Below are 283,064 nucleotides of genomic sequence, written 5' to 3' on the forward strand. Positions count from 1 at the left end.
ATTGTCTATTCATGTCCTTAGCCCACTTTTTGATGGGATTGTTTTTTTTTTTTTTTTTCTTGCTGATTTGTTTGAGTTCCTTGTAGATTCTGAATATTAGTCCTTTGTTGGATGTATAGATCGCAAAGATTTTTTCCCACTCTGTGAGTTTTCTGTTTACTCTGCTGATTATTTCTTTTGCCGTGCAGAAGCTTTTTAGTTTAATTAAGTCCCATCTGTTTACCTTTGTTTTTCTTGTATTTGCTTTTGCATCCTTAGTCATAAAGTATTTGCCTAAGCCAGTGTCTAAAAGCGTTTTTCCAATGTTACTGTCTAGAATTTTTATGGTTTCAGGTCTTAGATTTAAATCTCTGATCCACCTTGAGTTGATTTTTGTATAAGGTGAGAGATGAGGATTCAGTCTCATTCTTCTACATGTGGCTTGCCAGTTATCCCAGCACTATTTATTGAATAGGGTATCCTTTCCCCATTTTATGTTTTTGTTTGCTTTGTCAAAGATCAGTTGACTGTAACTAAGTGTTTGGCTTTATTTCTGGGTTCTCTATTCTGTTCCATTGGTCTGTATGCCTGTTTTTATACCAGTACCATAATGTTTTGGTGACTATGGCCTTATAGTTTAAAGTCGGGTAATATAGTGCCTCCAGATTTGTTCGTTTTGCTTAGTCTTGCTTTGGCTATACAGACTCTTTTTTGGGTTCCATATGAATTTTAGAATTGTTTTTTTCTAGTTCTGTGAAGAATTATGGTGGTATTTTGATTTGAATTGCATTCAATTTGTAGATTGCTTTTGGCAGTGTGGTCATTTTCACAATATTGAGTCTACATATCCATGAGCCGGGAATTTGTTTCCAGTTGTTTGTGCCATCTGTGATTTCTTTCAGCAGTGTTTTTGTAGTTTTCCTTTTAGAGGTCTTTCACCTCCTTGGTTCAGTGGGTTTTTTTTTTTGTTTTTTTTTTTTTGCAGCTATTGTAAAAGAGGTTGAGTTACTGATTTGATTCTCAGCTTGCTCACTGTTGATGTACAGTAGGGCTACTGATTTGCGTACATTAATTTTGTATCCGGAAACTTTGCTGAATTCATTTACCAGTTCTAGGAGCTTTTTGGAGGAGTCTTTAGGGTTTTCTAAGTATACCTTCATCAAAAGCAAACAGCAACAGGTTGATTTCCTCTTTACCAATTTGGATGCCCTTTATATCTTTCTCTTGTCTGATTGCTCTGGCTAGACCTTCCAGTACTATGTTGAATGGAAGTGGTGAAAGTGGGCATCCTTGTCTTGTTCCAGTTCTCGAGGGGAATGCCTTCAGCTTTTCTCCCTTCAGTATAATGTTGGCTGTGGGTTTGTCATAGGTGGCTTTTATTACCTCAAGGTATGTCCCTTCTATGCCGATTTTGCTGAGAGTTTTAATCATAAAAGGATGCTGCATTTTATCAAACACTTTTTCTCTTTCCATTGAGATGATCATGTGATTTTTGTTTTTAATTCTGTTTATGTGGTGTATCACATTTATTGGCTTGTGGATATTAAACCATCCCTGCATTCTGGTATGAAACCCACTTGATCATGGTGGATTATCTTTTTAATAAAGATTCATGTTGGATTCACTTAGCTTGTATTTTGTTAAGGATTTTTGCATCTATGTTCATCAGGGATATTGGTGTCTAGATTTTTTTGTTATGTCCTTTCCTGCTTTTGGTATTAGGGTGATACTGGCTTCATAGAATGATTTAGGGAGGATTCCCTCTTTTTCTGTCTTTTGGAATAGTGTCGATAGGATTGGTACCAATTCTTTTTTGAATGTCTGAAAGAATTCAGCTGTGAATCTGCCTGGGGCTGGACTTTTTTTGTGTTGACAATTTTTTTATTACTATTTCAATCTCACTGCTTGTTATTAGTCTGTTCAGAGTTTCTGTTTCTCCTGATTTAATCTAGGAAGGTTGTAGATTTCCAGGAATTTATCCATCTCCTCTAGGTTTTCTAGTTTATGCGCATGAAGTTGTTCATAATAGCCTTGAATGATCTTTTGTATTTCTGTGGTATCAGTTGTAATATCTCCTGTTTCATTTCTAATTGAGCTTATTTGGATCTTCTCTTTTCTTATTTTGCTTAGTTTTGCAATTGGTCTATCAATTTTATTTACCTTTTCAAAAACCAGCTTTTTATTTCATTTATCTTTTGTATTTTTTTGTTTGTTTCAATTTGATTTAGTTCTGCTCTGATCTTGGTTATTTCTTTTCTTCTACTGTGTTTGGGTTTGGTTTGTTCTTGTTTTCTAGCTCCTTAAGGTCTGACCTTAGCTTTTCTGTTTGTGCTCTTTCAGACTTTTTGATGTAGGCATTTAATGCTATGAACAGGATTTCCTCTTAGCACCACCTTTTCTGTATCCCAGAGGTTTTGATAGGTTGTGTCACTATTATTGTTCAGTTTAGATAATTTTTAAATTTCTATCTTGATTTCATTGTTGACCCAGTGATCATTCAGAAGCAGGTTATTTAATTTCCATGTATTTGCATGGTTTTGAGGGTTCCTTTTTGAGATGATTTCCAATTTTATTCCACTGTGGTCTGAGAGTACTTGCTATAATTTTGATTTTCTTAAATTTGTTGAGACTTGTTTTATGGCCTATCATATAGTCTGTCTTGGAAAATGTTCCATGTGCTGATGAATAAGAGCGTTGTTGAGTATAGAATAGTCTGTAAATACCTGTTAAGTCCATTTGTACTAGGGTATAGTTTAAGTCCATTGTTTGTTGACTTTCTGTCTTGATGACCTGTCTAGTACTGTCAGTGGGTTATTGAAGTTCTCCCTAGTATTGTGTTGCCGTCTGTCTCATTTCTTAGGTCTAGTAGTAATTGTTTTATAAATTTGGGAGCTCCAGTGTTAGGCGCATATGTATTTTAGAATTGTGACAATTTCCTGTTGGTTTAGTCCTTTTATCATTATATAATGTCCCTCTTTGTCCTTTTTTTTTTTTTGAGACAGAGTTTCACTCTTGTTGCCCAGGCTGGAGTGCAGTGGTGCAATCTCAGCTCACTGTAACCTCTGCCTCCCAGGTTCAAGCGATTATCCTGCCTCAGCCTCCCCTCTCTTTGTTTTTTTTAACTGCTGTTGCTTTAAAGTTTGTTTTGTCTCATATAAGAATAGCTACTCCTGCTTGCTTTTGATGTCCGTTTGCATGGAATGTCTTTTTTCACTCCTTTACCTTAAGTTTATGTGAGTCTTTATGTGTGAGGTGGGTCTTTTGAAGACAGCAGATACTTGGTGAATTTTTAGCCATTCTGCCATTATGTATCTTTTACTGGAGCATTTAGGCCATTTACATTCAATGTTAGTATTGGCCTTAGAGGTACTGTTCTATTCATTGTGCTGTTTGTTGCCTGAATCCCTTTTTTTTTTTTTCATTGTTTTGTTTTATAGGTCCTGTGAGATTCCTGCTTTAAAGAGGTTCTGTTTTGATGTGTTTCTAGGATTTGTTTCAAGATTTAGAGCTCCTTTTAGCAGTTCCTGTAGTACTAGCTTGGTAGTGGCAAATTCAGCATTTGTTTGTCTGAAAAAGACTATCTTTCCTTCATACGTGATGTTTAGTTTTCCTGGATACAAAATTCTTGGCTGATAATTGTTTTGTTTAAGAGGGTAAAGATAAGACCCTAGTCCCATCCAGCTTGTAGGGTTTCTGCTGAGAAATCTGCTGTTAATCTGACAGGTTTTCCTTTATAGTTTACCTAATGCTTTTGCCTTACAGCTCTTAAGAGTCTTTCCTTCATCTTGACATTAAACAGATGACTGTGTTCCTAGGCAGTGATCTTCTTGTGATAAATTTCCCAGGCGTTCTTTGAGCTTCTTTATTTGGATGTCTAGATCTCTAGCAAGGCTCAGGAAGTTTTCCTTGATTATTCCCTCAAATATGTTTTTCAAACTTTCAGATTTCTTCTTTAGGAACACCAGTTATTCTTAGGTTTGATCGTTTAACATAATCCCAAACTTCTTGGAGGCATTGTTTTTAATTATTTTTTTCTTTGTCAGACTGGGTTAATTTGAAAGCCTTGTCTTCAAGCTCTGATGTTCTTTCTTCTACTTGTTTGATTCTGTTGTTGAGACTTTCCAGTGCATTTTGCAATTCTCCAAGTGTGTCCTTTATTTCCAGAAGTTGTGATTGTTTTTTATTTAGGCTGTTTCAGTGGAGATTTTTCCGTTCATAATCCTACATAATTTTATTTAAGTTGGACTTCACCTTTCTCTGGTTCCTCCTCGATTTAACAGTCGACCTTCTGAATTTTTTTCTGGCAATTCAGAGATTTTGTCTTGATTTGGATTCATTGCTATTGAGCTTGTGTGATCTTTTGAGGGTGTTAAAGAACCTTGTTTTGTCATATCACCAGAATTGTTTTTCTAGTTCCCTCTCAATTGACTATGTCAGAGAGATCTTGGACTCAAGGGCTGCTGTTCAGATTCCTTTGTCCCACGGGGTGCTCCCTTGATGTGGTGGTCTCCCCTTTCCCCTAGGGATGGGGCTTCCTGAGAGTTGAACCGCAGTGATTTTTCTCTTCTGGATCTAGCCACCCAGCGGAGCTACTGGGCTCTGGGCTGGTCCAGGGGAGTGTCTGCAAAGAGTCTTGTGATGTGATCTGTCTTCATGTCTCTCAGCCATGGATACCAGCACCTGCTCTGGTGGAGGCATCAGGGGAATGAAGTGGACTCTGTGAGGGTCCTTGGTTTTATTTTTGTTAAGTGAGCTTGCTTTGTGTTGGTTGGCCTCCAGCCAGGAGGTGGTGCTTTCAAAAGCGTATCAGCTGTGGTGGTATAGGGCGGATGAAAAGCGTATCAGCTGTGGTGGTATAGGGCGGATGAAAAGCGTATCAGCTGTGGTGGTATAGGGCGGATGAAAAGCGTATCAGCTGTGGTGGTATAGGGCGGATGAAAAGCGTATCAGCTGTGGTGGTATAGGGCGGATGAAAAGCGTATCAGCTGTGGTGGTATAGGGCGGATGAAAAGCGTATCAGCTGTGGTGGTATAGGGCGGATGAAAAGCGTATCAGCTGTGGTGGTATAGGGCGGATGAAAAGCGTATCAGCTGTGGTGGTATAGGGCGGATGAGGCGGTGGGCAGGGCCTTAGAGCTCCCAAGACATTATATGTTCTTTGTCTTCAGCTACGAGGGCGGGTGGAGAAAGATCATCAGGTGGAGGCAGGGTTAAGCATGTCTGAGCTCAGCCTCTCCTGGGCAGGGCTTGGTGTGGCTGCTATGGGGGACAGGGGTGTGGTTCCCAGGCCAATGGAGTTATGTTCCGAAGGGGATTGTGGCTGCCTCTGCTGTGTCACACAGGTCACCCAGGAAGCAGGGGAAAGCCGGCAGTCGCTGGCCTTACCCAGGTCCCAAAAGGCCGGTCTCATTCCCACCATGTCCCCTACAAAAGCAGGGAGTTTACTCCCAGGCAGCCAGTGAGCAGGCTTGAGAACTTGCTCCAGGCTACAAGGCTCCCAGCTGAGAAAGCTAGCACTCACAGTTCATCCGTCGGCTGCCCACAGAGCCTGCAGTGGCAATCCATCTCCTTCAAAGGGTCTGTGAATTCTCTTCACTTTCCTGGTATGTGTAGTTCTTGGAGCAAAAGTTTATCATATGAGTCTCCACACACTGCTCTGTCCATCTGAGATGGAGCTGCAAATTAGTCCTGCCTCCCATCTGCCATTTGCCCTCCCCAGACTTTCACCTCTAGTTAGTTTCAGTAATTTAAGTCTGTAGGAATTTGTCCATTTTAGCTGAGTTGTCTAATTTGTTGACATACAATTGTTCATGGTATTCCCTAATGATACTTATAATTTTTCTAAGGCTGGTAGTGATGTCTGCTTTTGTGCTTGCTTTCTTGGCTAATAATCAATTTTGTTGGCCTTTTCAAAGAATCAAATTCTGATTTCATTAATACTCTCTCTTGTTTTGCTGGTTTCCATTTTTTTTCCATACTAATCTTTATTCTTTCCTTCTGTATACTTTGGCTTTAATTTACTCATCTTTTTAAAAGTTTCTTGAGACAGACTGTGGTCAAGACAAAAATGATGGTAAAAATAATCTTCCAGAGCATTTTTAAAAATAGTTTGTAAATAGAGCTTATATCTCAAACACATTCTAAAGGTGGTGTCTCAATAAGAAAAAAAAAGTAATAATATAAAATCAAGGGGTAGCTTTTTTTTCCCTTCTACATATCAGCCTCAGTCTGCTGGGATTATATTCCTTAGCACAGGGTTGGCGGCCCTTTCCAGGAGAGGGCCAGAGAGTGAATATTTTGGTCTTGTGGTCCATACAGTCTTGGTCACAACAACTCAGCTCTGCTGTTGGGCACAAAAGCAGCCATAGATCATGTGCAGGTGAATAGATGTGGCTGTGCCCAGCAAAACTTTATTTCCAAAGCAAGCTGCAGGCCAGGTGGGGCTGCAGCCAGAATCAGCCAACCCCTGCTCTAGAACACTAAACAAAATTAAGAAACAGTGCATTCTTTTTAGTCTAGCAGAGTTTATATACAAGAGTATCCTCTTTCAGAAGCAATCCCCTCTGGGAGCTGGATGTATAATGCTACCTTGTTTTCTATACTGCAGTAAAAAGGTAGACTACACTCTGCTCAGGTGTGGTGGCTGAGATAACAAGACTGGTTTCCTGGGCTTATACAGGATACTGAAGGCAGCTCTAAAGCAGGGCTTTCAAAGGCATGTTGTGTGGTGACACGGGAAATGAGGTGTCATCTCCCAGGGCACAGCAGCCATGAAGATCCGTGGACATTCCTTTATGTTTACAGACTCTGTTTAGGTTTTAAAAGCTTTTACAAAAATCCAAAATGGCCAAGAAGAGTTTCAGCTTGCTGTTGAAGACTGCATTTCTACCTGTGGGAGTATGAGTCTGTCCTTTGAAGCTTGCTCTTTTTTTTCCTGTTAAAAGATCAGTGTATTTTCCCGGAAGGGATCGGTTTGTTATTGGCCATGTGATGAAGCAGGTCACTTGTTAGTGTGGTGTCTGAGGTCATGGCGAGTCACAGATTTAACACTGTGATAGAAATTCCCATGACGTGCGCTGCTTGAAATGTCTGTCACGTCATCCATCCCCGTAACCTAACAGCCTCGCAAATTCCCAGCCTCCCCTGAATTAACAGAAGGGTCACAGGCTTTCCACTCTGGGGCGAGTCCTCTGGTAACCTGCTCTAGGGTTCTGGCATTTTGTCAAGTTGCTTTTTCTCTTCTTGAGACAGCTATTGTCAGCCGTAGGAGCACAGTTCTTTTCATGTATCGTTAGGTGCTTTGTTCCTAGTCTGTTGGAATCATTCCTGTTGCAGAGTGACTTACCGCAGACACATGTGCAACTTCAGTGGTTTTCTAACCACCTTCATTTTCATGTCATCTGTCCTCCTCAAAATTGACAGGGTTGCTTTGTCACACAACTCCAGGGTATACTGTTTCTACTGCATTTTATCCTTTACGCACAGTCTTCCTCCATTGCCTCTGCTTCCACTTCAGAGTTAATTACTGTAAAATATTTTTTTGTTTTGGGCTGAAATCAACCTCATCATATTGCTTGTTCATGCTGTCTATACTTGACTATTCCTGTACGTATTTGAATATTGCTGTCTCCCCTCACTGTAAGTCATTCATCTCTGCTTCCCAAGTTAATAGTTTTCTAAAACTGTCTTGGCTTTCCCAGGCCTCGCTTCAGTTTGTTGATACGTTTTTAGAGAGTGTCAGAACCGACGGTTGCTGCAGGTGTTCTGACAGTAGCAAGAGCGCTGCATTCTGTGCCGTGGATTTACACTAATCTTCATGCAACAAAACAGACATCTCTGCCCTCATGGAGTATATAGTCCATAATCAGGGAGACAGACAGATCTTGCATAGGTAGTTAAATGTGAGACATGTCCCCACCCTGGCCCCACCCCCAGCGTTTTCTCTCATCCTGGTAAGAGATGATGGGGAATTGGCCTAGAGAGGGAAGTTCAGGCAAAGGCTCTGAGGAATGCAGTCATAAGGAGGGAGAAAGAGAATGAAGCCTGGGGAGAGGGGCGGGGAGAGCATGGCATCATGGTAAAGCTGGAAGAGGTGGGGCAGTGGGGCAAAGGGCTAGAATGGCCCAGACCAGGCAAGGGAGGTGGCAGGGGTCCACTGCAGGGCCATTCCACTTTCCTTGCAGATACTGGGTGAGGCAGTGTAGAGACGTGCATTTTTCCAAGTTAAAGTTTGAGTCAATTTTATTACATCCAATCCAGTAAGCTGTGCTGTCTAGTGGTATCCACACATACTTTATTAGTTTTATCTTTGTTCAACCCACCAACAAAAATTTGGAAAGATTGCTACACATGACAGAGCGACAGTACCCTAGGGTGACATGACAGCCCATATATCAGCTCTCTGTTTCACATTAAAAAGTTACCATTCATTCAATCCAAACATCCACCCAATCCACACATTCTCTCAAAGACTAGCATGGTTCTGTCCAATACCTTGCTCTAATTCCAATTCATTCGTTCTCATAACTTATTTGAAAAGGCACATTTGGTCAGTCTGATGTCATTCTTAGGGCATCTTTGCTCTCTCCTGGCCATTACTGCTTGCTTTTATGTACTGAAAAGTCATCCATTGAATGGTCTGTTCCTGAATGTCGCCACAAAGCAGTCTGTAAAACCCACTCACTTTCCCTCCTTAAATTACCTCCCTCCAGGTCTGTTTCCTCAAAGATCATCCCTTAGTGGGTCACAGTAATCATGAACCCTGGGTACAATTGATACAGGCTGAGAAGTAAGAATTCACTGTTCACTTAGAGCAACTCATTCCCTGACCTGAACCGGGTGTGTTCCACCCTTGCCCATGGTTAGATCTCTTTCCTTGATAGAACAAGCAAAAGAGGGGCTGATCCATCTCCCGTGAACATCTGTTGACTGTGGGCGGCCTGGGCCAGCCTTGCTGTGTTTGCCTCAGATGCGAGCAAGGAAGCTCCAGTTGTAGCCTTGGCGCAGCTGAGGCCATGCCATTGTTACCCGGAAGCTGGCTCTGCAGCGTTGTGACTTAGACACTTTACAAGTCTGAGCCATCCCGTACTAGTTCATCAACTTTCCTTCCTCATCATCTGTAAAGATACAGAGAGAATGGCATTCCAAAATTCCATGGATGACTTTTCTGAATGTCCTAGAATGTTTGGCAAAGATCTGGCTAAAACTAGTACTATGGAATAGAAAAGGAAAAGTGGCATTTGTGTAATTTATTTTGGAAATGCAAAGGAATTATTATGCAGCAATCTTAACTTTGTGTACATACCACTCACCTCCCTTAAAATTCAACAGAACCAGAGGTGCCAGAAATGTCAAAAAATATCTAGTCATTCCAATATGTAAAACAAGACTGCCTTGTTTTAAAAAAACAAATTAAATGTAAAAATTGTATGACTCTTACCCAGTGAAAAGCTTTACTAACACAGCCCTGGGTGCTATTTCCAGATACTGAAAAGATCTAAGTAGGTGCTTAAGAACTGCTTTTTAACCCATTCACAACCTTCATATTAAACTAGGATGAGGCTGCAGGAGCTGAGGAAGGAAGGCCTGGGTGGGAACCTGGATGTCCTTTCCTGGAGAACAGCTTTGCTATTTCACTGGTAACTCCGAAACTTCAAAATATTGACTGTACAAGGTACTCAAGTTTATTTTGGCCTAATTATTCTTAAGAAAGGTGGTTCTTTTTTAGAAAAGGGAAGCAGAAGCTAATTGAAATTCCATTACTCAGGCCTCTAGTAAGTGCCCCCTTCATGTAGTCACTATTCACTGAGGGCCATGAGGGTGAGGCCCTGCTGGGGGGCAGGGCAGGGCTGTGAGCTCAGGAGCCCATCCCTGTGCTCAGAGAGATGGGACTCCAATGAGGAGACACTATGTAGGTGCAATTTCTGATTTCTTAGTTTTTGACCAAAATAGCAGTAATTTCAAACAGTTGAATGTCGTGATCGATACTATGTCAGTTGGTGATGAATGCTGTGAATGGTATTGAATGTCCTGGACCAAGAGGAACAGCAACATGTCCTTAGTCCTCGGCCTAAGAAGTCCATCGAGTCCTTCTCTCAAATTGTACGTCTGTTGTTTTCAAAAGCCATTGTGACAGGTCAAAACCCTGGAGTATTTGGTTTATGTTTAAATGTACTTGACACTCTGGAAACACTCAACCTAAGCCCTGGATGCAGGAGGCAGGGATGCTGAGGATGTGAATTAGAGTGCTGGGATGTGCTAATGCCTAGGGAGGCATCAGGCACTGTGCTGGCTTGGGGGATTCTGTGATGACCGGAACCTGGGCCTTCATTACGGGCTCCGGTTTTGGAGTGCAGAGGGATTGGCATTTGTAAAGATTGCTTGCTTACCCTTTGTCTGGCATGCACATTCAGGATGTGACTTCAGCTTCATTCATCCTGGCCAAAAAAAAAAAAGTTCAAAAAATTGTTTTCAATTAAATTTCTGAAGATATTTGTAGGGAAGCACCCTTCTGAGATGAAACCAATTTCTTGTCCACACAGCCACCATATCCTTATATAGATGGGGAAAAATCCAGAAAAGGGGGATTTTCAGCAGCTGGCTTGAAGCCCCTGAACGGTCCCTTGGCAGAGGCAAAGAATGAGCCCAGAGCCTGAGATTCAAGATGCTGGTCTCTTCTGAACACACCGTGGAGCAATGCGGTGCACCTGCAGATGCCGCACTCAGCAGCCTGGAATGCCAGCTCTCATGCCCTCACCTAGAAACGCCTTCTCGGCTGAATGGCTGTTGGCTCTCAGCAGCACCTGTCAGCATAGCTCAGCCGCTTCTGCCCCGTGCCAAGGCGTGACTAGGACCAGAAGAATCAGAAAGCATGGTGGAGTCCGAAAGCATGGCAAAGCCAGCACATCTGTGAGCATGTTACACATGGGCTTGCCCAAGTATTTCCTTCTCTGTGAACATCACTTAGGAGCTACGTCAGTTAAGGCATCGTGAGACACAGGTGTGGTGGAGGCATTATGAGGGGACTACTCCACAGGACCTTGGAGAGTCGCATTTTGGGGGGCTTTCCTAGAAGCTCTGGGGGAAGGAAGCAGTGGCCTCCTGGTCAGCTACAGACACAGGCGGGTTAGGGCCTGTCTTGCTTTCATGTTCTTTTAAACACAAATGGCAGCTCACAAATATTCCTCTAAATATTCCTCCATACAGCCTAGGGCCCCTCGAGACGTGCAAACCAAAGTATTTGTTTTTCTCACTTTATCTTTAACCTAGTATGTGGCAAGTCTGGACCACTGCTTTAGAGAAAGCTGGATTAAATCTCTTGAGCAGAAGTAGAGACCCTAGAGAATCTTCACTGGATACCTTGCTTCACACTTTGGTCAATATTTATGAATAAGTTCTAAAGCCTATGCGAAGCCCATTCTGTTTTGCTTGGGGACCAGCCAGACCACTCCTCCACTCCAGTGGGGCCTTTTTTGTGTCTTTCACATCACGATTACAAGTTGTGGCTGGACAATTAATGACATTTAAATCACTGTCCCACATATGGATATATTAGAAAAACCCTAATGTTTTAAAAATTTTTTAATCATCAGCTGCTTTTACAAAGCTTTGCATGCATTTGTTTAGAGGATATTGCAGTCGAGATATTCCAGTACTACTGTGTGATCATATGAAAAAAGTTGGTTTTCTCTCTGTCAAAGTCAATAGGGTAGTAGACTAACTCACAGAGTGCCTTACTTCTTCCTCGCGATTAATCGTGTTCACTGTATGGTGGCAGAATCAGTCCAGTCCCCCAGACCTCAAGCTGCATCTTCCAAATGGTTGGTGTCTTTTTAAGAGTCCCCGTGGGCTGGCTTTCCTGGAAGAAGTCCATTAAACTCCCTGCCTCTATAAGCTGCAGGAGTCGCCTAGGATATGGCCCGTCATGTCTGGGGATGACCCTGCACTGCTCTCCAGATTTCACTCAAGGTTCGTATTTTTCTCTGCCACCTTGAACTACAGAACAGGCTCTCAGTAGCGTGATAAGCTTTAAGCTAGAATGAGATGGAAAGGTGGGAAAGACAGACAGGAAGTGTAGCTCTTAGTCTATGGGGCTCTCCTTAGGGGACAAAAAGATGGCTTAGGCTCCGTGGGTTTTCAACTCGTAGAAAAAATAACACCCTGGGAACCAAAGCAGTTGTTTGCTGAGGAGATGGTGACCTCCATGTGACCTGAACATGGGTGAAGGTATCTGAGGAGGCGTGATGAGCTTCCGTCCAGGAGTACCCGTGGTTGTCTGTGTCATTAAGGGTGCAGGGTGTAAGGAAACCAGGTTCCCAGGCTGCATAACAAAATTGTTCTTCGTGGACAGGTCAAATGACTGATGAGAAAGAGGTCCAGATCTCTCCCCAGCACGCCACATTCTCTTTCGGCTCTAAGGCAATTCAAAACTTGGCGCTCACTTAGTTATTTCCTAAGAGATTTCTGCCTGCATTCCTCCAGCCTGGAACCCAAGGCCCTAGCAGGCAGCCTGTTTGCTTGCTTGTGTGTTATGTGATACCAGAGCCAATTCAGAAGAAAATTGAATGTCTGTGGGCCCCCGGATCTATGTTTTTAGAACTTAGATTACCTCTGTGTTGAATGGAAGAATGAAAATGAGAAAAATAGATTACCTCTGTGTTGAATGGAAGAATGAAAATGAGAAAAATAACACATTTTTAGTACGACAAGAAAATTTCTGAGCATTTTTGAGAAGTAGCAACATAGAGGCAGCTTTCTAGTCTTTCATCCTTGGCTTAGTGCTTTAGGATTCTTAAAGTGTGCTCTTTTACCCTTGACACACCCCAAGAGGTAGATATCGTCACCCCCATTTTGCAGATGGGGAAATGAGTCAACAAGGAAAAGTGTCTCACCCAAATCCTACAGCTGATGAGCTGCAGAGTTCAGGTGAATGGCGTGACTCAGCATCACGGACCCCTCCGAGAGCCCGGCCCAATAATCCAGGTGCAGGTCCACTAGGGCGTGCTCACAGACACGCGAGGCTACACACCATGCACACCTCCACTTCTCCAAGGGCCCCTCTTGCCTAAGGTCACGTCCTGGGCTTTTGCCCACAGATCTCTGCACACGGTGCTTCATGCCCTGTGCAGGGTGGGCAGATGTGCTGGGCGCGCCCATCAAGCCTGCCTGCAGGGCCGCCAGCGAGTTAACTCAGGCCCTAGGCTCTGCAGTACGCTCTCCCCACAAGTCAGCCAGGATTTGTTCCCTTTTTCACTTCTGTGGATTCAAATAATTCATTTGTATCAACAAACAATGCATTATTGTCCTGTAAGCAGAGGGAGCTTCTCTAGAGCTGTCTTGTAACTCCTTGGCTTATCTAGTTTGGTTGTGCTTGATAAACAATGACTAAATGAGCAAATAGCCAAAAACATGACTGCGTAGAATAGGCCTTATAATGTGTGGCCAGTTTTTGTATAGAGCAGCTCATTCCTTCTCATGTTACCACAGCAACACAGGCAGCTTTTCTCAGCAACTTGCAGCTGCACACCTGGAGAAAGACATATCCTTCCTAACTCATGCTCCAAATACCCATCGGTCCAAGTGCCATTGGTATCTTGGCCTAAGATGATTTAATAGCTGGCATTTAATTGTTCTGCAAAAATAGCACTGCTTTTAGTTTCTTCTTCTTTTGCATTTTTGGCACCTGTTGGCTGACAGCAGTCTGCAAAGGCCGCTGGAGATGCTACAGGGCAGAACTATTCCGTGGAGCAAAATGGGAGCAGACAGGAGCCCGGAAGGAAGGCAGAAGCCTGGGGGTTTTTTGTACATGGGATGTCGGCTCTGATTTGACCCTCATCATCAGAGCAGGACCTGGCTCCTTTAGGGCTGCAGACAAGCTCTACATGCTGGGAAGGGGCGAGGCATTTTATAAAGTGAACCTGTATTTTATTAGGGGTGACTTTGGCTGTCACTGCTGAGAGGAACAGTCGATGCAGGCTCATCTCACAAATCACTGCAGAATGTCCAGGCTGTACGTTCATGATGTTTGTGTTCAATTTCAAGATCCGTTTCTTCAGGGAGTTGGGTCCATCTTCAAGACTTACGCCGGGAGACTGCACTGCAGAGACCGAGCGAAACTCTCCCTTGCTGTGTGCCAGGGACACGCTTGGTTGGTCTCCACGCACGTGCTTGCCATCTCTGCCCTCACAAATGCTCATGGGCTCCTGGACCTGTGTCTCCTGCCAGGAGCTGTGCTGGCCTGCCCACCCCTCTCAGCTGCCCACACCTCCGCGGCAGCTGCCTCCCGTGAGTAGGATCTGAAACACCAAAGCCACGGGCAAGGGCAGGATGGAGGGGCAGCGGTCCATGTCAACATACACCACAGATGACCCAGAAAAGCACTTTAATTTTTTTTTTCTTGGAGGCATAATTTAGTCATCTCACCTAAAGCACTTTTCACTTTATCTCTGGCAACCAAGGGTTACAGAAAACTCAGCACCAAAGGATGAAAGGGGAACTTGTCCCCTTCGGTCCCCAGCCCTGCCCTCCCCTGCAGCCTAAAATACCCTTTCCATGATCACAGAACAAAGTTCACACTCACCACACAGCCATTCTCACACACACTCGCACAAAAAGAAAACCAAAGCCCACTAAAGCACATGGGGAAAAAAAGATTACAAAACATCTTCCTCCCCATCCGGCCTTGAGCCCAGACTCCCTGGCTGGAGAGGTCGTGACTTCCGCCGTGCCCAGCAGGGGCTCACCCAGCCTTTGTCACCGTGTCCCACTAAGGAGGATATGCAGAGGCCACCAGTTCCCCAAGGTTTCCTTCGGATGGTGACACCTCCCTGAGTCAGTCATTCAGTTTCTGCTTGCTGTCAGAGTTGCCGTAGGCAGAGCCCTTGTCAATTTCCGTCACACCAATCATCCATCGAACTCCCACGGAGGCTGCAGAGACAAGGAGAGCAGAGTCAGGAGTAGCCCGAACAGACTACAGGGCCGTTTTCCCACAGAGCAAGTGAGAAGGCCCGTGGCCGCAAATCACAAGCACCAGCTGAGAGCTGGCGGGTTTGAGGTGCCATCATCCTCCCGGCTTTACAATCATCCTTGAGTGTGGACATCCATGTGACATTAAGACAAAGCAAGGCTGCTCTGGTGGGGGTTTTCCTCCTTGGACCCTGAAGGTGAATGATTTCGCAAGCCATGCCCAGCTGTTCGCAGGGACTCAGAGAAATCCCTGGCTTCCTCTGCTGACCCCCAGGTAAAGAGGATTCTTTTGTGAATGGGGGACAGGAAGTTAACAGGGCATGTTCAGCGAAGTTTTATAAAGAACAGACCAGGAGCCTGGAAGATGCAAGAGCTCGAGTATCGAGTGCCCAACACGTTTCAGCACTGCTTTTGGTGCAAGCGTTAGAGCAGTGAGAAAATCCCCGCCCTCTCCTCTGACGGCAGGATTTGCCTACACCAGAGAATGGGCAGGGAGCCCAGTTTAATATAGGAAGCTGGAAAGCAGGGCCTAATGCTCAGAAGTTGCAATTTCAACTACACCCTCTGGAGCGGGCAGATGTGGTGAGGTCCTTGGGTGCAGGGCCCAAGACTTAATCATTTGATGTGCTCAGCACTGGGCATGGGGCTTGGAAAACAGTCCGTTTATAATACATGCTTAAGAATGCATAGACGAATAAGTGAATGAAATCCCCCAAATCATGATGCACAGGATTACCTAGCATTAGCATCGTGGTCGATAAACTAACTGGGACATGGATGCAAGAGCCTGGGATGGGCGAATCCAGCCCAGCCAGCAGGAGGCACGCATCTCCCATGGGTCATTTACAAACTGGAGGGCTCCTGCATGGAGCGTAACAGTAACAGTGAGAGTGGAGTTATTGTAGAGCAGAAAGAAGTGAGTAAAACGTGGACCGTGTGGCCTTGGAAGAGGAGTAAGACACAAACACAAAGTCCTTCAGGGAAGAATGCAGTCAGGCGCAGGCTCAGAGTAATGGGGCACGGCAGTCAGCTCCTCAGATACTCCTGGAGACGCCGTGTCCACACTGCACCCCTCAGATGCTCCTGAAGACTCCCTGTGTCCACACTGCACCCCTCAGATGCTCCTGAAGACTCCCTGTGTCCACACTGCACCCCTCAGATGCTCCTGGAGACTCCCTGTGTCCATACTGCACCCCTCAGATGCTCCTGGAGACGCCCTGTGTCCACACTGCACCCTGGGCAGTGCTCAGGCTTCTTTTTTTGGTACTCGCTACACACCTGGGTGGCCCTGTCTGCAGCCTTCATCCTGAAGGGGCCCTTCCCCAAGATGGCATGTGTCTGTGTGTGCCTTGCTGTTGCCTGCTATTGAAGCAGAAGGGTTGAGCTTGCCCCCGCCCTACCAGGGGCCCTGGCATCTGCAGCTGCCCCGGACTCTTGGCCAGCCTCAGCATGGCGGGGGATGGGGGTGCCCCTGGACCTGCCTTAAGGAGATGAGGTGCTTTCTTCTCCAACCTCTTCTTTATTTTTTTCCCTTACATGGTGTGGGTGTTGTTTTAATATTTTAATTTTTAACACTAAAATACATCTTAATCTTTCAAAAGACTGTATAGTAGGGTCTGAGGAACAGGAGCCAGCTTGTCTACTGCACCCATATGCTGTAGCATTGGTTGGCTCAGTCAGAATGAATGAGCTAGGTTTCTGTGCTGTGACCTGTTTTGGTGGTTATGATTCATTAGGTGAAAAGGCGAGCTGAAGAAACTCCACTGATACGGGTTTATAGATGCACATATGCTTGAGACTGGAACAACCACGTGCATCAAATTGTCATTAACAATTATCTGGGAAGTAGGCTCAATGGGAATGGTCTCCTGACACACTTTCCATTTTCTGCGCTTGTATATTGCTTGGGCCTTTTATAGTGAGCATACTGCATCTTTGTGTTTGTTTGACAGAAAATAACTGAGTCCTGTCCATTTGGAAGAAGCACGTGATCTCTGTGTGCTTGGACAATGTGCCATCTCTCCCGGGCTCTCCAAAGCCTCAGAGAGGATGCCAGGCTCGGGGAGACAGGGCCTTTCACAGGGAAACCCCGAAGTCTTCCTTGGCTCCAGGAAGCACGGGCCTGCTGTTCATAGGGCAGGAAGCAGGCACGACAGGCTGCCCCACCAGAGGCAAGGAGCAGGGTGCACAGGGGCTTGCCGCCAAGAAGCAGCAGTAGCCCGAGAATACTGGTCACCTGGAGCCAGCGTAGATCCATGAAAAGCTCTGTCACCGAGTGTCTCCACTCAGTGTCATCCACCTGCAGCAAAGGAGAAGCCACAGGCGCCCCCAGAGGAAGGCAGGGAGCTGCCCATCCGTCGCCGCCAGGCTCCAGCACAGGGCTTTCTTCAGAAGCAGGAAATGATGCCAATGAGCAGAGCTGTCTGCGGAGGACAGGGAGGGAGCACTCCCAGCTGTCGGGGAGTGAAGTGGCAGCTGCATCACCACCCAACAGCGAACGTGTGGAATCCAGCCCCAGGTGGGAGGCTGGACCGTCCAGGCTGCGGAGTGGATCCCAGGCCTGGTATTCAAGGGCCTCGCACTCATCCTGAAGTCTAATTTTTCCCTGTGATTGCAAGCTGAGCCTGCTCCTCATCCACGGCACAACTGCCTACACAGACGGCCTTCATCCCAGCCCTGATGCCACCTCTCCCAGGGTGGTGCTGTCAGCACCCACCAGCCCCTTGCCCTCCACTCACCCACGAAGAAGACAAGGATGAAGCTGGCCAGCGTCAGGGAAGACCCGCTCCTGATCATGCTGACCAGGAACTGGAAGAAAGGGTAGAGCACCAGCGAGGCCCAAAACAGCCAGTTCACGAGGGTCCAGGGCCGCCGGGGGGGCACCATGGGCGTCTCTGGGAAGGTGCCCGTCCTGTAGTACTCCTCCTGAAAGGCATCCTGGGGGACAGGAAAGAGGACCCTCAGACGCCACACGGGGCTCGGTGGCAGGTCCCTCCCGAGGCCCTGCTTCCAAGGGAATTGCAGAGATACACAGGTGCCACCGGGGCTCGGCAAAACTGGGGTCTGCAGCTCCTTCCAGAAAGCACTTTGTAGGCAGCTGCTGTCTTCTCAAAGCTGCATCTGGCCGCCCCTCCCACAGGGACACTGGGAGTGGTGGGGCCGCTGCAGCTGTCACTGAGTGCAGGGCGTGGAGCATGAACCCTGGCGCCAGGCCAGCCTGGGCTAGGATCCACCCTCTGTGGGCAGGCACCTGCATCCCTGAGCCCAGGCCCCAGTCTGTCTAATGGGGCAGCAGTGCCTTCCACGATAGGTCGGCGGGAGAATGGAGTGGATGCTGCGCCGAAGCTGCCCACAGGGGACACTCGGTGGAGACCTGGCCCGCAGTCAGGAGCTCGCCGCACAGCCCGGCCCGGCCCGGCACATGCCCCGCCTTCCCGGCCTCCACAGCCAGCTCACCTCGGCTCCTGCGGGGCAGCCCACCCGCACCTACCACCCTGTTTGCCACTGGAGGGCTCTGAGGGCCGTGATTCAAGGCATCATGAATGACAAAGGGCTTGAGGGCTGCTGGGTGTGGCTCTCAGAGGTGACAGCACACTCGGGACTGGGGTCCAGGGTGGCTCTTCTAAGTGATTGTTAGACCGTGTGAAAGGTAAACAGGCTCATGTCCTTCCACTAAGCAGATCCTTAGTGGGAACCATGTACTCATCCACATCCACCCACAGGGTGTGTGTGTCACCGAGCAGCTTGCAGAGCAGTTACTCCAGAGCCTCATGGCGCTCCTTGCAGTCCCTGGGTGAGAACAGGGGACTCAAGGCCCCACATAAATGCACTGTGAAAGAACGCGGTGGCTCTTCCCTGGGTGTCTCATGTCACGGAGCTCCCGCTCAGGGACTGGGGCTCAGCCGCAAGGAGCTGCTGAACACAAGGGAGGGACCCAGGAACCCAGGTCAGCAGGAGTGCTCAAGCGGCTGGGAGCTGAGCTGAGCCAGGACCTGGAGGGAACAAGGAGCTGTGGCACCAGGATGCCCGCTGGCCCGTCTAAGGGCAGGTCCTGGCTGTGAGGAGGGGCCAGGGCAGAAGCTGCCTCCAGGGAGCAGAGCTGAGCCAGGCAGCCACAGGGAATTGCCCAGGTTGTATGGTGGGCAGCTGCCTCAGCTATTGTAAAAGCTGCACGTGGCCGATAGCATGCACGCCACACAAAAATGGGTGTGGGTCACGGTGAGGCCCAGTTTGTGTCCCATGAACTAGCCTAGTAATGTCCCAGTTCTCTAAGGAGTCGAGTTTTCGGGAAAATGAGCTTCCTTATAATTGAAACTTATACTACTTAAATGCTGAATATTTTCCTTTAACAACTTGAGATAGAAAAGTCTAAAGTATCTCATACTTTTCTTCTTTTTCATTCAGGGTGTACTGAATCATAGGCTTTCTTGGCCTCTCAGAGTCACTTTTAATAATAGTCCACACACTAGGCCATTTTGGAAGGAGAACCCCCGACCCCTTCCCTGGGCAGTTCAGGTGCCTCTGCTCTGTCCTCGGCCCCCTGCAGCCCATTAACAAGCCTGGTCCGAAGTGTCACTTGTCGCGTGACTCTGCTGTTGGACATCAGCCAAGAGAAGCCATGGGGGCTCTCAGGGGAAGTCACATCATCAAGCAATTGAAGAACAATCGACGTGTGTGCCAAGCACTCCTACCCTCAAGCAGTGAGAGCGATCAGATGGTGGAGGAGACAAGGAGGTGAGCACCATGACGGTCAGCAGCACAGGCAATGCCCAGAGAGGTGGCACCCAACTCTGCCAGGGAAGCAGCAGCATTCGCCTGCCCACCAGAACGGGGTGATTTTCTTATCCCAGGTTGGGGCCACGGGGCACCTGATAACTAGACAAGGGGGGTGATATTTTTGTGCCTTGTTTTTTTTTTTTTAAAAAAAACAGCTTTCTTAAGATGTCATTTACATGCCATAGAACTCACCCATTTTAAAAAATGGGCAAATGTGGCTTTTGAATTTATTTTCCTTAACAGTCTTTATAGTGCTTTTTTACAGTAATATCACAAAGGGGAACTCACCATGGTGCCTTTTCTGTCTTGTTTCCAGAAAGACATTTGCTAGGCCAAGATTGTTTCATTTGCACCTCTAGCAAGAAGAAAAAAGCACTCCCTTTTCTAGGAGCTGCCCAACTCAGAACTTCCCATTCACTTTATTTTATTTTTTGAGACAGAGTCTCACTCTGTCGCACAGGCTGGAGTGCAATGGCACGATCTCCTCTCACTGCAACCTCCGCCTCCCGGGTTCAAGCAATTTTCCCACCTCAGCCTCCTGAGTACCTGGGATTACAGGCACCTGCCATCATGCCCAGCTAATTTTTGTAGAGATAGGGTTTTACCATGTTGGCCAGGCTGGTATTGAACTCCTGACCTCAGGTGATCCTCCTGCCTCAGCCTCCCAAAGTGTTGGGATTACAGGCGTGAGCCATTGCGCCCAGCCCCATTCACTTTAAAGTTTTCTTTGTCTGTGGTTTAAAACACTAAATCTCACCCCCTCCCCTCACTTATGGCCCACGACATTGCCACAGGACCTCCCACTGACTGTCGGGGAGAGAACAGCACCGCCAGCTCTGGCCAGACTCCAGGCTCTGGCAGCAGAATATCCGTGGCCCATCTTGGTTGTGGACCCATTTTGTAATAAAATTTGCCCCGCAGGGAAAGGACTCGTGTTTTTTGTTTTTGTGTGTTACCGTGTGGCATAGTATGAAGTTGGAACTGGGAAATGTAGTTATTGAATGAAGGAGAGTTGGTTTGTTTCCAGAAAGAAGCATCAACCTACAAGCCAAGAGGAGAACGAGATCCTACTGAGAGGTGGCAGGTCCCCGGACGAGCACCCGCTGCAGCCTACAACAGAGGCACTAGGCAGGAAGCGTGCGGAGGAGACGTCCACACGGCACATCCGCTCAGCTTTCCCAGGCACTCAGCTCAGCAAAGAAATTGTGTCTTAGGGCCCAGGAGAGGAAAGAAGGGAGAAAAGAACGGGAGGAAGAACAGGAAAGAACAAAGAATAGAAGAGAAAGTTGAGGAACAGAAAGGAAGAAGTGGCTCCTCTTAGGCAGCAAGTCTGGGCGGGGGGAGGCTCTGTGAGAAGCGCTCGCAAGCCTTGGCCTCAGCCCGCAGACATCACCCGAGTGCACGGCCAGGACTTGCAAAGGACTTACCGTGGGGGCCAAGCCTTGAGGCTCCCTGCTGCCCTTCTAAGGAGCAACGCCTTTATGGTTTAAGTGAAAAAACAATTGCCAGTCCCCAAAATGGTTCTTGTCCTTGACGGCCAGAGCAGGAGAGCACAGTGTTTCCCACGGGCCACCATGCCTGCACCCTGAACTCTGCACCCCACCCAGAGCTGCTCCCGACCTTGGCCTCCACAAGACGGCTCTGAATGTAGCTTTCACTGATTTCTCTCTAGAGACAGGGTCTTGCTCTGCTGCCCAGGCTGGAGTGCAGTGGGGCAATCATAGCTCACAGTAACCTGGAACTTCTAGGCTCACGCAATCCTCCCACTTCAGCTTCCCCAGTAGCTGGGACTACAGGTGTGTACCGCTAGCTGCAGCTAGTTTGTAAAATTTTTTTGTAGAGACGGGTTCCCATTATGTTGCCCAGACTGGTCTCAAACCCCTGGCCTCAAGTGATCCTCCAGCCTCAGCCTCCCACAGTGCTTACTCCCAAAGGGATTACTGGCATGAGCCACTGTGCCCAGTCTCACCTATTTCTTAATTTGCACTATTAATGGCCAATTTATAGTCCCTTCTGCAAATGTCAAATTACAACCTGAAGAAGTACTTTAAGTTAGAAATGAAAAGTTAGAATCTGTTCACCCCATACAATTAAGAAACCGTGATGGCTATCGTGACCTCCCTGGCAAAAGGGGTTCTGAGGTTGTAGGTTCAGCCTCAGAGCGAGTTCACCTGGGAACTGCTTTTGTCCACAGAAGATCACACAAGGGCATGAATGGTTTCTCAAAGCCTTCCAACAACACGAGTCCCAAATGCTGACGAGCAAGAAATACTGTGCATTTTTCATAAAGCTAAACTAGGTCCACTCAAAGGATGGCCCTGTTTTCAGAGATGATGCCTTTCCCATATTAGAGAGTATAACTGTGTCAGTGGTAGATGGTGAGTTTCTCTTTATTTATGTCCATGCTTGGAAAGACCAGAATGTTGGCACACCTCTGTTGGCTGCCTGCCATCCCCTCCCATTCTGCAGAAACTTTACTTGTCCATGAAATTGAAAAGTCAGAGAACTACTGCCCTAAAATCCCAAGGTCAAAATCAACAGAACTGTCTTTTGACATACACCACACTTCTGACTGCAAGGGTGATCATTAAAATGAAATCCCACTTTGACAAACTGGGTCGGGCACCCAGATTTGGGGCACGTAAAGCTTTAGATCTAGGCTCCTAGCAAAACAGGCTGATACAGAAAGGAATTGTCCCTTGACGTCTATTCACCACTCTGCTTGGAGAAACCATGCACCACTTCCACTCGCTGCTCAGCGATCTTCTCGGAAGGGCAAAGGGCCAGCCTCCCAGGCCTGCTCACAGACACATACTGCTTAGAGAACTCGGTGTCGCCCCAGCCCTGCACGGAGAGAGAAAGGGCCTGGACTCCAGCACCTGGCTTTGATCAGTGAGCTGGAAAACTGGGTAAATCACTTCGTCTTTCGGACCTGAATTTCCTCATCAGCAGTGTAAGAGCTTTGGAGTAGATGATCACTTTGAGAACCCTACCAAGTTGAACACTATCATTTAAATATGAACACAGTTTAGAGGAAAACACCCTAAGAGACTTTTAACAAGAAGGAGATGTGCCTCTCAGCTTGGTTTACACGATGACCACACTCTGCCTGAATACAGGAGAGGAAGGGCCCGTTGAGAAAAATCTCCTTTGCCTTGATGGGCTTGAGGGCCCACGTTTATTGTAGATTTGTTTGTGTGGCTCTTTACAAAAGAGGCTCATTTTCTAAACCTTTTCTTAGCATACTCTGCTTTCGGCTAAAAGTAACATTTTCGGCCGGGCACGGTGGCTCACGCCTGTAATCCCAGCACTTTGGGAGGCCAAGGAGGGCAGATCACAAGACCTCGTGAGATCGAGACCATCCTGGCAAACACGGTGAAACCCCGTCTCTACTAAACATACAAAAAAATTAGCCGGGCGTGATGGCGGGCGCCTGTAGTCCCAGATATTTGGGAGGCTGAGGCAGGAGAATGGTGTGAACCCAGGAGGCAGAGCTTGCAGTGAGCTGAGATCGGGCCACTGCACTCCAGCCTGGGAGACAGAGTGAGACTCCGTCTCAAAAATAAAAAATAAAAAAAGTAACATTTTATATGCTGCCTCAATGCTTAGACCAGAAAACAGAGCAAGAAAAATACTGCCTCATGCATGAAAACAGAAGGGGGGAATTCATATGGTTTTCTGTTTCTCTGTCGGGGCACATATGTGCATCAGTGCAGAACCTCGATAACTTAGAATCTTGTTAAAAAGCTTCAGGCCTCACCATCTCCATCAAAGCCATCTGCCTCAGAAGCAGTTTGCTGGAAGTACACATTTCTAGGTTCCACCTCTAACCTGCAGAGACAGAATCACTGGGGTTCGGGCCTGGGAATCTGCACAACTCATGCTCTAATGACAAGGTAAATGAGTCCATACATACAATTTGTAATTTGTGTATTTGTAAGGGGAGACCGGAGAGCTATGCCCATAACCTACATAGGAAAGAGGCCCACATGCCAGCTCTGTGCGGTGATGGTATAAAGGCATCATCAGGGAAAAAAGGTATCAGGATCTTGATTCCAAAAACTGAGCAAACTTACAAGAGCTTCTCTACTAAAGGTGATGGCAAGTCTTTTGGACTGAAACTTGCCTAAAGGAGGCAAATTTAGCTTATCCATCATACTAGAGTCTGTTAAGAGTCTTGTGGACTAAAATCCTAACACATTCCCAAGTGTAGGTAGGGTTAAAGTTCTTATTCAGCTGCAGAGGACATCCTGCACAGCTCTGGGTAATTCTCTCCTTTGAGAAACAGAGAAAAACAGAACGCATGAGAGCCAGCCCGCATTTATGGAATTTGAGGAAAAGGTCATCAGAATCCTATAGAATATATCTGATTCTAGGGAATGACTTGTTTGGGTTTAAAACATATGGTGAATCAGAAATAATTTTTTACTGGTTAATGAGACCTGGCCATAAAAATGCTTTTCTCACCAAGTGGAAGCTAAGCTTCACTCCTTCATAAGATCCAGTAGTTATGAGACTCCCCTCCTTGCATGTGCCTTTGGAGGAGAGAAACCAATGAAAGCAAAGGCCTTGCTCAGAGAAAGGACAGAACAAGTAGGGGGACCCTGGAGAACTGGACCACAGACAGGAACAGGACAGGGGGCACCACAGCAGGTTCGAACCCAGCCAAGACCAAGGTGGACCCTTGTAGGGCTTTATCCTGCTTATTCCGGAGATGCTTTGAGATCAGATTGACAACCAAACTGTTGATCCAGAAGCAATCAAGACCATGTCCATTGCTGCGGAGAACATCCACCCCACAAGCACAACCTGCCTTAGGACCAGAGGCAGGAAAATACGAGCAGGGGCGATTGGGGCCATTACTTCTCCCTTGGTCCACTACACCTAGAGAATAGCTTCATTGTGTGTGTGTGAACCCTCCTTAAAAAATATTTTGTCATGTTCTTCATTGCCAAGAGAGGGTCAGCTCCAGACTCACTAATAACTGGCTCTGTGAGATCTCGCCCACCGGAGAAAGGCCTGCTACCACACAACACACCCACAGCTGCAACGTGAAGGGACCCCTGGCACCCAGTGCACTGACCTTCTCCTGGTAGAGCTTGTGCAGCCAGGCCGAGCACTCGTCATCGTCTTCAGGGATGTCTTCCAGTGGGATCCTCCTGCAAAGGCAGAGAGCAGCTAGCAGAGAGGAGGTGATGCCCCCTCCCCCAACATACAGTTTCCAGTAACGGTGCTGCCGTTTTTTGTTTTTATCTGGGTCGCCTAAATAATGTGGAAATGAAGAGAGTAATGCAAGTGATAGAAAGAAGGGGCGTTCCACATCCACACTGGAGAAACAGGCAAAAATGCGATTATGACCCACGAAGGAACAACCCAGGGGCCAATTCAATGGCACAGACAGATGCTGTCAGAACAGGGGACACTTCCCTCATTCCGTCTTCCCTCCCACCTCACAAAAAGGCCCCCAAAACCTGATATTTGCCTCTTCCAAAGAGGACAACACTGCCTCAGTTTCCACATGAGACAATCCAATATACACAGAATCAATGCATCAGAGACAATATCCTAGTAATTTCTTCTTAGCCAAGTAACCAACTTACTGGTAATGGCAGATTATCTCCCATCAAATGATTCCTCTGGCCTCTTGGTTAGCCTTGAGGCAGACTTTCTGCAAAGGTTTTGACAAGTCAGTGATGTGGATGGTGGGGAATTAAAGTTCTCCCAGATGGAAGTAGCCAGGGCATCTTCCCCAGGCTCCATGGCTCAGACAGGGGTCTTGAGTCACTGTGCACCAGCGAGAGCTCAGAGACTTGGGTGGCTCTGGGGACTGGTGCTGGCAAGGGCTTGCCACTCGATCATTTGCAAAGAGCCCATACTGAACACGGGGAGAAGTCACTCTGCCACCTTTGCCGTTCCTATTTGTTCTCAGGTTGATGGCTCTTGTGATTTCAAGGGACGTTCATTTATACTCAATTTTGTCCATGTCAAAGTCTGCATCTGGCTTGATTTCTCAGGTCACTTCACTCCCTTCTATGGCCTAAGAATATCTTAGTAAGAAGATTTGAGAGTTTATCTATCACACTAGAGTCTGTTAAGAGAATAAAGGATGGGATTCCATCTTGTAACAGATTACAATGAGCCACTTCCTTTTCAAGGCAGTATTGTACAGAGGTAAGGTTTTCACATAATTAGAACTTACCCCATAAGCCCCTCCGGAAATATTCTTTCACCTTTTCTGTTCCTACGCACACTGCACTTCTCTGGATCCTCTACTTCTTTGCTCTTTGATCTACTCTGCTTTGGAAATGAGATCTCTCAAGTCTGCCTAATATTTCTTTATTTGGATAGTAGGAATGTAGTGAGTTTTGCCCTTTTCAGCAACTTGACATTATCGCCCTTGATGTTTCAGTGCTTTGTACTGATGTATGTTCAGAAAAATGCCCAATCATTTTCAATGGGCAGCTACAACAAAAAGATGTGTGTTGAATAGCATCAATGCTAACCTTCCTCTGGGGTCAAGAGGGTGATCTGGCTTCAGTGAGTGAACGTGCCAGTATCATTTTTGGGCTGATTGTCACACATGCTTTGGAGAGTTGCAGCTACCTGAGAGGTGAAATAATCTTGTACACATCTTGGGGTTTTCCCAAATAACTGAGCCCAGCTGGCCATCGAGTGGAGCTCCTGCCAGCTGTCAGAGAACATGGGGAATAAAACCTCACTTTACTCCTAGGAGGTCTAAAGGTCTCCTTCGGGCAGGTGGGTGATTCTCCTGCCTTCATATGCCACAGAACTGAGTCACAGGGCAGACTCTTGCCTGCACCATCAGACAAGAAGTCAATGATGATGACGATGCTGTCCTATTTTCATGGGAAAGCCAGAGTCGTTTTTAGATCAGAAGCTACTTAACTTTGGCCGCCAGTCCACCAAAATATCTCCCAGGAAAGCCTGAACGTTTGGTGTGGCCTGGTGGGAATGTAGGGCCCCTGGACTTTCAGGGTGCTGTGTTGTAATGTGGCTTCTGTAAGGTCTTGAATCAGAAGGTTATACGCCCCTGGATTAGTTCTCCATTAGCGGGCATTTCAGATTCTCTTGATTAGCATTCAGAGAAGATGATCCACAGCACAACAAACCAATATGGTCCCTGACCCGTCACACTGGGTTTTAATGCATGAACTGCCATTGTGTTTACTATCTGCAGCACCTTCCAATTCTGTTTCCCACTGATTTTGGTGACATTCTGGAGGTGTTCAGCCCATTCTATAAGCAGGCAGAGAGAACTAGTTTGACTAATATGTTCTGGAAGTGTCTTCAATAAAATCATTAATAGCCTGGAACATAACACGTAAGTGAGACACTGCAAGAGTTCTGCATTTGTGTCTAGACCGCCTTATATAAATACACATCTGTGTGTATTCCATACAGCAGACCCATCGCCCATGAAAAGGGTCAATAACATATTCTCTTCACACCAACACCAAAATAATTATAAAATACAGCCTTCCATTTGTTCAACCTAAGCTCTTTGATACGAAAGAGCTGGTTACAGAGGATCCAGAAGGAGCTGGGATGGAAGGAGACTTCAGCAGATCATTCCAATAGTAGGATGTGTCAAATTCAATGCAAAACAGACTGCAAAGAAGTCAGTGTGACCCAGGGATCCCTGGAAGAAAGTCTCTAGGTCATTTGTGATGTGTTTACTTTGAAATGGGCACTGTCTTCTTTTCTGGAAACGAAACAGTTCGACTTACCTAACATACAAATCTGCATGGTATTTCTTTCCATTTAGGACTCCCAGCAGTGTTGGATTTTCATTATTTCTGAAATTGAGTGTACAGTCATATACAGCTGAAACTATAAAAAATAAAACAAATACAAAGCAGTATATAGCGTGTGAACCCAATTTTGTTCTGTAGATACACACATTGGAAGACAATAATCAAATGGCTAACTGCTTATCTAGAAATTGTGTGGTCAGATTTCTTTTTTTCTATATGGTCTACATGTTCTACACTGAATGTGTATTATCTTTTGTAATCATAAAATCCCACTAGAACTTAGTAATAGAAAACAGGGTCATTGCTGAAGCCAGGTCACTTTTTTCTTTTCTTTTCTTTTCTTTTCTTTTCTTTTCTTTTCTTTTTTGGAGATGGAGTCTCACTCTGTCACCCAGGAGTGCAGTGGTGCAATCTCGGCTCACTACAACCTCTGCCTCCCGGGTTCAAACAATTCTCCTGCCTCAGCCTCCCAAGTAGCTGGGGTTACAGACACCCACCACCACGCCCAGCTAATTTTTGTATTTTTAGTAGAGACAGGGATTCACCATGTTGGTCAGACTGGTCTTGAACTCCTGACCTCAAGTGCTCTGCCCGCCTCAGCCTCCCAAAGTGCTGGGATTACAGGTGGGAGCCACTGTACCCAGCCCAGATCACTTTTAAAGCAATACTGCAAAGTCAGGTCTAGAGGTACTACGACGATGATTTGTAACTTTCTAATGTGCCCAGCCTATCATTTCAGTCAAGAAACACCGAAATTTGAACAAGTGTGGATGATAAGAAAAATTATTCCAAAGGAAACTAAGGATGTGTCTCAGTTACAACAGCATAACCATTCTATGAGCATTATTTTCCCCTAGAAAAAGAAGATAGCTACAAATTATCCTAGGAGAAGATACTGATGAGAAACTCCTTAAGGAATTGGATTGTAGTCAGTTGAAGCTTCTTGGATCAAAGGATGAAAGAATATAGGAAGGAACGAGTGAAGGAACAGAAGAGATAAATGCACAGTGGAAAATGGCTACTTGCTGAAGTGTAAGAGCCCCAGACGGTAGGAGGAACGGGTGGGAACCCCAGCGGCTGCCACCTTTTCCCACCGGTGGGATCTTCTCTTGGGCAGCTGGGGCTAGGTCTTCTCCTGGAGAAGGGAGCCTCTGTCACACAGCTGCTGAGATGATGGAGGTCAGGCACTTACTGCAGGGCCCAGCACATGGTTTGTGTTCAATAAATGATGAGCCAGACACTTCACTGGGAGCTTTATATATGTGCAAGTATTAATAAAAGGAGTGGGAGAATGGCAGGAAGGAGGAAAGGCCCTTGGTCTGGTTGGGAATATGTGGAACCCAGATTCAAAAACAATAAATCACCATCTGTTTTCTTCTACCTGCTGCCTGACCACCGTGCGGGGTCTGCAGGTCCCCTATCTGTTGCCCTGCAGGAGAGCCTGGAAGCGGGGCCCGGAGTGCCCGAGACCACTCACCTCCGCCTTGGGGCTGAAGACGGGACTGTTCTCCTGAGCCCTCCTGAGGAGTAGCTGCCTGGTCAGGGTGGCTGGGAGAGAACCTGGATGCTTATCATATTTCCCAGGCATTTTAAAGCATAAATGGGTATCTACAGGAACAGCTGTTCAGGCTGTGTGGACCATGACTGTAGTGTCCTAGGGCTTCCCAGTAAGAAGGGGCCACAGAGCTCACGTAGTTCAGCGGTTTTGACACCTCCTTTCCTCCAACCTGTTCATACAGGGACCCATGCAGACAACGGAAGAGGCTGACTCTGGTTAAGCAAAGGTGGGGAGAACCCACGGGTTCCCCAAAGAGCCACCTAAATATCAGTGACTTGTCCAACTGTCTCATTTTCCAGAGGAAAACCTCAAAAAAAGTGTCTTGAACGGAGAGCCAGCCTGATTCTAACTGCAAGGCGCATCAGAAGGAGTGAGAGCAGCCGCTGCCAGCCCCCGCCAGCCAGGAGCAAATCCCAGCTCGCCATGTACTGGCTGAGTCACACTGCGCCAGCTCCTTAACTTCTCTGAGCCCCAATGTCCTTATCTGTGAACTGAAAGCAAAAAGAAAAAGCAATCTGCCTTCCTGAGTCCTGTGAGGACATCCTATGTGCACAGTGCGTACAGGGCCTGGCGTGCCAGACGCGCCCGAGACCGGTGTTGGCTGTTCTTGGAAACAGCCTTGTTAACTCTCCGTGATGAACAGCATAGAGCTGGACGGCCTTGCGAGGCAAGACTGAGGCAAAGCTCAGTTAGGAAGCCGCGCTGGCCCAACCCAGAGGGGATGGATCAGGAGGGGAACACGTAGCCCTGCAAGCTGGGCAACCCCACCAGGGGCAGAAGGTGAGATGTGCAGTGGGAGGCAGGGGGCCCCTAACAAGAGCAGCCTTTGATTAAATGTTTATCATGTACCAGGTGGGATGCTGAGCCCTTTACCCAGCTTTTCTCATTTAATCCTCCTTGCAACCCTAACAGATTTTGCAGAACTCGGAGCAAACTTAGGATCAGATAGATAAGGTCACTTGCCCAGAGTCACACAGCTGGTCAGCAGAGGAAACAGGATTCAGTGAGGTCTCCTGATCAGGGAGTGCACAGGGTCTTGACGCTGCTGGACAGTGCAGAGCGCAGCAGCCTGGGAGGTGGAGCGGGGGACGAGCAATGGGGGCATCCTTGGCCCTGGGGCCCAGGGTCGGTGTAGAGGCAGGGACTGCAGGGAGCAGGATAATTCTGGCCCTTGGGCTGAGCCCAGAGCAAAAGAGACATTTAGGCAGCTAGTGCCCCTCTGTGCCGCTGACCTTCTAAGAGGCTGGGCAGAGGGGAAGGACCTCGGAGGTGGCTGGCCTGGTGGGCCCTCGGTTCTGCAGGCCCGAGTGAGCTGCTGAGACTCCAGAGCCCGCTTTTCTCTCTCCTCTCCGGGAGTAAGAGCTGCCTGCCAGGATGTTGCGGGGATTGAAGGTGACACTGTGTGGAGTACATGGCATTGTGCCAATAGAGGTCATCAAGGAACACTGGTGACCAGGAGAAGAGGGATGAGGAAGCAAGGGAAGAATGTGGGGAAGAAGAAACTGGTTAACAGGGCTAAGGGCAGGGCAGGCACACAGAGGGGCGAGGGGGCCAGGGCACAGCCCGCCTGGCCTGGGTTCCAGCAGCCCCAGAAGGGAGCGGGGCTGGCGCTGGCCTGGGTGTGCAGCGGGGTGTTAAACAGGCAGCAGAGGCCAGCAGGGAGGGCTACCCAGGGCCTTCAACCACCGCTGCAGCCGGTGGGTCACCTGGGGACTTTCAGAGGTACAGATTCACCAACTCTGTTGCTCCAGAGGTCCTGGTAGGGGGTCGGCCAGGGCTGGAGAAACCAAGGGGCCCCAGATGCAGGCCTGGGGAGGAGTTCGGGGCCCCCTGCCCTTTGCCTCAGAAGGAGGAGAGGAGACAAGAGGATAAGGCCGAGGAAGGCGGCAGCGTGGGGCCGGGAGCCGCATTCAGCTGGGTTCTAGCTCCCTCCAGGAAGGAGACAACTTCGCCTGAAGTGCTTTGCCTGAGAAGGAGCACAGGAAGCCGCCCCCAGGGCCTGGAGCCCACGGAAAGGGCCAAGGGACTGTGAGGGCGTGGGGAGGCCAGATGTGCAGAAGGAGACAGAGGGTGTTTCTGAACTGGAGACAGAAGGGTCAAAAAGAAGACAAAAGCGTGACAAGAGGCCAGAGGCAAGTTGTTGCTATTTTCTTCTTCTTACCGATGGCCATTTAGGGTTCCAGACTCCGAGGTCAGCTGTGACAGACCACAAGGTCAGAGTTCAGCTGATGCCAACAGGTGGGCAAGAAATGCCCCTCAAACCCAACTGTGCCGTCTGGGCCTGCAGGCCTGGACCCAGGTTACCCCATGGGCCATCCAGGCACCCAGCACATTTGCATAGCAGAGGGCAGTGCTGGCCTGGACACCCCAGGAAAAGCAGGTACAGGCCCACCCTGAGTGCCAGCCAGGGGTGCAAATGCCATTTGACCTTGGTTCCCAGTCACTGAGACTGGACTTGAGCAGCCACTCTGAGCTCCTAGCCTCAAGTCAGCTGGGAAGTGCTGGCAGGAAGCAAGCTCTGCCCATCCGGAGCTGGGGCTTGTCTTCCTCGCTGCCACGGGGAGGCCCAGGGCCACACACTCTTCCTTACCTACATTTCTCAAGCTCCTCACGGTGATGGCGAAGCCCTTGGTTCGTGGCAACAGGTGATGCTTGAGGCGAGGCAGCCCCTTGGCCCGGGCCACCTGCATGCTGATCTCATGCTTCTTCTCCGTGAACCGCGTGCCCTCACAGTGAATCAGGAACTGGAAGGAAGGAGGCAGGAGTCGCACGCAGCCTCGGGGTCACACACAGCACTGGGGTCATGCATGGCCCTGGGGTCACACACAGCCCCAGGGTCACATATGGCCACACGATCACACACGGCCCCATGGTTACATACAGCCCTGAGGTCACACATAGCCCTGGGGTCACACACAGCCCTGGGGTCACACACAGCCCTGGGGTCACACACAGCCCTGGGGTCACATACAGCCCTGAGGTCACACACAGCCCTGGGGTCACACACAGCCCTGGGGTCACACACAGCCCTGGGGTCACATACAGCCCTGAGGTCACACACAGCCCTGGGGTCACACACAGCCCTGGGGTCACACACAGCCCTGGGGTCACATACAGCCCTGAGGTCACACACAGCCCTGGGGTCACACACAGCCCTGGGGTCACACACAGCCCTGGGGTCACACACAGCCCTGAGGTCACACATAGCCCTGGGGTCACACACAGCCCTGGGGTCACACATAGCCCTGGGGTCACACACAGCCCTGGGGTCACACATAGCCCTGGGGTCACACACAGCCCTGGGGTCACACATAGCCCTGGGGTCACACACAGCCCTGGTGTCATGCATGGCCCTGGGGTCACACAAAGCCCCAGGGTCACATATGGCCACATGATCACACACAGCCCCATGGTCACACACAGCCCTGGGGTCACACACGGCCCCATGGTCACACACAGCCCCACAGTCATACGTGGCCCCATGGTCACACACGGCCCCATGGTCGCATACATCCCTGAGGTTATACACAGCCCTATGGTCACACACAGCCCTGGAGTCACACGGGACCACACAGTCACGTGTCCTGTGGAAGTCACATGGGGGTCCCACGGTCACAGTCCTGCAGGAGCCCTTGGGACACAGCTGCTCTGGTGCCTACGTACAAAATACTTCTCGGGGTAGTCCTGGAGGTGCTGCAAACTGGCGGCGACCGTCTTGCGGTCCTGCTCCCACTTGCGCGAACAGAACACCATCTCGGTGAAGTACCACATCCAGCCGATGATCGGGACATAGGCCAGCTCTTTCTTGGCCAGGACCTTGGAGCCCTGAAACAGAAGAAGGAGCCCAGGTGCCCATGAAGGAGACGTCAGAGCCACCTCCCGGGGCTGTTGGAGACTGAAGTAGAAAAAGAGGAGGGGACGTTCACACCAGACGCCTCGCGACAGTCCCAGAACACATGCTGTCGAGGCCATGGACCCTGGTGCCCTCCCCACCTTTCAGCTAGAGGTCCAGGTTGTGCTCGCCCTGCCAGTGTGGGAGCAGGGGGCAGGGGCACCCTGGTTCTCAGCACAGACGGCAGGAGTCAAGAAGGCAGCAGCGAGCAGTCACAGGTATTCAGGGTCCTGACGATGCTCCCATCACCATCCAAATGGTTTCTAGGTTATCACCGTCACATACTCGCTAAGCCCACCGTGCAGCTGTGTGACACTAATTTGTGCACCTCTTTTCTGCAGATCTGAGTTTTGTGATATTACAAAATATAGTAATTCTTGATCACTGAAAATGTCAAACGCTAGAAAATGTAGCATTCCTAGGTGTGAGGTTAACATCCTTCTCGAACAGTTGTTGGCCAAAGATTCATTTGAATCCGATTTTTCCGAGACAGCTCGACTCACTCTGCTGAGCTCTGCAGTTGAGGCAAACAGGAGTCTCCGCTCACAGAGCAGGCTGCGGAACGCAGTGGGATCTCCGGGTACAGCTGGTCCAAGCTGGGAGTAAAACCCAGACCAGGAGATGTGCTCGGTGCCCTCCACACCCGCTGCCAGCATGTCCTTGAGGCTGAGACGGGGCAGAAGCACCTGCCAGAGACCTTTTTGAGGCTGATGCAGGTGCACGAGCTAGGCCCCAACGGGTCCCCTCTGGGGACTCTCAGGGCAGTCCTGGGTCCCCAGGGCTCGGTGTGGCCCTCCCCAGCCAGGCGTCCACTACATCAGTCCCCCTACACTGAGGAAGACCAGGGCTTCAGTGGGATGGACGGGGCAGTGGAGACACAAAAACTGCTTTTTATCTGATGGATGTTTATCTTTTCACCTTAATTTTGGAACTGGCCAAGATGCTCCTTGATCAATGGGTCGATGACTGATCAATGGGATATCAGCAGTCAGGGCAGCCCTAAACCTAGGATGCCCACAGCGTGGAGAGCTCCGGCTTCAACACAGCCCTCTCTCCTCTCCTCCCCGTTACACCCATGCCTCTCTGCAGCTCCAGCTCAGCACAGGGTCAGTAAGCCGTGTCCCCCAACCTACTGGCAGAACAGAAAAAGGTCTAAACAGCCAATTGCTACCCTACTTTAAAAAAACAAGAAACTTCTTCCCTCACATGGGGTAGAAAAGGCAGATACCTTCTAGGTTTAGTATCTCCATTTTCTGATGGAGTTTGTTTTTCACACAAATCCAACACGCAGTTTCTCTCCAAGAAAACTTAGCCATGAAATCGGAGGCCCTATCCCCAGGGGACTCCAGGAACATCCCCGTGGGTGGGTGAACCCACCGGTGTGGGTGTGAGGGCTTACCGTGTGCTGTGCCCATGATATTTTTTAAAATTATATTTACCTGAACTCATTCCAAACATGCAGTCATTTGAAGGAGCTATAAATGATGATTGGTTCTGCAGCCAGGAGGGGGCCACAGACTAAAGCAGCAGCTGTTGGCCCTGGGAAGGTGAGAGGTCCCATGCAGCCAGTCATGGCTTCTGCTGAGGAAAAGCACTCTCAGGGATATTTCCCGTTCACAATTCTATCCTGCAAGATCCTAGTGGGTCCTAGTGGTTGGCCTCTGATGACCTGCTGCTAAATGGAAATGACAACTTTGACAGTGATGCGGGTTATCTAGACCCGTAGATGGTCACCTGGGACGGGAGTCTCTATCTCCATCCCCCTTAGATCACCAAAAATGTTTAGATGTCCCACGGTAGACACGTCACGTGGGTTATGGTGTGTACCAGATCTTGTACAACACTAGAGAGGAGTCAGCAAGCTATTGCCCTCGGGACAAGCCTGCTCCTCTGCCTGCTTTTGTAAGTGACGTCCTGTGGCCACACAGCCTCTTGTCCATGTGCCTATTGTCTGCAGCTGCCTTCACGCTACACACAGGAGTGTTTTTTGACAGACACGCTGTGGTCCACAAAACCTAAAATATTCATTCTCTGGCCCATTCCAGATGACATTTGTCAACCCCTAATTTAGAGCCACTAAAACTTGTTTTCTATGACTGTGTAATGGCTAGGCAATGGTTTACTGTATAATACTAAATTTTTAAAAGATCTGGAACAAAGGTGAGTCTATAGCATGATTATGACTTTATGAAAAAAGTAAAGCAGAGAAGAACAACAGTAGTTGTTGCTGGGCTGTTGGGAACAGGCCCCCCAAAATCTGGCCATAAACTGGCCCCAAAACTGGCCATAAACAAAATCTCTGCAGCACTGTGACATGTTCATGATGGCCATAACACCCACTCTGGAAGGTTGTGGGTTTACCAGAATGAGGGCAAGGAACACCTGGCCTGCCCAGGGCGGAAAACCGCTTAAAGGTGTTCTTAAACCACAAACAATAGCATGAGTGACCTGTGCCTTAAGGACATGCTCCTGCTGCAGTTAACTAGCCCAACCTATTCCTTTAATTCACCCCATCCCTTTGTTTCCCATAAGGGATACTTTTAGTTAATTTAATATCTATAGAAACAATGCTAATGACTGGCTTGCTGTTAATAAATACATGGGTAAATCTCTGTTCAAGACTCTCAGCTCTGAAGGCTGTGAGACCCCTGATTTCCCACTTCACATCTCTATATTTCTGTGTGTCTTTAATTCCTCTAGCACTGCTGGGTTAGGGTCTGCCCGACCAAGCTGGCCTCGGCACTGGGCAGTCATTTATAAGTGATTTCTATTTTGTTAGATTTTCCAGCTTTTTTATTATAAACATATTTCACAGTATCCCTGTAACAATGTCACTTTTAAGAAGGGGCTGACATCAGCATGCTTTCGCCATCTGCTTTGGGAATATAAGTGAGGCTCTGGGTCAGAAACAGTTTTGTTTTGTTTTGAGACAGAGTTTTGCTCTTATTGCACAGGCTGGAGTGCAATGGCACAATCTTGGCTCACTGCAACCTCTGCCTCCCAGGTTCAAGTGATTCTCCTGTCTCAGCCTCCTGAGTAGCTGGGATGACAGGTGCCCGTCACCATGCCTGGCTAATTTTAGTATTTTTTGTAGACACTGGGTCTTACCATGTTGGCCAGGCTAGTCTCTAACTCCTGACCTCAGGTGATCTGCCTGCCTCGGCCTCCCAAAGTGCTGGGGTAACAGGTGTTTTTGATGATCAAAGGGAAAAGAAGAGACATAACTTTCTTTATATTGGCTTAATCCATCTTTCAACCTTAAAATTTTGGATGTTATCAATATGTCTAGGTTTTGATGTTAATTATGTTTGGTAAGAAACATGTTAAAATATTAAGGTAGAAGCTTTTACTTCTTCAAACTGAAGAAATGTCACTCAATTCTCTTTCCCTGGCAGGGCTGCATGAAAAGCTCTGGAATGAGACAGTCCTGTTTCTAACCAGGCTCTACCATGACCCAGCTGTGTGACTGTGCTCAAGACACCCAATCTTTCTGAGCTTCTGTTTCCCCTCTGTGTGATGAGGAAGACAACACATATTCCCTGGTGTCCCTGTAAAGACTGAATAATGTATGGAAACATCTACAAAAGCACAAAGTTGAGACTCTGACATGGGCGTTCAATAACTCGTGGCTATTATTTTCATCCCAGAGCAAGCAGTATCTGAACACCTCCTTATTCAACCCATTTTCTCTGCCATGCTTTAGCGTAATAGTAACAACAATAGATTACATTTATTTAAGCACAACTGAATAGTCACCGTGCACAGAGTTGCCCAAGTTAACTCACTTACGACAAAGAGACTAGAAACTGCTATTAAGACATACTGACAGTTCCCCCGGCAAAAGGTTCAATAGGCTATAACTATCATGGCTTTCCCAGGCCACTCAGAGGCTTCCATGTGTGATGCCAACAGCTTTCAGAGAGAATGTACAAGAAAATATACTAATTTCATCAATTCTGGATTTATTTCACAGGTCAACGTGAAAGGATTTACTGATGAGTTAGATGTATCAACAGATCTGTCTAGATACAAGCATATTTAGACAATCTAAAATTTTCACGTGGAGTAAACCACTATGGAGAGAGAGAGTGAAAGAGAGAGTTGTCTTAGGGCAGGTGCTTAGAGCTAATCTAGTTGAGCAACCCATCCTGAGGCTCCCCACAGCTCAGGGAAGCAGCCAGCCCCATGACCTGGTCTGCATCTCTGGCAAGTGGGCCAGCCCTTGCAGAGACCCTGGACGTTGGGAAGAGCTGACGCAGAGAGGGCCTGAGACCCAGTACTCTGACCCTGACCTTCAGAAGCTCTACAGCCTCTGGGGTGAAAAGGGATCGGAATGAGGCCATTCTAGTTAAGGTTTTCTCCAAAATGGCTACTCATCAAGGCTTCAGATGAAGATTCCAAATCCCGGTGCTGCGAGCAGCATGGCTGAGAGCAGCAGGGTATCCTGCTCCTGCACCGCCTCCACCCCCACTAACACCAGCAAGGAACCCCTCAGGGGCTGAGGCTCTATGGCCAGCTTTGTTTGCAAATGTCCAGTCATTCATGAAGGTTTCCCAGTAGGGTTACCAGTTAGTCAAATGAGCCAAGGTCATTTATCTCTACTAAATATATAAAATGAGGTATCTTAAGTGGAACTTCAAAAACAGGTGAGATGTTCCTTAACAATAAAGCAGGCTAAACAGCCTGCCTTTGAGTCCTTTGACTGTTTTCTTGACTACCAGCTGGAGCCACTGTAGCAAATGTTTCAGTTCCCTGGAGCCAAGACAAGCCATCCAGCCCTATCACTCCAGGGTCCCCACAAGTCCCCCCATAGCACAGCCTCCATTCTGATGTATGGTGCATAAGCGCATCGGATTGGAATCTTCAACCCAAGGCTGCTCTGTCCGTGCAAAGGTATTGATTAAGAAGCCCCCTATGCCAGGCATTATGCAGGTGCCGAGAACTCAATGCTGGTTATGATTACCTGTGGCCTTGAGGTGCCCAGAGTCTAGTGGGAAGGGAGAAGCAGAAAGCTTTCAGTTTCTGTGTTCCACTTCTGCCACTAAACTCTGCCAGTAAGTTGTTGTACAGACCCCTTCTGGCAAGAAAGGTGTGCGCAAGAGAGGATGGTATGGGCCTGGAATCTCTGAAATCTGTCCCTAGTTATAGCAAAATGCAGAAGAGACTGGAGCTCAAAATAATGAATCAGTTTGTGTGCACGCGTGCATGTGTGTATGTGTGTGTTCATCAAAAGTTGAGAGACTCCATTCTCTTTTTTTCGAGACGAAGTTTCACTCTTGTTGCCCAGGCTGGCGTGCAGTGGCACAATCTCAGCTCACTGCAATCTCTGCCTCCCGGGTTCAAGTGATTCTCCTGCCTCAGCCTCTGGAGTAGCTGGGATTACAGGCACCTGCCACCATCCCTGGCTAATTTTTTGTATTGTTAGTAGAGATGGGGTTTCACCATGTTGGCTAGTCTGGTCTCGAACTCCTGACCTTCAGGTCTCCCAAAGTGCTGGGATGGGATTACAGGTGTAAGCCACCATACCTGGCTTTTCTTTTTTTTTCTTTTTTTGAGATGGAGTCTTGCTCTGTTGCCCAGGCTGGAGTGCAGTGGTGCAATCTCGGCTCACTGCAACCTCCGCCTCCAGGGTTCAAGCGATTCTCCCGCCTCAGCCTGTGGAGTAGCTGGGATTACAGACACCTGCCACCACACCCAGCTAATTTTTTTTCTTTTTTTGTATTTTTAGTACAGACAAGGTTTCATCATGTTGGCCAGGTTGGTCTCAAATTCCTGACCTCAGGTGATCCACCCACCTCGGCCTCCCAAAGTGCTGGGATTAGACTCCATTCTTGCCAACTGCAGTAGCACAAGTGTGCCTGGCCTTGCTCACATTGCATTCCTTTCTCTTGCTTTCTGCCTTCTCTGATGCTGAGAGGAAAATGGTGTAGACCTTACACTGCCAGAAAAATCTCAAGAGAGTCTCAAAACAAAATGTATGCTGTTCCACAATTAGGCACAGCTGCAGGGGAAATGCATAAAGCAAACATTAAATGAAAGCACTCTCTAAGAATTCACCTCAGACTGGAATTAGAGACTTTATCCACGTGGGGCAGAGTACCCGTGGTTCTTGCACTCCTGACTGGCCTCCTCCAGCCAACCTCCCTCCGTTTACCAGGCCCCAAACTATTCTGGGTTTGACAGGCATGCAGATGTGTGGAGAGGAGAAGAGGACCATGCAGGCTTGAAGCAGCAGGATACTGATCACTACTGGCTCTGCTTTGAGGGGTCACGGTCACAGCTGTCAGGACACAAAGATGGGAGAGGAGCTCCCTGCACAAAGCCCTTGTCCACCCTGCCTGGACACAGGTCCTCAAGGCCCCTTCCCAGTTTCTCTTCTGAACGGACAGCGCAGCCCTTGTGGGATGGCGTTAGCCCCGCAGATGGGAAGGCAGAGCAGAGGCGTTACAGGGGTAGGTGGGAAAACAGGACGTCCCCAGGGCAGAAAGTAATAGGAGCGATTGGCCTCGCCCAGCACCCTATAGATAATAGGTGCTTGCTGAACAGTTGCAGGAAGCACAGGCAGATGGGGCATCAGAGGGCCCTAAGCACAGAGCACGTGGGAGTGAGAAAGGGGGACAGTTCATGGGATGATACCAAGTCGGTGTACAGCAGACAGCACAGGCTGTGACCGTTTGCTGAGGGCTGTGCACAGGGGAGGAGGAAGCCCCAAGCTTTCAACAACCCTGGCTTTATGAGCGGTGGGATCAGACTCTGGCTTGTTAAAGACACTGCCAGAGGATCCTGGTCAACAAAGAAGAAGACCCCGGTGTGTCCAACGTGGGACCGGACTTCTACAGATGAGCATGCGCTCCCACCTCCAGGATGGTAGTCGGTATGAACCCGCGGTGCAGCCATAGTCCCGTGAGCTGCCCGCTTCCTGCCCTGGCCAGTGGTTCGCCTGCTACCTCGGTCGTCACCATTATCGGGTTCCTCATCCATGTGATTCCAGATCCCAGCACACTTGCCAAACCCAGTGAATGGTAAGAGGCAGAGGGTGGCGTCCCAGCCCACTCCTAGTGCAAGGTCTGTGCCTGCAGAGCTGATGAACTCACATGGTGGCGGGCAGCACTGGGCATCTGCCATGGGCTCAGGTGATGCCAGCAGTGAGCAGGGTGCAAGACCACCCTACAGAGCTGACAAAACCATGGCGGTGGGCATATCTGCTGAAAATACCCCTCCATATCTGGAAACTTCTAACTTCTCTTCAGCCAAAGAGCCCTTGACAAGTGCATGTGTATGAAGAAGCTGGGGTAAAGGCGGTGAAATAATGCTGTGTTGCATGAACACGGTCTCCTAGAGAAACCACACACAATCAACACTCACTGGACACGTATTTTGAAGGTATATCAATCGCTATCGTTGTCATGATCGAAAATCCTTCGTTTAAAGAGGCAGCACAGGGCTTTATGGGCGCCCTCACGCACAGGCACTCTGCCTAGGAGGGATAATGCCACTCTCCTCCTCTCACCTTTCTCTGTGCAAAGAAATGCAATGCTGCTATTTTTCATTTGTTTTATTTATTGATTTATGTTTATAGAGACAGGGATCTCACTATGTTGCCCAGACTGGTCTCAAATTCCTGGCTTCAAGCCATCCTCCCATCTTGGCCTTCCAAACCACTGGAATTACAGGCGTGAGCCACTGTGCCAGGCCAGAAATGCAACATCTCAATCTGTGTTCAGGCCCAGCTGTATTACATATTTACTAAGAGGGCAAGGGAAGGTCTCAGACCAAATGTCATGTCACCGTGGGGTGGGCAGCCGCCAAGGGGCCCTGTGATCCTGGCCTCCTGGCACCCACGCCCCTGCACACCCTACCCCACATCCCTGGGGCACGGGCTGTGCTTACTGATCCACTTCCAACCAACAGTATGGATAGAAGGGATGGGAGGTCTCTCCCGGGTCCCGGTTACAGAAGCTTCATGGCTCGTGCCCCAGGCGCCCGCTCTCTCTCTCTTGCATGGCTCAACCTCAGAGGTGCAGTTGCCATATTCCAGGAAACACTGTGTTTTAAAACAAGCCTGTGTGGCGAGGGATGGAGGCCGGGCAGCAAACTCGTGAGCAAGCTTGGAGGCAGATCACACACAAGCCCCTCCCGAGAGACCCTGCCAGATCCCCCGCTCAGCTGCACCTGGATTCCTGACCACATAGGCAGGGGACTTTTATGACACGCTTGTTGTTTTAAGCCGCTATGTTTTGGGTCTCGTCACGCTGCCATGGATAACTAATCCACATGGCTTCTTTAAGGATCTGAAGACAAGTATCCCAGTTGGCCCGGCAGATAAATATTGATAATACAATAATAGCTGCTGCTCATGGTGTGCTTGCCAGGGCCTGGCGCTACCCAGACACTGAACGATCATGCTCTTATGTAACCAGCCTGGGCCTGCTAAGGGAAAAAGATAAGCAAATGGGGACGTGAAGCCTCAGGAACCTGACCTGCGCTTGCACACCACGGTTTGTTGGGCACCTTAGTGACCTGTGCCCCAGCTGACTGCGTGTCACTCTCATCTCCAGGGAGGAAAGGTTCAGCGTGTGACTCCAAGATCAACCAAAGCCTTCAGAGCCCTGGCACATGCCAGGAAGCACTGGCTCCCAGGAGAACCAGAGCCTCTGGGGACAGGCACTGCAATGAGCAGTGGCCTCATGGGATCTTGAGTACATTTAAAAGGTTGAAAGCCTCTTTGTTAAAAAGACAATTCCATTACTTTCCCCAAAAAGACCAATTTTACATTTAAAAATGCCACCTTCGTGAATTTCTGCAAATTTCATTGACTTCAATTTAAACTCATTTCCTCTTGGACTGTGATAGGTGAGGATGAAAAATGCCCGGTCAGGAACCTTCTTCTGTTCCTTTCCTCTTTAAAAAGCAAATTCCACAGACTCCAGAAGGCTCTCAACATCATGTGTTATTTAAGAAAAAACAGAGAGATGAATGAGGTTTTTTTTTTTTCTGAAGGTCATTAAAGACAAAAGATGTTGCTGAACAATGAATATAAGGCAATGCCATCCCTTACCCCCTTCCAGGGTGGCAGAGATGAGCACCAGGCATCTCACCCACCGTCATGGGCCACAGCTCTCCAGTAGATGGCAAAGCTGTTCCCTGTGACATAGGGAGGGGGTTCCCTAGGAGGGTACAGGCTGGCAGCTCCCATCCGCCCCAGCCAGTGCCTGCCATGTGCCTGCCCCACTCGGTCCTCTCCTGGCACCTGCTCTCTCTAGCACCTTGCTTTGTGAGAATGTGCATAGCAATGGCACTGGCTGTTTCTGTGGTGTTTGGAGAAGAGAGGACTCAGGGCTTAAAGAAGCACTTTAGCAAGAATCCAGAAACCCCAAGGCCCCCACTGAGCAAGGCTCCCAAACTTCCAGTGAGAAGAGAAGAGGCATCGCCCTGGCCCCAGGCTCCCAGACCTGCCTATTTCACCTGTAAGTGGAGCCCCCGAAGACTCTAATCCTAAGCACAGTCTCCACCATCAGTGGCAGGGCGCAGACCCCCTTACACACAGCATTAGTTGTTTGGGTGTTCACAGTAATGAGTGAAGTCCTATAAATAGAATATCACTGATGAAATCAAGGGGAGGTGCGGTCCCTATGCTGCAGGTGGGATGGGCGTGCTGTTGACTTGCTTTCCCGCCGTCAGCGCTCCCGCCCTTATGCTCAGAGTTGTAAAGTGATCATGAATTCGGAAGCCTTTGGGAGCAAAACCCTAAATGGTGCTGAGATTAAATTCCCGCTCCATGAATGTCTCTTCCCGTCTGGGGGCTATGTCCTCTCTCTGGGCCTGGGTCCCTCCCTGCATGTGTTGTGGGGCTCACCTTCTCCCTCATCTGTGCCTGTCCCCGTGCCTGCTAGTGCTGGGCATCTGGGTGCTTCTCCAGCATCTCTGTGCATGACCCTGCTCTGCCAGCTCCTGCAACTCCATGCCCAACCCCATGAAGGTGCGGGTGACTTGCACCCCTAGAATGAGGCCTTTGCACATCACGAGCCAGGAAGGTATTAGAAGCCTGGTCCTTACTGCAGCTGGTCTGGGTCGTTTTAGGATGGTCAGGGTCCTGTTTCTGGAGCAGGTCTTGGGCCCCAGAGTCCCTGCTTTTGTGCCCCCAACATCTTCCAGGGGAAAGAGCAGAAGCTTTGAAAGCAGACTTAGGAGCTATTGTCCTCGGGCAAATCACTCAGCCAAACTGAGGCTCTGGGGGTTTATTTATAAAATGTGGATAATAATATCCTAAGGATTAGAAATTACGGAAATAAGGTGAACAGCACACGGAGTGAGCTCGTGGGTGTAATGCCACCAAGGGGCAAGCAGGGATTGGAAGGCACCCCCAAGTTCAATGGGCCTTCTGCTCTACCTCAGAGACTCCTGGTCCACGAATTATGAATGTTTGCACATTCTAAGCATGAACACTACCAGAAAGTACTTACAAAGCCTGGAAAATCACCAGCTGCCTCTAAACTACAGTTTGAATTCCAGGAGACTCTGGCACCTCAGAAAGCCTAGCCGTAAAGGTGGTAAGACAGGTGACCTGACAGTCAAGATGCACCGGCTCCCCATACCCTTCCTCCTGGGCGGGAGAAGAACCCTGCCATTCACCCCTGGTATCCATGACGGGGTTAGGACCATGACATTCTAAGGGGCGATCTCTCATCAGAGAGAATAAATCCACAAAGCTGTAACTCAGATCTCTGCCCAAGTTCTCCACATCAGAGAATGACAGTTACTAGAATGTTTGCTCTTGTTCCTAGAAATATATTTGCACACACACACACACGTGTACACACAAGAAGATATCAAGTTAGCACTGGGAGAATAAATAGGAAAACAAAAGGAGAAAACAGTGGGCAGGAGGCTATCTTCATCTGCCTCCAGGAACCAGACCCACTGAACCTTCTAGTTCCCTATGTCCTCCATGGCCTGATAGCCCCTGTCTCCAATCTTCTATATTCTAAACACCACGATTTTGTCTTCAGGGGCTACCAAAAAGCAAGGTGATTTCAGCAGCCCCCGTATCTGTTCTACAGGGCATTGTTCCCAGGTGCAAAACCTGATCTCCAAGTTCTGGTGCAAACTCTTAGGACCTTTCCTGGCCCCGGACCAACGTACACTGTGTACACTGTGATTCCTACGGAATACCTGAGTACCGCAGATGACTCTGATTCAGCTATGTGACACAGGCTCAACCGCTACACGCTGCAGTGTGTTGAAGACGACAAAAGTCAACTGAAGAGACCCAGTTCCAAAGGCATGCAAGCTACGTGCAAGAAGTCAAACTAGTTGGAAAAAAAAAAAAACTGAATTTCGGAATAATTCTGAATTTTGCAGTTCACTCTCTCACTTATGGACTCAAAGTTCTTAAGCCTTCAACGATCAAAATGCAGAGGTGATGTCTGCCTGTTAGCCAAGGAGGCAGTAGAGCATGGAATTAAGAAATATGGATGGGAGTGAAATCCAAATCTAATTACAGCTGTGTGACTCTGAGCCGAATATTAAGCTCTATATAACTTAGTTTTTAAAAAATGGAGTGTGGCACATCATCTATTCATGTTGCTGTAAGGATTAAATAAATGAATCATATATAAAATGGCCAGCAGGTAGCAATTGTTGAGTACCTCTTATGATTGCCCATAAGAAGCTGTTAAGCCTGACTCCAAGCAAGAATAAAAAGCAGTTTATTAGGACCATTTCATCAAGTAGAAACTCTGTTGATTCTTCTGCAAGTTCTGAATGACCAGGAGCAAAAAGACAAGTGGTGGGGCTGAACCAGAGAAATGTGTGAGGCAGGGGGGAATGCACTTCTGACTTACCCCCAACAGCCCAAAGCGTTCGGACAGGCTCCAGCCACACAGAAAGTCAATTTCAAACTTGTGGTTGAGAACCACGATGGCATTTTCCTTCCCATACTTGAGGTAGGCGCGCGGGTCCGTGAAGATGGTGCATTCCGTGCCCGACCACCACTCCAGCAGCATCACCAGCTCTGGAACAAACCACAACAGACAGATGTTTACTACATGCAGCCTTGTCCTGGGAGCCCTGCTGAGAGCAGGGCTCTGCCCTCCCAGCTAGGGGAGAAAGCAACTTCTACGGGCAAAGTTCTGGATTGTTGCAGCACAGACCTTGGTCCTTGAAAGGGTTCAGAAGCGGAAGGAAACACGAGAAAGACTTCACAACATTCTCCAGGGAAGAAGAGGAGGATGCCTGGAGAAGGTAAATGACTTACTCCTTGATTAAGTACCTTGGGGGAAAATAAATCAGAAAGCCAGAATCCGTCAAGAATTCATGCCCTTGTGTTTACAGAGCTCTGAAAGGCAGCGTGAGATGAGGTATTGAATTCTTAATATCCTGGAAAATGACTAATTGGGATACTTATAAACTCCATCAAAGAATATTAAATACCCAACTTTCCTCTCCCATTTCTGACACTTGAGGGCAGGGGAAGAATGGAGAACGGCAGACCCAGCCGCAGGAGCCCCAGCACCTGCAGGGCAGGGGGAGTGAGAGTCAGCCCACGGCAGGTCTGAAGAGAACTATTGAAATAGTCTTTGTAGGGGCTTGTGAAAAGAAAAAGATTCTTTCTTCAGGCAATGATGACCACTTGCAGTTTATTCTTCAGTGATGCCTCCCATCCAGGGAACCTATTCCCAATCTGGCAGGCTCAGGAAAAGCCTCTAGGGTAGAAACTGTCCAGAAAAACAGTTGAATGTGGGTGATGGACTTTGAAATGGACTCTTGAAGTTGACGGTGTTCAGTAGGGGGTGGGCGCCTGAGTGCTTTGCGAGGGTTGTCCCTCCTCCCCCTTTCTTTTGAGATGGAGTCTTGCTCTGTCACCCAGGCTAAGTGTAGTGGTGTGATCACGGCTCACTGCAGCCTCAACCTCCCAGGCTCAAGTGATCCTCCTACCTCAGCCTCCTGAGTAGCTGGGACTACAGGTGTGCACCACCATCTCCAGCTAATTTTTTTGTATTTTTTGTAGAGACGCAGTTTTGCCATGCTGCCTACTGGGTAGACTCCTGGGTTCAAGCAATCCTCCCACCTCAGCCTCCTAAAGTGCTGGGATTACAGGCGTGAGCTGCTGCACTGGGCCATGTGCCCCCCATTTTTAATCACTCGTTAGTGAAGCATGCATGCAGCAGAGGACTCACTCCCTCCCCACCCCATCCCTACCCTACAGGCAGGTGGATTTGGCCTTGACTCCAGTAAGCCTAGTGTTGTAGCTCAAGTGGCTGTCCTTGGAAACTTTTCTCCTCCAGGCTGGAAGCTGGAGGCTTGCTGTGGAGCACCAGAGCCCTCTAGAAGGCATCACAGTCTAGTTTTTACGCAGTGAGCACTGCGGGACTTTGGACAAATTAACCTCCTAACACGACAGTGCCTTCATCTTTGGAATGGGGTTGCCCCAAAGGGTTTTGTGAGCATAAAGCACCTAATACATAGTATGTGCTCAGCGTAGAGCACATTGTAAGTTCCCAGCAAACTGAAGCTATCAGTCTCCTTAAAAACGACGAAAACCACTCCCCTTCCTTCTCCAGAAATGAACAATAAAAAGTGTCTACCTATTTCTAGGAACTGAGAAAATATGAAGCTCCCATTCAGTTGTCCCACCAGGCCATAGCATTGCTGGAACCAGAAGCACAAGTCAAGGAATAGTGACGCATCCTGGGAGTTGGTTGTGGGGGCAGGAAGGCGGTGGGGGAGGGGTGCTAGGGTAACAACATGCAGCCTGGCAGGGCAGCCTGACAAAGGGACAGAGGGACAATTTGTTACCATGGGGTACAAAGATGCCTGTAGTGCTGGGCTGAGTTTTTCTAAGCCCGAGGATGGGAAGGATCAATCTATTCCATTACTGGCCAAGGGGCACAGATAAGCACCAAAGCACAACTCCACAGGGAGTCAGGGAGACAAAGCTGATGCTTCCAAGAGACTCACATTTCCTTTGTGTCACAGGCCAAATGCCTCTCTGTGGGACTCCTTCCTGCCTAAGGCCACTCTCACCACCCTCTACCCCATTCACATGTTCCCCAGTACCCTCCACAGCCCTATCACAGCTGTGACCACAGCGTGAGGTTCTCTCCCCTACTATAGAGCACGGGCGCCACGAGACAGCAACTGTACTGTTTGGTTCACCCCAAACTTAGCCTCGACTCCAAGACTCAGCAAGAGCCTGGCACATGGATGCTTTCAACAAATGCCGCGTGATTACCTAATGTGTTCAAGCACTCTGCGAGGTACAGGAGATGATTAAACATTAGATCAGATCCTGGCCCCCCTACAGCTTACTGTCCAGGGAAAAGACAGCTACACAACCACAAAACAACATGACAGGGAAAGGAGAAAGGCCTGCTAATAGGATGGCTGCTGAATATTGTCCTCATGGATTTGGGAGTCAGACACATCCAGGCTCCGATCCCGGTGGAGCCACTTACTAGTTGTGAGACTTCTGGCATGTTTCTCAATGTCCCCCTTCTCTGTAAAGTAGGGACAGGTAAATGCCGTTAGAGATGCTGTGGATATTAAATAAGAGCATGGACTCAAGGCACCTAGCATGACATGGGGCATAGCAGGCAATCAATAAATGGACAGCTTTTTAATTACTATTATATACATACAATTTTATCACACACAAAGGCTCTGTGACCACTGAAGGGGAGAGGAAGGGTGGGGAGGAGACAGAGGCAGATGGAGAGAAACCCAGAGAGAGAACATCACAGAGACTTCTGGGTTACCAGAGTAAGGAGTTATGATTTATGATTTCATTCTAAAGGCAATATAAAAACCACTGCAGCATTTTTAAATAGACACACACCAACATCCAATTTGCATCTGAAAAAAAAAATCACTCTGACTGAAACAAGAACAGACTGGAATAGGGAGGCCAGTTAGCGGGTGACTACATGAGCACAGCGAGAGGGGATGGTGCTGGGACCAGGTGGGGGAAGACCAAATTTCCCACTCACCTCAGCAGGCTGTTCACTAGACAACTAAACTCTGAACCTCACTGGATAAAAGAGCTTGATTTCCCTTTTTTGTTTTTTCCTTTCTTTTTTTTGAGATGGTGTGTCACTCTGTCATCCAGGCTGGAGTGCAGTGGCCCAATCATACATAGCTCACCGAAGCCTCAACCTCCTGGGCTCAAGCAATCCTTCCACCTTGGCCTCCCAAAGTGCTGGGATTATAGGCATGAGCCACCATGACTAGCCCATTTTCTTAATCAAATGATTTTGCTTCTTTTTTAATTCACAGAAACACATTTATACAGTCACATTGTAAAATGATTCAAACAACCCAGAAGTATGTACAAGAAAATACAAAATTCCTCTAACTAGCTTGAGGATGTGTTACGCTGGCCTGGACTACATTTCCCAAACTTCCCTTTCTTGGATGTTTCTGGTTAGAGGGCACCACAAGAGACACTCTTGGGAGGTTTGGAAGGTGAAAAGGAAATACCACCATTTTGTAGGTCACGCATGTTTTTGCCGATCTGCTGATTCACGTCTTCAGCACAAAGCAGCGGCTAGGCCTGCTACTGCTCCTCCTTCCCCTGGATCCCCAGGCAGCTTCTCTGAATCCCAGGCCAGGTGGTTGTATTTTGCTCTGTGACGAAGATCCCAGCTTCTGCAGGACATCCACACCATCAATGCCAGATGCAAAAGAACTGATGCAAGTTTTAGCCCATTCTCATGAGGCTCCAGCTTGTGCTTGGTGGTTCCAACATCTTGATCTCTCCCAGTTTATATCCATCGCCCCTTCCTGACCACCTGCCCTGTGGACTGCAAGCTCCAGCATCACATGCAGATACAACTTCCCTACAGAGACTGCTACACAAGCCCCCACAGCTGAATAAGGCCAATGAGATGATGTCTACATATCTCCCAGTGGTTTAGCTTCTTATTGAACCCTGACCGAGAGACACTTCCTCTTTACTGCCCCAACCTCCCTCCCTTCTCCAAGGTTAACCATTATGAACAGTTTGGAAAATAGTCTTATAGTTTTTTCCCCTACGCATTTATACACATGCGCGTGCACACGTGCACACACACACACACACACATACACATACTCAAAAAGCTTTGCCTTTAGTTGAATGGCTTACCAGCTGATGTTTTAGTTGGATGTTCTTATGTAAATATACTGCACATGACTTACAAATATCTCCATGAATTTAGGTTTCATTTCCTCTCCTGTGTGGTTGCTTTCAATGCTATCAGCCAGAGCCTTCTCTCTACAGCTGCACAGCCAGCTCCACCTGGCAGCCCCTTCTTGTGCTGAAGAGCCCTACAGGAGCTGCTTCCATTTGAGGTGGGATGTCTGTCATTCAAATTAGATGCCTCTTTTTACCATCATGCATCAAATGACAGGGCTTTCTAACTGCTCAGGACTCAGGGCATGCAGCATTTCAAGTATGTTCAGCCTGTCCTTCCACTCTCACCATTAGTTCACAGTGGCTGCAGATCTTGGAATTGCTCCACCTCGTTCTCTTCCCACAAGATTCTGTTCCTGTACGCTCACTCCATGGAAAGGGCAGTGTCACCTCCTTTCAAAGGACATATTATTTAGAACCTCCAATTTAACTCAGAAAGTTACCAGTGGGCACCTGAGCAATCCATCCTGACCAGAAGCTATCAGCAGGTGCTGCACAACAGAGATGCTTGTGAGAAAGCAGGGCTTTCTGTTGTTTAGTTAAGGGAAAATCACCTGTTGAGAGTTTCAGGTTGCAATCCTGTAACTAGCGTTACAATGCCAGGAGCCCTACGAGGGTAAATCTAAGAGAAGCAAAGATAAGGTATTTGCTGTTTGTCTTAGTCCATTTTATGCTGCTGTAACAGAATAGTTGAGACTGGGTAATTTACAAAGAACAGAGATTTATTTCTTATAGTTCTGGAGGCTGGGAAGTCCAAGGTCAAGAGGGCTGCATCTGGCAAGGTCCTTCTTGCTGTGTCATCCCATAGGGGAAGGCAGAAGGCAGAAGGGCAAGCAAGCATGTACTCAAGTGAGAGAAATAAGGGAAAGCGGCTGAACTCATCCACTTAGCAGGAACCCACTCTCTGAATAACTGACCCACTCCTGAAATAATGGCATTAACAAGGGCAAAGCCCTCATGACTTAATCACCTCTTAAAGGCCCCACATCTCAACACTGTTGCATTGGGAATTAAATTTCCAGCTGCACATGGTGGCTCACGCCTGTAATTCCAGCACTTTGGAAGGCCAAGGCGGGCAGATCACAAGGTCAGGAGATCAAGACCATCCTGGCTAACACAGTGAAACCCTGTCTCTACTAAAAATACCAAAAAAAAAAAAAAAAAAAATTAGCTGGGCATGGTGGCAGGCACCTGTAGTCCCAGCTACTCGGGAGTCTGAGGCAGGAGAATGGCGTGAACCCAGGAGGCTGCACTTGCAGTGAGCCAAGATCGCACCACTGCACTCCAGCCTGGGTGACAGAGCAAGACTCCATCTCAAAAAAAAAAAAAAAAAAAGTTTCCAACACATGAACTCTGGGGGACACATTCAGAACATAGCATCCCTGAAACATTTACCTTCTTGTCTAGGTATCCAAACTAACACACATTAAACAACCAGAAAAAGCAACCAAGGCTTTAACTTCATAAGAATTGGAGCCATTTGGTAGTTAATTGAAAAATAGTGTATCTGGGAATGAAAACAATGCATCAAATCACAATAAAAACAGGAGAAGAGGAAAGAGGGAAGGACTTATGACCTCCTAGAGAAAAGCCCAGAAGCTGTAAATGACCTGCACTAAGAGGAACCCTCAGTGGGAGAAGTGCAAGGAGGAAGGACATGGTCAGCAGAGATCCCAGGATCTGCAGATTCTGGGTCTTGCCCTTTAGGGTGAGTGAATACCCCAGCCACAGACATGTCCACTCAGGGCAGTGCCCACCACACCTGCCGAGCACAGGGGGCACCCCATCCAGGCCTGGGGTACACACAGACTGTGGGACTCATCACAGTGTGGAGAGGGCATCCCAAGGTGCACACACTACAGGGAATCCCAGAGAGCCAGGGCCACCAAAGAAGCCTGTCCCTAGCCAGGGCAGCTACCTGGGAAAGGCCAGCTGGACAGAAAGGCCACAGGACAGAAAGGGAAGCCTGCCACCCGCAGAGATGTGGTCAGGGCTTCTTCAATATCATATGGCAATTTTTGAAACTTTTGTCATATTTTTATTTTTTATTTATTATTATTATTATACTTTAAGTTCGAGGGTACATGTGCACAACATGCAAGTTTGTTACATATGTATACATGTGCCATGTTGGTGTGCTGCACCCATCAACTAGTCATTTACATTAGGTATATCTCCTAATGCTATCCATCCCCCCTCCCCCCACCCCACAACAGGCCCCAGTGTGTGATGTTCCCCTTCCTGTGTCCAAGTGTTCTCATTGTTCAATTCCCACCTATGAGTGAGAACATGCGGTGTTTGGTTTTCTGTCCTTGCAATAGTTTGCTCAGAATGATGGTTTCCAGCTTCATCCATATCCCTACAAAGAACATGAACTCATCCTTTTTTATGGCTGCATACTATTCCATGGTGTATATGTGCCAAATTTTCTTAATCCAGTCTATCATTGATGGACATTTGGGTTGGTTCCAAGTCTTTGCTATTGTGAATAGTGCCACAATAAACATATGTGTACATGTGTCTTTATAGCAGCATGATTTATAATCCTTTGGGTATATACCCAGTAATGGGATGGCTGGGTCAAATGTTATTTCTAGTTCTAGATCCTTGAGGAATCACCACACTGTCTTCCACAATGGTTGAACCAGTTTACAGTCCCATCAACAGTGTAAAAGTGTTCCTATTTCTCCACATCCTCTCCAGCACCTGTTGTTTCCTGGCTTTTTAATGATCGCCATTCTAACTGACATGAGATGGCATATCATTGTGGTTTTGATTTGCATTTCTCTGATGGCCAGTGATGATGAGCATTTTTTCATGTGTCTGTTGGCTGTATAAATGTCTTCTTTTGAGAAGTGTCTGTTCACATCCTTCGCCCACTTTTTGATGGGGTTGTTTGATTTTTTCTTGTAGATCTGTTTAAGTTCATTGTAGATTCTGGATATTAGCCCTTTGTCAGATGGGTAGATTGTAAAATTTTTCTCCCATTCTGTAGGTTGCCTGTTCACTCTGCTGTGCAGTTTCTTTTGCTGTGCAGAAGCTCTTTAGCTTAATCCGATCCCATTTGTCAATTTTGGCTTTTGTTGCCATTGCTTTTGGTGTTTTAGTCATGAAGTCCTTGCCCATGTCTATGTCCTGAATGGTATTGCCTAGGTTTTCTTCTAGGGTTTTTATGGTTGTAGGTCTAACATTTAAGTCTTTAATCTACCTTGAATTAATTTTTGTACAAGGTGTAAGGAAGGAATCCAGTTTCAGCTTTCTACATATGGCTAGCCAGTTTTCCCAGCACCATTTATTAAATAGGGAATCCTTTCCCCATTTCTTGTTTTTGTCAGGTTTGTCAAAGATCAGATGGTTGTAGATGTGTGGTATTATTTCTGAGGGCTCTGTTCTGTTCCATTGGTCTATATCTCTGTTTTGGTACCAGCACCATGCTGTTTTAGTTACTGTAGCCTTGTAGTACAGTTTGAAGTCAGGTAGTGTGATGCTTCCAGCTTTGTTCTTTCCGCCTAGGATTGTCTTGACTATGCGGGCTCTTTTTTGGTTCCATATGAACTTTAAAGCAGTTTTTTCCAATTCTGTGAAGAAAGTCATTGGTAGCTTGATAGGGATGGCATTCAATCTATAAATTACCTTGGGCAGTATGGCCATTTTCACGATATTTATTCTTCCTATCCATGAGCATGGAATGTTCTTCCATTTGTTTGTGTCCTCTTTTATTTTGTTGAGCAGTGGTTTGTAGTTCTCCTTGAAGAGGTCCTTCACATCCCTTGTAAGTTGGATTCCTAGGTATTTTATTCTCTTTGAAGCAATTGTGAATGGGAGTTCACTCATGATTTGGCTCTCTGTTTGTCTGTTATTGGTGTATAGGAATGCTTGTGATTTCTACACATTGATTTTGTATCCTGAGACTTTGCTGACGTTGTTTATCAGCTTAAGGAGATTTTGGGCTGAGATGATGGGGTTTTCTAAATATACAATCATGTCATCTGCAAACAGGGACAATTTGACTTCCTCTTTTCCCAACTGAATACCCTTTATTTCTTTCTCCTGCCTGATTGCCCTGGCCAGAACTTGCAACACTATGTTGAATAGGAGTGGTGAGAGAGGGCATCCCTGTCTTGTGCCAGTTTTGAAAGGGAATGCTTCCAGTTTTTGCCCATTCAGTATGATATTGACTGTGGGTTTGCCATAAATAGCTCTTATGATTTTGAGATACGTCCCATCAATACCTAGTTTATTGAGAGTTTTTAGCATGAAGCGCTGTTGAATTTTGTCAAAGGCCTTTTCTGCATCTCTTGAGATGATCATGTGGTTTTTGTCTTTGGTTCTGTTTATATGATGGATTTATGTTTATTGATTTGCATATGTTGAACCAGACTTGTATCCCAGGGATGAAGCCAACTTGATCGTGGTGGATAAGCTTTTTGATGTGCTGCTGGATTCGGTTTGCCAGTATTTTATGGAGAATTTTTGCATCGATGTTCATCAGGGATATTGGTCTAAAATTCTCTTTTTTTGTTGTGTCTCTGCCAGGCTTTGGTATCAGGATGATGCTGGCCTCATAAAATGAGTTAGGGAGGATTCTCTTTTTTTCTATTGATTGGAATAGTTTCAGAAGGAATGGTACCAGCTCCTCTTTGTACCTGGGGTAGAATTTGGCTGTGAATCCATCTGGTCCTGGACTTTTTTTGGTTGGTAGGCTATTAATTATTGCCTCAATTTCAGAACTTGTTATTGGTCTATTCAGGGATTCAACTTCTTCCTGGTGTAGTCTTGGAAAGGTGTATGTGTCCAGGAATTTATCCATTTCTTCTAGATTTTCTAGTTTATTTGCATAGAGGTGTTTATAGTATGCTCTGATAGTAGTTTGTATTTCCGTGGGATCGGTGGTGAAATCCCCTTTATCATTTTTTATTGCGTCTATTTGATTCTTCTCTCTTAGTCTTCTTAGTGGTCTATCAATTTTGTTGATCTTTTCAAAAAACCAGTTCCTGGATTCATTGATTTTTTTAAGGGTTTTTTGTATCTCTATCTCCTTCAGTTATGCTGTGATCTTAGTTATTTCTTGTCTTCTGCTAGTTTTTGAATGTGTTTGCTCTTGCTTCTCTAGTTCTTTTAATTGTGATGTTAGGGTGTCAATTTTAGATCTTTCCTGCTTTCTCTTGTGGGCATTTAGTGCTATAAATTTCCCTCTATGCGCTGCTTTAAATGTGTCCCAGAGATTCTGGTATGTTATGTCTTTGTTCTCATTGGTTTCAAAGAACATCTTTATTCCCACCTTCATTTTGTTATGTACCCAGTAGTCATTCAGGAGCCAGTTGTTCAGTTTCCATGTAGTTGAGTGGTTTTGAGTGAGTTTCTTAATCCTGAGTTCTAGTTTGATTGCACTGTGGTCTGAGAGACAGTTTGTTATAACTTCTGTTCTTTTACATTTGCTGAGGAGTGCTTTACTTCCAACTATGTGGTCAGTTTTGGAATAAGTGCAATGTGGTGCTGAGAAGAATGTATATTCTGTTGATTTGGGTGGAGAGTTCTACAGATGTCTATTAGGTCCACTTGGTGCAGAGCTGAGTTCAATTCCTGGATATCCTTGTTAACTTTCTGTCTCATTGATCTGTCTAATGTTGACAGTGGGGTGTTAAAGTCTCCCATTATTATTGTGTGGGAGTCTAAGTCTCTTTGTAGGTCTCTAAGGACTTGCTTTATGAATCTGGGTGCTCCTGTATTGGGTACATATATGTTTAGGATAGATAGCTCTTGTTGAATTGATCCCTTCACCATTATGTAATGGCCTTCTTTGTCTCTTTTGATCTTTGTTGGTTTAAAGTCTGTTTTATCAGAGACTAGGATTATAACCCCTGCTTTTTTTATTTGTTTTCCACTTGCTTGGTAGATCTTCCTCCATCCCTTTATTTTGAGCCTATGTGTGTCTCTGTACATGAGATGGGTCTCCTGAATACAGCACACTGATGGGTCTTGACTCTTTATCCAATTTGCCAGTCTGTGTCTTTTAACTGGAGCATTTAGCCCATTTACATTTAAGGTTAATATTGTTATGTGTGAATTTGATCCTGTCATTATGATGTTAGCTGGTTATTTTGCTCGTTAATTGATGCAGTTTCTTCCTAGGATCGATGGTCTTTATAATTTGGCATGTTTTTGTAGTGGCTGGTACCGGTTGTTCCATTCCATGTTTAGTGCTTCCTTCAGGAGCTCTTTGTAAGGCAGGCCTGGTGGTGACAAAATCTCTCAGCATTTGCTTGTCTGTAAAGGATTTTATTTCTCCTTTACTTATGAAGCTTAGTTTGGCTGGATATGAAATTCTGGGTTGAAAATTCTTTTCTTTAAGAATGTTGAATATTGGCCCCCACTCTCTTCTGGCGTGTAGAGCTTCTGCCGAGAGATCTGCTGTTAGTCTGATGGGCTTCCTTTTGTGGGTAAATTGATCTTTCTCTCTGACTGCCCTTAACATTTTTTCCTTCATTTCAACTTTGGTGAATCTGACAATTATGTGTCTTAGAGTTGCTCTTCTCGAGGAGTATCTTTGTGGCGTTCTCTGTATTTCCTGAATTTGAATGTTGGCCTGCCTTGATAGGTTGGGGAAGTTATCCTGGATAATATCCTGAAGAGTGTTTTCCAACTTGGTTCCATTCTCCCCGTCAGTTTCAGGTACATCAATCAGACGTAGATTTGGTCTTTTCACATAGTCCCATATTTCTTGGAGGGTTTGTTTGTTTCTTTTTACTCTTCTTTCTCTAAACTTCTCTTCTCGCTTCATTTCATTAAATTGATCTTCAATCACTGATATCGTTTCTTCCACTTGATCGAATCGGCCACTGAAACTTGTGCATGTGTCACGTAGTTCTCAAGCCATGGTTTTCAGCTCCATCAGGTCATTTAAGGTCTTCTCTATGCTGTTTATTCTAGTTAGCCATTCATCTAATCTTTTTTTCAAGGTTTTTAGCTTCTTTGCGATTGGTTCAAACATCCTCCTTTAGCTCGGAGAAGTTTGTTATTACTGATCGTCTGAAGCCTTCCTTTCTCAACACGTCAAAGTCATTCTCCGTCCAGCTTTCTTCCATTGCTGCGAGGAGCTGCATTCCTTTGGAGTAGAAGAGGCACTCTGATTTTTAGAATTTTCAGCTTTTCTGCTCTGGTTTCTCCCCATCTTTGTGGTTTTATCTACCTTTGGTCTCTGATGATGGTGACGTACAGATGGAGTTTTGGTGTGGATGTCCTTTCTGTTTGTTAGTTTTCCTTCTAACAGTCGGAACCCTCAGCTGCAGGTCTGTTGGAGTTTGCTGGAAGTCCACTCCAGTCCTGTTTATCTGGGTATCACCAGTGGAGGCTGCAGAACAGCAAATATTACAGAACAGCAAATGTTGCTGCCTGATCCTTCCTCTGGAAGCTTCGTCTCAGAGGGGCACCTGGCTGTATGTGGTGTCAAATGGCCCCTACTGGGAGGTGTCTCCCAGTTAGGCTACTCGGGGGTCAGGGACCCACTTGAGGAGGCAGTCTGTCCATTCTCAGATCTCAAACTCTGTGCTGGGAGAACCACTACTCTCTTCAAAGCTGTCAGACAGGGACGATTAAGTCTGCAGAAGTTTCTGCTGCCCTGCCCCCAGAGGTGGAGTCTACAGAGGCATGCAGGCCTCCTTGAGCTGCGGTGGGCTCCACCCACTTCAAGCTTCCCAGCCGCTTTGTTTACCTACTCAAGCCTCAGCAATGGCGGATGCCCCTCCCCGAACCTCGCTGCCGCCTTGCAGTTCAATCAGACTGCTGTGCTAGCAATGAGCAAGGCTCCGTGGGCGTGGGACCCTCTGAGCCAGACACGGGATATTATCTCCTGGTGTGCCATTTGCTAAGATTGTTGGAAAAGCACAGTATTAGGGTGGGAGTGAACCGATTTTCCAGGTGCTGTCTGTCACCGCTTCCCTTGGCTAGGAAAGGGAATTCCCCAACCCCTGCACTTCCCGGGTGAGGCGATGCCCCGCCCTGCTTCAGCTCACACTCGCGTGGGCTGCACCCACTGTCCGACAAGCCCCAGTGAGATGAACCTGGTACCTCAGTTGGAAATGCAGAAATCACCCATCTTCCGCTTCACTCACACTGGGAGCTGTAGACTGGAGCTGTTCCTATTCGGCCATCTTGCCATGGTTGATCACTTTTGTCATATTTTTAAAATTTCAGTTTGCCCAATTTTGCAGATGTTGTTTTGACTGTGCTGCTCTCTGAGGGCTCAGTGAATGCCATCTCTCTACAAAGCAGTCACACTCGTATTCTGCTCTTGCAGCCACATCTGGCTTTGACCAGTTGCTGCTGCCTGTTCTACAAACCCCACCTGGAAATCTCACAGAGCTGGTGCCCAGTTCCTCAGGGTGATGACCAGAGAGGGTGCAGAACGCAGTAGGTGACCTCTGCAAAGCCCCAAACCATTGCTTGCTATTTAACCATTGCCTGCTATTCAACCACTGCCTGCCATTTAACCATTGCCTGCTATTTAACCATTGCCTGCTATTCAGAGGCTGACTGAAGAACAAAACTCAGGGGGCCATAAAGAGGTTACTAATAGGAAAAAGATGGCAACTAATGTTTACTGAGTTCGTTTCCAACATGCATGGGTTGTGGCCCATGCCCCCAGAGTTAAGATGTGTGTGGCTGGGAGCTGAATCCAGACACAAGGGCCCAGCACCACTCTCTAAGGTTGGTGAAGACACTAAAAGCCATGATTATATAAAACATGATTGCAGCGCAGGGGGCTACAGAAGGGAAATAAAAGGAAGATCAGCGTATACAATCACACCTTGACCTCAGGCAGAGCTGTGGTCAGTTCCTTACCTACGACATAAAGATAAAATGCCCAACTCAAAGGTTTGGTGTGAAGAGCAGATGCTAAAATATTTAAAGCACTGAAATATGCACCCTGCACCAGCCAGTACATTTTTCTTCTCCTGATTTCTACTACATTTGACCTTTGAACAACATGGGTTCAGACTTCGTTGGTCCACTTATATACAGATTTTCTTCCGCCTCTGCCACCCCTGAGACAGCAAGACCAACCCCTCTTCCTGGCCTCCTCAGCCTACCCAACATGGAGACAACAAGGATGAAGACCTCTATGATGATCCACTTCCACTTATGAATAGTACATACATTTTCTCTTTTTGATGACTTGCTTAATCATGTTTTCTTTTCTCTAGCTTACTTTAGAAGAATACCAGATATAACACATATACAAAATACATGTTAATCAACTGTTTGTTATTGGTAAGGCTTCCAGTCAACTGTAGGCTATTAGTAGTTAAGTTTTAGGAGTCAAAAGTTACATGTGGCTATTTGACTCCAAAACAAAATAAACAATTTAAAATCAGAGAAAGACAGGAAATAAATTAAGAAGCACACCCTGAATCCACTTCTAGGCAGCCCTGAATCTGCTATCCCCAAAGCCCTCCTTATTCTCAGCCCCTACTCCTCTCTAAGTAGTCACAAGACCTGGCTGCATTCTGGTCAGGATCCCAGGGGTCCCTGTCCTCCCTGGAGACCCCAACAATATTTCAAGCCTCCAGGCAAGCTCTTCCCTGACGCAGGTAGAGAGGGGTCTTAGGCTCCCCTTCCCCACCATTCCCCAAGGCTCCTGCTCCTTCCTCGCTCCACCGGGTGGGCCCAGCTCCTCTCTGCAGCCCATCCCAGAAGTGCCATGGAGAATTCTACTAAAACAGGGGAGGCAAGGACCCTGTAGGAAAGACCTCACAATCCAAACACTGCTGATGGAAGCCTTGAGGAGTACACAGTTCACTGTTCAAGCACACGCCAACAGTCAGAACCTCCCACAGCTGCAGATATGGGCACCGTGTTACATGGGGAAATGGCCTTATGATCATTAGCTCTATCCAACTTTAACAATTATATAATTACATAGGTGATTGCTATGAAATATAACAAATATGTATAATTATACATTTATAATAACCTTTTATCATTTAGCTTTTAACTGATAATAATTTAGGTTAAAAATTAAAGCCCTCATCCTCAGAAGCATCCAAAATGCAAAAGCGAAGCTACTAAGTTTCTGGCGCCTGAATGTGGTGTCATTCGTCCCTGCAGCGGTGCTGGAGGGCCGGGTCTCTCTTCTGGCATCATAAGGAGGCTTGGGAGACAGGACGGTGCCTTCACACTCACAACACCCTCACCTGGAGGTCAGTCGTCAAGTTACAGGGTGCCCACCAGACCCTCTCTGTGCCTGATAAATAAAGCCAAAACAGATTTGGTTTTTATTATATTTGCCATTGTGCTGTTCAGCTTAAGAGATTACTAATAGGAAAAAGAAGTAGATAGACACAAAAACAAAGTAGAGTTAAGGAAGAAAGGCCTCTGCTGTCCTATCTGTAAAGATGGAGGAGGGAAATGATGGCACCCTCTCCAGTCATCACCCTGAGGAACTGGGCATCAGCTCTGTGAGAGGGTCTGGTTTTTATTAATAAAAATTAATAAAAGCACAAAGTGAAACTACTAGCACGGAATAAACAGAAAGGTGCCACCCAGCTCTAGCCCAAGAGTTCTTGCTGCAGGTGTTAAGTGGGCCCCAGCAATGCTGTGAAGGGGAACAGTATTCAGCAGCCCAATGCGTCTCTTGTGTCCTGGTACTCAACACAGTCCGGGATTGCTGAGGGAGGCGGGCTGCCTGCTGCTCCCATCGCCTGCAGGTTCTGTTGTGGTGCCAAGCAGTCCCTTTGTGCACTAAGCAGCTAGCTCCAAGCTGTACCACACTTACACTTCCTCCCTTGTCCCCACTCTGTCCCCTCTTCTAAGCTTCCCCATCCCTCCAGGCTCAGTTCACACCCATACTTCCAGGAAACCTCCCCTGGGTATTAGGCCATGCAGACACCGTGGGGGTGTGGGGGGGGGGCGCTTCCTAACTGCCCAACACTAAGTGAGCTTGGCTCCTGTGGGCATGTGCTGGTATTTTATTTTTACTTTTAATTTTTGTGAGACAGTCTCGCTCTGTTGCCCAGGCTGGAGTGCAGTGGCACGATCATGGCTCACTGCAATCTCTGCAACCAGATTTCAGCACTTTCTGTGACACCAAACTGGGAGCCCAGCTGTGCCTGCCCCATTCCAGAATCTCCCAAGCATCTGCTCTTCCCACTCACACGTCCACACCATCAGATGGCGCTCAGGCTAGAAGCCGAGGGTCCAAGAAGGCCAAGCTCTTGAAAGCCATCAGGATTATATTAGGGGGTGATTTTGCCCCCAAGGGGACAAAAATTGGTTCTTGGAGGGGGCGTGGGGTGGACAAAAGTCTTACTCTTTTATGTGTAAAGCACAGATATGTCCACAGCACATGAATGATAGTCCCTCAGCAGTATAAAGCATCATGGGAGATGATTAGGGAAAAAGTGTCTGAAAAGGTTCCTTAGAGGGGAAATGATGAAAACATTTGAGTAGCACCACAACCCATCTTTGACCCCGACCAGTCTGCTCTGAACAGGCAGCAGGGCAAAGCAGATTCTTGATGACACCAGTGCTCAGCACAGCCCAGCCCCTCGCCCCAGCACCTCGTCCCGGCCTCTCACCCTATCCCCTCACCCCAGCCCTGCATCCCAGCCTCTCACCCTATCCCCTCACCCCAGCCCTGCATCCCAGCCTCTCACCCTATCCCCTCACCCCAGCCCTGCATCCCAGCCTCTCACCCTATCCCCTCATCCCCGCACCTCATCCCAGCCTCTCACCCTATCCCCTCATCCCAGCACCTCATCCCAGCCTCTCACCCTATCCCCTCACCCCAGCCCTGCATCCCAGCCTCTCACCCTATCCCCTCACCCTAGCCCTGCATCCCAGCCTCTCACCCTATGCCCTCACCCCAGCCCTGCATCCCAGCCTCTCACCCTATCCCCTCACCCCAGCCCTGCATCCCAGCGTCACCCTATCCCCTCACCCCAGCACTGCATCCCAGCCTCTCACTCTATGCCCTCACCCCAGCCCTGCAACCCAGCCTCTCACCCTATCCCCTCACCCCAGCCCCTTGAGGTGCCCATTTCCATGCTGCATGTGCCCCTGGCAGGGAGTGAAGGAACCAGCTCAGCCTGGAGTGCTCTCTGGAGCTCACGGGTAAAGGGCTGCTGCCACAGGCACTACATCCAGCTTGGCATGGCCTGGCTCCTGGAGCCTTCCAAAGAGGGTGGGCAGCCAGCGGCCGGTACAATAAGGCCTGAGAGGCGGGCACTGCTGCTCCCTGCCCATGACATAGCTTCTAAAACCCAGGAGAGGGACACTGGGCACTGCTTTTGGGAGAGAGTCCTGACATCTGGAGATTACAGCACATGGACGCGGAGTGGACAACCTCAGGAGTGAACACAGCTTCCCACCCCATGGTGGAAAAAAGCTCACAGGTGGAGCTTTCAGAAGAGGAAACGCCGAGGCATACCACTGGCTTGAGTGAGGATAACAAGAAGCAGGGAGAGGCCTGGCACTTCCCACCCTCAATGCACCTCAATGGGAGAAGAGGATGAGGAAGGGCCTAGAGTTTCCTCCTGCCCCCACCACCATTGCCACTCCAGTGCCCTGACATTGAGATTTTAAACTCCCTTCCCATAGAGCAGTCCAAGACCATGAAGCCACAACACCAAGTGTTTCTGATGACCCAGGCCTGGACCAGTCCCTTTTCTTATCCACCAGGTGCTGATGTGGAGCCTGCTGACACCCAGGGCTGCACAGGAGCTTGGATGTGGCAGGGAGCAAAACAATCCTAGTGGCCAAGCAATAAACACACAGACAGTCACATAACTATAGAAAGTGCTGTGTGAGAGTCCAGGTGCAGAGGCTCACAACTGTAATCCCAGCACTTTGGGAGTCCCAGGTGGGCGGAGCACTTGAGGCCAGGAGTTTGAGACCAGCCTGGCCAACATAGTGAAAACCTGTCTCTAATAAAAATACAAAAATTAGCTGGGCATGGTGGCGCATGCCTGTAATCCCAGCTACTCAGGAGGCTGGGGCAGCAGAATCGCTTGAACCCAGGAGGTGGAGGCTGCAGTGAGCTGAGATCACGCCACTACACTCCAGCCTGGGTGACAGAGAGAAGCTCTAAGGGAAGGGAAGGGAGGGGAGGGGAGGGGAGGAGAGGGGAGGAGAGGAGAGGAGAGGGGAGGAGAGGAGAGGAGATGGGAGAAGAGGGGAGGGGAGGGGAGGGGAGGGAGGCTGATCCTTCTGGGGGGCCCAGAAGGCCTCTCAGATGACCCGTATATGAGAAGAGACCTGAGAGAGAGGGGAGCCAGCCTCGTGGCTCTCTGGGGACATGGGGAAGCAGGGAGGGCTTCCACATTCAAGGACAGCAAGGAGGCCCAGGAGGGTGGAGCTCAGTGGGCAAGGACGAAGGGAAGGAGAGGGTGCCAAGGGGCCTCTGAAAGGGGTCTGGCTCTTACTCTTGGTGAGACAGGAAGTCACTGGAAGTTTAGCGTGATGTATGACTTGATCCACCTGAAATACAGTCTACTAGAACCTGTGCCACAAAGGGATTGGTTTTGCCCACTGGTGTACATCCAGTGCCTGGAACTGGGGACACATTTCAGAGCATGACTTTGGCTGCTGTGTGGAGAAAGAAGTGCAGCAGGTTACGGGTGGAAGGCAGGTGTTGAAGCAGGCTACTGCAGTCAGCCCAACAGGGGTGGTGGGCTCGGTGGGCATGGTGGGAATGGTGAGAAATGATCATATTTAGGAGGATATATGCTACAGGCAGAGCCAGTGGAACTTGTGTTGGGTTCAACGTGGTGTAAGAGACAGAGGAGAATTCGGGAGTGAGGCTAAGGTTTTTGTCCTGAATAGCTGGGGAAGGACTTGCTGTTAACTGGGTTGGGGAGCATGGGGGAGAGGAAGGTGTGTGGAGGGAGATAGAGGGGCAGGTGATGGAGGAGTCTGGCATTTGGGTTTGAACACATCAGTCATCCTTGGCTTAGTGGTAGGTTCTCGTGATGTTCTGTGTAGCCCTGGCCTCCCCTGGCCCTGCCCCAGACCCCTCATTCCCACTTGTCATCCTCTGGCCTCTCTGTCCCTGCTTCCTCCCAGGCTCTGTGGTCCACCTCTGTTCCTCTCCTACACCTAGTGGCACGTCTCCTCACAGCCCATGCCCAGTCAGTCATCAGGGACAGTTTACCTGCCAGGTTTCCACCCATCTGGGCACTTGGCAAGACTAGAAATCTGACTACATCAAGCCTAGGAGCGATGAGAGCTTGGTATCCATAAACACCGTCAGCCCTTAGATTTTGTTCTCTAAACACCGTACCTGTAGTGTGTGTAGTATTCCTGGGAAAACTGTCAAACTCAAAGTATCAAGCACCCATACGTAACTTCTAGTTCACAGGCAGGTCAAGAGGGAGGAGTAGGTTAAACGCCCTCGCGATGAGCACCCACACACCCAGAGCACAGGAGGTTCTACGAGGCAGTGCTGGGCTTTTCACAAATTAAGGAAAAAAGAGGTTGGGTGGGGCGGGGGGTCTGTTCTAAATTAAGAGAAACTTCAGAGACATAAAAACAAAACGCAATGTATGGGCCCTATTTAAATCCCTATGTAAATACTCCAAATGTTTAAAAAAAAAACAAGAGAGAGATAGTTTGGAAACAATTAGAGAAATCTGAATATAGGTGGTATTACATTATATTAAGAATGCCATTAATTTATATTCTTTTGATAATGACATTCTGATTATGTTTTTAAGATGTCTTTTTTTTTTTTTTTTTTTCCCAAGACAGGGTCTCACTCCGTCACCCAGGCTGGAGTGCAGTAGTGCAATATCAGCTCACTGCAGCCTTGACCCCCTGGGTTCAGGTGATTCTCCTGCCTGAGCCTCCCAAGTAGCTGGGGCTACAGGCCTGAGCCACCACACCTGGCCAAGATGTCTTGAATCTTTATAAAACACATCTCATGACAATGTGGGGTGATATTTCATGACATACAATGTCTGGAATTCAATTTTTACATTTTCATCAATCAACTCGATACCTGCCAGTAGGATGAAATATTTAAAGTGAAATCTAGATTCTTTGACTTTGGAGAATCCTTATGCTGTTCTCTCTACTCTTACATAGATTTTAATTAAAAAGTTCAAGAAACAAGTTGCCTCTTCCACAGAAAATAAGTCCAGGAAGCAATGATCATCACGGCAGAGGCATCACCCGAAACCTCTCAGTCCTGGCTTGGGCACCGCTGCCTCTTCTCTAGCAGCAGCCGGAAGAGAGACAAAGACAAAAATGGCATAAAACTGTTCATCCCTAAAATATAGATCACGGTCATGCCTGGATTTTCTTTTTTTTAATTTCTGAAAGAGATGAAGATTACAATGCAATTTGAAAATACTTTGCATTTCAATGCCACTATATTTGAAGCGATTAAAAGGTCTAAAGTTCCCGAAGAGTAAAAGTAGTCCCTTTTCTGCCCCTCCTTTGCTTACTGCATGGAGTAGTGAGAAATTCTTGAAATCTTCCATTTTCTCCTCACCCCATTAACAAGGAAAGTCTCATTGCCTACTCTGGGCTGCAGAGCAGTCAAGCCACTGAGGTTGGACCTTCCAGCCCCCCACTTCTTGGGAGGCTGACTGACTATGGGCAGCTCCAACCCCCATGCCTCAGTCTCCTGATGGCTAACCTGGAACACTCATGCTTAAGATGAGTGAATCAGAGCCTGAATAACATGATGATGAATCACATTTCTTAGCCTACAAATTTGGGAATCAGACTCTGGAACGAGGCACAGGCAGTCCACGAGAAACCCTGCCACCTCCCTGCTGTCTCCCAGGGCTCCTCTGTTTGCAGCCACATGGTATGTTTCCAAGAATTTCAACTTAGAGCAACTCGTGTTCCTGTGCACACCACCGACGGCCCCTGCAGTCCACCGGCTCGCTGCCGTCACTGGTTCTGTCCGCCCACATCTTCCATGTCCACCACCGCCTGTCCTCCCTTCCATCTCCAGCACTGCCCTCCTTACCTCTTGATGACCTTCTACCCAGTCTCTCTGCCTCCAAAGTCACCCGCTCCGCATGACAGTCTCATGCCTTGCCGCCACTTCCTCCTGTTAGACGCCTCTGCTGGCTCCGCACGATCAACCAGATGACTGCAGGCTCCCCAGCAAGCCCCAACTCCAGGCCACCCTCTCCTTCCTCCACTTCTCCCCACCGCACTTCCTGAGCTAAAGCCCAGAGCAACTGCAACGCTGTTCCTGGAACTACCTAGAATTCTCTGTACCTACCCCAAGCTCTGGGTTCTTGCTCAAGCTGTTCTCTTGGCCCAAAAGACCATTCCTTTCTAAAGGATGTCCAGCCTTTTCTGTTTTCCAAGTTTCAGTTCAAATAAGGCCACCCACTTCCCCCTCACCTCCCTTAGGAGTAGTCTCTCTCTTTAACTCTCCTAAATCCCCCATGAGGGACACAGCCTCAGACTCTGAAGTCAGACCTGAATTTGAATTCCCATTCCACGATTTACTAATAACATCGGCATATTACTTAACCTTGCTGACTTTATCTGTAAAAATGGAATAATATGATAATCACTCACAGAACTGCTGTGAACATCTAAGAAGAGAAGACTAAGGTTTGCAAAAGAACTGTGAGTGGCAATGACGTTGGTGGTCACCTTTTTCCCGGAACCTCTCACTCCGCCTTCCATACTTTCTTTCTCACCTTCTATTCACAGGCACGTTTTGTCTTGTTCAGTATTCTTCTACCACAGAGTGTGCTTTCCTCAACAGCAGGGTCTTGTCTTGTTCATTTCGTTGTTGTTGCTGCCCACAGCATGCAAGGCAGGGTTTGCCCAACCATGGGTCTCAACAAATATTGGAATCCAACAGTATGGGTGACAGCAGGAGTTGTGTAGCTAAGGAAAAATTCACCAGGATCCAAATCACAGCAAAAATCAGTTAAGGATGGTATGGTCCTGAAGTCCATTTATTTATTTATTTAGAGACAGGGAGGGTCTCGCTGTCTCGCTCAGGCTGGATGGAGTGCAGTGGCACAATCTCAGCTCACCGCAACCTCTACCTCTCGCGTTCAAATTCTCCTGCCTCAGCCTCCCAAGTAGCTGGGATTACAGGTGTCCACCACCACACCCAGCTAATTTTTTTGTATGTTTAGTAGAGACAGGGTTTCACCATATTGGCCAGCCTGGTCTCAAACTCCTGATCTCAAGTGATCTGCCCAACTCAGCCTCCCAAAGTGCTGGGATTACAGGCGTGAGCCACCGTGCCCAGCCCAATTTTTTTATTTTAAAAGCACCATTATAAAATTACTAACTTGTTTAGGAATATTTAAAGCAAATTGTAAAATCTACATAAGATAAATACCTGCTCTAAATTTTCATCTAATTAATGTCTTCTCTCACCTTTCCCTTGTTGAAATATAATTCAGCTGATTTTCATTATCCAAATTCATTACCCACAGAGCAGAGAAATATGTATACATTAAAATGCAGTTTTAGTATGTATAAATATATAATAAAATGCTATATATGTACATTCTAATTTTGAAATGGATAAATTAAGATGCTAAAATATACACAATTACCAAAATAATTTTTACAGGCAGAAATGTGGAAGGGACTCTATCCCAGCACTGTTTTTTAAAAAACATTTTCTTCACATGGGACATTGATTGCTTCCATATCTCAGCCTAGGATGCCTTAGGATATTTAATTTTGTCTCTCTTCTAGTAGAAAACCAACTTTTTCAGTAGAGCAGCTTTTAATTATTAAGGATTATGTATAAATTGCACATTTTTCTATCAGACTTGTGATAAATTAGGTCACCAGATAATTCTGAGATCCTCTCCTTACATCACTTGTTTCAAGTGAAACTTCCCAGTGTTTCCAACAACGTAATATTCTGTCCCTATTAAGATGACCAGGTAAAATACAAGGTACCCCGTTACATTTGAATTTCAGATAAATTACACATTATTTTTTAGCATAAGTATGTCCCACGCAATACTAAACGACATTATGAGGCATGCAATATCTGGGACACATACTAAAAAATCATGTGTATATGAAATTTAAATTTAGCTGGGTGTGCTGAATTTTTATTTGTTAAATCTGGCGATTCCAGTCCTTGTTAACCCAGCAGTCACCATGGTAAGAAGCACGGCCGTGCCTCTGGGAGGGCAGCTTGGGGAGGAACTGAACAGGGCACCTCTGGGTTGAGCAGCCAGCGGCTGTCGAATGGGGCTTCCGTAAACATCATTCCCTAGAATCCCGAGAGCCACCTGGCGAGATCGGCATCACTATCTCATTTCACCAATGGCAAATGGAAGAGAGATGGCTTTCCCAAGGTCATGCCCATTCTGGGGGCAGAATTCCTGTACCAGCTGCTGCTGACCCTGATGCTGAGGGCTCAGTCCTCTTGCTTTGCTGGCCTCGTGCACGTGCAGAACACGTGTTTCTTAGAATCTTAGTAATTTTGAAGTAATAAATCTGTGCCTATTTTATATCCCCATCTTTAAAACATCCCTGATAAATCATTTTGCCAGGGTTTCATCTACCAGGTGAGCTTTATCTAATCAAGCTATGAGGCTGGTGAGTGGGCATGCAACAGTGTTGCTAAACCCGGATTGTCTGGCAGCCCTGGGAAGACCAAGGCCAGGAATTAGGAGGCTTTCCCATCTGCGGACTGTCCTGCCTCCTCCCCATCTGGCTCTTGTGGTGAAGTCTAATGAGTGTGCCAAGACCAGCAGGGTGCCCTGAGGTCACAGCTCAGGTGATGGGTGGGGTCCAGGGAAGGGGCACGAACAGGATGGAGGAGCAGGGAAGAGGAGGAAGGCATTGAGGAATCGGGGTGAAGAGAGAACCCACATGTATTGTACACACACTGTAGCCACACAGTGAGTGAGGCTCGTCACATGCAGAATTCACTTACTTACAACCTTAGTTGCCCGTCAGGACTATCCCTCCTCTGCACAGATGAAGAAGCTGAGGCTCTGAAAGTCTTAGCAACTTGCCCCAGGCCACTGAGACAGTGCGGACTTCTGTCTGTGCTGTACACTTGCACATGGCAGATCGAAGCCAGCTGCACATCCGTGGGCTCCTCCATCAGTCTCTGGCCCCCTCTTCCACCTCACTGTCTCCACCTGCCCCTTCCTCACCCACCCCCCTCCTAACCCCTCTCTCCTCCACCCAAAAAAGGGCTGAATGCCAACCTGAAATGCGGTTCTCTGACTATTTGTTTTCATTTTCAAGATAGCACTGAGTTTTGTGCAGGCCCAGGCTCTGTTCTGTCTTATCAGTTCTGAAATGCTCCGTTGGTTCACATTTTAACATGCTGAAATCAGGGTGTGTCTCACTACTGATGGCATCCCTTAGTTTAATTGGAGCATTTCTTTTCCTTTCTTAGAGATGCATAATAAATACGCACCTTACGGTCAATGACTAGAGTCTATGAAATACAGGAATTAAAACGAAACAGGGTGACCTTAGGAAGCTGATGTCATTTAGATGAGCTGTATCTGAAGTGCAGCCATGTATGTGGGAAGTGCCAGGGTCAGGGGAAGGGAGGGATGAATAAGGAACACGGGATTTTTAGGGCAGTGACGCTCTGCTGCAGGACATTGTCTTCATGGGCACATGACATTATGCATTAGTCAAAATAATGTATCAATATCAACATTGGTTCATCAATTGTAACAAATGTACCAGACTAATGGAAAAGCGAGTGAGCAAGTGAGAGAGAGAGAGAGACTGAATGTAAGAGAGTATATGGAAACTATCTGTACTTCCTTCACAAATTTTCTGTAAACTTAAAAGTGCTCTTAAAAAATAGCCCATTAATTTTTTAAAAGGCAGAGTGATTTGATCCTTTTATATTTCTCCCATTAAAAAAGGTTAAAGAAAATACATAAAATACTATTTTATGGTTCTGATTCTCCCTCTACCTCCCAACTGGTTTTAGCTATCTGTGGCCAATCAGCAGAGAGCTCATGGGAAGTTTTACCCAGAAGAAACCAAGGGAAAAAAAAAAAAAAAAAAGATCCTTAGACCTTAAGATACTGATCAAAGGAGTAGAAAGATTCTCATTCCACCTTAACTTCTGAATATTCCAAATCTCACTCTCTAATCATGCCAACGGGAAAGAAAGACAAGCAATATGCCAAGATAGGTCTGAAGGAAAAAGGAACAATTTATATATGATCTAAAATACCCATCTCTAGAATAAAGACAAGCAGAAATAAACTAATCATTAAAAAGTCAATTTTGTGGTTCTTGGGTAGTAATTAGATGTATTTATCTATTACAGTCTATTATCTATTATCTATTACAGTCTAATAGACTGTAATCTAAGGTTATAACAATAGTCAGACTTTGTTCTTTGTTCCCAATAAATATATCCAGATGTCCAGAGGAAAAAAGTTTTTTCCAGTCTGGATTTCCCATGAAGACAGACTGGTTAGACCCATGCTAATCTTGGTTCAAATCTCCTCAGCACCCCTGCTTTGGTTTTTTAACTCCTTAAGAACATAATATGGAGAAGGTTAATCATTTGATTCCAAATATAATAACATTCTTTAAGTGCTTACTGTGGGCCACACCTAGTGACAAATGGTTTACAAACATTATCTATGTAACAATGCAGTTAGCATACACTTGACAGACGAGAACACCAAAATGTAGAGGAGTTAACATAAATACCCAGGATCACAAAGCCAGCAGATATCACACCCAGACTCAGCCCAGGCCTGTGTCACTTCACATCCCACACTCTAACCCACTGTGCTGTGCTGCAAATTAGGAATAAGAAGTATGGAAGAGTTAAAATGTGGTACTTAGGAACTGAATGAAACCAGGAAAATAATACCATTGCCATATAAATTCAGTTGGAGAGACGTCATTCTGAAAGCTGGCTCAGACCAAGGGGGCCAATCCCACCTGCCCCAACATGGCCCTAAAATTAGAATATCAAGGGGAACCAAGTATCTGAGATACAAGGAGGGACACTGTCCACTTCCAGCAGCTCTGAAAGTGGGTGAAACTAGAGCCAGACAGGACTAAAGATGTATACATATTCTTTCTACCTGTCATAGTCCTGAAGATGTTGATTAATTAGATTAAAAGTACAAGGTTAAATTGCAGCTGTTTGACTTTTGTGGACTGACATTTAAAATATCAGAAACAAAGATTGTGTCAGATACAGATTACATGAGTTGGGAGACTGTCTCTACACCAATCCATTCCATAAGGATGTAGGTGCAGAAGAGAGTTACACATAGCATGGACAAAACTAAACTGCAAGGAGGCCATTGTTGCCTCAACAAGCCAAGGCTGGTTTGATTTCCTGACTACAGTCTTGAACAAGTGATTTAACTGTGTTTCTTTCAATGGTGCTTTCAATTCTCAATTCACCTTCCTCTCCCCTGGTTAGGACCAGAGCTGGGCAGTGTGTAGGGAGGTGTAACTGTTCTTGGATTTACAAGGATTGTCCTATTTTGTGCACTTTTTTTTTTTTTTTTTTTTGTCTCATGCTTCCATGGTGCCTTTCTTCTCTCTTCCTTCTCGCCTTCTTTTGCAATAAACATTTTTTCCCTCTACTAGTTTAGAAGTTATACTTTTTTTTTTTTTTTTTTTTTTGGAGACAGAGACTTGCTCTGTTGCCCAGGCTGGAGTGCAGTGGCACAATCTCAGCTCACTGCAACCTCTGCCTCCCAGGTTTAAGCGATTCCCCTGCCTCAGCCTCCTGAATAGCTGGGATTACAGGTGCCTGCCACCACACGCAGCTAATTTTTGTATTTTTAGTAGAAACGGGGTTCCCCCATGTTGGCCAGTCTGGTCTCAAACTCCTGACCTCAAGTGATCTGCCCACTTCAGGCTCCCAAAGTGCTGGGATTACAGGGGTGAGCCACTGCACCTGGCTGGAAGTCATACATTTTTTAAATATCTCAATTTATCCTTCCTAGTGTCTTTTATGTTATTCTGGCCTAATATTCTAATATTGCCCTTCTAATTTAACTCCACAAGACTTTATCATTGTTTATACAGTGTTCATTTACATCTATCCACATATCACCTTTTTTTCTCTTCTTTCATTCTTGTATCTCAGGTCATCTGAGATCTTTTTCCTTTTCCTGAAAATTTATCTTTAGCATTTTCTTTAGTGAGGATATGATGGTGAAAAACACAATTATTGTTTATCTGAAAATGTGTTTATTTTGCCATTATTCTTGGAAGTTATTTTTGCTAAGTGTAGAGTTCTAGACTAGAACTTCTTTTTCTTTCAGCACACATTAAAGATACGATTGCATCATCTTCTGGCTTCTGCTGCAGCTGGGAAGAAGTTAGACTTTAGGGTGTCGCTCTTTGGAAGGTGGTCTGTCACTCTTTGGAATGTGTCTTTTCTCTTCTGGTGACATTTAATGTCTTGTATATTTTGGTGTTCCACAATTTCACTATGATGCATCTACGTGTGACTGTTTTTTTCTTTTATTTTCTGTGGGTTTCACTGGGCTTCTTGAATCTTTGGAGTAGTATTATTTGTCAGTTCTAGAAAATTCTGAGCCATTGTCTCTTCAAATACTGTCTCTTTCTTCCCTCCATCCCCATCTTCTGGAAGGACATACTTAATCTCTTTCCCATGTTTGTTAAAAAATATTTTTTCATGTCTGTATCTCTGCTGCATTCTGGATATTTCCTTCTGATGTGTCTTCCAGTTCACTAACAGTCTTTCCAGCTGTGTTTAAGCTGACATGAAACCCATACGGTGAGCTTTTCAATCCAGTAGTTTCTTATTTCTACAGGTTCTTTTGATTCATTTTAAAACCTCCTAGGTTAATTTTTACAGTTTATTGTTTCTGACATGTGCCACATGCTCAGTCCAAGACTATCTGAAGCTAACATCATGGTTGGAGATTTCCAGAGCATCCGGGGGATCTGAATACACACTGCGAATTTGCAAGCAGGCCGCTCTGTGGTCACCACTTTTCAGAGACTTTTATTATCCTCAGCTCAACTCAGACCAATACAAACTTCCGAGTTGGCCACTAGACCTGTGGGGTGATCAACCTTCCTTTTGGTTCATCTTTACATTGAGGTTACAGCTTTTCACGGTTCCAGTTTTATGGAGGAAGAATCCCTGTTAGACTCCAAGGCAGACTCTGGGCTTTGACGTCTGTGTTGACACTACTGGAATGCTGACAATCAGATTTTCTTGGCTTCGTATATATCCTCAGCAATGCTGTGGTGCCCTGACTATCTGCACTATCTTTCCTTAGATTTTGCCTGGTATGTCCTTACTATCTTGACAGCTCTTCGATACTTTTAAGAAGATTTAAAAATATTTTTTATCCAATATTTTTAGAAGAAGAGTTGGGCAAAATAACCTAAGCTGCCATATCATTGAAAATGGAAGTCAGTTCTGCTGAAGGTACTTTACTTTTCTAAGCCATAATTTTCCTGTATGTAAAAGAAGGTTACACGCAATCACTGTCTACAGCTGTGCTGTCCACTCCATTAGCCACCAGCCACATGAGGCTGCTGAACATGTGAAAATGTGACTAGTCCAAACTGAGATAAGCTGTAGGCATAAAATACACACCGGGTTTTGAAGATTTCCAACAAAAAAAGAAAATGCCAAATATCTCATTAATTTTTACAATGGATACATTTTGAACTGGTAATATTTTGAATACATTATGTTAATCAGATATATTAAAATTAATTTCACCTATCTCTTAATTTGGCTACCAGAAAATTTAAAATTACATGTGCAGTTCTCATTGTAATTTGGACGCACGACACTAATCTAAAAGATAAAGCTTCTTGGCAATGTTATAACGATGCTTTATGAGCTGCTCCTGTCTCCTCTGTCAGCCAAACCTGGTCCCCATTCCTTTCCAGAGTAGTGTGTGTGTGTGTGTTTGTGTGTGTGTGTGTGTGTGTGTGTTAGAATATGCGCATGTATGTGTGTATATGTGCGTGTGTGCATGTAAGTATATGTGCGTGTCTGTGTGTCTATGTGTGTATGTGTATGTGTGCATGTGTGTATGTGTATGTGTGTATATATGTATGTGTGTCTATGTGTGTGTACGTGTGTGTATGTGTATGTGTGTATGTATGTGTATGTGTGTATAGATGCGTAGGTATGTATGTATGTATTGTGTGTGCGTATGTATGTGTATGTGCATATGTGTGTGTGTATTTGCATGTCCTTGCATGTGTCCTCGACAAGGTTGTTTCTTGACAGAGGAAACTTATTTTGTTCATCTTTAAGTTATCAGACTTGGTGCCTGTCACATTGCAGGAGTTCCTTAAACACTTCAGAAATTAATGAATAAAATGGTTTCCATGGATGATCCGATACACTTAGCTTTTAAAGAGGAACAACTTCCTTACTTCTAGTTTCCCTTAGAAGGGATCCTTCCTTAGATAAATTCCTGCCTTCCTGCACCTTACTTGCCCCGGGAGATGCTTTGGCCACCACCTTCCAAGTCCTTGCTTAATTTCTCAAATTGTTTAGAAATATAACTGTGAAGAATACTATTTATTGAGGCCTTTCTGGGGATCTCAACATTAAGTACAAAATTAAATATATTCTTTTCTCCAAAAGAATATAATACAACTTAATTTAACCACACCAGAAACATAATTCAGAATTTGAAGCAAATTTCTCATTTAACCGAAAACCAAGATGAAGGATAATTCAAGACAAGAAACTGGCACCTATTTTCAGGGTAAGAGTCCAGCTTTCCCTTTCCAGTGGCAGTCTTCCCAAAATAAAAGAAAAAAAGTAATTATTCAGAGAAGACAAGCACTGCAGGACAACCATTGGGCGGGTTATAAACACCTTTCATTATATGGCATGTCCTGCAAGGAATGCTTCCATCATTCCAAGATTTAAAGCCACCTAGAAATACAGCAACTTCATGATCATCAGAATCAGAAGTTTGTACAGTAGCCAGAGATCTTTAAAAGCTCAAAGTGCTTCCTAGCGCACACTTCATGTAACAGTTCACTCAGCAAGCCCATGATGCCTGTAGTATAAAAGCAAACGTTGCAGAACTTCATCATGTGATCAAAGCTGCAGAAGGAGAAAGAGACCTTGCATCAGGCTGTGTCATGCCTCAGTCACCTTTGACTATTCTGAAGAGGAAAGAACTCTAAGAAGGCCACCCTCTGTCTCTCAGATCCAAAACTACACATGCAGAGAACCTGGAGACATTTAGGGAGGCATGCCACACCCTCGGGGCTCGTCACACAGGCATGGCTCTATACTGCTCTCTGGGGCAGGTGTCAGGGCCAGCAGGCAGGCTGATTGTCTAGCGTTGGCATTAGGGCAAGTCTTGAATGTGAATGTTCTCAAGGTCCGCTCCGATCCTATCTTTTCCCAAAGCTTCCTGACATTGATCAGGCTCTCCCCACCTTGTGCAGAGGCAGCTCACACCCACAAGGCTCTGTGATTCATGTGCTGGATATTCTAGAGCCCCTGAAGGTGCCAGGACTTTAGGATTTGCATAACTTAATGAGGCTTAATGACCCACAATCCCAAGACAGAAATATAACCCTGACCTCTTTCTAGAATGGTGTGGTTCGCCATCTTAAGAGCACTGTCTTTCTAGGAGAAAAGAAATGGGACCTAGTAAGTTAAGGCATCCGACACTGAGTGGTGACACTTTACCAAATAACAGCAATGTTAAGAAAAAGCCAGGAACTGGAGAGGCTAGGGGCTGGAGGGAAATCTGCAGAAAAGGTGTCCTGGAAACTATGAAAGTGTTTGAAAAGGAAAAAAAGAGGCAGTCAGGGCAAACCCAACAGATAAGTCACATCAAATAACACCTAGTGCCTGGGTTGGGGATGATTAAGTCAGTGAGGGGTAGGACTGTGGTCCTATCCAGGGTCTGAAATAGGTCTGAAGCAACGGAGTTAGGGTAAAGACTAGAGTTACAAGTCACAGTTCAATCTAATGTGTTAAGAAGCAAGGAGAGGGTCACGCGTGGTGACTCAATGCCTGTAATCCCAGCATTTTGGGAGGCCGAGTCAGGCGGATCACTTGAGATCAAGAGTTCGAGACCAGCCTGGCCAACATGGTGAAACCCTGTCTCTACCAAAAATACAAAAAATTAGCCTGGTGTGATGGTTTGCAGCTGTAGTCCCAGCTACTTGGGAGGCTGAGGCAGGAGAATCGCTTGAACCTGGGAGGCGGAGATTGCAGTGAGCCGAGATCGTGCTACTGTACTCCAGCCTAGGCAACAGAGAAAGACTCTATATCCCCCCGCCAAAAAAAAAAAAAAAGCCAAGGAGAGGAAAAGCTAGAGGAATGAGTGGTCAACTGGATGGTCAAGAAAGTCGCATCAGGACTTGCTCACTGAGCAAACACTTGGGCACTTACTGGGTGCCTGGAACTGCTCCAGGCACTGGGGAAGTCAGCTGTGAACAAGAGGCAAAGTCTGTGTCCTCTTGGAATTCTGTGTCCAATGGAGGAGGCAGTAATAGAAGCGCACAAGAGGTGAGTGCTTTACAGGAAAATGACACCAGCCACTTTCCCAAACTTGTTTCATGGAACGGATCCAGGAACACTTTAATTTGCCGATACTAATGAGTATTTTAGGAGATGGGCCATTTGGAAAAACATGAGATAAACCAATGCTTTTCCCTTTGGCCTTCTCCGAACGTTGAATGTGCTAATGGACAGTGAGCACTTTCAGAGAGGGGCCAGGGCACGTAAGCCCTGACCTTGCACTGCTAGGGACATTAAAGAACTAGCGTTCCATAAAACAGTTTGGGAAATACTGCTCTAAGTGATTCTTGATGGAGTAAGTACACCTGCTTATGTTTATTTCTTAACATGTTATTCCATGTGGTCATGGTAAATATTTTCAACATCTAAACCTAGTTGGCCCCTCCTCTGGGAAATCTTCCACAGTGATAGCTGCCTCTTCCGACTCCCAAATGCTCCCAATGCACCCAACAGGCTCTCTCTCCTTCTGCCTCAGCCCTGTAGGAATGTACCGACTGATGTATGCATTACTCCTGGGGCTGATGTTTTCCTCTCCTGAACCACTCTGCCTCCTTGCCAGACATCTTTACATTCCCTGCTGCTCCTAACCTAGAGCCGTTGTCTTGCAGGAGCTCCTAGAAGGACTGGACAGGTGGAAGGGTGGGAGGCTAGAAGGAGAGCCTGGGAAGGAGACCACTGGCCTAGCCCCAGGGAGGTCACCCACAGAGGGCACCCAGGAGAGTTAAGTGCCTGCTGGAGTTCTGGAAATAAAATTACTTACGTGGACTCTAGAGGAAATGTCATCATCAATAAATACCCACTGCTGATTGATTGAAATGTGGTCTTGGCCTCACTGTCAATAGCAATGAAAAGCTACACGTAGGGTTTACCCAGACAATTCAGGCTGGCAACTTGTTGGTTCTATTTTAATAAGTTCCCTTTTTGACACGATGCATTTTCTATTTCTGTTTCCCCCAACTCTTCTTCAGTCTCTCATACTTCATTCTTCCCACTCTTCTTTTGTTTAATATTTTAAAATATTTCCCTTCACTGTTCCATAATAAAGAACACATGTCTATTGTACTAACTAATATGCTTATTGATGAGTTTTGTGTTTCTTATTCTCAATATTAAAAGTGGATATGCAAAAGATATTTATATTCTTTCCTAAATAGAATAAAACCCTCTAAATTATACTTCTTGCTTGTACGTAAATATAATCTCAAGTAATTTTTCATGCTTTGGCAAGTGGCTCTCAGTTGAGAGTGATTTCACAATCCCCTCTCCTCCGGGGCATTTGGCAATGTCTGGAGACATTTTTCATTGTCACAGTTTGGAAGGGGGATGCTATTCATTAAAGGTAGGAGCCAGAGATGCTGTTAAGCATCCTACAATGCACAGAACAGCCCCATGACAAAGAATGATCCAGTCCCAAGTGTCAACACAGCTGAGGTTGAGAAACCTGTCTTACGGCCATGACAGTGAGAAAAATAAACCAGGTGGCAAACACTACCTTTATGGTAGAATTTAGACACATAATTGCTCAGGCTGGGTTACATCCTGGCCCCACAATCTACCACTTGTGAGACTTTGGACATGCTATTTAACCTGCTGTGCCTCGGTTTCCTCATCTGTCGTGGTTGTTATTAGGTTTAAATAAGCTCACATGTAGAAGGAACTCCGCAGAGTGCTGGGAACACTATATGCAGTCTGACTGTTTTTTCCTTTACACTGACGGAGTGCATGAATGTTAATAGGGAAACTGACCTGGAACGTATATGTTGTTTCGAGTAAAGACAAAATTACATAGCTTATTAAGGGGTAAATATCTTGTTTATATTATCCACGATTCTATATTTTAAACTCCAGAAACTCCTCAAATATATGCCAGAATTACTGCTGATATCGATTCCTTTTTTGAAGCCCTAAGATTTGCTTGTTGAAATTCATGATGCAATAAGCCTTTGGGACAGATTACGTATACTAATTCTAAAGAACATCTGGATATAACAGAAATGCTTAATAATGCAGGTTTTAAAATGATTCCAGTTTGGTAATTATAGAGGAATTACAAAAAAAAAACACGTTAATCGGCCTCAGTCTTTTCTGCATAAATAGCACATTGCAACACTGTGCATCAGACTTGCAGAAACATACAAAAAAGCTTTTCTATAGGACTGCGAATGTCGTCAGCAGGCATTTGTTCACCATCTCAACACATCTTGTCATGCCCGCCCCTCCTACAATTCTTTCAGTGTTCAAAGCTCAGGCTAATGAGACCAACTTCAAGGGCTCAAGCCACATGGCTGGTGTGATGGTCAGTTTTATAAGTCTACTGACTAGAGCAGAGACCCAGTTATCTAATCAAATACTAGGTGTGTCTGGGAAGGCATTTGGTAGATGTGGTCATACACACACACACATTGTTTCTTAAGGGAATGACAGATTCTGCTGCCCACAACAGCCCCTTGTTGATGACAGTGGCAGGCCAAGCTGCCTGGGGTTATGGCCCTGGGCATGTGATACGGTTTGGCTCCGTGTCCCCATCCAAATCTGATGTGGAACTGTAATCCCCAATGTTGGGGGAGGGGCCGGTGAGAGGTGACTGGACCATGGGGTGGATTTCCCCCTTGCTGTTCTCGTGACAGCAAGTGAATTCTCATGAGATCTGGTTATTTAAAAGTGTGCAGCACCTCCCCCTTTACTCTCTCCTCCGGCCACGTAAAGATGTGTCTGCTTCCCCTATGTCTTCCGCCATGAGTGCAAGTTTCCTGAGGCCTCCCCAGCCATGCCTCCTGTACTGTGAGTTGATTAAACCCCTTTTCTTCATAAATTACCCAGTCTCAGGTAGCTCTTCATAGCAGTGTGAGAATAGACTAATGCAGCTTGACATCAATGCTGTGTAAGGACTCTGCCTCCTGCCCCCCGAGAACAACGGCTTGTTCCCTAAAAGGCTCCCAGAGGCACAGACTCCCTTAACACTGCCAGGGCAACAAGGGGAAGGAGAGAGGGAAAGGAAGGGCACTGAGGAGGGCTTCTAAGGGCCTAACTCTGCATTGCGACGAATGTGCACAGAAAGAGAAAGGAAGAAATGAGGACAGACAGCAAAAGGAAAAACTAGAAATTCTGTGTTCACCCTTCAGCCTGGTCCCCATGAGAAAAAATGTCAAATTGTACATCACTTCTATGAGAAAATCACAGCAGAATAATGCTAATGAGTGAACATTTACCTATTGATTACTCATGTAGAAAGCATTTGATAAGTGTTAACTAATATTTCACATTAAGGCCTGTGTGCCAGGTACTATAGGAAGGGATGCACAGTAAATGATGGAGTGCGCTGTCTGAATTCAGAGAGTTTTATCTTAAATAACATGCCATTTTATCTCCAAATAACCACAGTACAATCCTAATTATCTATGAGAAGGCCTGCACTCTCTGGCTTCTTCCATTTCCACCCAGTATCTAATCATAGATGGTCTGGACAAGGGGAAAAACAGTGTGTGTGCTTGGGCATAACCACAGGGTGGCGTAATCTCATTTTTTGATTGCTCAGGATGACTCTGGAAAGAATTATTGGCACCTCTTCTTTTCTTCAATAATCATATTTACTATGTTGACTAGGGACACCATAGGTCCCTCCTCTGCTCTTTGTAAAGAATCGGGGACAAACAAGTGGCATATTGGAATTCAAATGAGGCTCCATCTGTTCCTGGAGCCATACGGTCCATGTGTTACACTGCCCTCGCAGGATGGCTCTTGTCTCTGAGAAGGTTATTCTATTTGGCCACAATTTCTTATCCATCCAAACTCATAAACACAGATACCCTCTATTGCCTCATTTTAGAATGGCAGATCCCAATCACACTTTGCATTTTGGCTGGAGCTAAAACAACACATTTCAGCCTGGGGTCACTGCAAAGCTGGGCCAGCCTGTGATCCTTTCCATCAGAGCAACAGGCAGAACGACAGCTTCCTGCAAATGCATCATCTTGCTCTCTAGCCTGCCACCGCGATTACAGCTCAGCCGAGGAAGTCATCATGAGCCGTGCGGTGTTGCAAAGGAAATCTTGTCCCATTGATCAACTCAGGTTCCTCTGCAATATTGATCCTCCAGGTCCTTTCTGGAGAAAATGAGCTGGCAGGGGAGTGGGGATTGGAGGCTGTTCAAAAGAGACTTAATTCTGTACCTAATCAGATAAGGTGAAGGTTAAGAAGCCATTAATGAAAAATGACAATTTTCTCTGGGACTGGATTAATGAGCTCTACAGTCCCAAGAGAGAGGTTAAAGTACCAGAAGAAAAGGAAATTACAGGAACCAATTTACCTTCTTTTTCAGTCTTATTTTTATTCAAAGAGCACTTGAGGTTAAAAATAGAACCTAGAAGTAAGAAAGTCATTTGTAAAAACCAGGAGAAATGGTTTTCTGTTCTTTAATTAGTTACTTCTGGTTTTCAAGGCTGTCATCCAAATTTCCCCACCATGAGCTCTATCTGCGATGTCCCAGGAACTCTCCTGCAATACAGAGCCTCTGTCTTCTTCAGCAGGGCTTCTCAAACTCTAATGTGCATTTGCATCATTGCAACTTGTTACAATGCAGATTCCTAGATCTGGAGAGAGGGGCCTGAGCTTCCCCATTTGTAGCAATTCCAGGGTGATGCTGAGGCTGACTTCAAAAGATAGGGGTAGGTAAATTACTGTGGCCCAACTAGGGCCAGGTCCTGCTCTCAGCTCTTAAGATACATTGGCTCTCTTCATTCTCTAACCAGTGCAAGAGGAAGTCCCATTTCACAGACAATTAACTGTACTTTGACAACCATTCACCCGTAATTCTTTTCCCATTTCCAGTGTTCTTGGATATGCCAATGTTCACATTAGATGTGTGAACTTTGATATGCCAAGTAGGATGCCAGTAAGAAAGATGCTTACTAAAGGCCACTATAAGCCATTTAAGACTTATCATAAGTGTTCCTCCTCCAGGAAGTCTACCTGACCCGGGAACCTGGACAAGGTGGCTCTCATATATACACCCAATACACACTCCTGCATGCCTATATGTCAGGCTGTAGGTACTGGTTATCTATTGCTCATAACCAAAATATGATGGCTCAAAATAACAAAAACACTTATTATCTCCGACAGTTTCTGAAGGTGGAGAATTCAGGACTGACATGGCTGAGTGGTTCTGGCTTGGGGTCTCTGGGGATGTCGCAGTCAAGATGTCAGCTGGGGCTTGCCTGAGGCTGGCAAGGTGGTGCTGGCTATTGGCTGTAGATCTCAATTCCTCTTCTCATGGGCCCGTCTGAGGGATGCCTGAATGTCTTCATGCTTGAATGTCATGGTAGTTGGCTTCCTCTGGATGACAGAGGACAGAAGGGAAAAGAGAGAGGAAACCAGGCAGAAGCTGTGGCCTCACCTTGAAAGTTACAAAGCACCATTTATGTCACTTAGTTGAAGAGAAGAGAGTTACTAGCCCGCACTCAAGAGTTAGGGAAATGGGGTTTCACTTTTTTCAGGGAAGACTGTCAAAGACATATTTAAAAATTACCATCTATAACAGACTGTATTTTCCAAAGATGGCTACAATAATATTGTATATCCCGCAGGCTCTTCTAGAATGTAAGTCATTCCCCCATCAAGAGGTAAAATGGAATTTCCCCTTTCTTGATCTAAGAGGGCTACTAACTTGCTTGTAACCAGGATAATGTGGCAGAAAAAATGCATGACTCTCAAGGCCAGGTCATAACCTTATGCCCCGTGAATGGGGACACTGACTTTTGGAGCCCTAAACTACCAGCTAAGAAATGCTACTCCCTTGAAGCTGTCTGCCATGGGGAAGCCTGGGCTACATGGATAGGTTACTCCAGTTGACAGCCCCAGTTGAGGTCCCAGCCAACAGCCAACATCAACCTCCAGGCTTGTGAGTAAAGATACCAGCCCTTGATTTCTGCCCCCTACTCTCGAGTCTCCCCACTGGGAACCAGGCATCCTGGAGCACAGCCTAGCTGTTACCACTGGGCTCTGTTCAGAATCCTGACCCAACGAATCCATGGGCACAATGAAATGATTATTTTAAGCCTGTAATTCATGGGGTCATTTGTTCCTCAGCATTTAGTAACTGGAATATATCCTGCATTATCATTGTCTGTTATAGTCTCTCTCTCCCATTAGGTTGTCGGATTGTAAGTCTTCTAGGGCCTAGGGCTGTGTCTTACTCATTAAAGCCAGCACCCAGCATAATGCTTAGTATGTAACCCATGCTCAACAAGTGTTCGTTAAATGAATAATGAATCAATAAAAGTGCTTGGAATTTTGTGGGAGAGTGTTCTTTTTCTTTTTCTTTCTTTTTTTTTTTTTTTTTTTTTGAGACAGAGTTTCACTCTTGGTTTTCAGGTTGGAGTGCAATGGCGTGATCTCAGGTGACTGCAACCTCCACCTCCTGGGTTCAAGCGATTCTCCTGCCCCGGCCCCCCAAGAAGCTGGGATTACAGGCGCCTGCCACCAAGCCCAGCTAATTTTTGTATTTTTGTATTTTTAGTAGAGACGGGGGTTTCACCGTGTTGACCAGGCTGGTCTCCAACTCCTGACCTCAAGTCATCCGCCCGCCTCAACCTCCCAAAGTGCTGGGATTACAGGCATGAGCCACAGCGCCCGGCTGGTGCTGGGATTACAGGTGTGAGCCATAGCGCCTGGCTGGGAGAGTTTTCTTTGTCTGGAATTTATGAGACCCCACTGGTTTGAAGTCCTCTTGTTGAGCTATCACCATCTACCTGTCCAGGTCAGTATTATATGCCATTTCTCCACCCCTTGTAGAGTTTTTGTTGGTTGGTTGGTTTTAGTTTCCCCCTGCCCTTCGTTTGACCCTCTAAATTCACATTGAAAGCATTCAATCAGGGACTCTTTATGATGCTACACAGACTTGCATACCATTAACATAAATAAACAGTAGTAATAATCATAAAAATAGTTGTGACCTTGAAGCCAAAGCCACTCATGATTAATGTTGATTCTAGGTTGTTAAATGTTTAAAAACAATTTCAGACTCTTGAGTTGACTTTACCTTCTCAAGACTAAACACATACTCAGGAATGTGTGCTTAAAAAAACTTAAATTTTTCTCAGTTGCATTTAGAGAAGATGAATGCATTTATACTTCTCATTAGTAAGTGTACATAAAAGGGATTTGTGTGTTTATTAATAATTTTGTCTATCTTTCTATATAAAGGTAGTGTATATGTTAAATATGTCTGAAATTTGAGGAGATGATCTCTAAGTTGGCCCGAATACATTTTCAATCACTGCATTCTCAAAATTTCTTTCAAATTGAACCAGTGCCTTATTGTTTTATTGGATTTAATAGCGATGCATGTCTCCAATTTAATACTTACATAACCAATTTTATCACCAGTTCCAACCTTAAAGGTAAATACTTCAGTTACTATTTAGTCCCCCCTCCAAAATTCTCCCTTTCCAGCTATATTTATCCTTCAACTGAAGACAATTATCTAGAAACAGCACTGGATTCTTATTATCTCATGATGAAGTTCAACTCTCCCAAATTTTACAAATGTTAATTAAATCTCAAAAGGCAAACAAAATGTCAATCAAAATTGATGTATGGTTGTTTGTCATTAGCAGCTGTTAAAAAAAAATGTTCCCCAAATTCACAGAATATGAGTGCTACAGTGCCAAGCAGAGAGGATACAGACCACGGTGGGGCTGATCAAAGAGGCAGGAGCTTTTTCCCCAGAGTGAAACACATATTTTCAGTGAAGTTATTCCCTTTTCTCCATTGTGCTACTTTGTAATGATTATAGAGTCAGCTATAAGAAGAATTTCAATTGTGGTTAAGAAGAAAGAGTCACCTCCAAATTAGAATGATCAGCAGTTTTTTACAATAAACCGGGTATGAACAACGACATGACGCTGTTGATGAAAAGACACTGGACAGAAACCAGGAAGGAAGCCAGCCTCAGCCTCACCACTGGGGACTGGGCAAAGGAGTCTGAGTGTCGATCTGCAGACACTCTGTGCTGGAAGGGACGTTTGGGAAGCACAGCAACGCCGTTTTGCTCAGAGTCAAAACACATCACGATTCTCTGGCACGACTGATCCTAAAATGTGTATCTTCCACCTCTCGTCCACCTGATCTCCCTCCTGGCTGCCCCACCACAGAGAGTGGGCATGCACATCCCACTGACCAGAGGGCCTTGTGCCAAGCCACTCTCCAGGCATGGTCAAAGAAACTCAAGCAGTGGAGCCAAATGGTGAGAACCAACCCAAAGAGGACATAGGGCATTCTTAAGGCTCCTTTCTCCTCTATGTCCTGTGGTGGAGGTTAGAGTGTTCCTTTCCTGCACTGATGCTGAACGATAACTCAGGCACTATCAAGAATGACCAAGAGGGACACCCAAAGGTCAAAAGCCTGAAAGAGCAGCTCTCCCCAGCCAGAGAGAGCAGAGGCACATTTACAGCACATCTCATGGGGAAACTTAAAATCCACTTACTTGGTTTCTACTCAGGATGTCACCAATTACCACGGAATATCAACTAGATAAATACCTAGTTTTAAAGCAAGAAGCAATCGCACTTTCAGGGGGAAAAGCGGTATACAACGTCCCACTGGAAGATCACAAAATATCAAAACACCAAGTTGAAGGGAAATCAATTCTAAGAAACGGATCAGAAGAAAAAAGCCACAGAAAGGGTTGAAATTACAATAATAATAATAATAATAACAACAAACATGCCAACATAAAACCTTTTATTCTTTTTTGATCTTCTTTTCAGAGTTGTTTCTTTTAAAACAGGAAATTAAAATAGTTCTTCTAGATTTCCAGTTCTGGGATAAGATAGAGTAGGCACACTTCTTCCTATTCCATCAAGCACGGCTAAAAACCCTGGACACTACATATAAAATAAACGTAAGAGACTCTGAAAGGTGGAGAGAAGAAGGCAGACCAGCTAGGGCACACCTCGGGATCTGAGGAAAAACATGGTGGTGAACTCTTTGTACTCGTATGTTTTTTCAAGCCCGTGCGATGTAGACAAAAAAAGCCCCAAGAAAAGCCTGCTCCCTCCAGCTAAAGGATCAGGAAAGTGGCAGCCTAGCAAGACCGAAAACCTCTAGACAGTAACTGCCCTACACCAACCGAACTCATGGAAAAACTGTGGCCCTACCCCAACCCCCCATCAGCAAAGGTTGGGGTGGGGGGCTGTAATTTCACATCCTCTACCTGCTGGGTGACCGATGTCATAGAAGGCTAAGTGGGGAGCTGGAACCTCCATCATTCTCCAGTGATAATGAGACCACCCTTTTCCTCAACACAACAAAGCACTCCCTCCCCTCCCAGCCAGCACACCATCCTGGAGACCTAGTGGGAAATCTGGACTCCCACCTTTGCACAGCAGTAATGAGACACCGTTCTCCCATCCAGGTGTCACTGGGGGCAGAGTGGGGAACCTGGACTTCTACCCTTACCTGGCAATAATAAGGTGGCATCCCTTGACCCAGTGACACAGTGTCAGAGAAAATCTGTTAAAACAAGTTTAAGTAAGACCTACCGTCTAATAACATAATTCTCCAAATGTCCAAGATACAATTGAAAAATCACTTGACATGTCAAGGACCAGGAAAATCACAACTTGAAAGAGAAAAAGACAACTGACACATGCCAACCCTGGGATGACACAGACATGGAAGATATTTAAGAAGAATTTTTAAATGGCCATCATAAAACTCTTTGAATAAGCAATTATAAACAAACTTGAAACAAATAAAAAAAAAGTCTTCACAAACAAAAAAAGGTTTTCAAAAAAAGAACCAAGTGGAAAAGTAATTGGTCAAAATAAGACACTCAATGGATGAGCTCAGCAGAAGAGTGAAGGAGACAGAGGAAAGAACCAGTGAACACAAAGGCAGAACAATAGAAATCAGCCCATCTGGACAACAGAGAAAATAGGCTGAAAAATAGTCCTTTCAGTTATCTAACGGAATATTCCATGGACTTCCTGGTTTCCTTGAAAGTATAAAGCTACTGGCTAGGGACTTTTTCCAATGCAGATAAGAATTTAAGAGTCTTATGTTTCTATCAAATCTTTGTAGACAGTGTTATCTCTCTTTTGCAAAGAAGTGTGGACAATCAATTAGTGATTCCAGAAATCCTCTGGAAGTAAAATTGCTAAATGTCTTTAACTGCTTAAAAGTAGTAATGAAATCAGTCGTTGAAAATATAAGAGCTCCTCTCGCTCCTAAATGCTCTTTTTGTATCCCTCTTCTCTCCAGTGAGTACCAGTGCCCTGCCTAACACAAAGACAGGATCCGTGAGAAAACAAAACTCCTGGGTTACGTGATCAGTCTCCAGGCTTTTTTGGGTACCAATTACCATGCAGTACACTGGGCCATGCTGTGAAGATGCTATAAAGCTGGGTGAACACATTTAGTAAGAAGATAAAACAAGTGTAGTGCAAGGAATTTATGCTTTCAAAAAATATTTATCAGTGCCTGCAAGGTACAAAGCACTGCTCTCTATAGCTGGAGCCCTAGACAGAGATCCCTCCAACAAGCTCCACTTCCAGTGAATGGGGACCTGAGGAAGCGGAGAGAGATGACAGTAAACCACCACCATAAAAAGTAAATGAATTAGTATGTTAGAAAGCGATATTCCTTTGATAATAGAAGGAAAGGTAGAATAGTAGAGGGGAAATGGGGATGGAGTGGAGGTTGGATATGGGGCAAGGAAGATGAATTCACTGAGAGCAAGATTCAGTGACCCAGTGTTAGGGAAAGGGAAGTCCTAGGAAGAGGAGTTGCAGGGGAGAGAGGGATTCTGAGCAGCAGGTTGAGTGGGTGGGGACAGGAGTGTGGCCCCAGCCAGGAGTGGAAAACAGCCTGAAGCTTGAGTAGGAGCCCAAGGCTTAGCAAGATGGATGCGGATCATTCAAGGCATGCCTTGAAGACCTTTATCTTGGATAGTCTTATGAGAGGTAGAACAATGAGAGCTGAGAGAGATGGTAATAACCCTTTCCTAGGCTTCATTATTAATATTTCCTCCACCTCACAATCCTGTTAGTCTTGTTCAAAACAAGGCTAGGCTGAGTTCCAATTCTAATAAGAAAAAAACTGAACTGTCAGAAAAACAGATTTTCTGAAAATCAAGTATATATTTTACATTTCAGTCTCCTTTTTTATATGAACGTTAGCTACCAAGACAAGCACTGTTACTAAAAGTAAGCTACTCAGTATTCAGAGACTCTCTCCAGATGCACCCTCTGTGGAACTTCCCTAACAACGTGCTCTTGCACATTTATCATCTTTCTGGCTTTGGCAAGATCTCCCTTTTGTTCCCACCTTGAAGGCTTCTTGTTCTTAACAGCTCAATTAAACTCATGTACACACTTATGTATACAAATGCATGCACACACACCCACCCCCAACATCTGCAGGTTTAAGGATTTTTTTTTTCCATAATGTTCACAAAGTTTAAGACAAAACCCAATAACGCATATGATAACCACTGTCTCCTTAGGTCAAATTTGAATTCACTTAAAACAACGATAGCAAAAAAATACTTGCAATGAACAACTTGGTTAAAAAAAGGTAACTATCATTCATCACTTAGATCTTCAAGATTCACATTAACAGAAAAAACAATTAAGAAAAAAGAAATGCAAAAGAAGTCTATGTGTTCAAAAGAAAACTATTTGGTGCTGATTTATTTAAATAAAAAATTATTTCCCCAGTATTTACATAAGGCACAATAAAATTTGATTTGAAGTCTATCAATTCATAATTTGTAACAATTCAAGCCGAAGGCCAGGATGAAATGCACAGCTGCCTAACAGGAAAAAAATCATTAATAATCAGGTGAAACAATGTAATCAGAACTACCATTGGGGAACACAAGCAAACCCACACCAGAAAGAGTCCCCAAAACGGCAATCATGACCTTGTGTTAATTACTGGGCAAAAAAACGCACATCGAACAGGAAAGGCTGACTTTCAAGGAAAAAAAAGTGTAAACCAAATGAAAGAAGTTGGGTTGCCCATAAATCAGCTTGAAACCTGGTGATAAGTGGGCAGACATCACTTTGGTGCTAGAATGAGGCATTCCTCATCAAAGTGGAACTTTGATGGGTGACATGAGTTCCCCCACTCCAGCACCCTCTGGAGAAGAGCTGAGCAGAAAGCCACAATGAGGAATCCCAAAGGCTTGCCTGGAGGTGATGGCTGCTTTCTTCTCTACTGGGCTTGAATTAATCCATGGGCACCTATCAATTTCACCAACAGCTGTGACACTGTATGAGCCATGGGGCTGGATAAAAGGGCTTCATTACCACTCCTCTATGAGGAAAGCCTTGCCAAGCTGCTAGAAAATTTTTTGCAAATTTAGCTGTAAAATACATTGATTGTTCTAACAAAGCCAGAAAGAGAAGGGAACTTTTCTGTTCCCTTTGTTGCTGATCCTGATACTCTGTTCCACAGCCTTGGGCATAATGAGGAGTTGGGACCAGTAGAACAGGGGGACTCTGAAAGCACAGACCAGGAGAGACCTGAATTGAGCATGTTCATAGCATGTTCATAGCAAGACTCCATGTCAGACCCTAACAGACTCCTCGAGGGTCAGACAGGCAAAGCCTTGGATTTTCCCACGGAGATATAAGCCCCAAAAGAGCACGGAATGGGTCCTCACTTGTCTGTCCAGCTTTCGGAACAGTATGTACCTTAAGCAGGTGTTCAACCGATGTTTGTTGAATAAATGAATTAAGTCAATCAAGGCATAAATAGATGATTGGTCAGAGACCAGGCAGGATGTGATGAAGAACAGAAATATCAGGAGGTGAAACAGGGCACTGGTATGTTCACACCCCAGAGACATAGATAGCCAAGACCCCTTTGTTTTGTTTTGTTTTGTTTTGTTTTGACTAAAATAGTTGCAACAGAGGTTACTCTTGGATTTTTAAGGAAGAGTATGGTTTAGACACTTAGGAACGTCTCTGTTTAAAAAAAAATTTTTTAAGTGCACTGTAAAAGCGTCTAACCTCATAATAATTCTCCCTTTTTGAAGACCCAGGATTCAGTGTGGTTTTTGCCCAGAGCTCAGAGATCCAGTTAAAAGATAGGAAGTCCCTATCTAAATAAAACTGGTCTCCTTATACAAGCCTATGATAGATTTCTATAATTTTACGTTTGATTTGGCATCCATCTTTAATTTCCCTCTAGTACCACCAGACTTTTTCTCTCTGTACTTTATAATGTAAATTTTGCTATTTGATTTACACCTTAGTTGTTTCCTTTAATATGCAAATTTAAGGCTATTTAGCTGACAGCTGCCTAGGATTGTGAAACAGATTATCAAGAATCTGAAAGTCTGAGACAGGATAAAACAAAAAAGGTTTTTATGAATCTATAAGATGTACTTCTATCGGCATGCCTAATATGTCTATGTATTTACGTGTTGTGTACACAATGTTTCACTACTGAAAATATATAAAGAGTTCCAATTAATTAGTTTAAGAAAACTAAAGCACTTGAATCAAATACTTTATCAGGAAAAAGGAAGAGACTAGTCAAATGCTTTTTCAAGTTTATGTAACTTAACTAATATATTTAATAAATAAGCTAGCTTTAAAATTATTGGTAAAGTAGTATTAGAAATGTCTTAAAAATTGCCAGCATATATTTTTGTTTCCATTTATTAATCAAGCAATTTCATACTTATCCCTGCCAAATACTATAAGGTGTCAAAAATTTGGCATAGGGGTTACAAAATTATAAACCCAGCCCAAATCAGAATGATCTTTCCTTGTGTACTCTTTAACAAATAAGACATTAATATTGGTTAAATAAAAATAGCTACATCTCAAATTTAGTAAGATTACCGTAACTTCTAATCTTGTGGCTTTAGGCAGTCTAGCCCACAGGCAGTAAAATTTGTTATCATCTTTGTTTCAAAACTAAACTATAAACTAAGTTCCTCCAAAAGTGAATGTGGCCTATGCCCAGGAATGAGCAAGGACAGCTTGGAGGTAAAAAGCAGGATGGAGTCAGTTAGGTCAAATCTTTTTCACTGTCTCAGTTATAATTTTCCAACAGTGGTACCATAACTTTAAATGATGACTATCACAGTTTCCATAAATAATCTAGCTAAACAAATAAAATACTTAGGTAAATGTTATAGGATAAATACTTGTAGACAAACTCATCATAATTTAGAATCTAAAGTTATATTAAATTAAATAATAGATATTTCATTATTTGGGTATTTGCCAATAGAAAACATTCTCTCCAAAAACAAAGTGTGTCCTTTTAAAAAAGAAGATGAACAATTTTTGTCTAATTCAAAGCTTATTTAAAAGTCATGTATAAAACAAGGTAAAAGGAATGAGGAAATAAAAGAGATGTAAAGAAAGTTATAAAAATACAGAGGTTTATTTGGCAAGAAAGCTTAAAGAGAAATAATTTCATATGAGAAAAAAATCTTGTATGGTAAATTTAGTCCTAGAGTAAAATGACTGGTTATTTAAGAAAGAGGGACGTTCAGGACAAACTAGAAAGTCCAAGCATGTCATGAACAGTCTGTGTAAGTCATAAAAAGAGATTTTTTTAAAAAACTTTTATATGATCAAGTTGCCATATTATTATTAAGTTTGGTTTACTTAGGAAAAAACTGAAATTAATTTTTTTAAATTAAGGTTATTTCATCTGTATATCTCTCTGCATGCACTTTTAAAGTACTTGTGACACTGAGTTACAGGACTTTGAGTCCAGAGTCTAAAAATGACACCAAATCCTACTAAATTTTAAACACTGACAGCAATTAAAGCCCCATCTTCAGGTCCCGTAGAAGATGCCAATCAAAATAAACTACATTCCTGAGACACAGGGCCAGAAATTAAAGCCATTTCAACTCAAGGCCCAGAGACTACTGTGGAAGAGGTGGGTGCATGAGATTGTAAAGGTCAATTTTGAAAGATAAAATAAGTTCAGTTTCTCTATAAATTAATCATTAATGTTGAAGGGCACCCTGATGCAAGACTAGCATATGGGCCCCTGTGTCAAATTAACAAAGTTTTCTTGAAGCATTAACTGACTCCTCAGCAAATGTTATAAAGGTTATAAAAGGCTTATGGAAGCTGTATCTTATGGTCAAGATTAAAATTTTATAGATTGTTTACAAAATTTTGAAAAACAAATTTAAATGACTTTGTGCTATTTTTATTAGGGCTTATTGTTTGGAACATTAAGTCTCCTCTCTCAAAGAATGAAGATGTTTGCCTTTTTTGAAATCCTTGAGTTATCACTTTAGTTAAATGAATGACCCTATTTTATGATATCAATAGTATTAAACCTTTGATATTTGACAAACTTTCAAAAATCAAATTATACATTATGTCTTTTTCTTACCTAGTTAATCCTTTAAGACATTAGATTCCCTAAAGTCCAAAAGTGACATAATTTGGCTTATCTGGTATAAAAATTATACAGGAAACATTGTCAAATATGAAATGGTGTTTGGTTTCCTTTAGGTTGTATTTGTATAAATATGTTATTGGTATGTGTTCCAAAATCAGGGTAAACTCCTGTAATTCTAATATGACTTAATGTACATTTTCAGTGATAATTATAATTTTTATGTTAAATTGTTAGTGTGCCACAAGGTAACAAATTTCCTTGTCAATTGTGCCTTTCACTATGGCTACCCTAATACATTTTGTCATCCATGGACAATTGTCTTGTTTTGGTCCTCCTTAGAAGGTGGTTTTATAATCAGCTATAGAACTCTAACAGGTGTTCTTAAATGCAGGTTTCTGATAACTAACTTATAACAATACAGTTATTTGCATAAGTGCAGTAAGAATCAATTTTCACTGTAACAGGCCACAATCAGAGAAACTGTTTATTTTACCAAGACTTTGACTGTAATGGTGTGCTTTCCTTTAAGGAATCAAACTTGACTTATGAAGCCAATAAAAACCCCTTGGAAAAAACTGGCCTCATACCTTTGTCTACACAGCCCCTGCACAGGGTTCCTGACCTGTGGTAGGTAAACAATGTCACTTTCTGACAGGTCCAGGAGCCTCAAGTTTATCTTGGAACCTCAAGAGGAGCTGATCACCCAACTCATAGGTATTTGATGGCACAAATCCATGGCTGGGCTCGGCTTTAAAAAAGTCTTATCTAAGATTCCTCCTATGGAACACAGTTCCATCAAAGCCAATTTAAAAGCCTTTGTAAAAATAATTATTCTTGCTGCACTGTATACAAATAATTAGGCCAAGTATAATAAAGCAAACCAGTCCTACCATGATTTGTCTTTAGTAAAAATGGGAAACTGAAGAGAGAATAATTATGCTTCAAAACTATAGTACACCTGTTGCTAGATTCTAGTCTTATCTAACGTTTTTCAACTTTTATTATTTTCTACAGTTTGGACTGAATTCTAAGTTTTCTGGGCTACAAGTCTTCAAAATAATGTTTCCAATTTTTTGTTCCTTCCTTTTTTTCCCGATTTTTCCTAATTTGGAGTCACTGAAAACTAAGCTGTGCTTTTGTAAAGTCCTGTGAACTGAAGCCAGACAACTTGAACTTCAAAAGAAAATAACAACAATCTATTTACATACGTAAGCCACTTTCATACCTGCCTACTGATGTATGGGCTTCAGAGTAATGTGGCCTATATTGATTTTTCCAGGATTGTTCTTTTGCTTGTTGTTGTTTGTCTTCCTTCCTCTATTTTCTCTTCATAGAACAACCTTATAAAAATGAGTTTTCCTAATAACTTAGATCCTACCTGTCTAGGAATAAGCCATCCTAGTCATGAGAGATCAGACAAAACCCGGGAACAGAGACTCATCTTCTTCTAAAATGCTTTCTCCAAAATAATTTTTTAAAGTGGGGGTGGGGGTGTTGGGGAATGTGAAAGGAAAATATCTTAGGCCCCCAAAATCACTTAAAGGGAAAATTCAAGCTGGGAACTGTTTAGGGCAAACGTGTCACCCATTCTATTCAAAGGCATCCCTCTGCTCACTGAGATAAATGCATATCTTACTGCCTCCTTTGGAGAGGCTCATCAGAAACTCAAAAGAATGCTACCATTTGTCTCTCACCTACCTGTGACCTAGAAGCCCTCTCCTTCCTTTGAGTTGTCCTGCCTTTCCAGACCAAACCAATGTTCATGTTACATATGAGATAAATGCATATCTTACTGCCTCCTTTGGAGAGGCTCATCAGAAACTCAAAAGAATGCTACCATTTGTCTCTCACCTACCTGTGACCTAGAAGCCCTCTCCTTCCTTTGAGTTGTCCTGCCTTTCCAGACCAAACCAATGTTCATGTTACATATGAGATAAATGCATATCTTACTGCCTCCTTTGGAGAGGCTCATCAGAAACTCAAAAGAATGCTACCATTTGTCTCTCACCTACCTGTGACCTGGAAGCCCCTCTCCTTCCTTTGAGTTGTCCTGCCTTTCCAGACCAAACCAATGTTCATGTTACATCTGTTGATTGATGTCTCATGTCTCTCTAAAATGTATAAAACCAAGCTGTGCTTTGACCACCTGGGCACATGTTGTCAGGACCTCCTGAGGCTGTGTCACAGGCGTGCATCCTCAACCTTGACAAAATAAACTTTCTAAATTTACTGAGGCCTGTCTCAAATTTTGGGGGTTTCAGAAGCCTGTTGCTCCTAGGCTGCTCACCTGTACAGCATGTGACTGTACTGAATACTGTAGGTCACTGTAACACAATGGGAACTATTTGTGTATCTAAACATAGGGCTGGGCACGGTGGCTCATGCCTGTAATCCCAGCCCTTTGGGAGGTCAAGGCAGGCGGATCAATTGAAGTCAGGAGTTCGAGACCAGCCTAGCCAACATGGTGAAACCCCGTCTCTACTAAAAGATACAAAAAAATTAGCTGGGCATGGTGGCACACACCTGTAGTCCCAGCTACTCGGGAGGCTGAGGCAGGAGAATCACTTGAACCCAGGAGGCAAAGGTTGCAGTGAGCCGAGATCGTGCCACTGCACTCTGGCCTGGGTGACAGAGGAAGACTCCGTCTCAAAATAAATAAATAAATAAATAAATAATAAAATAAACATAGAAAAGGTACAGCAAAAATACTGTATTACGATCTTAGCAGACACCGTTGTAAATGTGGTCTACTGCCTGAAAAGTCATCATGGGGCACGTGACTATATTTCAAAACTATCTACGTTGACCTCCAAACCTGTTCTGCTGGCCTTCCTTAGATAAGACCGAGATAAAGGCAACAGGCCCATCTGCAGTTTCAAAAAATCAGACCATATCCAGCTTCATACTAACAATTTTTTCTTTGGTAGGACTACAAGCTATGTTTTTTATGTGACATTTTAAATACTTATTTAAATACCCCATAGAGACTGTCTAGATGCTTCACATTTCTATAGGCTTGAGTACAATTTTAATACTATTACAAGAGTCTTCACAATTTGGCAAGCTACATTAATGACCCTATTTAACTTATGATCCTACTCTTCCATAACTCATACACTGCATGTGTTGTAATCTGTTGCCTAGTTAGCAAATGTTTCTGTAGAATTAAGCTTCCCCGTATCTGTGGGTTGAAAATGTTTACACATCCCAGCGGACATATTTGTGCTGAATCTCAAGGTTTTTGAGGCCATGGCTCATTCCTTCTCTGCCATTTCCCATACTCTTGGATTTACAAAACATACGCATATACCCAGCAAACACAGACTGACAGTGACTCACCCTGATCTCACGCTCGGTAATCAGGTTCAGATATCCTGGTCCTTCAGCATGAGTGTGGTTCTCAGGTCTGTCTCTCTGGCACACATTACAGACAAAACCCATATTTTAAATGTATAACAAGCTCTTTTTGAACCTAAAACATTCTAGTCTTTATATTCTGAAGCCTAGCACATGCCTGAAACACTGATATCCTTGCAGTGGCTGAGGGGTATATCCGCTTGAACCACACAGTAGAATAACCTCCCTTACCTTAAAAAAAAAACCAAAAAACAGAAAACACAAAAACGCAAGATTCAAGTTTCCTGTTGATAGCTCAAACTCTAAAAGTCCTACCAGCCACCAACCCATTGTAATTTCTCCTTTTTAGGTAGATATACCCATTATTTTATTCTTAATACAACATTACCTTTCAAACTATACATCAAATTGAGTAGAGCAGACATAGTCAAGTTTATCTATGCCTGCAAGCAAAACTTTTCACATGCACCCTGCCATGAAGGGCTATCAACCCTCCTCTGCCCCTAGAGCTGGAAAGCTGTCCAGGCTCACACACACTTGCCTCTCTTAACTGCTCCATGTCCAGTTGACGAGGATTAAAGAAAACAAACAAAAAATACCATTCAGCTAAAGCCAGATTTGCGGGGCTGCCAAGAGCACTTTTCCCTCCTGCCTTGACAAGGCTTCTTCATAGTCTGACAAAGGAGACTAACACTCTTAGACACAAATACAAGTTGGAGATGTCTCTGAAAGGGTTCTGAACCCACCTTCGGGTTGGGTGGGAATAACTCAATGGGTGACTGAAGCAAAGGGTCAATGCTTTCAGGGCTCTCAGAGTAAAGCCATGAAACAGAATAGGCAACAGCAGCCCCAGTCTCTTCTGTCCTCAAGCAAACGTCTGCAACAAGTGCGTCTCTTGTCCAGGATGACAGACAACCTCTGCAACTGCCTTCTACAATCTTCAGGCTCACTCTCCTCAGGACAGTGAAACGCTTCCGGGCAATCGTTCTTTCCTCATTCTTTCCCAACTTCCTCCCTGTGCTCCACTGTGGAAACCAAAATGCTGGGGCAGCATCAGCCCCGACGCCCCAGGCCCCACCCCAGCACTCTCTTAATTCAGATGATTTTCCCCAGTGTATTAGTCCGTTTTCACACTGCTGATGAAGATATACCCAAAACGAAACCAAAAAAGGTTTAAAAGGTTTAATTGGACTTACAGTTCCACATGGCTGAGGAGTTCTCACAATCATGGTGGGAGGCGAAAGGCTCTTCTTAAGTAGCGACAGCAAGAGAAAATGAGAAAGAAGCAAAAGCGGAAACCCCTGATAAACCCATCAGATCTCGTGAGACTTACTATCACGAGACGAGCACGAGAAAAACTGGCTCCCATGATTCAACTACCTCCTCTTAGGTCCCTCCCACAATACGTGGGAATTCTGGGAGATACAATTCAAGTTGAGATTTCGGTGAGGACACAGCCAAACCTATCACCCAGTAATCCCTGCTTCTGTCTTAATTTGACTTTCCCCTCACACGTGGCTTTGATTCACCTTTGCCCACCTGCTGATGCGGTTCTCATGTTACACGTGTTCTTCACCTTCAGGCTTTCCTGTCCTTGTCAATTTCCGTTTAGGTGTTTTATCATTAGGGCCTGACTCAGCGTTTCAGCAATGAAAGATGAGCAGACAGTGGAGAAGGCAAGCCGGGGGAGGGGCGGAGTGAGCACAGGCATGGGGACGCGAAAGGACAGGGGAACACCGGAGAACTCGGTCATCCGCTTGGGAGCCAGGGAGATGCTGAGCTGGAAAACCTAGCCTCGGGTCAGAACTGGGCTCCCATCAATGCCTGGTACATGGTAACAGAAGGTGCTCAATAGATGTCTACCAAGTTGAATGAAAGGGCATCTCACTGTTTGAGCGTGCTTTAAAAAGCCTTATGGTGTGTCAGATGGAGGACGCATTGGGAGAGGCTGTGGTGGAGACCTGTGTTAACAGCCTGTCACAACGTTGCAGGCGATATCCAAGCCCAAAAGACATGCTTCTCCCTGTGTGTCCCTGGGGGAGTCCATCAGGTGCATGGTAATCCAGTATGAGAGGCATTGGCGTTATGCCTGCGTTTTCTCTCACTAATCATGTTCAGCTCTAGTTGGAGACATAGGTATATATAATCTGTTCCTTTCCATTTAAAGAAGTTGGCTACTGGTGTAGAAATTGTACATGAACAATCTCATTTATGAACATCATAATTACCCTGGTGAAAGGACTGGCTGGGAGAGGCATGGCATATTCAGAAATCCTCAAAGCCCTGGAATTGGATCAGGGAGTCCAGCCAGATACCTCCTCCCCTGACCCCGCCTGCCCAGGCCACTGCCCTGGGACAGGACTCACAGGCAGCACAGCTGGTGCCTCTGCTCCTGCGGGGCCCTGCACACACCAGCTCTGGGTTTGTTCTTGTTTGGATAACGTGCAGAACTCACCATCACTAGACTGTGACTGGGTTGAAGGACAAGGTCTCTTCCTCATCTCCCAACTCACCTTGTAGCATAGAGCATGTTCTATGTGATGCCTGCAAAGACCAACTGAACACGTATGCATTCACCCGGAATGCCCTGTGATGGCTGGTGTCTGTGTCTGATGAGTTGGTGCCTTGTTCTTCTGGCAAGAGAACCACATGCCCTGGGGTGGACATACAACCTGCACAAGATGACTGTAGCTCTCTACCCCCGTCCACAGTGATGGTGCCAATGGTGCTGTGCTGGAAAATGGTTAACAACCAGCTCTTGTGTGGCAGGGGAGGCAGTAGGTGGGAGGAAAAAAAGCCCTGATTTATAGTTCTGCCGATTTCTATGGTGCAAATATTCCCACAAATGTCAGTGCCAAGCTATCTATATGAAATCAATGAAGAAGAAGTTGGGAAGAGATTACCAAATTACCAGAGCTCCCTTTTAAAACATGCACGACTCCCTCTGCTGGCATGATGGTCTGACTAAGTGGGGAAATCACAGCAAGAATACCTTTACTTTACGTTTGTCTAGCACCTTACAATTTATTTCCCTCATCTTACAATTAAAAAACCAAACCCAGGTAAGTTGACTGTGTCACCAAGGTGGTTAGGCCACTGTTCAGAAGCCAAGACTCCAGGCTCCAAGTGCGTGTTACCATAACACCGGCGCAGGATCCTCCGCTCCACGGCCCTAGCACAGTGTGTCCACATCAAATCTACCCAAAAACAGCCACTTGGAAGCTATAAAGGGAGCCATAAGGATGCTAGAAAATAACTGCTGTCCTCAACACTTTCCATATCATGTAACCATATACTCTGAGGTGGCAGAGGTGAAAAAACACTGTATCTACCAAACAGTATGATAAAACACTGTATCTACCAAAGCGTTTCTAGGATTTTTCCTTCAAAACAGACTGTGGAATTGGAGAATACTTTTAATCTAATATTTTCCCTCCTTTCAGGAGAACCAGAATAGGACCAGAGAAGGGAGTTCTCAAAATGTTTGACAATGCCTCAGATCCCATCTTGGCCCAAGATAAACTGAAATAGAGAAAAATACAAAAATATTTTTTGCCATTAGGATTTTCTTGCTTTAGAGCTTGTTTTCATAAAACTATTTCCCCCTTACTTTAAGTGTGCTATATAAATTCCATCTCCAGTATGGTGAAACCAAAACCCATAGCTAAGGCAGTGGTCTTTCAATGTTTTTGATTCCTTAAAAAAAAAATTAAATATGCACCATTAGCATATACAACTTTTATATATGTAAAATTTGTATTTTATATAATTTTAAAAATATATAAAATGTCCTATCCAGACATTTATGATATGATATAATATGATGGCATGATACGAGATGAGATAAAAGGAACATAAATAGAAGCTCTCAGGTTTGTTTTTTCTATACCCCAATGGCTTGTCTTGTTTGCCTCCTGGAAATATCCACTGCACCATGAAGACCACACACGATCGCCTTATAACCTTACAAGACACCAAAGTCAAACTCACAACCTAATTTAAAAGCCGTAACTTAAGTCAGAAGTGAAATTTAATGCTTCCAGAAACAAATGGGCACTTTGCGAATTAATTTATTTATAAACCATATGAATAGCTAAGACAACTTGACTTAAGCCAAGCATCCATTCATACAATTCAGTATCACATGTGTATTCCTAAACTTGCTGATTCTTTAGGGCCACCTGTTTGAAATTTAGAGTGACTAAATTCCCTATTTAAAATGTAAGGTCATTTCTTGTACCAGGGACACAGATTCACAGTAAAAAAGATAGACAGAGATAGATAGATAGATAGATAGATAGATAGATAGATAGATAGATAGATAGATAGATAGACAGACAGGCAGGCAGGCAGGCAGGCAGGCAGGCAGGCAGACAGGAGGCAGATAGATACATTTAAAAAATAAATGGATTATTACTCAAAATACACAAGTCTTGCTATCACAGTTACATTATTCCTGTTAAAAACTTAGAACTCCAGTGTCCTTGCTTATCACTCTCCATTGAATCAGCTTCATGAGACTGATGCATTTGGATATTTAATATGCTTCCAGTCACCAGGTATATCAGCCACACTGCCTGCGCTATCACCAGATGACCTGAGCTAATAACACACTAATGTCATCATCAGACCTCATTCCTAATACCTCCTTCTTTCTCCTAAATAAACAAAAATGTGTTGGCATGAAGGGTTCATTTTGGAATAAGCATCATATGGAAAAGTTTAGCCAAGTAAAAGCCCAATTCTAAATAAAATCATTTCACTAGGAATTGGGCCAGAGTGTAACAGTAACTATGAAGAGAAAACATTACATCTGAAATGAGGTGGAGAGGCAGATAGACAGCTTCCTCGATACTTCAGATTAAAAACCCTAGAAGTATATGGAACAACAGAACGGATGGCCTTGGTGAGATGACTTCATTTTATAGTTCCTCAAGCAGAGCAAGTAGAGGAACCAAAGATTTGTTGCCCTCTTTTTGGCCAAACAAAGACGCTGCCAGTAAGACAGAACCGAATATTGCAAAATGGGTAGGCAATGCCCCCACCTGATTTGTGACGGGTGTCCCTCTCCTATTGCCCTTCTGCCTTTCTCTACGTTTGAAGGACAGTTTCATTCTATCTTTCGTACGCAGACTGCCCCATTGGTTGTGCAAAACCATTCTGAAGACTCGGACAGTGTAGTTATATTTTATTTTATTTTTATTTTTGAGGCAGAGTCTCACTGTGTCACCCAGGCTGGAGTGCAGTGGTGCAATCTCGGCTCACTGCAACCTCTGCCTCCCGGGTTCAAGCAATTCTCCTGCCTCAGTCTCCCGAGTAGCTGGGATTACAGGCGCCCGCCACCACACCTGGCTAATTTTTTTTATTTTTAGTAGAGACGGGGTTTACCATGTTGGTCAGGCTGGTCTTGAACTCCTGACCTCAGGTGATCTACCTGCCTCAGCCTCCCAAAGTGCTGGATTACAGGCATGAGCCACCGCACCCGGCCCCAGACAGCATATTTAAACAGATGACACAAACGCTGGATGAACATGGTGAGCAAGGAACACATGGTGAAGGAAACGTGTGAGGCTTTCCCTCCGGTCAGCAGAAAATCCACCCCTCGGGGCTGGGTTTCCAGCATGGCAACCACTGGCTAGATCTGAGTGGGGCAACTGGCCCCAGATAAGGTTCCTACACAGTTTATATACAGTTTGTCACCTTCCTCCACGTCCAATGTCACCAGCCAGCCGCACTTTACTCCTTTGAGTTCCTGGATTTAAGAGGTGGGAAAAAGGATTTCTTGGCCTCGTCCATGGATAAAAGCAAGGTATTTTATTGTATAATCTCTCATTTCCTATCTTATCAATAAAATAAAGGTAGGGGTGGGAGAGATAGAAAGGAGGAAAAGGGAGAGGAGAGAGAAACAGATACCATATTAATGTGTCATTTATCACGAAACTGGACTTCACTTTGGACTTCACCACCACAGTAAAAGAAAAGACTTAGAACGCAGACTGGATTCATTTCCTGGGGCTGCCAAAGGACCACAGACTGGGGAACTGAAGTAACAGAAATTGATTGTCTGAGTTCTGGATTCCAGGAACCTCAGATCGGGGTGTTAGCAGGGTTGGTTCCTTCTGAGCATGTGAGGGAGGATCTGTGTCACAGCTCTCTCCCAGCGGCTGGGAGCCAGGTGTTCCTTGGCTTGCAGGGGACATTGTCCTCGTATCTTCACATCGTCTTCCTCTCTGCATGTCTTTCTCTGTGTCCACATTTTATAAAGACGCAGTCTTGTGGGATTAGGGCATACCCTAATGGCCTCATCTTCACTTGATCATCTATGAAGACTCTATTTCCAAACAAGTTCACATTCACCAGCACTGGGCTTTCAACATCTCGGAAGGACATAATTCAGCCGTGACACCAAGCGTCCAGCTATTTCCTCTCAGTTCCTTTCCACGAATGACTGCAATATTTGGGACGAGGGTTGACTATGCTCTGCTCAGGTCCTGTAAGGCACAGCCTGAAACACCTTCCTTGTCACCCCTGGTCTCGGGGCCTCTGCCACACCCAGCCTGGAAGATGCAGTCAATCCATCCATCAATCAGTAAAAGGTGCTGATGAATTTCAGCACACTTGATTTCACAATGGGCTCACTTCATATTTTCCTTTTCTACTCATTCCATAAACTGTTCCTTATTTTGTCCTTTTTTGGTGTTTGGGTTTTATTTTGTATTTTTTCCAGTTTATAACATACATGATCATTGTGTAAAATATAAGACATCCAGATAATAAGACAATTTGCTAAAATCATCTCTAATTCCTAAAAATAGCACTTTGACAAGTTTACTTCCAGTCTGTATTTATAAAATTGGTATTAGAATGTACCAAGAGTTTTGTATTGTGCTATTTTTACTTAATAATATTTAGGGTATAACATGGTTCAAGGAAATAATGACCCAGCTGGGCATCTTTCTATAAAAGATTACGCATGAACAGATTTTTTTTTTTCAAATTCCAATTAACAGTTTCTCAAGGCACATTTTGAACAATGGTTCAGGTCAAGACAAAAATAAATCTTGAAGTAAACCGATGGTCACAATTATTGAAATTTCTGAGGGATGGATACTTGGAGCCCATCTAGTGAGAGGGTCAATGGCTGCAAGTTGCTGCTAGGCGCTACTGTATGCCTGCCCGCTCTCCTGCAGGTGTCTGTGGATGCTTCCTCTGGCCTCATTCATTTGCACGGTGGCCTCACGACACAGCAAGGCCATGATGACATTTGATAGGTCCATCTCCTTTGGGTGCCTGGCTGCCTGAATAAACCCATTTAGCCACTTGGTGATGCCAGCATATGCTCCTGCCACCTACTGAACCACCTCTCCTCTTGCCAACATCTCACAATTCCCCTCATTCCTCAGCACCTGGCTTGTGATGCTGCTTCACGGGGACGTCGCTGCGCCCTGCACAGGATGGCTGGGCTGTCCCCTTCCCTGCACTCCCTGTGTACCTCCAGTCTAATCGTCAACTCACTGCTCTACCATGCTGGGTCTATGAGCCTTCTCCACTAGACTGGGTCCCTACCGAGGACAGCAGCTGCACCCCTCTCATCTCTGTTCTCCAGGTGCTGACCCCAGTGCCTGGCCCCCTGGACTGAGCTTGGGTGCACGTTTGTTAAAGAATGCCTGCTGGGCGGCGACAGGCATTCTGCAGTGAATTAGCATGCACAGGTTTGATCCTAGCAGATGTTTGCTTAACATCATCCTTGGGTGTTAAAATAAAAACTTGCATAGCATTTGACATTTGCTTATTTCAAAGTGTGGTAGAAAAGGGGATTTTGGAATCTCAGCTCTCCTCCTCTCTGTTCGGCCTTAGGCAAGTCATCCAACCTCTCGCCTCAGTTAACAGGTGAATTGCCTGTTCACAGAGTAGTGGTGTTAGTAAATGAGGTAATGGCTAGGAAAGGTTTAGCACAATGCTAAATACATAATCAACACGTGACAAATGTAGCGAGTGTAATGACTGCAGCTGAAAACAGCTGCCCATTAATGAGTATGCTTCTCTTTTTATTCCATAGCCCCGTGGAGTGGCACCTCAGAGGCCACAGGTTTGAGAAGACATCACTTACTACACTGACCAGTTGGACACATGGCCTCACCTCCAGAGCTTGGCTCCTCAAATGCAGGGCAGGGCTGGGTTGTGCTAAAGTGAAAGGCTCTCCACTCAAAGACTTCCTGGCCCCAATCTCTGCTCCATCACTTCCTGTGTGACCCTGGGCAAGTCACTTAAACTCTCTGTGCCTAACTACTCAAAACAGTTCCTGGAACAGTAAGTGCTCAGTAAATACTAGCTGGCTAAAAGTTCATAGAATAAAAAGGCAGAATCAGGAAGTGTTGTTCCTCTTAGCCTGCACGGATCGTGATTCTTTTATTTTTCTCCCGTCTATCATTCCAGTATCATGTAAATTCAGATACTTAAATTCTTTAACTTGATAAAGAATTTTAAGTGAGATCTAAATTAAAGCAATTTCTTGATTGCTTCTGCTACATTCCATTTGGCATGCTGACTTGCTAACCTGATGTGGTCTTTTGTTGTTGCTTGTTTGTTTGTCTGTTGTCCTATACATAAAGCTTTACTAAGAGAGGAGAAAACAGAACAAGGTCCATTTGTGCCCAAACATGGGATGGATGGATGGTTCTGTCCTGTCAATGCTGATTAGTATAACATGTGGCAGGTAGAACTGTTTTGTAAGAGATTATGATAAGATCTTTAGAAAATCAGACTGCAGCCGGATGTGGTGGCTCACTCCTGTAATCCCAGCACTTTGGGAGGTCGAGGTGGGAGGATCACTTGAGGTCAGGAGTTCAAGACCAGCCTGGGCAACATGGTGAAACCCCATCTACTAAAAATATAAAAATTAGCTGGGCACGGTGGCACTTGTCTGTAATCCCAGCTACTCGGGGGACTGAGGCAGGAGAATCATCTGAGCCTGGGAGGCAGAGGCTGCAGTGAACCAAGATTGGCCACTGCACTCCAGCCTGGGTGACAGAGCAAGACTCCTTCTCAAAAAAAAAGAGAAAGAAAACCAGACTGCAAGCTCTCTGAGGGCAAGACAGTAGCTGCCTTTGCTTCCCACTATTTCCCAAGTACCAAACGCAATGCCTGACACATATTAGGTGCTCAATACTTCTTGAATAAATCAGAAAATGACTTAGATGTAAAAGTAACATCTTTGTTGCTTGATTCAACATAGCTTTCTCATTTCATTGGTCCAGTTATAGATTCCGTTAGATATGAGTTCTAAATTTCTTTTCAAAGAATCAATATGTCAGTATGTTCAATTCTTTGCCTTCTACTTTTAATCTTAACTTCCTCCTAAAGCAACCTGTTTCGATTACCTGCTCCACCCTGACTCATTCCGATTACCTGCTTCACCCTGACTCCTTCCGACTACCTGCTCCACCCTGACTCATTCCGATTACCTGCTTCACCCTGACTCATTCCGATTACCTGCTTCACCCTGACTCATTCGGATTATTACCCGATCTACCCAGACTCATTCGGATTACCTCCTCCACCCTGACTCCTTCCGATGACCTGCTCCACCCTGACTCATTCCAATTACCTACTCTACCCTGACTTATTCTGATTCCGTACCCTGTCATAACCATTTTTCCCGCCAAACCACTCACCCCGTCACTCTCTTTAAATTAGCCAATCAGAATTAGTTTAGCCTGTGCAGTCTAACCCTAGCCAATAGGGGAAGGATACAGCAGCAGGGGCCATGTGCGTCAGGGATAAGAACCCCTTCCCCTCTCTTGTCCAAGTGTGCACCCACCATTGCTCCATCTGTAAGGGTGCACCCTTCTATAGAAGTAACTTGCCTTGCTGAGAATTAAAAAGAAAATTTTATATTCGAGTGCTATTTCTTTTGCAGCACCGAAACTTTATTTATAACAATTCCCTGTCACTTCCTGAGGTCTCCCAGGAGATACACCCCTTAGAACTAGAAAAGAAAAGAAGGAAGGTTGCTTTTCGTCAGTTTCTGGAAGCAACCCCGCTAGCCCGTCACTGGTGGAAGCAGAGGGATCTCGTGATGTGGAGCTGTCAGGGTGTGTGACTCCAGGTGAAGTCAGGCAGTGTTTGCTTGTTTCAGCTGTGCAGCGTGGACACACTTCAGAAATAAAAGGCACCCGCAGGTGACAGAGGAAAAAGAGGAAAAGGTTGTCCCAACAGATAAACTCGTGGGCCGCTTGCTCAGTCCAGGAGGCACGGCTTTGCCTTTGGGTTAGAATCTTACAGCCACAGGCAGAAGGAGGCCTGGGCGGGTCTGAGAGGCTTTAAATTCCCTTCGTCATGGGTCATGGGTCTTTTGAATTCCTTTCCATCTGACTTGACTCACCAAAGCCACTGTTGTTCAGCTACTCTGAAGGGAGAGATGATCAGTTTTAGGATCATGTCCACCTACAGCCGGTTACTGAACCCTCTTCTGGGAAGGCGATCACCATCTGGGAACTGATACGGATGACTCTTTGGACCTTCAAAGAGGGGACCCAAATTTGAGGCTGTGTCCTCCCAGCAGAGGTAGCCAGTAGGTCCTGCCCAACTCCACATTTTGACAGGCTCAAAGGCAGTGATATGAAGGGTTAGGACAGGGGCCACTCAGGGACACTCCCTTTCTGACATCTTGGAGCTGAGTAACTACCTATCAGGACAAGTGAAGGAGTCAAAACCTGTTTGGAACTCAAAGAGTGAAAACTCCTGCTTAGATTGAATTGAAATGAGAAAAAGCAGCCCTGTCATTAATCAGGCAGGGAGGAGAAGCATAGAGGATGCCGGCTGCAGAGTTAGCAGAACAAACTGCTTCTCTCAAGGTCATGCAGGGGTTGGAAAAGCCACAGTGACACTCTCTTTGGGGGATCAACAGCTTTCTTATCGAGAACACCACAGACTTCCCTTGTATTTTCATTTGTGGGGTGGGGGGTGGCCCACACCCAGTTGTTGCCTGGTCAAGTTGACAAACATCAGGAAGCTGCCGCCCTCCATCTTCTCTCACTTCTCAGAGAGTCAGAAAGGCAGCCAGGCAGGGCTGGAGAGCTAGGTTCACTTTGTACAAAATTTTAACACATAGAATGAAAGCAGATGATAGCACATTGATGCGGCCAGGATTCCCCACAGAGAGGTTACCATAGAGGAGGCTCCTGAGAGGCCACCTTGCCTTCCCTGTGCTGTCGGGCAGGAGGGTCTGCAGGCAGAAGGAGTTTCCCCAGCCCAGCAATGACAGCAAAATGAAAGTGCTGGCCCAGCACCCACAGCATCATCCTGAGGCCATCAGAATGACAGCTGACCTCCCTCGGGGGAGCTCCTAGGCAAAGCAGGGAAGAAGAAGGAAGAAGGAATAGAAGAAGGAAAGATTGTTTTGTTTTACAGTTTGAAAATCCAATGTGCAAAAAGTACTTTATGCATAAGGAGGAGGAAATTCAAATTCAGGCCTCACCTAGCAGGTCAGCCGGCAGTCACACACCTGGAGACAGTTTCCAGTGCTGGCAGAAAAGTGAATCAGTCTGCTAGTGTCTGGGATTAGAATGGCATACACAGGAAAGCACACAAAACCAGCAGGTCGCACACCTTTCAGGGTGGAGATTCAGAAACACCGGCCTCTAGTAGGTCTCCTTTTATGACTCATGTGCCAAAGACTGCTCTGTCCCACTAGGTTGTCTTGTTAGGTTTTCAGACCTACCTGGTGACACCTTGGTCAATAAGCACATGAACAGATTCAAAATTGAGGCACCCTTACCCAGAGGAGGTGTCAAAGCGCAAGCCCCCAACCCAGATGGAAGACCTGACTGCCTTTTTGCCCCCAGGCTCGGCTGGGTGGAATATCTGCTTCCTCTGAGGAAAGCAGAGTTGAGGACTCCCATTCTCCGTGGTCGTTAATTTCAGACAGGTTCTAGTAATCACATGACTTGCTCTGCAGTTTCTCCAGCAACTCGGAGCTCCCAACCCTCTTGCACGCACAGCCCTTGCTGCCGCTGTTCCTGACTTGTTACCAGGCCCTGATCCCACCTTCCAGATAGGAGCAGACCAACTTCTGCCAGGCCTCCTGGCCACTGCCAAATCCCTTCTCAAGTAGCAAATCTGAAGTGACTTATACATCCTGAAGTGTGTTACAAATGTTTATTATTATTCCAGCGAGAAACAGATATCATTTTCACCACTTCATGCAGTAGTGTTGTAAGAGGCAATATAGAGCTTACTCTCCTTTTTTGAGCGTTACACAAATACAGCGGCAAACACTCATCAAGTGTGGGATGCGGTGGGGGTGGTGAAAAGGAAGTAAACAACTTGCCAAGAGGAAAATAAAAAATTCTAAAACCTTTATTAGAAAACTATTGGAATCTTGGTCAACTCTATTCCATCCCCTTTACTTCAAATGTAGCTGAGTGTTTTGAAGTTACCTGTCCAAGTGATGAACCAATGGGAAGAAAGATCAAGACACCCTCGCCACCACCCCCCGCCCCGCCACTCTTCCTCCTTCCATGGACACAAATTCCAATTTCAATCCTAAATTTGGTGTACTTTAAGGAATTTCTAAAGCACTTTCAGACAGAGTATCTCATTCTGCATTTTGAAGCAGCCATTGAAATTGGCCTTGTTATTTGGACTCAGAGTTTCTGTGGCTCGCCAAAGGTGACGCAGCCTGTAGCAGGGGAGGCAGGATGTGTAATTTTGCAGGTGCTCCAAATTCTCACTCCCTTCTTGCCACCATGTGGCCTTCCCCATTAAAGGAAGATGTGTAGCTGTGCATCCAACAGCCGTTTAAAACCATAAGTGTCACAGTCCAGGAATATTCAGTGGCAGGCTCCAGCTCATAGAGCCTGTTCACAGCAACACTGAATTTGGAAGCAGGGCACCAGGGCTGGGGGTGTGGGGTGGTGGTGGTGTCCACTGTGTTTCATTTCATTTTACTGGCCCTTTCCAGGACAATTAGGTCATTGGCAATCCTTCCCACCCCCTGCCTTTTTTTTTTTTTTTAACCCTGACATTAATAGATTCTCCTAATCTTTCTGTTTTCTTTTGAAACCCACAATGTCAGAGAGGAAAAAAAAAAAAAAAAAAAAAGCCAGTCTTGGCCACCTTTCCCTGGAGATTAAATGGCATATCCTGCTTAGTGGAAAGGCAATGAAATTCTACCCTTCACCCCACTTCTTCCAACTTTCTTCCTTCTTTTTACCTTAATGAAGCCGGCTCCATCCTCCCTTCCTCCTTCAGCATGCCAAGCCAGCCTGACTTGGCCTTTCCTGCCTACAAATCTAGGCAAAAATAAGACAAAGCAACCCTCTAAAAATCATCCATCGAGATTACATTACTTTCAAGTTGTTATTTATGAGGTTGGTTGCTGCCACTAGAATAAAATTCTCTGCTCAGTGTCTCGGTGTGTCCTGCTGTCAGCCAGGCTGTCTTTACTGCTTGTTTTTTCTCTATTTGTCTTTTATATCAGCATGGCCTTTTGCATGAGAGCTTTACCACGCCAGGGCTGGTAACTGCTTTGAACTTACTTGGTAACACACCAAGCTCTTAACAAATATTTAATGAGAAAAGAGACAAAGCCATAGCTCTGCTAGACAAAAGCGAACACAGAGATGGAAGGGCTCCGTGTCTCAAGGAAACATTTTTTTCTGCCGTTTCCTTAGAAAATCAGCTGCAAATCATGAATGCTGATGACTGTCTAAGCTCAGAGTGACTCATACACCAGAAGACACAATTAAAGCCATGAACACTTTCTATCTTAACTCAGAGGGAAGCAGAGGAGAGTTACAGCACAGACGCTGCAGAGTCATCTCCTGGTTAAGCTGCTGAATTCCCCACAAACTGTCTCCTCCTCTGGCTGATCAGTGGCCCAGCAAGGCTTCCTAAACACTCTTTTTACATGGCCTTGGTTACTGTGAAATAATTGACAGAGGAAGTCTGTCAATTATCTAGAGCAAGGAAAAGGAACCAGGAAAAGCGAACAGCCCTGCTAACACCTATGGGGATACCAGAAACGGAGAATCCTGGCGAGGATTCTCTCAAACCTGGGGATAGTTTGCACTGGCTTATCACCATGAGGTGCCCACGAGCCACCCAGGATCATCACCCTCCCTTTCTACTGTGTTCTCTTTTTCCAGTAGCCAGGACTCCTCCTCTAGAGGGAGGAATCTTCCCTTCCCGCTTCGGATTGTTTAAAAATGCTTCCACTATTGCTTGGCCCAAAGCCCTAGGAAGCCTTCCTCCGGGGACATAGGCAAAGGTCATTGCTGGGGTGCACCTGGATGGAGGTGCTTCCTCTGGGGAAGAAGGCACAGAGCATCACTGGGTATACCTGGATGGAGGTGCTTCTAGGTCCTTCAGTGGCATTAGACTGCCTACCCTTCACCGGGCATTGAGATGCCAGTTGTCTTAGATGGTTAATTCTTGAGTTTCATTTGGAGTTTGTTCTAAATAATTTAATTAATTTGTGATGGATAAAAATCTGCCTTGCTTTCTGAATTTGTTGCCCATCTTAATTTCCACCAGAAGCAAATACGCTAATGCATCCTGAGAAAAATATCTCCACAATCCTGCCATAAACTTAGCATGTCTTTACCATCAATCAAAAGAAAAATATAGTACTCTTGTGGACTCTGATTCCAAATCCTGTTTCTTATTTCTTAACTCCAGATGAGAAACCCAATTCGTAACCGCCCACTTGAAATTTGGGTAGGGGTTATGACAAAAGAAACATACAGGATTTCACATTGCAAACTAACAGATTTTGGAACCTCCATAGGTGTATGCAAGTCACATAAATGCAGGTTTCAATGAAAAAGCGTAATCAGTATTGCTTTGTTAAATTTAAATTCTGCTTAAATAGAGACCAACTGCTAGAGGGTAAAAAGACATTTAAAATTATAAACATCTTTTAAATCTCAGTCAACTATCTCTTTTCCCTTGATTACACAAACTTATCTCTCTTCAAACAGCTACAGTTCCTGTCCAAATCATCTCCTACTGTCTCTGCCCTGTTTGGACAAGTTTTTCCTTTTTCTATACCACTGTAGAAGCGTACATACTTGGAGACCAATGTTGAGTGAAGTCTATGACAAGTAAAAGTACATTGCATCATATTGGATTGAATTGGTGGTTGTACCCAATAGGCCAGAGACAAATAGACTAAAGTTGCTGTTTTACAATTATAACTCAATCTTAGGATCTTATGAACACTTTCAAGACATGTTTCTATAAAGCATTGTAATACAAGACATGGAAGCCCTTGCACTCAAACTATATCCAAAATAGTATCAGGCCTATCTGCAAGTTCTGAGTTGGTGAAAAAAGTCATAAATAAAGATATGTCTATGACTTTTTTTCCTTACAAGTTAGTATTCTGAAGTTTAACAAATAAGACTGGATCAGTGGTAATCCATTTGGATAATTATACATAGCTTGAATTGTCTTGATTCAAATTCAAATTTGATCATTTTATTTAAAGGGTATCAAAAATATATCAATAATTTTAGACTCTTGGCATAATCTTAGCTGATATTTTTAATAGACAAATTTTTAAAAAGCTCATATTTTGAAATATATTCATACTGACATATATATATCATTATTAATATCACACTGCGTTCTCTACTTTTAAGAATAGGTATAGGCTTAAGGCTAATCAATATCAATAGCAAAATGCATTTCTGGATGTCCCAATACACTCATTCATCTTTTTAATTGTTGAAACTCAGGCCAGTCAAATTAGTCATGTATGAAATAACCTAGCATAATCAAACATACACGGACACATACACACACACAAATGAGTGTACTTAAAAGTGGAGAAATAGGAGTAGGGTTGTGGATTGTATCAATGTCAATTTTCTGATTGGAATATGCTATTCCAGTGGTGCAAGATGCTACCATAGGGAGAAACTGGCCAAGGAGTATACAGAATTTCTCAGTATTATTTGTTACAGCTTCATGTGAATCTATTATCTCAAAATAAAAAGCTGAAGAAAAAAGGCAAGGAAGAAAACAATGTAGTATACTGCTACTTAGTTTTTAAAAAAAATATATGTATGTATATGTATCTATATAGATATATACACAGAAAGATGCACATGCATTTACAAGTATAAGATCTATATGTATACTATTTCTGTAAGGATAACTAAGAAATCATTAATACTGATTGGTTCTGAGGAGAACTAAAGAAACTAATGGAATGCGTATTTACTTTTCATAGTATACCTGTCTGTGGCTGTTGAATTTTGAGCTACTGGCATTATTCATTCAAAAAATAATTTTGGGGGATTGAGAACAAAATAGCCATTTCAAACCTAAAACAAAAACAAAACAAAAAAACAGCTCAGCACACAACGAAAGCCTAGTGAATCCACATCAAGAGCCGTAATTCTGATACACACATCCACAATGAAGACGAAAATATAGAATCTTAAGTATCTTACGGCTTGAGATGCAATAGGACAGTCTGCAGTTGATCTTCCGGAAGAGCTGCTTGTTAATGGGCCAGAGGAGGAGAGTGAAGAGCTGAATGGTGTTGATGATTAGCCCCGAGGCAATAAAGACGTAGCAGAAGACCAGGTGGCACAGGAACTGAGACTTCAGCAGTCCCGCGAGGTCCATGATGCGTGGACGCTCTTACTCAGAAATAAATAAATACCCACAGTCAAAGATTTCCAGAAGGAAGAAAGATCCAGGACTCAGGAAGGCGTCTAAAACACAAACAAATAGGAAATGTTAGCAAAAACACGATGTGCTTTTAGAGTCAGAAAAAAAGTGCTCTGAAAAAGAAAAATATACACTTGAGGCTAAACTCATTGTGCGTTAGTTGATTTGTCTTTATTTTGCAAACATTGATGTAGTGCCTACTTCCTGTCGAGCATAGTCTAAGCCCTTTAACAATGATCCTTCCTTTAATTCTCCCAATATCCTCTGAGGTTGGTACTTTGATTACAGATGAGGAAATTGAGGCCTGGAAGGTGGAGCCACTCAGCCAGGGTTCACCGCTCCCCAGCTGGGCAGCAGCTGAGCCAGCCACGGAGCCCTGGGTCCCACTTGAGTGACGGCTGCCCACAGGACAGGCCGCAAATCCGGCCTCCCCTCCTGCTGCCATCGCGGCCTGAGCCCCATTCTCTCACCCCCAGCCCCACGCCATCTCCCTCCTCTCATTCTCCTCCTCCAGATCCCTGCTCACCCCTCACTTCCAGCAGGACTGCCCTAAAGTCAAGCCTGCCCTGGACAAGGACGAGGACATACCCAGAGTGGGTGCCACCCCTCAAGCAACCGGGACTACAGAAGCATTTACTTGAAAACCACCACTGTTTCTCCAGCACATGAGAGCCATCACTGGCACAGGGTGGGAGCTTAATTTTAAAAAATATTTGTAGAATGATTTAGTGAAAGTACACAAGGGCTCAACTTTGAGGATATCAGTAAATACAAATAACTAGGAAGGTAAGAAAACTACCCCCACCACACCCTGGTCACACACACACAGACACATAGACACACACACAAACACCACACACACACACACACACACACAAACACAGATACACACATCCTTAAGTGTTCTCAAATCAGAAAGAAACTCAACACATACGTACAGTTAGACTCACAGTCCTGTAATCAGTCTCCAGCTCAAAACAGAATAATGAAATGACTTTACAGTTTGGGAAACAAAAGCTTTCCTTTGAGGAAAATGGCAGGAGTTTCAAATACTCTGATGAAAAGGAAAGCTGTGAGCAGTGGACTCGCTTTTCCTGGAAGCAGAAGAGCCTGGCAGACTACCCCAGGAAGACGTCTAATGTTACGACAAACTTTCTAACAATAATAGTTGAGAGGCCCTAAAATTGTTACAATCTTTATTAATAATGAACAATCTGTATACAGATGGTCCTCGACTTATGAGTCCACTGAAAATTTCCAGCTTTACAATGGTGTAAAAGCAATATCCAATCAGAGAAATTTTAATTCGAGACCATACAACTCTTCTGTTTTTCACTTTCAGTACAGTATTCAATAAATTACAAGGCCTATTCAGCACTTTGTTATAAAATAGGCCTTGTGTAAGATGATTTGGCCTAACTGTAGGCTAACGTAAATGTGCTGAGCATGTTTAAGGCAGGCGAGGCTAAACGATGATGTTTGGTAGGTGAGGTGCATGCAATGCCTTTTTGACCTACAGTATTTTCAATTTGCAATGGGTTTATCGGGATGTAATCCCATCATAAATTGAGGGGCATCTGTAAGAGTTTCACACATGTGATCTCATTTTAAGGCTCCTATGAATCCCACAAGACGAGTATTCTTATCATCCCACTTTTCAGAATAAGAAACTGAGACAATGGTGAGGTTGGGCAACTTGCCTAAGCTTGCCACAATCGGTAACTGATCTTGGGGCTCAGTTTTAACTCCGAGCTCTTTCTCCTGCACGTGTCAGGGGTGTTCTGCTCCTGAGATGTGAGGCGGGAGGTCTCTTGGGCTCACAACTCCCTTTGGCAGAGCAGCCCAGAAATTCCCCCAAGGGCAGAAGACAGCACAGCTTTGAGTGCAAGTCACTCCTGGGTCATGCAGGTTGGCTCTGAGGATGGTTTCGGGCATATGGAGAGTCACAGGGAGGCATGTTTGCACTTACTGGGACTATCCGGAAGGCAGGCTGCATTCCTGCAAGATTCCTATACATTTCTGATAGGAGGGAAATGGGAAGAAGCTTTCGGCCTGATTTCTCTGAAATCATCTTAGCTCCACTGAGACATCCCATTCTCTAGGCCCCAGAAGCTCCACTCTCTGGCACAAATCCAGGCCCTGCAGGGTCTGAATCATCACATCTCTGGCCTTTCGCAGACGGCATTTCCACAGATATTTCCAGGCTGGAAAACTCCTTACTGAGTTTCAACACTCCCAGGCTCCCACTGAGGAATAGGCGTTAAGCTGGCAGCCCCCGCTCAGTGCACTTGACTTTGGGAGCCACATAAATAGGAGGGGTTTACATGGGTTTGCAGCTTGGCAGCAGTAACAGTTTGATGTTGAATATTCATGCAATTTGTTCATTGTCCCCGGATTAGCCACTAATAGCGTCAAGACAATCTGGCCAGGCCAAGCTCGGTTTTTCACTAGGTTTCTGGGGTCTAGCGTTTGTAAATTACTTGACAAATCCTTTGCTTTGCCAATTCTACACTAAGAAAAGGAAGCCAGCTGACATCGGAAATGCAGGGGGTTAAATGCTGCCTTCCTCAGTGTCCAGTTCAATATTAGGGCATTAGGAAGAAAAATTAAGAATTCTTTTTTCCTTATAAAATTTCAAGGTAAATTGAAATTTTACCGTGCCCTCAGGTAAAACCCTCACTAGCAATGCATGAACCAGGGTCTCAGATGGCATTGGTGAAGTGTAAAGAGGAACCCCAAGCAGATGAGCCTAAAGAGAAATCAGACAAGGCTTGGTTTGTTTTGGGTCTTGAGTTTCAGCTCCACTTCTGTCCTCAAGGCCCATTTCCTAGCCTGGTGTGGGATGGTTGCATGTGGGCTTGAGAGTTCAACTGCCCAAGTTTGCAGCTCTGCCCTATCTCTTATTAGTTGTGTATTGGTACCCTATTTTGGGCACATTAACTATTCTGCACCTCAGTTTTTCTATCAGTAAAAAGGGACAACAGATTCTAATCAAAATCCCAGGGAGGCTATTGCTTTTTGATTTCGTGAAACTTAGGCGGATTCTCAAATTTATATGCAAACGCCAAAATAAGAATAGTCAAGGCATCCTCTGAAGAAGAAGGTGAGAAGTGCTCGAGTTGTTAAATAATTTAACTGACTTTAGAATGAGGGCTGATGATTAAAAGAAACATGGCTGAATTATGTAGGGGTGTGTCTGGAGGACAAATGTGTGACATATGTCTTAAGTTCATTCCAGATAGACGTTTTGGGGACCCATCTGGATTAGTCCATTCTCGCACTGCTATAAAGAAATACCTGAGACTGGACAATTTATAAAGAAAAGAGGTTTAATTGGCTCACGGTTCTGCAGGCTGTACAGGAAGCACAGCGGCTTCTGCTTCTGGGGAGGCCTCAGGAAGCTTTTACTCATGGCAGAAGGCAAAGGGGGAGCGGGCATCTTACAAGGCAGGAGGAAGAGCGAGAGAGAGAGAAGGGGGAGGTGCCACACACTTTTAAACAACCAAATCTCAAGAGAACTCACTGATTATACGGTACCAAGGGGGGACAGTGCTAAACCATTCATGAGAACTCCACCCCCGTGATCCAATCACCTCCCACCAGGTCCCACCTCCAGTGCTGGGGATTACAAATTCAACGTGAGACTTGGGCAGGGACACAGATAGAAACCATATCAGCTTCTTTCCCATCTTGAATAAAACAGCACTTTCTCTTCTAACGTGGCAATTAGCCAATTTCATGTCATGCCGAGGAAAGATGGTATTTTCATCTGGCCAGCGATGAAAATAGCTGGAGAGAAACATTTTAAAAATACTTTGCCTAGTTCCCTTTTAGCTTTGCAAGTACCTAGAATGTGACGGAAAGAGTCTTTCCAGCAAATCCACTTCAGTGGCTTATTATATGAGGCAAGAATATGACAAAGAACTTATGCTGTTTCTGAGCATATCAGAGCGCTACTTACGGAGTTTCTAAATCAGAGAACTAGGAAGCTGCTGCTATGCCATATTTCTGTGAAAAAAAAAAAAGATGTTTCTTACTATCAAGGCCAAAAATGATGAACTCATGTGCTTGACAAAGTAAAGATGATGTATTGCCTTTTTCTGGGTTTTGGTACTCATGAAATGAAACAGCAGGTGTTTTCCCATCAGTGAGCTCAGAAGCAGCGTTTAACCTTTACTTTTTCCTGAAATTCACCCCATGACCTTGAGACACCCTAGGGATGGGAGTGCAGGAGGCCAAATTCTACTGGGAATTCTCTTTCAACAGGTTCACACAAAGAAATCTGGCCACAGAGGCTGGCACAGTTACCTCTGGGGGCAGACAAGTGACCCGATGAGGGCTTAAAGCATTAAAAGGAAGGGGGAGGCCGGGAGCAGTGGCTCACACCTGTAGTCCTAGCACTTTGGGAGGCCCAGGTAGGCAGATCACTTGAGGTCAGGAGTTCGAAACCAGCCTGGCCAACATGGTGAAACCCCATCTCCACTAAAAATACAAAAAAAAAAAAAAAATACCTGGATGTGGTGGTGGGTGTCTGTAATCCCAGCTACTCGGGAGGCTGAGGCAGGTGAATCACTTAAACCTGGGAGGCAGAGGTTGCAGTGAGCCGAGATTGTGCCACTGCACTCCAGCCTGGGCGACAGAGTGAGACTCCATCTCAAACAAAATAAATAAATAAAAGGCAGGGGGAGGCTTCTCTCCAGATAATGAGTCCCAGACAAACCACAACCTAGTGAACTAAGGCAACATGCAAAAGGGATCGTGGAAACACAAAGACATTTTTAAATCATACAGAATAGGAAAAATGCCAGGAAACCATATCTGGATACATTATTGGAATTTTCCAGAAGGCCGCATCTGACCCATGAGCTCAATATGCATCACCTGAAAATGACTGCACCAGCGTTTAAAACATAGACAAAAAGCAGTTGTCACTAGGAATCACAACAGGTTCAAGGAGACATAATCTAATCCAAATTACCTTTGTTTCCCAGGCCACTGGTAGATTAGTAGATATTGAATTTAGCCAATCATTTGGCAAAGTCTCTGGCAGTCCTCAAGGGCACATATTGAAAAAGTGTTGGCTATGAGTCTGTGTGAAAGAGTTCATGGCTATTTGAGAAAGTAGGTAACCATCATTAACATTAGCAAGGTTTCTTACTGAATACCAGAAGAAGTCTCCTTCAGCACCACTTGGACGTAAAAACTGAGTCATTCGTATAAGGATGGGAGAGACAAAGGGGGTTAAATACATAGGGGATGTTGACTATAAGCCAACAGTGTACCAAAGGGGTTAAGTCAGCGGGTATAGACCTTTAGAGAATATTAGAATACACTGAGTGGGAAAAGTTCACAAAGAAGTATAATTCTTAACTGTAAAATAATAATGTGTGCATATATGTCATTCATACCTACATCTATTACTATATCTATAACTATCTATTAATAGTGGCTAAATGTTGGCAGAAGGATTATGGCTGATCTCCTTTTCTTCTCTGTGTTTTATCATCCTTTTTTACGACGAGAATGAAATCCACCCCATTCTGAGCACAGAACTGGACAGACTCCGTTTCCCAGCCCCCGTGAAGGTTAGGGGTGGGCAGATGATGGGCATATGCCACAAAAGTGAGATGCTTGCAAGTCTCTGAGGGAGAAAGTGTACACTGCTTGCTAACTTGAGGAGGGACCACAGGGTTGGCATGCTCTATTAAAGTCAGCAGAAAGGTAATCAACCAAAGCACCAGACAAGAGAAATTCTGAAATGTGCAGGCAACGCGAGACCACCTGGAAGCCAAGCACTGCTGTGTGTTGGGGGGCTGGGGGTGGGGGGGTAATGGGGGGTTGGGGAGGCGGGGGGCAGAATGCAGCATAGTTGTTGGAGCTTCCGCTGTGGAGAGGGCACTGAGAGTCAGGCAGACTGGCTACAAATCCAGGCTTGGCCACTTTACAGCTATGGAAGTTGATTAACTTACTTGGCCCTCATTTTCCTCGTGTGTAAAATCAGAACAATAACTTCAGCATGAGGTGGCTGCAAGGAGCAAGTATAGTAAAGCATTGGAAACACTTGCCAGGATGCCTGGAACAGGGAAAACCCCAAGTAATGGGGGATTTTTCTATCATTTGCAAGAAGGCAAAGAAGGAGCAGCTAAGACAGATGACTTCGTCTCTCCTGGGAAAGCCAATGAGATGGTCGTCAACTCAGTTTTCCTTCTCTACATATCTAGATCAAGACATTGTCTTTAATTTACCTGTAATGTGTTAAAGCATCCACCCCCATATGTTTTCATTCTAACCTATACTTTTCTGCTAGTGACTCAGAAATGGGAAATAATGCAGTCACAAGCACTCACGTGTACTTTACCTTCCTTAACTATGTAATCTTCCCAAAGCGTGGGATGGAGATGAGGTGATAGGGTTTGGCTGTGTCTCCACCCAAATCTTCCCTTGAATTGTAGTTCCCATAATCTCCACGTGTCGTGGGAGGGACCTAGTGGGAGGTAATTGAATCATGGGAGTGGTTACCCTGATGCTGTTCTTGTGATGGTGAGTTCTCATAAGATCTGATGGTTTCATAAGGGGCTTTTCACCCTTTTGCTTGGCACTTCTCCTTCCTGTCAGCATGTGAAGAAGGTTGCGTTTGCTTCCCCTTCTGCCATGATTATAAGTTTCCTGAGGCCTCTCCAGCCCTGCAGAACTGTGAGTCAATTAAACCTCTTTCCTTTATAAATTACCCAGTCTCGAGTATGTCTTTATTAGCTGTGTGAGAATGGACTAATTAATACACATAAGAATATGTTAAAGTGCAAGCAAGACAAACGCTCTCACTCTAGCACTGAATTTCTCAGGTAGCATTTCTACCATGAAGTTCTACAGACACAGACAGCCAGGCATACACACTCCAGCACAGCGTTTGGTCGATGGGACTGCTGAAGTGAGTTATGTATGGTGTAAGGCAGATGGTACCATATGCTGCCCAGCCTATGTTGGTGAAAACATAAGCAAATGAAAGAAAACTCAGAATTTCCCCATGAAAGAATCCAAACCGCATCCTTCTCTATACAGAGAGCTGTCAGTTTAATGTATGAAATTAGGCAACAAGATAACCTTAGTTAAGACTTCATATTGTCTTATTCAAAATTCTGAAACTATTAAATAAGCATGAACTTCAGTCATACTCAGGAAGACAGGCTAAACCTGAAATGGGATTAACTCCGCCACTAGCTGGATTTAAAAGGTATTTATTTGTTTGTTTTTAATATAGATTCACATTGCAGCACTCAACCAGGTCAGGGTTGTAGAAAAGGCAAAACTTTCTTTCTTCCAAAGAAATCAGTCCAAGAAGAATTGCTGAAATAATGCTCCTGCCCACTTTAGCATTGTCATTAAAATCTAAACATCTTATTGAAGCTCTTTTGACCTCAAAATCCAGAACATACAAAAAGAGATCAAAGAAATGAATGCAAATTATTTTATACTACTTTTTACATTCCAAACTAGGCTTTTTGTTTTTAATGATAATACTCCATTCTACAGAGATGAGGTAGAATGGGACTCCTAGCCTCAGTGTGAGTACAAATCCATCTTTTTAGTAAGCAATTTCACACACATATTAGGGCCTTAAACAGCTTCATACCACTTAATAGTAAACCAATTTCTGACTATCTTAAGGACAAAATTAACTTTCAGAAAATTCCCTATGTATAAAGATATTCAACCGCTACTGTTTCCAATGCCAAAAATTAGAAACAATTTGTATTTCTGACATAAGGAAACAAAAAACTGAATTATGGAAGACCCACCAAATGGAATAGGTGAAGTGTCACTAAAATAGGTTTGCAGTAAAATGGATACATTTTCATTATGATATTAAGTGACAGGATACAAAATCATGTGGAGAAAATAATCACAACTCTAAAAAAAAAACCGGAAGAAAAGAAAGCCTTACCAAAACACTAACAGCAGTTATCTTTGTGTACACACACACACACACACACACACACACACAACTTATACAAGTCTGTCCACCTGGAAGCCTGGGCTGGGTTCAAGACTACAGCTTCAGCATCTTTATCCTTAGGAAGAAACTGACAAGGTGCACTCCAAGATCCCTTCCAAGTCAAACACACGGCTGCCCTCCCAAGGCAAGCTTTTTCCTCTATGCCACTGCACTCTTCCTGAACAGTGATTAAGCGATCCAGCTCTGCCACTCTTCCCCAACTCCCATCTACAGAGAAGATTCCCAAGTGGCCCAGGTTAACCAGACAAATAAAAGAAAATAAAAACTTCAGGGACTGGCAAAGAGAGCAGCACAGCTAAAGTGGGGACAGCTGGCAGATTGTTTCTGAACCAATATTTCGGTCTCCAGGACACAGAATCCCCAGGTACTGTGGTGCCCACAGAGGAGAGGGGAGTGGATACAGTCCCAGGAGAAACGAGGGAGCTGGTGTCCAGCACACGCTACATTCAGATTGCCAGCACTCCTTCGGGTTGGATGAATGTGGCCAAAGTCTCCACCAGGGCGGCAACTAACTTGTACAGGTCTGAGGAACGTGCTCTGTTCTCACTCCTGGCAGACAAGGCTGGGTTCAGTTTTGGCTCCCTTAGAGTTCAGTTGGCCTAATTCCTACAACCAAACAGGAGAGAAAGTATTCTAGACTGGATTTAACTGTCTTTGGGACGAGCTGTAAGTAACGTAGTCCTCAATTAAAAAATAATCATCATCGGCCAGGTGCGGCGGCTCACACCTGTAATCCCAGCACTTTGGGAAGCTGAGGTGGGTGGATCACGAGGTCAGGAGTTTGAGACCAGCCTGGCCAACATGGTGAAACCCCCATCTCTACTAAAAATACAAAATTTAGCTGGGCGTGGTGGCAGGCACCTCTAATCCCAGCTACTCGGGAGGCTGAGGCAGGAGAAATGCTTGAACCCAGGAGGTGAAGGTTGCAGTGAGCCAAGATCGCGCCATTGCACTCCAGCCTAGGCAACAAGAGCGAAACTCTGTCTCAAAAAAAAAAAAAAAAAAAATTATCATCATCTAATGGTATGGCAGAAGCCTATACAAAATTCACATATTTTAAAATTTCATAGAATAGTCCTTTGTCCAGTACATGATGTCTGTTAAAACAAACCAAACTCTGAAGAAACCATAAATCATACTTAACTTTTTCACTATGTCCTCTAATAACTAACCTTTAGTCCCTCTTCAAAGCCCCACTGCTGCAGGATAAAAACTCAGGTCTATGGAAAAGTGATGCTTCTAAGTTTATATTTAATAGTTGGTTCTGAGTAGCTTGTGAGAGAAAAACAAATTGGCAAGAGCTTTTATACCTAGTCCACAGAAAGCTAGACTCAGAAGCAAACACACATGGAAAACCTTGGTAACTTATTCTGTCATGAGAAGAAGTAAGGCAGAAGGAAATTAAGTGTTCTCTAAGGCTTTCCGTAGCTTTAACTGCTATGAGATGAAAATGTTTTGGTTTTTGTTTGTTTTTGAGATGGACTCTCCCTCTGTTGCCCAGGCTGGAGTGCAGTGGCACAATCTCGGCTCACTGCAACCTCCGCCTCCTGGGTTCAAGCAATTCTCCTGCCTCAGCCTCCAGAGTAGCTGGGACTACAGGTGTGCACTATCACGCTCGAGTAATTTTTGTAATTTTGGTAGAGATGGGGCTTCACCATGTTGGCCAGGCTGGTCTCGAACTCCAGATCTCAAGTGATCCGCCTGCCTCAGCCTTCCAAATTGCTGGGATTACAGGCGTGAGCCACAGCACCTGGTCAAAAATGTTTACAGTTAAACATCATAGGGCTTCTGAATCATAGCCAGTGCAGCAGCATCAGTATAAAAAATGTTTAGCATATATTATCTCATTAGTTCTCACAAAAACCCACTATGAAAGGTATTGCCATTCTCACATTATAGATGCGAAAACCGAGGTTTAGTTAGAGGAGGTGAAGTGTAAAGCACTAATGGTGAGTAACTGTGGGGGCCTGGCCTGGGCCAGTCTCACGCTTTTAACCAGTCTCACGCTCTTAATGCTGCCTATAAGACAAGAAGCCCAACATGATAGACTTCATGAACTTCAGCCTTCCGGGACGCCTGGGATTTCAGTCCATGGTCTTGTTTCCGACTGTTGGGATGCTCATGAGTATTTAAGCGACTTCCCTTTCACAGTCAGTCCTGGGGAGCCTCAGTGGCACCTTTTCTCCAAGTAGGCCACATCCTCCAAACCCCATCCAGCTCGCCCACAGCCTCGTGGGGCTGGAGGGTGCAGACCTCAGAGTAGGTACACATTCTGAGGGTGCCAGCTGGCTAGATGCATTTCCAACAACCGAGGGTGTATGAGCTATTTTAAACAATGCTCAGCAGAGGCATATTTTAAAATTATGCTCAGTCTGTGAAGTCTCCAAAAAATTTTATCAACTCCTGATGAAAAATCCAATATGATAAATCCAAACAGAAATGAGAAAAATTAATCTTCCAAACAGGGGAAACGTCCACAACATTATATTCTGGTTAATAAGGAAACCTTGGCTGGGCGCAGCGGCTCACGCCTGTCATCCCAGCACTTTGGGAGGGGGTGGGTGGATCACCTGAGGTCAGGAGATCGAGGCCAGCCTGGCCAACATAGTGAAACCCCGTCTCTACTAAGAACACAAAAATTAGCCGGGCGTGGTGGTACGTGCCTCCCAGCTACTCGGGAGACTGAAGCAGGAGAATTGATTGAACCCAGGAGGTGGAGGTTGCAGTGAGTGGAGATTGCGCCACTGCACTCCAGCTTGGGCGACAGAGCCAGACTCTGTCTCAAAAAAAATTTTTTTTAATTTAAAAAAAATGAAACTTTTTCAAACATGGAAAGAAAGCAGAATGCATGTTGAAATTGTCGATTTCATCATCGTCATTGCTGCTACATGGCTGTGGCTGTCAGCTCAATACTAAGCCTGTGAGGGCTGGAACGACATGGGAGCTGGGGACAGTGAAGGGGCAGCTCTCCCCTTGGGGTTACCAAAGTAGGGAAATGGCCCAAGACCCGGCCCTGGGCCGGCAGAAGCAGGCGTGAGGTGGCTGGCATCCCCAGCCGGCACTAAAAACAAAAAGAGAGAGATTTATTCAGCACCTAAACCACCTCCCACTCTACCCCCACCGTCACCAAGGCAACGTGGTCAGGACTGGCAGCTCACGTCAGAGCCTCGTCCATCCTGCGCACTTGGCCCACCACAAGGCTGTGTGCCCAGAGCCTGCAGGAGAGGCGCTGTTTCCTAGCTGTGCAATCTTGGGTCAGTAGCTTATGCTCTCTGAGCCTCCGGGTCTGCATCTGCTAATGGAGGTGAAATTCCCTGCCTCCCACCGTGCTGTAACAATTACACACAGGAAGGCACAGAAACAGCACAACAGCTGCATGAAGAACCCTCAGTCGAAGCCCCTGCCTCCCTCCCGGGCTGACCGGTCTCCTCCTTCCCTTGACCCCTTCTCCCTGGCCCCCAACCATCACCAGCTTTTCTTACTCACTTCTCCACTGTGGCTCTCATTATCTGTTTGTTTATTTCAATAAGATTTTCCTCAGGTGGACATTTTTAGCCTGACATCCACTCATCTCCAGGGTGACCCTGAGCTGAAGTGACTCCTAAGACCCTCAAAGCCCACTCACAAGTTTTAATGAAATGATTATGTCCTTATTCCCAGCCCAGAGGAAGGCAGTTCAAAGTCATTGGCTTTGAGGCTCTCTTCCTAATAACAGGTTAACTGTCAATTCCCTACATAAATCTCATGGAAGAAATGAGTTGCATATTTGATGTAGGCCTTGTTTCCACCTTGTGGAAGGGAAATAAAAACTGGTATTGAGAAGATCAAGACGCTCATCACTTTGGTGCTCTCTGAATGTACCTGTGTTTTCCTGATCTCAAACAGACATACAGCGAGGAGCTGACGACACAATTCTAACAAATACAGAAGACGCAAAGAACAGGTAGGTCACAGTGCCGTCTGCCTCCCGCAAAGAAGCAGGAAGTCTTCCGGGCAGGGGTGAGGACGGGGCTGACACCAATGCAGACAGCACGTTCCTACATCACCAGCAAATCATGGCACCAAAGAAGACTTTTTAATAAAATCTGATCTTTAATATTTCAAAATACGACAAAAACAAATAATAAAAAGCCTTTAAAGTTAAGGTTTATGGCGAAATTTAAAATGTTGGCAGTTTCCTTAAGCTTATTTCATCATTTAGTATTCTCATGTTTAATAACCACTGGGGAAAGGGTTACAAGCGTAATCTTTTCAGTATTTCGGCACTCTACAACCTTTAAGCTGGCTCCATTATGGCTAAACAAACTCACATTTTGCTGCTGTGTGAGCGGACAGGCCAGGAAACCGTGAGGATAATAATACTGAACCACCAAACAGAGATAGCGAACTGCATTCTCTGACATCTCCGATCCAGTAAAGCCGATAAGGGTGCACACATCTCTCCCTTTGGTCTGGCCTAGCCCACCTACTCTGCCTGGGTCAACTGATCCAGTAAGAGTGATGCCTTCCACCACTTAGCCTAGGATGAAACACTGTCTTTGGCCCCCTGAGCAAAGCTCCTAATCAGTGAAGGTCACCAACCACAGACAGATGGGCCAAAACCCCAGGCCTGGGGAGTCCCAGTGTCAGAGACAGGCTATCTCAGAAAACCAAGGAGATGCGAAGTGATAGCAACCAGAGCCAAAGGCCACGTAGCAAAAGCACGTGGGCATGAGAACTCTCCCGCAAATGCTAACTTAATTTCGCACACATGCCTACTAGCAAGCCGTGCACCAACTGGCAACTTATTTTGCAGTGGCCTATGCCAACCAGGGTAGAAACCTCCTTGGGAACCAAGAAATTGCGACTCTATTCATGGTGGAATAAATAAATGCGGCAGGGGAGGTAGCCAGTATTTACAGTCAGGGGACCTGAGTGTGATTCTCGATCGTTGATCCTCATCCCTTTGGTCACATCACCTCTGCCGTGCTCAGCTTCCTGCTTTGTCAACAGGACGTACTGACATACACGCCGGCCCCACAGGGGTGATGGGAGACTTCAGGAGGTGATGGATGTGGAAGCCTTCTGCAGGGCAGATGCTTAGGCATCGGATATCAGTCCCAGTTTTATGGTTCTGGAAAATGGGAAATGGGGCCACTTGTGCACGTGCCTTTAACCACAGTGCTTCTGATTCATGGAAACGAATGTGGCATTAAGCACCCTAGAGGGCTCGCCAGGAGTAGAGCTCAGAGAAAGCACTCTGCTGCCTCTATAGTGGCCACAGGAGCTTACTTTTAGTGGGGTGGTTCAGCGAGGGGCTGCTCAGGGGAGCAGTTTAGGGGGACATAAGCAAGTGGCCGTTCATTTTCTTCTGCATCTCAGATACCAGAAACTGGGCTCTTCTCTCTTTGGTAGGCCCCTCCCTCTCCTCCTCACTGTCCGTGAAGTGCCCTCAATCCTTGAGTTCTTGGAGATCCTGTCATTGCCAATCCTAGTTTCTGGTAAGGAGTGCGAGGAAGGCGGGAGAATCAATATGGCTGGATTTTAAATCTCTCATTTCTTTGATTTTCATAAAGGATGCCAAATGAACCCAGGCAACTTCCCCAGTTTGATTCATGCATAATGGACCTGAAGAGAGACTTATTAGAAAACAAATGCACTTAAATGCTTTTCTGACATGAATCATTTATTGAAGACAGAATTGCTGGCTTCGAGTGCCCAAAATAAGTTGACATGCAGTATCCTTGTTTCTAGATAGCTCTGAAAAATGGCCACAAGAATACTGAAGTACTTGGATATGAAGGATGCCTTTGAGGGCATTACAGACTGGGTATTCCTCGAAAAGTTTCATTAGCAGCAGCAGTGATCAAACATGTGTCAGGGCCTTCTCTCTCTTCTTACTTCAGTCATCAAGCTCAGAGCAAAAGATGCTTGGAGAAGTGGTGAGGTTCTTTCCAACTTTTAAGCAGAATCCAGGACAGAGTTGTTTAATTCACGCATACATTCATTCATCCACTGAGAAGTATATTCATTCATTAGGTTCCCATCCAAGGAGCTACCCGTTCATTCATTCAGCTAAAAATTCATTGATTCATATTTAAGTTCTACTATATATTAACACTGCATTAGACTTCTGAGCATAGGCACAGGGGATTCTTTTTTTTTTTTTTGAGACAGAGTTTCACTCTTGTTGCCCAGGCTGGAGTGCAATGGAGTGATCTCAGCTCACTGCAACCTCCGCCTCTCAAGTTCAAGCGATTCTCCTGCCTCAGCCTCCCGAGTAGCTGGGATTACAGGCATGCGCCACCACGCCCAGCTAATTTTGTATTTTTAGTCTAGACAGGGTTTCTCCATGTTGGTCAGGCTGGTCTTGAACTCCCAATCTCATGTGATCCACCGCACCCGGCCTAGCACAGGGGATTCTTACAGAGCCCCTTGCTAGGTTTTAAGTGGTAAGTACCATGCCCAATAAACTAAAGCACTTACTGAGTAATATACCCTGGGCCGGGATGACTTCCACCCCTTCTACTTCTTACAGAACAGATGCTCAATAAATACTGATTCCATCTGAGTCTCTAGATGACCTAACATAATTTAATTTTCATAGTGGTAACACTGAACTGTCAAAGACAAAGCAAAAGTAAGAGCATAAACTGATAAAGTCCTGGGTTTCCTTCCCATTAACATTAAACACAGGGCAGATGATGCACCAAGTTATTCTCCCTGCAAAATCCACACAGATGAACCCACAAGATTGCTCTCCATACCTTTACATGCTGTAAGCAGCCAAGTTGAGTCCTCTTCCTACCAGCACTGAAACTGCATGAGGCTATATGTTAAACTGACATGAAATTACTCAAATAAAAGCAAATTACCTGCGGAATCCCCTGTAGAGGAGGAACTCAGATGTCGGTTGAGGAACACAGAGGTGACTTTTTTTAAAACAAAGAATCTTCTGTTAAAACACAAATGCAGTGAAACTAAAGGAAATTATACTCGCCGTGTAAATCACTTAGGCAAAGCCAGGAATTTCTTGAAAGGTAAAGTCACTCCATTATAACAGTAATTCATTATACAAAATGCGTACAATTCTAAAATGCAGACATTTTACCACCTAGAACAGCTATTGACAACATTTTGATTTGTTTTCTTCTATTCTTTGGCGAATGCATAAAGCTTTCCCCTCCCCTTTGCTAGATAAAACCATTTCAGAGGCTTTTTTTATTTTTAAATATATAGTAGTTGAACTCCTTCATGTTAAAAACTCTCAATAAAGTAAGTATTGAAGGAACGTTCCTTAAAATAATAAGAGCCGTCTATGACAAACCCACAGCCAACACATCATACTGAATGGGCAGAAGCCGGAAGCATTCCCCCTGAAAACTGGCACAAAACAAGGATGCCCTCTCTCACCACGCCTATTCAACATAGTATTAGAAGTCCTGGCCAGGCCATGGTGGCTCACACCTGTAATCACAGATTTTGGGAGGCTGAGGTAGGTGAATCAATTGAGGTCAGGAGTTTGAGACCAGCCTGGACAACATGGTGAAACCCCATCTCTACTAAAATACAAAAATTAGTCAGGTGTGGTGGCACATGCCTGTAATCCCAGCTACTCAGAAGGCTGAGGCAGGACAATCGCTTGAACCCAGGAGGCGGAGGTTGCAGAGAGCTGAGATTGTGCCATTGCACTCCAGCCTGGGCAAGACTCTGTCTCAAAAAAAAAAAAAAAACAAAAAGTCCTGGCCACAGCAATTAGGCAAGAGAAAGAAATAAAGGGCATCCAGATAGGAAGAGTGGAAGTCAAACTATCCCTGTTTGTAGATGACAGGATCCTACAGCTAGAAAACCCCAGTCTCAGCCCAAAAGCTCGCCAAGCTGATAAACAACTTCAGCAAAGTCTCAGGACACAAAATCAATGAACAAAATTCAGTAGCATTCCTATACACCAGCAATAGACAAGCCAAGAACAAAATCAGCAACAAACTCCTATTCACAACTACCACAAAAAAGAATAAAATACTGGCTGGGCGCGGTGGTTCACGCCTGTAATCCCAGCACTTTGGGAGGCCAAGACGGGCGGATCGTGAGGTCAGGAGATCGAGACCATACTGGCTAACACGGTGAAACTCCGTCTCCACTAAAAATACAAAAAATTAGCCGGCCATGGTGGTGGGCGCCTGTAGTCCCAGCTACTCGTGAGGCTGAGGCAGGAGAATGGAGTGAACCTGGGAGGTGGAGCTTGCAGTGAGCCAAGATCGTGCCACTGCACTCCAGCCTGGGTGACAGCGAGACTCTGTCTCAAAAAAAAAAAAACAAAAAAAAAACCTAGGAATACAGCTAACCAGGGAAGTGAAAGATCGCTACAAGGAGAACTACAAAACACTGCTCAAAGAAATCAGAGATGACACAAACGAATGAAGAAACATTCCATACTCGTGGATAGGAAGAATCAATATCGTTAAAGTGTGCATACTGCCCAAAGTAATTTACAGATTCAATGCTATTCCTATTAAACTACCAATGACATTCTTCACAGTACTATTAATAGAAAAAACTATTTTAAAATTCATATGGAACCAAAAAAGAGCCTGAATAGCCTAAGCAAAAAGAACAAAGCTGGAGGCATCACACTATCTGATTTCAAACTATACTACAGGGCTACAGTAACCAAATGGGCATGGTACTGGAACAAAAACAGACACATAGACCAATGGAACAGAATAGAGAGCCCAGAAATAAGGCCACACACCTACAACTATCTTATCTTCAACAAAGCTGACAAAAACAAGCAATGGGGAAAGGACTCCCTATTCAATAAATAGTGCTGGGATAACTGGCTAGCTATATGCAGAAGATTGAAAACTGGACACCTTCCTTATGCCATATACAAAAATTAACCCAAGATGGACTAAAGACTTAAGTGTAAAATCCAAAACTATAAAAACCCTGGAAGATGACCTAAGCAATACCATTCTGGACATAGGAATGGGCAAAGATTTCATGATGAACACACCAAAAGCAATTGCAACAAAAGCAAAAATTGACAAATGGGATGTAATTAAACTAAAGAGCTTCTACACAGCAAAGGAAACTATCAACTAAGTGAACAGACAACCTACAGAATGGGATGATATATTTGCAAACTATGCATCTGACAAAAGCCTAAAATCCAGCATCCATAAGGAACTTAAATAAATTTACAAGAAAAAACACACAACCCCATTAAAAAGTGGGCAAAGGACATGAACAGACACTTTTCAGAAGACATACATGAGGCCAACAAACACATGAAAAAAAGCTCAACATCATGATCAGTAGAGAAATGCAAATCAAAACCACAGTGAGATAGCATCTCACACCAGTCAGAATGGCTATTATTTAAAAGTCAAAAAATAACACATGCTGCTGAGGTTGCAGAGAAAAAGGAACACATACACCATTGGTGAGAGTGTAAGTTAGTTCAACCATTGTGGAAAACAGTGTCGCAATTCCTCAAAGACCTAAAAACAGAAATATCATTCGACCCAGCAATCCCATTACTGGTTATACACCCAAAGGAATATAAATCGTTCTATCATAAAGACACATGCACACTTACGTTCATTGCAGTACTATTGCAGCTATTCACAGCTATTCACTATTGCAGCTATTCACAATAGCAAAGACATGAAATCAACCTCAATGCCCATCAATAGTAGACTGGATAAAGGAAATGTGGTACATATATACCGTGGAATATTATGCAACTATAAAAAATGAGATCATGGCCTTTGCAGCAACATGGATGGAGCTGGGGGCCATTATCCTTAGCAAACTAATGCAGAAACAGAAAACCAAACACCACGTGTTTTCACTTACAAGTGGGAACTAAATAATGAGAACACATGGACACATTGAGGGGAACAATACACACTGAGGCCTATCAGAGGGCGGAGGGTGGGAGTAGGGAGAGGATCAGGAAAAATAACTAAGAGGTAGTAGGTTTAATACCTGGTGACAAAATAATCTGTACAAGAAGCCCCATGACACAAGTTTACCTATATAACAAACCTGCACATGTATCCCTGAACTTAAAATAAAAGTTAAAAATAAATATACAGTAGTTGAGATTTTATTTTAAATCTATTTTATATGCTCTTTTCTAGCCTGTAATGTGAAATCATATTCAGTTGCCATATTAGAATATAAATATCCTTCTCGTAATTATACTAGACATATCATAATTATTACCTAATTGCCTCATTATTATATTTAGGCTTCTTTGTGTTTTTTCAAGAATAAATAGTACAATGTTTAACAATTCTGGGCACAAACCTTTTTTTTTTTCCTGAATTTTGGGTTATTTCTTTGCAATATATTCCCAGAAACAACATTTCTGCATTCCAGAAACAAACATTTTAAGGTACCTGGTGAATATTGACAAATTGCTTGTATTGCCCAAATATTGCCAAAATATTTGTAGCTGTTTATATTCTTACTAGCAATATATATAAATACCCATTTCACTACATGTTTGTCAGCAATAAGAATTCTCATTTAAAAACAATGAAAAGCAAAATTAAATCTTTATACAGTCTTACATTAAACTGCATTTCTGAATGGCCATGAAGCTGCATGTTTTAAAGTATTTATTAAATGCTGTTTCCCCTCCATGACTTTTTTATTGATTGTGCCTTTACCCCTTGCATATTGCTTTCTTAAATAGAATAACATCTCGCCTATTCCATTTAGAGTGACCAACTTTTTCAGTTTGTTTATTTTTATTCTTAGCTTATTGGAGGTTTAAATTATGATGAAGTAAGAACTGTAATTTCTTTCATGATGTTTAAACTTAGGGCTTCCTTCTACGCTTATTTCTTATCCTGCAGAAAACTGATAAATGTTCACTCATTTTATCTAGTTTTTCTATAGTTAATTTTGTTTTTAGCTACTCAATCCATCTTACACTTATTTTTGGTTACAGTCCTCTGTGAAGATTTAAATGGATTTATTTCCAAATAGCTAACCAGTTGTATCCAAGGCATTTGTTGAAAGATCCTTCTCTACCTCATTGATTCCTAGGCAGTCTCTCCTACATCGAATACCAATAAACAGAGATGAATTGAACTGTGGGGGTCAATTCTCTAACTGTTCCTTTGATAGATGAGAAAGCTGACAGCTAGAGTGCTAAGTGACCTGCCTGTCACTCAGCTGGTCAGCACAAAGGAGGGCCCCACCAAGCTTGTGTGCCCGCAGCTCTTTCCTTGGCCTTGCTCTCTTGGCCTCTCCACCTGATCTCCTCTTCCTCTCCCAGAGGCTGCACAACGTTACCCTGCATTACAGACCAGCCTGTCCAGCCGCTGGTTAAAGACCCGCAGGGAGGATGGAAGCTGCGTCTGAGAGCTCCTGCAAGTTCATTTGTGCCAACGTATTCCCAGGTGGGAATGAGGGGAGCCAGGTGGCTGCCAAGCCCACTTCCCGGGCCTTACATTTCCCATTCAAACATGGGAGACGTGCTCTTGATACACATAAGGGCATTGATAGTTTACAGATCTACCTATAGGGCAGTTTCTGCAGGAGGAACAAAAGCAGAGAGGGGGAGCAGCCGTTTAGATTCTTCTAAAGAGATACATTACCTGTTACAGATTAGGGAATGGAAGGCCTATGATGGTAGGGAATTGTAATTATCTTCTTAACCCATTTATGCTGGAGAGTGTCATTTTTTGAATTTTTGCATGAGTGAAAAATCAGACCTTGGTGATGACCTTGAGCAGGAGGATATAAATAATTCCCACATGCTTAGCGTTCCAATAATGGAACACTAATTTCCATAAGTGGGTTAATGGTTATAACTCGAGTGCCAGAACAGGAACGTGTGCAGCAGTAGAGGGTGTAACGAGGCCTCTAGAGGCCCCGAGACCACCTTCCTTTGACAAAACTACGGCCTCTGACATGGGGTCGTGGGCGGCAGTCAGTGACTCGTTTCTTGCAGTGGTAATAGGAGAGTCCTCTCTCCAACCCAGACATTTGCTTGATTCATGGTTATTTTGGGTAAAAGTAAATAAAAGTTTCACGTTGCGAATTCCCAAACTTTGGGGAATTCCTTCATAAACTAGATGAATTCTGTGTGTCTTGAATTCTGCTTTTGCTTTTAGGTTATGAGCTCCTTCAGGGTCAAATATATTATAAATGCATTAGAAAAAATTGTGAACAATTATAAATGAATATATAGAAAATAATTATAAAATCTGAAAAGGAAGATTCAGCAATTTTGCTTCTTCTAGAATTCTTTGAAAATACAATTGGACAGGCACAGAAGCTCACGCCTATAGTCCCAGCACTCTGTAAGGCCAAGGCGGGAGGGTCTCTTGAGCCCAGGAGTTGGAGATCGGTCTCGGCAACACGGTGAAACCCTGTCTCTACAAAAAATACAAAAATTAGCTGGTCATGGTGGTGTACATCTGTGGTCCCAGTCACTCAGAAGGCTGAGGTGGGAGGATCACCTGAGCCTGGGAGGTTGAGGCTGCAGTGAGCCAAGATCACGCCACTGCATTCCAGCCTGGGTGACACAGTGAGACTCTGTCTCAAAAATAAAGAAAATACAATGAAGTCAGAACAGAACGACTTAGGAGGGTCAGGAAAAACAATGAGGAAGTGTGTTTAGTGACACAAAGATGCTTACAATACAGAGTCTACAAAAATGTATATGAGTCTGGGCGCTGTGGCTCACGTCTGTAATCCCAGCACTTTGAGAGGCCAAGGCAGGCAGATCATGAGGTCAGGAGATCGAGACCATCCTGGCCAATACGGTGAAACCCCGTCTCTACTAAAAGTACAAAAATTAGCTGGGCATGGTCGTGGGCACCTGTAATCCCAGCTACTCAGGAGGCTGAGGCAGGAGAATCTCTTGAACCCCGGGGGTGGAGGTTACAGTGAGCCAAGATTGAGCCACTGCACTCCAGCCTGGGTAACAGAGCTAGACTCCAACTCAAAAAAAAAGAAAAAAAAATGTATATGATATGATCCAACTGTTTTTAATTTTTTTTTTTTTGAGACAGAGTCTTGTGCTGTTGCCCAGGCTGGAGTGCAGTGGCGCGATCTCTGCTCACTGCAAGCTCCGCCTCCAGGTTCACGCCATTCTCCTGCCTCAGCCTCCCGAGTAGCTGGTACTACAGGCACCCGCCACCATGCCCGGCTAATTTTTTGTATTTTTAGTAGAGACGGAGTTTCACAATGTTAGCCAGTATGGTCTCGATCTCCTGACCTCTTGCTCCCCCCACCTCAGCCTCCCAAAGTGCTGGGATTACAGGCGTGAGCCACCGCGCCCAGCCAATATGATCCAACTTTTAAAAGGCAAAAAAAAATGTATCTCTCTACTTAAATTTAAAAAATTACAAATATTTTATTTGTAATATAAATAAATATATTGCACCCCCCCAAGATTGAAATTCATGTTTCCTTCTATGTTTTTATTCTTTTACTGTATTATTTAACATATGTATTCACAAACAATGTGCAATTTATAATGTTTGAATCCTTTCGTGAGCTCCTTTCTACATTCAACACTGCGATTTTGAAATGTTACATATCTAGTTTTAGTTATTTCAATTGCAAAGAGTATTGCTTTGGATGACTACCCCAAAATTAATCTATTCCCATACTGGCGGACATTCACGTTACTCCCAATGTGTTTTCAGTGCTACAGACAATGCAGCAATGAACACTGGACTTGGAACTGCTGCCTCATTCTGACATGCACACCTCTGATTTTACTATATATTAACAAATTGCTTTTTAAAATGGTTGGACAATTCACACTTCAGGTGGATGTTTGGGGTTAGTGAGATAACAGGAAATACTCATTTTCTTCTTCATGCTTCTCTGTATTTTCTAATTATTCTATCAAAAGTATTAACCACTTAGTCAATATATTTAACTTTTTTTTTAAAAAAGAAAAACTTTTCTACTGCATTTTTTAAGATCACATGAGTATGTTAACATATGTCACTTGATATTGAAAAAGCTCTGTGACTTACTAGTGGACCCATTGTACAGCTAAGAAAATAGAGGTTCAGGGAACTCATGACTTATTTTCTTTGGTCACTAACCTGCTCAGGTCCCTACCTTCTCTGATCCTCAGCTTCTTCCTGTCATTCACATCAGCCCAACTGATAACACTATTGAGGGCATAAAGTAAGATGAACAATTAGAAATACTAAAAAATATTAAGTGATTCACATACATATATATGTTTAGAGGCAACTCGTTCAGTGAATATTTATAGAGCCTCTACCGCGTGGCCCTGGTGATCTTTTCTCACGGCCATGTTCTTTATGTCCTTTCACTCCTCTGCTTACAGTAAGAAATAACTAAGTATTGGGAAATCGAGGAAAAAATGCCTTCTTGCAAACCCTCCAGCTTCCATTCCACTCAGTCCTTCTCATGGAAAGCAGCATGGGTTAGCAAATCCTTAGATTTACTGAGGCTACTTACAACTTCTTCTGTTAATCCTTGGTTCTAAGCTTTAACATTCATTTAATTCTCAAAGATCTGTAAATACCGACTCAATTTAGAGAACAAACATGGATTCAATACTAAAAGCCAGTGTGTTTGGGTTTCACATCATTGTCTTCAAAGGACTTCCTGGTTTCTAAGAAAGCAAATCCTGGCAAGGCTGGAGAGCTCCAGAAATCCAGTGCCTGGGCTCACAAAAGCCAGCCCTGACTTCGTGAAGAAAAAGCCTCAAACTGCAGAACACACCCGGAAAGCTGCTCTTATCGTTCCGAGGCCATTGCAGAGCCAGATACGGTTACACAGCCCTTCTGAAGCAAAGATACACTAAGTCTAGACAGGCCCTGGTTCCCTGTGATAAACTCTAGATCATCACCACCACAGGGCCCTGCTCCCAGCTACTTCATCTTTCCCTGTAATACCTCACACATCCAGTTCTCCTTCATTAGCTCTATGATAATGGCTTGACGTAGGTCCAAAGAGCAAACGAACTTGGATTTGAAAGTCCGAGACCCCTCTGCAAAATACCATTGCTTCTTTCGCTTCAGAGAAGATTTTGGGAAGTGAATGAAACACATCCAGCTGTAGTTCTTCTGATGTTAGAGTTACCATATGACCCAGAAACTCTACTCCTAGGAGTCTACTCAGGAGAAATGAAAACACACATCCACACAAAATCTTGTACACCCACGTTCACGGCAGTGTTGCTCTCGATAGCCAAAGGCCGAAACAGCCCCAGTGTTCATCAACTGATGCGTGGATAAATACAATACAGTATATCCATAAAATGGAATATTCTCCAGCCATAAGAAAGAATGAATTAATTACTGATACATGCTACAACATGAATGAACCTCAAAAACATGTTATATGAAAGAAACCCGTCACAAAACACCACATATGGTACGATTCGGTTTATATGAAAGGTTCGGACTAGGCCAATGCGTGGAGACAGAAAGTGAACTTGTGGTTGTCTAGGGCTGGAGGGGGCAGGATGGGGGAGTGACTGCTGATATGTACGGTTTCTCTCTGAGGTGCTAAAAATGCTCTCAAAGTAGATGGTGGTGATGGTCGCACAACCATGAATATACAAAAAGCCATTGCACTGCACACTTGCAATGGGTGAATTTTATGGTATATAAATTATATCTCAATAAAGCTGTATGTAAAAACAAAGAAAAAAACACTGGCCCCACAGAAGACAAAACATAAGCAGAGTCAGCCTTCAGTCCACACAGCCATGTCAACACATAGTGGGACATGCTGTTTAGATGAAGGAAATGAGCTGCAGAAAGGAGTCAGGGAGTTTCAGCCTGCAGGAAAAAGCCACTCCACCCTCACCGAGGCAGAGCAAGGTGTCCAGGCGAGGCCGGTTGGCAGGATGTTACTGCCCACCACAGCACTTGCAGGAAGTAAAACAGATCCCCCTCAACTGAAATGATCTCGGAGACTGGTCCTTAAGTAGGACTGGTCCTTACCCTGGATCCTGAGTATAGGCAATGGGCAAAGCTGGAAGGATACGAAAACCTGGCTAACACCCTAAGTTTCCCAGGCAAGAGGAAATCAACCCCAGGCACGCATGGTGACGGCAGCGACCGCCACCATCTAGAAGAATTAGGCTTTGTGCCTAAGATCGGGGGAAAGTCTTCGGTAGATCAAATATTTTGCTCTCCTTCCTGTGAGGCTGCTTCGAAAAGCTGAGATTAAACACTCTGCTGATGTTCCTCACCACCAGCGCTGCTCTCTGCCGTGTGTCATGGATGAACACATTTGCTGTGTTCACATGAAATGTGGGGAGAAGTTTCAGGGCTGAAATACGTGACAGACATGACACTCGTGCTATGAAACCAGCTTCCTCTGATAGCCACAGAGCGGAGCTGACACGTCCTCCCTGAAGCAGGCTCGGGAGGCAGAGACGGCGTCTGATGGCTCCCCCGGTCCCTGCAGCCTGTACACAGTCGACACTGACAAAGAGCGTTCCCGAAAGAAATCTGGTGGATTGCCAAAAGCTTCATTAATTAATGAAATCAGTGGGGAGATAAATAATTGAAGGGAAAGAAATGGGTTCATCAGTTTGGCAACACTGAAATTTTCATGCATTCTGCCTAGGAGACGAATAAGCCCACAAGACAGGCATCAAGAATGGATGTGCCTTTTCTCCAGTTTTAGGTCTGGGAGAGTTTCCACTTTCCCAAAAGTCAGCCTTTGGCATCACGTTGGAGACGCCTGTTGCGAGCTCCCTGCAGACCAGCCACCTTAGCCAGTGGGCGTGGAGGCAGCGGTCTTCACTTTTCCTCTAAGTCCTTACTAAGAATTTTCCTGTGCCCTAAATGAGATGTTGGAGATGGGGGAAAAGTGGCAATGAAAACAGCACTTGTTTCTAACATGAACTTTGGATCAGGATAAAAGTAGTAAACTTAAAATTAGATGAATGCTAAAATATTCCAAATATCCATCACCCGGTGAATAAAGAAGCAAGAGATGGTACAGCCACAGGACGGAAGACCACTAACAAGAAGGAACCAGTCCCGGCTCCATGCATGCCATGGGTGGACCTCAAGCATATTATGCTAAATGAACAGAGCCAGACACAGAACAATACATAGTGAATTATCCCACTCATAGGCAATACCTATCAAAGGCCAAATTACAGACACAGAAACTGGATCACTGATTGTCTGAGCTACAGACACATGTGAGGATGGATCCTGTGGGCATGAGGAGACTTTTGGGATGAGAGAGGCGTTCTAAGCTGGATTTTGGTGATGGTTACACAATGCCAAATTTACCAAAACTCATTGAACTATACACTTAAAATGGGTGAATTTGTGGTATGTAAATTATATCTCAGTAATGCCATTAAAAAATTAAATGAAGACAGAAGTTTTTAAAACTGCTGAAATCCAACATCAAAAAAATGATCAAAGGGTTCTTGAAATATGAGAAGTCAATTTAAATTAATTTTCTTCATGGAAATTAAAAAGGAATGTGGACAAGAAGGAGAAAGAGATGTGAAATAGAAAAAAAAAGGAAAGACAGCGTTAGTCCCACCTTCTATTTCATATGGAAGTGAATACAAGCTTATTCTGTTGTTCCATTAGCTATGAACCCACCTGGTCCCAATCCCCAGGTCACCATCATATACACAAGGATGTGGTGACGCAGTCTGTCAAATGTTTACTTGACAGGATCACCCTTGCTCTGGCACTTTCTCAACTGACTCACCCAGTAACGGTACCGATGAAATAAGTGAGGTTAACTCAACATGATTTAGTTTTGGCGCACACATCCTGGCTCCGTGGGATCATTTATTACTTCCTACATTAAAACACTTGGAAGGAAAAAACTCCTGCATACCAGAATGAAAGTTCTAGTATTTACACTTCTCAACTTTTAAAAACAAGGAATTTTACTTATCTCCAGTCTTATGATACTTTTTTTCCTCCATGAGACCTCAAAGACTGAGAGTGGCAGTTCAGAGATGAAAACTCTACGTCCATTGTCTTCCCTAAAAAGTGACTTCCCTTGGCTGCAATAACGGAAGTAACTCAAAATGACTGCACTCCCATCTTCAGGCTGTTCTGTCCTTTCCCATTTGAAAACAAATTTCCTGCAAACGGGTTGGCAGATTCTCCAAATACCTGAGAGTATCCAACAACCATTTTTAGACTTTTGTTTTGTACAAAGTTATCTTCTCTGAATCTATAAACTTTTCCACCTCTTGGTGGAAATTTTCAAATGTATATTTATGTTCATGTCTTGAATCATAAGACAAGCAAAATACAGAAAGAAAAAACACAACTAAAATTGACACAAGAGAGCAATAACCTCTCACAGTCCTAGAAAACAGGAGAGTTCTCTTATCTGGGGCAACTTCAGCTTTGGACTTCACCACCTATATATGTTGGGAGATGGTTCTTATTTCTCCTCCCCACCCCACTCCCCCCAAAAAACACAGAAACACCATCCACAGAGAGTCATTACTCAAGCTAGGTTGTAGCAAGACTTGGTTGAAAGTTTAATCACATGGCTAGATGTGAAAGACCTGGGGACTATTTTACCACAAGCATTTAATTTTTTTTTTTTTTTTTTTTTTTTTTTTAGAATGAGTCTCACTCTATCGCCCAGGCTGGAGTGCAGTGGCACAATCTAGGCTCACTGCAACCCCCACCTCCCAGGTTCAAGAGATTCTCATGCCTCAGCCTCCCAAGCAGCTGGGATTACAGGCGCCCGCCACCAGGCCCAGCTAATTTTTTGTATTTTTAGTAGAGACAGGGTTTCACCATACAGGCAAGGCTGGTATCAAACTCCTGACCTCAAGTGATCCTCCCGCCTCAGCCTCCCAAAGTGCTGGGATTACAGGTGTGAGCCACGATACCCGGCCTTAAATTCTTTTCAATTGACAAATAAAAATTGTACATATTTATGGTGTACAACATGTTATGATATATGTTTACACTGTGAAATGATTAAATGAAGCTCACTAACGTATCGATCATTTCCCATACTTATTTTTCTTATGATGAGAAAGTTTAAAATCTATTCTTTTAGTAAATGTTTAAATACACATTATTCTTAGTTATGGTCACAATGCCATGTAACAGACCTCTGCACCCCTGAAGCTTTAACAGCACCAATCATCCTTTCTATACTGAGATAGTCCTAATATGACCTTGGCTGTCCGCAGCGCGTATGCTTTGAGTTGCTGGTGATCACGGACTTTTGTAGAGCCACCTGGTCTTTTACGGGCAGTCTGGAGTTGGTCGAGTCTAGAGTTAGTGAGTTTTCACACATGTGCCACACTGCCAGCACGTGTGAAAACTCACTAACTCTATACTCAATGCAGGAAAGGCTACAGCATTTGCCAGGCCTGGTCAAAATGAGAATGTGGGGTTCCTTTTTCAAAAACTATCAAGAATTTCAACAAGGGAGAGCAGAGCCTTACCCCAACTGTGGGGTCCCAGGTCACCGCACAGTTCACATGCCCAGGAGGACTCTCTGGCTGAGTGGCACCTTGAGCTTACCAACAGGGCAACTCCTCGAATGTGACCAACTCAGGAAGAGAGTTAAGAACTGCCGAAAGAAAATGAAAGTCTTCCGGACAGGGGTCCACTTTTTACAATGTCAGCACCTAGCTCGATGGTATCTATGTGCACGCTGCACCCCCAGGGCCGAGTCGTAAGTTCACCATTGAGTCACACCCTGGTTCTCGCTTCTCTTCTCAGACCCATTCAGGAGGTGCACTGGAGGAAACTTCCATTCGCCTGGCGCTATATGTGTTTGGGGCTGGGGAGTCTCTGGAAGTGAACTGCGTGCCACTATAACGAGCCAAGAACAGCATGTGGGGACAGGGCTTTAACAAAAGCACAGTGGGATCCAGCAGCCTCTCACTGCTTCAGGCTTCAGTGAACTGCTAGGATAACGGAGGGGCCATTACTCCCACTGCACATGGGAGTGTCCTCTTCCTCTTAGCCCTTTCCATAGGCGATGCCTTTCATTCCTGCAGACAGCGTTTATGAAAGAACCAGCCTGGGGAATGAACACTGACCAGTCCCAAGGAGCTTGTCAAACTGCAGGAAAGCAAGATAAGAAATTCAAGTTGTAGAGTCCAAGACTAACTGCTATTCTCCTGGAATGTGCAGTGTGGTTTGAAAATAAAAAGCCAGGCCTGGCTGACACCTGTAATCTCAGCACTTTGGGAGGCTGAGGCAGGCAGATCACTTGAGGTCAGATGTTTGAGTTCAGCCTGGCCAACATGGTGAAACCCCAACTCTACTAAAAATTAACCAGGTGTGGTGGCACACACCTGTAGTCCTAGCTACTCAGGAGGCTGAGGCAGGCAGGAGAACCACTTGAACCTGGGAGGCGGAGGTTGCAGTGAGCCAAGATTGCGCCACCGCACTCCAGCCTGGGCCACAAAAGGAGACTACATCTCAAAAAAAAAAAAAAAACAGGATTCAGCCTGGGCAACATGGCAAAACTCCCTCTCTACACAAAATACAAACATTAGCTGGGTGTGGTGGTGTGCACCCATAGTCCCAGCTACTTGGGGAGGGCTGAGGCAGGTGGCTCACTTGAGCCAGGGAGGTCAAGGTTGAAGTGAGCTGTGTTTGAGCCACTGCATTCCGGCCTGGGTGACAAAGTGAGAGCCTGTCTCAAAAAAAAGAAAAAATAAATAAACGTCAGGGTTAGGACACCTGATTTCACCAGGCAGGGCCATGAGGAGGTCAGGAAATCTCCTTAGAGGAGTGCACACTGAACCACGTCTTCGCCTTCTAGAATTTCCTGAGCAGGGCTCACTCTGGTGCTCCGAGCTCGTGTATTCCGTTCCACCTGCCTGATGCCCTTCCCTCCCCCTTTTCTCCCACTGTTGACTTGCCAAACATGTGTTTATCCTTCCAAACCCTGCTTAAGCCAGCTCCTTCTCCTCCCTGCCTCCCGCTGAACAGTCAGGTGCATCTTTCCCTGTTTCTCATGGCCCCTTCTCTATTGGCCATGAAGCTCACTGTCACAGAATGTGGCCACTTACTCACTGCACGAGTCCATGAGACAAACAACAGAAAAGACCCGGCACAGTCCTGGGCCACATGACGTTGACAAGTGCTATTTCCCTTCGTGTGTATATCTGCCATCCCACAAAGCAGGCTTCCTCAGGAGCTGAGTGTCTTTCACCATCATATCCACAGTTCCCAGCACAGACCTGGCATGAGAGGTGGTTAATAAATATCCATAGAATGAATGAACTGAATGGTCAGTCACATTCACCACACTGCTCCAGGGAAACGCCCGGCTCACGGCTGACTCATGATGGGACCTGTCAGAGGGATGTAGCTGCTACCCTGAGACCGGGTAAGGCATCATCATTAACAAAGCCAACGGAGGGATATTTTACCTTCCACAAATCCAGCTAATCATGTAGTGTTTGTAAGCTACATTTGACATGGGACAAGTCAGTAATTGAGCTCTACCTCTTTTCTAGGAATACATGTTTGTAAGGGGGTTTCCTCCACCTGGTTTTGCCCTCTTTATTCCTTTTCTCTTTCTTTATGAGTGGACCTTCGGCTTCTGACTGCATTTTCCTAGCACAGAGCTGTGAATGCTGCATATCCAAAGAGGCTGGAGAGTGAACAGGCATTGACCTTCACACCTGGGTAGGGGCTCCTGGGCCAGAGACCCAGTTTGCCTGTATGAGCTGTGCAGCCCTGGGAAGACTGCTGACCCCCAGGCTCCCCATCTGTGAAATGCAGATAAGAAGAGTTCCTAGTCGAGGGCTGGTGGTGAGGATTATCCGTAGACCTTTGCCTGGTACATCATCTTAAATGTCGCTGTGGTCATCATTATCATCACTGTGCCATCACCACGGCCTGCGTCCTGGCTCTGGGTTTCTTTTTTTTCAAAGTCACCCTCTTCTGGCTAGCCACCCTCCTTCTATCCTGAGGTTCCAGTCCTCTCAGCCCATAATCATTTATAGAACTTAAAAAAAAATGAGCCTGAATTGGTTGGTCCAAGGTGGGGCCCAGGAAGTCCTTTTTAAAATGCTTCCTAGGTGATCCTCATGTGCAGGCAATGTTGAGAACATGGGTTAGACTCTGCTGCCAGGACCTGAAAAGCGTGACGGAGCTGCAGCCATGGTGGCCAGCTGCCGCGTCTGTCCCTGCCACACAGGGGCTACTTCCCACTGCTGTGTGTGAGCTCCCCAAACCCCAAACTCTTCCACAGCTGGCTCTTTACTAGCTCATTCCTTTTTTTTTTCCCCCCTCCTCATTATTCTCTCATAGCAAATAAAACTTGGTTTGCTTGTCCCTGGGCAAAGTCCCCAGCCTAGAGTTCCTCCTTCCACATCTTATTGTAAAAACACAGGCTTACTGGGGCTCTTAGGGGCTGAGTTCTCCCCTTCTGACCCACTGCAAGCTCTACCCCACTTCTTCCTTTGCTCAGAAGGTTTGGGTCCGATTATTCTTCAGTCCCACGGGGGAGTGAGACCCTCATAGTGAGGGGCACCCTTTGGGTAGCTTCTTGGGACTTGAACTGGCACATTTCACACGCCTCTTTTGTTTTGAGTTCAAAAGATAACTCCAGTGAAAAAAACCTCTAGGAGAACATGAGGATAACGTCATAAACAGTGCTGATGACAGATGCCAGCAAGCCGTGAGAGCTGAGGTGGCCAGTCCTTGTCTGCAGGGAATGACTGAGGAAGAGAGGCCAGGAGGAGCAAAGCAAGCCCTGGGCTATTCCAGAGAAAGCGAGGGAAGGCCCACCAAGGTGAGTGACCAGAGGCAGAAGAGACAGACCCAAGCCACCCTCCATCCACCCCTCAGACCATCAGAAGAGACAGAGAAGGAAAAAGAGCAAAGCCAGACATATTCTCGGCGGCGGTGGGCGGGGTGCTTCTCACACCTGCCTGCCCCACCCCACCCCACCACCAAGATTCCCAGCCACCTTGGATGCTTAAGGAAGGTGTATTTCCCCTGGTGAGGAAAGCTATATAGAAGCTGCTGAAGATCAGGCTCTCTTTAAAAAGACAAACAACAGGCTGGGCGCAGTAGTTCACGCCTGTAATCCCAGCCTGGCCAACATGGTGAAATCCTGTCTCTACTAAAAATACAACAAATTAGCTGGGTGTGGTGGCAGGCACCTGTAATCCCAGTTACTGGGGAGGCTCAGGCAGGAGAATTGCTTGAATCCGGGAGGCAGAGGTTGCAGTGAGCCAAGATCATGCCACTGCACTCTGGCCTGGACAACAGAGCGAGACTCTCTCGAAAAACAAAAACAAACAAGAAAAAGACAACAGTTCAGCCACTGGGGAAGACAGAAGGAATGGAAAGCAGGAGATAAGTCCTAATGTGGCAAAAATTGGAATGAATATAAATAATTGAAAGAATTAGGCACACTTAAAATATCTCTCTGGTCCTCTCCCCCCACCTCCTCTCAAACTTTAACCCTGTTATTCCTCTAGAGATGGAGTCCAAATGAGGATTTCAGTGACCCCCACAACATCTTCATTACATCATCTGGTCTTAAGTAACTTCCAGATTTCCACATGATTTGGGGGGCCGTGATGGGAAGTTTCTGCACATTTTGAAACAATAGGAAGTCTTTTCACCCTAAAAGAAAATTCAGGAAAATTTCAGGAAAGGCAAGAATATGAAATGCAAGTCCATGTAATTCTGTTACAATATTTAGTAAAATCACAGTGTGCTCAGGCATTGCTAGCTCTGTGGCTTTGGGAGGGTTAGTTAACCTCTCTGTGTCTCAGTTTCAAATTAGATTAGAGAAAATAATTGGCAACCCACAGGGCTGGGGGCAAGCTGAAATGAGGTGTTATACAAAGCAGACAGCTTCTAGTAAGTGCTGCGTAACACATGTTGATTACAAAGTACATAAATGATTACCTCATAAGGTGTAATATGATAAGTGACCATTTGGGAAGAATATGATTGGAAAGTGACCTTTTTTCCCCCTATATTTACTATCTCAGGGCGTCAAAGACATCCTCCATACAAGTTACCAAACCCTCCTGGCTTTCAGACCTGTGCCTCTTCTGTGCCTCCCCTCCCAGAGCTGCAGGATGCTCAGCCTCTCTCTGCTTCCTGCCACGCCAGCCCACCTCGTTCCTGTGGTCTAGGAAAACTCCAGCCTCCCGCCCTGTCCCACCTCACCCACTGGCCCACTCCTCTGGTCTCTGGCACTCCGTGAGAAGCGTGCACACTGGGACCAATACTCCCCACTTCCAGACCTAACGTGGGGGCTGTTCTTCTCTAGGAAGTATTTTAGGAAGCCCAGACTGGGCAGGGGTGGTGAGTTGGTCCCCCTGGTGTGCCCGTGCATCCCTGCCCTGCAAGTCTTATCCACTGCGTGGGAACCCCTCGCTGAGGCTTCCGTCTTGCCCTCTGGGCAGCAGGCTCCTCAAAGGCACTTGCAGGGTCGGCTCCCTCTTTGTATTCCTGTGGGCTGAATGCACGGGCTCCCTAAGAAACGCTGAAAGGGGATTCTGGAGTTGGGTGGGGAGTTGGAATAACTGACCCCACTTCTGTTGACCTTTGAGAGCCTGAAAGCGAGAAGGGAGAAGGGAGATGGGAAGATAAAAGGGAGGGACACAGCAGTTATGGAACCCCTAGGGTCACCCAGGACTAGTTATGGGACCCCTAGAGTCCTCCAGGGCTGGGGAGCTGAAGCCTAACTTCAGGCAGGGCAGGGTGCTGGTCCTGGGAAGGAAGTAAAGGTGGCCCCTCCTGTAAGTGAGAAGCACCAGGGACGGAAAGGGAAAGAAAGGCTTGAAATACCAGCAACTGTGGGGATGGATGCTAGGTGGCAAATTAATACTAGTGAGACCTGGGTGGTGGACTAGTACCCACTGCTGGACTGGGTGGTGGATTAGTACCCACCGCTGGACTGGGTGGTGGATTAGTACCCACTGCTGGACTGGGTGCTGATTAGTACCCACCACTGGACTGGGTGCTGGATTAGTACCCACCGCTGGACTGGGTGCTGATTAGTACCCACCGCTGGACTGGGTGCTGGATTAGTACCCACTGCTGGACTGGGTGCTGATTAGTACCCACTGCTGGACTGGGTGCTGGATTAGTACCCACTGCTGGACTGGGTGCTGATTAGTACCCATCGCTGGACTGGGTGCTGGATTAGTACCCACTGCTGGACTGGGTGCTGATTAGTACCCACCGCTGGACTGGGTGCTGGATTAGTACCCACTGCTGGACTGGGTGCTGATTAGTACCCACTGCTGGACTGGGTGCTGGATTAGTACCCACTGCTGGACTGCAGGGGCGCAGCACTCACTGTGAAGGTCAAGGAAACAGTAATGAAATCCCCAGGTGGGAGCAGGTTTGTGAGTGCCTCTCTCAATTTGTTCTTGAGATATGTTAATCTGTTCACTCCAGGGAGGTTTGGAAAAGGAGGCTCCCTTAGCTGGTGGGTGGGGAGGGGAATGAGGAGGGCCTGTCTGCACAGATCTGGGTGTGGAAGGGGTCCTATCAGACCACCGAGCCTGGCCCAGTTCCTCACTGCACCGGGCTGCCTTGGTGCCAGCATGACCCCCACACAGACTTATCAGGGCAGAAAGCACTAAATATTTGAATACTTTACGGCCACGTGTCTACTTTTAAGTTGGTTTACTATTATTTTTCAATTCCCATGTAAAGTATTTCTTCATTTAAATTAATGAATTGCCACTTTGGTTGGGACCCTATTAGTCCTCAGAAATGGGTTTGCTTTGATCGGACCAACCGGATTCCTGAGTGTACCTGACAGAGCCGGGAATTCCCCCTCAAGCAGTGGTTCTCAGCTGTGGGCAAGTTTGTCCCTCTAGGGGATTTTTGGCTGTCACAAGTAGGAGTGGGGTGACTACTCCTGGCATGTAACAGTTAGAGGCCAGGAATGTGGCTGAGCATCCGATTCTGCACAGGTTGGCCTCTTCCACAAAAAAGGATTAATGGGCCCAAAATCTCAACATCGAGATTGAGAAACACCTCACCCTCAAGGAATGTCACCCTTGAGGCCCTGGCCAGGAGGCCAGCGATGAGGCAACCCTGATGACCTGACTTCTTGTGCCCATCTCTTCTCTAGGCCACAACACATATTCAGTGCTGGGTACTCTGCTCTATGCTACAAACGATGCGATTATACCTCCATGCCATCAATGAGCACCCAGTGCAGTTATGAAGAGAGGACTGTAATCATTGTCATGGAATGTAATTATGCATCTAGAAAGAGTGACTGTTTTATGAAGGGTGAATGGGGTGATGGGAGAGCGTCAGGAAAGCAGAGGCTGGAGGCAGATGCTAGAAATGGACTCACAGGCATAGAAATGGTTCCTATGCAGGCTACCCACACAAAAGGCCGAAGAATCTGCTCACCATCCGCCTTGCAACCTGCCCTTCCCCCAGCAGAAAAGAGACAAGAAAAGAAATGAGCCCAATGACTTACTCCTGGGACGCAGGACACAGTCTGAGATGATTGCATTGATTGTCTGCTGATGGCTGCAGTATCCTGGGAAGAAGATGTGCTTGCATAGACAGATAGTTCTTTAAAATTTCATCCGCCTCGGTTAACCTCTACCCACAGAAGACTGACAGCTCACGAGGAGCCCATGGAGATGGGCAAGAGACCAAATTTCACTCCAGGATCAATTCAAGTCTCCCATTCTCATTTCAGAGTTGATCTAAGATAAGCACTGGCAGGGTCTTTGCAGATAATAATCTGCCTTTAAACTCCGTGGTGGATTTGTGGAAAGTCCACTGAAGAACAGAAAGCCTCTGACTCCATCCACCCACCGCCTTGGGAACTCTGAGAGCAGCCACCACAGGTGTCCTTGAGAGCAGCTGCTCAGTCAAGTTCAATCCTGGGTTAAACATTGGTTTTGAGAAGAGTTCATCTTTAATTTAATGTATGTACTGCATTGTCACTCAGATGGTTTTAATCACAAGGCCCTTTCCCTTCTCCCACCATCTCTGGCTAAACCATAATAAAAACAACACTCCCTGAAAACTATAGTAGCTTGTCTTATAAAGTACTGCTGTTAGTTTTTCTCCAAATTCTAAAATACTACCCTTTCTTGCAGTAATTTTGCTGTTCTTAACAACTGGGATGAAAGGCATGCAAAGGTCTACACGGTAGAGATTTGTTCATTATTTGAAAAATATTAGCTGGGGGACGGGCGCAGTGGCTCACATCTGTAATCCTAGCACTTTGGGAGGCCACACTGGGCAGATTGCTTGAAGTCAGGAGTTCGAGACCAGCCTGGCCAACATGGAGAAACCCTGTCTCTACTAAAAATACACACGCAAAAAAATCAGCCAGGTGTGGTGGCGCACCCCTATAGTCCCAGCTACTCAGGAGGCTGAGGCAGGAGAATCGCTTGAACCCAGGAGGCAGAGGTTGCAGTGAGCCAAGACTGCGCCATCGCACTCCAGCCTGGGCAACAAGAACAAAACTCTGTCTCAAAAAAAAAGAAAAGAAAAATATTAGCTGGGCATGTTAGTACACACCTGTAGTCCCAGCTACTTGGGAAGCTGAAGCGGGAGGATTGCTTGAGCCCAGGAATTCAAGGCCAGCTTGAGCAACAAAGTGAGACTGGCCTCTTAAAAGAAAGACCAGTCTCGCTTTTAACATTTTAAACAAAACTAAAAAATAAATTTACCACACATCTGTTATGTGCCAGGCTCTGCACTGGGCATGGGAGACAGACTGTGGAATATGCCATGGCAAGGTGTGAAGGTACAGGGGAAAGCAGAGCCCAGATGATCTGGGTTAACGTCTCAGCTCTGCTCCTTCTTATGACCTAGCTGAGCTGCTTAATCTCCCTCACCTTTACTTTCTCTCTCTGTAAAATGGAGCACGATGAGAGTTTTCACACACTAGCTTTGTTATGAGGCTAAAATAAGTTAATAAATGTGAAGTCCATGTACTGGCACATAGGAGGCCCTCAGTGAAGGCAGGCTGTCATCATTCTTGCATATCCTGTAAGTCAGCCAGTCACCTCAGTGTCTCTAATGACCTCTGCATGTTACCTGGCATAAACTAGACTGAGGCATCATCTCCTACAGGAATTTCTTTTTTCTTCTATAAAAAAACAAAACGGGATACATGTGCAGAATGTGCAGGTTTGTTACATAGGTATGCGTGTGCCATGATGGGTTGCTGCACCTACTGACCCATCCTCTAAGTTCCCTCCCCTCACCCCACTCTCCAGCAGGCCCTGGTGTGTGTTGTTCCCCTCTCCTTACAGGAATTTTAGTGTCTGGCTTCAAACTAACATAAAATTCAAAATGCACCTCTCGTCTTGGAGGATCCCACACAGAAATGACCATGAAGTAGTTATGATGTTTAACCTAAACAGAGCAGAGATGCCCGTGCCAACCAGAGTTATTAGGAACAGCTTCATGCTGATATCATCTGAGTTTAAAATAACCAAGAAAAAGAAGAACTTGCTAAATGTTTTCTCCCAAGGTCAGCCAAGCAGAGGAGTGTGGTTTTCCAGAGCAACTTTGTCATGTTGCCCATATAATTTCCAGGCTGACGGTGGAACTTAAGTGGGGGAAAATAATTCTACTAAGAAGTCTCACGACATCAGAAAACACAGAGAAAGTGCTGCAACAAGGTCTCAACACTGTTCGTGTTGGGTCTCTAGAGCCTCCACTAGTTTCTGGATGCACTGCTGTTACTATTAAGAAAGCTGTAGGGGGTTGAAACCCACTTGTTTTTATCAGAGCAAGACAGAGACTTGCAGTGTATTATGGGAAATCAGCTCCAAAGGACATGAGGATATTCAGTGAACTAATGGGTATGTAATTGGACGCAGGTAGTTTTTCTTTTTTAAAATGCTATACTTTGAGTCGATGTGGGGGGAGCTGTTGTCACCTGGAAATCTATGAGTAATTCACTATGAATGGGAACCTTGAGAGATTCTCTCTCTCAGATTGTTCTTTCAGAAAGAGAATACACAAGCCTTCTCTTCCTCTGTGTCTCCTGCGTTAGAAATTCCACTCTTCCCATTTAGTTAATTAACAAATGTTTACCATCCTTATGCTCAACCAGCATGGAAGGTGCAAAAAATATATAAAATGGACAACAGTCAACAGCTAACCACTTGATCCCTCCCTGCCCAGCACAGTTTATGCTGTGTGTGAACAATTTATAAAATTGTTCAATGAAAGAAGTATCCTGTTTCATTAGCCAATAAATGCTTCTATTAGAAGTGATACCACCAGGGCAGGCGCGGTGGCTCACGCCTGCAGTCCCAGCTGCTGGGGGAGGGGGGCTGAGGCAGGAGGACTGCTTGAGCTTAGGAGTTAGAGGTTGCAGTGAGCCATGATGGCGCCACTGCCCTCCAGCCTGGGTGACAGAGCGAGACCCTGCCCACCCCCCAAAAAAAGTCATACCCCCATGGTTTAGAGGCTGTCTCCACATTGTCTTCCTGATAGTTCTTAAGCTTCTTTAAGGAAAAACCAGTTTCCCATTTATTGCTATATCTATAATATACAGTGCCTGAGACATGATACTCAACACTATTTGTTGAATAAATGAAGGGATTGGGGGTGGATAGAGGACAGATGGATGTATCATGTATGTGTGAATGGATGAAGGAATGGTGACTGAAAGGTAGGACTTAGGATCAAAGGAAGAAGTAGAGCAAATTAGATCGGAGAAACAAGATAACGACAAACAATGAAACCAATGGGAAATCTTTGTGGAGCAAGAGTGTGCCAAGGAAAAGAAGACAGGTAGATGGATTGTTCCATGATAATGTTAAAACAAATTATACTCCTTTTAAGATATTTCCTCTTATTCAGTCATTAGAAGAAAATGGGTATCTGCCAGTCATGGGGTTTCCCTTGTAAACCCATTTGAAAACTATAACTATGTAAACTGTATCTTGTTTTGCTCACAGTTGCATCTGTGGGACCTGACACCTATTAAACACGTAATAAACAGCTGTTGAAGAAAGAGTTCATGCTTTAAGCTTCCTCTTTCCTACAGCCTGGCAGCCATTGCAGACCTTCCCAAGCCCATGCATGAAGCCAGGTTTCAGAGTTCCAGCGCTTCCTTTCCAAACTGATTCTCATATAAAGAATAATGAATTTGAGTTGCCCAAGCTCTAGGAAATGTTACATGATTATTATGATTATATTTCAAAATAGGAGTGATGAAAGGCGTTTCTCCAAAGATTTAGAGGTCAAACACCATTCAGAAATGTGAATGTGGGCCAGGCACGGTGGCTCACGCCTGTAATCCCAGCATTCTGGGAGGCCAAGGCAGGTGCATCACCTGAGGTCAGGAGTTCGAGACCAGCCTGGCCAATACAGTGAAATTCTATCTCTACTAAAAATACAAAAAAATAAAAAATAAATTAGCTGGGCGTGGTGCCACATGCTTGTGATCCCAGCTACTCGGGAGGCTGAGGCAGGAGAATCGCTTGAACCCAGGAGGGGGAGGTTGTGGTGAGCCGAGATCATGCCATTGCACTCCAGCCTGGGCGACAGAGCAAGACTTCATCTCAAAAAAAAAATAAATGTGAATGCGGCTTTGTCCCATAACCATCAGACCTCCTTTCCAGAATAAAGGAGACTGCACAAAACGTGTGACATTTACCAAACCCTCATTTGAGCATCCAATAATTTAAAACAATGGCAATGGCAGGAATTACGAAGATGACATTCTGGGTAAGTTCCTGGTTGCGTCTTCCCCAGTTTCATACCTGTTTAAAGTCTAGTGTAAGTCTGGCCTTTCGTTGTTAAGCTGAAGCTAAAAAAGTATTGGATTAGGAAGGATTCTGCCTTCTGTTTAGTCTTCTAACAGTCTTTCTTTTTCTGATTAAGAAAAACTTCTGTCCCCAATTTACATCTACTTATGCTTTCAACCAGCACAGAGTATACCTGCTCTACTTCTATACTAAAGACTGTCTTCTCCCTTCTTGGAGTTAAGAACCCTGAACCATGATCCATTTCTTACCATCCACCCTTGCTATCTAGGACACCCTCTCCTTCTTCCCTTGAACCGTCTGCCTCCTCTCCTGTAAAGCTTCAGCAGCAGGATGAAGACTCTCCGACTAGTATTCTTCTCATACTAATTGCGTCTCCTTGACTGGCTGTTGCCTCCCCCTTCCTTCCAGCTGGGTGCTCTGCTCTTCTTTTCGCCACCCGTTTGGTGGATTTTAAGCTTGAGAGCACAGACTACAACTGCTGCCTTCTTCACCAACTTCACAGCAGAGCCTTGCAGACAGTGAAATCCCAATAAAATGACGACTGACTCACCCTCTGGGTGTCACCTCTGTCAGCCTCTTCCACGGGACCCTACGTTTACTTTATACTCACAGCTCCACTTACCTTCCCTAGGCCAAAGCTGCTAACTGCTTTAACCTCTACTCAGCATCTGAATATCAGACAGTGTTTTGTTTGTTTATTGGGTTTGGGTTTTTTGTTGTTTTTGTTTTGGCTGTGCTTCTGAGGAAGTCTTGCTCTTTTTCCTTTCAATTCTATTCCATTAGGCTTTTTGCTGTGAAATTTTGAATCTGGAAACTCAAGAGAACCGACATCACAGACTTTGATTTACATGCTGTCAATCTGCTTTGGAAGGTCATGTGGCAAATCTGCCCTTGAGGACCATTTTCAGGCAGGAAAAACAGTAATTTCAGCCTGGCTGCTTTTCAGAATTCTTTGCAAACATCAGATGCTCACAATCCAACCGTTTCTCTGTGTACTAACATGTGCTTTTCAAAATGAGTGTCATATTCTTTTTAGTAATACTTTTCTGTGTGTTATGCCCTTTAAATAGTTCTCGTCTTTAACTCCATGTGGCTCTGGTTTGTTTTGTGCCATGCTATTTTGCCCCATTTTCAGGTAACTTTTCTACCTGAATTACTTAGGACCTCTGGATTTATAGCAGATTTGATAAGACATAGATGATAGCATATTTAGATAAGGATCACAGCAAACAGAACCTCACTGAAATCACCCATTCTTCCTGCTTCCACATGGCAGGGTTGCTCAAGGTTTATAAGTAATGATTTTGGCTTTAGCAGCCGGAAGGTATGAGGGCTAAGTGACCTTCACACATGTTTATCTTAAATTATAGATAATTTTAAGAGTCATGAATGGGATTACTACTTATCTATTTTATAAAAGCTAATTATTTGGGATGCCCATCAGAAGAATGGTATCCCTTATCAAACGCTTCCTTAGACGTACTGAATAAAAGCATCAGTTTAGCCGGTACCTGTTAAGAGGCCCACTAGGACTATGTCTTTCTAAGAGATGTGTTATTTGATTCTAATTATAATTAACTTTGCTTATTACTAAGTAGATAATAATTTTCTCATTTCATATTTTTTCTGAATATCAGTTTTTCTCCCCATAGAGAACATTCAGAAGATGGAATCCTTCTAACGTAGAACTCAAGATGTGTGCCCTGTTCTCCCTGCCCGCCTCCCATTTCCCTAAACACACACATATACATACACACACACACACACACACACACACACAAACACACACATTCTCCCTTCTCTCAAGATACTTTTTTTCCAACTGAGAGTCGTTGACTAATCACAGATGAGTTAATCCTTCCACAGTTTTGAAAAAGTCTAGCAACCCTCACCTTGAAGAGAGTGAATAGTGTGGCTAATCCATCTAAGAACAATGCACGAAAACGAAAAACGGAGAATCCTGCCCGGCAGTTAATTTGTTACTCATACTTGTTGAACTTAAGATTTGGAGCTAAATAAGTGCAGATGAGAGCAAAGACCCATCTTTTAAATATTTAAGCTTTTAGGCAAACCTGGGCAGGCAATATCACATTTATCAGTGCGAATTCTCCAATGCTCTCTAAAACTTTATTTCAATGATCTCACCTCCTGTAAGGAATTAATTCCCCCTTAGCTTGACCACAGGATCAATATCGTATCTTAAGAAGTGTTTAGGTTTTCTAAAAAAAGACCAGACACTGAAGACTTACATAAACATCAAAGCATTCCTTTTTTAATTCCTCGATATGGAGAAATTCATAGGCCGAAAATTAGGTAAATAGAGAGGTAATTACCAATGCCTGTTTCCTTGACAACTCCCCTCCCCCACCCCTCCTGTGATAGGGAAAAACCAAAATGAAAGTGAGGAGGGGTAGCCACAAGCCATGCTGGATTTTAGCAAACCAAAGCAAGAAGCAGAGCAGGAAGCTGCAAACTAGACACAAAATACAAATAAATCAATGTATATCGGGGCTGCATATTGTGTAGTATTTTTGTGGTTGCCATAGAAACGTCAGCGACGGAAGAACATGTTGCATGACACAAAAGAGAGCAATATGTAATAGGAACATTCCACCCCCCCCACCACCCCCCGCCCAGCTTCGTCTATAGCAGAGAAAATGCTTTAGCCCCGGGAGGGGGCTGGGTGGGTGGGTAAATGAAACCAGGAACAGCAGCTTGAAATCACAGCCCAGAAAGGGACGCTCACCCGGCCCAGCACAAAGCGAGGGTCCTTTTGTACCAGCAGAGCCTCTCTTCGCCTCCCTCCAGGCGCCCCCTGCACCTTTCCCCCGCCCGCCTTGCACTCCCCCTCCCCCGGAGCCTACCCTTCCAGAGGTCCTGAGGAAACCCAGCCCAGGAAAGAAAAATATGATAGGAAGAGGAATGCAAACATCAGCCACACCCAGCGGGGAAGGTGCCTGCGAACGGCACCAGGACCACATACCTCCTTCCTGGCAGCCTTTGGCACATGGACTTAGAAACCAGAAGCTGAGATGGAGCCGGCTGGGTTCAGAAATTGCCACTAGTTTATAAGAGCGTAAGTCAGCCAACACTGGAAAGAAAAAGCGAGACTCCACCCATGGGGTGGACCCTTCAGGAAGAAAAAAAAAAAAAAAAAAGTGGTCCTCAGCTGACGTCTCTCCCCACCCATGTCACTTCCTTTTAAAGCTACAAGTTAGCAGTTGCCGAGAGGGAAGAGCGAGCTGGTGTAATATGAGTCACTCCCTTCCCCTTCCAATTAGTGTAAGGCAGTGCTTCAGTTGGCTTCACGTTTGAAATCGCTTTTGAAATCTGGCTCGGGAAGCTGCCAGGATAAAAAAAAAATCAAAGCCCCCTAGAAGTGGCCTTGCTTTCTCTCCCCTTTCTCCCAAATCCTGTTGCATCCCTGCGCCCTGACGGCTCCTCCAACCTGAACCCAGACTCCGGCTCCGTCTGTGCTGCAACCTGGAAATTGTCCTCAGTTGGCTCATTTTTAATTCAGCAAGCGTAGGATCCATATGCCCACCCTCAAAACTCTCCCCTCACCTCTCCTCGGTCCGCTGTGCTGGAAGGAGATTGCGTTGCACTCAGAAGAGTCCAAATCATCTTAAACAAAATAAGCCTCAGCACTCAAGAGATTGAGATGTTAAGAACTGGGATGAAAGAAGCTTGGAGGTCGATTGATGTATTTTCTGTTTTCAAACCTTAGCACCACGGTTGATTACCACTGCACAGGCGTGCACAGGCATGCACACACATACTGTCGCATGCTCACATGCACGTGGCATTTACACAGGTGTATCAGAGAGGGTCTGGGCAGACCTTTATAGTAAAACAGTGTCGTCACAATTTCAAAAAAGGGTGGGCTGTTGAAAGTCCAGAAACGCCAGGATCTAGAAAATTATTTCAATTTCAAAATACTGAGGTGTATTCCTTTCAAATGTCCACTATTACAGCCATTGTCAAAATAATATTTAACTAGTTACTTGACTCCTGGGTTAACCTTGTTCTTTAGATGTTTATAATCTATAAAGGAAAAATACATGTGCTCACAAATAGCCCAAGCACATTGCAGAATTACTAACAGCTATGCAAGTGTCAAAACCAGTGTGTCATGAAGACAGAATAGAAAGTGCTTTTTTGATTGCGATGGGGGAAGGCATTGATCATTCAGGAAACAGGGTTTGGAGTGGATCCTACGGGAGGTGGCATTTTTCTTGTCTGTGATGAGAGAGGGGGAGAGTGAAGCAGAATGGGGTGGAAGAGAAAGGATATGTGAGGCAAACAAAAAAAGGATCAGAACAGAAACCCATTTGTAGCAATAACTTGTTTTAATATCCATGTGAAAATAAATTTGACCACAGAGTAATGCTTATAAAAGATTTTTATAAAAAGTTCCTTGTAGTCATCATCTCTCGAAACTTTTCGAACTATGTTTTACGACCCATGTGCTTCTAGATTTGGTGGAAACTTGAGTTTTTCAAAGTGTTTTTCAAGTAGAGTTACACTGTTTTTCACGGTTGAATTCTGAATGGTAATTTATTTCAAAACCTACAAATTGCATAAATTCCTGATAATGTTATAAGTACAGTCAGTGATTTCAGTGGAAATGATAGGAAATTTAAAATTTGGACAATTGTAACTTTTATCCTGATCTCAGTACTTTAACATCCTCATTCCATTATTACATTACAATTATTATTATACTTATTATTGCTAACACTTTGCCTGTCTAGACAATGTTGCTCAGCCTCAGTTATCTCAGATATAGCTGAGAAATATGGGAGAAAAAGTTACTATTTCTAAAAATTTAACATAGAAATTCAAAATTCATGGATTAAATCCTATGCTTTTTTTTTTTGAGACAGAGTCTTGCTCTGTTGCCCAGGCTGGAGTGCAATGATACGATCTCAGCTCACTGCAACCTCCACCTCCTGTGTTCAAGCAATTCTCGTGCTGCAGCCTCCCAAATAGCTGGGATTACAGACATGCACAACCACACCCAGCTGATTTTTTGTGTTTTTGGTTGAGACGAAGTTTCACCATGTTGGCCAGGCTGGTCTCTAACTCCTGACCTCAGGTGATCCGCCTCCACCTCCCAAAGTGTTGTGATTACAGGCGGGGAGTCACCACGCCCAGCCCTATGCACATTATTGAGTGCCATTTAGAGTCTATCCTTATGTGCCCTTATTTAGCTATTTCTATCTATACAAGGAATTGTGAATATTTCCAGGTCACAACGTAACAACTCAGTTCAATGAATGTTTATTGAGCATCCATGTTAGTTGCTGAAGATACAAAAACACAGATAAGACATGGAAATGGCCCCAAAGTGCTCAAAGTCTTAGAAGGGAAAGCGAAATGTAAACAGTTAAAACACAATGGAGGCAATGATTGACATTTGTACAAGGTTCAGAGGTGGTTCGAGAATGGGAAAAGGAGAGGGAGGATACATCTACATAGTTTCTTAGCTAACAGTGGACTCTAAAAGGGGTGGAGGTGGACAGTATACTCATCGGTGAGATGGTAAGAAATACATACTGGCAGTTGGAGAGAGGAGAAAAAAATTGAAAAGGAGACACAAATCATAAATTGGTAACCTAAAAAAGATATATAAGTGGTCCGTAAACAAAGAGGCAACCTTACATAAAAATACAAATCACAAAGTAAAGATGTTATTTCTTTGCCTAGTCACTTGTCCAACACTCAAAAAGCTAGAACGTGCAGTGCAGAGAATGCAATGCCATGGGTTCTCTCTTCTGCTGGTGATGGCAAATTGATACAATCTCTGGAATTCAATTAAACAAGATTTTTCATGAGCCTTTAAAATGTTCATTCCCCTTAATCCAATAATTCGACTCAGAATAATTTATACCAAGGACATAAGCAGAGATAAATTCAAAGATTTGGGAACATGTATATTCATCAGAGCCATTTATAATAGTAAAGTCTGGAAACCATCTGAGTGTTTGAAGTAGCAGGTTAGCTATGGAAATGATGTAATCTTCATATGATGAAACACTCTACAAAAAATTAAAATTCTGTGTTTGAAAGACCTAGGGAAATTCATGGTATCTTAAGTGTAAAGGGAACTAAGCTATATATAAATTATGGTCCCCTTTTCGTGATTCTATAAATATATATTACAGTGTGTGTAGTGGGTTGAATAAGTGTCCCCCAGTGTCCCCCACAAATTCATGTTCACCCAGAACCTCACAATATGAATTTGTTTAGAAACAGAGTCTTTGCAGATGTTAATCAGCTGAGATGAAGTCATTCTGGATTAGGATGGGCTATAGACCCAATACCTGGTGTCCTTATAAAAAGAGGAGAGGATGCAGAAAGACACACACATAGAATAAGGCCATGTGATGGCAGAGGTAGAGATGGGAATGATGTGTCTATGAATCAAAGATTGCTGGCAAACACCAGAAACCAGGAGAGACGCATGGAACAGACTCTCTGAGAGCCTCCAGAAGGACCCAACCCTGCTGATGCCTTAATTTTAGATTCCTGGCCTCGTGAACTGTAAGAGAATAAATTTCTGTTGTTTTAAGTCACACAGTTTGTGCTAATTTGTGATGGCAGCTCTGGGAAACTTAATGCAGTGTGTTAAAAGATCATGAAACTGTTAATAATCATTACTTCTGGAGAGTGAGATTGAGGATGATTTTTATTTGCTTCTTTATATGTGATTGCACTTTGGAGAACTTTCTACAATGGATGAACACGTGTGACTTTTACAGTAAGAAGATTAGGACTAAAAACCAAATAACCCAGGTTTCTGAAACTGTTTCTGCAATTTAGAACAGACATAAAAAATAATCAGTGATGCTTACGACACGGTGAGTCCTGAGGAGTAACATATTCTCAAAGCCCAGTGAGAGGTAGAATTCTGCATATCTCAGAAACTTCTTTAAACCTAAGTTTTGGTACTTAAAATGATGGCTATCACTGATCTGAAATGTGAACTTACACACTATGTATTAACTGTTGTGCTAGATAGTGGAGTCACTGATGGCATTGTTACAAATTGCCCATTCTGTTAGCACAGTGTTATTACACATTAACAATATTTTTGCTTTATTTCCACTTGCCTCGTGTTGTGAACATTGATACAACATCCACACAAACCTATACACTGAGTTTAAAAATGTTCTCAAGTTATACAATATGAAGATATAGATTTGCAACTATGATGACCTCATTATGTGCTACATTGGAAATTGTGGCTGCTTAGAAGAGACAAAGGAAAATTGTAAATGCTAAAGTTAATTTGATATTTGGGGTCTATAATCTTATATTTAATAGTTATATATGTCGATTAAAACCCAATCAAGTTTTTAAAATGTCGTATGTTTTTATGACCAACAAACTCTTAGGCTCTCGTTATTATTACAATCATTTCAAGTATGATCAAAGAGGTGTAACATTAATATCATTGGGGAAAGTGCAGAGGAACTAAGAAAAATTTCCTCCTTTGCCAACAATGGTTATGACCTAAGTTATTCCTATAAGATGGATGTATTTACAGAACCTTTGGTTCTATTGATTAGCTCTCAATGAATCTTAACACTGAATTTTATGCTAAAAATTGTTCTTGATATTTACTTGGCTTTTTTCTCTTATTGCCATCTTCAGGTCAATTCAGCCCGCCTGAGATGGCCCCAGAAAGCCACCCACTACCCTGTCCTGAATTCAGGCAATGAGCAACTTGAAATCATACGATGCAGAAGCAAATCTACCACAACAGAAGGAACTGAATTCAAATCAATTAACGCAAAACTGATTGGCAACAAATTGAAAAAGATACCAGTTTCACAACCTGATTTTAAAAGACAAGGTAATACGATGCCAATACTGAAACCTAGCACTTGTATTCTTCATAGCCAAGTGACAATAGAGCACATTAGTTCAAGTGGTATGTAACTTGGGATGATTTTTACTGTCATTGCATGGTATGTGATTTTTTTTTTTTTTTTTTTTGAGACGGAGTCTCGCTGTCGCTCAGGCTGGAGTGCAGTGGTGTGATCTCGGCTCACTGCAAGCTCCGCCCCCCGGGTTCACGCCATTCTCCTGCCTCAGCCTCCCGAGTAGCTGGGACTACAGGCGCCCGCTACCACGCCCGGCTAATTTTTTGTATTTTTAGTAGAGACGGGGTTTCACCGTGTTAGCCAGGATAGTCTCGATCTCCTGACCTCGTGATCCGCCCTCCTCGGCCTCCCAAAGTGCTGGGATTACAGGCGTGAGCCACCGCACGCGGCCTATGTGATTTTTTTAAGAACAATTTTCGTAAGCATGCATTACTTTTACAAACAGAAAACTAAAGCTATATTTGTACCAGCCTGGGCAACATGGCAAAACCCTGTCTTTACAGAAAACACAAAAATTAACCAACCATGGTGGTGCACACCTGTAGTCCCAGCTACTTGGGGGACCGAGGCAGGAGGATACCTGAGCCCTGGAGGTCGGGGCTGCAGTGAGCTGTGTTCATGCCACAGCACTCCAGCCTAGGTGACAAAGTAAGACCCTGTTTCAAAAAAAGAAAAAGCTATATTTATTTTCTAAAATAAGTATTTATTGTTATCCATTGTTGACATAATGGTTTTCTTTATTTGGTAGTTGTTATAGCTTACAGCATGACGGCACCTTGGAGGGTGGCCTAATTGGAGTGCGATCCTGAGCCAGCAGCATCAGTATCACCTAGGAACTTGTTGGAAATGCAGAGTCTCAGGCCCCACCCCAGGTCTGATGAATACATACTGCATTTTAACAACATCCCCAGAAGATTCACTAAAGTTTGAGACGTACTCGTGTCAATCCAAATCCCTCATTTAACAGAGGAGGGATCAGAGCCAGGGAGGCTGGGTTTGCCTGTCCAGGGTCACACAAGTAACAGGAAGCAGCGCTGAACCAGACTCAGTGTTTAATGATTCTCACCACAGAATTCTTTCCGCTGTATTTCCTAGGATTTCAGATCCAAAGGCAAGGCTGAAACAAAATTCTATTAACATGAAAGAGTAAAAAGAGAATTTCTACTTAAACTCATGATCATTCTACGAAGTGTCATTGAAAGTCCATCTGTAGTACATGCGTTTTGAGTTTATATAGAGAGAGTCAGTTTTACACCCAAAAAATAGCACTGAAATTAGGCAACTATCAGACAAAAGTTGGCAGAAGGTATAGGAGATCTTTTCTCCAGGATCGCTCATTTTATCTTGGTTTAAAGCCAAAGCTATGTCTAGTTCAATGAAACATAGCTTCAAGATTGATTTGCAAGAGAGGCAGCAGAAAAGAAAAGGATCCCAGCTGGCCTCCGTGTCTCTGTTCTTGCCCCCTCCAGTCTGCTTCTCACCCACAGCCTTTGCAAAAGTCAGTTTTGCAAAACAAAAATGAGAACATGCTGCTCTCCTCTCTAATTTGGGTACCCCGAGAGTCCCCTGTATTCTTATAATAAATTTTACCATTAAGCTAGCTTTGTCATTTGCAACCAGAGTCCTAATTCTTAAGTTTTGGAGACTCACGTTCCTTATACACAAAATTCATGGGTCTAGTTGTGATGTTCAAATGAGACAGAATGAGTGAAGCACCAGAAATAATGTAGAACCTCAAAAAATGACCACTCTTTCCTCCTCCCTTCACCCCATCCATTAATATACAGGTAACTTTCAGATCTATATTTCCAGTTGGCATTTTTTCCCTAAACCTCAGACAGTTATCCAATAACCTGGTAAATATCTTCATTTATCTGTCCTAAAGGAAGCTCAAATTGAACAAGTCCAAAAACAAATCTTTTGGCCCCAACTTGGCCAGTTCTCTGAAGTCCAATTTCCCAACTTTCTAGTTCCACACTTTGGTGCAACTGATGACTTTGAAGTTATCTTCTATTCTTCCCTGTTCCTCTTGCTTCTTTTCCCCCCACCAACCCCTAAAGCATCCTATTAATTCTCTTCCCTCACAGCCCTCAAAGCATCCTGTTAATTCTCTTCTCAAAGATATTTCTCCACAGTCCTCTCCTCTCACCACCACTGCTCCTGGGTTAGTACAGGGCTCCTCTACTCTTGAATGACTTCAAAGAAACCTCTTCTTCTACTTTTTATTTCAGGAGAAAAGTCAAATTATTTAGAATGACATGCAAGACGTTTCATGATCTGGCTCTCTCTCTCTCTCTCTCTAGTTTCATCTCTTATCTCTTTCCATACTGTCTGAGTCCGTTTTTCACTGCTATAACCGGTTACTACAGACTGGATCATTTATAAAGAACAGGAGTTTACTTGGCTCACAGTTCTAGAGACTGCGAAGTCCAAGAGCATGGCATTGCATCTGGGAGAGTAAACCCATGGCAAAGGTATCACATTGTAAGGAAGCATGCGCGAGAGACAGAGAGAAAATGAGGACCAAACTTATCCTTTTATCAGTATCCCACTCCCGTGATAGCAAACCCACTCCCTCAAAACAGCATTAATCCATTTGTGAGACCATAGCCCTCATGACCTAATCACCTCTTCAAGGTCCCACCTTCCAGTTGTGTTACATGCCAGTTAAATGTCAACATGAATTTTGGTGGGAATGTTCACATCACAGCACATACTTTTCCATGGACCACCCTTACCTCACCCCTCATCAGTTAGCTAACCTCCCATAGCCTTTAAGACTAGCTTACCATTCCCTCTAGGAAGCCCATCTCCTGCAAAGATAGTGTTGCCTTGTATCAATCTCTATTAATGCATTTCACACAATGGGATTTAATTGATTGTTTTTATATGTTTATTCCCTACTAGTTTGTGAGGGCAAGATACTTGTTTTCAAAGATCTGGAACAATAGAGTCCAATAAATGCTAATTAAATGAATGAACATTATCACTTGCATCTCTTTTTTTTTTTTTTTTTTTGGTGAGACAGGGCCTTTCTCTGTTGCCCAGGCTGGAGTGCAGTGGCACAATCATGGCTCACTGCAGCCTTGATTTCCTCAGCCCAAGCAATCATCCCTCCTCAGCCTCCTGAGTAGCTGGGACTACAAATGTGAGCCAACATGCCTGGCTAATTTTTAAATTTTGTTTTTGTAGAGACGAGGTCTCACCATGTTGCCCAGTCATGTCTCGAACTCCTGGGCTCAAGTGATCCTGCTGCCTTGGCCTCCGAAATTGCTGGGATTACAGGTGTGAGCCACTGCACCCAGCTGTGTCACCTTTTACCAGGGGCAGTTGGGACATTCTCTTTCCACTCCTATAACTCAAATGAGTTTCTTTTAGACATCACTTTTATTCTTGGTTTTTATATATTATACGTACATTTAAGAAAAAGTTTTAAGTCTCCATAAAATCATCTTTCTCCTTTTTCTTTATCACATTCTTTTCTAGTCTTTGTTTATATGCATGCATATTTTATTTAGCTATAATCATAGTGGATATAGAAAATTGTTACCATATTTTTACCTAGCACAACCTAAACACATTAACTTATCAGAATTGTCCTAATTATCTTCTCGATGTTTTTCAAGTATTCTACCTACTTAGCATATAGTATTTTTTTAATTGTCCTCCTGTGGGATATTGCGTGTGGCCAGCCTTCACCTACTGTGGCTCATTCTTCAATGGCACTTGCTTCTATGTAATGGGCACTAAGCACTTTGTGTCAGATATATTTTTTTTTTCTATTTTATAAATGAGGACCTGAAGCTTAGCTTTGTTTAGTCACTTCCTCCAGGTTAGCTAGTAAATATCAGAGGCAGGATTTCAAGTCAAGTGTGCCTAACTCAGAAGATCATATTCTTTACCTCTATAGTACACCACCATGACAACACACACATTTTTCTTCTTTTGGCTAAATTTCTAAGATGAAGTCCCAGAAGAAGAGGGTTTTGTGACTAATTACATGCACTACTGAATGTACCAATACTCGTCACCACTTTGCTAATGCCTTAAAAATGTTTTGAAAATTTTACAATTTTGATGAACATCAATTTTAATTTTTGTACCTTACATGTGAAGTTTAAGGTCTTTCAAAGTGTTTATCTATCTTATCATTTACATTTATTATTGTGTAAAACCTATTCTTATTCTTTACTTATTTATTTATTTATTTATTGGAGATGGAGTCTCACTCTGTCACCCAAGCTAGAGTGCAGCTGTGTGATCTCGACTCACTGCAACCTCCACCTCCTAGCTTCAAGCAATTCTCCTGCCTCAGCCTCCCAAGTAGCTGGGATTACAGGCGCTTGGCACCACGTGCAGCTAATTTTCGTATTTTTAGTAGAGATGGGGTTTCACCATGTTGGCCAGGCTGGTCGTGAACTCCTGACCTCAAGTGATCCACCCACCTTGGCCTCCCAAAGTGCTGGGATGACAGGCACGAGCCACAGCACCCAGCCACCAGCAAACATTAGAAAAGATGGTCAACCTCACTTGAACACATCCATCAGAATGATTCAAATACAGAAGATGAAATACACCAGCTGTGGCAGGAATATGAAGCAACTGGAGTTCACATTTCTGGAGCAAAGAAAAGGAATGCAACTTGTGTGGGAAAGTCATGCAATGGGTTCTCCTAAAGTTGAAGATAGGCATACCTGTGACCTGGCACTTCCACATTTAAGCACACACCATTATAAACAGCACTGGGCCGGGCTCTATGGCTGTTGCCTGTCATCCCAGCCCTTGGGAGGCCAAAGCAGGCAGATCACTTGAGGTCAGGAGTTCAAGACCAACCTGGCCAACATGGCAAAAACCCATCTCTACTAAAAATACAAAGAAAATTAGCTGGGCATTGTGGCGCTTGCCTGTAATCCCAGCTACTCGGGAGGCTGACGCAGGAGAATCGCTTGAACCCAGGAAGCAGAGGTTGTGGTAAGCTGAGATCGTGCCACTGCACTCCAGCCTGGGCGACAGAGTGCAAACAACTGCAAACAAACTGATATTCATAAAAACTAGAACAAGTAAATAAATTGTGGTATACTTATGCTATAAGACACTACTCAGCAATGAAAATGAATAAAACTCAGCTAAATGCAACAACGTGAAAAAATATCACAAATATAATTTGGACCCAAAGAAGCTAGACACCAAAAATTATCACTCTATGATTCCAAGAGAACTTTAAAACTGGGGACAATGAGTCTATGTGTCAAGATAATGTTACAAATCTTTGTGGTTACCTTTGGAGATGCAGGTGGGGTGGGGAGTGGGAGGGGTAGGAAGGGGACTTCGGAGGTGCTGTAATATTCTCCTTCTTGTTTGGGGTCGTCATCACATGCTGTATGCACTTTGGGGAAATTCGTTGATATGTGTACACTTATGGTCTGTGCCCTTTTTTGTATTCATGTGATTTCAATAAAAAAGCTAAAAAGAAAAATTATTCACTCCAACTTCTCCATCTGTTGTCCAAGAGAAAACTCTAGTTCTCCCTCCAAAACAACAGATTTTAGTCTCTCCCAGTCCCATACTAATTTTGAAATATATTTCTCTTTATTCAGGTTACCCAGGAATGAAATTGATTCTAGCTTTGGTTTCTGAAAAGGGCTTCAGGAACACTGTCATAGGTAAGCCTGGCCTATGTGATATGATTGGCATACACTATAATAGTTTGCATTTGTTGAGACAACCTTTGCCATCATTCTGTTTTTTTTTTTCACCTGGATCTGTTTGGACACCTTTCCTTATTATAACAATACGTCATATAATTTAGTATTCTTTTTAACAGTAAAAAGTATATTTTATCAAGCCTCTGCTACTTGATACTTGAGATGAAGGCTCACTGCAGTCTCAAACTCCTGAGTTCAAGCAATCCTCCCACCTCAGCCTCCCGAGTAGTTGGGACAACAGGCGCACGCCACCACGCCCAGCTAACCATACCTGGCTAATTTTTCTAGTTTTTTTTTGTTTTTTTGTTTTTCTTTTTTTGTAGAGACAAGATCTTGCTATTTTGCCCAGGCTGTTCTCAAACTCCTGGGCTCAATCGATCCCCCCACCTCTGCCTCCCAAAGTGCTAGAATTACAGGCATGAGTCACTACACCTGGCCTGAATTTCTTTCTTTCTTGGGACAATTGTTACATTGTTTTCTTAGAACCCAGCATCTAGGAAATGGGAAGATGTTTGTCTAAATGCATAAACTCAGTTAAAAAATGAATAAGTTCTGAAGACCTGACGTACAGCATGGTGACTACAGTTAATAATGCATTCTATACTTGAAATTTGCTGAGAGTAGATCTTGAGCGTTCTCACCACAAAAATAGGAATTATGTGAGGTGATGGATATATTAACTAACTTGGTTGTGGTAAGCATTTTACAATGTATTCATATATCAAATTTTTTTTGTCAATTATGCCTCAATAAAGCTGAAAAACAACACAAAAACCCAGCAGTCGGCTTAAATCCCAAAGAATTAAATCCCAAAGAATGAGAGTCTCTGCAGTTTATTGTACACTCACCCTGTTCCGGGAAGAACAAATAGAAACATATGCTAAGTATATTGCGTACGTATTTCATTTGTTTTTGTGTTTCACAAAGCTATGCTTTGATATAGCATCACTGATTTATGGAAGAGGAAACTGAGGCTCAGAGAGGTTGAGAACTTCCTTCAAGGAGAAGCAGAACTGGACCTAACTGCAGGGCAGTTAGGCCCTAACCCTACGAAGTTCTCAGAGAGGCTGAGAATTCCTACAATGGTAAGTAGACCTGGACCTAACACCGGGGAAGTTAGACTGTAAAGCCTGTTACCTCGGGCACCATGTTCCCTTCCCTGCTCCACCTTCTCACTAAGTAGATTCAGGGGTTTGTCTCCCTTGCATTTTCTTTTTTGTCCAGATGCACAAGTCATTTTAGCAAGCAATCTTGATAATTTCCTCTCTTACTTCATCCCCCAAAACATGACATTCCAAGGATCCTCCAGAACTAAAACTGACAACTTCAGAAAATACCTGTGATGGTCAGGCATAGGGGCTCATGCCTGTAATCTCAGCACTTTGGGAGTCTGAGGTGGGCGGATCACTTGAGGTCAGGAGTTCGAGACCAGCCTGGCCAACATGGGAAAACCCTGTCTCTACTAAAAATACAAAAAAATTACCAGGGCACGGTGGCGTGTACCTGCTACTCGGGAGTAGTTCCAGCTACTCGGGAGACTGAGGCAGGGGAATTGCTTGAAGCTGGGAGGTGGAGGTTGCAGTGAGCCGAGATCGCAGCACTGCACTCCAGCCTGGGGGACAGAGCAAGACCCTGTCTCAAAATAAATAAATAAATAAATAAATAAGAAAGAAAGAAAATACCTGTGGTGAGCCAAGTAACCATGCTTGTAGCCCCAGTCGCAGCAAGATTGATTTCAGTGTATTCTGTTGGTGCCTGTGGCTCCCCATGGGTGCCTTGGCTTCTTACCTGTGAATATAGAGCCACAAATCCCAAGAACAAATAGCTGTGACACTGATGACTGGCCTAGAGAAGGCTTGTCTCTGGAAAAGGCTGAGGTGGCTCAGTGGTGAGATGTCACTCTTTCCTGGGGAGTCCACCTAGCTGGAGGTACAGGGCAACCCCTCTTCCAGCTGCATTTAACTGTGAGGGACGGAGGAGGCTGGTGGGGAGAAGAGTCAATGGTTAACTTCTACAAACGATTTCACCCAGTGCCCAGGAAGGAGCAGGTGTTTCCTGCAAGCAGTTAGTTTGCACAAGCCTCATTCATTCATTCATTCATTCCACACACATGTGCCTGCTGGGAGGCAGGCCCTCTTCCGGGAGCCTGGCATTCTTCAGGGAACCCAACAAAGATTCTGGGCATTATGGACTTTCCTTTCTAGTGAGAAGAGACTGAAAACAAAGGACAATTATAATGAAGAAATTGCCTAATAAGTTAGACATTGATATTTATGGAAGAATGAAAAAGAGTTGGGAAGGAGTATCAGAGTCCTGGGAGGTGAGCAGTTTGGAAGGTGAATAGGTCAGTGATGAGGTCAGTGCCGGCCTCACTGAGGTGAGGTTTGAGCAGCGATTTGGGGGCAGACAGGAGCTATCTCCATGATGCACACCGGAGCCAAGAGCATTCCGGGAGGAAGGAAGGAGCCAGGGCCACAGCTCCGCAGCAGGAGCATGCTGGCTGGTGGGAGCACCCAGGAGGCTGCGGGAGAGGGAGTGGTCTGGAGGAAGAGTGGAAGAGTTAAGGTTCCAGAGACCACAGAGTCACAGGGGCTTTGCAGGATGGGGCAAGGACCTTGGGCTTTTACACCGAGTAACATGGGGACCTGCTGCAGGGCGATGGGCTGAAAAGTGACATGGCATGAGAAATGTTTTCAAAGAGTCATTCTGGCTGGCATGCTGAGAAAAAAACCATGTGAGGCACAGGACAATGCAGGGAAAGGAATGGGAGGTGGTTGCGGTGACCAGCAAGAGGCACTATTAGTGTAGCCCAGGAGGACCAAGGACCTCCTGGCAGACTGGATATGGGGTGTGAGAAGAACAGAGTCAAGGCTGAGTGCAAGGCTTGTGGGTGAGCAGCTGGGGGGACGAGACTACCTGTGAGAACGGCAAGGAATTGGGGGAACAATGAGTGTTGTTTTTGACATGTTCAGGTTGAGACACCTATTCATTACCCAAGTGGCGATGTGCTGGAGGCAGCAGGAGTCTGCAGTTTAGGAGAGAGATCTAGGCTAGAGATAAACGTTTTCAGAAGTCACCATAGATGGTATCACCTTGAAACTGAAATCATGGCAGGATTACCTGATGAAACCCAGCATGCCCAGAGACATTTGGACTCAGACAAATAGTCAATACTCTTTAGCATAAGTATGTCTTGTGCAATTTTTACTTATTAACTAAGTAAATATTTGGGGCCATGCAATATTTGGGACATGCTTATGCCATAAAACTCTTTGTCGTTGATCTGAAATTCAATGTCACTATGAATAGGAGGGCTGGATTTTTATTTGCGGATGCTGGCAGTGCTGCCTTGGGACAGAGAGCAGGCAGGGCAGGGGTCTGAGGATGGAAACCCGGGCTCTGCAGCACTCAGAGGAGGGAGAAGAGAAGGAACAAATGAAGGAGTCTGAGTGATGAATGAGGCAGAGAAAATGATCCTAGAGCAGGGCATCTTGGATCCCTGGGTTGGGGGTAAAGAGCGTTACAGAGGAGGCAGTGATCTGCAGGCCTCCAGTCAGACAAGGACTGGAGTTAACTGTCCGATTTGGCAATGGGGAAACCATTGGCCACCCTGACAAGGCAGTTGCCTCCCAATAGCCTGAGCATTTTGGGAGCTCTGTGTTTGCTGCAGCAGGGGCCCACAATACTCTGAATTAGTTCATCCACACTCAATTGGTAAAAGCATTCAAGGTGAGTTTCACCTTTGTGCTCACTGTAGAATCTTTTTTTTTTTTTTCCAGATAGAGTCTCACTCTGTCACCCAGGCTGGAGTACAGCGGTGCAATCTCGGCTCAGTGCAACCTCCACCTCCCAGGTTCTAGCAATTCTCCTTCCTGAGCCTCCTGAGTAGCTGGGACTACAGGTACATGCTGCCACGCCCAGCTAATTTTTTTGTATTTTAGTAGAGACGGGGTTTCACCATGTTGGCCAGGCTGGTCTCAAACTCCTGAGCTCAGGCAATCCACCTGCCTCGGTCTCCAAAGTGCTAGGATTGCAGGCGTGAGCCACTGCACCTGGCTTTTTTTTTTGAGACAGAGTCTCACTCTGTCACCCAGGATGGTGTGTAGTGGCACAATCTTGGCTCACTGCAACCTCTGCCTCCTGAGTTCAAGCGATTCTCCTCCCTCAGCCTCCTGAGTAGCTGGGATTACAGGCACAAGCCACCACCCCGGCTAATTTTTGTATTTTTAGTAGAGACGGATTTTGTCATGTTGGCCAGGCTGGTCTTGAATTCCTGACCTCAGGTGATCCGCCCACCTCGGCCTCCCAAAGTGCTGAGATTACAGGTGTGAGCCACCGTGCCCCACCTGAATCTTTCCATCTTGAAGAGGCCCTAGGGGAACACAATCAGTGGATTTTTCAATGGATTCACCACTAGCATCCTTCAGAAAAGGGCAGCCTTGCATATGGGTGAGGAATTGAGTAGATAAATGGTAAAGTGCACTGATAAAAATAGGGAACTGGCCGTGCGAGGTGGCTCACACCTGTAATTTCAGCCCTTTGGGAGGCCAAGGTGGATGCATCACTTGAGGTCAGGAGTTCAAGGCCAGCCTGGCCAACATGGTGAAACTGCGTCTCTACTAAAAGTACAAAAATTAGCTGGGCATAATGGCACATGCCTGTAATCCCAGCTACTCAGGAGGCTGAGGCAGGAGAATCGCTTGAACCCGGGAAGGGAAGGTTGCAGTGACCTGAGATTGCACCATTACACTCCAGCCTGGGTGACACAGCAAGACTACAAAAAAAAAAAAATTAGGAAACTGACTGACGATAAAACTGGAGGAGTTTCCCACAGGGAGCAGCAGAAGTGAGGCCCATCTGGAAACTGGAGTTTGCAAGAGCAGGAGGAGCTGGAGGTGCCCACCACCTACAACACACCAGAGCCACCTTCCAAAGCTCAAATCCCACATCTATTTTTCTGGAAAAAGTAAGCATTGTTGGTACCACTTGAATCTTCTACTTCTTTTAAAATATAGTTGTTTCCGGCCAGGCGCAGTGGCTCACGCCTGTCATCCCAGCACTTTGGGAGGCTGAGGTGGGCAGATCACTTGAGATCAGGAGTTCAAGACCAGCCTGGCCAACATAGCGAAACCCCGTGTCTACTAAACGTACAAAAAAATTAGCTGGGCATGGTGGCATGCGCCTGTAAATCCAGCTACTCAGGAGGCTGGGGCAGGAGAATTGCTTGAACCTGGGAGGCGGAGGTTGCAGTGAGCCAAGCTCCCGCCACTGCACTTCAGCCTGAGTGACGGAGTGAGACTCTGTCTCAAAAAAAGAAAAGAAAGAAAAGAAAATTAGCCTGGGAGCACATATGTACACAACTGCAAATTATCTACTTGCCTTTAAAAAACACGTTTACTCTCACAACGTTGTGACTACTATAGAATCCATGTACTTAATTAAGTCTAAATTCATTTGGTTATCATGAGTTATCCCCCTAAAAAACTCAATGACATAACTTTGAAAAATAATTTGCATAGAGCTCTATAAGCAAATTATTACATGACTATTTATGAAAGCGTTTTGTGTATTGCACATTTAATCAGAAAGGGGTGTCTGGTTAACTGTGCTGCTGGTTCTTTAAAAAAATAATGTTTGGTCAAACACAGTGGCTCTCACCTGTAATCCCAGCACTTTCGGTGGCCAAGGCAGGAGCATCGCTTGAGCCCAGGAGTTTGACACCAGCCTGAGCAACATAGTGAGAGTCTGTCTCTACAAAATAAAATGTAATTAAAAATAATTATTATTGACTTAAATGGAAAATATTACATATTTATAAATTGTTTGTGAAAACTTACTTATTCTGGTACTGAAGCTAATGTGTCTAATGCATGCTTTCCAATGTTCTGTGATTTTTTTTGAAATAAGTATTATTTACTCTTTGTTATCTGCCTAATAGTAAAGTGGTGAGGCCCTATTCCACACATTCTGTGACTCAGACTTTTCGTTTCTATTAAAGCAGTGGCTATAAAACTTCAGAATACACTAGAATGTCCTGGAGGGCTTGTTAAATCACAGAGTTTCTGACTCTGTAAGTTGGCAGGGGGAATTCTGAGAATTTACCTTTCTAAGTTTCCAGGTGATGTACCTGGAGAATGACTGTATTAGAGCATATTTATTAAAAAGTTCCCCACACAGGGCCAGGTGCCATAGCTCAAGCCTGTAATCACAGTACTTTGGGAGGCCAAGGCAGGAAGATCACTTGAGCCCAAGAGTTTGAGACCAGCCTGGGCAGCATAGGGAGACCCCCATCTCTACAAAAACAAAAATAAAAAACTAGGCGGGCATGATGTTGCACACCTGTGGTCCCACCTACACAGGAGGCTGAGGCAGGAGGATCACTTGAACCAGGAGGTCGAGGCTACAGTGAGGCATGATTATGCCACTGACCTCCAGCCTGGGTGACAGTGAGAACCTGTCTCAAAAAAAAAAAAAATTCCACACCCACAAATAAAGTTCCCCACACAGAAGCACGCAGGGGCCATGAGGAACATCTGTCCCCATTTCCTGCTTTACGGATGAGAAAACCATGATGCAGATAACCATGATGAATAAATGTCAGCATCGCTCCAGGGTCCATGTCCAATCTCCCAGAATTCCAGAGGAGCTCATTGCCATTTCCATCCACTGACATTTCCCTCATATCTGTTCCAGGCAGAGAGGAACTAATTTTTTTTTTAATCTCTCTTAGTCAAAAGGGAACCTATTTTTAAATATGTTTAAATTATGCAAGTTTGTTCTTTCTTTTGATAATAGGCAGAAAGGAGTTTGAATCAGGGCTAGAAGAAAGAAATAGCCTTTGTAAATATCAAGGACTTTCACGTTCCTGGCTATCCTTCTTTGAACTGGAACCTCAGCCTTGCTTCTCCATCTGAATTAGATAAGCCACACCTTTGATGCCCATGGTCCTTTGGGAAGTTCCTCCCCACAGACCCCTGGGGAGGTGCCGTGAAAAAATCCTAGCCGCTCTCACACACGGCTGCTAATGTCTTGGCCTGTATGACTTTGTCCCTCTGATTAGAGGAAGGGGCTCACTCCTGTCACCAGGGAAGGCATTTGGCTGCTCCCTGAGCCCTCCCAGGACCACCAGAACTCTACAAACCTGCCCCAATCCCCACTGCCTGGCCCCCACCCAGGCACCCCTACTCAGGTCCTGGTGGCTTGGGGAACCCTGGGAGGTCCCCATGGACATGGGGCACTCATTTCCCCCATGCTGGGATATCCACCTATCTGGGGGGTTCTGCTGCCCCCAGTCAAGGTTCCACACAGGAGGCTGATGCAACAGGCAGTAGGTCTCCTTTGACACCCTCGAAAGAGCCTTTGCGAAAATTATAACTAAGGAAATTATGACAGTGAAAGAGATCAGACCTAATTGACTCCATCTTGTTTGCAACCGTTAAGCTGTCCCTGTTCATTCTTGGGCATAGGCCGAACTAACTTTGGGAAGGAATTCAGTTCATGGCTTGACTCTGAAACAAAACAGATAACGGCCCTTTCCTGAAAAGACCACCTTTTTATCTGGGGACCAGTGTGTCTTTGCAGGACTAACAAATGAGTTACAATATTAGAAATTATGGTTTAGGGGTCATGTAACCTCTGGCTCCAAGAGCCTGAACCTCCCCAAATTGTTCTTGGGGATAACATCATTATTGTAAAACCTAAGATCACTGCTTGAGATATTTTGTGGACCCTACACTGGATGGATCAACTAACATCACCCAGTCCTGTAATCTGAACCAGCTCTGCCATCGCACCCAGGAACAGAAGACAGTAAGGAAACCTCACTTCGACCTCTCTTGATTCCATCTGCAACCTGACCAGTCAGCACTCCCCACTTCCTAAGCTCCTATCCACCAAATTGTCTTTAAAAATTCTGATCCTGGAATGCTCAGGGAGACTGATTTGCATATCAATAAAACTCTGGTCTCCTGCACAGCAGGCTCTGCGTGAATGACTTTCTCCATTACAATTCTCCTGTCTTGATAAATCGGTTCTGGGCAGTGGGCAAGGTGAACCCATTTGGCAGTTACAATTTTGGGGGCTCATTTGGGATTGCCCGTGGCTGCCCATGGTTTGGTAGCCCCCCTCTGGCAATGGATCCAGAGGCCAGCCCAAGCAGGTACCTAGTTCTCTTGAACTGGGGGCTGACTCTGGAACCGGCCTCTACCAGCGGAGCACTGCTGACCCAATGAACATGGATTTAACTGTAATGGAAAAATAATTCTGGGGAAACATCCCGTAACTGTAGCCCTATCACAGGGTGTCTGTCTGTAGCCGCATGGTGGGGTGTCTGATTTGGTGAGTATCCTCAGTGCTCCAACAGCCTCTTCCTTCTCGTGATTTGTTGGCATCTCTGGAGGTGCTGCTGTCTCTTGGTAGCCTCTCAGGGTGTCTGTCTGTAGCCCTATTATGGGGTGTCTAATTGGACAGAGAATAGGATACTTGTTTGAAGGAATACTCTTGGTTTGAGACTGGGTCTAGAATCTGTGTCGTGAAGTTCTTCTGTTCATCCTACTCTGTGCGTCTGTGTGTTTATACGTGCAGAGGAATTGCTGATGGACGTCCAGCAGGCCTAACTCAGGGAGGCTGTCTGTTCTTCTGTGCTGCCTAAAGACGTCACTGGGTCCCTGGCCAAAGGTTATCTCTCCTCCCTGTGAGAGAACTGCAGACAAGGACCAACAGGAGAAAGTTTGAGCCTTGCCAGGTCGATATTGGGTGCCGAATGAGGTGAATAGTGTCTGTTTTGTTATGTGTATTTTGCCTGTTTTGTGTACTTTGTGTAGTTATTTTAATGTATTTATTATGTATATTTTGTTAGTGTATTTTGTTACATGTCTTTTACTGGGATGGAAAATGTTAATTTGATTCCCCATAGCCTGCTGGGCAGCATCTTCCAAAATTAAGAATCTTTTGCCTATGGTTGCATAAAACAGAAAAGGGTGAATTTTTTTTTTTTTTTTTTTTTTGGTTAAGTGGCTCGATCCCCAGAGCTAAGACACAGGGAACAAGGTAATCAAAAGCCGCTTTGTTCTTCTGGAAGCTGCAGAGAAAGGGAACCTGGAAACCTAGTGTGCTTGCAAAAAGGGTAAGAATGTTTTACTAGCCAAGTTTCTGGTAACCTCCTCTCTCTCTCTGCGTGTGTATGTGTGTGTATTTGAGTGCAAATGGTAAACATCACTGTTTGTCTCCTCTGAAAAGGTTTGATTAATAGAAAAAAAGGATTTGTGGGACTAGTCTTGGGGTATAACAAATCTGGTATACTTTGTGCTAAGAATTTGCCTTTCTGTATTGTTCTGTAATGGAGAGAGGGTTATCACAAGATAAAATGTGAGCGTAGGACCCCTATAAGCCTGCTTTTCAAGCCAGCCTGGCAGGCTGGTCAGTTACAAACTTTACTGAGGGTCCCTGAAACCAAAACCAGATGAGGTTTCTCTTTATGTCCTTGAGAGCTTAACCTTGTGACCATGTGGGGATACCTTAGTCTCTGCCATCCAGAGGACTGGAATTTTGGGTTCATGTCATAGTTAGCCCTAAAAATCATCTTGAACAGTTAAAAGCCTTTGCAAGCTTGAAATGGACTCCTCTAGACTCCTTCTGGAGTGAACAATGAAACCCACTCAATTCTGTAGCTCAGTAGCCAAAGCTTTGTCTACTGACAGTGCTCAGATTCAAATCTTGGCTTAGAGAATGACTCCTTTCTGGTTTCTCATTTGTGTAACTTTTTGCCATTTATTGATTATTTTCCCACCATGGATAGCTTTTGATTTCCTGTCTTGAATTTTCCTTTCTCTGAACTACCTGTGGGAAGATTCTCAAACTTATTTAAAAAAAAAAAAGAAAAGAAAAGAAACTGCTTACTATCTCTTTGGGAGACCTTATGTGTCCCTGGTTAGGTAATAACCTAATATTTAAAACTTACTAATTTTGGCCCAGTGCAGTGGCTCACGCCTGTAATCCCAGCACTTTGGGAGGCTGAGGCAGGAGGGTCACAAGGTCAGGAGTTCAAGACCAGCCTGACCAACATGGTGAAAACCCGTCTCTACTAAAAATACAAAAATTAGCTGGGCGTGGTGGCTTGTGCCTGTAATCCCAGCTACTTGGGAGGCTGAGGCAGGAGAATCGCTTGAGCCCGGGAGGCAGAGGTTGCAGTGAGCTGAGATCGCGCCACTGCACTCCAGCCTGGGCAACACAGTGAGACTCTGTCTCAAAAAACAAACAAACAAACAAACAAAACTTACTAATTTCACATAAGAGGTTACCTGCAGTAAAGTTCAGAAGCCAGAAATATTGTCTGTCCTGACTAGAGTCTGATCATAAGAAATTTTAAAAAAAATTAAAAGAGCTGTATGGTTAAAATCAGCTTAATTAAAAACAGATATCCAAGCACTCTCTCTATGTATTTTTTTAAAGGGCTTTATTTTTTTTTTCTCAGATCTTGGTTGTTTTTAAGAAAAAATTTTTATTTGTTTGTTTTTCTTCTCAGTCAACTGAATTATTTCTCCATTTTGCCCTCTTGCTATCCTTGATGCCCACACAAGAAAACCTAAGATAATTTCTAACAACTTCCATTATGGAAAAAACAAAATACAAACAAAAAAACCCTCTGTTTTCCTCATGGAACCCTGGAAGTTGGAAGCAGATAAATTTCTCTCAAAATCTAAGGCTTTGGTTGGTTTGACATTATGTTACCTAACATTTTTTTTTCTGTGACTTTTGGGAGCATCAGCAATTTCTTTACATTATGGGAGAAGTTTTAGCCTTGGTGTGTAATGGCATTTCCCTCTTTTTTAGGATCTGGGATACAATATAAACATGGGACCCTTAACTGTAGGGATTTGTTTTTTCCCTTCCAGCTGTGCCTACTTATTATCCCCTAAAAACTACAGGCTCTCCTGACCCCGTCTGTTGAAGGGCTCCACCCTGAAACCAGTAATCCAATTAAGAAACTTTAAGGAATTGGCAAGTGAAAAAAATCTTACAACTACTGGATCTTCTGTCTGTATTTATATGTGTTGTGTATGTATTGTTTATATAAAAGAGCTCTAATTAATTGGCTTAAAGAAATAAACACTTAAATATTTTGTCAGGAAAATTAAAACTAATGCCTTTTAGTTCACATGACTTTAACAATCTTTCAGAAATAAAGACAGTTTTAAAGGTTATTGGTAAAATATAAATGTCTTCAAAATTTAGACATTTGGTCTAAATTAGGTCAGATATTAAGTTTACTAAATGCTTTAAGGTCATAAACTGTTTCTTTGACTTTTGAAAATTGTTTAATTTATCTACCTTGAAGCCATTAAATTCTAGATAAGGCCTAGAGAAATGTAGAATTAACCATGCCCCCTAAATATACACAAAAAAAAGGGTTATAAAGAAAAGAGATTTTATATAAGAAAAGATCTTGTCTGGTAAATTCTTGTCCTAAAGTAAATTAACTGGCTATTTAAAAATAGAGATGTTTAGGGCAAGACAGAAAGTCCAAACATATCATAGATGGTCTGTGTAAGTTGTAAAAAGATTCGTGAAAGGGAATTTATACAAGAAATGTTGTACAATTCAAAGGATGTTAGGCCTCCTAAATGCTTCATAAAATACTTGATAAAATGCCACTATGACTCTTACTGTATAACTTGCCTACTTTACAACTAAATAAGGCCTGGGACATGTGAAATTAACTGTGCCCCCTAACTATACTGGAAAGAGTCAGACCTTCTGGTGTCCCACATCCATACCTGGTATATAATTATCACTTACTAACCAGGTTTTTTAACAAAAATAAAGTTACTAAGAGTTAACAGTGTTAACACGTATTTGAGACTACTGAATAAAGACTTCTACACACAAGGTGTGTAAGGAAAGTAGAATGTACTTTTGGTATAAAAAAATTATAAAAAGATCTGGGAATGTGGATTTCTTGCCTCAGTTTAGAGGCTTAAAGGATTGTTTTAAGCGGGATAGGAAAAATCTAAAGGTTTGAACAAGTTGTGGAAGGTTTATAAAAAATTAGTTGTAAAAGATTCTGTGTGTGAACATATTGACTAAAGTTAAAGTGACATTACTCAGTTCTCCCATAAATTGGACATTGGAATAAAAGCACAAAAGAGTTTTCTGAGAACATTGTTCTGCAATAAAAAAATATAAAGGGTTATAAAAGGCTTATACAAATCTTACAGTCAAACTAATTAAAACTGGATACATTTATAGAATTTTATCAAAAACTAGCTTTAGCATTAAAGATGCACTAATACATCCATGAAATTTGTTTTTTTCTTTTGAAAAAGAGTTTTACATAATATTGAGGGACACTGAAAGATTTTTGTTTGCCTTTTAAGAAAACTACAAAAATAAGGGGAGGGGAGGGAAGAGAGAAGAGGAGAGAAAACTGGCCTCAAACTATATTCACTGGGACTTGTTTAGAAAGCCAAGTCTCCTCTTCATCAGAATAAAGGTTTTTTTTTTCCTTTTTAAAATTTTCGAGTTATCACTTTGGCTAAATAAATGACTTATGGTAACCTAGAATTCTATTTTGTAATCTCCAGTGTTTTAAATCTTTGATATTTAACCAACCTCCCAAAATCAAACTTAAGTAAAAAACAAGAAAAAAAAATTAGGTCCCCTGAAGTCCAAAAAAGACATATTTGACTTACTTAATGTATTAAAATCATACAGGAAACGTAAAATATAAAATGGTGTTTAATTTTCTTTGGTTTATTTGCATATAAATTTGTTATTAGTATGTGTATACATAATTACATAAGATTTCTATAATTCTGATATGCCTCAGTATATGTCATCAGTAATAACTATAATTGTTATGTTAAATTATTGTGTGTCACAGAGGTAACAAATTTCTCTGTTAATTGTGTCTTTGACTGTGGCTTCCCTAAAACTTTGTTGTCATCCACAGAAAATTGTTGTCTTGATTTGGTCCTCTTTAAAAGTTGGTTTTATAATCAACTATAAAACTCTGACAAGTGCTCTTAAGTACAAATTTCTGATAACTTTAAAGATTATTACATTAGAGTAAAGGAAAAAAACCTTTCAAGGCTCTCATAGAGAACTAAAATATTAATGAATATCAAACAGAATAAGAATTACCTAAATGGACTGAACTAATAGAAAACTGAAGTAATCTTTTTTAACTTTTTTTGCTTAAAACAATGCTGATCCTTTTCATTTTTCAGATCCAAGGAAACCTTTCTTTTGAACTATTTCCAACTTCTAACAATTGAATAAAATATACTCCTGTGAAAAAAATTTAGAACACACATTTTTTCTCTCTACCTAATTTCTCCACAATTTAAAAACTTTTGTGAGCATTCTTTACTTATGACAATATGGTTATTTACATAAGTACAATAAGAATATTTTCTTTTACAACATAACACAATTAGAGAAACTGGTTATTTCACCAAGACTGACTAGAATGACATACTTTCCTTTAAAGAATCAAACTTGACTTGTAGAACCAATAAAAACCCCTTGAGAAAACTGGCCTCATACCTTGTCCACACAGTCCCTATACAGTGTTCCTGACCTGTGATAAATAAAGAATGTCACTTTCTAACAGGCCCAGGTGCCCCATGGTATCTTGGGACCTCAAGAGAAGAGGAATTTACCCAACTCATAGGTACTTGAGGCTACAAACCCATGACAGGACTTGGCTTTAAAAAGTCTTATCTGAGATTCCTTATGGAACAGAGTTCCATCAAAGCAAAATTTAAAAGCCTATGTAAAAAATAACTATTCTTACTGCACTTTATACAAATAATCAGGCCAAGTATAATAAAACTAAAATTTATTCTACAAACAAGTCAATCCTATTATGATTTGTTAATAAAAATAAGGATTGGAAAGAGAAAAATTGTGTTCCAAAAACTATAGTACACCTGTTGTTGGTTGTTTTTGAGTTTTTATTTTTATTTTTCTTCAATTTAGACTTAATCCTAAATTATTTATAGACTGCAAGTCTCCAAACTAATATTTTCAAATCTTTACTTTTAAAACTGAGAATTATACTCCTTATCCTATAACTCATTTTTTACCTTATAGTACATTGTCCACTTAAATCTGTGCTAAAACTATAGATGGGAATACTAACACTTTTGTCATAAAAGCCTTGGAGGCCGGGTGCAGTGGCTCACGCCTGTAATCCCAGCACTTTGGGAGGCTGAGGTGGGCGGATCACCTGAAGTCAAGAGTTCGAGACCAGGCTGACCAACATAGAGAAACCCTGTCTTTACTAAAAATAAAAAATTAGCTGGGCGTGTTGGTGCATGCCTGTAATCCCAGCTACTCGGGAGGCTGAGGCAGGAGAATTGCTTGAACCAAGGAGGCGGAGGTTGCAGTGAGCCAAGATCACGCCATTGCACTCCAGCCTAAGCAACAAGAGCAAAACTCCGTCTCAGGAAAAAAAAACCTTGGACTCCCAGCCCAGCCTATGTGAGTATGCTCAAAAAACTCAGACAACTACAAAGTGGTTCCACTCCTCTCACCTGGGAGTCAACTCCTACCCCCACTATGCCCCCTGTCAGGAGGAAGAAGCCAGAGTGATTGATGGCTGTTTCCCATCTGCATAGCCCACACCTTAAGAATAAGATGCTTTGAAACCCAAAGGGAGGGATTGAAACTGCTTTTGCAAAAATTATACCTAAGGAAAGTATGACAGTGAAAGAGATCAGAACTAATTGACTCCATCTTGCTTCTAACCTTTAAGCTGTCCTTTTTCATTCCTGGGCATAGGCCAAACTAACTTTGGGAAGAAATTCAGTTCATGGTTTGACTCTGAAACAAAACTGATAATAGCCCTTTCCTGAAAAGACCCCCTTCTTGTCTGGGGACTAGTTGGCCTTTGCAGGACTAACAAATTAGCTACAAGATTAGAAATTACAGTTTGGAGGTCATGCAACCTCTGGCTCCAAGAGTCTGAACCTCCCCAAATTGCTCCTGGGGATAACATCACTATTGTAGAACCTAATATCAGCGCTTTAGATATTTCGTAGACCATACACTGGATGGATCAACTACCACCACCTAGAATGGTAATCTGACTCAACTAGTTCTGCCATCCCACCCAGGAACAGAAGACAGCAAGAAAATCTCATTTCAATCCCGCTATGATTCCATTTCCAACCTGACCAACAGCACTCCCCACTTCCGAAGCTCCTACCTGCCAAATTATCTTTAAAAACTCCAATCCCCAAATGCTTGGGGAGAATAATTTGAGTAATAATAAAACTCTGGTCTCCCACACAGCTGGTTCTGCATGAATTACTCTTTCTCCATTATAATTGTATTGTCTTGATAAATCAGCTCTGTCTGGGCAGCTGGCAAGGTGAACACATTTTCTTCCCAGTCTAGAGAGCGAAAACAGGATCTTACATTATCACGAATTTTCTAAACTCTTTTATGACATAAACTCAGCTCTGGAAATCCTGTATCTCTTTCTCTTAAACTATTATCTTGGCTTATTTTGAAAGTCAGAAGCTAACCCAGCATGATTCACAATAGCCAAAATATGGAAACTACCCAAACATCTATCAAGAGATGAATGGATAAACAAAATGTGGCATAGCCATACAATTTAATGTTATTTGGAAATAGAAATAAGTACTGACGCATGCTACAACATGGATAAAGCATGAAAACATCATGCTGCATGAAATCAGCCAGATACAAAAGGACAAATATTGTATGAATCCATTTATATGGGCCTAGAATAGGCAAAGTCATAGAGACTGTGTGATAGAGGTTACCAGGGGCTGGAGACAGTGGGTACGGGAAGTTATTATTTAATGGTGTTTTAGTTTGCTATGGCTACTATAATAAAATACCAAAACCTGGCTAGCTTAAATAAAAATAGTTCAATAAAAATAGTTAAAATGGTAAAATGCATTTTCTCATAATTCTGGAGAACAGAAGTCCGATATCAAGATGCTAGCAGGGTTGGATTTCTCTCTCCTTGGCTTGCAGATGGCTGTCTTCTCCCTGTGTCTTCACATGGTCTTTCCTCTGTGCCTGGCTGTGGCTGTGTCCAAATCTCCTGGTTGATTTATTTATTTATTCATTCTTGAGACGGAGTCTCGCTCTGTCGCCCAGGCTGGAGTGAAGTGGCACGATCTTGGCTCACTGCAACCCCGCCTCCCAGGTTCAAGCAATTTTTCTGCCTCAGCTTCCCGAGTAGCTGAGACTACAGGCATGTACCACCACAATTTTTGTATTTTTAGTAGAGATGGGGTTTCATCATGTTGGCCAGGCTGGTCTTGAACTCCTGACTCAAGTGATCCGCCCACCTCGGCCTCCCAAAGTGCTGGGATTACAGGCGTGAGCCACTGCGACTGGCCCAAATCTTCTGTTATTATAAGGATACCAGTCATATGAAATTAAGGCCCACCCCAATGACTTTGTTTTGACCTCTTGGAAGACCATGTCTCCAAATACAATTACATTCTGTGGTACTGGGGTATAGGACTTCAACATAGAAATTTTGAAGACACAGAGCAGCCAATAGCAAATGAGGACAGAGTTTCTGTCTGGGATCATGAAAAAGTTCTGGAAGGGAATAGCTGTGATTGTGCAACATTGTGAATGTACTTAATGCCACTGAATTGTACACTTAAAAATAGTTAAAATAATAAATTTTATGTTATGTTTTACCAGATTTTTTTTCAAAGAAAAAATCAAAAGCTAAGCAACATCTCTTTTGGTCTCTTGATGTGTGGAAAGTCTTAGCTTCCTGGGCTGGAGGGAAGCCCAAGGGTGAAGGGGGAACACAAAGCTGTCTTTGGTATCTCAGTGTTGACGGCCGTCATGTGCAGAAGAGCAGACTGTGTCCTTGTCAAAGCCCACGGATGTGCCAGTGCAAGAGCTACCACCTGGGGTGTCAGGCATGGAGAGGGTGGGACTTCAAGTTTGGAAACAGCACATGCCCAATGCATGAAGCTGCACAGCCCGCTCCTGAAGCTATGGTCAGCAGGAAAAGACAGGAACCCTCGCATGCTCAGGCCAGGACTTAAGTGGCTGGATTCCAGTCCTGTTCTGCCAGCAACATATTTCATAACCTCTCCATTGGGCAAGTCCCTTCTCTAGGAACTGAGGACTAAACTCTGAGGTTTTTTATCTTGCCCACATTCCTAAGTGGTCTGGGGAGTCATGCCTTACAAACCATAAAGTCTCATCAGATGGATTTTATTTAAATCCATATATCATGGCTTACTTTCCAAAGTGACTCTGGCATAACATTACAAGACAATCAAAGAAAATAAAAATATTTTACCCCAAAGCATGTTTCTTTGCCATATCTTGAAATGGCCCTGCAAAACTGTCATTTGTGGGGGAAAATTTGCATCTGTAAAGAATCTCTGTTAGCATAGCTAGATGTTTTTCTTCCAGGCCCTCCCAATCCTAATGAGATTAATTGAAAGTTTAGCACCTTTTAAAGGTCTGAATAGGAAACATTTGTCATCTATTGCCTCTAAGGGCAGCCACGATGATAAGACTTCAAAAGAACCTTGGTCTCCACAATCTTACAATCTTTTTTTTTTTTTTTGATGAAGTCTTGCTCTGCTGCCCAGGCTGGAGTGCAGTAGCACGATCTCAGCTCACTGTGACCTCTGCCTCCCAGGTTCAAGCAATTCTCCTGTCTCAGCCTCTGGGACTACAGGCACCTTCCACCACACCTGGCTAATTTTTTTGTATTTTAAGTAGAGGTGGGTTTTCACCATATTGGTCAGGCTGGTCTCGAACTCCTGACCTCAGGTGATCCACCCACCTTGGCCTCCCAAAGTGGTAGGATTATAGGCATGACCCACTGTGCCTAGCTAGTCTCTACAATCTTTTTTCTTAACCTGAACATTCCCTTTCTATTCATTCCAGGTCTTTACACAAACTCATCCAATTGTCAGCCAGAAAATGTTTAAATTCACCTATAGCCTGGAAGGCCCCCCACACCCAACTTTGAGTTGTCCCATCTTTCTGGACCAAACCAATGTATTTCTTAAATGTATTTGGTTGATGTCTCATACCTCCTTATAATGTATAAAACCAAGCTGTGCCCTGACCACCTTGCACACATGTTCTCAGGACCTCCTGAGGGCTGTGTCATGGGCCACAGTCACTCATATTTGGCTCAGAATAAATATCTTTAAATATTTTACAGAACTTGACCCTTTTCGTTGACAGAACTTTAGTTTTCTCACCACCAAATGAAGGCACTGGACCAGATTATTTTTGTGTCTTCTCGAAACTCCAACATTCTATGAGTCTACCTAAAACATTAGTGTTCTGACAAATGTTAGTTGAATGAGTCAATGTAAGCAGAAGGATTTGTGTTGCCTTGAGAGAAAACTGGGGGAAGTCCTGGGACCCTTTTAGGGCAGGGAGGAGCTGGATGAACCTGGGCATCTGCCGCCCTCGCCAACAGGAGTTGTGGGAGTGCTCCCTTCCCCAGGAGGTCACAGAAAACAAGCATGTCCAGTGTGCCAGAGGATTCGGACTGAGAGAACTACTCTTTTCCTTTAAGTGTGATTGTTCATCTCAGGATAAAATGGGAAAGGAATAACCAAACCAACAGAACATAAGAAAGAAGAACTCGGAGTCCAGGAAAGTCCTGGTGAGTGAGGGTGGAGGAGACAGAACCGTGGAGAGAGGGGCATGTCCTCAGGAGAGACCAGGTCTCTCCGTCCTCTGGACTCTGCCCTGGATTCTGCAGCTGTAGGTCAGGCGGGTAGGTATCTGTGGGTGTTGTGGTGGTGTTCTTGTCTATTTGGGGGGGGTGTGGATTGAAAAACAAAGACGTCATGTGGCTTTAGCTAAGAGGGAGGGAACAGAGATACAACCACTAAATCCCTTTCTTTTAATTTTGCAATAATTGCAATTTTTAAAGAATTTTAAGACAGATTCTTGGTATTTGGAAAGCACTGAGTTCTTAGGAAAGAAGGTGCTGACTGCATTGTAAATACCCAACTTCTGTTTTCTGGGAAAATCCAATTTTCTGAAAGAAAATTGGAATTAGATATGGCATGTCAACTTTAAGTGCTATTATACACACAATTATAATATGTTCTTTTGGCCTCGAAACTCTCAACTTGAAAAGGCGCAATTTGCAATCTCCTTGTGCCCAGAAGGCTCTGAAGAAGAAACACAAGTGAGATAGGTACAGTTTGTGCTCATTGTGCACCGGCGGGGAAGAAACACAAGTGAGATAGGTACAGTTTGTGCTCATTGTGCACCAGGGGGGATGAGAAGCTCCAGTAAAATCAATTTTCCCCTATCTGAACCTTTCATCTGGAAACAACAAAACAGTTTTCAGATTCCAATAACTTTGAAACATTTACACAATAGAGTACAGGCTTGCCTGTTCTCCTAACTAGCATATTCAGAACATAATTTAACCTTTTTCTTGTTGACTCACTATGAATCATCATTATGAATCAAAACTATAGAATTTTAGTACAAAAAGAGACCCTAGAGATCAGCTAGCTCTGATTTTTTTCATATTCTAGATGCCCAAATGCTGGTGTGATTAGAACTGGGTGGGGGGAGCTGGTCTAGAACCCACGACTTCAATTCTTGTCCAGGCTGAGAAGGCCGTGTCCTGGGCCTGGCGCTCATGGCATGTTAACGGTGGTGGGGTGCCCCTGTGGTTGTGGGCGCCACCCAGGCCAGCTGCCCGCTGGCGAAATGGGCTTGGTCTCTTCCTGCTCCGCACATTTTGACATCGGCTCATTGTGGCTCCCTGTCTCTGCTCTCCCGGGTGGCCAGTGACGCTGTGCGGGGTGCAGCGCCTGTGCTGTCTGCTTCTGAAGGTAATTCTCCCCTCCTCAGGGTACTCTGTACATTCTGCAGGCAGGGGCCTCCCAGGGTCTTTCCTCTAGGAACCCCGTCTGCTCTCAGACCTGCTGCCTCTGGGTCCAGGGCCCGGGTGGCTTTCTTTCCTCTTTACAGCCCCGTCTCCCACACTTTCTGCTCCACTTACAGGACTGGCTGCCAGGTGGGCCGCTCAAACCAGAGACATTGATTTCTCAGATCTAGAGGTTTGAGGCCCAAGAGCAAGGTGTCATCAGGGTTGGTGTCTCTGTGGCTTGCAGACAGCTGTCATCTCCCTGTGTCCACATGGTCTTCCCCTGTACCTGTCTGTGTCCCAATCTCCTCCTCTTCAGGGGATACCAGTCATATTAGGCCCTATCCTAATGGCCTATTTGAACTCAATCAACTCTTTACAGACCCAAATACAGTAACTATATGTTAGGACTTCAACATACAAATTTGCAAGGGTCACACTTCTGCCCAAAACAGGCCCCTTTCACCTTTCAGCTTACCGCAGATCACTCTGAGGAAACACACCTTCAAGGTTCCAGAATTGTATAAAATTCTTACAGCTAAGATCTCTGAATTATAGTTTTAGTCTTACTTGCAAGATGGTAAATGGAATGAGGAAGGATGGATGGAGTCACTCACTGATTCCATGAGGATTTTTTCACACATCATTGCAACACAGGCAGTGACTGACGCCACCACCTTTGCCCTGGAGGCTGGTTTCTGGGCCCTGCCGGCGCGGGACATAAAGGCCAGGTGGCTGCCTCTGGGCTGCAGAGCGGGAGGCACAGGAAAAGCTGGGGTTGGGGACATCCAGGAATGGCAGCCCTGGAGCCAGGACACGGTTGGGGGCCTCCTGGGTTGGCAGTATCACTGGGGGTTTTAACCCCTTTCTAGTCCTGTGCCCTTCCGCTTAAGTGATAGTAGGCGAAGAAAAGGCCACAGAAAATACACTGGTCACCTGGGTGCGAGGGAGTAATTAAAAACCAACTGAGGCTGGGCGCGGCAGCTCATGCCTGTAATCGCAGCACTTTGGGAGGCTGAGGCGGGTGGATCACCTGAGGTCAGGAGTTCAAGACCAGCCTGGCCAACATGGTGAAACCCCATTCTACTAAAAATACAAAAATTATCTGGGCATGGTGGCGGGCACCTGTAATCCTAGCTACTCAGGAGGCTGAGGCAGGAGAATCACTTGAACCCAGGAGGCAGAGGCTGCAGTAAGCCGAGATCACACCACTGCACTCCAGCCTGGGCAACAAGATAGAAACTCTGTCTTGAAATAAATTAAAATAAAATAAAATAAAATAAAATAAAATAAAATAAAATAAAATGAAATAAAATAAAAACCAACTGAAAGCCAGGTGCAGGGGCTAATGCCTGTAATCCCAGCAGTTTGGGAGACTGAGGTGGGGGGACTGCGTGAGCCTAGGAGTTAGAGACCAGCCTAGGCAACACAGCAAGACTCCATCTCTTAAAAAAAAAAAGTTAAAAATTAGCTGAGCATGGTGGCACATGCCTGTAGTCCTAGCTACTTAGAAGGCTAACTTGAGCCCAGGATTTTGAAGGTGAAGAGAGCTATGATTATGCTACTGCACTCCAGCCTGGGCAGCAAATGAGACCCTGTCACTAAAAAGAATAAAATTAAAAAAAATATAACTGAGCAAGTTTTTCTTCTCAACTATGTCTGAGGAGAACAAAAAGTTCTTTGTAGGTACAGTGGATTCAGAACTCAGCATCTGGTCCCACAAAACCAGATGTTCATCCAGCTGAGCCCAGGACCCTTGGGTGCCTGTCTCTCCATCCTTCCTAACACAGACCTCGGTGCCCACCAGCCTGTCCTTCTCAGTGTCAGGGAGCTCCGTCCCGGCCCTTCCCACATCCTGCCCAGGACTGGCTGTGCAGGGAAGGTCACCCCTCAGTGTCTGCCCATTCTCTAAGCCCTGGACCCAAGCAGGGCACCCAGGCCAGCCCTCTTCCTTTACTCATTTTCTTATTCATCTTAAAAGGAATAACTGAGAAGCTGGAGACCAACCCTGCAGGCTGGATGTGCTGCTTGAGAACTAACAGCCCCCAAAGAGAGATCAAAGATGCCAGAGAAAAGGGGAATAAATAGAGCAACCTCCCAGAAGATGCATGAAGGATGCAAGAACAGAGATGACAGAGGGGTTGGTTTTATCAGCGAAAAGAAATAATTCTTACTCAGCAAGAGAAGGAAACAGGAAGGAGAAAATGGAGGGGCTCAGTTTACTTAAGGATGTGGGCATTAGCAAGAGGTAAAGTCTAATAATTTTTACCACTAAAAGGGACCTTGAGGACCCCCTGACCCAGCTTTATACACAGCCAGGACTCAGAAAGAACAAGAGCAACAAGAGCGTATTGCAAGTTATACTGAGGCCTCACTGGAGCTTTAGGGCATGCATTTGGGGTGGAGCAAATCTACCAAAACAGAATTCTGGGGTTGGAAATCCAGATGGTAGCAGGGCAGAGGTTGGAGTTAAGTCATCTGTGAGGGTCAAGGATGGGGGCATCATCTAGGACTGCCAGCTGAGGTGGCCCATAGATAGAAGGCATTAGAAGGCCAAGGAATGGCCAGGCGTGGTGGCTCATGCCTGTAATCCCAGCACTTTGGGAGGCTGAGGCAGGCGGATCACAAGGTCAGGAGATCGAGACCATCCTGGCCAACGTGATGAAACCTTGTTTATACTAAACATACAAAAATTAGCTGGGCGTGGTGGTGCGTGCCTGTAGTCCCAGCTACTCGGGAGGCTGAGAGAGGAGACTTGCTTGAACCAGGGAGGCGGAGGTTGCAGTGAACCAGATGGTGCCTCTGCACTCCAGCCTGGTGACAGAGTGAGACTCTGTATCAAAAAAAAAAAAAAAGAAGAAGGCCAAAGAACCCTGAAGTTGAGGCATATATTAGTCAGGGTTCTGTAGAGGGACAGAACTAAACTAATAGGATCGATGTATACATGAAGGGGAGTTTATTAAAGAGAATTAACTCACGAGCACAAGGTGAAGTCCTACAGTAGGCTGTCTGCAAGCTGAGGGGCCAGGAAGCCAGTCGAGTCCCAAAACCTCAAAAGTAAGGAAGCCAACAATGCAGCCTTCAGTCTGTGGCCAAGGGCCTGAGAACCCCTGACAAACCACTGGCTTAAGTCCAAAAGTCCAAAAGCTGAAGAACTTGGAGTTTGATGTTCCAGGGCAGGAAGCATCCAGCACAGGAGAAAAACGGAGGCCAGAAGACTCAGCAAGTTAGCTCCTTCCACCTTCTGCCTGCTTTATTCTAGCTGTGCTGGCAGCTGATTAGATGGTGCCCATTTGGATTGAGGGTGGGTCCACCTCTCCCAGCCCATTGACTCAAATGTTAATTAATGTCCTTTGGCAACACCGTCACAGGCACACCCAGGAACAATACTTTGCATCCTTCAATCCAATCGAATTGACACTCAGTATTAACCATCACAAGGTGTCAGAAAGGTCAACTTGAGTGTGAACATCACTACGTGTGATCTGGCTGGCTGGTGGCATCCCATGCCATCTTCCATGGCCTTCTGCAAAGCCCTTCTGAGCCAAGACAAAGCAGGGGGTTTGGTCCATCTTCTTTCTGATTTATATTTATAAGTGTCCTCTCTGCTTTCTCCTTTACTAAATATCCATCCAAGTGCTGTTGGGCCATCCGCATCTGTGGTGCACCTCCAGCACGAAGGCCTGGCACAGGCTCAGGTGAGGGACTCTGCATAGCAGGGGCCCCTCTCCAGGCCTCCTTGGACTTGGCCAGGAGACCCTGTGATATGGCTCTGATGAGTGAAGGAACTCCAGGTTCTTCATCTCACGTCAAATTGGAAAAACCTACAGGGACACACAGGGAGTGGTTTTAAGGAGCGGAGAGTTTAATAGGCAAGAAGGAAGGGAGAAGAAAGAAGGAAGAAGTTCCCCTGTTCAGAGACAGAGGGAGGTGGGCTCCAAAGCCTAGAGAGAAGACCCCACATGCTAGGTACAGGAAGAGGCTGGAGCAGGCGGTGTCTGATTTGCATAGGGCCCAGGGGATTGGTTTGACTAGGCATGTCATTCACATAGCCCGGGAAACAAACTGGCCCTCCCACCCTAGCTTTTAATATGCAAATGCAGGGCACCATGATGTTCTAGGCACGTGGGGATATGGGGGGCAGCCATGTTGCCAGGCAAATGCAAGGGCAAGGAGAAGAGGGAGGGAATCACCATGTTGGAGTGGAACCAGTTTCTAATGGCCTCCATTTGCATATCAAAGGTTGCCTGCCCGGCTCTAAATGCTGGGGCTTTCCTGTTAGACAAGAAAGGTTTGGGCCAGGTGCAGTGGCTCATGCCTGTAATCCCAGCACGATGGGAGGCGGAGACAGGTGGATCACCTGAGGTCAGGAATTCGAGACCAGCCTGGCCAACATGGAGAAACCCCGTCCCTACTAAAAATACAAAAAATTAGCCAGGCTTGGTGGTGGGCGCCTGTAATCCCAGCTACTCGGGAGGCTGGGGCAAGAGAATCGCCTGAACCCAGGAGGCGGAGGTTGCAGTGAGCAGAGATAGCCGACTGCACTCCAGCCTGGGCAATAAGAGCAAAACTCCATATATTAAAAAAAAAAAAGGAAAATAAATAAACATTTGAGGAGCTGCTTTAAAAGAGACGAAAAGTTTCCAAGGACCCCTTTTCCTATCTGCCTAAAATTATTTCTTAATAACTCCTACCACATTTGGACTCTTGGTCTTCTGAGGGCCTCCACTGTGGGCCAAAGAGTCTGCCTTGTGCCCACCCATGGCCCAGCCCAGTCCTCAGGAACCTGCTAAAACCTCTGGGCAGAAGCGGGGGCTCAGGGGAACCCAACCCATCTGCCACAGTCCCAGCTTCTGGGAGTTGGGGTTTGTGGAGGCAGCTTACTCGTGCCCCACCAATGATTTCTGACCCTAAGATCTAGTCTTCATCTTTTTATTAGAAAAAAATATTTGGTCTGTAGATTGTAAGCTCCTTGAGATGAGAGATGATATCTTTTCCTCTAATTTTATATTGTGAAAAATTTCAAAACAACACAAACAGGTGCATGATAAATACAACGAAAACCCCTAGACTCTTCATCTAGGTTCACTGATTTTTAATATTTTGTAACATCTGCTATCTTTATTTTTTATTTTATTTATTTATTTATATTTTTTGAGAGAGTTTTGCTCTTGTTGCCCAGGCTGGAGTGCAATGGTGCGATCTTAGCTCACCCACAACCTCCACCTCCCAGGTTCAAGCAGTTCTCCTGCCTCAGCCTCCTGAGTAGCTGGGATTACAGGCATGCGCCACCACACCCGGGTAATTTTGTATTTTTAGTAGAGATAGGGTTTCTCTATGTTGGTCAGACTGGCCTCCAAGTCCTGACCTCAGGTGATCTGCCCACTTCAGCCTCCCAAAATGCTGGGATTACAGGTGTTATAAATAAAGTTTTGGAGCCGCAAAAGAAATAGCACTCAAATATAAGATTTTCTTTTTAATTCTTAGCAAGGCAATGTACTTCTATAGAAGGGTGCACCCTTACAGATGCAGCAATGGTGAGCGCACACTTGGACCAGGGAGGGGAAGGGGTTCTTATCCCTGACCCACGTGGCCCCTGCTGCTGTGTCATTCTCCTATTGGCTAGGGTTAGACTGCACAGGCTAAACTAATTCCGACTGGCTAATTTAAAGAGAGTGACGGGGTGAGTGGTTTGGCAGGAAAAATGGTTATGATACAGCAGGAAATTGAAATGACTCAGGGCGGAGAATGAGCAGGTAATCTGAACGAGTCAGGGTGGAGCAGGTAATCGGAATGAGTCAGGGTGCAGCAGGTAATTGAAAAAGTTTGCTTTACGAGGAGTTAAGTTTAAAAGTAGAAGACAAAGAGTTGAACATACTGACATATTGATTCTTTGAAGAGAAATTTAGAACTCATATCTAACAACCCCTCGTCTTGCATTTCCTTACAGTTCTTTCTCTTCAAACTTCTTTAATATGTCTTAGCTTAGTTGTTCTGCTTGATTTTCTAAAAGAAGAATCTTCTCTGGATAAGGTGGAAGATAGTTAAGGGAGGTTTTAGTAAGTGCCATTTTTATGAGCCTCTGCACCAACCCACGGATACATGGTGTGACACAGCACCCGACAAGAATAAGTACACCCATTACTGCTGCAAGGGAAGTAAAGAATTGAGACTATTATTCCTCTCCATTTACAAAACCACTTTTCTAGCCATCCTGTAAAGGGGTCATTTACCCGTAAGTTGTTGGCTAACTCACTGGACAGAGCAGTCAGACCTTGCAATGCCTTTGTTATACTTCCATCAGGGGCGATGTTGTTTGGGATGAAGGTACAACAGTGAGTTTTAATCATGATGCAAACTCCTCCTCTTTCTGCTAATACCATGTCTAAGGCTATCCTATTTTCCCAAGCCATCTGGCCTGTAGCCCCTAATTGCTCAGCTATTCCTTCAACAGCATCTCTAGTGTAGTTACTAAATCACTGTTGGTTGTAGTAGATGTAGTTTATCCAATCTACATTTTTATTAATTGTCACCCACCAAGATATTGACTCAAATCCTGCAGCTATTTGATTTTGGAATTCAAATTGATCTGGTATTCCCCGTGGGACTCCAGTTGCATTTAAATAGACATGAGAGTCGAAAGACCCATAAGGGGCTTCTCTCACATTATGATGTCTTATTTTTCCTTCCTCTAGTTGATGAAATGCCAGGGTGAAACGGAGAGCCAATTGGACTAAAGCACAAGTGCCGCTCCAGTTATTCGGCAGAGTGTCCAGTAAAGGTCCACCACAATACCACCACACATCCACTAGGGGATGAACAAGGGCTGACTGATTGATAAGTTCTTGAAAATTCTTAAGCTCACTGCATCCCCTCAGGTCTCCAAGGAATGCTGTTTCCTCCCTGTCGTGAGAAATACGAAGTTAACTTAGTGTTGGGAGACAGAAGCTGGATGGCCCTCAGGGGCTGGCCCATAGGATGCCGGACTTCGGGATATAGCAGAGAGAGAGCATGGCACAACTTGTTACTCCAGGCTGTAGGATCCTGGAAAAGAGCTATCATGCAGCCCACTCCTGGTCAACTGGAGGACCACCCTACTAGAAAGGGGACAATCTGGGCCTCTGGCCTGCCATGCACACAAGCATAACAATTGCTTTCGTTTAAAGTGCGGACGGAATATCTGATCCATTCCAACCAGGCATTTGCAACTTGGTAACCTGTTTCAATTGCCAATACTTGTTTTAAGTCTTTAACTTCTACGATAGCCATCTTGGTCTTGTGGTTAGATGGAGGAGGAGCAATTATTCCGTTGTGAGAGGTTTTGGAAGAAGGCTTAGAAGAAGGTGCAGGCAGTGCGGGATCAAAAAAATACATTTTAAAGAATCCAATAGGGTCTGTCCCTCAAACCTCAGCCCCCATACCATAAAACTAGCTTAAAGGAGGGAACCGGCTTAGAAAAGGGGAAGAACTTTGAGGATTCGAGATAATAACCTGTATAGGATTGCACTGGTTTAGCTGACACTTAGTCGGGGGCTGTCCCTCTAGTAACATGAATGTAGTTTTAGGAAATTACAAAAACAGGTTGGGGCAGTCCATCCTTGCTCTTTAGTGGTCCACAGAATGCTGGACCAACTATGGCATAAAAGCTGTACATTGGGAGGGCAAGACTCCTGGTTGACGCCGGGGTCTTTATCAAAATCTCCTCGGATTAAATGGTCCCAGTTCACTAATGCCTAATCTGAGAAGAGTCAGGAGGGACAGAGGTGCTTTTCTGAAGTAGAGAGCTGTCTCTGACTTGTCAAGTTCCCACAGGGTATAACAAGGCAAGCACCAAATGCAATAGTTTGAGGCGAAATTGACTTGGTTATGTTAATAACTAGATGGTCAGCAATAGAGTGAGGAAAGAAGAAAAAGTAATAGAATAGATGAAAGGGTTAAATTTTTCTTAGCTGTAGTTTGGTAGCGTTTTCCCCTGGGACTATGGCCCACGACTCTGGAGAAGGCGGTGCTTTTTCGACTCAGGTGTGATGAGTCCATCCCCTTTCCACTGTATGAACAGCAGTCTCGGTGATTAGTAACACAAGGTAAAGTCCTTCCCAGGCTGGCTCGAGTTTTCCTTCTTTCCACCCTTTGATGAGAATGTGATCCTCAGGCTGGTGCTGGTTTACCGGAAATTCTAGGGCTGGTACCTGTGCTAAAAGACTTTTAGTTTTGAGGGAAAGGAAAGTAGAAGATAAACCAAGTATATAATTTCTAAGAAATTGATCTTTTGTTTTACATGTGGGGACATCAGCAATGGACTTTATAGTCCTTGGCACCTTCTTGCTGAGATATTTTCTTTAGCACCTATTTTTATTATTTTTTAGACCAAAGAAAGCCAAACACCGTTTTATATTTGTCAATGCTTCCTGTATGATATTTATACCAGATAAGCTAAATTTCACCTTTACATTAGTGTGTTTTTAATGTTAAACTTAATTTTAATAAAATCTTGTAGCCATATTTATCCAATTTTTAATGTCTGACCATAAGGTAAGATTTGTATAGACGCTTTTTAACCTTTTATAATTTTTGTTAAAAAGCAGGTTAGTGCTTTAAGAAAAACCTGTTGTGCTTTTATTTTAATGTCCAGTTCTCAGAAAAACTGGGTGATATCCCTTTAACTTTACCCGATATGTTTACACACAGAATTTCCTTTTCAATTAACATTTCAAAACTTGCCTAAACCTTTAAAACAATATTTTTTTAACCATTTAATGTAGGTAAAAATCCACATTCTTATGTCTCCTTATAATCCTTTTACCAAAGTACGTTTTACTTTCCTTACACACCTTACACATAAACTGTTTCTTCAATAGTTTTACATTCAGGAGGCCTAATTACTTTTAAATTATACAACATTTCTTGCATAAATTCCCTTTTATAACTTTTTTTTCCCCTAACTTTCACAGACAATTCTTCAACATGCCTCAACTTTCTGACTTGTTGCAAACATCCCTTTCTCTAAACAACCAGTTCATTTATTTTAGGACAAGAATTTACCATATAATATTCCTTTTTACATAAATTATCCCCCCCCCTTTGTTTTTTCTCAAAGATGATAACCATTCTTTTCCAAATTGAACTTCCTTCATTTCTGTGGACTAGACTGTCTAAGGCCACAAGATTAGAAGTTAGGATAATATATGTTACACTCTTAACTTTCAGCAAACTTTACTTTTGTTGAAAACCTTGTAAGTTTGGGATTTCAATTATTCTTTGCTATTAATAAGACCTCGTTCAGTCCATATTAACTTAGAATTGGTATAGATGACTCCTTCCTGATTCTGTAAGCACTTTAAGGCTTGGCTGAGTGCAAACAGCTCGCAGGCACGTTTGAGCAGACCAATTGTGAGGCAATTTTCCTAACTCGGCTTCTCCAAGAGTTTCCTTATCACTTACTGAATACCCATTGTGTCTTTTTCCTTCAATCACTCAGGAGGACGCATCTACAGTCCTGTCCTGAAGGTAGTTCCTCCTAGGTCTGGTTAGACCTTTGCATGGTAATTAAGATTTAGATGCCCTGTTAGGAAACCTGGTGGGTTAAGGGAATTTTCAGTGGTTCATGTTAAATCATCTTTTTCTAACAGAATAGCCTCATACTTTAAGGTTCTTGAGTCAGTAAGCTATCTTTTTTTTTCTTTTTGACTTAGGATAGTTCTGACCTGATGAGGTGTGCTCACAATGAAGTTTACTCTAAAAGTTATTTTTCTACTTTCTTCTGTTAGCGAAGCAGTTTCCACTACAGATTGAATGCATTTGGGCCATCCACGGGTTACTGGGTTAAGGATTTTTGATTAGGAAGGCTACGGGTTGTCAGTCACCTCAGTGCTTTTGGGTTACAACCTTGTTTACACTGACAACAAGGTGGTATTGGAGTGTTATAGGGTCAGGGAGAAGACCTTCAATTATTAATTATAGGTTTTAAATTTACCCTGGCTTCTAAAGGAATAGGGTACACTGTTTTCTCTTTACTACTCTCCCTCTCTCTGTTTGTCTCTGTCTCTTTCTCTCTCTCTTTGACTCTGTGTCTCTTTCTCTGCCTCTGCCAGCCGCTTATGCTGCTCTTCTCCCCTCTCCTTTCCCTTCCCCTAGGGGAGGGACTGGTGGGAGTGCAGCTACTCTTTCTTTCCCTGAGAAGAAAGGAAAGGGGAGTTCTGAATATTTTTCTTACTACAGGAGGTTTGTGTGAGGTTCAACCCCCTGAAATTTGCGGAAGGCTCAACCCCTCAAACCAGGGGGTGTCTTGCCTTGCTGCTCTAGAAGGTTGACCTGTTTCCTCCCTTTCCCCCTCTGAAGGTCCCTTGCACACTTCCCACTCGTGTTGTCCTCTCTGGCTGCTCCCCCAAGGGAGAGTTAGGCCCCTCTTAGTGTTAGAGTGCCGGTATAAATCCCATGGCAGGATCCGCCCTAAGCTATATGAGGTAGCTACGGAACCCCGGAGAGGTCCCACTCACTCTGTCCAGCAGTAGGACTTGTCACCATCTACATGAAGAACACCACAAGTAGGGTTGTTTGTGATCATTCACGCACACACACATTTAGCCCTCCAGAATTTGACCAACAAGGAAGTACTTTACCGGCTCCCGCGGCTTCTCCTTCCTTGGTCTGTGCACAGAGTCACCACCGCAGTATGTGAGGACCCTTTAAGCTAGGTTGCTGGCCAGTTTCTTTCTGCGTTGCTGAGAGCTCGGGTTATTCCTGGAACTGGGTGGGTCCTGATTTCTCACCCCTGAGGCCCCCACAAGGCGGCGGGGCGCACGTCCTCACCAGAGAGAACCAGAGACTGCCCGGAAGGGGAATGTATCACGAGGGAGCCCCCAAATTGTTATAAATAAAGTTTCGGTGCTGCAAAAGAAACAGCACTCGAATATAAAATTTTCTTTTTAATTTTCAGCAAGGCAATGTACTTCTATAGAAGGGTGCGCCCTTACAGATGGAGCAATGGTGAGTGCACACTTGGACCAGGGAGGGGAAGGGGTTCTTATCCCTGTCGCACATGGCCCCTGCTGCTGTATCCTTCCCCTATTGGCTAGGGTTAGGCTGCACAGGCTAAACTAATTCTGATTGGCTAATTTAAAGAGCGTGAGGGGGTGAGTGGTTTGGTGGGAAAAATGGTTAAGGGCAGAGCAGGAAATTGCAATGAGTCAGGGTGGAGCAGGTAATCGGAATGAGTCAGGATGGAGCAGGTAATCCGAAGGAGTCAGCGTGAAGCAGGTAATCAGAATGAGTCAGGGTGGAGCAGGTAATCGGAATGAGTCAGGGTGAAGCAGGTAATCCGAATGAGTGTCAGGGTGGAGCAGGTAATTGGAATGAGTCAGGGTGAAGCAGGTAATTGAAAAAGGTTGCTTTACGAGGAAGTTAAGTTTAAAAGTAGAAGGCAAAGAATTGAATATACTGACATATTTATTCTTTGAAGATAAATTTAGAACTCATATCTAACACAGGCGTGAGTAACCGCACCCGGCCCGTATCTGCTATCTTTAAAGAGATACATATACACATTTTATGTGTGTATATATATATATGTGTGTGTGTGTATATATATATGTATATATGTATATATATGTATATATGTATATATATGTATATATGTATATATGTATATATGTATATATGTATATATGTATATATGTATATATATGCATATATATGTATATTATATATATGACAATGGTCCCATAAAATAATAATGGAGCTGAAAAATTCCTATGGCCTATTGACATCATAGCTGTCCTAACATCACAATGCAGCACTGTAAACAAATCCACTGTGGGGCCAATCATATAAAAATCTAGCACATACAATTATGTACTGTGCATAATGCTGGGTAATGATAATAAATGACAATGTGGCTGGTTTAGGTATTACTAGCCTATACTTTTTAATCATTATTTTAGAGTGTATGCCTTCTCTTTATAGAAAAAAGTTAACTGTAAAACAGTCTCAGAGAGGTCCTTCAGGAGGTGTCCAAAGAAGGACAGTGATCATAGGAGATGCAGCTTCATGGGTGGCCTTGCCCCTGAAGACCTCCCAGTGGGACCAGATGTCAGAAGACAGTGATATTGGTGATCCTGACCCCGTGTGATCTTAGGTGTATGTGTGTGTGTTTGTATATTAGTTTTTAAGAAAAGGTTTTAAGAGTAAAAAAAAAAAATTAAAAATAGAAAAAAGCTGATAGAATAAGGACATAAAGCAAGAAAATTTGTTACAGCTGTACAATGTGTTTGTCTTATAAGCTTTGTTATTACAAATGAGTCCAAAGGTTTTTTAAAAATGAAAAAGTTTTTAAAGTAAAAAAGTTACAGTAAGATAAGATCAATTTATTACTGAAGAAAGAAATTTTTTAAATGAATTTAGTCTAGCCTAAGTGAACGGTGTTGAGTGGAAAGTCATATCCTCGGCCTTCACACTCACTCTCCACTCACTCACTGACTCACCCAGAGCAACTGCCAGTCCCACAGGCTCCAGTCAGAGTAAATGCCCTACAAGGGTGTACCAATTTTTTTCTTTTATACTGTATACTGGATTTTGCTGTACCTTTTTTTTTTTTTTTTGAGATGGAGTTTTGCTCTTGTCACCCAGCTTGGAGTGCAGTGGCATGATCTTGGCTTACTGCAACCACCTCCTGGGTTCAGGCAATTCTCCTGCCCCGGCCTCCTGAGTAGCTGGGATTACAGGTGCCTGTCACCACACCCAGCTAGTTTTTGTATTTTTAGTAGAGACGGAGTTTTGCCATGTTGGCCAGGCTGGTCTCGAACTCCTGACCTCAGGTGATCCACTCACCTTGGCCTCCCAATGTGTTGGGATTACGGGCATGAGCCACCGCTCCTAGCCCTTGCTGCACCTTTTCTATGTTTAGGTGCACAAAAACCGTTGTGTTACAATTATCTACAGTATTCAGTAAAGTCCCATGCTGTACAGGTTGGTAGCCTGAGAGAAACAGGTGCCTCATGGGCTATACCATCTAGGTTTGTGTAAGTGTACTCTATCATGTTTCCACAACAAAGTTGCCTAAGAATGCATTTTTTTTTTTTTTAATTTGAGACGGAGTCCTTCTGTGTTGCCCAGGCTGGAGTGCAGTGGCGTGATCTTGGCTCACTGCAACCTCCCTCTTCTGGGTTCAAGCGATTCTCCTGCCTCAGCCTCCCCAGTAGCTGGGATTATAGGACTGCACCACCATGTCTGGCTAATTTTTGTATTTTTAGTAGAGACGGAGTTTCCATGTTGGCCAGGCTGGTCTCGAACTTCTGACCTCAGGTGATCTGCCCTCCTCAGCCTCCCAAAGTGCTGGGATTACAGGTGTGAGCCACCGTAACAATGGATTTCTCAAAACACCTGGCCCTAACAATGGATTTCTCAAAACATATCCTCATTGTTAAGAGAGGCATGACTGTATGTACACAGTATATACACATTATATATATGTGTGTGTGTGCGTATGTGTATATATACATATGTGTATGTGTATATGTACATACAGTGGCAATGATCGTGCTGTCAGTTTCTACAAAATCCTCTTTGTACCCAAACACTGCTGATCCAACAAACGTGACCACAGTGGAATCTGTATGTGTACATATACACACACATATGTACATACTTTTTGCCAAACTGTTTGATGTCGTAGACATCATGATACTTCACCCCTAAATATATATCTCTCAAGAATAATGACATTCTCCTACTCAATTACAATATAATTATACTCTTTGGGAATTATACATTGCCACAATAGTAGGATCTAACACAATGTCTTCTACAGCTCGTTTTTTTTCCAGAGATGATGTAATCTTTACCTTTGATTCTGCTCTTTTGCCCCTCTCTGCTTAACCTGCTCCACTCAGGATCTAGCAAGAGATGTCACACATAAGGCCCCAAATAACTTAGGGAGTTGAATGAATGAAAGAATGGATGCATAAATGTGAAAATCCTTTCTGATGTGTCTTCAGGACGTGGAAAGGTGCATGACCCCATGTGGGAATTCAGTGACCTTCAAGCCCTTCTCATTGGTCTAGACAGAAACCTTACACCTGGCAGGATATGCATTTTGCAGCTGAGGCTCTTTGTGAGCAGTTTGGTGATATTTAAGTTCCTGGTGATTAGGGAAACCGTCAGGAGCTTGGCAAACCTATTCAAAATACAACATATTAAAATTCCTGTTAATCATAGATCTTAAAAGCACTGGGCTACAACACTTGGTTAAAGTACCAAAAATGCAAACCAGTTATTATGAAAACAAAGCCGGGGAAGTAGGTGGCACTGCATTGTAGGAGTCCACATTCAGCAACAAAAGAGGGCACAGGCTCTACTGTGGTCACATTCATTGCATCAGCAGTGTTCGGTACAAAGAGGCTTTTGTGAAACCTGACGGCACGATCATTGCACAGGCACACCATTGAACGAAGGCAGACTTTCCCCTTCTATGAAAGGATAATTTTCTTCTCATATTTGACACCGATTAGCTCTAGCAGAGAATTCTATTTAAAGCAATCCCTTGAAATTAGACCATGTATGCCAAGGGCAGGGCTGTGTATTCAGCCCTGTCTTCCTAGCGGCTTTAGCGATGTATCCTAAGTATGGGAGGAGGGCACTGAAGAAGTGAGGCATGAAAGAGATATATCTAATAATCATGACTACTTACTATCACAACTTAGAAGAAATAGCTGGATTTCAATCTCTTTTCCCAATCCGACGGTTTGTTATTTTCCTTTTTTCTTCCAAAATTTCATACGCATCCCAAGTTTTAGCATAATGATATCAGCAGCAAGTTGTTAAGTAAGTTCTGTGGGCTCATCAAAGCAGTTATCCTAAAGTGTTCTATGAAACAGCATTGGTTCAGTGCTGATTGCGTTATAAACTTTGAAATGAAGAGCACTGCACTTTAGAAACTCCAGGTTATGAAGAATTTTCTGTTTTTCTTTTTGGCCTCCTTCTCTACTAACCAATGTGTTTGAAAACCTGTAATGTGACTCTTCAGGTTGGAGGGTGAGTTTTTTAACCCTTCCCCAGCTCTCAACACTATCCCTCTCCATCTCCAGCCTTTGAGTTCTGTCTAGCACTCACCATAGGATATGTCCTGATGAAAGCCTCATTGTTCCACATCTGAGAAGATCAGTTGCTGTGCACAGCTGCATGGGAACTGGATCCAGTCCCCATCTGGATCTAGGAACAAATCGGTCCCTAGCAGCTTGACAACTGCTCATTGTCTAGTCAAGGGGGTTTCTTTCTTTTCCTGGAAAACGTCTTCCAGGGTACATTTGATAGGAAGTTTTCACTGCTCATAAAGTTAGGGGGAAGGAGACTGGAAGCTCAGGGCAGAGGTACCACAGTTATCAAGTTCTATTTGTTTTGCAAACTCTAGGTTTTTTTTATTATGTGTTTCCTTTGTCCACATGAATCTTGTGGACATTTCTTGGTCTAAATTAATGGTATTTTCTCCTGAACAGTGGTTCTTCAAATATTACCCAGAATGAAGGAGGGAAGGATCATTTTTAAAAATCACAAGTAGTTCTATTTTATTTGTACAAGTGAATAATTTCCTACAGGATAAAATAAAAGACATTGATAATAAGAATACTAGTATCTATTGTTTAAGAAGCATGGTTACTATTACAATAGTGGAATTTAAGGACATGTTTTGGTTATTTTATAAATTGCATTATTCTATCCTGTATCTTTTAAATTGAGTAATAGATTTCTTAAAAGAAGCTTATAAGATATTAGTTAGAACAATCAGCATATTTGATAAATAAAATGACAACCAGTAAAACTTCCAACTCCCTGGATGAAAAAAGCATTGTATTATTCCCACTGTGAAGGGAGGATAGTGACATCAGATAAGAGTTAGGAAAGTGAAATTGTTGGCAAAATCAGCCGGTGTCTTTATGAAACATTGTCTTCATGAAACATTGTCTTGGATGACATTTCACCTAGTCACCAATGTCTTCCAGTGACGCCACCTGTTTGCTTTCACGCACCTGTGGGAAGACAGAATGTTTGATTCTGGCATATTTTTTACAGTTTGAATTAAAACCAACTGACTGAACTTGGTGGATTGAGTGAGAAAATAATCCTTGTAGGATAGTCTTCTCCACCTGGTAGTGATGCACTCACTTTGAGGCTAATGATGCAGGTGAAAAAAAAAATCTTTGCTTTGACAACTCCTGTCCCTAAAGAAAGTACTGTGCAGAGAAGCAGTTAAGATCCTAAACCCTGGACTCCAACAAAGTAAGGTTAGACTACTTTCTAGCTGGGCAAACTTTAGTAAGTTAACTTCTTCAAGAATCTATTTCTGCCGGGCACGGTGGCTCACGCCTGTAATCCCAGCACTTTGGGAGGCCGAGGCGGGCGGATCACTAGGTCAGGAGATGGAGACCATCCTGGCTAACACGGTGAAACCCTGTCTCTACTAAAACTACAAAAAATTAGCCTGGCATGGTGGCAGGCGCCTGTGGTCCCAGCTCCTCGGGAGGCTGAGGCAGGAGAATGGCGTGAACCCAGGAGGCAGAACTTGCAGTGAGCCAAGATCATGCCACTGCACTGCAGCCTGGGCAACAGAGCAAGACTCCGTCTCAAAAAAAAAAAAAAAGAATCTATTTCTTCGTATGCTAGATGAAGTCAACTCTTTCAGAGGGCTGAAAGAGAAAAGCGAAATTAGATCATATGTATGAAATTCTTACATGGTGCCTGGCACATAAGTGCTTAATAAACAATTGCAATTATTAACTCTAATCAGATATTGTTGTTTTAAACAAGGGAGTCACTCAAAAAGGTACATGCAGACTTCTCTGTAAGAAAAAAATATATACATATATGTTTACACACACATACACATACACACACACACAAATATATAAGGCTAGGTCTTAATACCTCTTTCCTCAAATCAAAGCAAAAATCTGTTTCCTTGTCCAGTTACTTCTATTTAGTTTGGGAATTAGGCCTTCCAGTCCATGCATTTAATTCTATTCCTGGCCTGCTTAAATTAGAATGAGCCTCAAAGATAGAAGACCAAGACATACAGGTGCTTGTATACCTATATACAACAAGGTATATAGGTATTTATTTTCATATTCAGAAAAAAATCTAGTTTTTACCCATACATTCATTCAAGACACATTTATTAAACACCAAATTGGTAGCAAGAATGAACATATTAGTAATAATTTTTCTCTCAGAAAAATATATCCTATTTTCTATATTTATTTTCTATAGATTCTCTTTTAATGTTTGTTTGCATCTTGCAAATTTCCATGTTACTTTCTGGCTTAACTACCTCAGGCTGGGCACAGGAGATGATTCTATGGAGAGTTAAAACTTTTTCTTTTTCTTTTTCTTTTTCTTTTTTTTGATACGGAGGCTTGCTCCGTTGCCCAGGCTGGAGTGCAATGGCGCGATCTCAGCTCACCGCAACCTCCGCCTCCTGGGTTCAAGTGATTCTCCTGCTTCAGCCTCCTGAGTAGCTGGGATTACAGGTGCCCACCACCACACCCAGCTAAGTTTTGTATTTTTAGTAGAGATGGGGTTTCACTATGTTAGCCAGGCTGGTCTTGAACTCCTGATCTCAGGTGATCCACCCGCCTCGGCCTCCCAAAGTGCTGGGATTACAGGCATGAGCCACTGCGCCTGGCAAAAACTTTCTTAAATATATGTATAATATATAAAAACCAAGGATAAAAGTGATGCCTAAAAATAAACTCATTTGAGTTATAGGAGTAGAAACGGAGTGCCCCAAATGCCCCTGGTAAAATGGATGCACCCAGGCACAGTGGCTCACGTCTGTAATCTCAGCACATTGGGAGGCCAAGGCGGGTGAATCACTTGAGCCCAGAGGTTTGAGACCAGCCTGGGCAACATGGTGAAAACCCCATCTCTACAAAACATTTTAACGAAATTAGCCAGGCGTGGTGATGCACATTTGTCCCAGCTACTCAGGAGGCTGTGGTGGGAGGATCACTTGAGCCCAGGAGGTCAAGGGTGCAGTAAGCCATGATGGTGCCACTGCACTCCAGCCTGAGTGACAGAGTGAGACCCTGTCTCAGAAAAATGAAAATAGAAGTAAATAAATAAAACAAAATTTAAAAGTCTACCTCATATTTGAAAACAAAGTCTGTATCACTGTACTAATTTTATGTGAAGTCAAAATTACAGAATACCCAATGCTTGTGAACATTTTAAAAAGGTTTCTAGAGGGACAAAAATGCTAGCACTCATTCTATTTGTGAGCAATCATCTTTTTTGAAGTGGAAAATCTAGAATATTTCTCATCTAACCTAGAGACTCTGAAATGCCCACTAATGGAGAGCCAGTCTGGTGGTGTATAAACTTCATGTCTGACCTGGGATTCTGTGGATCATGTGTCTCATCCACTGTATTTCAGTGGTTTTGTTTTGTTTGTTTGTTTTTGTAGAGCCAGGGTTTCACCATGTTGCATAGGCTGGTCTTGACTTCCTGGGCTCACCCACCTCAGCCTCCCAAAGTTCTGGGATTACAGGGGTGAGCCACCATGCCTGGCCAGAATGGCTATTATTAGAAAGATAAAAAATAACAGATGCTCGGGAGGATGCAGAGAAAAGGGAACTCTTATACACTGTTGGAGAGGATGTAAATTAGTACATCTTCTATGGAAAACAGTATGGATATTTCTCAAAAAACTAGAAATAGAACTACCATATGATCCAGCAATCCCTCTACTGAATATTTATCCAAAGGAAAATAAATCAGTATTTCAAAGGGATACCTGTACTCACATATTTATTGCAGCTCTATTCACAATAGCCCAGATACAGAATCCATCTAAGTGTCCATCAATGAATGAATGGACAAAGAAAATGTGGTACTGATACACAATGGAATATTACTCAGCCATAAAAAAGAATGAAATTCTGTCATTTGCAGCAACATGGTTGGAACTGGAGATAATTATGTTAAGGCAAACCCATAAGGACAAATATCACATGTTTTCACACATATATGGGAGCTAAAAATGTTGATGTCATAAAGGTAGAGAATAGAATGATGGTTCCCAGAGGCTAGGAAAAATGTGTGTTGGGGAGGGGGCACAAAGAGAGATTGGTTAACAGGTACAAACATGCAATTAGATAAAGGGAATAAGTTCTAATGTTCCATTGCAGAGTAGGGTGACTATAGTTAACAAAAATGTATCGCATATTTCAAAGTATATATTCCAAATAACTAGAAGAGAGGACTTTAAATGATCCTAACACAAAGTGATGAGAAATTGTTGAGGTGATGAACACCACAAACACTTTGACTTGATTATTATACAGTCTCTGCATGTAATAAAATATCACTTCTACCCCATAAATATGTATAAATATGTGTATCAACAAAAAATTTTAAAAACAACAAAAAAGCACGAATGGTAAAATTCCATCCGACTAATCATCTCTTGATCACCAACCCAAAACATCTAGTAGGCAAGTTCTGGCTTATGTCCAAAGAAAAGCCATTGCTTACTTCAGCAAATTGAGGTTTTTAGCTCAACATCCAAAATGGAATGGAAGACACAGCTAGTTAAGAAGTGGTACTGGCGGCCGGGTGCGGTGGCTCAGGACTGTTATCCCAGCACTTTGGGAGGCCTAAGTGGGTGGATCACGAGGTCAGGAGATTGAGACCATCCTGGCTAACACGGTGAAACCCCGTCTCTACTAAAAAAGTACAAAAAAATTAGCTGGGCAAGGTGGCGGGCGCCTGTAGTCTCAGCTACTTGGGAGGCTGAGGCAGGAGAATGGCGTGAACCTGGGAGGCGGAGTTTGCAGTGAGCCGAGATCACGCCACTGCACTCCAGCCTGGGCGACAGAGCGAGACCCCATCTCAAAAAAAAAAAAAAAAAAGAAGTGGTACTAGCCAGGTGCGGTAGCTCACACCTATAATCCCTGCACTTTGGGAGGCCAAGGCGGGCAGATCACCTGAGGTTGGGAGTTGAAGACCAGCTTGACCAACATGGAGAAACCCCCTCTCTACTAAAAATACAAAGTCAGCCGGGCATGGTGGTGCATGCCTGTAATCCCAGCTACTTGGGAGGCTGAGGCAGGAGAATCACTTGAACCTGGGACGTGGAGGTTGCAGTGAGCTGAGATTGCACCACTGCACTCTAGCCTGGGCAACAAGAGCAAAACTCCTTCTCAAAAAAAAAAAATAATAATAATAATAATAATAATAAAATAAAAAAGTAGTGGTGACAATAGAAAATGACATTACTATATGTAGCTATCTGCCAAGTATGTAAAATGACAAGCACTTTGAAATAATGGACAGTAGACTCTACTTGGCATTGTGAAAATAATGTGTGATAAGATGTCCTGTGGATGAATTTTGCACTTGACATCATTTTGTACCTGGGAAAGTGATTTGATAAATAGAAACACTAAAATATGCCACAGTGCATTTTTATTTATACAAACAATTCACACAGTCTTTTTTAATTTGCAGAACATCTCGACAATTAGAAAGTCTTCAGTGGAGCTGGGAAACTGAAAACTTTCCAGGGGAAGCAGAAACCCAGGTTCTGTTACTTTGCTTCTGGAGACTTGAGCTTTGATTGTAAGTGAATTCCAGCCCTCTTGGCAGGTAGGGGAAGGAGCCCGGGATACTCCTATATAGTCCTTATTTATCCACAGGCAAAGTACAGCCTGTGGAAAGATTTTCCTGAATTGCCTTAATTTTATGTTTTACCTCTGCTCTGAGGCCAATTCTCCTGTGGCTAAAAGAGCAGTTTACAATTCACTACCAGAATAACCTGGGCTTTCTCCAAAAATGGTCGTGCCCAGTACATCTTCCCAGAGGAATTACACTGCTGTTACCAGATGATTTCAGCCAGATGAGAAAACAGTCTGCAGCCAAGAAATTTAGGTCAAAAAGTGCCCTGGTGAATACATATGGGGAATTTGAAAGGAAGACATGAAATAAATCTAAACATACAATGTTGTAGAAATAGCGTAGGGCATCACATTCACAATGGGGAGGTGATTTTGCCCCCAGGGGACATTTGGTAATGTCTAGAGACAATTTTGGTTCTCACAATTGGGGGTGACAATGAGGGTGCTACTGGCATCCAGTGGGTAGGAGCCAGAGATGCCACTAAACATCCTACAGTGGACAGGGCAGCCCCACAGGAAAGAATTCTCCAGCTCAAATGTCAACACTGCTGAGCTTGAGAAACCCTGTGTCAGAGGAAGCAAAGTAAGTTTGGATTCACGGAACAAATGTGCCAATGAGGAGTCTGCATGGATTTTTATAGATTTGTGAATTTGCAGGGGGCTTCTTGCATAGCTGTCTTTTTGCAAAGAGTTCACGGCACTCTGACCTGAATCTGGGGTGCAGGTGAGAAGGGAGACTGTCCCATGTGAAGCACTATTTGGGGCAGGTACCTGAGATTTTTCCAGATGTCTGTAGTGATGATGGCTGGACAGGTGGAGCACTCTCACTGCTGGCCCAGGAAGGACCACCCTGCTGCCCCAGTCCTTTGAACACACCCACGTTTGGGGGCAAAACATGGGCTGAGACCCAAGCAGGGCTGAGACACAAGCTTTATGGCTGTGATTGTGTGATTCCAGGTTGGACTAATCAGAGTGTGGACCCAGAAAATCTGAGACAGTTCTCAGTTAATTTTGAAAGTTTATTTTGGTAAGGTTGAGGACACATGCCCATGACACAGCCTCAGGACATCCTGATGACATGTCCCCAAGGTGGTCGAGGCACATCTTGGTTTTATACATTTTAGCGAGACATGAGCCATCAATCAATAAATGTAAGAAGTACATTGGTTTGGTCTGGAAAGGAGGGACAACTCAAAGCAAAGGCAGGAAGACTCAAAGCAAGGAGGGGGATTCCAAGTCACAGGTAGGTGAGAGACAAATGGTCACATGCTTTTGAGTTTCTGAATAGCCTTTTCAATAATTAAATTTGTTTTTCAAAATTTTGTAAACAACCGATAACATTTTAATCTTGATCGTAACATAAACTTCCATAAGCCTTTTATAATCTTTATAACCTTTATTAAGGAACTGGTTGATGTTTCAAGAAAACCTTGTTAATCTGACACAGGAGTCCATATGCTAGTCTTGCATCAGTGTGCCTTTGACATTAATGATTAATTTACAGAGAAACAACTTATTTTCTCTCTTAAAATTGGCCCTTATAATCTCACATGCCCACCTCTTCCATGATAGTCCCTGGGCCTTGAGGAATTGAATGGCTTTAATTTCTGGCCCTGTATCTTAGGAATGTAGTTTATTTTGATTGGCATCATCTATGATGCCAATCAATAAAGATGAAACTTTGACCAGGCACGGTGGCTCACACCTGTAATCCCAGCTCTTTGGGAGGCCGAGGCGGGCGGATCACCTGAGTTTGGGAGTTCAAGACCAGCCTGACCAACATGGAGAAACCCCATCTCTACTAAAAATTCAAAAGTAGCCAGGCGTGGTGGCACATGCCTGTAATCCCAGCTACTCAGGAGGCTGAGGCAGGAGAATCGCTTGAATGTGGGAGGTGGAGGTCGCAGTGAGCCAAGCTGGCACCATTGCACGCCAGCCTGGGCAACAAGAGTGAAACTCTGTCTCAAAAATAAATAAATAAATAAATAAAGACGAAGCTTTAATTGCTGTCAGTGTTTAAGATTTAGCAGGACTTGGTGTCCTTTATAGACCCAGGAGGCAAAGCCCTGTAACTTAATGTCACGAGTACTTTAAAAGCACATACAGAAAGGCACACAGATGTAATAACCTTAATTTAAAAAAATTTCAGTCTCAGTTTTTTCCTAAGCAAACCAAACTTAATAATAATAGCATAGAAGTTATTTTGATAAAACATAAAATCTGTTAGGCCAGTTACCAAAAGGCAAAAGAAAAAACTTCTGTAGTATACAGAATACTATGTTGGAAGAAAACATTTCCTTTAGACCTTTAAGAAAACATGCCCTTTAAAAGGGGAGAGAAAGCCAAAAAACCTGGGATGCAAGAAAAGTTGAACTTTTGGTTAAAAAAAATTAAAATCTCTTGTAATTTATTAAGAGTAAATCAACCCTTAAGAAAACCTCATTGTTCTAACCAATAATTTAGGGTATAAGTGGTTTTTTTTTTACATCAAGCCCAGTCTCTAGGAAGATCATTATAATTTCCCTTTGATTATAAACAATTTGATCACATAGAAGTTATTTTTTTAAAATAAATCCTCTTATTGTGACTTACACAGACCATTCATGACATGCCTGGACTTTCTGGTTTGTCCTGAACATCCCTCTTTCTTAAAAAACAAGTCATTTTATTTTAGACTAAATTTACCATACAAGATTCTTTCTTATATGAAATTATTCCTCTTTAAGCTTTCTTTCTTTTTTTTTTTTTGAGATGGATACTTATTCTGTCACCCAGGCTGGAGTGCAGTGGCACGATCTCAGCTAACTGCAATCTCTGCCTCCTGCGTTCAAGCAATTCTCATGCCTCAACTTCTCCAAGTAGCTGGGACTACAGGTGTGCACCACCATGCCTGGCTAACTTTGGTATTTTTAGTAGAGATTTGTTTTGCCTTGTTGGCCAGGCTGGTCTCGAACTCCTGACCTCAAGTGATCCATTCACCTCGGCCTCCCAAAGTGCTGGGATTACAGGTGTGAGCCACATTGCCCAGCCTAATATAACTTTAGATTCTAAATTATGACAAGTTTGTCTGCAAGTATTTATCCCATTACATTTACCTAATTATTTTATTTTAATTGTTTTCCTAGATTATTTATGAAAACTGTGATAGTCATGATTTAAAGTTATGAAGCCACCATTGTAAAATTATAACTGAGACAGTGAAAAAGATATGACCTAACTGACTCCATCTTGCTTCTAACCTCCAAGCTGTCCTTGTTCATTCCTGGACTTTGGGAGGAACTTAGTATATAGTTTAGCTATCAAACAGAGACAGTAACACTCCTTTTCCAAAACAAACCTCCTTACTGCCTGTGGACTAGACTGCTTAAAGCCACAAGATTGACGTTATGGTAATTTTACTAAATAATTCAAGATGTAGCTATTTTTTAAACCAATATTAATGTTTTATTTATTAAAAATTACACAAACAAGGATCATTCTGTCTTGTGCTGGGTTTATAGTTTTGTAACCCCTGTGCCAAGTTTTGACACAGTATCCCTGACAGTATTTGGGAGGGATAAGTATGAAATTGCTTGATTAATAAATGCAAACAGAAATGTATACTGGTAATTCTTAAGACATTTCTAATATTACTTTACCAATAATTTTAAAGCTAGCTTATTTATTAAATATTTTACTTAAGTCACATAAACTTGAAAAAGCATTTGACTAGTCTTTCCCTTTTCTGATACAGTATTTAAATGCCTTTATTTTTCTTTAAGCCAATTAATTAGAGCTCTTTTATATATTTTCAGTAGTGAAACATTGTGTACACAACACATAAATATAGGTGTACATCTTACAGATTCATAAAGACCCCCCCCATTTTTTCCTATCTTAAACTTTCAGGTTCTTGATAACCTGTTTCACAACCTTAGGCAGTTGTCAGCTAAATAGCCTGAAATTTGCATATTAAAGGAAACAACTTAGGTAAAAATCAAATAGCAAAATTTACATAAGGTACAAAGAGAAAAAGCCTGGTGGTGTTAGAGGGAGATTAAAGGTGGATGCTAAATCAAACATAAAATTATAGAAATGTATCACAGGATTGCATGAGAAGACCAATTTTATTTAGATAGGGACTTCCTATCTTTTAACTGGATCTCTGGGCTCTGGGCAGAGCCTACGCTGAATCCTGGGTTTCCAAAAAGGGAGAATTATTTTGAGGTTAGACTATGTGATGTTTTTACAGTGCACTTAAAAAAAATTTTTTTTAAGTGTAATCCCAGCACTTTGGGAGGCTGAGACGGGTGGATAACGAGGTCAGGAGTTCAAGGCCAGCCTTACCAACATGGTGAAACCCTGCCTCTACTAAAAATACAAAACTTAGCCAGGCGTGGTGGCATGTGCCTGTAATCCCAGCTACTCAGGAGGCTGAGGCAGGAGAATTGCTTGAACCCAGGAAGCAGAGGTTGCATTGAGCTGAGATCGTGCCACTGTACTCCAGCCTGCGCAACGGAGTGAGACTCCATCCTAAGAAAGAAAAAAAAAAAAAAAAGGACATAGTCCCAGGAGAGAAAAAAGAAAAACAAAAACATGAAGGCCTTTTAAATACAAACACACACACACACACACACACACACACACATACACACACACACACATCTTGGATGTTAGCTTTTAATTAAGCTGATTTTTAACCATTGAGCTTCTTTTAAAAAAATATTTTTAAATCTCATTACTATATTTCAGCTGGGACAAATTGCTGCTATTTCAGAAGCACCAATGTAGGACTTCCTGAGTTTTGTCACAGGTACATCCTTAACCTTGGCAAAATAAACTTTCTAAATTGATTGAGACCTGTCTTGGATACTTTGGGTTCACAAATTGGTAATCATGAAGGGATTGTGAGTGGAAGGGCCCCTGACCTTTGACAAATCTGTTGTTGCTTGGTACCAGCTTGAGCTATCCCTATGGCTCAAACCAACAGGAAAATTTGCTGAGGCCTAGGCACCCCCTCCCTCCAGGGTATCACTGTTCTCTCAAAATTTGGTCAAGTTCTGAAGTTTATTTTGCTGTGCAAGTACTTTTGTGGAGTTTTGCTTGCTTCCAACAATGAAGGCAAGTTTTCCTGCTTCCATGATGATGGAAGGCAGGCAACTCTTTTCTGGACTTGCAGCTCACTTCCAACAGGCAAGGCAAGTTTGAGTTTTTCTCCTGTTTCTAGGATGGTAGAGAGCAGTCTTCAACCTGGGACCCATTCCTAGGTAAGTAGCTGAATTGTTCTTTTTTTTTTTGTCTTGGAAATTCTTCTTAATCACTAAAGTTAGGATTCACAACCAGCTAGTATTAATTACGCCTTACCATTAGAGCGCTCAGTAATCATATAAATTGTGCAATTGTTTGTTTTGCTTAACTCTTTTGTTGTTGTTGTTTATTTGTTTCTGTTTTGTTGTTGTTTTGGTCTTTTTCCCATTGGGTTTGACCAACTCCATCCAACTTGATCAAATCCAAAGAAAAGTTTCAAATTATGGGGAACAAGGCCTCTGAATTGGCTACATTCCTGCAGCTGGAAAAAAAAAGGAAAAAGAAAAAAATGGCCAGCAAAAGGGGAAAAAAGGGAACGATTTTTGATTTTGACTGCCCTAGGGGCTTTATTTCCATAACAAGGCCACGTTTTTGCTAGCCAAGCCACACTGAAAGAGAGCAATGGCTGTCGCCCCACTGCAGTTCAATAGCTTAGTTCTGCCCTTTTTTTCCACTACTACAGCCTGGGTTTGGTTCCTAAATCAAGTCCTTTTCGGTTTGATATTTGTGCTACTTTTGAAATATCAGCAATTTGGCCCAGCTAAAATTTGTTCTAAGGAGCTCAGTGGTTAAAAGTCAGCTTAATTAAAAGCTAATATCCAGTGTGTGTGTGTGTGTGTGTGTGTGTGTGTGTGTGTGTGTGTGTGTGTTTAAAAGATCTTTTTTTCCTCTCGTAGAACCTTGTTTTTATAAGAAAAGTGTTTTTTCTTTCTTTCTTCTCAGTTGACCGAAATCTGTTTTCTACGTTAACTTTTGCTGCCTCTCCTTGCTCTTGACACGTTGCTACATGAGAGACCTAAAACATTTTCTAACAGCCTGTGATTCCTTAAAGAAAGCAGAGAAGGTGTCAGACTCCCCTTTGGGGTGAAACCTCTGTTTTTTTATTTTGGAACCCTAAAAGCGTAAACAGACAAGTTCATCCTATATCTTAAATTCCTTGCTTTTGTATTGTGTTACCTGATTTTTTTTTTTTTTCTGACTAAAATAGTTACTTCAGCAGAGGCTACTCTTGGGTGTTTTACTTAAGGAAGAGTGTAGTTTAGACACTTAGAGAAATGTCTTTATTAAAAAATAGGTACACTGTAAAAGCATCATGTGTTCTAGTCTCAAAAAATTATATGTTTTGGGAGACACAGGATTCAGTGTGGGCTCTGCCCAGAGCTCAGAGATCCAGTTAAAAGCTAGAGACTAAATTTAGAACTACCTATCTAAATAAAATTGGTCTCCTTATACGATCCTATGATAGATTTCTATAGTTTCATGTTTGATTTGGCATCCGTTCTTAATCTCCCTCTAGCACATCAGACTCTTTCCCTCTGTACTTTGAGATGTAAACTTTGATATCTGATTTTTCCCCCAGGAGCTGTTTCCTTAATATGCAAACTTAGGGCTACCTGGCTGACAACTGGCTAGGATAATAAAACAGGTGTAAAAAGTAAAGTAGAGGTTCCTCTTCAAAGGCTTTCCTCCCCATCTAATTAAGAATAAATAGTAACTTCTCTTAGAAGCAAAATTTATTCAAAGGCCTGTGCTAACATTCTTAAGTATCTGCCAGCCGTAATAAGGAAATCAATGTACTTTATGTTCTTAGCTCCCACAATTTAGCCTAAATATTTGCCCTGGCATGCTTATACTGGTCCAAGCAAGCATTAGGTCATAGCCTGTTCCTCTTCCGTATTTGAAGGTGTTTTTACCTTTCTCAGCACTCCACAAGTTACCTCCTCCTTCCTTTGTTCCCCTCTACCTTTGCCTCTTTTAAAAAGTTGTAAGTTGCTAGCCAATCAGGACAAATACAGAATGTGAGGTCCCGTTCCAGCTGATGGAAACCAGGCACAGCAGTAAGGTGGACGCGTCAGGTTATAGATGACCCTGTCTCCTTTGTTCGGTGTACTCTTGTGGCAAAACTGCTGGCGAGTGTACCCTTTCTGCACAAAGTAAAAAAATGGCCTTGCTGAAGAAATTAAATTTATGTTCAAGTGCTATTTCTTTATAGCACCGAAGAACAAACATTTCTAACACAGGTTATCAAGAAATTGGAAATCTAAAATAGGAGGAAAAAATAAGAGGGCTTATGAATGTATAAGATCTACTTTTATCTGCATGCCTAATATGTCTATGTATTTATGTGTTGTGTATATAAGGTTTCACTACTAAAAAGACATAAAAGAGCTCTAATCAACTGGCTTAAAGAAGAAAAAAAAAGCACTTATATCGAATAACCTTATCAGAAGAAATGGAGACTTTAACAAAGGCTTTTTCAAGTTCATGTGACTTGAGTCAATCTTTAATAGATAAGCTGATTTTTAAAATATTGGTGAAATAGAATTGGAAATGGCTTCAAAATTGTCAATATACATTATGGTTTAAATTTACTGGTCAAGTATTTTTTTTTTTTTTTTTTTGAGACGGAGTTTTTGCTCATGTTGCCACGCTGGAGTGCAGTGGCGCAATCTCAGCTCACCACAACCTCCGCCTCCCAGGTTCAAGCGATTCTCCTGCCTCAGCCTCCTAAGTAGCTGGGATTACAGGCATATGCCGGCTAATTTTGTATTTTTAGTAGAGACAGGGTTTCTCCATGTTGGTCAGGCTGGTCTCGAACTCTCAACCTCAGGTGATCCGCCCGCCTCAGCCTCCCAAAGTGCTAGGATTACAGGCGTGAGCCACCACGCTCGGCCTTGGTCAAATATTTTTATATTTATCTCTGCTAGGTGTCAAAATTTGGCAGGAGGTTATAAAACTATGAACACAGCCTGAAAGAGAATTATCTTTGTGTACAATTTAACAAATAAGACATTTAACTCTGGTTAATGAAAACAGCTAAATCCTGAGTTACTGGCAAAAGAGAAAAAAGAAAACACCTCATTTATGTAACCTTAAGATTTTCTTAGGAAAACCTTAAATTCACAGGCTATAAAAATAGTTAATGGGGAAATAACTTTAAATGATAACTATTGCAGTTTTCATAAGTAACCTGGGTAAACTATTTTTAAAAATTAATTAGGTAAATGTAATGGCATAAATGTCTGTAAACTTCTCACATAGTTTAAAATCTAAAGTTACATTAAGTTAAATAATAGAGTCTAATTAAATGTCTAACTTCCCATTTTTAAAAAATTATAGGAAAACATTTTTCTAAATGTGTTATTAAATGAGAATAATTTTTATCTAATTCAGAGATTATTTAAAATTTATTTATGATGGCCAAGCACGGTTTCTCACGCCTGTAATCCCAGTACTTCAGGAGGCTGAGGCAGGTTGATCACTTGAGATCAGGAGTTCAAGAACAGCCTGGCTAACATGGTGAAAACCCGTCTCTACTAAAAATACAAAATTTATGTGGGTGGGGCATGCCTGTAATCCCAGCTACTTGGGAGGCTGAGGGAGGGGAATCTCTTGAACCTAGAAGGCAGAGGTTGCAGTGAACTGAGATCGCACCACTGTACTCCAGCCTAGGCGACAGAGCTCTCAAAAGAAAAAGTTATTTATGAGACAAGGTACAAAGTAACCAGTAAATAAGAGCAATATAAAGAAAGTTACAAATGTAAAGAGGTTTTTTTTTTTTTTTTGGCAAGAAAGGTTAAAAGGAAAATAATTTTGTATGAGAAAAAATCTTGTATGGCAAAATTTTGTTCTAAAATAAAATGACTAGTTATTTCATTTTCTTTTTTTTCTTCTTTGTTGTCTTTTTTCTTTATTATTTCTTTCTACTATTTTCTGCTGGCAGGAAGTGACTGGTTATTTAAGAAAGAGGGATGTCTAGAATGAAACAGGAAGCCCAAGCATGTATAAATGACTTGTATCGAGTTTTCTATAATTAAAGGGAAATTATTTATAATAGCGTTTCTAGAGATTGGGTGTGATACAAAAATACACTTATACACTAAATAATTGGTTAGAACAATGACATTTTTAAATGTACAGATTGACTCTTAATAAAATTACAAGAGATTTAATTTTTTTTAAACCCAAAGTTCAACTCTTATTGTGTCTTGCTGTTTTCAGCTTTCCCGCCCCTTTGAAAAGCCCTGAGATAATAACTCTCTCCTTCAACTCATTATCAGCTCCTGGAATTTTTTTTCCTCGGGTTCTAACTATTTGTTGTAGCTTGATGCTAAAAATGTTTTATCTTAAAGTTCAAAAGGAAACGTTTTCTTCCAACATAACATTCTGTGCTTCTGGCTTTAAATTGTTCTATGAGTCTGAAAATTTGCACTTATTACCCAGGAAACACTCTTCTTATGTCTAACTAATTGAAGTACTCTTTTCATTAGTTTTGACTTGGCAGGTTACCTAAATGGATTCCCCAGAGGGAGCAACAATCGCACTGTAGAAGGTCTTCTCTTTGCCTTTTGGTAACTGGCCTAACAAACACATTTTATGTTTTATTGAAATAATGGCTACGCCATTGTTATTTAGTTCTGATTTTGCTTAGAAAAAAAAAAACTGAGGTTTTTTTAAACTTAAGGTTGTTACATCCATGTAACTTTCTGTTTTTTGCTTTTAAAGTCCTTGTGCCATTAAGTTACAGGGCTTTGACTCCTGGGTCTAAAAAGGACATCAAGTCCTGCTAAATCATAAACACTGAAAGCAGTTAAAGCCTCGTCTTCAGACCTAGTAGAAGATGCCAAGCAAAATAAACTGTTCATAAGACACAGGGACAGAGGTTATAACTATTCAATTCCAGGAACTGCTGTGGAAGAAGTGGGTACCTGAGATTGGAAGTGCCAAATTTGAGAGAGAAAATTAGTTCAGTTTCTCTGTAAATTAACCATTAATATTGGAGACACACTGATACGAGACCAGCATCTGGGCCCAGTGGCAGATTAACAAGGTTTTCCAGGAGCATTCACCCACTCCTTAATAAAAATATTGTAAAGTTTATTAAAAATTTATAGAAATTATATCTTACAGTCAAGATAATTAAAATTTAATAAATTTGTTTATAAAATTTTGAGATACATATTAATTGGCCTCATGCTATCTTTATTAAGGCTTATTGTTTGGGAAATTAAGTCTCCTCTCTCAAAAAATTAAGGTTTTTTTTTTTTTAAATCTTTGAGTTATTACTTTGGCTAAATGAATGACTTATTTTACAGTGAACTGTGATCCTATTTTGTGATGTGAAGTGTTTTAAGCATTTTTTTTTTGAGATGGAGTTTCAGTCTTGTTGCCTAGGCTGGAGTGCAATGGTGCGATCTCGGCTCACCGCAACCTCTACCTCCCGGATTCAAGCAATTCTCCTGCCTCAGCCTCCCAAGTAGCTGGGATTACAGGCATGCACCACCATGTCTGGCTAATTTTCTATTTTTAGTAGAGACGGGGTTTCTCCATATTGGTCAGGCTGGTCTTGAACTCCCGACCTCAGGTGATCTGCCTGCCTTGGCCTCCCAAAGTGCTAGGATTACGCTGCGCCCAGCTTTTTGTTGTTGTTGTTGTTTTGTTTTGTTTTTTGAGATGGAGTCTTGCTCTGTTGCCCAGGCTGGAGTGCAGTGGTGCGATCTTGGCTCACTGCAACCTGTGCCTCCTGAGTACCTGGGATTAGAGGTGTGTGCCACCATGCCCAGCTAATTTTTGTATTTTTAGTACAGACGGGGGTTTCACCATGCTGGTCAGGTTGGTCTCGAACTCCTGACCTCGTGATCTGCCCGTCTTAGCCTCTCAAAGTGCTGGGATTACAGGTGTGAGCCACTGTGCCCGGCTGAAACTTTTTATGTTTGACAAACTTTCGCAAATCAGATTCAAACTTTGGTACTCATTAATCTTTTGATATTAGATCCTCTGAAGTCCAAAAGAGACATATTCAAGTTATTTGATATAATAAAATCATACGGGAACTATTGTCAAATATGAAATGGCATTTCACCTTCTTTGGATTATATTTATATAAGTGTGTTATTAGTATGTGTTCCAGAATTGTATGAGATTGTTGTGATTCTGATATGTCCTAGTATATATTATCAGTAGTAACTATTATTATGTAAAATTGTTATATGCCATAGAAGTAACCAGATTTCCTTGTCAATTGTGTTTAAAAGACTGTTTTAAGACTTTTGTTATCCACAGTTGTTGTACTCATATCCTTTTCAAAAGGTGGTTTTATAATCAGCTACAGGACTCTGACAGGTGCTCTTGAAGGCAGGTGTTTAATAACTTTGGAGACTGTGACACTAGAACAGAGGAAAAACTTCCAAGACTCTCATAGACAGGTAATGTATTCAAAAACATTGAACAGAACAAGAGTTAACTATGTAGACTAAACTAATGGAAAACTGAAATAATCTTTTTTTGACTTGTTTTGAAACATTACTAACTCTTGTTTCTGAGTCCAGAAAACCCCTTTTCTTTGAACTATTTACAGCTTTTAACAGTTGGGTTAACTACACTCCCGTGAGCAAAATCTAAAGCATATTTCTCTCTACCTAATTCCTCTAAATTTGAAAGCTATTTGCAAGCATGCTTAATTTATATCAGTATAATTATTTGCATAATTCAACAATAATCTGTTTTCTTTTGTAACAGGATACAGTTGAAGACAATGGTTATTTAACCAAGTCTTTGACTGGAGTTGCATACTTTCAGATATAAAGAAACTGCTTTAAGGGATCAGAGTTGACTTAGAAAGCCAATAAAAGCCCCTTTGGAAAGCTGGCCTCCTACCTTGTCTACCCAGTTCTTGTACAGGTTTCCGACCTGTGGTAAGTAAAGAATGTCACTTTCCGACAGGCCCAGGAGCCCCAAATTATCTTGGGACCTTGGTGAGGAGTTCGCCCAATTAATACAGGTATTTGCAGGCACAGATAAATCTGTGGCTGGGCTCAAGTCTTGGAAGTGTAATCTGAGATTCCCTATGAACAAAGTTCCAGCAAAGCCAATTAAAAAAATAAAAGAGCCTATGTGGCAAATAATTATTCTTGCTGACTTTATGCAAACACTCAGTCCAAGCATAAAAAGACTAACCCTTATTTTACACATAAATTTGTCCTATTATTTGTCGTTAGTGAAAACGGGTACTAGAGAAAGAAAAATTATATTTCAAAATGAACTATAGTACACCTACTAGTCTCGCCTAATGCTTTAAAGTTTCCTTTGTTTTCTAGTTTGGACTGAATTTTAAAATTTTTCCTGGCTACAAGTCTCCAAAATAATGTTTTCACTTTTTTCCCTTCTTTCCTCCCTGCCCCTCATTTTTCTTGATTTGAAATTACTAAAAATTAAGCTGTGCCTTCTTAAAGGCTGGAGCCTGGAGCACATGAGGAGAATTCACAGAAGTGCCTGGAAAGGGAACTGCGGTGGATCTTACAGAGACTTGAAACATGTGGAGGAGTTTGGCTCTTATTCATAAACGACAAAGTGCTGCCTCCACCTCCCCACCTGTCTAGTTTTATTCAGTGATGTCTATCCTCATGACTTGGGCCATTTTCATCATCACGTCTATTTGGTTACCTAGGTCTGCTGTTTTTTTTTTTTTTTTTTTCCCAAATGCTTTCCACATAAGATGGCCTGGGTGTCAATTGCTTATCTCAGTGGAATCATTTCTACTCACCTATAAAATGGGAGTAATAAAAATGCTATGTATCCGATTGTTGTGAGGATGAAATGGGAATACTTGGACATGGGGCCTGGTTGCTGGTGGAGGCATCTGCTCTGTTCCCTGCTGCATCCCTCACTTCCTGCCGTCCTCTTGCCCCACTTCTGCAGTGCTGAGTGACAGGCCTACAGCCTCCATGCCCTCCTGTTCCTTCCTTCTCTGCTGATCTTTTCTGTTTCCAGACACATCTGCCACTACTGTCTGGTCCAAACACTCTTTCACCTAGGAAGTTTAAGCACGTTGTTGAACTAGAAATAATGTATTAACTCAGTTACTTATACACACATTCTTTTCCCACTCATTAAAAGTGGTTTGAAAAATTTATTTCATTGTTCTTAAAGTGCTGAATCAAGTGTTTTTCCTTTGGTTGGGAAAGACCTTTGCTGTTTACCTTCATCCACTCATTCATTTGTGAAGATGTGTGTGCAGGCCCTATGGTGACAGTGTCTGTCTAAAGTGAAGAGCTCAGCACCCAAACTCTAGAACATCTGAAAACATAGCTAGATCCTGTGTTCTCTTCTCTAACAGAGTTAAGGTTAAGGTGCATTTACCCAGTGCCTAGGGGGTGAAAATGTGCGGTTCAGACTTCAACCATGTGGGTGCTGTTTTTACCCGGAATACCAACTGATTCCAGGAAAGAGTATTAGGAGATTCAAGATTTCTATTTCTTTTGAACATATGTTATTAGAGTTAATTGTTAGGGAACTATTTTAAAGATAATTATTTGAATACTGAAAATGACTTTGATTTCTAACAGGAAGCCAGGCTCACTTGTTACTTCCACATATGTGATGAAGGCAAAAGACCACAGTTGCATACATTTGAATAGTTATCCTTGAGACTGGAAATGTTTATAAGATGCAGTTGATTGACTTGCTGATTGTCTTTCCTCATGTGAGCATCTTTTCCATGTTCATGACCCACCACTGATATTCTGTGGAACTGAACTAAAACTAGGGTCCCCAAAGCCTTGTTGGGGGTGTGGAGGAAGGCGAGAGAGTGGAGGGGAGGGGACGGACACAGTATTCCTGTCAGGGTGCAGCTGCAGCTCTGCTCCAAGGCACACTTTTCCTCTGGATTCCACAGAATTTCTCCCGGGGTCATCCTTCTCCAGTAGCAGCCCCTCCACCTGGAGCATCACTGGTGGGCAGTTGTGGCGTCAGGCACTGTCTCTGCCCTCATCTGCTCTGGCTGGGGCAGCAGGATTGATTTCATTCAAAAGACAACTGGTTTTCATGGCAGGGGCAATAGTGAGCAGAGCAGAGAACAGGCACTTGGGCGTCCTACTGGCTTTCTTCTTGCCTGAGGCTAGTCCTCCTTGAGCCAATCCTATGTCTCCTAGAGCACTTAGTTGTCCCTCTGTACTTTCAACTTCTGGCTCCCGCCCTATAGTCATAAATGTGCTAGAGGCTTAAAACAAACGCCTCACCACCGCCTTTTATCTCTCCTACCAACAAGTACCCCCCAAAATTAGGGTTAGCTGAGCATGGTGTCTCATGCCTGTAAATCCCAGCACTTTGGGAGGCCGAGGCAGGAGGATCACCTGAGCTCAGGAGTTCCAGACCAGCCAGGGCAACAAAGTGAGACCCTGTCTCTAGAAAAAAAAAAAAAAATTTAGCCAAGCATGGTGGCACACAGCTGTAGTCCCAGCTACTTAGGAGGCTGGAGGACCGCTTGAGCCTGGGAGGTCGAGGTTATAGTGAGCTGTGATTGTGCCACTGCACTCCAGCCTGGGCCACAGAGTGAGACCCTGTCTCATAAAAAAGAAAATTAAGGTCATATTTGCTGTTTACTTCTCTATCTTCCATTCATTTCTTTTTGGTGACTGCTTAATTGAGATAGAATCCAACATATCATACAATTCACCCATTGAAGTGTATAATTCAATAGTTCTTAATATATTCACAGATTGCCATCACCCCCAAAGGAAACCCTGTGGCCATTAGCAGTCACTCCCATTCCCTCCTCTGCTCAGCTGCAGGTAACCACTAATCAACTTTTTGTCTATTCTGTACCATTCATATAAATGGAATCATACATTAAATTCATGGTCCTTTGTGTCTGGCTTCTTTCACTTTGCAGAATGTTTTCAAGGTTCATCCATGCTGTTGAAACAGGTTTTATCATTCTTCATTTAAAATATCCACATGTAAGGTATAATATATGTGTAGGGATTCAGTTCTTTGGGCCATTTGCAAATAATTTAGCTTATGCACATGTAGTACAAGCAAAATTAAGTACAACTAACGAGTATTAATATAGAGATGTAGCAAGGCATAGGAAAGGAAATCCAGCAGTTGAAGAGGTTTTGTGGCCTGAAAGTCTTCATAGAATTGTTTGATCAAAAAGGCCCTGAGATATCCTCAGGTACATCATCGGATCTGCACAGTGACCATCCATGCCACCACCTGGTGTGGGAGGGCCTGGTGATAGTTCACTCACTAATCAGACCCATTTGAAGACATTCAAGTCAACAGAAGCACCTTCAACTCTAACAGAACACCTGGGGCACCCCGGACACCATCAACTTCTCTAACTTTAAGGACTACCCAAGTGGAGACTGTAGTGTAGCCATATTCCCCACGCGAACCTCAGTAAAACTCCCTACCACATATTCACAAAGGAGGCTGGTCGATAGATTTCTATTGGCCTTCTCTCTTTTAAGTAATGACTTTCATTTTTGTCTTTGAAAATGAAGCATCCTTGTGATAAAAATATTCAAGTGATATGGAAAAGCATAAAGAAGAAAAGAAAAATCACCCCAAATTTCACCACCATCCAAAAAGCCAGTATCACCTTTGGTAAGCATCATTCCTGTCATCAATGTTGGCCAAGCATACAGATGGAAGAATAGATGGATGGTGGCTAGAAACCCAAAAAACAATGATTTTATTTTATAAAAAGGCGATCATACTATACGGTGCTCTTTTTTTCATGTTAAATAATAATTTTTGGCTGGGTACAGTGGCTCACACCTGTAATCTCAGCACTTTGGGAGGCCGAGGCAGGTGGATCACAAGGTCAGGAGTTCGAGACCAGCCTGGCCAACATGATGAAACCCTGCCTCTACTAAAAATACAAAAATTAGCTGGGTGTGGTGGTGGGCACCTGTAATCCCAGCTATTCGGGAGGCTGAGACAGGAGAATTGCTTGAACCCAGGAGGCGGAGGTTGCAGTGAGCTGAGATTGTGCCACTGCACTCCAACCTGGGCAACAGAGAGAGACTTCCAAAAGAAAAAATATATATATAAATTTTGTTTCATAGGAAATTAGAAGAAAAAGAAAACAAATGAAATGGACTGGACTACTAAAATTATGTAAATATTTCTTCAGATTAGTTCGCAAAAGTTGCCTCTAATGTTACGTAATTAAAATAACAACAAAGGGGTCAAGACTCTATATTCTTTTAGCCACAGGTTTAAATTTTAGACAATCTGGATCAACTCTGCTCTATAAAACCTCTTCCAACCTCTCTTCCCCAGCCTCCTAATTTTTTTTTCCCTTATGTACTGTAAATGTAATTCCTCCAGGGTTGGTTTGTTTGCTGTTATTTAATTATTTCTTTGGGTTCATGCCCTGGGAATCCATGTTCACCTTAAGCCATGGCTTCTGTTCTTATCACTGAAATTATATGTTCATCTCTCATCAGATTATTAATTTGGAAGGAAAATATTTATTCTAAAATAACAAGCAATTAGAGATGTACTTCTAATCTTGTACAAGTAGGTTAACATAACAAATTCTCTTGAGTCATTTCTTTACAATTTTAAGCTATCATCTAAAATTATTATTTTGAAGGGTCTATTTATTAAAAATGATTCATTGGTAACACAAAGAGCTACAAAAACAGTATTTCTAGGACTTCTCTCCTAAGATTCAAGTGTTTACTGAACCTGACCGTTGGAGGTCTCACAGACCGTGAGATTTCAGCAGGTGTAAATAGAGCCACCTTTTTCCTGCCACCCCTGAGTCTCATAGGCAAACTTGGCTCTGGCTCTGCTCCTGTGCTCTGCAGCCTGGCTCATGGGACTCCAGGCCCACAGCCATCCAAGAAGAACTTAAGACATATCCCAGAATCCTCTCTTGCTCCTTGGTCACGTCCTTTCATTACATAAATGGAGACTTATGGCCTGCAAAGCCTAAATTATCTACTATCTGGTTTGTACAGGAACATTTGCTGGCCCCTGGAATGGACTATGCTTTCTAGTCTTCATGAACACACTTGAGTTCTGGGATTCTCTGATTTCATAATGTTATTACTAAAGAATTTTCAGACCAGCATCGTTCCCTTGCATGACCATGGCATGGCGAACTTTGCAACTGTCATTTCTGGAATACTTTTTTCCCTATCAGTGTCACCATCAGGGACAGGAATAAACATGCATGGGTGAGCCAATTCAAATAAAAGTTTTGCCGTATCTACGAAGCAGGTCTGGGAACCATAGGACCTAGTTGCTGTCACCTTGTAACTCACTCTTTCACATGAACCTGCTAAGCAATCATGATTCTCCTAAGGGGTTGAATGAGGAGGCCAGCGTCCTCTGACATAAATGGATGTTGCTGTTGATAGGTCACTACCAGTTATCAACTGCCAGGCATGCTTCCAAGTGCTTCTTGGTGTTTGGTGACCCACAGTAGAAATGAGCTATGTTCAGAGTTACTTACTTACAAGGATGTGATTGCTGTGTGTGTCTCTGAATTCTACTGTGGTGTCTCTGATTCCCATCTTGTGCCTTATTCCTGGTGCTTAGAGTTCTTGCAAACACTCGAAACTGAGTGGTTTTGCATTTATGTTTTTGCTATTGTTGAAATTATGCTGCCCTAGGGGTTGTCAACTACTTTCAGAGAGAAAAAAAAAAAAAACTGGTGGGAGGTGCTGCATCCCATTCTTCAAAGAGAGGTATCTAGTATTTGCTAAACCAACTAGGAGACCCATTTTAACTAACATTGTTTGGGCTACCAAGATGATAAAATGAATGAAAAAGCTTGGTGACTAAAAAACTTCACCTAGAACAATAAATAAGCAGGAAAGGCAAGAAAAGCAAAGCAAATGATAATGACTTTTCAATTACACCCAAATTAAAAGGAACGATGGCAGTTTTTCTAAATGATAGTTTCATTGGTGGCACTTGGCATGTGTGGTTCTACAATCCCAGTTTCCAATTGTTTTGCACAGATCCAAGGTGAGTGGGCAATGAAGGGGGTGGATGAGCCCCTTGGCTGATGACTGTTGATGACTGGTCTCTACTTATCCATGAAATCAATAAACACAGCAAGGAACTGCCCTCATGGAGTTAGCACTCTAGCTGGGGAGACCAGGTGAGCACTATGGATGTGATGGGTTGACCTGATAGGCCTTCAGGAAGGGAAGAAGCAGACCGATGTGTGGGAAGAGCATGCCAAACCTAGAGACCCACGGGGAGCTCATTCCAGGAAAATCAGCTGGAGAAAATGGAGATTCAGTGATGGCTACATGGAACTCCAGTGAAATCATGAAATCTAAATGCCTTTGTGAAAAATGGTCCTGAAGAAAAAGCCAGGTGCTAAAAGAGAGCTGTTTCAGAATTGAGAGATTCTCAAATACCACGTGGCAGGTCCTTTGGGAGTATGAAGCCTTGCCAGGCTTCAGTTGATCCTGTTTTTAGTGGGATAAACTTCTTTGGGAGGCATCAGTATTGGAAGTGTCAGCCTCTTGATTCGTTTGGCTTGAGGGAGGATGGGGGTAAATTTCAGAGATGAGTAGGAGCTTGTTAAGTAAGCAACTTAAACCAAAGGGTGCTGAGCCTACAAGGGGGCCTGTGAGTGCACGTTGCTGCTTGAGACCTGCTACTCACAGGCAGGGTGACCAACCCACTCCCCTTTGCCCCTAACTGTCCAGGTTTTATTTTATTATTATTTTTTTGAAATAGAACCTTGCTCTGTTGCCCAGGCTGAAGTCCAGTGGCGCAATCTTGGCTCACTGCAACCTCCACTTACCGGGTTCAAGCAATTCTCCTGCCTCAGCATCCCAAGTAGCTGGGATTATAGGCGCCCACCACCACACCCAGCTAATTTTTTATTTTTTGTAGAGACAGGGTTTTACCACGTTGCCCAGGCTGGTCTCAAACTCCTGATCTCAAGTGATCCACTCACCTCAGCCTCTTAAAGTGTTGGGATTATAGGCGCGAGCCACTGTGCATGGCCTGGACTTTTAAATTAGATATGGAAATGTAAAAGAGACACTTATTAAATTAATTAGCATACAGTAGGTCATAATGAATTCCTGAAAAAAATGTCACTTTAGAAATCTATTGACATGGAAAGATGCTCATCATATATTTTTAAGTGGAAATAAGATGCAAAATTATTTCTAGATGGTAGTTTTTATGTTTTCTTTTTTGCCTTTTTTACTTTCTATAATGGACATGTAACCATGTAATAATAATTTTGTAATGAAAAAAAATATAGGCCGGGTGCGGTGGCTCATGCTTGTAATCCCAGCACTTTGGGAGGCTGAGGTGGGTGGATCACGAGGTAAAAATCGAGACCATCTTGGCCAACATTGTGAAACACCATCTCTACTAAAAATACAAAAATTAGCTGGTCGTGGTGCTGCATGCCTGTAGTCCCAGCTACCTGGGAGGCTGAGACAGGAGAATCACGTGAACCCAGGAGGTGGAAGTTGCAGTGAGCAGAGATCGTGCCACTGTGCTCCAGCCTGGGTGACAAAGACTCTGTCTTTAAAAAAACCAAAAACAAAACAAAACAAAACAAAAAATATAAAGAAAACCTTACAGGGAGAAATGCTGAGTGCTGATTTGATGCTAAACAGCATCTCTCATAAAAGACACTCTTCGAGTTTGAAATTAAAAATCCAAGAATTGTGGATGAAACAAACTGTCCACAGAAACACACTAGAGTTTCATTCTGCACATGCAATGGGAGCTTTCAGGAACACCCAGCGTTCAGCTGAGATGACCTGAGGCACTGGGGAGCTGGGGGAGGAGCTCCATGGCAGATCCCTTTGACCAGGTATCTCAGGGACTCTTTGAGATAAGATTACCCTGGTCTGAGAGCAAAGGTTTCCAGTCTGTGCTAGACTTATCTTTGTAATGGAATTTTTTTTTTTTTTTTTTTTTTTTTGAGATGGAATCTCACTTTGTTGCCCAGGCTGGAGTGCAGTGGCATGATCTCGGCTCACTGCAACCTCCACCTCCGGGGTTCAAGAGATTCTCCCACCTGCCTCAGACTCCCGAGTAGCTGGGGTTATAGGCAGGCACCACCACACCCAGCTAATTTTTGGATTTTTAGTAGAGATGGGGTTTTGCCATGTTGGTCAGACTGGTCTTAAACTCCTGACCTCAGGTGATCCGCCTGCCTTGGCCTCCCAAAGTGCTGGGATTACAGGCACGAGCCGCTGCGCCCAGCCTGTTATGGAAATTGGTGCATCTGGGCAGGTGACACTATTCAATAACATGATGCAGTTAACGTCATTTAGCTCTGAGTCTAGGCTCAACAAGAAAGCTTTCCACTATAATTTTATTTTCCACATAGAACTGCTCAGAATTTAAAAATGCAGTTTCATAGTGACAGAGTGTGGTCTATGCTAGGCATGGTGCTAAGTATACAACAGTGAGTACACAGCTCTCTTCTTCTCTGTCCCTAGGGGAGCACAGGTAAGTAAATAAGTGTTGCACGTTCAATGCTACGATTGGGGAAGTAAGTGCGCACCAAGAGCGTTAATGTAGACCAGGAGTTTAGCAAAGATTTGCGGGACACATTCATCAACCTGAAACCCACAGGTTGGCCCGTCAAAAGGAGAAGGCAAGGGTTTTAAAGAACGACTCCAGGCAGATGGAAAAGCACGTATGAAGCATCAGGAGGGAAGCTTCTCATAGTACATATAAACTGTAAACTGACATTTTAGCTTTTATACCCCGTTCTCTTAAGAGTTAGGTTAGCGTTAGTCTTTTGGGGCCCAGTCACCTCTTGATATAGTGACAAAATTGGTCCTCTCAGCCTATGCAGCTGAGGATGAGATCAGCGAGCATGGTGGGTCCCTCAAGCCAGTGCCACCCATCTGTATGGTCAAGCAGGTCTTCCGGGACAATACTCCCTGCTTTTTTTTTTTTTTTTGGCATGGTTATTTAAACCACAGCAACATTTCTTATTTTGTGTGAGACAGTTTATTCACAGTGGATTGAAAAGAGGCTCAATGTTGTTTTGAAATAGGATTTTCTTAAAAAAAACTGAACATCAATATTCTCCACACTATCAGAAATGTTCTAGTAAGGGCAGATGGAGATGAGGCACGTCCACTACCCAAACAGGGATTGCCGGCTTTACCCCATGTCTAATGCTGTCTTCTGCATAAGCATTTTGCATTTGTGCTTATTCATTTCCACTCACAATATTAACCCGAATTCACACCCTGGACATCATCTGCACATATAGCGTGCGCGTGCACACACACACACATACATACACACAAACACATACACATACACACACAGCTAGCATAGCAACTTACCTTTATAGGAACACTTCTGGGGCTGTCTAGAAGATAATGCAATATACGTATAGGCAACATGAGTCACCCGCCTCTAACACGAATCCCTAAATCTACAATTGTGTGCTCAAATAGATATTCCTGGCACTTGTCATCACTTTGCATTAGTTTTGTGTTTTCTGTTATTTTATTCTGTAGTTTCCAATGACTGGTTCATTTTTTAACAATAGCGAACAATTACACAGTGTTTCGTTTATCCTACACACTGTTCCAAGTGCTTTAGGCAAATTAATTAGTCGTGACAACAACCTAACGTGGTGCATGCTATTATTGTCCCCGAAGCTCTTACACAGGTGCGTTTTGGAGGTGGGGTTCCCACCCTGGCACCCAGAGCTCACCCACTTTCTCTGCCCCCTTTTGCTCTATCATCACCTGGGCCACCATTCCCATGACCTTTGCATATCCTCGGAGTGTTTCCTGTGGCTACTGGCACCCAGAGGACCTCAGTGTGTACTTCTTTGCCTAATGTTGTGCAGGCCCTATCTCGGAATGTTCCATTCCAGATCCCTCCACCGTGGGCTCATTGTGAAATAAACAATGCGTGGCCACTAAAGCAGTTCTTTGAAAATGCAGCGTCAACACACCCACACTGACAGCAATGCAAAGTCACTGAAATTTTCTAGAATGACATGAGAAAAAATCCTTATAGATAGTCTTTTCCAATGCAAACTTCTCTTTTAAACACTTTTATTAGAAAAGTTTGCTAGTAAGGCAGGAAAGTAACTTTTAGATTTTTATGAATGAGGGTTTGCTTTTTGGAACACTTTCAAATTTTGATAGCCTTAAAAAACTACTCTTATTTAACAAAGAGAAACAGCCAGGGGTAATCTGGAGCTTGGAGTTGATATGAGAATGGCTATTTCATCACCAGGTAATTCCTCCAGGCCACAAGTGAGGCCCATGGAGTAATACAGCCTGTGATTCCCTCCGTCACCCTTCACATTGATTGAAAATGTATCTTCAAAGACAGACTCAGAAGCTCTTTTGATGCTTTTATTGACAATTTAAGTACAATCTTAGAGTTGTCAGATAATCTCAACACACTTCAGAGAAAAACAGACTTTTTCTGCAAAGACTTTATTTCTATTTTTTGATACATTCATATTTTGTTACACCCTTCCTGTGCAAATAATACTGTGATTCATGTTCATGTGTAGTGGATGATCTTGCTTTTTTTTTTTTTTTTTTTTTTTTGAGACAGAGTCTCACTCTGTTGCCCAGGCTGGAGTTCAGTGGCGTGATCTCGGCTCACTGCAACCTCTGCCCCCCGGGTTCAAGTGATTCTCCTGCCTCAGCCTCCCAAGAAGCTGGGATTACAGGTGCCTGCCACCACGCCCAGCTAATTTTTGTATTTTTAATAGAGACGGGGTTTCATCATCTTGGCCAGGCTGGTCTTGAACTCCTGACCTCGTGATCCACCCACCTCGGCCTCCCAAAGTGCTGGGATTACAGGCATGAGCCACCGCGCCCGGCCTGCTCTAACTTATTTTAAGAATCACTGTTCTATTCTGGAAAGGGAAAAGACCACCACCAAGAAGGGAAAGGAGACCATGCTGGACAGCCTAATAGTCTAACAGGGGATCCTAGGGTGCCTGAGCTCATGGGAGCAAACCTTGTTCAGGCACCGCAAGCCCAACACAGCATGCAGATTGGGAAGGCGCAATAATGCAAACACCATCAGGAAGAAAGCTATGGATGATGGAAAACACTGTGTGCTCCACGTGACAGAAGGGAGCCACCTGATTTGTCGCATCGGGCCAGTGTAAGGAAGTGTAATTTAGTGGGATTGCCAGTGACACTAAGTCAGGCCTTGATCAGGGTCTGGACTCAGTATGGACACAAGCCACTGGGTGCAGGGGGCTCATGCCTGCCACCTCTCTTTTTTTCCCTTACTATAGAGACTTTGATCTGTCCACCATTTCTATGTGAGCTTTGGGCTTCCTGTCACAGGTCTGTTGTCACCGTGGGGCCATGTTGGAGTCGGTAGATTTTCAGACAGTGAAGCCACATGAAGCTGTGAATGCTGATGTGGCTGCTGCAGAGCCCAGTCTCTCCCCGGTGCAGGGCCTCTGAGACGACGGGATTGTCCTCAGATGGTTGGAAGAAATGGGTTATCTTAGGCAGTTAGGAAAAGAGGGACACGTGTCCCGGGATGTGGAAAACTTGAGTTCATCCCCTCTCTTCCCTCCAGCAAGGATTTCAGTGCTACATCTAAAAAGAGAAGCCCTGTTGCCGATTTCATAATTTACAGTCTCTAAATCCAAAAGGGCCTCCATGCGCTAGTGAGACTCATGCCCTCAGTTATGTTCACGATCTTCCTGAGAAGTCAGACAATACAGGTAGAACAAAAGATAGTGGTTGTACTTTCTCTTCTGCGTAGTGTGCGTAAGAGCATGCGGTTTGCCGCATGCAGTGTTGTTAATCTTTTGATTGTGTTGTGAATGGCTGAAAAAAAAGCTGAAGGTTTGATTGAACTGAAATCCAATCCATGTCAACATAAGGAATATTCTAGTGAGTTTACTGTCCTAAGAGAAGGTCTCTCCTGGGGAACCCCTGGTATGCAGAGCTCCCTGGGACTTGCAGATTGGACAGAGAGGGTGTGCCAAAGGGGTATAAACCCTTCTGAGGGAGAGAGTCGGGCATGTCTTCATTTTGGTAGTTCTGGAAAGGCTCCTCTTTAAAGATTCTGATTTAATAACGTTCACTTCTGTTAAGATTGAATATCATTTTGAAATCATTTCTAAACATGTCTCCTTTATAGGCACTTTATCTATTAAATTTACAGTGGAGCCAAATGTATTAGCAAAATCTCCAAGTTGCAAAATGAATACTCAAAATCAAACTATAGGTTTTTTGGTGATACTGTCAGAAAAACAATTTCTTTCTAAAGTTGCAAATCATGAAAGGGAATGAAAGTACATTAACTTGATTTCTTCCCTGTAATTCAAACATTCAACATTCAAATTAACTTTCATATTTCTCACTTAGTGACAAGTTGATTTACGCATAGTTGGTATTTCATTAATGCGATTTATATAGATGGAATTCTTAAGGATAAACAAATGTTTTTGACTATTGCCTGGGGTTCTTTGGGAATAGATGCTTTCTGAAAATTTAAATAAGAACATTACTGTTAAAGCCATGAATCTAGTTTGGAGAACCCACTGCAGTTCATTTTACAGAGAAACACCTTGTCAATGGCATCTTCATGGTGTTTACCGAAGGTAAAAGGCAGGATATTAAATGTGAGAACTCTCTCTCCAGCTACTGATTCTGCCTGACTCGAATTCAGGTGAGAATGACCCGTACAGATACATGGATTGCACTTGAATCTGTGCTCTGGTATTTGTGTCATCCGGAGGCTGAGAACGCCTGTTGGTGGTGTCACAGATGGCTCTGCTGTCTTGTGTGGACAAACTGAAAGGGATTCAGGAGCTTCTTCTGTAATTTTACTCTGCTGTTTTTCATGGACATAGTGAAAGGGATCCAGGAGTTTCTTCTGCAATTTGGCTGTAGTTGGACTTTGAAAAAAACTTGAAGAGTGTGTGTGCGCGCGCGCGTGTGTGTGTGTGTTTGAAAAGAGAATTAGAAAATGAAGGTAGGACACTGGGTATGCTCCCCCAGGATGTGGTGATAGGGCGCCCGGCTGCCCTGGCTACACGTCGAACCAGTGGTCCCCCATGCAGACGCGGTTCCACTCGCAGCCACAGTTCCAGCACCACTCGAGCCTGCACTGGGGCTGTGGACACTTCATGTGCATGCAGCCTCCTGTTGGGGGCAGAAAACAAAGGTGTGGTGGGTTCGCAGCAAATACCTGGAAAACACGCATTCCCAAACCAGCACGCTAGCCTAGACGTCACTTTCTGAGTGAATAATCACAAGCAATACAAGGGCAGAGAGAAACCTAACTGAGGGGAAAAACTTCATAAAGCACAATAGGGCAGCTCTAAAGTGATGATATTCATTAAGAAATGAATGAAATTGAAGCATGTCACTTTTGTTGGGAACAAATTTTATTTGTAAATCTGACTTTATTCTCCTGAAAGGGGATTTAGAGACAAACACTTCATGTTTCATAGATAGGGGTCAATTCCTCATTTAAATATATTCAAATATTAATATATTTATATTTGAATATATTTAAATATAAATATATTCAAATATTAATATATTTATATTTGAATATATTTAAATATAAATATATTCAAATATTAATATATTTATATTTGAATATATTTAAATATAAATATATTCAAATATTAATATATTTATATTTGAATATATTTAAATATAAATATATTCAAATATTAATATATTTATATTTGAATATATTTAAATATAAATATATTTTATATATTTATATTTAAAATACATAAATATAAATATATTTTATATATTTATATTTAAAATACATAAATATATTTTTATATATTAATATTTAAAATACATATAAATATATTTTTATATATTTATATTTAAAATACATATAAATATATTTTTATATATTTATATTTAAAATACATATAAATATATTTTTATATATTTATATTTAAAATACATATAAATATATTTTTATATATTTATATTTAAAATACATATAAATATATTTTATATATTTTTATATATTTATATTTAAAATACATATAAATATATTTTTATATATTTATATTTAAAATATATATAAATATATTTTTATATATTTATATTTAAAATATATATAAATATATTTTTATATATTTATATTTAAAATATATATAAATATATTTTTATATATTTATATTTAAAATATATATAAATATATTTTTATATATTTATATTTAAAATATATATAAATATATTTTTATATATTTATATTTAAAATATATATAAATATATTTTTATTTAAATATATTGATAAAATTTGATGATATAACCTAATATAATGTATAATAATTTAAATATATTTTGATTTATTTTTGCTCTTTCTATAGTGCTACTTACTTGGCTTGGCCAAATTCATAAAACAGGAACTGGGATAGCATATTGTAATTATTATTATTTCTATTTTTTTTTTTGAGATGGAGTTTTGCTCTCATCGTCCAGGCTGGAGTGCAGTGGCGAGATCTCGGCTCACTGCAACCCCCACCTCCCAGGTTCAAGTGATTCTCTGGCCTCAGCCTCCTGAGTAGCTGGGATTACAGGCGCACACCAACATGCCCAGCTAATTTTTGAATTTTTCGTAGAGACAGGGTTTCGCCATGTTGGCCAGGCTGGTCTCGAACTCCTGACCTCAAGTCATCCTCCCGCCTCGGCCTCCCAAAGTGCTGGGATTACAGGCGTGAGCTACCGCACCCAGCCAGCATAGTATTTTTAGTAGGGAATATGTTCCTTAATGCTATCCAAAATTTTAATTAAGATGAGAGGGATAGAAAGGAAGTAACCAATAATGCTAGGTGTTCTATGTATATTATCTCATTTGCTTCCCAAAGCACTTTGAGATAAGAGCATCACTCTGCTATAGAATTTCCCCAAGGTGAAGCACTTTTAAATGGTGAAGACAATGATCTCACCAAGGTCTGTGTGATTCCAATGTCCTATCATTCACAGAACAGGTTATTTTCAGCATAAGAGGAAAAGTCCCTTATCTTGGGACTTATTTTGGAATTATTCACCTCCCTCACTTGTTAAACATAGACTCCATGAGTTTCTGGAGTGCACACACCCCTGCTTCAGTCGCTGTGGGGGACCTGAAGGGAGGAGGAAGTGATTTGTATGAGGCTGTACAGAGAACTGTTTCTGTCCAAATTTCCTGGAAAACCCCGGCAAACGCAGGTTCTTTGCTTGAATCCCACCTAGCGTTGAAGGTGCTCCATTACTCACTCTTAACAATTATCTTGTTAATTGATTTTCCTGCCAAATTTTCCAAGTAATTGGTTCGGTGCTGTCTCACTTTTATTATTAGAAACCTGGCATGAGAACTTTCACTAGTTTAAAATATTTATGAATATATAGGAATAGGCATTTGTTTTAAGATAACTTGCCGACATGTAAAATCTCCTGTTTTCCTAATCCTTTCTGGCTTGTTTTAAAGATCATAAATTACAGATCTGTGGAAAATAAAGGAGAAAACTTACAACACTTTTATCTTCATACTTTCCACTTAGGTTTGTGCCATTTTCAGCACATATTGCATGGTTGTATATTTATGATGTAAATAATATGTTATATGGTGTGACATTATAAAACCACTTGTTTCTCTAAAATATCATAAATATTTTATCATATCATAAATATATCATTATTACATCATGTATCGTAAAATATATTCAATCAAAATTATTGAGCAATACATTAAAACTTAATGAACCATTAAAGCAATTCTAAATGAAAGGGTAAGAAACTTTCCTATTGTGATATTTAATATATATAAGCATAAACACAAATATGTATGAAGAGTGTGTGTATGTGTGTGTGTGTGTGTATATATATATATATATTTATTATTTATTTATTTTATTTTATTTTTTTGAGATGGAGTCTCGCTCTGTCGCCCAGGCTGGAGTACAGGGCGCGATCTGGGCTCACTGCCACCTCTGCCTCCCGGGTTCAAGCAATTCTCCTGCCTCAGCCTCCCGAGTAGTTGGAATTACAGGCACCTGCCACCACGCCTGGCTAAATTTTGTATTTTTAGTAGAGACGGGGTTTCACCATGTTGACCAGGCTGGTCTCAAACTCCTGACCTCGTGATCTGCCTGCCTTGGCCTCCCAAAGTGCTGGGATTACAGGCATGAGCCACCGCGCCTGGCTGATAGATGTGTTTTTCATACACAGTCCCTGGCTTATAACTCCCATAGCTCTTGTTACAGTCTTTTGTCATAATGTTGGGGCAATTCAGGCCTCAGAAACAGGCCCCAGAAAAGAGAATCTCTCCCTCCGACCTTTCCTTGCCCTCCTTTTACCAGCCCAGGGCAGGACTGGAACCATCCGCAGCTGTTCTGACTGTGGGTTATAAGACCCGGATTTCAGAAAGAGTCCTGTCCATCCCCCGGAGGAAGGAATGCTGCACAGGGAGGCCAAGAAGAATCTAGACCGGCAGGCCTTGCAGGGTCTCCCCACTCCATCTTTTAGCGTGAGATCAAAGCCTTTCTGTCCCACCGCATTTCAACACGGCTGTCCATGCTTCCATCGTGCCTATCCCAGGAAGTCTCCATAGAGGGCCCCAGAGGACAGGGTTTGGGGAGCTTCCAGGTTGCTGAACACATGGAGGTTTCCGATGGGCGGAGCACCCAGGGAAGGCTTGGAAGCTCCACGACCCTTCCCCCATACCTCGCCCTCTGCATCTCTTCATCTGTATCTTTTGTAATATCCTTTATAATAAACTGGTAAATGTGTTTCCCTGAGTTCTGTGAGCCACTGTAGCAAATAACAGAACCCAAAGAGGGAGTCATGGGAATCTCAACTTGAAGCCGGTCGATCAGAACTTCCGGAAGCCCAGACTTGAGACGGGTGACTGGCAGTCCTGTGGGACTGAGCCCCCAGCCTGAGGGATCAGACACTATTTCCTGGTAGACAGCGCCAGGGTTGAAGAGCAGGACACTCAGCCGGTGTCCACTGCAGAACTGATTGCTTGCTTGGTGCGTGGGGAAAAACCCCCGCACATTCCGTCACATAAGTCTTCTGTGCTGACTGTTGTTATTGAATGAGAGAATAGAAGAAGCATGTTGTTTGTTCTACACTTAGACCGAATGCCAAAAATTAATACCAAGCATTTAATGAATCTGGGATACTAGCATTGTCAATGATATCTTGGTACAGAAGCTAGAATTACAATGGCCTGGTACAGTAAGAATGGAAATGGGAAGAGAAGATATTCACGTCATTAGCTTTCTTTTCTCCCTAGGGCTTAATATACACAAGGCCATAGAGCTAGACCCAGGCCATGGAGGAGCATGGAGGGCCGCAATTCTAAAAGCGTTGCCAGCTTAAAAGTAAGTGCACACAGGAAGCCGCTGAAACTTCACGCAGATTTGTGGATATAGACATGAAGGGAATATGGCTTCCTTTGTAGTGAGTTCTGTCTGCAGATGGACACTCAAACCATGAAAAGCTCAGCCTACGCCGGGCAGTCGACATCGTGGCTCCGGCCAGCAATTCTTCCATTAGATTTAATGAGAGCGTGGAAGTCCCTGAACAACCTGAAGGCACATTTGAGGAGAAGCACACACTCAGTCAGGGAATGGAGCCAGAATTTCATCTGCTTGAGATGGAAGTGAAGAAATTTCTGGAGACTGGAGAGGATTATAGGAGAAAGTACCAGGGTTTAGCCTGTGCTTAAAATGGAAATTCCTCACATTACCATTTCAGCTTCTCTGAGGGAAGAAGGGCATTCCTGAAACACAGCTGAGTATGCAACAGGCCACGAACCTTGGTGACAACCAGGTAACATCCTTGGTCATAGAGGCTATGTCGGTTTCGGTTATAGTGATGCACTTTTAAACAGTTTAGGCCATCGCTAATAAGCTTCAAGTCTCAGCTTTTCTGTTTGTAAGTTAAAAATTTGGAGGTAAAAAATTAGTGCTTTCATTTATAGTACATCACAATATTTCTAAGAAATAGCCCGACAGGGAGAAACTTTCCTACAGTCAGGAACCATTTGACTCCTACAACTCCATCTTTGGAGGCTGCCGGCATGTTCTGAGTCCAGGGCAGATCCGATGAATAATTTTCCTGCTTCTCATCCTAGAATATCTGCCTGCCTCACAGGATCAAGTCCAAGCCCCAAACCTGCCATTCAGGGACCTCAATTCTGCATCCTACCTACTGCTTCAGCTGAGGCTCCTGCGTGCGGTGCCTGGAACACCAGCAGCAGGGGCTGCCTCCGCACACCGGCGCGCGCACACCCGGTGTCTTTGCTCATGCAGTCCTGGGGCCTAGGACGCCTCCTCCTGCTCTTCCTTGCCTTGCTCATATCTGCTCATTCTTCAATTCTTGGCTGGTATCATCTCTTCCAGGAAGCCTCCTCCTCCGGGTCTGTGTGCCCTGATAGCTTGCTTCCTCTATGTTATTTTATTAAAAAGATCGGTTTATGTGTATATCTCTAAACTTTACAAGCTAAGTTTTTGTTTGTTTGTGTTTTATTTATTCTTTTTGAGACGGAGTCTCACTGTGTCACCCAGGCCGAAGTGCAATGGTGCAATCTTGGCTCACTGCAACCTCCACCTCCTGAGTTCAATCAATTCTTGTGTCTCGGCCTCCCGAGTAGCTGGGATCACAGGTGCCTGCCACCACTCCTAGCTATTTTTTTTTGTATTTTTACTAGAGACAGGGTTTCACCACGTTAGCCAGGCTGGTCTTGAATTCTTGAACTCAAGCGATCTGCCAGCCTCGGCCTCCCAAAGTGCTGGGATTACAGGCGTGAGTCACCACACCCAGCCTACAAGCTAAGTTTTAATTCAGCAAATATTTTTTGTCTGGGCTCTCTTCTGGGATTGGAGCCTAGACGGTCAAGGTCCCTGATGTCACCGGCTTATGTTCTAAAGAGCGACAGACGGGGAACATGTAAATGAACAAATTAAGCAATGATCTGGGAAGGAAGTGGTGCTATGAAATTATTATTAAACTGGTGGGTGGGACTCGTTGGGTAAAGGGGGAAGCAGACACTGAGATGGAAAGGGAGGAAGGCAGACTGGGCAGAGGAGAAGCCCAGCTCGGGCACAGCCTAAGAGGCCTGAGCTGACGCCCAGTAGCTCTGGGGCTGGGGCAGCTCTCAGGGTGGTCCTGAATTTCGTTAGTGGGTTGGGTATTATGACCAACCAGTAGTCATGGGACATGAGCTTTCCGGGGAAGGGGAGGGAGCCAGAACTAATTCTCTTGGCAGAGGTGATTTCCCAGAGGGCTCAAGGCCATCCACAGGCAGGCCCCCTGCAGAGGGAATGGCAGTGCCTCCCCGTCGAGAGATGGGATGGTGTTGACAGCGCCCCCCCCACAGGAGGGCAGGGGTCTTGGGCAGGGTGGTAAGGGGCGGTCTGACTGAGAAGAGGTCAGCTGGGGTAAGATCTGAAGGACAGGAAGGAGCCAGCCATGGGCAGTGACGACACAGAAGCGTCCTGGGGAGAAGAGCGGGACTGTGTGGTTGCAATGTCAGTGGGGACCCCCGGGGGGAAGGGCAGGACTGACATGGCCTTTGAGAAGTCTACACGTCTATGTAGAGGATGGATCATAAAGACGCGAGAGTGGAGGCGAGAGCCCTTTTGGGAGGCTGTGCTTGGAAGAGGAGGTGGGCAAGCAGGGCACTGGCTGGGGACGTGGAGTCAGAGGTGGGCAGACGCTGGATCAGAGCACGGGGAAGGCCGTGGTGACCGGGGATTGAATGCAGGGTGAGGAAGAGCATGGAATGAAGGATGAGCTTTAGCTTAGCGGCTTGAGGGACTGGGCGGTGCTGTTGACTGAGGTGGGGTGCACCCTAGAGGGAAAGGTTTTCTAGGAGCAGCTAGCACTCTGCTTTGTGAAATTTGAGCTGTCCATTGAACAGTCAGTGGAGACACTAAGGAAGCAGCTGGCTGTTGGAGTCGGACCGAGGGGCGAGATGAGGGTGGGGTGTAGATTTGGGAGCCATCAGTACGTGGATAGTATTTAAGGCCACAAGACTGGGCTGTATGTTATGTGTCACAAAGGTGAAGTGTCTCAGGTGTCCCCACAAGCCGACAGTAAGTGCTGAACCAAACAACCATGGAGGAGAGAAACAGAAAGCAACAGGTCCAGGTTCGCTGACCACTTTTTTTTTTTTTTTTTTTTTGAGTCAGAGTCTTGCTCTGTCACTCAGGCTGGAGTGCAATGGCATGATCTCAGCTCACTGCAAATTCCGCCTCCCAGGTTCAAGTAATTCTCCTGCCTCAGGTTGCCAAGCAGTTGGGACTACAGGCATGTACCACCATGCCCAGCTAACTTTTCTATTTTTAGTGGAGACGGGGTTTCGCCATGTTGGCCAGGCTGGTCTCGAACTCCTGACCTCAGGTGATCCGCCTGCCTTGGCCTCCCAAAGTGCTGGGATTACCGGTGTGAGCCACCACTCCCAGCCTCGCTGACCACTTCTTATCTTGCAAACTGCCACCACCAGAGCCTGGGCTAACGAGGAGGCCACTAAGGCATGGACCCCAGACCTGCTGGGTAAATTCTCCACCTGCCGTGCCTGTGACGCCTGCCAGAAGTGGGAACATGGGTGGGTGTTTAAGGAGCCCCTTTCCCTCCCCACTGCAGACAGAGACCTGGCTGATTTTTACTAATTTTCTAAGGTTATACGTCACACATGTTTATTACAGAAAAGCATAAAAAGAAATAAAGTCCTCTTTGGTCCTATTATGCCTAGAGCTACTCACTATGACATGGTAACATCTTGTTTCCAGTCTTTTTCTTCTGATTCTATTTTTTCCCACACACACATTTGTTTCAAAACAGACATATGTGCCACTTGCTTTGAAATTCTGATTTCTCACTAAGGATGGATGTAAACCTTTCCGCCATGCCTTCATAACCTTCATCCACACGAATCAGAGCACGTCTCACGGAGCGTGTTTGATGCACCGTCTCTGTTACTCCTCCCGCCCATGCTGTGAGGAAGTCCCATTGAAACCCATCTTATGAACGAGCAAACTGGTGCTCACACAGCCACAGTCCATGGCAGAGTCCTAACTCCTGCAACACTGCAGTGCCGGGCTGTGTGAAGCTTTACCACCGATTTATCACAAAATAAACCAATCTTTCTCATACTGAGGCCTTTAGACACTTCGATGATTTTCAGTTTACCCTAATATAAATAATGCTGCAGTTGGCACCTTTTTTCCTAAAATGTGTGTGGGGGTGTGGGTGTATTTGCCTATTATATATTTCAGGTTAGTCCTTTAGGATAGATTTTCAAAGGTAGAATTATTGGGTCAAATAATATAAAGTCTTTATATAGGTATTGCCAAAGTGGTTTCCAGAAAAGTTATGCTAACTTATGATGTCCTCACCAACCTTGAGAATTATTATTAAAAAACAAAACAAACAAAAATTAAGGCCGGCCACAGTGGCTCACACCCATAATCCCAGCACTTTGGGAGGCCAAGGCGGGTAGATCACCTGAGGTCAGGAGTTCGAGACCAGCCTGGCCGACATATAGTGAAACCCCGTCTCTACTAAAAAATATAAAAATTAGCTGGGTGTGTTGCGTACACCTGTAGTCCCAGCTACTTGGGAAGCTGAGGCAGGAGAATCTCTTGAACTCGGGAGGTGGAGGCTGCAGTGAACCGAGATTACGCCATTGCACCCCAGCCTGGGCTACAGATCAAGACTGTCTAATCTCTGTGCTTTACACCCTTGTCAGCGAAATACCAGGCCTGTTTATCCCAAACCATCACACATCTTCTCCTGGGAAGCGCCCTTCCGTGTTCTTTCCCTCCCACTTCCCAGTGCACCCAGTGGTGGTGGAGACTAGAGAAGCTCTTTCCTTCCATCCCATCAGTGCCTTCTGCTCTTTTTTTTTTTTTTTTTTTTTTGAGATGGAGTCTCACTCTGTCTCCCAGGCTGGAGTGCAGTGGTGCAATCTCGGCTCACTGCAAGCTCTGCCTCCCGGGTTCACACCATTCTCCTGCCTCAGCCTCCAGAGTAGCTGGGACTACAGGCGCCCGCCACCACACCCAGCTAATTTTTTGTATTTTTAGTAGAGACGGGGTTTCACTGTGTTAGCCAGGATGGTCTCGACCTCCTGACCTTGTGATCCACCTGCCTCAGCCTCCCAAAGTGCTGGGATTACAGGCGTGAGCCACCGCGCCCGGCCGCCTTCTGCTCTTTATAGGTGCATGCCAATCCCTTCATTTTCTAGGAGCACTGCTGCATGCAATGGAGTAATAAGGACACGCTGGGTAAATTATTTATTTTCTCTGCAGGAAGCCACTGATACAGCACTAAGGACTTGTACTGAGCTAAGCCAGCACCTGCGGCTCTGGGATGTGTTCAAGCACCCTCTTGTTTGTATTAATGAAAACTTCCTGAAGGACATAACTGAAAAGAGAGAGGCTTGAGTGCCCATCCTGGGATGGCCGGGCTTCCCTCCCGCAAGTCAGCTCTGGGCAACCTGCCAGCCAGGGCGTAGCTGATGCTCACTAAGGAGAAGCTGGGAGAGGCTGCGCCTGGCTTCGTGTCATTGCTCATCTGTGATGGTGCCGCTGACTCTGCCTTGCACACGTACAAGTGCATCACATTGAGAAAGGGCTCTCGGACCACTGGTTGTGATGGCTTTGCCCTGAGTGGCATGTCCAGGATAGACAGCAGGAAGTCCCCCACTGGTACTGTGAGTCATCAGGGGCAGGCCACAGGGATCTTTAAATATAGACGAGGGTTTAATTTTGAATAATGTTGCAAAGCTGGGGAAGGCTATAGACTGACGGCCGGCAGACAACAGGGTCATACGGTGCAGCCATCAGCGCTGGGGAAGGTCACCAGGGAGGACAGAAAAACCACAGCTGCCTCCTGACTGCCACTTATCCTCAACCACTTTCCATATCTTGGTTCTAGTTTCTATATTTATTCCCTTTCCAACCACATAAATGCTAACTGTGTGCCTCACATAGCCATGGAACTACTCACTCATTAAATATTTCTGTGTAACAAAAACAATAATAATAGTGATAATGGGTAACATTAATCGAGGGGTTACCCAACACACCAGGCACCTTCAGACAGCATCTCCTTTAATCCTGGAATCCTTGATGGGTATGATTCTCCCCAAAGAGCCCACGACATCCTCATTCTCTGCTCAGCACAGACTCACCATTTTTTTCCACTGGTACATGGCAGCGGGGACAGGGCTTGGTGGTTTTCTTGATGGTTTCTTTGGAGGCTGCTTCCCAACGAGCCTGCTCTGCGGCTCTTTCATCGACTCTGTAGGCCTGGGGAAACAAAGAGGAAAGGCGTTTAATCTCAGCTTTCTATTACTGGGATCAGAGTTTATGTTCCCTGTACGTTGGTACAGGAAATTCTTGAAGACAGGAGTGCCTTCGGGCAAGAAGCCTAAATATCAATGCACTTGACAAATGCTAGACAGCTACTAGGCAGATGGGGACACTCTCCCTGGCATGTGGCGTATGCGTAGGAGTGGGGAAGAGATTGTTTGGTTTTGTAGTGTGAGCTCCTCTATTCTGTTGTTTTGCATAATTGTAATAAATAACACCTATCAGGTGCTTAAAATGCAGGCAAGGTGATCAATGCTCAAATACACTTCTCATTAGACACTTCATCAGATGTGAAGTGAGGATCTAGTTTTTATTCCACATTGAGGATTCGATGGGTGAAAACATGGCCCAAAGCTGGTAAGTGGGAGCATCAGTGTGACTCTGGAATCTCTGCTTTTAAACTTTGCTCTACATCTTGTTATCCTTCCTTGCACCTGGCAAATGGGGAACTCCAAATGTTGTCACAGAAGGGACAGGAGCAAGAACAGGAAATGAAGTCGGTGTGCCAGAGAGGGCAGTGGGAGCTGTGAGTGAAGACTGTGGCCCTGGAACCAGCTGTCTGGTTCAAATCCCAGCTCTACCCAGACGGGTGACTCTGGAAACATTCCCTAAGCTCTCTGACAGTCTTTATCTCTCAGATGAAACACCTTGTGCATTGGGGGTATGGAGGATTCTATGAGTTAATTTCTTCAAAGACTCAGAATGACTCCAGTGTGGCAAGCTTTTAATACATTTGCTGACATTATTCATGTCACCGAGAGCTGGGTGCTGCCTGCACCATCATGTATAAGGAGGTTTTCTGGTGGGGGTGGAAGCAAGAGGTCCTGGGCTAGCTGTGCTTGACATCTGTGACCTTAAGGACCAGCCATTCACTGATTATCCCCAGATAAGATGCAGCATCACCAAAAACATGAATCCAAACTTTGTCCTTTCACTTTCGAATTCCAAGCCTTTTTGAAATGTTAAAGTTTTTGAGTCTTTATAGGTGAAGTATTATGAGGAAAATAGCTGTACTGCATTTAATAGTTTCTTTAGGAATTAGTGTTCATGTTTCTGTTATTTCTGTGGAAAGTCAATTCTTCCAGAGCCAAGATCACATTTGAGACATCCTCATATCTCCAGTTTCTGGCATAGAATCTGGTACACAGCAGGCGATCAGTACATTTCAGGCAAGTGAATGAATGAATGACGCAGCCCAGGAAGGCACTAAACTTTCAGGGGTTACCAAATTTCAGGGGTTACCAAACTTTCAGGGGTTACCACTAAACTTTCAGGGGTTACCACTAAACTTTCAGGGGTTACCAAACATCCAAAATAGGACCCCGTGAAATGGGCAGGGCACATGGGTGGCATCCCTGACAGTGGTGGGGGCACCACAGACAAGCTTTGTCTAGGGCTGGTCACTGGGTGAAGCCAATTTCGTTTCTGTTAATGAACCATCATGGGCACAAAGGAAGCACCCTTGAGAACTGCCAGGGTGTCACGTGATTTGTGAATACTTTGCTAGAATAATGTGGAGTCAGCTGCTAGGAGGCAACGGTAGGTCAATGAGTGCTTCCTTTGCTGAGATCCACTCACGGCAGAGGCCCAGTGAGGGCGCTGTGGTTAGTGAGGGCCATTTCACAACTTGGTAACTAGGTATGCATCTTCATGGCACGTCTTCCAGTCACCACAGAGTCTTGGGTGGTCCTAACCGTCAGTGACACGTGGCAAACACCCATCCCCCCACCGACCTGCACCCCAACGCCACCCTGGCCTCATGTTCCACGCTGTTCTTTTTCAGGTCTAGGGCTCTGTAGCTCTGCAGCAATGGTTTAGATTGCTTGCTGGTGGCAAGTTGGTAAGTCATACAAATTGGAGAAAAATACAATTTCACTTATCAGAAAATAATTTCAAAATGCCATTTTTTAGCAACATGGCATACTGCATATGAAGGGCAATTTCTCCCAGGTCCACACGCCTACAAATGCTGGATCAAATATGGAAAAAAAATCTTTTTTAAACGTACGGCTGATAGGGTGGGAAGGTAAAGGAAACCCTTAAAGACAGCAAATCCTCCTGGTTCGGGAGGAAGGAGCCTGGCATTTGCTGTGGGGCTATCTTCCTAGTCCCGGGCTGCCCATCATCCGGGTCTTCCCAGGCCCTAAGGGCACAGGCAGGAGACAAAGCCTCCAGCCAGAGCCAGGTGGGAGGTGGAATCCAGTTTTACTACACACAGAGGACCTGGACTCCTGAGAGTGACGTTCTCAGTGGAGGAAGCCAGGGCAAAAGCCCGCCCTGAAGAGATAATTGACAGATATGTGCTGGTCTCAGGCTGGGTTCTGTGAGGCAGCAGGTTTGGAAAACATTTTTCTGAACATTCCTAACCATCAGGCCTCGGACACGAGGGTTGGTGAAAAGAATTCATCCTATCTGATTAGCTTTAAAAAACCTCAAGCCAAAAATTAATTTGAAATATTACCAGATTGGCATATACCCTGGAACCAGGCGGAAGCAAAAATATCTTTTGTGGAGCACAGCACTTTAAAAAGCCAAACCTCAAGGAAATTACACAAATAAAATTCTAAGAAATCTGGGATCATAATAAAAAAGTTAAAAAGTCACCTAATACAGGAGAAAACTAGCTACATGAGTGAAAGTCACAGAATTACAGAAACTACAGAATCTAACCAGCAAAGGTTATAGATATTGGAATGGCCAGAGACAGAGTACTGGCCAGGCATGGTGGCTCACACCTGTAATCCCAGCACTTTGGGAGGCTGAGGCAGGTGGATCACTTGAGGCCGGGTGTTCAAGACCAGCCTGGCCAACATGGTGAAACCTCATCTCTGCTAAAAACACAACGATTAGCCAAGCGTGGTGGTGTGCACCTGTAGTCCCAGGTACTTGGGAGGCTGAGGCAGGAGAAGTACTTGAACCTGGGGGGCAGAGGTTGCAGTGAGCCGAGATTTTGCCACTGCATTCCAGTCCCGGTGATGGAGTGGGACTCTGTCTCAAAAAAACTTAACTGAGTATAAACTAAATATGTTTGTTATATTTAAATAAATAAATAAAGGTCATGATAATGGAATAAGAGACTGTCACAATTAACCAGGGAGATGTAAAAAAGAAACAAATTTCTTTATTTTGTCCATTTTTCTGGACATGAAACACTAATAATTAAAATTAGAAACTCAGTTGATGAGTTACATAACAAATTAGATACAAATGAAGAGAGAATTTGTGAACTGAAAGATGGAGCTGAAGAAATTACATAAAATGCCAAGAAGTAAAAAATATGAAAAGGAGATTAAGAGATGGGGGGATAAGGTGAGAAGGTCCAATGTTTTTCTAAGTAGAGTTCTGGAAGGAGATAACAAAGAGCATGAGAGAGAAACAGTGTTTGGAGAGAGTGGCAAAAAAAACACACAAATTATCTACAAAGAAGTTACAATTATTCCCCCCAGCTGATTTCTTAATGCATGGGTGCTGGCAGACAGTGATGGTATCTTCAAAGCACTGACAGAAAATACCAGCCCACTTAGAATTCTATCCAAGCAAAATTAATTTTTAAGAATGAGCATAAATAAAAACACAGTAATAAAAAACAGCATTTCCCATCAACAGAAGTTCATTAAAGAAACATGATTTGGGGCCGGATGTGGTGGCTCACGCCTGTAATCCAAGCACTTTGGGAGGCCAAGGCAGGCGGATCATGAGGTCAGGAGATTGAGACCATCCTGGCTAACATGCTGAAACCCCATCTCTACTAAAAATACAAAAAATTAGCTGGGCATGGTGGTGGGCGCCTGTAGTCCCAGCTACTCAGGAGGCTGAGGCAGGAGAATCATTTGAACCGGGAGGCGGAGGTTGCAGTGAGCCGAGATCATACCACTACACTCCAGCCTGGGCAACAGAACGAGACTCCATCTGCCACCACCCGCCCTGCAAAAAAAAAAAAAAAAAAAAGAAACATGGAAATAGGAAAAGTCCAGAAGGAGCCAGGAGCTGCAAGAAGAAACTGTGAGAAAAGAAAAAGAAAATGGGTAACGTATGGTAAATCACAGGAAATACTGATTGTCTAAAACTGTAAACGATGCTTAATTTGCTGGTTTAAAAAAAAAAATCCAAGTAGGCTGTGTGTGGTGGCTCACGCCTGTAATCCTAGCACTTTGTGAGGCCGAGGCGGGTGGATCATCTGAGGTCAGGAGTTCAAGATCAGCCTGGCCAACATAGAGAAACCGTCTCTACTAAAAATACAAAAATTAGCTGGGTGTGGTGCACACACTACTTGAAAGGCTGAGGCAGGAGAATTGCTTGAACCTGGGAGGTGGAGGTTGCAGTGAGCCGAGATGGTGCCAGTACACTCCAGCCTGGGCAATGGAGTGAGACTTTGTCTCAAAAAAAAAAAAAAAAAAAAAAAAATCAGAGTAGAACTAGATGCCGGGCAAGAATAGCACAGAAGTGTGAGAATTGGATGATTCTAATGCGCTGGCATGATTCAGGCAGAGGGTCCTTAGATTTTTTTACATTAATATATGTTTACATTCTAGGGTAATCAATAAAAGAGAAAGCAATTTGCTTCTAAACAAGGAAAAATACAGTGGAAATGGCAAACAAAAGAGTCAAAAGAAAGGCAAGAAGTAAAAGTAAAACTATAGAAATGTAGAATGTAATAGAAAGTATAAAATAAAATGGCAGAAATGACTGCAAATATCCCAGCACTCCCAACCCGTGTGGACAGATTATCATTGAGGGCAGGTCTTGCTAAACTCTAGAGTCTTAGCACTTATCTGGGAGGCCTTGTCTGCAAGAGGAGCACTCAGGGGCTGAAGTTTCTGGCTCAGGTGTGTGCACACCTAAAGCCTTTGTTACATGTTGCCAAGTTAAGAGCATTTTCAACTGGGCGAATACAATGTTTATTCTAACAAAGGATGTTATACTCAGCCCAAGAGAAAGATTCAGAGCTCAACTTGAAGAAACCTCCTGCCTGTCAATAGCACATTACTGGAGGGGAATTACAAACCGGAAAATTGCAAATTTATATTAATATGCTTTGTTCTGTCCAGGAAGAAAGATTAAAGTTATAGCAAAAGAAGAGAAATAACTACTTTTCAAAACACCAATTTTCTCTGACTTCTGATCCCCCGAGCACACAAGGCAGAGTGGGTATAACTTGCAGGCCCACCAGAAAGCCACTAGGATTTCCCGAAACGGCTCTGGATGTAACACCTCCAGCAGCAAGCGTCCTTCAAATCAGGACACTGCAAGTTTAATACCTAGGAGTGATTACAAAAGACTCCCCGTGTAAACATTTCCACACTAGTGTGCACTGAGCTACTGGATGGGCCAGTTCACTCAGGGGAGAGGGAGGTAGCTAGGAGGGTTTGATCCTTAGACTGGAAGAGGGAAAATTGAGAGCAGCAATTTCTGTTTTCACCTGCAAGGATATGTGCCCTTATCATTTCCTTCACAGACTCTGCAACGGGGCCAATGTTACTTCTTCCCCGGATCGATATGTTGAAATCCTACCCACCAAGGTGATGCTACTGGAAGGTGGGGCCTTTGGGAGGTGATTAGGTCATGAGGGTGGAGCTCTTATGAAGGGATTCATGCCCTTATTAAAGCAACCCCAGAGAGCTCTCTTGCCTCTTCCACTGAGAAGATGCAGTGAGATGCCAGCAGTTTGCAGGAAGAGAGACCTCCCCAGATCTAGAGCCTGAGGTTGAGGCTTCCTGGGCTGAGCTTCGGTTCCTGTAAGCCATGGGCAGCAGCGTGGGTTAAGAGGCACCCTCATGTCCACCCCACAGGACACCGGAGCTGCTGAGGGGCCGAGGCACACGTGAGCCAAGGAGTCAAGGACCCCCTCATGGAGATGCCCACACTGAAGGTCAGAGACAGAGAAGAAAGCCTAGGGAAGAGAAAATACCCCAAACCCTAGGAAAAGACCAAAATGCTGATGTCGCAAAATGGTTTTTAATACTGTTAAAGCAAACTAAGTATGGCCTAAGAAGGACTCCGTACTTCTGTATTTGAGTCCTTGTGGTCGAACTTAGCCAAGATTGAAAACCCAACTTAGGAGTGTGTCTGACTTAATATATAGACAAGATTGAAAGTCTAACTTTAGAGTATGTATCTGTAACAATAGCTGGGACTACAGGCGCCCGCCACCACGCCCAGCTAATTTTTAGTAGAGACGGGGTTTCACCATGTTAGCCAGGATGGCCTTGATCTCCTGACCTCATGATCCACCCGCCTCGGCCTCCCAAAGTGCTGGGATTACAGGCGTGAGCCACCGTGCCCAGCCGTGTCTGAAGTTTTAACAGTACCAAGCTAGGGGAGTGTGTTTTAGCCGGCAGGACAGCTACCCACTTTCTTTTGCAGTGGGGGTGGGGTTCACTCTGACCTCCTGGGACTGACAAGGGCCCAGGTAGATCATGGCCTTGATTGGAGAGTTAGGGGTTACGGTGTAGAAAACTGATAAGGTGTGTCTTGTCTTTTTTTTTTTTCTGGTAGACAATATGTGCTCAAAGGTTATGGTTTTATTCCTCCACAGGGCATGAAGCAGTTCTGTTATCTCACTTAGAAGTCAAAGTTCAGCATTCCTTTCCCAATGAACGACATGGCATTCTGTTCCTCAAACGCTACTTGTGCTGATTTTCCCATTAATTTGATGACTCAGACCTCGGCACGGGCTAACACAGAGCTGTGTAGGCATGGCGCTGGGACAGCTGCAGGGTGTTAGAGGGAGGGGCAGCCGGCGGGTCCGGGACCCCGCTGCCCAGGAGGGGAAGGCTTTGAAGAAGAAAAGTAAGGACGCTTCTGTTACGTGAGGAAGGGCACTGTGCGGCAGGGGCTCTGCCCACATCACAGAATGTAGTAACTGCGCATCCCTGAAGGACGGAGCTTGTCATTCACTATTTCAGCTGGAGAGATCAGAGTCTCAGGAAACTAAATAACTTAAGACCCAGGCCGCCTGGCCTGCGAGCAGTCGGTTCAGAATCCGAGCCCCGAGCTGCCTGGGTTCATACTCCAGGCCCCTGCAGCCTTGATTTCTTCCTGTCATTATCAAGTCACATGCTACACAGAGGGCTAAGGGACTAAGGCTAAGATGCTGCCATGGAGATCTGGAGGTCCCCGGGGACTTCTGAGAGTGCAGTTTTCAGACAGCTTGTGGCCAGGCGCAGTGGCTCACACCTGTAATCCCAGCACTCTGGGAGGCCAGTGCGATGGTCAGGAGTTCAAGACCAGCCTGCAAAACATGGTGAAACCCTGTCTCTACTAAAAATATATATAATATTTATATATATGTGTGTATATATTTATATATATTTGTATATATATCTATATATATTTATATATATATAGCGACCTCGGTCTTGTTATATATATATATGTATATATATATATACACGTGTATATATATACGTGTATATATATATGTGTGTATATATATACGTGTATATATATATGTGTATATATATATACGTGTATATATATATGTGTATATATATATATGTGTATATATATATATGTGCTGGGCCTGGTGGCGCACACCTATAGTCCCAGCTACTCAGGAGGCTGAGGCATGAGAATCACTTGAATCCAGAAGGTGGAGATTGCACTGAGCCGAGCTGGTGCCACTGCAATCCAGACTGGGCGACAGGGCAAGAATCTGTCTCAAAACAAAAACAACGAAAGCAACTACCACGACCACCAGCACCCAGCTTGTGGTAAAGACAGTGGGAGAAGCCACCCAGCCCCCCTCCCCTCACTGCAGTGGCCCACCTGCCCTCCACTTGCCTGCTTCCCCTGGCACCAGCACTGCAGCTCCACTCCCAGCTGCCCACCCGCCCTTCTGCCCTGGGCCATCGCTGCTGCCTGGCCGGTTCTCCCTTTCCCAACCTGCCGAAAGTGCTTTCAAGAAGGACACCAGGAGGCCACGGCTGCCAAAGCTCATGCCCTTTCTTTGTCATTGTCTCCAACTGTCCCACTGCACCTAACATGTGGGAAAGGGTCACCAAGAAGGCCCTTGGAGTTCCTGCCCTTCTCAGCATCACAGCTCTTCCTGCGCTTCCTATCCTCACCCAGCGGATCCAAGGGGAGGGAGGGGAGTCCCAGACCCAGTGACTGCTGCCACTGCTGCCAGCCCCAGGGACCTGGGGGGCAGGAGAAGCAGCTCTACGACACCCTGGGAGTGGGCGCTGCCCAGGCCACTGGTTTAGACCTTTGACTGCCACTTCCGAGAGGGGACTTCTACCAGCAGGAGCACATCTTTGCTTTGCATCCTTCATGAGTGTCTTAATGCTGATGTTTAAATCCTTCTGGAGTGATCTCAAGCAGTGGCTGGGTGCCCACAGGTTCAAGATCACCAAAGCGATTCTAAAAATGATCCCAAGGCTTGTGTCCAGACTCTGGAGATTGGGATTCAGTAGGTCTGTGGCGGGGTACAGAAATTAGAATCCCTAAAAATGCCCTAAGGGGTTGCGAGGGGCGGGAGGTTTGGGAACCATTCATCCTCTGGAGGGCGATTCTCCCTTTGCACCTGAAGAAGAACATGGTGAGCTGGGTAACTTACCCTCTGTTCCCGCCTTAGTCATCAAGCTCTAAAGCAATGCCTGCTTATTGTGTTGCCAGGAGGGGAAGGTTTTGTTGTGATTCAGCATCACCGCCCAATTGTGCAATAAAGTGTGGCTCTCACGGGGCAGTGTAACGGTTAGGTAATTGCATAGAATTCTGTGCCTGTCTACTGCTCACCCGTGGCAGGAGGAATTGCATGCATGCATGTGTGTACGCACGCGTGGTGGAGGTGGGGGTGGAACAGGACAAGTCTCTCTCCTAATATACTTCATGGCTGAAAATAGCAATTTCATATATATATATGAAACATCTATATATAAGTATATTATAGATGTTTCATATATATATTTCATATGATTATAGGAAATATATTTCATATATATAGAGAGAGAGAGACAGAGAGAATCAAAATTCCCTCAGAAAGGTAAAGGCATGATTGTCCATCTGTGGCTCAAGAGGAATAACCTCACAAGGGTCATCGTGAGTAAGATCAACACACAAACGGCTTAGCCCAGAGCCAGGTGCACCCTGAATGCTAACCGTGTGTTTTCTATGATCACCACCATTATTACTTTGTTATTGTAATCATCACGATCATCTCTAAAGAGATGGGAATATGACCCTGTGGGAGTTTGTACACGTGGAAAAGACCACTGAAGGCCTGGATTGGCCTTAAATCTCCTTTAAAAACACAAGTATGGGAGGCCGAGGCAGGAGGAACACTTGAGTCTAGGAGTTCAAGGCCAGACTGGGCAATATAATGAGACCCTGTCTCTATAAACACACACACACACACACACACAAAATTCCACTGGTAAGTCAAAATGTACTTATATAGGTTTTAAAAGCTGAATTAGGCTGGGCACGGTGGCTCACACCTGTAATCCCAGCACTTTGGGAGGCCGAGGCGGGTGGATCACGAGGTCAGAACAAACCATCCTGGCTAACACGATGAAACCCCATCTCTACTCAAAATACAAAAAAAAAAAAAAAAAAAAAAAATTAGCCAGGCATGGTGGCAGGCACCTGTAGTCCCACCTACTTGGGAGGCTGAGATGGGAGAATGGCGTGAACCTGGGAGGCAGAGCTTGCAGTGAGCCGAGATCGCGCCACTGCACTCCAGCCTGGGCGACAGAGCAAGACTCTGTGTCAAAAAAAAAAAAAAAAAAAAAAAAAAAAAGCCGAATTAGCGCCTAGGAGACACATTGATATACATTGAAGCTAGAATAACTTGAGGAACTGCATATGTGTTATCTTTCCTGCTTTAAGAGAAACTCATTTGTGACACCTGTGTAGCCAATAATTAGACAAGTCTATTCTAATCCTAAAAATCCATTTAAGCCTGTTTTCCAAAAAAGAGCAGATTGTCATTAATCATGAAAACAGAGTTGGCTTAATTCAGCTATGAATGCTTTCAGGTGAATGACAGCTTTTAAATGTCAGCTTTCTCATCAACGCTCGCCTCTCTTCTCACAAACACTGAAAACAAGCAGGTGGGCCAGTTGAGCACTGCTGCGTGTGAGCAGCCCGCCTCCTGCTGGTGATTAAGAAAATGGCATCACTTTTCAGGGGCCTTGAGCTAGTCAACGTTACTGCTTGGCAACGGGTGTCACCAAAACATGTTTTGTTGTTCTCACATTGTCTTATGACTATCTCTTTTTGGAGAATATGTATATATGTATATATTTAAATGTATTTTATTATTTTTTTTTCGAGACGTTGTTTCGCTCCTGTTGCCCGGGCTGGAGTGCAATGGTGAAATCTCCGCTCACTGCAACCTCCACCTCCTGGGTTCAAATGATTCTCCTGCCTCGGCCTCTCAAGTAGCTGGGATTACAGGTGCCTGCTACCACACCCGGCTACTTGGGAGGCTGAGGGAGGAGACCGAGTTTCACCATGTTGGCCAGGCTAGTTTTGAACTCCTGACCTCAGGTGATCTGCCCGCCTCCGTCTCCCAAAGTGCTTGGATTACAGGTGTGAGCCACTGCGCCCGGACTATTGTGTTATTTTTTTTTAAGAGAAGTCATCAGAGTGTTGGGATTTAATGGGGTGTCTAGCCAAGGGCTCCGGGGAATACAAGGCTACACTGTAAGCAATACAAGGCTACTCCACTAAGCTCCAAACTCCCCAAGCCATGCTTTAGAATGCAATTCAGAAGGGCATTTGTTTTTATTTATTTATTTATTTTTGAGATGGAGTTTTGCTCTGTCACCTAGGCTGGAGTGCAATGACACAATCTCGGCTCACTACAACCTCCGCCTCCTGGGTTCAAGCGATTCTCATGCCTCAGCCTCCTGAGTAGCTGGGATTACAGGCATGCACCACCCCACCTCGCTAATTTTTGTATTTTTAGTAGAGATGGGATTTCATCACTTTGGCCAGGCTGATCTCGAATTCTTGACCTCAGGTGATCTGCCTGCCTCGGCCTCCCAAAGTGCTGCGATTACAGGCATGAGCCACCATGCCTGGCCCAGAAGGACATTTTTGACGATGATTCTAACAGTGGTGATTTCTGCTAGGAGTGGAATGTGTGCCAAGTGCCACAGACGAGATCTTACAGAGTCTTGCCCCACGGGGCCTTAAATGCTTCCTAAAGGGGAAGTGAATTAAAATAATATCTATCAACCTATTTTGAGATTAATGGGGGAATGGAACAACATAAATATTAAGTAGCAGAATTATTAATAGGTACCATTTATTGGTTATTTTAAAAGTGCTTTGTGTTCAACTATTGTTACAAGTTGACATATGGGAAAAATCTACACGAGCTAGAAAATATGCTGATTTGTATTTTTGATAATGACATTCTCTAGTTTGTGGTTGGCTTAGGTCAGCAGTGACCAAAATTATCCACATAGATGGGATTCTGAATGCGGAATCATCACTAATAGGATGCGAGAGGGGTCAAAGCCGACCACAGAGCCTACCTTTTGTGCAAAGTATAGTTATTCTGGCACAAAGTAGACTATTATTTTTGCTAGAGTGAATGCAGAAATATTTTCATTCAAGAAACATGTGTTGGGTGTCTAAGATGTGCCAGGCACTGTCCTGGACCCTGGGGATACATCCCAGTAAACAAGAGAGATGACAAATAGCAAGCCAACAATCCCTGCCTTGTGGAGCTTCCCCATTAGCAGAACGGCGGCTCTCAGACCAGCGGCACCGGAAGCGCTTGTTAAACACACATTGCTGTGGCCCCCCCACTGCCCCTCTGGGTCTGAATCCATAGGTCTGGGATTGCACTCAAGGACTTGGCAGTTTAACAAATTCCTAGGTGATGCCGATGTCGCTAGCCTGCAGAACTTCGGAGACCCACTGCTCACAGAAGGTCTACATACACTGTGGTCAACAAAGACAGAGAGATCTTTTTTTTTTTTTTTTTTTTTTTTTTTTGAGACAGGGTCTCACTCTGTTGCCCAGGCTGGAGTGCTGTGGCAAGATCATAGCTCACTCTAGCCTGGAAATCCTGGGCTCTCGAGTAGCTGGGACTACAGGCACATGCTTCTGGCCTCTGCTGATCTTTAAAAAATATTTTTTGTAGAGATGGGGTCTCACTTTGTTGCCCAGGCTGGTTTCGAATTCTTAGCTTCAAGTGATCCTCCCACCCTGGCCTCCCAAAGTGTGGGGCTGCCGGTGTGAGCCACCGCACTCGGTAGGGCAGAATTTTTCTCTTCTCTGGGAAACCGAGGTCTTTGCTCGTCAGGCCTTCCATGGACTGGGTGAGGCCCACCCACATTATAGAGGGTCATCTCCTTGACCTCAAAGTTAACTGAGTATAGATGTTAACCACGTCTACAAAAATACCTTCACAGCGACACCTCGACTAGTGCTGGTTCCAACAACTGGGCTGTGTGGCCCAGCTACACTGACACAGAAAATTACCCATCACAGCTAGGCTGAAACTCATGTTTAAGACTAGATCTGTTTGACTTCAAGCCCCCTCTGCTTGTCTTGCATTCCTCAGACACGGGTGGGAACACCTGGTCCTTGCTGAAAGAAGGTAAATGCAACCCTGGAGAACAGCAGTGCTGAGCCTAAATGGGCGATGCCTCTGTGCTTACAGGGGTGCTGAGTTTAAACGAGCTATGCCTGTGTGTTTGCAGGGGTGATGAGTTTAAACGTGCTATACCTCTGTGCTTGCAGGGGCGATGAGTTAAATGGGCCACACCTCTGTGCTTGCAGGGGTGCTGAGTTTAAACGGGCTATGCCTCTGTGCTTGCAAGGAACAAGTGCAGAGCAGGTGAACCGTTTTCCTCACACATGCTCAACATGCTTTTCTGTGGAGTGACAATATTTTGTCCCCGCTGCCAGCCCCGTTTTTAATGAAGGAATCATGGGGGCCGGGATCCAGCTGTTAGCTTTTCAAATCTGCACACCTCTCAGAAATGCTCCTCCTGGGGACACAGTCCTTCGATTCCCTCTTGCCTGTTGTCGGCTGGGCCACTATGCAGGTGTGGCTGGGGTGCCTTTCAAAGTGGCGTTCACTCCCTTTTCCCCCAGGTCATTTTATTTTTGTTTCTGGCCAAATCCAGCATTTTCCTTAAGGGCTTAGCGCCATCTGGTGCATCAGAGGCGCACTGCAGCTGCTTCCCTCCTGATACTGAGTGGGGTGTGCAGAGAATTGCCAGGGGCGCTTTCCTTTGGGAGCTCCAAATGCCCGTGGGGTATGCGGTGTGCATGTGAGTGGCGAGTGTGTGCAGTGTCATGTATCTGTGTGTGGTGTGTGTTCTGTGTGTATGTGTGTTGTGTATATGCGTATGCTGTATGTGCAGTGTGTGTGGTGTGTATGTATGTGTGTGTGGTATATGTGGTGCACGTGTGTGGTGTGTGTAACGCATGGTGTGCATGTTATGTATGTGTGTATATGTGTGCGCCGTGTGTGTTTTGTGTATGTGTGCTGTATGTGGATGTGGTGTGTATGTTTATGTGTGTGTGATGCATATGTGTGGTGTGTGTGATGCGTGTGTGGTGTGTGTGATGGGTGTGTGGTGTGTGTGATGGGTGTGTGGTGCATATGTGTGGTGTGTGTGATGGGTGTGTGGTGTGTGTGATGTGTGTGTGGTGTATGTAATGGGTGTGTGGTGCATGTGTGTGGTGTGTGTGATGGGTGTGTGGTGCGTGTGTGGTGTGTGTGATGCATGGTGTGCACGTTATGTATATGTGTGTGTATGTGTGATGTGTGTTATATATGTGTGGTGTGTATGTGTGATGTGTGTATGTGTGTGGCATGTGTGGTGTATGTGTGGTGTGTGTGTATGTGTGATGTGTGTTATATATGTGTGGTGTGTATGTGTGATGTGTGCGTTATGTTTATGTGTGTGGCATGTGTGACATATGTGTGGTGTGTGTGTGTGGTGTGTAGCTGTGACAATAAGTTTCTATAAAAATATTTTCCACATTGCGAACTTGTTCTAGCTGCTTGTTTATGGAGTCTAGTACACAGGGTATAAGGGTATAGACTTGCAAAGTTGGTTCGGAATTTACATTCAGACCTTTTTTACCAACTCTGCTGGGATCCTAAAACCCCTCTGGAATCCAAAAGCCTTCAGGACAGCATCATTTTCAGAGGAGGGTCCCATGTGTCAGGCCAGGCAGGCATCTGGTGGAGGCTGCACTGTGGCCGTACAGAGGAAGACTCAGGGGACCCACAGGCCGTGACCCCCACAGGTGAGTGAGCTCAGGGGACCTGCAGGCTGTGACCCCCACAGGTGAGCGAGCTCAGGGGACCTGCAGGCCGTGCCCCTCAAGGCAGAACTCCTGGGGGTGGAGGGAACCCCCCGGGGGTGCTGAGGCTCCTGCAGAGGGAGGACACCCCTGGCCGGAAGCTGCACCCCAGGGAAGTGCGTTGCAGAGCCTTGGTGCTCTGCCGTGCTGGAGTGACAGTCCAGAAGAGAAGAAGGGTTTCTGCAGTGCAGGAGAGCGCTTGGAGAGCCCCAGCCCCAGGTCTGCATGGTCAGGATCGGCCTCCAGGGGCAGGCGTGTGGTGCCACTGTGTGTGTACCCACGCAAGCATGCCTTCACTTGTCTTTCAATCCCAGTCAATCTTATCTTTCCTTTCCTCTCTCCACAGTGCCTGACAGTTTTAGCATTCAGCCTTAAAAACCCAAACCCCCAAGTTTCACCATTTTGTAATACTTTGCAACTTACAAACGGCTAAACACACACTCATTTCATTATTTATAGCTTGGTAGATCTTACTGGCTCTGTGTGGCAGGCGACGAAAAGGCTGTGAGCCTTTGAGCAACTTGCCTGGAGAGGAGGAAATGAAACCGGGCCTTTGACGACCTGCCAAGAGCCATTTCTGCTGCCCCAGAGCAAACCTTCGCACACAAGCTGAGCGCCTTGGAAACGCACTGCAGAGGGGCGGGTGCTGTCCTGGCACTGACTCAGCTTTTCACAGCGCAAGGCCGAGCCCGAACGACGCGCTGGCTTTAATGGAGATCTGTCGCAGCCGTTCCATCCCATCTGCACATCCACTTAGGCGGCGGGTCCAGGGTCATGGATTCAAGAGAAGTGGCATCAAACCTGCTTTACTTAAACCAACAAGCGGTTCAGAAAATACACTCCCAAATAACCGGGGATCTAGATCTCCGGGAATAATAAATTACACCCGTCTCCCAATACTGGGACTGCATTTGTGTGTGAAGGCAGTCAATGGCTGAGAGACGGCTCTGCGGTGAGATGCTGGGGCAAAATAGATCAAAAGATCTCGGCTCCCTGGAGCCACTGCTGCTTCAGTGTCCTCCACTGAGGGAGGTGCACCTCCTAGCCTCTCCTGGACTGTAACTCGGAAGGGGTGGGGGTGGGTGTGGGGAGCATGGATAAGGGGCGGTTCGTTGGAGATTGTCAGTCTTGCATCTTGATGGCTGGCTCCAGCCTAGATTCTCCTCTGAGGTGGTCTAGGCATCCACTCCTTTCCCCACTGAACCCCTAGCTGAGATGTCCACAATGAATGTGTGTCTCCCCGAACAACCTGCTTTTGTTTCTGTCTCCTCTTCCAGCCAATGGCACCACCATCGTTCTAAGCTAGACATTCATGCATCAACATTAACCCGTCTCCTCTCATCCTGTCTTCTAATCCACTGCCAAGTTCTGCAGATCCTACCTCAAGCCCATCCCCTCCTCTGTATTCCCTGGCCGGATTCCTGGTGCCTGGTGTGTCTCTGGTTTGGCCCTTTTAGGGGGTGCTCTGCTGTGCTCCCAGTCCCACCACCTTGGGACTGAGGTCACACCGTCACATCACGGCGGTGGGGCAGCTCACGCCCAGTGGTGGAGGGTGGATGCGAAGGGCCCACCTCTAGCCTCCTACCTCTGGCTCCCCTCAGTCTTCTGTGGCAACCACACTGCAGTGGGACTCCACCTCTGCTTCCTTCTCTTCCTGAAGGTGCTGTCGAGAGCACCCCAAGACACTCCCTGCCAGCAAGTCTCAGAGCCTGTTCTCCTGGGAACCTATAACCTGTGGCACTTGGTGCCTGGATAATCCTAGGAAGCAAACTCTAAAATGGAGTTAGAGCTGGAATCCCTCCTGCCAGTGGCCAAAGAGGAGCCTGTCACTGTTGGAAGAAAGTGCTGAAGCTCTGAGTGGGGCCCCGAGGAGCAAAGGGCAGGGTCAGGCGGCATGCAAGCGCCCTGTCTCTGTGGCTGTGCACACAGGCAGACCCTGTAGATTCCAGGTGTCTGTGGAGGGAAAAGAGGTCACGTGGGGCTACCTGCGGGCCAATGAGAGCATCCCAGCAAAGATTTTGGGGGTTCAGCAGCTGAGAACGATGGACCATTTGAAAGAGAGCCCCTGGCATGCTACTGAGCCCTGTGGAGTTGGAGCATCTGTGCAGCAATTGTCATAAGACAGAAGTGGGGCATCTAGGCCCAGGCCCAAGCAGGCCCACGGGGCATGAGCGAGCTGCACAAGCAGGTCCTCAGACTCCCGTGCCATCCACACCGTGGCGTGACTGCCTCTCCTTGGGCTCACAACCATGGCCCCACAGTGGTAGTGGCCGGGCTGGGGAGATTCCTTATGACACAGTGAGGGATCCAAGCTTGGTTCATAATTGAGTTAGCTTAACATACGGCTGCAAGCCAAAAATGCACTGTCGCTATCCTGTAATCCTCTTTAGGGTTGAAAGAGTGGTGAGGGGAGACCCTGTCAATAAGCAGAGCCTTGGGCAACGCAACTGCTATGGTCCGAGTGTTTTTGTCTCCCCAGATTCCTATGTCGAAACCTAATCACCAAGGCGGTGGGATTAGGAGGTGAGGCCTTTGCAAGGTGATTGGGTCATAAGTCAGAGCCCTCAGGAATGGGATTAGTGCCCTTATAAAGACAGGGCATTAACCAGTCACCTCTCATCCTGTGAGGCCCCAGAGAGCTGCCTTGCCCCTTCTACCATCTGAGGGTATAGCTAGAAGACGTCATCTAAAACCAGAAAGTGGTCCCTCATGAGACCCCAAATCTGCTAGTGCATTCATCTTTGACTTCTGAGCCTCCAGAACTGGAAGGAATAAATGTGTGTTGTTTATAAGCCAGCCAGTCTACGGTATTGAGTGACAGCAGCCCAAACAGATGAGGCAGCAGCTGACAGTGGACTGTGTGTGGAAAGGAAAGAGTCCTGAGTTAGGAATAGATACAAGCTCCTAAGCAGTGGCAAACGTCTTGGCAGCCTCTTTAAGGGCAGGGACAGAGAAAATCTGGAAGACTGAGGACAGGTAAGACAAGGAGCTCTGCAGAGCAGGCACGTGGACAGACCCATGGGAGGGGCAGGACACGTCCGCATGTTTGCACAGCATGGCAGAGCTCACAGGAGAGCACTTCAACAAGCGGATGGAGGGATCCGGCCAGTGGACCACTGCCAGCCTCTGCCACTGGCCACAGCAGTCCTGGGCCAGGGCACTCCTGCGTGGAGGAAGCGTGGTGGTGAGGTGAAGCCCTGCCAGGCCCCCCAGCTCGGGCATCCCCCCATCTGCCACACCGCCAACATTCAACCTGCCGGCAACAAAGAGCGGCACGGAGTCCTGTGTGTCCTCCACTCCTCGAGGAGACCAACTAACTGGCCAATGGGTGTCAGGTGGATCACACTGACACCAGGGAAGATGAAGACACTCCATCTTGACAGGAAGTGACTCCTTTTCTGGGTGTGGGTTTGCCTTTCTTGGCAACAGAGCCTCAGCCAGCACTAGCATCTGCGGGCTGCCGGCACCCTGCATGACACTGCATTGTGTCCCAGTGGGCGCACACCCATGGGAACACTGGTCCTGTCACACATCCTACTGCCCAGAAGCTGTTGACCTGATGAGACGGATGGACCAGGCTTGCACGATGCCGCTGGAGCTGCACTGTGATGTGGGCGCTATCCTCCAAGGTGAGGTTGACACTCTGCATCAACAACTACCATGGTGCAGGGTGTGTCTCCAGCAGGTAGAACGCAATGGTTCAGGAATCAAGGGGTGGAAGTAGGGACGGCCCCACTTCTCACTCCCAGTGGTCCACTTGGAGTTTATGCTCTCCATCTGTGCAACCTGGCCTTGCATATATAGGGGCCCTGGCTTCCAGCATGAGAGTACTTTTGCCAGAGAACACAGCAAGAGTTCTGGTCACTTTATGTTGCATTGCCAAGTGATTAGCAGGCTAGAAAGGGAGGTGCCATCCTGGAAGGGGTAACTGACTCTCAGGAGCAGGCAGGGCTGCAGTTATAGAATGGGGTATTTAAATGGGAAGAATGCATTTGGAACCCAGGTGGTTCACTGTGGCATCTCTTGGTCCTCCCCTGCCCAATGTTGATAGCAAATCATTCAGTAGTCATGGCTTTAGAATGGCACCCAGGAGCCTGGACCCATCAGGGATGATGTCTGTGTCACCCCACCAGGTAAGCCACCTAGAGGTCTTCTCTAAGGGCGAGGGGAATCTAGAATGAGTAGGAGAGAAGGAAGTCAATGGGAGTCAGCTGCAACTTCAAGACCAGCTGTGGCAGCATGAGCTACATATAGTTTACCCTGCTAACCTTCCATCTGTACATTTCTCCAGTCTCTCTCATTCCACAAGCAAATGTCTCCAGGCAGTGCAAGGGGCAGACGACAGCAGATGCTGTGAGGCTGGCCAGACCCCTCCTCCAGGACTGATATCCCTGCTGCTGGGTATGTCCGCAGCAGACAGCTCTCTGCCAAGTCTCTACTCGGGAAGTGCCCCCAGCTGAAGAAAGCTGCTTCACCCAAAGCCTTTCTTCCTTCTGGGGGAAGCCCACATCGAAAACCTGGTCTATGCATAGGGATGTAGGGCCTGACCACTCTGTGTCCACGCACAACAACTCAGAAGGCTCATCCAGCTCCAGAGCTCCTTCTAGGACCTGCTGTGGCAACTGCACGGCAGTTCAGCCTTCCTTCAATCTGCTTCATGCGATTCCCCACAGCATCCTCCAGTACACAGTCTGCACTCGAATCTCAAGCAGCTCAGGGTTTTCTTCTTGGAAAACATGTACTATTACAATTCCCTACTAAGTGTTTTTCATTTTACAGCCAGAGATCTTTCAAAAGCACCCATCTGATGACATCAATCTTTATGCCTTCTCACTGCCCTAAATCCCAAGCTCCTGCCTGTGACTGATAAGGCCCTTCATTTCCTGGCTCCATCTCCAGCCTAGTCTGTGGCTACAGCCACCATCGCTTTATGGCACAATCAAAGGAGTGTCTTCCACCTCCCTGAACATGTCATTCATGTTCATCTCCAGAACTTTGCACACCTTGTCCCTTTGCTTAGGACACCCGTAAGTTCCTTCCCTGCCTGAAGAGCTCATCCATGTAGGTCTCAAATTTCACTTCTTCCAATGAACAATTCCTCCAACCCCGTGGAGAACTGGCCAGGTCCCACTTTTATGCTTCCAAAGCATCCTGAACACTCTCTCGTGCCTCTTAGCATACAACATTTTAATTATTTGTCAAACTGTTTTTCTCCTTCACTAGATTACAAACCCTATGAGAACAGTGGCCAAGTCCAAAGTCCAAGTCTATCTTTTTTTTTTTTTTTTTTTTTTTGAGACAGAGTCTTGCACTGTCGCCTGGGCTGGAGTGCAGTGGCAACCTCCGCCTCCCAGCTTTAAGCGATTTTCCTGCCTCAGCCTCCCACCAAGTCTATCTTTAATGTTGTATCCAAAATGCCTCGTACTATGCGTGGTAATAAAAGGTGCTTTATAAATGTGTACTGAGCATCCTTCTTCTTCCTTCTTTCCACTAATTATAAGAAATTCACAGTTGAAATGAGGTTCAAAGGCACATAATGTAGGAAGTGTAACACAACGTTGCAGCCAAAATTCCACTTATAGATGTGTTTAAGATTTTAAAAAATGTTAATTCTCAACATTTAAAAATAAAGATATTTAACAAAAACACATGGATTTTATGCTACTGACATCACAAAATCACACTGGAAGGCCTGGTACCATTGGGCTCACATTTCTGCTGGGTAAACATGGACCTGAACTGGGGAGCTGTGTAGCAGGTGTCTCCCCAACACCCCACGACAAGCCATGCCCACTCCAGTTTGCCACAGACCACCCCCGCCCGCCCCGGCATGGGGCTATGTGTCATTATGCTTGCAGGCTTTTGTGTTGATGTGTTTTTGTTGTTCTGTTTGTTTTAATAGGAAAAGCAGAAGAAAATGAAATTTATCTTTGCATCCTTATCAAAATATTGACAGGTCCATGAAGCAGGCTTCAACTCTGCCTCACTCATTTAAGGGTTGTGTTACTGTTGGCATTTGAGTTGGCCATCCCTGGTATTGTGTTTGACAAGCCAACAACAGCCCACTCATCCCCCTCTTTCAAAAGGCAGAGTGACCAGTAAGAACAATGGAAGCGCATTTCTGCTTCACTGGGACTGGAGTGGTCATCAGTGCTGGCTGGTGCAGCTCCCAAAGACCTGGGTAAAATAATGGTCTGGGGCTTGTCAACTCTATGCCCCTGGGTGGCCACTCTCCCTCCCTCTCCCTTGCCTATGGACAAAATCTATCACAAAAACTTGAGATAAGGCTCAGAATAAGATGGTGTATTTGAAAGTGCTTTGTAATCAAGCATGATACAAGTGCATATCCCAAGCAAATTATTATATTTATCCCAAGCAAATGGTGGGTTTATTTTTCTAATTTAGGAGGCAGATGGAAGGAACTGAGGTTTACTGTGAAAATCTAATTTTCTTTTATGATTCAAAAGATTACTGAGACATAATCCAGCCCTGAAGCTACTGTCTATTCTTTTCCTGTACTTACCCAGCTTCATGGTAGGGAGGGAGGTGTGTGGATGAAGGAGGGATTTGTCATTCCTTCAACAAACACTTAATGAGCACCTACTCTGTGCCAGGCACTGCAGGATACAGGATGCGACAGGCACAAACCCTCCACTAACAAAGCCCAGACATTTTAGGCTGGGCGCGATGGCTCATGCCTGTAATCCCAGCACTTTGGGAGGCCAAGGCGGGTGGATCATGAGGTCAGGAGATTGAGACCATCCTGGCTAACACAGTGAAACCCCGTCTCTACTAAAAATACAAAAAATTAGCCGGGTGCAGTAGCAGGTGCCTGTAGTCCCAGCTACTTGGAAGGCTGAGGCAGGAGAATGGCGCGAACCTGGGAGGCAGAGCTTGCAGTGAGCCAAGATAGCGCCATTGCAGTCCGGCCTGGGTGAAAGAGCGAGACTCCATCTCAAAAAAAAAAAAAAAAAAAAAAAAAAAAAATTCAAAACAAAAACAAACAAACAAAAAAAACAAAGCCCAGACTTTTTGGGACGATACAGAGAAACGATATTTCAAGTGACGAATGTATCAGAATGTACAGTTGTCTGAAAGCTTACAGGATGTAGTGGGGAGGGCAGATGGCTTCTGGGAGGAGGTAACATGATCTGGGCCTAGAATGTTGAGCAGGAGGCATGGTTGGTAGGCAGGCATGGGCACATTCCCCTCAGACACTGTAGATATATTAGAGAGAGCAGTTGCTGATCCCCAACTACTTAGATAAAGTATAGCCACTGAAATTGATCTCTCCCGCGGCTTTAGAGAGCACCACTAAAAATCTGGAAGTCTCAGTCTGCACTCCTGTTGAATAAGGAGAGGAACATCAACTACTTAGAACCAGTTTATGTGGCTTGCAAGAGCAAGTGTGTAGTTATTAGCAAGTCTCCAGGGGGAATATGTGGAAGGAACTGGAACATGGGGAGGAGAACAAGCAGGGAAAAACAAGGAAAGCAAATGGGACTGGACTCTCATTAGTCTGTGATGGATTGATCTTCTGTCACTGCTTTCCCAAACTCCCAGCAGTTTCAACGTAAAGCTTGTTCAATATTTTAAAACCAATTTAAAGCCAATTTTTGAGTTTGCTTTAAAAAATTATTGCATTAATCAAAAAATACATTAAATTTTAGGTCCAACAGTCTAACTGATAGGAAAAGCTGATTGGGACTCAAGAGAAATGGGCTCTCCTGGCTGGAGCATGTAATGTGCAAGAACAGAAACCAATCAACGCTAAAGGGAAGAACAGCAGAAACAAGTCACAAATGGCTGAAAGCAAAGAACCCTGCAACTGAATGGAATTGAAAGGAAGTGTGAAGAGGGCTGATGAGGGTATTTAGTTATTATTAGCAAAATTCAGATGTGAGAACACATCTAAAGCCTTCAGTTCCAAGGGAGGCTGCAATTGGGCTTTTATTGTGAGATGTGTAGAGTGTCATCCTTTCAAAGATTTCAGGTCAATGAAACTGCAGAGGTCATCCTCCTGGAGACCATGCTGCTTGAGAGAAATGTAGGGAACAGAAAATAAGCCAGCTCTATGAAAATAAAAGCCCTTCATTCTGTTATCAAATCGAATTGGGTCATGAAATTTGAAGAAATAGCTTGTTTGGTTCGTGCCTTCCCACATCCAAGAGCAGCTATGGTTGAAATAAGGAAACTTGGGAAGATTGGTAAATTCGCTCATAGAGAAGGTGCTGGTAATTCTGTATTCTTTCCCCTCTCTGCTTTGCATCTGGAAGGCTGACTCCCATGGGCTGTGCCCCTAGGATCCCTTGTGTCTGGCTTCAGTGGTGTATGGCCCATGGGAGACATTAGCAAGAGATCGGATGGCAGGAAGCAGGAGGCAAGATGTCCATGCTCACTCCCTTTCTGTGTGGGGCTATTTCCAGGCAACGCTGGATGCTCCATGATGACACCTCCTGTCATGAGGCCCCTTCTCCATGGCTGCAGCTCATGGGGTTCATGGGACTCTTCCTCCCCCTGCCTCTGCAGGCCTGGGGTGGTCATGGCTCCCCAGTGATGCTCGCTCTGAGGCCCTCAGCCCTGTGATGGTTCCTGTGTCCCCAGCCCGCCTCTGCAGGTCATCCCTTTCATTAACATCTCCTCCTGTGCCCATCTGGGTTGGCTTCTCTCTCCCGAGGGACCCTGACCGAATCAGAGACGTAGGAAAACATGGCAGCAAAGACCCCGATTAGTTGCTTTCCGTTGTCTGGCAACTGTTCACCAGCAGACATCTTTTTAGTTTGGCTGGTTGGTTTGCTTTGTTTTCAAATAAGAGGAATTGGAGGCTGGCCCTGTGATCAGGAACCAGAAGCAGGAAGAGCCTCATCTCCTGGGGGGCTCTAACTGCAGGGCTGCTTCATCTTGAGTTCTTTCTGGGATGACCCTGATGTGGATTAACTATACCTCCTCAGAATTCTTATCATGTCAGTTGCTTGTGCATCCTCTGTGGCATCTACTGAAGCCGTAGAAACTCCATGGGAGCAGTTGTCTTACTCTTTGTCCCAAGGGCCTAGAACCATGCCTAACACATTACGGGTGTTTAATGCATATTTGTTGAATGAATGAAATACTGTCTCATGGGGCGCAGCGGCTCACGCCTGTCATCTCAGTACTTTGGGAGGCTTGCTTGAGCTCAGGAGTTCAAGACCCCAGCCTGGGCAACATGCTGAAACCCTGTCTCTACAAAAAATACAAAAAGTAGCCTGGTGTGGTGGCATGTGCCTGCAGTTCCAGTTACTTGGGAGGCTGAGGTGACAGGGTTGCCTGAGCCAAGGATAAGGAGTCTGCAGTGAGCCAAGATCGTACCACTGCACTCCAGCCTGGGCAACACAGTGAGACCCTGGTTCAAAAAAAATGAAATAATGTCTCTTTCTTTATAGATGCCGCCATCACTCAACAAACCATCTATTAAATGTCTGTGCAGCAGATGTCATCTTGGGCCTGGAGACACAGGGGAACAGAGGACACAGTCTGGTTGAAGAGGTTCTGGCTTCTGCAACTTTGCCCATGTGGCACCCTCTGCTGGAATGTCCTTTACCACACCATCCTGCTGTCCTGACAAACTGTGACCCATCTTCTGTGACTTTTCCAGGGAAACCTGGAAGTGTTTTATATAAAGCTATAGAGTTGCTAAGCTTTGGTTTAGCATATTACTGTAATTACAATATTCATTTTCCAGTAAATCTCCCCCCATGGCTCCCCTATGAGCCTCTAAAGGGAAATACACTTTTCTTTTCTTTTTTTGGGGGTGGGGATGGAGTCTCACTCTGTCACCAGGCTGGAGTGCAGTGGTGCGATCTCAGCTCACTGCAACCTCCACCTCCCGGGTTCATGCGATTCTCCTGCCTCAGCCTCCTGAATAGCTGGGATTACAGGTGCACGCCACCACACCCAGCTAATTTTTGTATTTTTAGTAGAGACGGGGTTTCACCATGTTGGCCAGGCTGATCTCAATCTCTTGACCTCATGATCCGCCCACCTCAGCCTCCCAAAGTGCTGGGATTACAGGCATAAGCCGCCTCGCCCGGCCGGGAAATATACTTTTCAATGCATTTTTCTAGAGAGTCTAGCAGCTGCTTGACCCACCCAAATGCTCAACTTAATGTCTGCTAATTGACACTGTTTGCAGACACAGTTCCCCCGATGCTGGACATCTATGGTTTAGGTCATCTCTAACTTTCTTTTTCCTATTTTTCTGAATCCAATATTAAGGTTTTAACAATTTAAAAACATTTAATTTGGGCTACCTTAATCTTTAACACCAAGGCTGGATGGTTCCTCTTGACTGAAGAATGAATGGGATTAGAGGGAGGGTCAGGCGCCTGGATGGCTTTAGGTTAAGCAATGCTCTTCTTTCCCTTACAGCTACTGTTTCCAAATAAATACTGTAGATGCCAGAGTATCACTTTGTGGAAGCCTCTGCCATGTTTGCAGTCTCAGAGCATATGGATGTAAATTGCTAGACTAACTCCGTTTCCCAGAGCCTCAGGTATACCCGCCTCCATTACAGCGGTCCTGAGGCAGGGGTCTCTGGGCCATTATTGCTTTTGCTGTCAGTACCTGGTAAGCTCGCGTTTGAATGTCCCTGAGCTAAAATAAAATTAACAGAAAGAGCATTTGCTGCCTGGGCTATGGAAATGGCAACTCAGTCCTAAATCCACTCATATGCTCATGGCTGGCAATTTAGGAGCAGACGAGAAGACCCAAATTCACCAGTTCTATTTATTTAGTTATGCTAATATTGGATAAACTCATCTGCAGAATTCCATATAGGGATACACTTATTCATGCTCTGATTTTAGAGCATTCAGATCTTTAACATTCTCTATTGTAAAATCAAAATATTCCGGGATTTCTATGTCTGTTTACTAGGTTCCTATCAGTACAATGACTAAAGGATTTATCTGCAAAGATTTGGTGTTTAAACCCTTGTTAACATCTACATTGGGAGAAAAATAATGAGCAAATTCATCTACTGTGATGACGTTTTTACTCTTTTTCCCTGAAGGTTTGGTTGATCCTAATTAATAAATAAAATAAAATGTATTTGCAATTTCCTAAGACTGAGATAGCACCTTAGAGAGTGAGGCTCAGCCAACGCATTCTTTACTTAATGAGGACTTGAAACCCCAGTTAGCATAGGGCATGACGCTGCTAAAGGACAATGATATCCTTACATAATGTGATCTTTCTGTACATGCCACTCACAGAGGTATTTTCACCAGAGATTCTAAACTAGGGCATTAAAAACATTGAAGTAGACTTAGTATGGATTTCTCTGATTTAGAGACTGTTAAATTGTTTTATTTCCCCTCTAAGGACTCCTTTGAAAATGTTCACATGCCTTGTCCCTGTTCCATATCTGCCCAGGGAAAAGCTATTTTGGACATGCCCCAAATGGCCACTGGGAAGTCTACACTGTGCCCCAAGGAGGGGAGTCATTCTGGGAGAAGCCAGGGCCCCATTCCCATGGCTGTCAGCTACCAGTCTGCTTCTTGCTTTTTTAGAATGGAACTCTCCATGACCTCCAGGAAACGGCTCCAGTCCCCCACTGTGTCCGGAGCCCTGCTTGGAGGAATGAGTAGGGCATTCTGTACCTGAGTAGTTGTTCCTGAGGCTTCAAATAGGGCACTGCACTCCCCTTCATGGTACACTTCTTTACATTCCCGGCAGAAGGCAAACTGCAAAAGAACACACATCCATTAATTAGGGACATTAGGTTGCATTTGGCAATAACACATTTTTCCTTTTCCAAATTCATTATATTCATTCCTCTGGCTTGTGCAACAGTTTCTGTATAAAACTACTTTTTTTGCAAAGAGAAATCAAGTTATGTTTTGATGGGATTGTTCACTCTTTACTCAAGAGTGTTCCAAGCACCATAGCAGGGCTACAGAGATGATGGGTCACATTTCCTTCCCTCAAGATGTTTCCAGTCTAGTAGAAGACACAGTGATATGGTTTGGCTACGTCCCCACCCAAATCTCATCTTGAATTGTAGTTCCCATAATCCCCATGTGTCATGGGAAAGACCTGGTGGGAGGTAATTGAATCATGGGGATGATTTCCCCCATGCTATTCTTGTGATAGTGAGTGAGTTCTCACGAGATCTGACGGTTTTACAATGGGCTTCCCCCTTCGCTCAGCTCTCATTCTTCTCCTTCCTGCCACCATGTGAAGAAGGATGTGTTTGCTTCCCCTTCCACCATGATTGCGAATTTCCTGAGGCCTACTCAGCCCTGCACAACTGTGAGTCAATTGAACCTCTTTCCTTTATAAATTATCCAGTCTCGGGTATGTCCTTATAGCAGTGTGAGAACAGACTAATACACACAGTAATGCAAATAAATACCCACAGCAAAGTTTAATTGGTATTAGAATGTAAGGAAAAAACTTCATTCAAGACATTCCCTTTAATATTTGTTTACATTCAATATTTGTTTGCATTCACAGAAGATTTATATGCCCATGTCAGTGGACTTACTTTTGTATTGAAAGCCTATTATGGAAAAAGAAATGGGTGGCTATGGGCTGAACCGTGCCCCCACATAATGGATAGGTGGAAGCAGGACCTCAGAAAGTAACTGTATTTGGAGATAGGGCCTTTAAAGTGGTAAAGGGAAGATGAGGTTGTTAGGGGAGGCCTTATTCAATCTGACTGGTGTCCTTACAAGAAGAGGAGATTAGGACAGAGACACATGGACTGAGAGATGATGAGCAGCATTCACCATGGGACTGAAGACGCCCAAGGGACCAATGCTCTCTACCCGCCATCGTACAAAGAAGAAAGCTGGAAGAGTGAATGCCAGCGAGGCTCGTTTAGGGCTGTCTGTCTGGGATCCATGGACCTCTCCAGAAAGCAAGTCCCATTCTCATCACCACCAGCCATGCTCTGAAGTTGCTGTCACGGTTGAGTTGTGGATCAGCAGTGGAACACACCAGACTGGAGTCATCATCCCATCCCCTGCCACCTGAAACACCTTGGGAAAGCCACCTTGGTTTCTGTGCCTTGGTTTCCACCTCGGAAATGCCAGGATAACAGTGATAGCTTTCTCATATGACCCCTGGGAGAGGTAGTGAGATAGCACATGCTGAGTGGCTACAACCACAGCATACAATGCGTTCCAAACTTTAAGGAGATAAGAACAACAGGGACTATTTTGCCCCTACTCCATTTCATAGGAAGGAGTTTCCTCACCAGAAAACTGGTTTCTTTCAATGGAACTTTCTTTAATAAGTTGTAGGCAACATCTCCCACAGCAGAAACTGTATTCAGAGAAGGCATTTCAGCAGAGGAGAGAGTGCCATCCACAAGTATGGTGTGTGGATGATGGTGGTGGTCTTAGAGCATAGAGGCAAACTGACAGTATCCTCTTTCCCTTGAGAGGTGGGCTTTATGTCTCTTCTGCTGACAGCCAGATGTGTTGAGTACTTGACTCCTAGAATATGGTAGCAATGATGGTGTACCACTTTCTAGGCCCAGGCCTCAAGAAACCAGAAGCTTCCATTTCGTGTTGGGACACTTGCTCTTGAAGCCCAGCTGCCATATGGTAAGGAAGCTCAACAGCCCACGGGAGCCCCACATGGAGAAGAGCTGCGGCCTCAGCCGCAACAACAGCCCTGTCTGAGCTTTTAGTAGACAGCCAGCACCAACTTGCCAGCTATGTGACTGGGTCATATTCCAAGTAGACTGTTGTTATTTGAAATCATTAAAGTTTAGGGTGGTTTTTACACAGCAATAAATAACTGATACAGTAATAAATAAGAATATAATATGCTGAAAGTAGTGTCTGGAAGATTCAAAAATTTACAGAGACTTACAAGTTCTCAAACTAATATTTTATAGTATAAGTTAGGAATTTAGCCTAATTTTGCTTAAGACACGACTGATTTGAATTGAAAAACAAAAATAATAAAAACCAGGATATAAAACCAACTCTATCCCAAAATATACCATAATTCCTCCTTGCCTCAAAAAAGAATAGCTTTTACTCAACACTATTTTTCCTTCATGTTGTCTTCACCATGTGAACAGAGTTTTCTCCTTTCCTACGTCCAATTTCTTGTTTTAAAAATTCATCTGAAAAGTATTTTAATCTCAGGACATCAGAAACAAAAAGGAAAAGCATTTTATAAGGAAACAATCTCTTCAGAGATATGCCACAATTGATCTTCAAGCCATCACTTTTAGCATATTATATTCTTATTTCTTCTCACAGCAGAGAGACTGAACTCAAATTTAGTGAAATGTAAACTTTATTTAAAGGTTGGTGGGACAGCGTGTGTGCGTCAGAATGTCCTTACACAAATCACCAACATTACCTGGTTTCAGCTTCTGACATCTTATTTTCTCTGAACTAAAAGCGAATTCACTGAATAGTGAGTTGAGTTCTAGGATTTTCTCCTATTTTTAAAAACATTTATCTGTTAATACTTGGGTCTGCCTCACACTCATTCCTCTGCTCTTACATGCTTTGTTGGAAAAATGTGGACGGGAGGCCCAATCATGGAGAACTGGCAATGGGGTCTCAGCCCACTGCTTTCTAGAGAAGCAAATCTGATCTGTTGGTGTGAAAGGGAAAACTGTTCACATCTTATTAGCTCGTGGATGAGATATAAAATCAGTTTCATGGTAGAGGAACACCCTGGAGGCTGATCAGTTTGTCAGAATAAATAGGCCTTTCCTGACACAAAGACATTAAATTCCCTTTCACACCGGTACTACAAAGAATGGACTATTGAGAAATAAGAGAAAGGGAAGAGCATATCAAATGAAAGCCTCCCCACTTTAGCATGGCAAAAGGCAAGCAAATGCTGCAGGAATATTCCGGTGATGACTTCACAGGGATGCACTGGCTAATTTGCTTCTATTCAAAGTATAATTTAAATTTAGATCTATCATGCAGTGGTCCTTCCCAATTAAGTAACATGAATCTGTCTCATGTGCAATGGGGAAATGTCTAGAAGGTCTGATTTGATCTTGAAAATGTTTGGGTTTTCAATTACATTATCCAGGACTCAAGACTCTCAACCTTCAGTTCTCACACTACACACCAGAGTGCCCTGCGGTACTGTAACAAACTCACAGGGGTGCCTGGGATATTCTAGAATTTTAAGTAAAACACAGCATGGCTGTTGAACACTATGTGATTTATTAACTCAAGGTAGTTCCCAGTGTTAATGTAGATTGTGCTATTTTCCTTTTGGTGACATTGTATCTTTGCAAAGCTGGGCTTTTGGAAGTTACCAGAATAGAAAACAAATACCATGTAAACATCCATTTGGAACAAAGATGTGATTTATTTATTTATTTATTTATTGAGACAGAGTCTTGCTCTGTTGCCCAGGCTGCAGTGCAGTGGCACCATCTTGGCTCACTGCAACCTCCGCCTCCCGGGTTCTAGCAATTCTCCTGTCTCAGCCTCCTGAGTAGCTGGGACTACAGGAGCCTGCCACCACGCCCGGCTTATTTTTGTATTTTTAGTAAAGACGGGATTTCACCATGTTGGTCAGGCTGGTCTTGAACTCCTGACCTCAGGTGATCCACCCGCCTCGGCCTCCCAAAGTGCGGGGATTACAGGCATGAGCCACCGTGCCTGGCCAAGACGTGATTATTTTTAAGAATAAAATAAAGCTAATTTTTCCTTCCATTTGTGTGAATTATCATTTCAGATAACTATTAAGTCGTTATGACATTAATTCTTACTATGCTATGTGGTACAAAATCTTTCATAACCACAACTGTTAGGCATTTCTTTTGGCCTAGAAATACCGTGAAAAATGTACTGAGCCACTAAGGGCATGGTGAACAGAATTCTGGGGAACTCTGGGTTAGGCAGATACAAAACTCCTTCTTAAGACAGTGTTCGGGCCAGTTTGCAAACACTTCCCATGGCATAGCTGTTTCTAGAGAAAAAGCTTGCTGGGGAAGAAAGCAGACCTAGCTCCAACATTTTCACATCCATTCTGCTGAGCTGCATGTCTCATATCTGGGGCGCCTGGATCCTTCTTTAACCAACCATGTAGAAGGCTGAAATTTACCCAGGGATTTGCTATTACTTAAAAATGGTCTTACATTTGCTGAGGCTCCCTTAAGCTGCATAATACCTCTCCAAACCTTATGAGTCAACATTAACCGAATGGAAGTTAGTATACCAGGAAACATGGAGTCCTGTTTATACCGTATACATTTTCAGGATTATCTTCTCTTGTGGTGGATCTAACAAATGCGATCCATTTCCGTAGAGTTTTTTTTTTTTTTCGAGAAATTTTAAATGTCTTTAAACAATTATAAAATAATACATACTTATTTCATTGGCTCTCTAAAGTCTATTCCCTTATAGATTTGGTTAGAAGGCAATCAAACACATGGACTGTATTATAGTCCCTGTGACGAGAGTTTATGTATTAACTTGGCTAGGCTATGGTCCTCAGTTACTCAAGCAGACACTAATCTTGGTGTTTCTGTGAAGCTTTCTTGTAGATGTGACTAGGATCTATAATCAGTTTATTTTAAGTAAGAGAGATTATCCTAGATAACCTGAAGGGGGCTGATTCAATCTGTGGAAAGGCCTAAGAGCATAACTGAGCCTTCCCTGAGGAAGAAGAGATTTCACCTGTGGACAGCAGCGTCAGGCTGTGCTCAAGAGTTCCAGCCTGCCCTTCCTGATGGCCACTCTGTGGATTTAGGAGGTGCCTACCCAGCCCTGAAACCGTGTAAGCCACTTCCTTCCAGTAAATCTCTCCATATATATGTGTATACACAGATATATAGATACAATGTGTGCCTGCATGTATATATATGTAGGGATATACACATATATATGCATATATGTGTGTATGTGTATGTATATTTGATATAAGCATCCTGCTGGTCTGGTCTCTCTGGTGAAGCTCTGGCTGATAAAGCTCCTATAGAAACAAATTATTTTTAATAGAGACGGGGTTTCACCGTCTTGGCCAAGCTGGTCTCGAACCCTGACCTCGTGATCCGCCTGCCTTGGCCTCCCAAAGTGCTGGGATTACAGGTGTGAACCACCAGTACAAAAATTAGCTGGCATGGTGGCAGGCACCTGTAATCCCAGCTACTTGGGAGGCTGAGGCAGGAGAATCATTTGAACCCTGGAGGCGGAGGTTGCAGTGAGCCAAGATTGTGCCATTGCACTCCAGCCTGGGCGACAGGGTGAGACTCTGTCTCCAAAAAAAAAGAAAAAGAAAAAATTTAACAAGGTCACTTTATTCCCAATCTTTTGCAAAAGAACTGATGTAATGAAAACTATTTAAACTTTCCCTGTTATTTGCAAAATTATAGTTCAAACCTCTCTCTCTCGTGCGCGCTATATATATATATATATATATATATATATATATATATATATATATATATATATATAAATATAAATTCCAGGTAGCCATATGGCAAATTCCTCTCAGAATTCAACACCAGGAGAAAGTTCACTACTTCCAACAGTGTGGTGGTTTCCTTTTATTTGACAATAAACATGGTCACCTAATACATTCTCCTTGGTATGTTTTCAAGCTTGAGAGCTTGGTGCCACACTTTTAACTTAATTCTAGTCATCAGCTTATCCTAAATGCCTAAAAGGAGGTATAGAATTAAAAAAAAACTATTTAATAAAGGCTAAATTCAATAAGCCAATTTTTTTCTATTGCATAATAGCTAAACTATTCTTAACATTGAAGTCATATTTTTGTCTTGCAACTAATATGTGTTGAGTATTTACTTTTAGGATGAGTAAAATCTTGGCCCTAGGCAACATATAAAAGAATAGCACATTTTAATCTGTGAAATCGTGTACTAGATCTTTACATGTTTAAATACCAGATGTAGATTAGTGTTTAGAAGTGAACCCTTTGAAGTAGAGAGACCCGGAGTCTGAGGCCTCTTGGATCATTTATTATCTGTGTGATCCCAACATCTCTTTGCTTGAGCTTTTTTGCATCTACAAAGAAGAAATAATAAGATAAAGAATATTTAACACAGTTTCTGGTACACAGTAAACACAACAACACAACAAATAGTTTTCTCCATGGGGCTATGATGTTTAACAAGTGGTAAGAGTCTGTAGAAAAATAAGAGGGTAGTAAGCGCCTTGTTAATTAAAGCAGTTCCCAGTATACTGATAATAATGACTGTTATGTGAATCTCGGGTAAAACTGACACCTCCCCAGAAATGCCACACTTGTAAACTACTCATAAGACATAAGACTGCTGTCTAGAAAGGGATGAGGCCTCTCTTTGCTGGTATACATGCTGAGATAAGTCACTGTCAGCCCCCTTAGACGCTCTGTACTACCAGAGAGCTATGTGAATGTCCCATCATGCCTCTCATTCAATATCATGTCAGTGCAGTAGTCATTTGATTGATGTTTGAGTTTGCTTTCCCATATTTCCATAATGAACACATTCAAAAGGGGCTGTATGTGTACTTTCTCTGTGGAAGCATGAAAAGGAAGCAAATGAACAGCTTCTAATGCAATCGGAATATTCCAGTGGCTGCTGATCAATCAGGTTGAGAGCCAGTAGGTACCTACAAGCAATGACCCTTAAAATAAGGCTTGGATCCTTAAAGTTGAATGATCTCTCTATGAAAGCCAAGATTTCTTTGTGCCTGTTTTCTATCATGGCTGCATCTATTAGAAAAGCATTCTATTATGTGCATTTATTTTTCTTCCACGGCTCTGAAATTCTGTGTTAAAAGAATAGGAGAGAATCGAATACCATCTTAGGACCCCTTACTAGAGTCAAGGCAAACATCAAAGGCATGAAGCACACATTTGTACTTCTTTGGGAATAGATGAAGTATTTTTCTTTTTGGTGTGTAGCTTTCCAGAAGATGGCAGCAGAGATACGTAAGTCCAGCCTCTGTAAAGGGAATCTATCAAGAGAGGAAGTCTCCCTATGAGTGACCAGCCGCTGATATATGCAAAACTCGTTCTGACAAGACAGTGCCACAGGACGGAGATGGTGTTAGATTATAATGCACTAAAACACAATTTTGAAAAGAAGAAAGTAAGGTTATTTCCTTTCAAGTACACAACATCTTAAAAATCACAGACTCTCATGGTGTGAGGCAATCTTAAACTGTGCTAAGCTCCAAATGCAAACAGACGAAGACAATGTTCTATGTGTGGTCTCCAAAGGGCTAAAAAGAAAGAATTTTCAGGAGGCTGGATACAGCTCTGTAGAGTAGCCACGTTCGTTTGTCTTTCACAAATTCTGTACTAATCCCCAGGGATATTAAACAATGCCAATTAGTTTCCCACAAAATATTGTGACCTCTAACACCCTGCAGCCCTAGGCTTATTTTTGTTTCAGGTTTGCTCTTTGAACAGGGCCTTACTTTCTTTGGTTTAATTTCCATTCTTGCAAGCTCTGAAAAGATCCCCGAAAATCCCCTTTTCTTACACCAACATCTATCATCAAGCGCGTGCACGTAACCATCCCATCTTTCAGTTGTGCAGTCTGCACTGACCCACTCACTATGAGTACCGTCTAGTAGGAAACTTTAGTACCACCTGTCTCAGAACTAGGGCTCCTCAGAGAAGATGAGTTCATGCAATGAGGAGAAAAGACCCACTGAGCTTACTTTCAACAGGCTGACCTCAGCACCTCACATTAAAAGATCCATGATAAGGTGGTCCTCCTGACAATGGTTCTGCTGGGAATTAACTATCCAGTCTATAATTACGGACAAAGACATTTACATTTACTTCCTACTCCAAAATAGTTTTGATTTTTACCATAACTTAAAGGGAAAATAAAATGTGTATTGGCCATTTATTTTTTTCTTTTCTTTAAGAGCATTACTGAAATATCATTTGCAGAGTCATGGATTTTTAAAAAGTAGGTATTCTTTGAATGCAAAATATGTGCAGGTAGCACAGATTCAAAAGGTACATTGTGAAAAATGTCTCCTTTCCTCCTTGGTCAGCTACATAGCTTCCCAGAGACAATCACTGTCACCTGTTTGTATAGGTATTGTTCCAGAAATATGTTCTGCACTCAATCATCAATTTATGCTATTTTTAAACAAAAATACCCTATAAAATATTGTATAATGTGCTGTACTCTGCTTGTTGGTTTTTCGTTTAATGCATGCTACAGATGGCTGTCTATTAGTACACGGAGAGCTGCTCCATTCTTCCTGAACAGCCACACAATATTCCAGTGGATAGATGTGCCTTCGTTCATTTCACCAGCCCCTCCGATCAGCACTTAGGTCCTTCTAATATTTTGCCATGACAAGCAAAGCTGCAGGGAATGTCCTGCTCTTCAGGTCATTTCACACATGTGAAAGGAAATCTGTAGCAGAAATTTCTAGACATGAAATAGCTGGGTCCAAGGGCATATGGACTTTCCATTTTGATTGCTTTTGCGAGCCTTGTCAGTCACAGGCTTAGCAGCAAGGTGTGTGGAAGCTGTTTCCCCAACACGCTGTGGTCTCAACCACCGCCTTTGTCAAGCTGCTTTAAAAGAATATCAAATACATCCCAGCACTTTTGCTAAGACCTTCTTTATACATGTTTTGTCACCACAGAGTTGTGTTCCTAGCCAAAGCAATTACTCTGACCACGTTTAAGTCTTGTCTACACAGCCAAAGCCGGGTCAGGAGTGGCCTGTGGTCAGGCTCACTCTGACCTTCCTCAGCTCAACACACATGGAACCGGTCGTCTCATTCTGATGGGCCTGAATCTGGCCCGCCTGCCAGGAAAGGACTTGTAATGAATTTAAGCTCAGTGGCTTTAAACACAGACAGCCAACAAATTAGAGGTCCAGGTTAGAGAGAAAGAAACAGTGAATGGGGGAACGGCAGCTTCCCTCACTTGTGGCTGTGTCGTGAGCCTCAGCTTTGCAGACTTGGCTCTCAGTGACACTTGCCAGGTGCCCTGACTGCAGCAGTCCGCCAGAGGACAGGGGAAGCTGGGGTGGGAGTGCTGTATGCTCTCGGTCCCTAATCCCCCACTTCTTTTCTTACTTTCTCTTTAACCATTTCTGAAAACAATTCCTATGGGGACAGTCCTTATCTTCCAAGGTCCCCAGCTCTGGCATTTGTGTCATGGCTTACCTTGTTCCCAAAGGCTAAGGTAGGACCTGGTTGCAAGCTGGAACTCTTGTTCAATGATATGTTCACACCATCCTGTTCATCTAAACAAACTTCTTGGCGGGCGAATTTCTATATCTAACTGAGAATTCCCTTTACCATCCTGCAAGGCCTGCCCAATTTTGCTTTAAAATGAGCATTTCTCAGACCTTATGGAGCAGTTGGCTCCTTCTAGAACTGGAGCACTGGTCACAGAGTATCAAATTCAATGCCACTTTCAAACATCGCCATTCATTAGTGGGCCCATTCAAATATTGCCATTAATTAGTGAACATGTTTGAATATGGCCATTCATTAGTAAAACGCACAGCATATGTCTTCTATAATTTTTGACTGGTCTCTAATCCTCGTGACCTTATCATTTACAATCTGCAGCAAGGTACCAGACTCTGTAGAAATGATTACGCTACGCCAGTAAAAATGTGAAATCCAAGCCATATGGCAATTTGAGCCCAATTTGTCCCATGTGCCTGTGGGCATCCTTATGCTCTCTAGCACAGCAGGGGAGGCGAAATGCTTTCCCTGAACACCTGGGCCCGCCCTGGGCAACTTGGGGCAAGGCCAGCTTTGGAAAGAGGCCTGAACATGTCTGGGGACACCCTGCCAGCACATCTTACAGACTTTTGTCTTTGGAGGTTTTGCAGCTCCTCAATGATCAATCAATCAGTCAAAATGATATATTAACCCTTTACTGTATGTTGAGCAGTCTCATAGGTGCCCTGCAGGTATACCTGTTCTGGCCCCTTTCCCCTGCAGCCTCAGCCAAAATGATCAAGGTGTTTTCTTCCCAAGCACTGTTTCTTACTCATACCTCTATTAAACTGTTTCACCCTCTATATGAAACTGTCTCCACCTATCTCCTCTTCTAAAGGGATGGGATTTGTATCTTATTCATCTTTGTCTTCCCAAGATCCAGGTGCTAGAACATAGTAGGTGATCAGTGTCTCTTTGTGGCAAGCCAGGTGCTGGAGTCAAGTAGCTTACAGCTAAGGTGGATGTTTATAAAGAATAAAAGAGCTGAAGGACAATTGTGTACTCCATGATACAATGTACAATCATGGGTTGAATTGAGTATTCTTGTGTAGGTCTTAAGGGTCCCATAGAAGAGATCCAGGCGGGTTGAGGTCAGTGGGTAAGAGCACGTGGAGATGGCATTTGTTTTTCTGCCCTTCACATTTGCCCCTTCAGGGAGCATTCTAACATCAAGCTTAATTGACTGCCTCTCTTCTAACAACTTCTCAAAATCTATTCCACCCTTCCCAACTCCTCTTTTAAGATGCACTTTGCCTATTGCATATTTCCATTTGGATAGGTTGCAGTCACCTCAAATTCAAGTCACTTCTAATTCCACGTGATTATCATGAAGTTGCAAGGACCTAACAGAATAATGGCAATCATCAAACCTTTGCAGAATAAACAAGCAGTAGTAGCTGGAAAAGCCTCAACTTCTGAGAAGCAGAAGAGGACAGCGCAGTGCTGAGGAAACCCAGTACTGAGAATGGAGAGGTCAATCCTGCGTACAAGAGGAATAACTAAGACTTTCTGCCAGGGAAAGTACTTTAGTGACCTTGGAGGCCACAATTTTGGTCCAGTGGTTCAATGGTCAGCTAGATTCAGAGGCTAAGATCACAGGCATGATGGGGTGGAAAAGGCTTCACAACAGAGAGCTCTGAATCAGTTTGAAAACAGCAAAAGATGATGAAAAGAGAGAGAATGAAGACACTAGCCAGAGAAGGGGCAGGATGGGAGTGAAGTCCCAGAGCAAGTCGAGGCTAGGGAGACACACTCAAAGGTTTATGGTTTTCAATGGAGGAGGAAAAGGTTTTGCAGCAAAATCCTAGGAGAGTCACATTGATGAGAGAGTTTTCTCAAGGAGATGACACCTATGCCCTTGGTCTTCCTAACAGAGCACCACAGCAGCTCTGAATCTTCTGGAGTCTAGGGGGAGAGGAGAGTCACAGATAGAGAGGAGGCTGAAACAGTTACTGTCAGTTGGAGCATCCATGAGACATGAATTGAAGGGACACCCATCCATGTTGATAACTAAATTCACATCACAGCACTGGCCCTAGTTAGTTCCCTAGAATGTGGTTCCCAGACTAGCACCATCAGCATCACCCAGGAGCATGTCAGAAAACCCGAATTTCAGGCCCCACCCAAGAAGTACTAGACCAGAATCTTTCATTTCACCAGGATCCCCGAGTGACTTGTATGCACCATTTAGAGACCCTGTTTTAGCTCACTCATTCAACCAAAAGTTCCTACTCAGGAACTCCACTCAGAATGTATGCTGTGCATTGCTGGAGGCCGCAAAGATGCAGAACGTATGTAATTTCCAGTTTCAGAGGAGTCACAATTCACCTCTCCCTTGCTCTACCCAGCGCTCCCTCCATTCCACAAGTACTCATCAAGCATGTACTGTGTGTGAATGGTAAGGCACTGGCCATTCTTCATGGCCTCACAGAGTTCACAGTCAGCTGTGTCCTGATCATATGATGGATGTAAGGTTCCATGGGAGCACAGTGTTGAACCTGGGAGGTGCAGGTTGCAGTGAGGAGATGAGGAGGTTACAGACAGGAGACAGGGAAATATTGGGTAGAAGAGGGCAGTTCCCCAGCAAAGGCCTGACACCCTCAAGCCTGGAAACCCATGGCCCTAAATGGGAACAGGCATTCCTGTTTTCACACCCAAATGTTGCCTTTTGGCCTGTCATGCCCCCCTATCCTGTCCCTATATAAACTCCAGGCTCCATAAGCAGAAGAGCAGCAGAGAAGGAGAGAAGAGAAGGAATATCTGGATGTCGAGAGGAGTTCTGCTGCAGACAGTTAGAGAGGAGATTGGCTGCTGGACGGCCCAACTCCAGGGGAAGATCATCTTTCTACTCCATCCCCTTTCCAGCTCCCCATCCATCCATCCCATTGAGAGCCACATCCACCACTCAATAAAACCCTGCATTCACCATCCTTCAAGTCCATGGGTGACCTGATTTTTCTGGATGCCAGACAAGAACTTGGAATATGGAAAGCTGTCACACTGGCCCTCTGCCCTTGCAAAAAGGCAGAGGGTCCACTGAGCTGTTTAACACTTAAGCTGTCTGCAGACAGCAAAATTAAAAGAGCGCACTGTAACACACAGCCAACTGGGCTTTGAGAGTCACAGGCACCCACCCCTAGATGCTACCGTGGGGCCAGAGCCCAGAAGTGCTCGTCCTGGCTCCTGCATCTGCCCATCTGCATGCTCCCCCTCCCATAAGGAGTTTGAGCAGTGGTGGTGGCTGAACTGATGAGCCATATGCCTGTTGCATGTCCTGCAACGGGGGTGGGTCAGGGAACTCTCCCGTTTCAGCAGTAAGAAGAGGAAGGTGAACTGGGACCAATGGAGTTTGCTGGAAATGATAGCCCCCAGAAAGTACTAATCCCAGTGCTAGGGATGATGCCAGCATTCTAGTGTAATTCACTCTGCTAGTGTAATTCTGCAACACTTTTGTCTTTTTGATTTTGAAACCACCGTGAAAGGATACAGCCTAGAACAGTGCTGTCCAATTGAAACAGCAATAATTTTTAATAGTCTAGTAGCTATATGAAAAGAGGAAAAAGAAACAAGTAAAATTAATTTCAATATTTTATTTAACTAAATATGTTCAAAATTGTATCATTTCAACATGCAATCGATATAAAAATTGGTAATGAGTTATTTTATATTCATTTTTACTAAGCTTTTGGAATCGGGTCTGCTTTTACTCTTTCAATGCATCTCAGTTGGGACTAGCCCTATTCTATGGGCTCAGGAGCCTCACGTGGGCCCCATGTTGGACAGGAGCCTCACAGGGCTGGTGGCCACCATGCTGGCCACCACGCTGGACTGCGCAGGTCTACAAGGACCCTGCTGTCTGAGGACTCCTTGCACGATGCAGAGTTCAGTTAAGGGTCCACAGAACAAAAGCGACAGAACACCTCCAATATTTTAGAAGAAAGTAGGATGAGGTGAGGTGGGGACATGGGGAAGATTAGAAAATTAAACCTAATCTTTTTTTTTTTTTTTGAGATGGAATTTAGCTCTTGTCACCCAGGCTGGAGTGCAATGGCACGATCTCTGCTCACTGCAACCTGTACCTCCCGGGTTCAAGCAATTCTCCTGCCTCAGCCTCCCAAGTAGCTGGAATTACAGGTGCATGCCACCACGCCCAGCTAATTTTTGTATTTTTAGTAGAGACGGGGTTTCACTTTCGCCATATTGGCCAGGCTGGTCTCGAACCCCTGACCTCAGGTAATCCGTTCCCCTCAGCCTCCCAAAGTGCTGAGATTACAGGCATGAGCCACCACGCTCGGCCGAAAATTAAACGTATTCTAAGACAAAGAAATTCAGATTTTTTTTTTTTGGAATAAAGGATGCTGTGTTTATTTTCAGCCTTTGGATGACCCATATGAGTTTCACTTCACACTGTGTTGAAGAAAAGAGCTGCAGGGGACAGAAAATCAGTCAAATTAAAGAAAATATGAGGCGTAACTGCCCTGCAGTGAGAGCATATGAATTTTTCTGCCACACACTCTGAGTCATTTGTTAAAGAAAGCCAGAGAATAAGAACTGTCCTGGGTTATCGCTAACTTTCACTGTGTCTCTGGCTGTCTGATTTACTTGTTTGCACACTTTGTCAAATCTTGGACCAGGGACAGATAGCGTCCAGGCCATTACTCAAGGGGAAGACTGTTGATCAGAGTACACTGCAAACAAACATCTGTTTCTGATGGCTGCAGCACCATCCTTCATTATAGAATGAGCTTAATAAACACAAAGTCATAGAAATACACCATTCACGTACGTTTTGGCCTGGTGTTATTGCAGTCTCTTAATTTAGCCAACAAAGAAGGTTGGCTCAAAGACACCTGTTTTTGCATGTAAAGTATCAGGCTGGAAGGCTTGGTCGGGAATGGTTTTAGCAACAGGACTTTCATTTGTGATAGTTCAGTCACGTCCTGGGGAATTGAGGAGAAGATCCACCCTATCAAAGGCCAGTCATGCTTTAGCACCAAAGAATTAATTTTAAAAGTTAGAGTTGGCCAGCCATGGTGGCTCACATCTGTAATCCCAGCACTTTGGGAAGCCAAGGTGGGCAGATCAACTGAGGTTAGGAGTTTGAGACCAGCCTGGCCAACATGGTGAAACCGCATCTCTACTAAAAATACAAAAACGTTAGCCGGGCATGGTGGTGGACGCCTGTAATTCCAGCTACTCAGGAGGCTGAGGCAGGAGAATTGCTCGAACCCAGGAGGCGGAGGTTGCAGTGAGCTGAGATTGTGCCACTGAACTCCACCTTGGGCGACAAGAGCAAGATTCTGTCCCCACTCCCCACCAAAAAAAAAAAATTAGAGTACTGATCTGGATTTTACCCTTGAAGTTAAGCACACGCTAATGACAGAAGCTGAAATAAATCCCCCAAATGTCTTGAACACTTTCTAGGCTTGTGTCTCTCCATGAGATTCTCAGACAGCTGCATTTGGATTTCCGGGGGCTGGACTGGATCTCAGATGTTTCTGGCCCAGAACCTCTGCCCTAAATGATTATTCATGAATGTTCTGGCTCAAAGGAGGAGAGAGAAGATGAGAGATCCAGAGGTCTGAGATGTTTATTCACACACCAATCTCTGGAGCGGAAGCCGTTAATGCTTCTACTTATATTCTTAAGGCCTCTTAAAGAAGGTTCTCAGCTTGGGGCTGGGTAATAATGGTGAGAGCATTTCCCACATTATCCTCTCGATATGCATCTCTGCCCTGACTATCAGACAATGGTGAGAGCCAGAACCACTTAGAGAGCTGATTGTCATCACCGCCCTGACAGTCTCAGCGGCAGGCCAGGCTCTAAAGGCTCCTCTGGATGCCTGTTGGCCAAAGATAACTCATGCCTCGGGAGTCGTGAGCAGGAGGTGAAGCCAAATGCCTTCAGTGACCTGAAAAATGCTATCTCCCAGCAACATGCACACCTTGCAGTGTCTTAGGAAATTATAAAATAAAACCCAGACTTATAAGACTCTTCCCCTGCCTAAGTTTTCTTTTTCTCTCTCAATTTTATTGCTTTGCTAAGGACATAGAAAGCAAACTAATTAAATGACAGCTAAAGAGCAAGTACCTCGACTGTGTCCCAGGGCGGCTGAGATAATGCGCGGATCTCAGGTGAGTCGAGGAAATGCCACAGACATTGCTGCCTCTCTACTAATAAATAGCTTTTTGGTCCCATAACATGAGAGACATTCTGGAAGCTGTGGGGGAGCAAAAGATGGCTTCCCTCTACCCTCCCAGGTTCTTTGGCTGGGCTATTGATTAAAATGGCATATAAACAGATTAACAGGAGAAAGAGCATATTCAATTCTGTACACAAGAGTCCCACAGAATATGAGACTCCAAGAAGGGTTAGATGATGGAAGCCTACAGAACTATATCCTAGATACAGAAAAGAACAGGGGCTTGGGGATTCTTGTGACGGGGAGGAGGTTAGAGGAGGGCGAGGAGAGGAATTGTATGGTGAATAAAGGTTGTCTTGTTATGTAGATAAACAATCTCTCAGGTAATAAAAGTTGTCTCCGAGCAGCCCTGAGCAGAACAGGCAGTAGTCTCTCCAGGCATGGTGTCCACGTACTCATCTTCCCCGGCTGACACAATTCCCTGGGAGGGGATTCACGACAACTGAGATCCATCAATTGTATTTGCAGAGAAGCTAGTTCAGAGAAAGGCCCTCCCTGAATTTGCTGTTCCCCAAGTGTCCTCTGTTAAGGAGTCAGCACACCAAAGCATCATACTTTGAGCTGGCATTTCCTGAACTCCTGCAAAGCCGAATAACAATGGAGAGTGAAGCATCAACTGTTCTCAGTGCTGGGCACCCTTCCTCCCTCTCGATTTAGTGGCACAGACTGTTAGAACTGCAGGGCCCTCAGAGAGCTGATCATCTGTAGGGTAGAATACTGCCCCTTTTAATAATATTGGGACCTAATATTCTATATTTTTAAAAATTGTCTAACGACATAGATCATGGCAAACACTAAAAAAGCACAAAAAAGCCAGATTTTTTTGATAATAACAATGATCTAACTCCTTATTCTTTGAAATCCCATCTCTGTGATGAGAACCAAATTTTCAAAAGGCTAATAGCTCATAAAGGGCCCTTTACTGTTGTCCTGTGGAGAAACGGAAAAATGCTCATGGGGTCAGTTATTGTTCCAAATCAAATCATTCCTTTATCTCACAAGCATTTGTTGAGAGGATGCTTCTCTCTGGCAGTGCAGGGCCTCAGGGCAGGAGCACGTAATGACTCTGCCCCATCTCTGTGAGAATCACTCTCTGGAGAGCCACGCTTTTATCCTCTGCTCCTCAGCCTATCTTCTCCCTAGCCCTCCTTTGCCTAGATGACTTGGAATAGGGATTGCTATGGTTTGAATGCTTGGCCTCTCTGGAACTCATGCTGAGATTTTATTCACGTGAAGTCTTTCGGAGGTTATTAGGTCATTAGGGCTCCACCCTCATGAATGCGTTAATGCTGTGAGGTGGGAGTGGGTTACTATGGGAGGAGCTTTGTTAGAAACCTTTCTCTCTCTTTCATACATGCCTTTGCCCTTCTGCCTATCTGCTGTGGGATGATCCTGGCCAGATGCCAGCATCATGCTCTTGGACTTCCCAGCCTCCAGAACCAAGAGCCAAATAAACTTTTCTTTATAAATTACCCAGTCTGTGGTATTCCATGTAGCAACAGAGAACATTCTAGGGAGTACTCTGATTCCCCATTAGGAAATCCCTTTGGGCAAACCTCCCTGACCCCAGGCCTGGGTTTGCTGTTTCTCCTGTGTGTTCTCACCACTCTGTACTGATCTGACCCTAAATCCCTCCACCCTGCACTGGGTATTTCCTTATCCATCATCCCTACTAGACTCAAATTCCCAGCTTTCTCACCCCATGTGTTCTGAGAGCTGCTATCCAAGTACTTGGCCCTGAGTAGGAGCTTAATAAAGGTTTATTCTAGGAAGAAAAGAAAGAAGAACACAGGCACCTAGACAGAAAATTGTGTGGCAACGCATAGACTGGATGACAGAGGTTAGAGCAGTCACAGAGAAGGAGATGATTGCTCTCCCTGGACAGTCTGTCCAAATTCCACAGCCCCAGTGACACTTTGTGTCTTGAAGGGTAAACAAAATTCATCAAGACGCAAACAAGACAATTCTATAAATTGAGCGAATATCATCAGTGTCCATGAGCCACTGAACGCAGTTTCTTGTCTCAGTGACCCCAGTGCCATCTGCAAAATTTAGTTAAGATTCAAAATTAAAAGAACAAAAATGTGTCAGGGTGTCTCTAAGTTTACATTATCTGTAAGAAT

At 44.2% G+C, this 283,064-nt stretch overlaps 2 protein-coding genes across 6 annotated transcripts in view; both read right to left on the minus strand.

Annotated features, from left to right (window-relative positions):
- Nucleotides 1-8,249: 8,249 nt before the first annotated feature.
- AGPAT4 (1-acylglycerol-3-phosphate O-acyltransferase 4) lies at nucleotides 8,250-153,138 on the minus strand. Of its 2 annotated transcripts, XM_008973633.6 has the most exons (10): nucleotides 152,712-153,138; nucleotides 114,985-115,031; nucleotides 110,801-111,067; nucleotides 44,787-44,956; nucleotides 32,715-32,876; nucleotides 31,642-31,795; nucleotides 27,467-27,569; nucleotides 24,802-24,877; nucleotides 17,681-17,879; nucleotides 8,250-14,903 (listed from the first exon to the last, which is right to left on the minus strand). In XM_008973633.6, exons 3-10 carry the CDS (start codon nucleotides 110,976-110,978, stop codon nucleotides 14,809-14,811), a joined length of 1,137 nt encoding a protein of 378 aa, XP_008971881.2. In that variant the 5' UTR covers nucleotides 110,979-111,067; nucleotides 114,985-115,031; nucleotides 152,712-153,138; the 3' UTR covers nucleotides 8,250-14,808. The 2 variants fall into 2 exon arrangements, with proteins under 2 accessions (XP_008971881.2, XP_003820287.2); XM_003820239.6 differs by lacking the exon at nucleotides 114,985-115,031 and having other exon boundaries at nucleotides 152,712-153,137.
- Nucleotides 153,139-226,271: 73,133 nt separating this feature from the next.
- The window catches only part of PRKN (parkin RBR E3 ubiquitin protein ligase), a 1,390,885-nt gene continuing 1,334,092 nt past the window's right edge, over nucleotides 226,272-283,064 (minus strand). For all 4 annotated transcript variants that reach the window (XM_034963207.3, XM_034963209.3, XM_055114294.2 and 1 more), the window contains 3 exons: nucleotides 265,179-265,262; nucleotides 239,079-239,196; nucleotides 226,272-229,060 (listed from right to left, as the gene is read on the minus strand). In XM_034963207.3, coding sequence (XP_034819098.1) covers nucleotides 228,948-229,060; nucleotides 239,079-239,196; nucleotides 265,179-265,262 — 315 coding nt within the window. In that variant the 3' untranslated portion in view covers nucleotides 226,272-228,947. The remainder of the gene's footprint in view (nucleotides 229,061-239,078; nucleotides 239,197-265,178; nucleotides 265,263-283,064) is intronic.

The sequence above is a fragment of the Pan paniscus genome, chromosome 5 (assembly GCF_029289425.2).
Source record: "Pan paniscus chromosome 5, NHGRI_mPanPan1-v2.0_pri, whole genome shotgun sequence".
Lineage (NCBI taxonomy): Eukaryota > Metazoa > Chordata > Mammalia > Primates > Hominidae > Pan > Pan paniscus.

Coding starts and splice junctions, on each gene's coding strand:
- AGPAT4 (XM_008973633.6), bottom strand. CDS start 110,978: ATGGACCTCGCGGGACTGCTGAAGTCTCAGTTCCTGTGCCACCTGGTC. Junction 44,957..110,800: donor GTCCTATTGCATCTCAAGCC/GTAAGATACTTA, acceptor GGTTTGTTCCAG/AGCTGGTGATGCTGCTGGAG. Junction 17,880..24,801: donor ACAAGCTCTACCAGGAGAAG/GTCAGTGCACTG, acceptor CCTGTCCCCCAG/GATGCCTTTCAGGAGGAGTA.